General features: G+C 37.6%; 4 protein-coding genes and 1 long non-coding RNA gene across 11 annotated transcripts; all 5 read left to right on the top strand.

Annotated features, from left to right (window-relative positions):
* Positions 1 to 8,424: 8,424 nt before the first annotated feature.
* On the top strand, positions 8,425 to 14,337 carry LOC130683796 (uncharacterized). Its single transcript, XR_008997755.1, has 3 exons — positions 8,425 to 8,658; positions 10,842 to 10,919; positions 13,859 to 14,337. It is a non-coding gene; the product is annotated as an uncharacterized LOC130683796 (long non-coding RNA).
* An 8,883-nt stretch (positions 14,338 to 23,220) lies between these two features.
* On the top strand, positions 23,221 to 25,290 carry LOC118933336 (growth-regulated protein homolog). Its single transcript, XM_036927512.2, has 4 exons — positions 23,221 to 23,443; positions 23,535 to 23,658; positions 23,775 to 23,858; positions 24,633 to 25,290. Exons 1-4 carry the CDS (start codon positions 23,344 to 23,346, stop codon positions 24,646 to 24,648), a joined length of 324 nt encoding a protein of 107 aa, XP_036783407.2. The 5' UTR covers positions 23,221 to 23,343; the 3' UTR covers positions 24,649 to 25,290.
* Positions 25,291 to 32,078: 6,788 nt separating this feature from the next.
* LOC118933334 (growth-regulated protein homolog beta-like) lies at positions 32,079 to 34,188 on the top strand. The gene is made up of 4 exons (XM_036927507.2): positions 32,079 to 32,308; positions 32,400 to 32,523; positions 32,621 to 32,704; positions 33,467 to 34,188. Exons 1-4 carry the CDS (start codon positions 32,209 to 32,211, stop codon positions 33,480 to 33,482), a joined length of 324 nt encoding a protein of 107 aa, XP_036783402.2. The 5' UTR covers positions 32,079 to 32,208; the 3' UTR covers positions 33,483 to 34,188.
* Positions 34,189 to 66,160: 31,972 nt separating this feature from the next.
* MTHFD2L (methylenetetrahydrofolate dehydrogenase (NADP+ dependent) 2 like) lies at positions 66,161 to 227,325 on the top strand. Of its 6 annotated transcripts, XM_057502309.1 has the most exons (9): positions 68,277 to 68,395; positions 77,855 to 78,039; positions 78,646 to 78,768; positions 100,121 to 100,273; positions 101,462 to 101,573; positions 133,387 to 133,472; positions 137,156 to 137,248; positions 203,750 to 203,875; positions 225,318 to 227,324. In XM_057502309.1, exons 2-9 carry the CDS (start codon positions 77,886 to 77,888, stop codon positions 225,428 to 225,430), a joined length of 960 nt encoding a protein of 319 aa, XP_057358292.1. In that variant the 5' UTR covers positions 68,277 to 68,395; positions 77,855 to 77,885; the 3' UTR covers positions 225,431 to 227,324. The 6 variants fall into 6 exon arrangements, with proteins under 6 accessions (XP_036783397.2, XP_036783396.1, XP_057358292.1 ...); XM_036927502.2 differs by lacking the exons at positions 68,277 to 68,395; positions 133,387 to 133,472 and adding an exon at positions 66,161 to 66,488 and having other exon boundaries at positions 101,462 to 101,569; positions 225,318 to 227,315; XM_036927498.2 differs by lacking the exon at positions 133,387 to 133,472 and having other exon boundaries at positions 101,462 to 101,569; positions 225,318 to 227,323.
* A 3,399-nt stretch (positions 227,326 to 230,724) lies between these two features.
* On the top strand, positions 230,725 to 238,300 carry EPGN (epithelial mitogen). 2 transcript variants are annotated; one of them, XM_057502311.1, is made up of 6 exons: positions 230,725 to 231,280; positions 231,784 to 231,873; positions 234,060 to 234,221; positions 234,441 to 234,561; positions 235,789 to 235,941; positions 237,370 to 238,300. In XM_057502311.1, exons 1-6 carry the CDS (start codon positions 231,238 to 231,240, stop codon positions 237,422 to 237,424), a joined length of 624 nt encoding a protein of 207 aa, XP_057358294.1. In that variant the 5' UTR covers positions 230,725 to 231,237; the 3' UTR covers positions 237,425 to 238,300. The 2 variants fall into 2 exon arrangements, with proteins under 2 accessions (XP_057358294.1, XP_036783398.2); XM_036927503.2 differs by lacking the exon at positions 234,060 to 234,221 and having other exon boundaries at positions 231,053 to 231,280.
* Positions 238,301 to 254,966: the final 16,666 nt, after the last annotated feature.

A 254,966-nucleotide genomic window follows, 5' to 3' on the forward strand; every position in this document is an offset into this window, starting at 1 on the left:
CAGAATTTCCTAAGAACAAGAAAATTCTTTTAAATAACCAGAATTACAACTGTCAAAAATAGGAAATTAATGGTGATAAAATACAATTATTTAATCCTTATTCTACTTATGATAATTGTCCCAATGATATTCTTTACACAGATGGATAACTTGAGAGGTAAGTGGATGGATGGATGGATGGATGGATGGAGAGACATAAAACTATTTCAGGATCCAAATCTAAGATCATGTATTGCATTTAGTTGTCATGTCTCTTTAGTCACCTTTATTCTGGAAAAGAATTTCTTCAGTGTGGACTACATCATATAAGGATGTATCCCTATTTGCATATGCACAAATAAAAGTCAAAAGGATTTTGCACCCCAGCACATAGGACATTAAAGTATCAGTTTACACCCCAGAAAAAAAGACTTGCTGAATGAAATCCCCTTGCTCTGTTCTCACTGTTCTTCAGCTTGTTTTGTAAGAACAATGTCAGTTTCTGGGTACAATGAGCACTGTCCAAGAGCCCTTGAAGCAGTTACTAGTAGTTACAATTAATATATACTTTATTTCGATCTAGCACTTTTGCTTTTTTCCAGAGTGCAATGCAGCAATAAGCAGCTGCTTACAGAAAATGTGCATGGGGTGGTGGGAGACAGTGGGGGGATGTCTATATTAAATTACTCACTGGAGAAGCAAGGCAAATGTTCTAAGTATTTGGCTCTTCATGTTTTTAACTTTTATGTTTTTTTCCTGAACTTAATCATGTTTATTAATTTAATAAAGTCATTTAGTGAATCAGTGCTATTAATTATTTGGTAAATATTTTTTTCAGCATGTATGTGCCAGGCATTGTGGTAGGTGCTAGGAATACAACAGTAAGATCGTTTCTTCCTCTGTAGACCTTGTAAACTAGAAAAGGAACGGAGAGGCAGGCAAAATGCAGTTAGTCCAGTGTTACAACACAAGTACATTCAGAGGCCGTGGAAGCACGTGGACCATCTTGGGGGAATTGATTATTAGCTGAGACCTAGGTTTGAGTGTAGAGTTCTTAAGTTATAGGTGGCATAGAGAGAAGAAGCATGCTCGGGAGGAAAGAGCCCTTACCCCCATGCTCTGGCCTCTAGAAACACAGGCCTGCTCACAGTGACAGCTCCAAGAAGGAGAGTTACTACATGGCATTTGAGGCCACCTGCTGACTCCTCTTGGGGAAAAAATGACCCAAGTTTGAAAGTGTGAATACTCATTGAAGCTGTTGATATTACTCATAGGTCCATGGGCAAATATATTGTCCACTTTTTTATCATCATTGTCTTTATTAATATAATTATATATATTATAGTTCATTTTCCAAGGGCTCAGCTTTCCTGGTACCTGCCAAGGCAGTTAATGACTGGGTATTCACCACAATGTTCTGTTCCAACACATTCAAATTATCAACATATACAAACAACCAGGTCATCAAATACTCTGAGTCCAGAAAGCAGAGCCCAGGGGGCTGGACAGGGACTGGGTGGGGCTAGGTAGCCAGGAATAGATCCTTCCAACTTCAGCAGGCTGTCTCTATCTGAGAAATCAGACTCAGGCCTGGCCATTTTCTAGTATGCTCCTTTCACCCTCTGCCCCACCATGTGGGTTAAGATCCCATGGTGGTCTGCCTCCCTTGCCTGTGAGCCTTTCTGCACCCATTGTACAGTTTCCTAAGTGACTTCTTGGGCTTTTTTCCCTTAACAACACAAGCTGATTTTGAATCCCAAGCACTCCACAGGGTGAACGCTCAAGAAAGAGGAAATCTTTCATATTTATTCTAGCTTAGCAGCCAAGAGTTCTGTGTCCGAGGCCAGCTTGTTTCTCTTGGCTCCATTCTCACATTGGCATGCCTGATGTATGAGTCACTGCACTGATTCCTGGACAATGTCATTCCTATGAAGCCCTATCCACTTGTGGAATTTCCCAAGGAACTCAGAATCTCCCTTTAAAATCCCTTTCCCCCAGAATTTCTACCACAGATGTCTCCAGAGAAAAACAACAATAGACATTGTTACCCTGATGATAAATAAGCTATCGGGAAGAAAAAAAATCTCCCACATTAACTTTGCTTTTAGGAGTTACAAAAGAAAAAACCAAATGAGAGTTGGTTTACAGATTTAATGAATTAAAATTTAACATGCAAATTATAATGTAGCAGATGTAGCAGTGGCTTGGATGGAAATCCAGAAAGACAGAAATCTGAATGACTAGTAAAAAATACCACTGTCATGCTGAGGAAAGAAAAGTCTCTGAACCTAACCTAATGAAAGTTTTTCATAAAATCCAGTGACCTAAGTCTGATTCACCAGTTTATAGAATCCTCTTATATTCATCACTTTTCCAGTTACTAGGGTCACAGTTATTAACTTAAACATAAGGAAGAACATTTGTACATGTTTTAATCAACAATGCCCCCCAGATAGATGAGGAGATCATCACAGCCACAGGTGGATGGATCATGAAGCTGATTAGCTTAATCTCTAGGATTCCTCCCTAGTCCAGCCTTTTTCAAGGCCTTGCTGGGAGCCCCAGCAAAGGTCATATATTTTTATAAAATTTGCTGAAGTCAAATATTTCAACCCACTTGGTTAGCACTGCTTATTCTTCTCACCCCCACTTCCCTTCTTTACACTTCTCTTGTATTGAATGACACTGAGTTAGCATAGATTTAATGACATAGTAATATTTTACTGGTTCACAGTCACATTATGAGTGGTTTGGGTTTTACATCGTGGTGTGAGAAGAGCTTCTAGGAATATCCCTGTGGGTACTGTGCCCAGCTTCCTGAGACAGGCATCAGGATGGGTTTTAAGGTACACTATTCCAAAATGATGCAGGTATGGGAAAAATGAGGTTGAAATACACAGAGCCATAGCTGGTCTGGGGAAAACTTTTCCAATCACCAAAATGAAAAGGTACAGCCAGAGGATTCAGTTCACATTAACCCTAGGCAAAACAAACCCTCCCATTGCAGGAATATATGGAATAATTCAGGGTATGCAATTATAAATTTTGCAGACATGTTTCTCTACTTGACTGGAATCATGTTACACAGAATCTATCAGAATTTCTGTGTTTGTAGAACAAGCAGCTGAGGAAGCATGAAAAATAGTAAGTGCATCTGTAAGTGAAGTGGCATGCTCTATATACAGCTGTCTATGGCAGAACCAAATGTTGATCATCCATCCTAACAAAATGAATAAACTATCTATTCTTTGCAAAGATTATCTTAAAAAATCATTGTTATAAGACAAGGAGATCAAAAGTATGTAACCAAAAATATATAGTAAATTATTTCAGAGGTGTTTTAGGTAGCTGGAGTTTTTTTCTAGATTTTCTGTATGTGATATTTTTCAGCTTTATGAATTTATAATTTGTAGTGATTTATTTTTTCTTAGTTAAAATAAATGCTTGTTTTTACATTCTAACTTGTATTTAGAGCATCTCTGTAATTGTGTGAGCTAGTATTAGCTAGATGGGAGGAATCCTTTCACAATGTATGTTAAATCATCATGATGTACACTTTAAATATCTTACAATTTTGCCAAGTATACCTCAATGAAGCTGAAAACAGACACAAAGTCATTATTCATAATCCAATAAATTATTTTTAATTTAACAAAGAAAAGAAATGGTCCTCATGTATATTTAAATCTGCCCAAAATATCTCCCTTGACCAAAAAAAAATGTCATTTTTCGTTTCCAGGAAATGGTATTTTAATCAAATACTGTGACAGTACCATTTGCTGTATGATGAAACGCTCCTGGGCCAGTTGAAAGAGCACAAAGATCAAGTCATATTGCTCTGACTTGGAATCCCAGCTCCCCTGCTTGGGGAATGAGGACAACGTCTCTGAATCCCAGTTACCTATTCTGTAAAGGGCTAGTGATCCTTCCTCCTGAGGTTGGTGTGAGAACCAAATGAATTAATCCATAGAAAAAGCCAGCATGCTGCACGGCCCGGAGCAGATTCTCATTATCTATTTTAATTCCCACTCCCTTGGCAGCCTTGCCTAGCAATTGCTCTTCACTGAGACCTCTACTGTAGTTTCAAGACCCATAAAGCTAGACGTCAGTCCATATGTTAATAATCTGGCACATTTGTGAGACACTTTGAAACTTTCATAATCATCTGTCATTGGTAACAGAGCTGCTAACCAGCTTACCTGTGATCACATGGCTAGTTAATAGCTGAGACAACCCCGGGGATCCCATTCTCCAGACTCTGGTCCAACTGACTACTCGGGTCCCTCCTCTACCCTTTCCCACAGAGCCTTTCCCACAGCTTTCTGGGTGGTACACCTGACAAGCAGCCTTTTGTAGAAAGGGAAAGTGTACTAGATTCATTAATTATTACCTCAAACCGGAAAATTTCAATAGACACGCTCAAGGAAAGATTTCAAGTTGCAAGAGGAAATTATATCTGCTCCCCTGCACTGTTCCTTATTTTCTCAGAATGGGCCATCGTCCCAGTTCCAGTGACTCATGGCCCTTGCCGCAACCATCTTAGTTATCTTGTGTGCAGGGCAGTCGTGCACGGGGGCACAAACCCAGGGCCAAGCAGAAAAACCAAGCCCCTGTTAGAATGTGAGCACCATGAGGGCAGGGATTTCTGTTTTGTTCACATATGTGTCCCAAGTTCCTATAATATCACCTGGAATATAGTAGGTGCTCAGTATCTATTTGTTGAGTGAGTGAATTCTACTTAGCAAGAATGAACTTCTGACTTCTGACCTCACAAGGAAATCTCAGGCAGTTGAGAGCTGGCCCTTAGTCTGACTTCTTACAGCCCTTGGACCAGTTTCCCTGGAATTGCTGTAACCAGTTTCCCTGGAATTGCTGTAAGGTGTCCCATGAGGTGTCAGGTATTCCCCCACCTCCACTGTAAACTCTTCTGGGCCAAGGGCTGGACATTGTCTCCCAGGGCAAGAGTAGACAGCTAAATCCCAGCAGGTACATAAGTATATCTATATAATTCCTCTTTGAGAAACTGGTATTTATACAAATTACAAGGTCAGTTTTAGAGGTATATTTCTACCTGATGAATTCAGGTACAAATGGCTAGCTTAAACCACAGTGATAGGAGTAATGTTTCTTTTTAAAAATCCAGAATGCCAGTGTCTTCATCTAACCTGTATGTTGGTATCCTCTAACCAGGAGGGTGTTTCTTCTGCTAAGTAGCTGCATGATCAGAGGACTGGATGGAATTAAAGGCAAAGGAGTTATAGGGTTTGAGGGTTGTTCCATCCAGGCCATGATGGGTCCTGGCAACCATTTCAGCATCCCCCATTCCACTCTCCCCATCCCACTCTCACTATTTTGATACCACCCCTCATGCTGTAGATACTATTTTTAACAAGGGGCATTTTACACAAAAAAAATATTTAGAGAAAACAGTGACTTAAACTATAATCAAAGGAAATAACAACAATAATTTTTTAAATCACATAAAATCAAAAACTTCCTCATCTAGTTTTGGAATAATGTTCTTCCTTGGCTTCCTGGAATTTCTCCTCCAATGACTGTCTTTCTTTGACATGCCTTCTGTGTCACTCACTCCTGCCTTCTATGAATTTTGATACCACACTTGAAGAATCAGAGAGCAGGATGTCTAACACTAAGTATCTACAGGAGAGTAGAAATGTTTAGAATTGGAATATCACAGAAAACAGAGAATGTGTAATTACCAAGTTTTTAAAACAACATGCAGTCAAACATTTCCAGGGCAAATACCTCACTCATTATGGGGTATGGCAAATGAAGGCCTTAACCATACCCAAATAGGTTATGATAAATATAATCTTCCTCATTCTTACACACTATTCTGCAGTAGAATATGTCCACTGTTAGCTCTTCAGAAATGCCAAGAACAAAAATCTTTTAAGAAAAGCTAAGTTTATTAGATTTATTCAGCATGAGAAAGAGCATTTTGAGAGTCATAGAGTCTCAGAAGGAGGATGGTAGGGAGACTGGCCTCAAAGAATTTAAAACAGGTCATTCAAAGCATGGATCTGACTGGAACTGGGTAAAGTTGCTGACATAATGGTTACAGATTGGTCCACAAGGGAGGTGAGGGTCTTGACAGGAATCTTGATAAGCAACCTATTGTCTGATACATGAGCTGTTAGCCCAGATGAGCAGATTGTTGGCCGAATAAACGGATTTACTAGAATTTCCTGAACCAAACAATTAAATTTTCCACTGGATCACAATTTTGTTTCTAAGTAAGAATTTCCTGGAACACAGAGTCAAGTCGTGCTAAAACTAATAATCTTAATTCTCAAAAGAAAGCTCTAGGAGAGCAGGGAATTTGTCTGTAGTCCTCTTAGCATAGTGCCTAGCATGAATAAGTGCACATAGAAATATATCTGGTGTATTTGTTGAGTTGAATGAACATTATCTTAGCCCTAGTTGTAACATTTATTTTTTTAGTAGGTGTTTTTGCAGATTTGAAAATTCCCAGAAGTCGGAGTCAGAAATCTGAGTTCTGATCCCAGATCTACCACTATGCCTGTGACCTCTGTTTACTCACCAGATTAATGAGCAAGCTAGACACAATTATTTCGAAGGTCCCTTCAGTTCTAAAACACACTGTCTCTTTCCACATTGACTTAAAATATTTAAGCCACCCACAAATAACAGTTTATTTCTATGGTATATAGACTTAGTTGTTTAGAAAAAACAGTATGTTCTGGGATTGGGGCTGATCAGGAGAATAGTCATAGAGAGTTTCCACTTAGTGTCTCAACAGTAATCTGGGGACAACAGAAGTCTTCACCAGACCCAGGACGTGTAGACAGAGGGCTAGATTTGTTATCTCAAAGGGAGAAATACTTCATCTGACATTTCGTTCCTAGAGCCTTTGCTTATACAAAAAAAGTAGTTTTCTCGATCAGTCCAATGAGAACAAACTCCTAAGAATCTTCTGTGCATGCAAGTTGTCTGAATGGTGAAGCCCAGGAAAAATTAAAAATAAAAGATAAAACCAGCAAAAGGGGAAAAAATGTCCAAGGACCCTGAGCAGAGGCCAGAGGGGCAGAAGATGGAGGCTATAGGGAAGGGGAGCATGTTTGCATAGAGCTGAGAGCACTCATGTGTAATAGCACATTGGTAAAGCCCAGATCTGTAGCATTTGCTGATTTCATGGTGTAACCACACTCCAACTATGGTCACATTCATGCTACCAAGAATTAATAACTGGCTAATAGAATTCCTGACAGCTTAACAGACCTTTTATAGCATGAGCTGATCTGAGCACAGCAATGACTGTAAGTGAAGCTGGGAAATACACCAAAGATGAGCTCCTATAGGACCCTTGGGATCATAACTCTCCAATTATAGAAGGCTTACATCTGTGCTTTCCTTTTAAAGAAACTATGTTTTACTCTAAAGCATCAGGGTGCATATCCTGTTTGTCAAGAGGAGTTTTCTGAGTGAGGGTTTGAATAAAGTGAAGTAGTTTTACCCCTCAAGTGCCAGACACCTCTGTTCCCCAGCTTAGGTGGCAATTACTGCCTGTTCCTTTAGTGAATGGTAGCCATCCTGAGATGGGAGGAGTGGGAGAAAGAAATGGAATGTCAGGGAAATTGCACTGTGTTCGCACCCTGCCTGCTGGCCTCCCTCACTCCTAGCCCTACATGTGAGACCTTGGCCTTTCTGTGAAATAAACACTCATTGGCCCTAGCTTGGAGGGAAATTGGAAGAGCTAGATGCTAAAATAAGCTAAAAATCATCCACAGTCCAGGCCAAAGAAAACCAGGAAACATTTTTTCAGAAAGATGCTGCCTTTGAGAAATTATTTTCTGTGTTACATTTGCACAGAATTGTCATGGGCCTACCATTTCAGTAGGAGGGGAAAACAGCATGCCTTGAGTCTGCCGCCATGCTGTTGCCCTTTACGGCCCAGGTTGAACTGTGTTTCTTCTTGCTTCCTTTCTGCTCCTCTTAGTGAACTCAAGCCCAGTGGAACTGAGGCTACAGGCTGAGGCCCACTGGTATTTTTTCCCCAAGAGTGTGTTCTAAGTAATGTATTTTGTACAACAAAATTTTGTTTTACTGATAGTCTGGTTTGTTAAGCCATGAGCCCAACAAATTGTTCAAGCCACAAAACAACAATTTCTGTGGCAGCACCAGTCAGAGAGAAGCTGTGACCACAGGTGAGATACCAAAGCTGCACTTGGCAAGACCCTGTGACTCCACATTCTCAGTCTAAGATTTGGAATCTTCTCTACTTAATACAGTGACGTTCCTGCTATGAATTTAACAAGAGGCGCAGCCGTCTGAGAACATATCCCAAGACACTTGGCAAGCAGTTGGGACTTCTGTTCTGTGAAAGGCCTCCACTGGGAAATGACAATTGCTGTCCTGCTGCTAATTCATGAGCAGTTTGATGCCTCTTGAGTAATAAGTGTCTGTTGAGAAATGAACCTCCTGCTGTTGAAATTCCTACACCCTGAAGTACTGCAATAAATAGAAGTAGCTAACTAGAGTTTTTTACTTTAATAATGAAAGAGATTTGTTTAAAACCATACCAAATTAACTGTTTTATAACAAGCGAGTAGAGTTGGTTAGATTCTTAAACCATTGAAAAATAGGCCTTTCTCCCACTGTACAAGTTTTCAAGGATACTTTGAGGAACCACTGCAGGTAAGATGATAATTCTTTGTGTTTCCTAATAATGCCATATTGCTTTATGTTATCAAGAATTGGTTAGAGCTAAAATAACATTTTATTAACTGACCAAGAAATTATACTTGAAAGAAAAACATGCATTTCATCCCATGGTGTGACTTTCCCAACTCAGGTCTTAACTAAGAAAATTCATTCTCTGTGCTCCATTTCTCTTCCCTCCCAAGAAACTCCTATTTCAAGCCATTAAGCTCTTAAGTTCCAAGCACTATAAAATGAGTGCTGCGTGTAAATGAAAGCATAAACAGTGAAAAAATAATTATTTTCCAAAAGGTAATAAATCCTCTGGGGAAGTATCAAAATAAGCATACATTTAAATACATTATAATGAAATTCAACCTTTTTTCAAAATTCATCTCCTCAGTCTTCTGCTCTAGGATGCCTTTCCAGAAATCCTTCCCCAAATGCACTCCCCCAATATCTATGCACTCAGACACATATCTAACAATTGTGAGGTCTTAGGGAGAGTTTAAATAGAGGCCCACATTCCCATGTCTAAATATTTAAGACTTTCAAAATAAGTTAAAAATGTTAAATAAAATAGTTTATCCTCGTACCTTGAAAAATGTATGTCAATAACATTTTGGAAATATATAAAGCTATGGATTTTATATGATGAGATCAGCAAAAATAAAAAATTCAATTATTTTATTTACTCCACATATCTGAGTGTTCTGTCGTACAGACCATGTCTGGATCCATACCAAAAAAATACACAATAATTTATGATTTATGGTATATATATGTGTGATATAAAATTTTTTTTCCTTGGGTAACATTTCAGCAAAATGAATTGTCAAGTTTTTGTAATTGAAATTTTCACATAATTTGTATACTGTAGACAGTCATGTCAAAAAATCATTAATCCTTAGGTAGATTTATCATTAATTTTTGTCATTGATCCTTAGGTAGATTTATTGTTAATTTAAATTTGGTGGTTTCACTCTGTTAATGTAGTGACTGAATTGAATTGTCAATAAGATTCTTAAAGTATCACTTAGATTCCAAAATGGACCATTAATTTCATATCATGTTCACACATTTTAATATAGGTTAACTATGATAAATTATCTAGCCACTCAGCTTCCAAAATAAGTGAGAAAACATATGGTGGACAGATTCCTTAGGGTTGTGTTTATTAATTGATTCTTATATGAGAGGAGAGGGAAATTCTTGGTCATAAGGGTACATGGCCCTCCTGACTTGTCCTAATCTTCTTAGGTCAAGTCCCCTGTGAAAATTATGTTTGTTTGTTTGTTTTTTAACATACGTCCAGCTCCATACGTGTTTCAGGGCAAAAGAGAATAGAAGAAATCCCAATCATCACCTTCATTATTCATTAGCCTCCCCAGTGTATTACCCTGGGACATTCAGCCGTAGAACTGAATTGTGTTAGTCAAGAGAGCAGATACTTAAGGTTAAGGATTTTGTAGGATGTTAAAGTTCATTAGATGCCCACACTGGGCTCTGGTTCCTCATGTGGCAGAGATGCCCATATGTTCTCTGGTACATTTATTTTTTTGTATGTTTGGTATAGGGAAACCTTTTGAAATTTTGCCTAAGGAAAGGAACCTTTCTTTCCCAAGTCTAGGGGCAGTACAGGACCCCTATGGAATTGGCCATAACATGATATTTTTTTTTATGCTTAGTCCATTCTGTCTTTTAGAATATAAGTTCTATAAGAGCAGAGATAGCACTTTACTCTGCTTTTTTATCTCTAGTTCTTTAGGTACATAATATTCAACATAAATACTCTGTTATTCTTGCCTGTTGACATCTCTGTCTGCTCAACCAGATTGTGGCTCTTATGAAAGAAGGAATAAATGCTTTGATTTCTCAGTGCCTCACCCCATCATAGAGACATGGCCACTGCTTAATAAATGAGTCCATTGGTAACGTATGTGTAGCCTTAGAACTGTACCCCCCACTGTAGGGAAGAGGAGACAGTATAATCTGTGTCTCACATGGTCTTAATGTTAGTTTGGCAAACATCCAGATTAGGCAAGAAGGAAATATAGAACAAGAAGGGCATTAGAACACAGAAGTGGTTCCCAGTCTCCACCACAACATTTCAACTACCCCTAATTTTGTTTTCTGTTTCAAAGTTACCACTCCTGAATCTTTTATTCTCTTTTTCTCAGTACTCTCAGAGGCTCCACTTCTTTTCGAACTCATGGTCAACCCTTCATCTCTGCTTTGTTCCCTGCTGGATACCGCAGGTAATGGAAGAGTGGGAATGAAAAGGGGTTGTCACAGTGTCTCACACACTGCGAACATTAACAGCTTCCTTCCTTCTCTCAGCTCTCTCTAGGGAGGTAACAGGACTGTGGAACAATGGCTGTACTCTATACTTAGGACTCTAGTAAGCATTGGTATTACCAGCTTTAACAACAATTTCTGTGCTACTGAATGGACAAAGCTGCATAGTGCTGCACTTCAAATGACCATGCCAATATTTGTGCTGTTATGGAAAATAATTTTAAGCCAAAGTCCAGAGGGGATCTTCCTGGATGTTGGGCTCTTTTTACTACCAAAAGTTGTAACCAGGGAGCCACAATAATGACTCAGATTGAATAATTTTCTCCATGGTGGAATGAAGACATAGGCTCAAATTTTAATCTGCCTTAAAATAAATTTAAGTTTCCTGCATACTCAAGTTTATGGAATAAAATTCAGACACATCTACTCAATGTTTGAAGGATCAAGAAAGTGATTTGGAGGACAGCAGAGACTGTATTCTTACAAGGGCAGTTTGGGAGCTCAGAATTTAAGGTATAACCACCAACTTTGCCTTTGTTTTAGTGTAATTATCATAGACATACAACAGAGCTAACCGCTCTTGTCTCATAAAGTTTTGCCTATTTTCCATCTACTTTCATGATAGATATTTACACAATATAGGAGAAAAGTGCCTATAAAGATGTAAGAGAAAAAGATTACACCCTAGATAAACATATTATTGCAGAAATTTCTCTGTAATCCAAAGATTTTCAATTTTTTTCCAATGACTAGTTTTATATAATTATATTGAATTTAAGAAAATTCCATAACAAACACAAAATAATCTTTTTGTTATCTTATGGGATTAAAATTTATCCTGAAGGATTCAAAGCACACTTCAGGCTCAAAGATAGAGTTTTCAGAAGGGTATTTATTGACTCAGTGGTGGGGTCAAATTAATTCTTCCCTAAAGGATATTCTGAATTTACACCAAGACAGTTTAAAATCAAGCCTCAAAAATATCAAACTGCATCCCAGAGCAGTGCAAAACTATTTAAAATTATTTAAAAATTATCATCAAAATGGCCAACATGCACATGAAAGATGTTCCACATCACTAATTATCAGGGAAATGCAAATTAAAACCACAATGAAATATCACCTCACATAGTTAGGATGGCCAACATAGAAAAGACTAGGAACAACAAATGCTGGTGAGGATGTGGAGAATAGGGAACCCTCCTACACTGCTGGTGGGAATGTAAAATAGTTCAACCTTTGTGGAAAGCAGTATGGAGGTTCCTCAAAAAATTAAAAATAGAAATACCATTTGACCCAGGAATTCCACTCCTAGGAATTTACCCTAAGAATGCAGGAGCCCAGTTTCAAAAAGATATATGCACCCCTATGTTTATCTCAGCACTATTTATAATAGCCAAGAAATGGAAGCAACCTTAGTGTCCATCAGTAGATGAATGGATAAAGAAAAGGTGGTCCATATACACAATGGAATATTATTCATTCATAAGAAGAAAACAAATCCTACCATTTGCAACAACATGGATGAGTTAGAGGGTATTATGCTCAGTGAAATAAGCCAGGTGGAGAAAGACAAGTACCAAATTATTTCACTCATCTGTGGAGTATAAGAACAAAGCAAAAACTGAAGGAACAAAACAGCAGTAGACTCACAGAACCCAAGAATGAACTAACAGTTGCCAAAGGGAAAGGGACTGGGGAGGATGGGTGGGAAGGGAGGGAGAAGGGGAATAATTGGCATTATAATTAGCATATTTAACATACAGGGCGGGGGGGGCACGGGGAAGGCTGTACAACACAAAGAAGACAAGTAGGGATTCTATAGCATCTTACTACACTGATGGACAGTGACTGTAATGGGTTATGTGGTGGGGACTTGATAATAGGGAGAGTCTAGAAACCACAATGTTGCTCATGTAACTGTATATTAATGATACAAAAAAAAAAAGCCAGACTGGTCCCTAATGTAACCAAAACTAGCTGTCATCTTGTAGAAAAATATATATATACATATCACCAAAAATTCATACCGAATATAGAATACACAATAAAAAAATTAAGAAATATACAAGAAGCAGAAAATATCACCATGACTAGGATGAGAGAAACATGCAGATATGGCACAGAAAATAGTTAAGTAGGAAAGAATCTTAAAATAGTTTTGATCAAGATAATCCATATATCCAAGAATAAAGAGGAAATGGTGGGCATGACAAGGAGAGAAATGGGAGGAAAAAAAAAACCCGTGGCAAACATTTAGAGATTAATAATACAAGGGATGAAATGGCAAGCATACGGGATGAATTACCAGCAGATTTGACATTGCAAAAGAAAATGTTAGGGAACTTGAAGACACAGCAATAGAAACTATCCAAAATGAATCACCAAAAAAGGAAAGACTTTAAAAAATGAAGAGACCATCAGTGAGCTGTGGGACAATATCCAACAGCTTAACATACATAGAATTAGAGTCTCATAAAGTGGTGGGTATTAGGAAAGCCAGGAAAATATTTGAAGAAATGATAGCCAAAAATTTTCCAAATCCGATGAAAATTATATCAGAAAGCTCAATAATCCCAAGCAGAAAAAATATGGAGAAAATCAAACCAAGGCATATTATCAAATTACACATACACACACACATACACACACACACACACACACACAATGACAAAGAATAAATTTGTAACAGCCAGAGACAAAGAGCCAACTATGAAAACAACAAAAGTAATAAGACAGTAGACTTCTCATCAGAAATCATGCACCCAGGAGATAATGAAATAACATCATTAAAAATCTGAAAGGTACTCATTAACTAATCTGAAAGGTACTCATTAACTTCGAATTCTAAAGTCAAAAAAAATTTTTTTTAATGGTGAGATAAAGATTTTTTTTTCAGGCATACAGAAGACGAAGAAAATTCATCACCAGCAGACCAGCAATGTTAAAAGAATTCCCCCAGTAAAATGGTAGCATATAGAAGCTTGGATCTGAACAAAGAACGTAGAATACCTGGCAAAGGAAATATACACATGAATATAATTTTTGTTATTTAAAAATTTGTCCAATAGAAAATTGACTTTTAAAGCAAAAATAAAAACAATGTACTGTGGAGTTTATAACATATGAAGAAGTACAGTATATGATAAAAATTGCACAAAGGCAGGGAGAAGGGAATGGAAGTATACTGTTGTAAGAATATTATGAAATGTGAAGATGTCTTATATTAAGGTAGACACTGATAAATCCTAGAACAACAAAATAAAAGAGGTATAGCTCATAAGGCATTATAGGAGATATAATGAAATAATAAAATAACAATCTAAAAGATGGCATCAGGAAAAAAAGTAAAAAGAAAAGACAACAGATGAGACAAATAAGAAAAAAATATCACAATGGTAAATATAAACCCAGTCATATTGAGACTCACATTAAATGGAAATGAATAAATACTTAAATTAAGGCCTAGATGATCATACTGCATAGAAAAGCAAAATCCAAATATATGCTGTTTACAACAACTCACTTTACATATAAAGACCCAAATAGTTTAGAAGCAAAAGGATTGACAATTGTCATCTTATATGGCTATATATAGGTAGATTTCATAACAAGAAATATTGCTAGAGTAAGGGAGTCATTTCATAATGATGAAGATAAAGGATTAATTATTCAAGAGGATATCACAAGTTTAAATGTGTGTCATGGTTTTTAAAAACTCTACTTTTGACAAAAGTCATAAAATTTACACTTAAATTGGTCAATGTCATTATATGCAAACACAATTCCAATAAAGCTGATGAAAAAATCCACAACTCATCAGTCATAGTGCCTTTCACATGCAATGTTGTATCTGTCCTGTGTTTTTCTAAAAGCTAAATAGACTGAACAGTAGCTGAAGCCTATTGTGTCTCATCAGTTTGATTTTCATTGCTGATTAGGTAATGAGTGTTGCAGTCATCAACTCCTATAGTTTTCCCACACAGCTTTCAGATATTTATCCATTCTCTCTCTCATTATCCCCAGGATAAGCCCACATCATTCATTTCAACAAATAGTCTATGGAGGACATCTTGCTCTGTGCCAGACATTGTTTTATACACTGGGATTCAAAAATGAATCTTTGCCCTTGCTCAAAGACTAATAGACTTCCATTCTAATGTGGCAGATGTTTGTATGGATTAGGAATAAAATGCTATAAGATGGAGAAGAGACTGATTCACTCTGGTGACTTTGGAAAAACATAATCACAAAGGGTACCATTTCCTAAGTACTTACTAGATGCTAAGGATCATTTTGAATTCTCCCAATAACTCTTCAAGGTAGGTAATACTAATCCCATTTTACAATTGAGGAAGCAATCTAAAAAACCCTAAGGAATTTGTTGAAGGTCATACATATAAGAGGCAGAGAAAATCTGACTGATTTCCAACCCTCTGATCTTTCTACCATATCATTTGTATAGGCAAATGACATGTGAGTAATTGCTTTAGAGAGATACCAACAGCTGAACTTGATCTTGAAAGAAGAGTTAGGATTTACTGATGGTCAAGGTAAGAACAGAACTGCAGAAAGAGGAAAAAATGAGAACAAACATACTAAAGCCTGAATGATCACTCCATGTTTGGAGTAGAGTTCATCATTTTGTATAGGCGGAATATATGTGAGGGATGGGACAGAGATACATTGGAGAGAGTCTAGTAGATTATCATTCAGAGTTCTGCCCACATTTTGAATAGCCTTCTTAACATTTCACCTACAATGCCACAATAATTATTTTGCTAAAATAAAAATACATGATGCGACTCATCTATGTACAAATATTCAAAGTTTCTTTTTAGCTCCCAATGTAAGGTCCGAATTTCTTAGCATAGCACATGTTCCTTGTTTCCCTAATCCATGAAATGAATTTATCTTAAATATATCCATTTAAGGAGATTTTTATACACACACACACAGCCCTGTTTTATATATAAAAACATACAAAATGGTTTTTACTAAATGCTAGTAGTTATTAATAATTATAATTGTTAGGCTATTATTATTGCTATTCTTTGTATAATCATAGACAGTCTGATGGGTTGAGTCAGCTATTTAGCCGAGATGTTTTGATGAAAATAAGCAAAGGGTATTGAAACTGAAATACAAGTACATCAGCTGCTTTTCTGAAAAATTAACACACAAGGAAATGGGGTGCAGGTGGTCAGGCATTATGGTTTCACAGTTTTATTTCCCTTTTGATGTCTGCCACAAACAGCCTTAGTTGGATATAATAATTAATAAGTACAGGCCAAAGAACCAAAATAGATTTTGCTCCATGTTAATCTTCATTGGAGATTAACTCTGCAGAGAACATTGTGAAGCCACCACCCTTATCACAAGAGCATCAGGAGCCGGCAATCGTGGCAGGAAAAGCACAGGTGGTGCAGCAATTTCCTGGAGTTCCCTGTTATGCAAACTCTCGGGGAGTGGTGAAATTCAAGTGGCACGGCTTCAGTTGTTTTCCTGACTGGAAATTCTCAATAGATAGTGTCTACAAACTAGGAATTTAAATAGTAGTCACAACAACGATCAGTGAAACAAAATCACTGAAGGGATATTTCTGTCTAAGTTCTCTATCTACATCTTGTGCATAAAGGGTTTCATTTTATATAGTTTCTCGTGTATAAGAAACCAAAGCTTCACAAAGTAATACTTAAGCTAATTACATGTGATGTGGTATAGTATATTGTCTTTTATAATTCTATCCTATTGTATTTAATTCCATTATATTTTTAAATACTAGTTACAACCCACAAAATTGATTTTATGGTATACTAGTACTTGTTAATAAACAGGACCTGCTTGTAGTTTAAAAGCATTGCTCTAGTCTCTTGAGGACAGAGCCAAGCTTTAACAGTGCATGGAGGAGTCATACTCCTTAGTACTGTTCAAGATACGTAGGGAGTGGTAGAGGTAGGATGCTTAGGCTAGCCAGGCCCTTTGCATACCCTGGCCTGCCTTTCATTTACCTTCATCTGATTACTGGATCCTGAGCTAGTGTTGGAAGTCTCTGGGCACTCCATGGGGTGAAGCATGTGGAGTTGAGATGGCACAATGAGTGGGGGGATTCTGGGCTGTCGACACTCTGGGATCTAGAGGTTGTCATCACTGCAGCGTTTCTGTTTGGTTCCAGTACAAACTAGATTGAAGAGTTTTTAAATGCATTGTTTTCTAGAAGGGCTTAAAAAATGAAATGCATTCAGTAGACTTCCCACTCGCATTTTTCCTTGTCCAGAGAAAGACTGCCTTTCAGCGAATGGGCTTCTGAGTCAGACAACCTTGGGTTTGTTTTAGCTCCACCTTTAAGATCTTCTGCCCCAGTTTCCTATCTATAAAGTAAGAATAATGAGTTGAGCTTCATAGCATTCTTGAAATTATTAACATGACATTATGAAAAGGTCAGCAACTGCTTCTGACCCGGAATTGGGAGCTAAGAAACATTACTCTCCTTCCCTTTCCTTGCTGCTTTACTCCATAGCACATATATCATTTCCAAACAGCTGTGGCCACAATCCCTGAGCTAACAAACAACCCACTGAGGATACCACAGATTAAGCAAGAGTTTTTCTTTGGCAGAATCACAACCCAAAGCTGAAGTGCTACAGTCAGTAAAGAAAAACTTAGCACAATAAATATAAACTGCATGTCCCCAAAAATCAAATAAAAAAGCCTGCAGTTCTTATCAACCACTGTGTTTATAGACTATTAAGTATACAGAGTATCTGGTAACTGAGAGTCTATCTTAACTTTCTCATTAGTGGAAAAAACAAGAAGAAATAAACACAGTATGTAACCATGTCAAGTATTTATTTCTTCACCAAGTCAGACACAACAAGGAGATTGCACCAGGTGCCATATTGCACAGACGGTAGAAAACTTGAAAACAAAGAGTCACCGAGCATAAAGAGACTCATAATTATCACGTGGTGGTTAATTGTCTTCTACTTTGTGATGCCAACTCATGATATCCCAAATTCCATGAGATCTAACTCTAAAATCTGTTGTAATTATTTGTTTGTCCTTTCAATCTATCTTTTAGAGGAGCGAATTTTATTCCATCCTGACATATCTACATTCTAGGGAAATGCAGATCACGATACACAGATGCTAAAAAATGTTTTTCAAATCTTAACCACAGAGAAAAGAACAATGTGGTTAATGTGAAAGTTTTTGGTAAGAACTTTTTTTATTGCTGGAATAAGCAGATCAAGTAACCAAAATTTCACAAAATATGCTCACTAAATAATACTTAATTGTATATATACATATTTAATGTAGAATGTATCACATGTGACACATAACCAAGACATCCTGCCTCCCTTCTCCTCCGTATTTCCCACCCACCTGTCATAACTGGATCTCATGATTTTTTAATCTTTTCTACTAGAGAACCTTCAAATGATACACTAGCTCAGTCCCTACAAGCAGAAGCTCACCTCAACTGTGGAAGTGCAAATTCATCCATGACCTATTCCTTTCACTTTTAAAAGACATTTGTATTTTTAGTTATGTCATTACTTTATTATTTTTTCTTTATTTAACAATATTTTATACAGAATTTACTTTCAAGCATATTTTACAAATGTGAACTGATTTTATTTTCAAAATGATCCTATGAAGACTGCTTTCAAGATCTTAAAAGGAGTAAAATGTTTAGGTTGGGTGAAAGCTGCTGGAATGCAGAATAGACTAAAAAAATGAAGCAGATACAATGAGAAAAACTACCATGAAATATAGCATGGTCCAGGAAAAACAGAGTGAATAAGCTCTATTCCTGACTTTCTATTTCTCAGTTCCAGCCCCATGTAATGATTGCTATTTCCTGCTGAGACCATCTTGGCCTTCTGTATGCACCAAATAAATACTAAATACCACCACCACACCTGGACACAGAGCTTATATTTTTTGGGTTAATAATGTTTTGATTACTTGTAATCAAGCAATCACATATATGTATATATACACTCTGTCTCTATAGCAAAATGCATGCAAAATGGATAGAGTCAAGAAGAGTAATAATAAAAAATAAAGATATTTCTGGTGAACAAATATATGGAAATGCAGTGAAAAAATGGAAAATATACTATAGAGAACATTTAAAATCAGTCTTTTGATTCTTTACTCATAATTCTTCAAGCTAAAATCCATATTGTGACACCTTGTGTGACACTTTTATTAGTGATTTACACACTCATCTACTGACTTCCTAAATTTTGTTTCCATAATACCAAAGTCATCATGATGTTTTTGTTCCCCAAAAACATCTTGTTATAACACAAACTATTACCATGGAGAAGTTTCCCTCTTCCTGTGTTTACTTCCCTTTTGTAAATTTGTCATACCACACCATTTCTTCATGTTACGTTATATGATTATGTTTGTATTGATTTAATCAGGACTACTTCCATAAATATTTAAGGAACAATTTTAAGAAAATTAAGATGAAAACCTAATCTAGAGCAATTTTTTAAAATCTTTAAAGATTGTCCAAAGCCAGTATATTTGAATGGTGTTTAGTGTAACTGAAAATGACTTTAAATAACTGCAAATCATTCAAATCATCAGAATCTGTTGTACAGACACAACAAGAAGTTCCCTAACACACATAAGGGGGCATATTGGATGGATATTAACAAATGTCAAGTTAAGAGTTTGGAATTTATTCAGTTTTACCTATCTTGTAAAGCCTGTCATAACACCTTAGAAAAGTTGAATTCTTATAAAGTTCTATTGAAACGAATATCCACAATTCCTTAACTTCTGCCATATCCTGAGCTTTTATCTATTCTGACCCTCCTGGTGGGTTTGTGCACTCCTTGAGACAGACTTAAGAGCATTCCAGTGGAGGTGACATCTGGTTTCTAAATGAGAGGCAGGGTCCACACTCAAGCTAGATTCAGATGCTCAGACGAACAATGTCCCCAGTAATCTTGTCTGGGTAGGCGAAGTCTATCCTTCCCTCTGTAACAGCTCCATTCTCAGGCAGGCTCTCCCCAACCAATGGCAAGACTCCAGTTTCCATCTTACCAATTTAGCAATCCCAGCAAGAAGCAAGGGCCTCACAATTCCCCCTGTTCCAGCACAACTGCCATTGTCTCTGATTACATCAGTCTTAAATCACTGGCTCCACTCCAAGCCCATACTGGCCTAGGGAAGGGTGCAGAAGGAAAGGAAGGGAGGGAGCAACACTGCATTAGAGTCCCAAATTCTGGTTCTTGAACCTGATCAGAAGCGAAGTCATCTCACCTCAATCAAAACACTGATGAGGATGGAGGTGAGGATTTCTGAAGGAAAACCAGGGTTCTATTTCAAGAAAAATGTGGGAGGGTGGGTGTCAGACAGGTAGAAACAGCAGATGTAGTGCAGATTGAAAGGGGAGGTTAACACTGATGATCAACACTGATGACAGAGGGACGAGAGATTTTGGAGTAGTGACATGATCAGGAATCTTCATGTCCCTTCAGAGCAGAACCATTATACAACAAACTGTAGCTTTTAGGAAGTGGGAAGGAGAGGGTGGCAGTTACGTAGCAAAGCTCTCAAGGCAAAGCCAGGATAAAGCAGAGCCACCACTCTCACTCTTGCTGGCCAATTAGCAAGATCAGTGATGCTCAGCATAGAACAGTGACCCTCCATTTTGTAGACATCTTACGTTGTATTAGTCAAATGTGAAAGATACAAAAAAAATTGCTGAGTAGAATGAAATTTAATAAACTGAGCATCTAGTTAGAGCTTCATTGGGTTAGTAATTACATAGATTTACAGCTTGTGCATGTAAAAGCAACATTCAGCACAAACTGAAACAAACGACAATCATGGTGGGCTTCGTAACATTGGCGCTCTTAATGTGAGATTTAGTACCAAGCTGTCATGAATTAACTGATGGAAAGTGATACTATATAAAAGAAAAAATACCCTTTCTACTTATGATTTTGATTAAATAAATTCTGAGTCATATATCTGAGTTGTAGATAATTCTCCAAACAGTGGGTTGATTCTTGACATGTCTCGTCCTTTTGGCTGCCTCAGTAAGTTGAAATTCTCCTCTTCCTAGGTATCTGTTAACTTTAGGTTGGGTCTGGGAATCATCGCAGCTAATACTTCCTATTGTTTGGGCAGCAAGCTGTATTAACAAAGGGACAGTTAGTTCTTATGTATTTTCCCATAATGGACAGGGGAGAATTTTAGTCTTATCCCCATTTTATATGCAAAGAGATTGAACCCGAAGTTTCAAACAAACATTGTATTTTTAAAATCTGTTCTAAGGTCTCTGATGAATACAGATGCACTCTCCTTTCAAAATTTCTGGTGTGGAAAAATTGTAAAGATAATTAAAAGATTTCTTTGAAAATAACTTTTTTCTGTTCGCATAAAGATTCACCACAGACTGTTTCTGTTCAGGTAAGTGTCTTAATCTATTCAGGCTATAATGAAATACCATATCCTAGGTGACTTAAATAACAAACATCTATTTCTCAGTTCTGGAGGCTGAGAAGTACAGGATCAAGGTCTCTGCAAATTTGGTATCTGGTGAGAACCTTCTTGGTTTGCAGATAGTTGCCTTCTTGCTATGTCCTCACAGGGCAAAGACAAAGAACAAGTTTCCTGGGTTTCTCTTCTTATGAAAGCACAAATCCCATCATAAGGACCCCACTCTCATAAACTCATCTATATCTAATACCTTGCAAAGGCTCCGTCTGCTAATATCACTGTGGGATAGAGGGCTTCAACAGATGGGTTTCTGGAGGACACAAACTTTTAGTCCATAACATTAAGGTTGTAAAACGCCACTACTTTATTTTGTTTATTTACAAGTATTTACATAACACTTAGTATGCTGATGTTTACAAATTTACAAACACTTTAATACTCCTAACAAACCTGTAAGGCAGGCACTATTATTAGCTCTCTTTTACAGAGAAAAAAACAAAAGCCAAGAGAGATTAAGTAAATTGCCTGTGGTCAGATGGTCAGGTGGCAAGAAAGTGGAGTAGCTGAGACTTCTACAGTGGCAGACAGCCTTGTCAAACTCCCTGTTCCTCAGTCTCCGTGGGCCTGAGGCCAGCCTGCTTCTTCTCACAGCACTGGCTGTGAGGGTATCTCACACATTTCCCCAGGTCTGCATCTGCCCTGGAGAATCAATTCACTCATCTACAGTAGTTTAATCCAGGAAGTGATAAAAGACTGGTGAAAAGAGAACTACCCAGTGGGAAGGCCTCTACTAACACAGAGTTTGAAATGCTCTATCGACACTCTTGAAAAACCAAAGTACTTTGATAGTTGTTTCTCAAGAGAGAATCAGTCCTGGAAGGCAGGCAAATTCAGACCGACCTGAATTGGAATACACCAGCAATCTAGGATTTACATATTTTGAACAACACATCTGTGTATTATTTAGATGAATAAAGGCAGGAGTCGCTGGGTACTAGCTTTCTGGTGACCATGATCTTTTCTGTCCATGGACAGGACTAAAAAAGATGGAACCTCCTAATCCCAACACGGATCCTTGGAGCTCCCGCAAGACCGTCATGAACAAAAACACAGCGCCATATAGAGCAAAAAGGTGTGCTCGTGGAATTAATTACCAGAGCTTGGAAAGTCTCAGAATTTCAAAGTGAGGAAGGATGAGAGATTACAACACTATCCTAAAATGTATACTGCATTAACCTCTGGCAATGGTCTATCCCCTCGCCCTGCCCCACACCAAGCAGCCTAAAAATGTGGCACTAAACATGATTTATTTGAGGTCATAAGACACGAAAAATAAGACAACCATTATTACATGTTATCTGAGATCACAGATGTGTTTTTTAAAGAGTGCTTTTTCCAGATATGAATAAAATCTGCAAAACCCAAGTTGACAGAAAGAGGGTAAGTAGATAAGAGCGGCTGCCATTCCGCCTCAGCCGTTACAATCCCGACAACTGAAATGTCTCTGAGAATCGATTATTTCCCCTAAGGTCGGCTCAGTCCCTAAATGGGTCTGAAAGGCCTGAGCCTCCCCGCCCCGCGCCAGCAGTCCCCGGGCTCCCACGCTCCCCGTCGCAGGTCGTGGCCCCGCGTGGCGGCCACTCACTCCCGCCTCGGGGCTCAGGGAAAGGGCGCCCCAGGCTCGGGGACTCGGGCGGGCGGCCCCCCTGCGCGCGGGGCGGGGCGCGCCTGCTTCCGGACCCAGGCCGACCTGGAGATCCGGGAATTTCCCTGGCCCGGGACTGCGCCCCGCTCCGCGCCGACCCGGGATAAAAGGGCTTCTCCGGCCCCGGGAGCCACACGGCCCTCTCCGCCAGCGCCCCCGCCAGCTCCGCGCTCCAGGCACCGCCGCCCGACTCTCGAGCTGAGCCCATGGCCCGCGCCGCCCCCGCCGCCGCCCCCCACGCTCTCCGGCTCCTCGCCGCCGCGCTGCTGCTCGTGCTCCTGGCGGCCGCCTGCCAGCGCGCAGAAGGTGACACTGGGCGCCCTGGGTCCCGAGGATGGGCGAGGGCGGGGGGCGCACCCCGGGACGGCCCCGCTGACCGAGTCTTCCCTCCCGGCAGGGGCGCCCGTGGTCACCGAACTGCGCTGCCAGTGCTTGCAGACCTCGCAGGGAATTCACCCCAAGAACATCCAGAGCGTGAAGTTGACGCCCGCGGGCCCCCACTGTGCCCAGATCGAAGTCATGTAAGTGAGGCCTGGTGGGACTGCTGTCACCCTCGTCACCCCCACCGCCCCATGCCCCCCACCCTAACCCCCAGCCCGACGCCCCGCCTCACGTGGATGCCCCCTTCTCTGTGCAGAGTCACCCTCAAGAGTGGACAGGAAACTTGTCTCAATCCCGAAGCCCCCATATTTAAGAAAATCATCCACAAGATACTGAACAAGTGAGTTACGGTTTTGATTCATCTGTGCGGCTAGTCATCCGTCACCAATACTGGCATCTGCTCCTGAAAATTCTACCCAGGAAACCCAGGGTTTAGCTGAAAGTCTGAAAATCATTATTATTTCACAGTTCAATTTGCTATTAAGATCATTAATCTGATCTGGTGCCACAAGGATGTTTCCAGTGCTCTCTATCCCTATTTGCCTCTTCATTCCCATTCAAATGAGTATGGGTACACTAATGTTCCTAACGATTTAGCACATTTAGCCAGTGAGGGCAAAAATGCTACGGAACAAACATTGTTTACTTTAGCCTTCACAGACCTCAGACCTGAAAAGTTGAACCTCTGGTTTTAGGCAAAATAGGCCTCTGAAGCTTAGTGAAGAGAGATGGAACTTTTCAGGGAGACCTCCCTGAGTTCAGTCTAGGATCCCTATGAAAGTTTTTTCATTCCTTTGAGCCTCAGCAAAACGGGATGGGTAACAGTAGCTATTCACATGGCTTATGTGAGGTAATGCCTATAAATTTTTAACCTAGTGTGATAGTCAGTGAACAGTACTCTTTAAAGCCAGTGATAGAATTGAGTCCACAATTCCGCTTTTCCTCAGTAAAAGAGCAAGCTCTCTGCTGTACAGCGCAGTAGGTACAGTGGAACCTTCTCTAGGCACAGGGCTGGGCCAGGGTCTGCAGGCAGAAATCCCTCCAGCTTCAGGCCTGTGTGAGGTGAGAGCAGCTTTCCTTCACACCTGTAACAGTAACCCTTTTCTCCCCATAGGGGAAGCACCAACTGACAAAGAAGGAAGCAGATCTTCGGTGGTGGTTCCTGAAAGGCAGTCCCCTACTCTTACAGGAACGGACAGTGAAGAAGAGAAAAGCTGGCTTTGGGGACATTTAGAAATGGCTTAATGTGTTTGACTATTTTTTTTTGTCCTATTTATGTATGTATGTATGTATTTATTTTTCAAAGCTCATATTGTGAGATTTTACATGTTTGTATTTAAAGATGTGAATGTGTTTAATCAAACATAAGTCAGTCCTGGTTGTTATTTAATTTAAAGATGATGGGTTTTAATGTCTCATTAAATTAATATTTATTGGGAGACCAAGTCCCCCAGCACTGTGATGGAGTGAGATAGGTTTATAAAAGGGGAATTAAAGCAGTCAGACAGTAAAATGACTATTAGGGTCAGGGAAAGTGTGTCCTCATCTGTACTTGTTTAAACGAGTGTCAGTTGTTATTTATTGAAATGATATCACATTATGTAGTCAACATTTTTATGTTGAAGCTTCCCTTGGACATTTTATGTCTTGCTTGTAGGGCATAATGCCTTGTTTAATGTTCATTATGCAATGTTTATCTTGGAACAGAGAAGTTAAAACTACTGTTACATTTTTACAAAGGATGTAAAAATAAAGGTTTTGCAAAAAAATAACATGCTTGGTTTTGTTTTATTCATCTTGATCTTCGGTTTCTACTGCGTGTCCTCCTAGGTGCTGTACAGTTAGTCTGAGTCATGCCAAACTTTATGTCTGCCTCCGGCTGTTCCTTCCCTTGTATTTCTCTTACTCAAGAAAGAATGTTAGACACACTCCCCCCCTACCCCAACCACCTCAAAAATCCTAGTTTTATGTAAAATATTATTGTTTTTCACACTGATCAATTCATTATTCAAAATAAATTCCTTATAAACTTTTAAACTTGTATAAATATTTTAACACTGGCTCCTATTAAATGCTTTTGGTAAGTGGTTTTTCAAAAATCACATAATCCAGTGAGGCTTGGAGCAAAACGTGGGTAAGTGGATTCTTTCTAAGAACTCAAACAATCAGTGCTATTTAAACTAATGATAATGAGGATGATCTATGGAGATAGATACATAAAAAAGTAACACAAAGGACAGGGAGGGAGATAAATGGATTTAAAACATAGTACATTTCTTCAATTGTTAGAAAAGTATTAAAATTATGTGGCAATTTTCTTACATGTATTGTATATACATTATATATAATTATTATACATATTGTAATTTTTAGGGCAACCACTAAAAAGTAAATGTGAAATTTTGGACTCAAAAATCTGAAAAGGAGATATGATAGAATAAAATAAAATACCTGAATACTACAAAGAAGAGAGAAATTAAGGAATAAAGAAACAAAACAATAAATGGGACAGGGGAAGAAGGGACAAATTTCCCTTACAGAAGAATGCCTAATAACATATAAGTATACCTTCTCTCTTCCTGAAGGTGGGGTTTAATTCCCTTCCCCAGGTGAGTGTGGGCTGGGCTTTGTGATTTACCTCCAAAGAGCTTAGGAAAAGAGTAAAACAACACTGTTGTGGAGAATCTGGTAGATAACCACCTTAATTAACCAAGAGGCCATGGTAATGATCACCAGTTGTCATGTGAATGTCATGTACTCTCACTACATGCTATGATGAGAAAGGGCACTTTAGCTCCCTGATGTTCTTTCCCTAAACCCATTACTCTGGGATGATCATGAGAAAATCACTGAATTGAGAAAGAAATTTTCTACAAAATAACCTAACCAGTATTTGTCAAAACTGTCAGATCAGGAAAGACAAAACAATACTGAGACTCTGTCACAGGTCAGAGGAGACAAAGGCGACATGGTGACTATATCCATTGTGGTGTACTGGATTGGATCCTGGAATAGAAAAAGAACTTGAGTGGAAATTTGATGAAATCTGAATAAAAGAATGAAGTATAATTAACAACAATGTACCAATGTTAATATTTTAGTTTTAATAAATATTTTAATTATGTAAAAAGTCAACATTAAGAAAAAACTGAGCAAAATGCCTACCATCTTCACAAATTTTCCAGAAGTCTAAAATTATTCTAAATTGAACATTTATTTTTAAAAAGATAGGACAAATAGAATAGCAAGATACTAGGCTTAAATCCAACTTTATTAAAATTTACAGTAAACTTAAAAGAATAAACTCTCTATTTAAAAGTCAAAGATTTTGACTTTTTCTAATACAAGGACTGTGTAAGACAAAAAAATCTACACCCCTAAAAAAGAGACACACATTAAATTTAGGAAGCAGATAACCTGAAATTAAAAGAATTGAGAGTGTCATGCTAAAAATAAACCTGGCATGGATATATTAATATATTACTCATCAGTAATTATTAAACTATTTTTAATAAAAAGTATTAATCTATTGGTTAATAATTGATATGTTAAAGCCTAATATATTATAACTTACAGACAGAAGTAGTCTTAGAGATAATGAAGGTTGATTGAAAATAAAAAAGGGGGCAATTTTACATGAGACAAACAATTCTAAAATTGTATGAACTTAATAACATAAAAAATATATAAAGAAAAATGAAGAGAAATGAAAAGGAACAATAGATGAAATCATAATCACAGTTAAAGATACTAACAAATCGCTTTCAATACTTCATAGGCAAAAAGTAAAGAATCAGTAATAGTATAGAAGAGTTGAGCAACATAGTCAACCAACTTGGCCTGAGCAACGCATATAGTCACTTCACCCAACAATTGCATAAATCACATTTGTTTTTCCAACGCACGGGGAACATTTTACAAAAGAGACCACATATGGGCCACAAGGAATTTATCAACAAATTTCAAAATGTTGAAATGTTACAGCCAATGTTCTTTAATCAAGTTTTTTATGATGATTTCTAATTTTTCTAGCTGAAACATGTATCCGTACACTGTGCATGATACATTTGTTGTAGTTCATAACTCATCTCTCAACTTCCTAAACTTTGCTTCCCTAAAACAGGAAGCATAAAAATAGGGTTGTCATGATTTTTCATGCCTGTTGTAACCAAGTATGATAGGACATAACTCATTCCCTATATTAATTTTGTGACCTATTCCTTTGTAGTTTTGTCATTCTTATGTTTCTTTGGTTTATATGATATGTAATGTGTTTATACATTCATCTCCCCCATTGATTAACAGGTAGAGGGTAAGAGAGTCTGTCTTCCTCTTTATATCCCTGACACCAAACTTCATATTTACCTTACAAATGCTTAGTCAGTGATCAGTGAAAATGCTGAAACATGGAAAAAGAAAGGAATTAAATTGTAGTTGAAATGTACCTTCTGGTTAGAAAGATAACTGGCAGTAAGTGGAGTTAGTCACAAAAACCCAATCAATTAATGGAAAGGGGAATCATTTGACCTTTGAAACTGGAAGGCTGATGAGTAGATGAGATGAAGCTGCAGTTAAAAAATTCTTTTCAGGATTAGTTTCTCTCCAGATCAGGCTGCCTTTCTCTCTGCTGCCTTCATATTAGGCAAGCTCTCCTCAAACAATGTCAAAGTTTCGAACCTCTGTTCTTGTTCAGCAGGAAGCAAGGGCTTGTTTTTCTATCCATTTCCTGACAAAAAGGACTCTAGGGAATTTTTCTGACTTGGCCAGGCTTGGTTCATTTGCCCACCTCTGCCCCTACCAAAGTGGCTGGAGACTGGATCCAGTCTGGAAGGGCTGACAGATGATTCTCTAGGTCATCAGCCCACCCCAGGAGATTTGCTGCAGGGTCACCAGACTGGGAGAAACTACCCAGACTGAAAAGAAGAAAAAAGATGGTTCCCAAAAGAAAACCAAGTTCTGTAACGGGAAGGAGGGAGGAGCTCTAGCCAGGCAGAAAAGACAAAAATGTATTAGAGACCAGGCTAGACGGATGACATTGACAAATGAATGAAATGTTCTGGACTGAAGAAGTGGATGGATCCAGAGATTTAATGCCACATTCGGACATCTTCTTTCTTCTCCCCTCAGAGTCGGTCATTGTACCAGAAGCAATTGCAACAAAACAGGGTTGGCCACTGTGACAAGACCAGCACAGGGAAAACAGCCCTGTACTGCCCATTCCTGTCCCTCCATGTTCTCAGGGTGCAGCCATAACTCCATATTTTAAAGACACATTAGATAGTGTCAATCTAAGCTGCAAGATGCAGTGAATATGGCAGTACACAATGAACTTTAGCAAACAATGCTTTTAGTTTTAGAGAGGCCCTGTTCTTTAAACATTGGTGATTGCATTAGTTTAGTTAATTTGGGCATATAAATATGTCTTCAGCTCATAAAATGAGTAATTAAAATTGGGGAAGATCAAAGAACTGGATTATATTAACAGGCTTCAGGACACCAGTGCTTTTTAGGTTTTCTGAAAAATAAATATGGAGTTGCTAGGGATTGAATTATGAAAATTGCTAATTAAGGTAGAGAAAAAAACCTTTCATTTATAACTTCATTTTGTGAGCAATTGACATTTCTCAAAGCAAGACTTAGGCATAAAGTTGTAGATAAACCTACAAATATGACACTGCTTCTTGAAACAGTTCTTTCTTTTGGCTACTGCTGTAAATTTTTTAGTGCTCTACTCATTCACCCTGAGTCATTGCTTATGCCAAACTTTGGGTTGAATCTGGAAAGCGTTAGAACAACATTTCTATTTTCTTAAGTTATAAAGGGAGTAGAGGTCTGGGTAGCCAACTATTTCAGTTATTAAAACATGACAAAGTACCCAAACTGGGTCAGCAGAAAACTGTGATCCTTATCCTGCACATAAGAGCTGACTAAAATGTCCAGTGCCCTAATGGGAAATTCTCAGGTAGCGTGCTCAGCTCACTGACCTGATTTGGGAGGTGATTCGGAAAAGCAGATAGATGAATAGAAGCAGATTTTATTAAATTTAAATATATCTTATTCATGCCACAAAAGAAAACTGTTGCTGTCAGTAAAATAAACCATTTGACACTTTTGAGCATTTGCTATTTTGAAGCTTTAGGAAAGGTGAAGTTGAACTAGTCAACCACTAGAATGACATATTTAAACAAAGTACAATAAAATGGCTTTCCTGAAGTTATCTATCACTTGTCTCAAAAAAAATTTTTTATGGTGTAGGTTAAAGTAGCATTGCCTAGAGCCCAAATTCTGAATTTTACTAACTGTGAGACCTTGGGAAATTACTTAAATTTTCTGCCCTTAGTTTCCTTGTGGTGAAAAACCTGGTCACTATTTCTTGGGGCAGCTGAAAAGACTAAATGGGTTTTACGTATATGTAAAGGATTTAGATCAGTGCCTATTACATCAAAATATTACTTATAACACTACTTTGTTTACTCAGCATTTTTATAAGCCCATAAAATATGTGAGCTACTAGGGATGTTGAAAAAAAGAAAGATCTGCTAAAGTTTGTTCCTTGGACAGAAGTTAAAAAGTCTTATAACAATTCCTTCATGCTTTCTGTTCTCTATAATTTTTCTGTAGTAAACAGGTATACATCAATAATAGGAAAAACAAAACCATATTTTAATACTTAAAGAATAGCTATTATAAGCCTGAGCTACTGATTATCTCAAGAAAACACACTATTTCCAATTAAGAAGCCCAGAAAAATAAGGATAACAACATTAGTATCTACATGAATTCTCACTTATTGCTGAGTTACTCATATTTTATAAACTTCAGGTCATTTTTCATCTCCTACTCCTTTTTAAAAAAAATTAAATTCCGTGTTCTTTTTCACAGCACTGTACTGACTGAAAAAAAATTTGAAGCCAAATCTTTATTGATAATCTAGTCATTCATAAGCTTTTCTAATAATCAAGACACAACATCTTTATTTTTATTCACATTTTCTTGTTGAAATTTTTTTAACTAAAATTATAAAATTAGCCAACAATTAAACAAGACAATAAAAAATTCATTCTAAGTTATCTCTTTAGAAAAAAATGTACAAAAAAATTTATATTGGTTGGAGAGATTTGTGTGTTTGTTTTGTGCAAAAACTCTTTTCTATTTGAACAAGGATTTTCTCTCCAGGTGAGTTTCAGCTTAGTAATATGGAAAAAGCAATTTCTATTTTATTTCTTTAAGCAATTTTTAGCACATTGCATGTACTGGTGTTATACAAAAGTCAACACTGTTATTCACCCTAACAACTTGTTGAGGTAATACTACCAGTAATCTCCATTTTACAGATGAGACCCAAGGCACATACAGGTTAAATACCCTGTATCCCTAATTGGGACAGCCAAAATTCCTACCCTGGCAGTGTGGTGCAGAGTTCTACTCTGTGCGTCTATCCAGCAATACAGATCATATAGATAGAGCAGTTCATCCCCTTCCTTGTCTTCCTTCCCCTCCACATATGTCCCACTGCATATACCCACTCCACTCACAGAATTGCTCCCAGAATCCCTGAAACCTACATATAATCCAGCAAAGGACACTGAAACTGAGGATGAAAAACGAGCCACTGAATGACAAAGACTAGAGTTGACAGCTTTAAATGTCTTATGAGAAATCAGTAAAAATAAAATATGACTGCCATTATTTCTCTCGAGAGGAAAGTAAATACCTGAAGGCAAGCCCATATATGTTGGAAATGAAATGAGATTTTTGAACATAAAGCAAGAAAAGGTTATTAGAGATTAGTGATCTAGCACTTAGATATTTTACAGAAACAGGACTTTTTAGCTGCTGAGATGAGCAAAGGATGCGACTCACACTAGGCATCAGCTTCTCAGTCCTATGACATTTTGTGTTTGGACAAAACTAGAAACTGTAGACTCCATGAGCCCAGGGGAACTTTCCCTCCCATCAACAGCTCCCAAAAGTACGATCAGCCCCTTATTCCATGGATTACTCCCTGCCATATGCACCAAAAACTCGTTATTCATGGATTTACTCGAGCTCGGGAAGTTCCAGAATTTCAAGGAGGAAGGAAGCTAAGTAGGATTACGACACTTTGTCCTAAATTAAACACTTAATTATTTTTGACATTGGTCATCCCCTCATCACTGCAGGGTGACATGACACAAAGGGTGATTTATTTGTGCTTGTAAAATACCAGGAACAGGGTAAATGTTCTTATGTCTAATCTGAGATGACAGATGTATATTAACAGAGTGTATTTACGCAGATGTAAAGGAAATCAAGCCACAAATATTTCTGTGTACGTAACAAATGGAAGAGCAGGACACCCCCCAGCCCCGCCTTAATTTCCCCAAGTAACATTCGTCAAGGTGCCTGTCTCCGATAAGTGCCATTTCCTCTTGCTAGGAGAATCCCGCCTCGGGACTCAGGGAAAGGGCGCCCCAGGCTCAGGGACTCGGGCGGGCGGCCCCCCTGCGCGCGGGGCGGGGCGCGCCTGCTTCCGGACCCAGGCCGACCTGGAGGTCCGGGAATTTCCCTGGCCCGGGGACTGCGCCCCGCTCCGCGCCGACCCGGGATAAAAGGGCTTCTCCGGCCCCGGGAGCCACACGGCCCTCTCCGCCAGCGCCCCCGCCAGCTCCGCGCTCCAGGCACCGCCGCCCGACTCTCGAGCTGAGCCCATGGCCCGCGCCGCCCCCGCCGCCGCCCTCCGTGCTCCCCGGCTCCTCGCCGCCGCGCTGCTGCTCGTGCTCCTGGCGGCCGCCTGCCAGCGCGCAGAAGGTGACACTGGGCGCCCTGGGTCCCGAGGATGGGCGAGGGCGGGGGGCGCACCCCGGGACGGCCCCGCTGACCGAGTCTTCCCTCCCGGCAGGGGCGCCCGTGGTCACCGAACTGCGCTGCCAGTGCTTGCAGACCTCGCAGGGAATTCACCCCAAGAACATCCAGAGCGTGAAGGTGACGCCCGCGGGCCCCCACTGTGCCCAGATCGAAGTCATGTAAGTGAGGCCTGGTGGGGCTGCTGTCGCCCTCTTCACCCCCACCCTGACCCCCAGCCCGACGCCCCGCCTCACGTGGATGCCCCCTTCTCTGCAGAGTTACCCTCAAGAGTGGACAGGAAGCTTGTCTCAACCCCGAAGCCCCCATGGTTAAGAAAATCATCGATAAGATACTAAACAAGTGAGTTACGGTTTTTATTCACATGTGTGGCTAGAGTCATTGGTCACCAATACTGGCACCTGCTCCTGAAAATTTTATCCAGGAAACCCAGGGTTTAGCTGAAAGTCTGAAAATCATTATTATTTCACAGTTCAATTTGCTATTAAGATCATTAATCTGATCTGGTGCTACAAGGATGTTTCCAGTGCCCCCATGCCCACCTCAAACCCTAACCGCATTCAAATGGTGTGAGTAAATGTGTGTTCCTGAAAATCATATGGATTTGGCCAAAGATCTAAAATGGTTTCAGCCTATTAAGGAACCAACAGTAGTTACCTCAGTCCCTTACTGGATTCAGACTGAGAAGTGGAATCCCCTGTTCTGGACAACATGTGCCTCCTTGTGGTGAGGAGCCGGGACTTTGCAGTGTTCCCAGCTCCAGCTATAAGCCCAGGCTCCACTCTATTCCTGTGACCCCAGGGAAAGTGCTTCATCTCTTCGTGTCTCGTTATATGGGGAAGATAGTCGCTACTTAATGGCATTTGCTATGAAGTTTAAGTGATGTCATACATATCACAATGGGCTGAAAAAGTACATTATGTCCTGACTTTTTGAAGCTAATGAAACAGTTGTGACCACAGGCCCCTTTTGCCTAATTAAACAACACCCAGGAGCCTGGCATTTTCATTTCTGCCACCCAAAGCAGCTATGGTATAACTGCTGGGGCAGGTTACAAAGGCAGGTTTTTTAATCCTACTAATAGCAACCATTTTCTCATCACAGGGACAGCGCCAACTGAGCTAGAGAGAAGAAGGAAGCTTGTCTGGTTCTTGCTACAGCTTCAGTGAAAGAAAAACAAACAGCTCCTAGGGCCATCTGGATTGTGTTTAATGTGTTTGACCATTTCCTATGAGAATTCTTTGGTTTGGTTTGTTTTTTTAAAGTATTTATTTATTTATTTATTTTTCAAAGCTTGTTTATTAATGTTCTATCAATATTTAAAGATATGAGTATGTTTGGTAATTTGCTATACTCTTAAAAAGTCATTTTATTTTAAATTAAAGTTTTTCAGTCCTGATATTATTTAATTTGAAGATGAGGTGTTTTAAATGTTCTTCATACATTATGTTTTGCGTGTGGGGAGATCACACCAAACCATCCATTCATAAAGCCTAGAGTTTAATAGTGGAGGATCCAAGCAATCAGATCATGGTAAAAGTAGAGGAATGTATGCACATCTTATGTTTTGTTCTGTGGAGAATGTCAGTTGTTATTTATTGAAACAGTTTCACAGTATGTGGTGAACATTTCTGAAGTTCTGAAGTTTATTTAGAAACTCCAGTATTTTAAATATACCTTGGACATTTTGTGTCTTCCTTGTAAGGCATAATGCCTGTTTAGTGTTAAAATTAGTCATTGTTTCTCTATGTCTGGGAATAGAGAAATTTAAATATGTATTGATGTATTTTTTACAACTAACATGAAAATAAAGCTTTTTGCAAAAATTTCATGCCTAAATTTTTTACTTTTTGGCCTATTGCTCCTTCTGAATACCCAAGTGATGTAAAAGTATAACAGACTGTAGATCATACCCATTTAACAGCTGCAACTAGCAGGCTCTCCTCTACTTCTCTCCTGTGAAGGCATGCCTGACACTTTTTCAAAGTCCTTGTAGGCCCCTACCTTGAGAATCTGTTTCACATAAAATATTCATTTTGTTTCGGTATAACCAAACTGTTATTCATTTCCAGCTATTTAAAAGTTTTCAAATGTTTATACATATTTTTAAAAGGGATCCTCATTAAAATTCTTTGTTAAATGGATTTTCAGTCAATTATACATTTGTAGTTAAGTGGTGGATTCTCCCTCAAAACTCAAATTTTGCAATGGAGAAAAAAGCGAATGGCTGAGTGCTTCTCTGTGTAAAGGTAGAATTGAGAAGGGCTGCATTGTCCAACCCTCAAGAAGAGAGAACAATCACCCAGTGTAATGTTGTTCCAGGCTTCAGAGGTATAGTGATTGTTTAAATGTTTCTGAAACTGTACATCTGAATTCAAATTGCCTCAGGATAACAGGAGTACACTTTCTTCCACAACAGAAACAGGTTGTCATCTCATGATTAGGAAAGATCTGACTCACCTGGAAAAGAACGAACTCTTAACACTGAAAAGGAGAAATGTCTGTGCGCAGGAGGGAGGGCCAGCTATAATGTGTGCTTATTTTTTATTCAGGACCTGTTTCTGGGCTTATTAGCATTAGCAGGAGGAGGGTGGACACATGCTCAGGCTTGTCCTGAGCAGCTGGGTAACTTCAGGTGAGAAACAATCACTCTAAGTTTCCATGTCCTCCCCTGAAAATTAAGTACAACAGTCTCTTCTTAATTCCAACAGTATTTTCTCATAATGAATAAGACAAAGAAGCAATTTTTAATTGTACAGAGATGAACAACTGCAAACCATTCTGGAAGCTCCAACAGTGCCAGCATTGGCTTATTCCTTATTCCCAAGTCAGGGATAGGCATTTTAGGCTGTGGAAAATAAAAATGTCCTTGGATTTCTTAGGGTTCTTGTGAAAAGTCCTAGCCTCTTCACATACCATGAGTATTAAATCTGTAGCCATTTGTCTAGTTAATTGCTCTGATCCTAACAAATCTTCTCCAAGACGACCTAATAGTTATAAGATCAGGACTAAGTCTCATGTTAAGTCCCAGGGGGCTGGGGAGACTGAAATTCTATCTCCCTGGGTATTACATGTTAAAAGAGATGGAGCCACAAAACTAGATTTACCCATAGATCATAAAAGTGGAGTATAGGGCATCTAGCTCTTGAAGAGATTCATTTGTATATCCAAAGAGTTAGGATTTCGGCCTGTTGTGTTTCCAAGAAGACCCTTTCTGGAGGGGAATGGGACAAAACCCTTCCCCTTTAAGAGCAGAGAAAAAAATTGCTTCTTTTTTCCCTGTCCCTGGCTTAAGCAGTATCTAGCTAGTGGAGCGGGACACTGACCTGGCTTTCATTATGTAAGACCATGGGTAACGCCTGAGGCAGGCAGGAAGTGACACTTTCACTAGAAGGATATTCATAAGACATCTGTCTTTGATCCAGAACACCTCTGGGTATGTTCAAGTTTTTAGATATGAATAATAAAAGCTCAATGTAGGCCTTATTGAGTCGGTGTATGTATGGAAAGAAGGATGAAGAAGACGCAGTTCATTCATATGGTGATTAACAGGTTATGAAAAAGTAGACTGATCTGGAGTAGATTCCAGTTCTAACATCTTCTAACTAGGTAGTCTGAGAGTAAGTTTCTTGATTAAATTTTATTTCTCCTTTCATAAAAGGGGTTGTCAATCTGAAAATGAAGAGCCACAATGAGAGGCAAATGAGCATTACTTGGGATTAAAGAATTGCAATTTAGGGAGCACAGATTCAGGTAGAAACCCAAATAGTGCTCCTGTTTGTGGAGTGAAAGCAAAGGCTTTTTGCGAGGAAAAGGAAGCAGCAATTATGTGAGTTGAAGAAAAGAAAAAGGTGTTTCTATGGTTGTTAACAAACTAAACTGCTCTGGGTAATGCATAGATTAACTGTTTATTATATCCTAGTCCATAACCACTAACCACCAGACTTGTGAACAGGATATCTATTCTCCTGTTGACTTCTCAAACAATTGCTTGAAATAACTCCATTTTGCCTAGCCTAAAGGTTTTGGCCCAATTCAAACAAACACCAGTAAGGCAGTTTCTCTCCAATGGCCACTCCAACTCCATTTTAAAATGGCTCCAGTCATGTCAGTTTTTCTCATGGTACAATAATAGAATCTCCATTTTATAGTTTTTACTAGAATTGTGTGCTGTAATTTGAGTAAAGAGCTAAGCAGTACCTGAGAGAGAATGGTGGCTCAGGAATTTCTGTGAAAAAAGAGGGAGTAATCTGATTGAAAGTGGAGGAAGTACACTCGTTTTCTGTTGCTTCTGTAACAAATTATCACAATTCTAGTAGCTTAAAACAAGATAAGCACAGCTCTGGAGGTCAGAACACTGAAATAAGTTACACTGGGCTAAAGGCAAGGTGTCTGTAGGGCTATTTCCTTCTGGAGACCGTACGAAAGAATCCATTGCCTAGATCTTTCTAGCATCCACATTCCATAGCTCATGGCCATCTTCCTGCATCTTCAAAACCACCAGCAAAGCCTCTTCGGCACAGTCTTTCTTTCTCTGGACCTTCTGCTCTTTCACAAAGCCTTCTGTTTGATTCCAACTCCTGCATCCCTTTTATAAGAATCCTTGTGAGTATATCAAGATATCTATCTCTCTATATATACATATAGATATGTAATCACTCTTTATATATAGGTATCTTTCTATATAGATATAGATACAGATCTCAAGAAATAATCCTGGGTAATCTTGCCTTCGCAAGAGCCTTAATTTAATAACATCTGCAAAATTCCTTTAACAATATAAGGTAACATATTCATAGGTTCCAGGGATTAGGACAAGGACATCTTTGGGGAGCCATTATTCAGGCTTCCACAGAGAGATGAATTTCAGGGTTCAAAGCACTTTTCCTTAGGCTAGTGAAATGTACATATTATAGATGGGAAGTTGGAGATTATGGGAGGAACCAAAATGGCAAATGTCCTATACCTGCACTGGTTAATGTCCCATAAGCGCAACTACTATTAATATTCCTAAATTAAAAAGGAGCAGATTTAGGCATTTTCTTCAGAATGCCAACGGAAAACTTCAAAGCAAACCAAAACATATTTATTATATTTATAAAACATAAATTTATAAACATAATGACTGGAGGACCAAGAAGAAGATCTGCGTCTGCATCTACCATTAGTCCTCTGCCTTGCTCTTATAGCTATCACTGCATTTCTGGAGCAAGCAGAAATGGCAAGAGCGGGTGCTACATTATATTGTCTATGAGGCTTTGAAGTATAAGGCAGCCAGCCTTCCAATGGAACCTCCAAGTAGGAAATGTAGGACAGGTATTTGAGAGGATGGTCATTGGTTGATGGGAGAAGGAAAAGGATGTTCTCTGCATTAGCAGATCAGTATTAGTAGAGCTCATGTGACTATGAGAAGCCATCAGAAAACGGTAACTGCAGCAGTACCTGAAGTTTTGGGGCAAAGAAGCCAGAGAAGAAGAGGAAGAATGATGGATTACCCCATTCTGTGACTGTGACTAGTTATTTGAGAGTTCTTTTGAGATGTCCTCTAGAGACTTCCCCAAACTGACAGGATATGAGAGAGAGGAGAGATGGAAGTTCTGCAATAACAAGATGGGGTGATGTTGGAACAGAAAAATTATAAGGTAAGAGTTATGTTTTATCCCACGTGTCCCATAAAGCAGAGTCTGAGGCAAAGGCCTTTGTGCTAGCACTTCAGTATGTCCACCAGCCACATCTGGGACCTTAGCTTTGCTTGTGTGTACAACACCCTTGTGGAAACATTTTATCCTCTGCCTTCAGAGTGATAGCAAAATGTGACTGGGATTGTACCTTTTATTTTAGTAGTTATATGAAAGAAAGTGAGATGGTTTGGGCAGTCATGAGTAGATCAAATAGGCCCAAACCCACAGCAGCAAGTTAGAGCTCAGAGTCCTCTTAGTGGGCCACAAACAACAAGGGTGCAGAGCCACCTAACTCAATGTCCTCACAGAGCTATTTGAATACAAAGCAAGCAAGAGAACCAAGGTTTTTGAACATTAGTGTCATTCACATGACCATCAAAGAAGCTTGTGGGTTAACTCCAAGTCTTGCATTATCTTTGAGCACATTGTGGAACCACCATTTCCCTATGACACTCAGGAATCTCCTCAGACCCCTCACCATGAGCAACTGCAGTGTACACTGTGGGTAAAATTGCAGTATTTCCAGAACTTTCACCTGGCCTTAGTGCATCACCACATCAATAGGTGTTTCCAAGGGGTGGAGATAAGTAGTCCATCTCCAAATCAACAGAATTACAAGAGCAAGAAGGGCTTATCTGGATCAGAGAGGTTGGGTAGGGCCTCTTCTTCTGCAGTCCGATTGCAAGAGACATGGGAGAGAAGAAGTGGATGACTGCTTGTCAGCAATAAATGGGTTTCTCCCACTTTATTTCTCCCTTTGAGTGATTTCAGTTTCAAATGTATTTTGCCCTGGGAGTTTTCCCCTGGAGTTACAACACCAAAGGCAAGTCATGGGTAATGTGGCCAAATACACTTGAAAGAAAAAATATCTCTTTCTCTTTTGTGACCTTCCCAAATTATTACCTTCTCTGAGTTTCAATTTCATCATCTGTAAATAAAATAATCCTTGTAGGTTGTTGTAAGGTTTCAAGGTAAACTTAAACCTTGAAACCTTAAGCACGTAGAGTAGTACTGGTATAAAGAATACTCAACAAATGATTGTAACTATTAATGCAGTATATGGCATCCCTGTCAGAATAAATAATCATTTTTGAGGCAGGAAATATAAGACACAGTTCAAAATAGAGCACTTAATGTGACTTACAAACTTATAAAGACCTTCAGAGCAGCTGGAAGATCATAGTAATGTAACAGGTTGTTTTTTAAAACCTGAGCATTTGACTATCTTAGAATTTCAAGAGCCTAGAATTCACTACAAATTAAATATACTATTAATCTGGTATTGGGTCAAAGGTCTGTTACCTGAAATCAACACGACTGTTATGGTCAAGAAAGATACAGTTTATTCATAGTCTTACTGAAGATTATAACCTTGGAGAGTTTGGGTAAACAGTTCTAAAAACCCCTTTGTTTGGAGACAACTTAAACTATAGCAGGAAATACATGCACAAAAGACTTAAATTTATCAATATGTCAAGCAGTGTAGTGTGGATACATCTAGTTAATGTCTGAAAAGATCACACTACACATATTCCAATATTCTCTCTTTGTGTGAGAGGAGGCAATGATCAGGATTGTTGTAAACAGAAAAAAAAATCATTTGGGTGAGGTCACTCTCTTTTGGGGACAAAGTACCTCATTTTCCTTTGGGGATGGAAAGGGAGACAGATTATATGCTGACCAGAATATTCCTGACTGACAGCATTTCTGGGGGAGATTGAAACTGCAGTCAGGTTAGGTATTGGGCCCTGGTATAATGATTTGGCCAAGCAGAAATGATTCCACGTAGGGCCTGTGTCTTTTTTATTTTTTTAACAGGTCTTATATGAAAGACCCATATTTGAAAGTGAAGATCCCTGAAAACCAAACCACAATTGCTTTGACAAATTCCATAACTAGTTTTAATTACATTAAATCCTAAACTGTAATTCTAAATTAGAAACTGCTCTTTTGTTTTGATTCTTCAAACATTTCTATGTTATGTTTGTACATATATTGCCTTATTATTATCATGTAGCTGTGGGTAAAATTGCAGTATTTCCAGAATCTCTCCCCTGGCCTTAGTGTATCTATATAAATAGGTGTTTCCTAGGGGTAGAGAGAAGTAGCCATTTCCATATCAATATGTAATTACAAAGGGGAGCAAGGACTTATCTGGACCAGAGAGGTTGGGTGGGATCCCTTCTGCAGCTGGGTCACTAGAGACACTGGGGACAGAAGTGGATGACTGCTTGTAAGCAATAAATGGGTTTCTCCCACTGTATTTCTCTCTTTGACTGATTTCAGTTTCAAAGGTAATTTGCCTCAGGCTGGGAACATATCCCCTCCCTCCCCCACCCACCCGAGTTACAGTAGCTAAGACACTGATAACACAATTCTATCACCTCTGCTTGTTACATAGAGAAGTGAGGCTCAAGGATATTTAAGATTGTGTTCGAATAGTGTTTCTGATTCACTGTAGAGGTTTTTGCTTGGCATAAAGGTCAAGAAACCAGCAATCAATTTAATGTTACAAAGTTACTCAATTTTAATACTTTCCCTAATATATGTTGGGGCCAAGGGGAGGCTGCCTCAAGATGTGCCACTCTGGCATGTAGATTATGTCACAGCAAAAATCTCAGAAAGAAACTTTGACCCACCCCCCACTCCCCACCTCCCCAAGTGCACACAAAAAATTTAGAGAACCTGTTCCAGGAAGAGAGCTATCACCATAGACCACTACAACATAATAGAGCCTAGGTGTGGTAGACAGGGAAGAACATGGCAAAGTCTATTAAAATTCCTTGCTCTGTCCCATTGTTCCTGTGTGGCCCATCAAGCATTTGTTTACCAAACATTTACTCTTTCAGATTCTTGTAAATGGCTTCCTTTTCCCCTTGAAGTCCTAGAACCTACCTCCTCCTTGGTTCAGGATGATGCATATGCCTTATTTTCCCTGATTGTCTTTGGAATCCATGTCTCTGGCTTCTCCATACATATGTAATTAAACCTATTAATCTGTATCATGTCAGTCTGATTCTTAAACCAGCTAGAAGAACCTTGAAGGGTAGAGGAATTTTCTTCCTCTCCAGTACATCCCATTCCCTGTCACAAAGCTGTGCCTCATGGAGCATGATTGTGTCTGCAATGTTTATCAGCTTTTCTTAGCATGCTGAGCTTTCATTCACCCTTACAGACACAATTCAATGGCATCTTCTCTTGCGAAGATACGCGAGATATTCTGATTAATGAGGTTATGTATAAGGTGGCACTGTATCAATAACTATTAATTATTCAGCTTGATTTATTGATGCAGAAAAATGTCTTGAATATGAAATAACTAAGGCCATTTAACAAAACAATTAATTTGAGCACATAATTAATTGTTAGCAATTCAGTTTTGAAAGCTTTGAAGTTTAACATACTACTCTCTATAGTACAAGAATTATTAATTTATCAACAAGTGGCTGACTTTAAAAACGATTGTGCGAGTGGACATAAAACTCAGATACGTTAAAGTATATACATTTCCTGCTTGTCCAAATGTTTTTATGTTTTAAATGCACAGACTTTCTTGTGACAGTATTCTTTAAATCATTATTAACTGAAAACAGCATTGTGACTTTCAAAATTGTGTAGTACATAGAAAGAATAAGGCAAAAAGGCTCATATCTCTGTTAACAAATTTATTACATTCTGTATTCCCTGTCCCTCCCAAATAAAACAAACTGGAAAAACAAATTCTACTTCCTTATTGGCTTGTAACTGTCAAACACCTCTTTGATAAGTTTCTCCTTTCATTCTTTAACAAGGAAAGAGAAAACAATAAAAATTAATCTCGAGATGGAGGTGCATAAAGAACATTATAGTGTTGAATACAATAAAGTCTGAAATCAGAGGTGCCTATTAAGATCTCACAAACATTTTTATCCTTTCCTTTTATCTGTTGGAAAGTTCCATGAAAGAGAAACTAGGCCTAAAGAGTTTTTTTTTTGGCTTTAAGCAAAACCAAGACTGAAATATCTAAAGTTAAACTAGGACATATATACAGATACCAAGTGGCAAAGAAGTCCATGTAAATTCAGAACACCATCTAATTTTACCTTGAAATATTGACTGCATGGTTTGTACTTCTCTTATTAGGGATGACAGTTGCAATATTACTGCAAATCAATCTGGGATGTTTATTTTAATGTTGATTAGCAGATGTAATTATATTCAATTGAGACCTCATGTCTAATTATCACAGTAATACATTTTCACTGAGTAAAGCAGTTCATTTTATGCTTTTATAGGTTATCTTGATGACAATAAAGACCTTAAGGAATGGACTTTCTGTCTAGTATGCCTAACATGGTTCCACAGTAGCAGCTCAATAATGGATATTTATTATATTATTGCCAAATAACTTGTATTTTGTGATTTCTCCTTAATTATTTCTATCAATGTTGAATTGTTAAGCCAATATTGTGGGCTGTTACATTGATTTAAAATATTAAACTAAGAGTTCAGACGTATGGCTATCTTTGTCTTTACTCAGAGTTCTGCTGTAGTCATCTCATGTAGCTGATGTCTGTGAGAGTCGAGTGCGGCCATGTCAGTAAATTCAGACATTCATATTTTTTTCTTTTAATTTCTCCTAAGCTCCAAAAATATCCACTTGATACTTGAAGCCCCTTACTATAGCTGAAAAGAAATCCTGTAAGTGGGAATCATGAGGGGGAAAATAAGAGACCTTGATAGTGGGATTTCAGAGCTGAAATGCTTACAAAACATACTAGATTGAGAACACAGGATACCAAGGCTTTGGCCATTATGCATATATGATACAGGGAAAACTGTTCTGTCCTCAAGGTCCCATTCTAGATATTGCCCTGTACTCTCTCCATAAAAACTCCAAATATCTGATATGGGAAGATGAGTAAGGTGTGAACTGGATTGTGCAGATCTAATTTTGAAGTCAAAGAATATCCACAATAAGCAAAGATACATGGGCAGCAGCAAGGATGCATGGCTAATTCTAGATGATCTGGAAGTCCCTTATACACTTGAATAGAGGACATCCAAAAGATGCAATATGACTTAAGGTTTAAAAGGTTTTTTTAATTGCATAGTATATCATAGCTATCAAAGATTATAAATATACATATTTTATAAAACATCTACATCTTTTATGTACAATATAAAAGAGAATATAAAACATATATATGTATACTATAAGTGTGTGTGTGTATGCATACATGCATGTACAGTTTTAGAAATAGTAACAAAATGAACAACCTTTCTCATTTGTCAGTCCAAGACATGGAACATTCCTGGGATACCTGAAGGGCTGGCTCTGTGTACCCCTCTCAAGTCTCATCCCTCTCCCTCCCTGTCACCACCCTCCTCACCCCTATATGCTTTAACCTTCATCTTGAACTCAGTAGCAATCATTTGTCATTTATCTTTATAAGTTTACCACCTATGACTGAAATCCAGAACAATTAATTCTTTAGTTTTGTTGGTTTTTAAACTCTGAGTAAATTAGAAGATACATGTTTATGTCAGTTCTCTCACTCAACAATATGTTTGTAAGTTTAATCTAGGCTGATTCATTTTTACAGATGACTGCTATTCCATTTTATGACAGCACCAACATTTATTTATCTGGTCCACCATTTAGAGGAACTTTGGATTGCTTACTGTTTTGCTATTAAGAACAATGCAGCTCTCAATATTTTTGTACTAGTCTATAGTTACACATGTGTAAGGGATGCTCTAGGATATATATGTATAAGGGGAATTACTGGTTCACAGGGTATACACATACATAACTTTACCAAAAAGTACTATTTTCCAAATGATTGTACTGATTTATTTCACGCAAAAGTGATTCCCGCAAGTTCCTCTTCCTCCACCTACTGGCCAAAACTTGGAATTGTCAGACTTTTTAAATAATCAACAAATTACTATGTAATGGTTATTTTATTGTTGTTTTAATTTGCATTTCCCCTATTAGAAATGATATTGAGTATCTTTTTGCATGCTTATGAGCCATTTGTATTTAATTGTTCGTGAAATTTTATTTTTTCGCCATTTGTTCTATTATGCTATTTTCTATTTCAGAAAAGCTTTTTAAGAAAGGTACGTTTTGTATGCTAATCATTTGTCACTTATTTATGGGTCAAAAACTAATATATTGTGTTTTTTAAATAATTTTTTATAACATAACCTTTTTCTTATGGTACACTCTTCTTAAAATCATAAAAAAATTCTTCTATATTGTCTTTTAAAAATTAGACAGTTTTGTCTTTTATATTTAGGAATCAAAACTGATTTTTCTCTACCATGTGAGGTAGAAATTCAATTTATTTTTCATATAGGGGTAACCTATTGTCCCAGCACAATTTATAGAAAAGACCATCATTTCCAGTTTCTGCCATAAATCAAGATAAAATTTATGAATGGGTTTATTTTTGGATTCTGGCTTTTTACTCACTAATGCATATGATTGTACCTCCACTGGTGCCATACCATCTTAATTAAGACAACATTTTACAAATTCTTGATAAGTGGAAAGGCACATGCCCCAACACTGTTCTTCTTCAGGAGTGTCTTTTCTCTTCTTAGTTCTTTCATATATACCTTAGAATCAGCTTGTAAATAATGGGAGTTCTGAGTGAAAGCACATTGAATTTATAGATCAGTTTGGGTAGGAGTAGTTGATGCATCTTGAAAATAGTAAATCTGCAATTTTGTGAACTTGATATAGTCCATACATTGAAGTCAATAAATAATATTGAGTTTTTTTTCATGTACATTATATGTTAAACTTATTTCTAGACACTTATTTCTGGATGCTATTTATTGGAAATTGTGTCTTTAAAACTGCATTTTCTGATTTTTGTGTACTATATATTCAACCTTCCAATTATATACCTATAATTTATTTACATTTTCAATATAGACAATTACGTCATCTGCTACTAATGGCAGTTTTGGTTTTCCATTCACTATAAATTTTTATGTCTTTTTCTAGCCTTACGTACTTGTTAACATTTTCAGTACTAGCTTGAATAGATGTGATAATAGCAGGCAATCCTGTTTTTTTTCATTAATCCTCTTAAGCATTTCACCACTAAGCATAACATTTATTATAGATGTTTTATAGCTTTCTGAGGTTAAGGAAGTCCCCTGCAATTAATAATTTCTAAAGAGTTTCTTTTTAAATCACAAGTAACTGTTGAATTACCCCCCTGAAAAAAAAATCCTGGAATTTCCACTCTGAGTTCAAACAATGGTGATAGTGTCACACTGAACCTAATGAACTTCTGAGGAAACCTGGAGATGCAGGTGGAGCCCTGTGGTCTGTGAACAGCAGCTGAAAACTTGAGAACTTATTAAAATGGGAACTTAAGGCAGAAAAAGATGGAGGCAAACATCCATAATATATAAAGAACTTACACACCTCAACACCCAAAAAGCAAATAACCCGATTAACAAATGGGCAGAGGATATGAAGAGACAGTTCTCCAAAGAAGAAATTCAGATGGCCAACAGACATATGAAAAGATCCTCCACATCACTAATCATCAGGGAAATGCAAATTAAAACCACAATGAGATATCACCTTACACCAGTTAGGATGGCCAGTATCCAAAAGACTAAGAACAACAAATGCTGGAGAGGATGCGGAGAAAGGAGAACCCTCCTACACTGCTGGTGGGAATGTAAGCTAGTTCAACCATTGTGGAAAGCAATATGGAGGTTCCTCAAAAAACTAAAACTAGAAATACCATTTGACCCAGGAATCCCACTCCTTGGAATTTACCCTAAGAATGCAACTTCTCAGATTCAAAAAGACATATGTACCCCATGTTTATCGCAGCATTTTTTACAATAGCCAAGATATGGAAGCAACCTAAGTGTCCTTCAGTGGATGAATGGATAAAGAAGAAGTGGTACATATACACAATGGAATACTATTCAGCCATAAGAAAGAAACAAATCCTACCATTTGCAACAACATGGATGGAGCTGGAGGACATTATGCTCAGTGAAATAAGCCAGGTGGAGAAAGACAAGTACCAAATGATTTCCCTCATTTGTGGAGTATAACAATGAAGCAAAACTGAAGGAACAAAATAGCAGCAGACTCAGAGACTCCAAGAGGAACTAGTGGTTACCAAAGAAGAGGGGTGTGGGTGGGGAGGGAGAGAGAAGGGGATTGAGGGGTATTATGTTCAGTACACATGGTGTGGGGGATCATAGGGAAAACAGTGTAATACAGAGAAGGCACATAGTGAATATATGACATCTTACTACACTGATGGACAGTGACTGCATTCAGGTATGGGTGGGGACTTGATAATATGGGTAAAATGTAGTTATCACATTGTTTTTTCATGTGAAACCTTCATAAGACTGTATATTAATAACACCTTATTAAAAAATTTAAAAACAAAAAAAAAATAATAAACCTCCTCCCAAAACCACATATAACATGAAAATACAGCAAATACAACAAAGTCTGAAAGAATGACCAGAAAGAAGGCTGTGACAGATTGCCTACATCTGGGGAAAAGAAAAGACCTCACAGAAGAGGGTAAAGTAGCAAAGCTGTGGGACCCAAGCCCTTCCCCAACCCCAGCTCACCAGTGGGAGGAAGAGAAATGGAGTGCGGAGGGAGTAGAAGCCCAGAACTGCTGAACACCCACCCCTGGAGATCTGCTCCAGTAGTGCAAACCCACATTACATGGTGCTCTGGAGTTTAGTGGTGTGGGAAAGCAAAGACAGGCAGAATACTTGGAGAGACTGAGATTCCAGCCACTTGTAGAGAGCCTACAACTGGCTGCTCCAGGACAAAAGAAAAGTGGGCACTTTGAAAGACTTCCCAACAGTGAGAGGGCTGCTAAAGGTGCAAGGATTACACAGAGATTGCTGCTTAGGAGAAAGGACAGGTGGACAAAATCATTGGGGCACACTCAGCCTAGCATGTTGGGAATTTTTAGGAGCTTCAGGTGGTATGTCATCCTAGCTGGCAATACAGCGCCAAGGCCCCGCACTGTGATATGCAGCCTGCCGTTCCTTCCTCTCTGCTGGCACCTGCTCACAAACCTGCTGCCCCCACCATTGTGCCAGACCCAGAGGGTGGCCCTGTCTAAGGCAGCTTACAAGGGTGTAACACAGAGGCTCCTCCCTGTGCACTCAGCCCACTGGCCCTGGTACTGGAGGCAGGCACTGAAACCGAGAAGCAGGAAGGGGTTTTTTCTTCCCAGTAGACACAGCCTGCTCACTTGCTGCCCCTGCCATACACCAGGCCAGCTGGAGGGTGGCCCTGCCTACTGCAGCTACAAGGGCAAAACTCAGAGGGTACTCCCTGCATACTTGGCCCACTGGCGCTGGCAGTAGAGGTAGGCATGGTAGCCAGGAAGTCAGAAAGAGCTCTCTCCTCCTGGCAGGTACTGGCACTGCTTGCCTGCAACCCCTGGGCATTGCTCCAGGTGCTGAGCAGCTGCAGTGAGTAAAGCTTCTGCTGCCTACACAAAGTTATTATTCCAGAGTAATCATTAAAAATATGAAATGGCAAAAGAATCTTGTACAAACCAAAATCCCTCAAACACCAGAAAGAAGGTTAAGTGAAACTGAAATCACCAATCTCCTTGATAAAGATTTCAAAATAAAAATCATAAACATGCTCACAGAGCTACAGAAAAATATTCAAGATCTCAGGGACTTCAAGAAAGAGATAGAAACTTTGAAAAATACAGTATATGAAATGAAACATAAAATGGAGGGATTTAAAAGCAGATCAGATGAGGTAGAGGAGGTCATAAATGAGATAGAAATTATAAAACAGGAATACAAAGAAACTGAGGCACAGAGAGAAAAAAGGATCTCTAGTAATGAAAGAATAGTAAGAGAACTGTGCAGCCAATTCAAACAGAACAATATTTGCATTATAGGGGTACCAGAATAAGGAAAGAGAAAAAAGGATAGAAAGTCTCTTTAAGGAAATAATTGCTGAAAACTTCCCCAATCTGGGGAAGGAAATAGTCTCTCAGGACATGGAAGTGTGCACATCTCCCAACACAAGGGACCCAAAGAAGACAACAGCAAGATATATAGTAATTAAAATGGTAAAGATCAAGCACAAGGACAGAGCACTGAAAGCAGCCAGAGAGAGAAAAAAGATCACCTACAAAGGAAAACCCATCAGGCTGTCATCAGGCTAATCAACAGAAACCTTACAGGCCAGAAGGGAGTGGCATGACATATTTAATGCAATGGAACAGATGGGCTTTCAACCAAGAGTGCTCTACCCAGCTAGATTATCATTTAAATTTGAAGTAGGGATTAAACAATTTCCAGATAAGCAAAAGTTAAAGGAATTTATCTCCTACAAACCATCTCTACAATGTATTTTGGAGGGACTGCTCTATATGGAAATGCTCCTAAGGCTAAATAACTGTCACCAGAGGAAATAAAACCACAGTAAAGGAAGTAGACCAATTAATTACTAAGCAAATGCAAAATTAAATCAGCTTCCTACAAAGTCAGTCAAGGGATACACAAAGAGTACAAAATATGACAATTAATATATAAAGAGTGGAGGAGGAAAAAAAAGAACCTCTAGATTGTGTTCAAAATAGTGTAAAAAGTGAGTTAAATAAGACTGTTAGATAGTAAAAAACTGTCCTTGAACCTTTGGTAACTACGAATCTAAAGCCTACAATGGCAATAAGTACAAATCAATCGATAAAAATCATCCTAAATGTAAATGGACTGAATGTACCAATCAAAAGACATAGAGTTACAGAATAGATAAAAACAAAATCCATCTATATGCTGCCTACAAGAGACTCACTTCAAACCCAAAGACTACACAGACAAAAAGTGAAGGGATGGAAAGAGATATTTCATGCAAATAATAGGGAGAAAAATGCAGGAGTTGCAGTACTTGTATAAGACAAAATAGACTTCATGAACAAAGTTGGGCAGATTACACTCCCCAACTTCAAGCTCTACTACAAAGCCACAGTAATCAAGACAATTTGGTACTGGCATAAGACCAGACCCATAAATCAATGGAAGAGAATCCAGAGCCCATCACACATTGTCAATTAATATCCTATAAAGGAGGCATGGATATACAATGGGAAAATGACAGCCTCTTCAACAACTGGTGTGACAAAACTGGACAGCTCCATGTCAGAGAATGAAACAGGATTATTGTCTAACTCCATACACAAAAATAAACAAAATGGATCAAAGACCTGAATGTAAGTCATGAAACCATAAAACTCTTAGAAGAAAACATAGGCACAAATTTCTTGAATATAAATATGAGCAACTTAAAATTTCTTGAATATAAACATGAGCAACTTTTACCTGAATGCATCTCCTTGGGCAAGGGAAACAAAAGCAAGAATGAACAAATGGGACTACATCAAGCTTAAAAAACTTCTGTACAGCAAAGGACAGCATCAGTAGATCAAAAATACATCCTACATATGGGAGGATATATTTGTAAATGATATATCTGACAAGGGGTTAACAACCAAAATATATAAAGAACTCATATGCCTCCACATCCAAAAAGCAAATAACCTAATTAAAAAATGGAGAAGGATCTGAACAGACACTTCTCCAAAGAAGAAATTCAGATGGCCAACAGGCCCATGAAAAGATGCTCCACATTCCTAATTACCAGGGAAATGCAAATTAAAACCCTAATGAGATACCACCTCACACCAGTTAGGATGGCCAACATCCAAAATACAATGAACAACAAATGCTAGCAAAGATACAGAGAAAGGGGAACTCTCCTATGCTGTTGGTGGGAATGTAAATTAGTTCAACCATTGTGGAAAGCAATATGGAGTTTCCTCAAAAACAAACTAAAAATAGAATACCATTTGACCCAGAAATTCCACTCCTAGGAATTTACCCAAAGAAAACAAGATCCCAGATTCAAAAAGACATATGCACCCCTTTGTTTATTGCAGCACTATTTACAATAGCCAAGATATGGAAGCAACCTAAGTGTCTGTCAGTAGATGAATGGATAAAGAAGATGTAGTACATATACACAATGGAATATTTTTCAGCCTTAAGAAGAAAACAAATCCTACCATTTGCAACAATATGGATGGAGCTGGAAGGTATTATGCTCAGTGAAATAATCCAGGCAGAGAAAAGACAAGTGCCAAATGATTTCACTCATTTGTGAAGTATAACAACAAAGCAAAACTGAAGGAACAAAACAGCAGCAGACTCACAGACTCCAAGAAGGAACTAAGTTGCCAAAGGGAAGGGATTGAGGAGGCTGGATGGAGAGGGAGGAAGAAGGGGAAAAAGGGGCGTTATGATTAGCACACATAATGTAGGGGAAAGACAGTATAGCACAGAGAAGACAGGAAGAAACTCTATAGCATCTTAGTACACTAATAAACAGTGACTGCAATGTGATGTGTGTGGGGGGACTTGATAATAGGGGTTAATATAGTAACCACAATATTGCTTATGTGAAACCTTCTTAAGATTGTTTATCAATGATACCTTAATAAAAAAATTTTTTAAATGCATTAAAAAATGGGAACTTAAAGAGGAATGCAGAACACTTCCCTTGTGATTTTGTGATTTGGACAATGCATGCTCTCCCTACCCAATAATACAAGATATCTTAATGACATTATAAAAACATAACAAACAACAACAAAAAATAAACCAGAAAGACTGCCAAAGATACAAAGCTAAACAATGTATGGTGAATATTCTATGGTGCCAGCTTGGGAGATACATGTGTAGATTATCAAACCTAACACAGAATCTTGTACATGGAATTGCATGTGTTATGTTCATATTACACACAGAGTAGTAAGTGTTTTCTGATTGGCTTATTGCTGAAAAGGCCCTATCTTATGTTTTAACTGACATTATTCTTGGTCAATGGTAGAAAATTGTAGTAGTACATAAAGAACATTGTATCCTAAATATATGGTTATTGTAATATGTGAGACAAGATTTGTTTTGAAATACATATATTCTGTAGTTGTTTTTAAAACCCAGTAAATAACATTAAATCACTTTAGAATTGTAAATGAGCCAGTTTTTAAAAGGTAGGATTCCCATTTTTTAAAATCTAAATAGCCTCCTTTCAAACTCACATTGAAAAAATGGAAAATTGTTTTTGCCTGGCTTCTGAGGATGTATTATCAAAAGAGTAGAGATGGATATAGTTCATGCCAAAGTGTCTTGAGGCAAATTTTTTTTCTTCTTAAGCAGACTGATATTTAAACAAAAGCTTTGCTGTAAATTTGAATAAATTGTCATATGCCTTTTATGTAATGTGGCACGACCTGTTATAATTATCCCTACTAACATGGAAGTGATTAATATGGATGCAGGCATACTCACTTTACTCTGCTTAATTCGATTGTTCTTTGCAGATACTGCATTTTTTACAAATTGAAGATTTGTAGCAACCCTGTGTTGAGCAAGTCTATGGGCTCCATTTTTCCAGCAGCCTCTGTCCACTCTTGTGTTTTTATGTCATGTTTTGGTAATTCTTACAATATTTCAAACTTTGTCATTATTTATTGCATTTGTCATAGAGTCAATCAACCAATTCAGCAAACTTCATTGTTGACTTATTTTAAGAAATTACCACCCCAATCTTCTGCAACCACTAACCTGATCGGTCAATAGCTATCAACATTGAGGAAAGATGCTCCAACAGCAAAAAGATGGTGACTTGCTCAAAGCTTGGATAATGGTCAGCATTCTGACCAAAAACATGTACGTTTTTGTTCAGACATAATGCTATTCATAGTTAATAGACCACAGTAGAGTGTGTTAAAAAGCAAAACTCAACAGAGTAAATCTGAAGATCTAATTGGGTTTATTAAGTGATTCAGAAATCAGGCAGTAGTCCCTCTATCAAGTAGAGATGCTCCAAGGAATTGTACAAAATGGAAGGTTGTTATAGACTGTAGGGTGAGGCAAGGAAATGATTAGCAAAAGTAAAGAAAGGATTGCTAGGCAAGGTTACCCTCCCTTAGAGGGGAGGGGAGGGGAGGGGGTGTTATTGGGCAGACTGCTTCATCTTCTTTGCGGGTGGGCAGGAAAGGACCCAGGTGACAGATTACCTCATTGGTGCTGACCAGAAAACTTGACTGAGTAAGACTACACTTCTCGGGGAGATTAAAATTGCAGTTAGGCAGGATTAAGTCCAGCTTTGGTGACAGGCTTTCCTTTTTAACAATTGTCACATTGACTTTTCTATTTAACTCAAGTGAATAAATAGTCACTCCAGAACCTCCTAGACACAGTTAGGAAGATGATTCCCATATTCTCCTTGGTAGTGGTCTTCTCCTCTTTGTATGATATTGTAGGGAGATTGTATATGATTAATAGCTTAAATGCAAGTCCTGAGTGCAGATACCCTCAATTCACAGATCAGACCCTTATGAGCTATGTGACCTTGAGCAAATTACTTAACTGCTTACAACTTAGGTTTTCTCCCTTCATCCCTATGAAACTCTATGCTCTAGTTATATCAAATCATTTTTTGGCTCTCTGAAACTACCATTTTCTGTTTTGGTTCAGGGTCTTCTAGATGCTCTTCCCTCTAACTGAACATCTTTCATCTCCTCTCCACCTCCTAGCCCTTTCATCTGGTTAATCTTTACATATTCTTCAGCTCTTTGTTTATAAATCACCTTCTCTAGGAGGCTTTTCTTGAGCCCTCTTAGTATTAATTAGCTAATGACAAGTCCTCATAACAATCATTTCATTTTCACCCTGATTTGCTAGTGAAAGGAAATGAGACAAAGAGACATCAACTGATTTGCCCGAAGTTGAAATGCTGGTTAAGCACAGAGCCAAGGCGTGATGCCAATATTGTTATCTCCATTTTCTTCCATTGCTTCCATTTAAGAGAGCAAGACTAGCTCCACCCTGGTTGCACTCAGCCCCTGTGGAATGCTGAGATATACAAATTCCAGGAAGATGCCCTCTTTGTGTTTCTGGGTGAGATGCATTTCTTCCTCATAACACTGTAATTCATCAGGCTAAGATATCCTGACCGCTCCTCCTTTCCAGCTCTGCCAACTGCCCTCCACTGGATTGCCAAGTGTTATGATCTTAATCTGGACTGATGTCTGTCTCCTGCATGTTCTCCTTGCTGCCAATCTTAACATGGGAGCACTGTAATTTAGTTACTTCTCCCCAGAGTTCATACAGGGAACCTACTGCTCCTCTGTTTTTCCATTTTGCCTTATAAGCAATTCATTCAGCTGCCTAAGCCAGCAGCCTGTTTGAGCACAGCCTGACCCTCTCCCTCTGCTTTGTATCCAGGTGGACTTCAGGTCCTGCCATGTCTATTCCCTTAACAATTCTCATATATAACTTCTCCTCATTCTCTGTGAAATTGCCTTAATTATGTCTGTTGTCAGCTTTTAATGGACCATTGGCTACCTTCTTAACTTGTCTTCCAGACTCCAGGTTGTCCCTCCAGTCAATTTTATTTAGAGTAATTGTTCTACCAAAGAGCAGATAACCTGAGGTCATTCTTCTGCTTGGCCTCTATCGATGGCTGCCTATCACACAGGGCCAATATCACTGCACTTAGGTGGTGTATTAGTTGGCTTGGGCTGCCATAACACAGTACCATGGACTGAGTGGCTTAAACAATAGAAATTAATTTTCTCATAGTTCTGGAGGCTGGAAGTTAAAGATCAAAGCACCCCAGGGTTGGTTTCTTCTTCGGCTCTGTCTTCGGCCTGCAAATAGTCATCTTCTCCATGTAGGCTCAACTGGTCCTCCCTCTGTGTATGGTTGTGTCTTAATCTCCTTTTCTTATAAGAACACCAGCCATAGTGGATTAAGGCCCACCACGGTAACCTGAGTTTAACAATTACTTTTTAAAATAGCCTATCCTCAGGCAAGGTCATACTCTGAGATACTGAGGGTTAGGACTTCAACACAGGAATTTTAGGAGGGAAAAAAATTCAGCCCATAAGTGGCTTACTTGTCTGATTCTTTATAAAACTTATTATTTATCTTCATGATATGTCTCAAAACACAAAATACTTTTTGTTATCTCAAGAATTGGCTCAGTCTCCCTTGAGCCTTTTAAAACTTAATACTCCTTTGACAGAAAGATCCAAATTCTCAACTATCTTTATAATCATTCCAAAACACTTGACTCAACATGCTGCTAATCATTCAAAAGCCAAAACTTTTACCACCAAGTAGGTGAACTGGCTATACTTTTTATTAAAGAAAAAATATATGCACATCATAAAAAATCATAGAGTAAAAAAGGGATATATATATACAGTTAAAAAAAAGCCCAAACCTCCCTTTCTCATGCCAAATCTTTGTTTCTCCTTCCCAGAATCTATTAGGCTTACTAATTTTCTGTGTGTGGGTATTTTGGAAATATTCTACATGTTTGTATACTGTTTTGTATGTGTGTATGTGTTTTGTATACATACATGTTTGTATGTGTGTGTATGTGTCTAAAGCATGCACACACACACTTCTATTTTTGTGGTAAGCATTGGGAAATTCCTTGTATACTGTTCTGCATCTTGCTTGCTTTGTGTAAAAAATATGTTTTGGTGAATATTCAATTTCAGGCAATATTTTCATGTATTTCCCTGAAGTAGAGAGATGTGAGACATAGTATTTATTATTGGAGCATATTATTATTTATTTAAGAAGTTTCATATACATAAAGTTAGGACACTTGTAGTATTTTGCTTCTCTTGCTCTAATTACTGTATCTCATTTCTTACCCTTGTCTAACTGCAATATCTAGTACCTCCCAAAGTCTGTTACATGATAGTGGTGCTTCTAAATTTTAGCACTGTAGGCTTTTTCTTCTTATTGTCCCACCACTAGGCATGATGTTGACTCCTGTTATACATGTAGACTATTACTGTTGTTAAGCAATTTTCCACCATGTGTCTTTTTAAATTGAACTATCTCAATTTGCATAAAATTTTTACTTGCGCCTTTTATGATGCTGTCCAGAGGAGAAATCACTTATCTTATTTAGAAAGAATGAGTCAAGCATGCTTAGCTCAGTACCTCCCTTTTCCCCTTGGAGGCAGACCCTCCATGTGGATGAGGCCCCTCTGGTTCTACATTTACAGTGATTTAGTAGCTGTCTATGTATTCATGGTATTCTGGCAGCCTATTTGACTCACATACTAAGCTACATCTTTCAGTTTATGTTATCAATATTAAATACAGGTTTTTGATTCCATATGCCACTCATTTGACCTTTTTTGGTGCTGAAGTGGTTTCTCAAGCTCTTTGAGACAACCCAACTATAAGCATACAATCTTATTTTATTAAAAGTTTTAAAAATCTAGAATGATATTTAATTCATTTTTAATGATGACTACAGATAATATAATCACTTGCCAATTAATCGATATAAGCACATAGTATGTGCTGAATAGTTATTAAATTTTAAAAGAACTAGGCAAAATAAGTGAAGGGGATTAAGAGGTACAAAATTCCAGAAAAAAACCAATCACTGTATTTGTGTACTTGTAAGGAAATGAACACTGTCTTTGCTGTTATGTGCTTTCAGTATGAGTCTCAAATTTACTTATTTTATACCACATCAATTAAAAACCTTCAATAAAGAACATCCACAGTGCTTTATTCTCTACTGCTTTTAGAGGCTAAGAAGGGTTTCATTCCCACTCAAACATAGTACCAGAAAGTACCTTATAAAATCAATTAATATACTACAGTTATCTGTGTGTACAAATAATGCTATAGCTACCAAAATACAGTAGCCTCTAGACACTGAAGGAGATAATAACAATCTATGTACAAGAAAAAACCACTCCCTATACTGCTATTTGCTAAGGCAGCTAAGTTAAACCAAGAACCTCATCTTTGGTTTAGGTTAGGAATGAACTTCCTCTTTGGAATTATTTTCAGGACTGAAGTGAATATAATTTCTTTTAAATAAATTCTCTACGCTGAGGTTTCTTTGAATACAACATGATGATACATCTTAAGTGGAAAAAGAAGATTCAGTAATTGATTAAATCTTCTGCTTTAAAAGGCTTATATATGTGATGTTCCTAGAAATAAGAGAAGACTAAAGGTATGGCTGTTATAACAAGACAGACTTAGGTACAAACCCCAACTTTGGCACACAGTATCTGTGTGACTTGGAAAAAGTTACTTAACCTCTCAGAGACTCAGATTCTATATCTGGAAAATGAGAAGGAAATAGTGACCTCCCTTAAGCCCTTATAAAGCTGTTGTAAGCATTAAATAAAGAAAAGGCAATACATGTAACAGAATACCTACAGTATCCAGAATATATTAAGTTTACAATAAATTTTTGGTATTTATTGCTTATTTTTAATATAATAATTAACATTCATATTAACTCTCTTCCCTTAATCCCTTCCATCATTTAAAATCTACATATAACTCATGTGTGTCAAATGGATTTTAATAAGAGTATAGGTAATTCCACAAACAAGGCTCAAAACTTCCTGTTTATCTTCCATCTCATTGTCCCCTCTATTTAAACATGAACACATTATTTTTGTATGGCAAGGTAAAGCTGGATTTGACTGTTTGTACTGTTTCTTTTCCTTTCAAATGCACCAATATGTAAATAATTCAAATTCTTTGGTTTGAAACCTTCCTATTCATGGATTACATTTTTCTTTTTCCTTTAACAACTTAAGTGAAGATTATTATTATTTTTTAAGGTATTATTGATATACACTCTTATGAGGGTTTCACATGAAAAACAATATGGTTACTACATTCACCCATATTATCGAGTCTCCCCACCCAATACCCCATTGCAGTCACTGTCCATCAGTGTAGTAAGAGGAAGTGGAGATTATTTAGGATAAAGAAAAAGGATTCTGCCTTCCTTTCCATTTGTAATGACTCAATTAGATTTTTCTGCATAAGAGAGAGTCACCAAAGAAACACAACTTAATTTGGCTACTAAATATGAATCTTTTATTGCAACTTTTTTTGTTGTTTACTATTAATAACCACTTCAAAGAAACATAGTTAATGTGATTACAAACATTCTACACTGTGAACAAATAATTATGATTCATTTTCATGGTTAGATATCAAACTGGTTAAATTCTAACATTGTGTTATATGTGATTATAATAAAGTAAAAATAATGTGTAACTAGAAGCTCTGAGGCAACACACACAAATATTTGCAGCGTTCTTATTTGCGAACTGTGATTATGGGGACAATAGTGTCTTTTACTGATTCTTCTCTTCTTTCCTTTTTCTCTTCTTTCAGCTTTTCTGTAACTTTCACATTTTTATAATGAACATGTATAACTTCTGTAGCTAAAAATACAATCTTTATTTAAAAAGAAATTTCAAGGTTGCAGTTAAATGAACCACAACATCTAGATGAAATTTATTTAAATACACTGATGAAAGGAGCTTCATCTCTTCCACAAGTGACATTTTTATTTTCTGTAATATATTACGGCCAAAAAAAGCTTTGCCAAATTTTAATACTAAATTCTTACAAATCTGTTGATGACAATTTTTCATATGTATTATTTTTTTTCTGTGCATTTATATCCATAGAGGATAAGCTTTTCAAATCATAGCCGAGCTTTTGGATTCGTGAAATATGGGCTCCCTCTAGTGGCCAACAGAAAATCAAAGTGATAAATACACATATTCCTAGAAAAGCTTCTTAATGAGTGAGGGATGTGGATTATATCTAGGAGAAACCACAAAATATTTAAGCCCTGATTTTTATCAGATTTAACTGAGGTATAATTTAATATAAGAAAATGTTCCAATTTTATGAGACAAATGTATAGCCATGTACCATACTATAATCAAAATATAGAACATTTCCATCACCCCTGAAAGTTATTTTGTACCTTTTGCAATCAGTAACCAGACAGTACAATATGGAATAGAAATGGTGAAAATGACATCCTTGTCTTGTTCTTAATCTTAGGGGTCTTCCACTATAAAGTATGATGTTAGCTATGGGTTATTATTCATCTATGTCATTTATCAGCTTGATGAATGTTCCTCTATTTCTGGTTTTCTGAGAGTTTTTATTTTTATCATGAATGAATGTAAATTCTATCAAATGCTTTTCTACATCTACTGAGATCATCACTTTTTTCTTCTTCTTTAATCTTTGCTATGGCGAATTACTCTGAGTTTTGAATGTTTATTCAGACTTATATTCCCAGGATAAACCCCACTTGATCGTGATATATTACCCTTTTATATATTGCCATTTACAAGAGCATCAAAAAGCTTTATTAAATTTTCTATTGTTTTGAAGATTTTTGTTACTATGTTTTTGAGGAATATTGTTCTGTAGTTGTCTTTTCTTTCAATGTTTTGATATCAGAGCAATGGTGACCTTATAAAGTGAGTTGGGAAGTGTTCCTTCCTCTTTTACTTTCTGAAAAATTTGTGTTTATTGCTTCCTTAAATGTTTAAATCATCAGTGAAGCCCACTAGACCTGAGAGTCTTTGCCAGAAGGTTTTAATTACTAATTTGTTTTAGAAATTCATATAAAGTTATTAAATTTTAAAATTTCTTTTATGGTCAATTTTTGATGATGTATGTTTTGAAAAATAAATTTGTCTATTTTATGTAGATTGTCTTGAATTAAAGCTTTTTACATTATTTTATTAATACTTTAATGCCTTTAATGCCTGTAGTGATAGTCCCTCTTTCATTCCTTATATTGAAAATTTGTGTCCCTACAAGGGAGTTAATTTTGTCTTACCTACAATCTAGTAAGTTAGCATCCTACCATTTCATAAAGACTTAAGAAGATATGAGACTCCTGGGCAAAGACAAATAAATTTGTTAAAGCTATTAGTTGCTAAAAATGACCAATCCAGAAAGGAAATAAAAATAATTCATTTACAAGAGAATCAAAAAGCATAAAACACTTAGAAATAAACCTAACCAAGGAGGTCCTGTACACTGAAAACTGCAAAACATTGCTGAATTAAATTAAAGAAAACACAAATAAATGGAAAGACATCCTGTGTTTATGGACTGGAAGTCTTAATGTTGCTAAGATGTTAATGCAACCCCAAACAACAGATTTGATGAAATTCTTATCAAAGAAAGCCTCAATGGTATTTTTGCAGAAATAGAAAAATCCATTCTAAATTTGTATAGAATCTCAAGGGACTCTGACTAGCCAAAACAAACTTAAAAAGAACAAAGTTGGAGGTCTCCCACTTTCTGATTTCAAAACTATTACAAAGCCACAGGTAACAAAAGGCTGTGGTGCTGCCATATGGCAGTTATATAAAACAATGGAATAGAACAGTGTGTTCAAAACCAAACCCTCCCTTACATGGTCAAATGTTATTTGACAAAAAAGTAGGTGCCGGAATATTCTCATCATTGTTCCAGTTTCCTGAACCCCATATGCCACAGGGTGATGTGGAGGATCAGATGAAGCCTGCATGTGCAGTGGATTATGGTACAAAACTCTGAGCTGAAGGAAACCATCACTTTTATGGCAAGAAGTAAACAAGCTTTCTCTTCATACAGAGGGGAACATTACTTCATCTCTCAGAATTACCAGTTGCATGAATACTACTACTGAGAAATGGCCCCAGTAAAAAGTGATCAGGGTCTGGAGCTTTGACACACTCAGCACATGTAAAAATGCAAATGGCCCATAATGCACTGTCTTCCAAGTCTGTTTTTTCTCAATTAGTCTTACTAAAAGTTTGTCATTTATATTGATCTTTCTTCAAAACTTGCTATTAATTTTATTGGTTTCCTCTACTGTTTTTCTGTTTTCTATTTGAGTTAGCTGTTATCTTCAGCTTAACTGCTCTTATTTTTCTAATTTGTTAAGGTAGAAGTTTAGGCCATTGATTTTATACCTTTATTCTTTTCTAAAATAACTACTTAAGGCTGCCAATTTCTCTAAGAGCACTGCTTTAGCCGCATTCCTCAAAATTTGATCTGTTCTCTTTTCATTTTCCTTCAGTTCAAAATAGTTTCTAATTTTTCTTTTCATGTCTTCTATGTCCCATGGATTATTAGAAGTTTGTTGTTGTTTTTTTAGCTACAGAATCAAGCTTTCTCTCTTTTAGTCTTGGATGTATGGTTTACTAGACTCGTAACTTTGAGTAAGTTCCTTAATTTCTCTGAAGTCCAGATTTACCATATATAAAATGGAAATTAAAAAATGCTTATTATCCCAGAGCTACTGTGAATATCAAATGAAGCAATCTGTATAAAGCACATGGAAGAGTTCATGGCACAAAATAAGCCTATAGAGACTGGAAGCTATTGTTACTGATATTTTTGTTACTTTTAATTTTACCTACTGAATGTAAATTAATTCACACTAAAAATTTTGTATTTTTAACATGCTAGCTAAATTTTCTCAGTGATACATTTTTCACTTTGCACATACTTTTTCTATATTTTGTATTACTCCTCTGCCTAAACTACAAGAAAAATTTAAAAAGGAATATTTAATTCAAGGGCATGAAGATACTTGTGTTTCCTTCGTACTGTCAAATTATTTAACCAAATATGCTAATACTCATATTCTCAGGTTTTTATGCTATCAATGATTTATGAATGTACTTGGTGTACATCACCTTTCTGTCCTCATTGTAACTTCAAAGATGTAAATGGAACTTCATTTTATAATAAATTTTCCCATTTTCTTGGGGTTGGTGACTGGTACCCTATGTAAAATATCTGAAATATAATATCACAGTCAGACCGACGTTGCTTAGTAGTAATTCTTATAAATGGCTTAGGCAAAGTTGATTACAATATGCAGACATGGTTGGAGCTAAATATTCCTCCACAGGATAACATGACATAACATGTAGAGTGGTGGTCGAAGCAAGGTTCATATTAGAACACGGAGGGACAAAAGTTGGATAAAGTTAGGCCTAGAGCAAATTCTGAGCTTTCACAGTGACACTGTCTCTAGATTCTGCTGATCCTATCTCCTAAATGGTTCTTTAATCCATCTCTTCTTCTTCATCTACAATGACACAGCCTTAGTTCTGTCCCTTAGTTATTATTTCTCATTGGATAAGTAAAATAATCCTCAAGGTCTCACATTCCTCCAGTCCATTCATTCACTCATTGATGGACAGTGTAGATGGTGGTTAGATGTTCAGACTGGAGACAAACTGCCTGGATCTACTACTCATTTGAGCTCAGGTAAATTACTTAACCTTTCTGTGTTTCAATTTCCCCATCTATAAAATGGGAATAATAATTTCTGAAATGATATTTTTCTTGTACTTAAAACAGAGAAGTTGTAGGACCAGTTCAAGATTTCATGGGGAGGAAGGGAAGAAGGTCACCCACAAAGTCACATGACTTTGTGGGCAGGGACAGTGGAAAAAAGAACTTATTTAGGTTTTACCCCATCTAGCATAGTATAAGCAGGATATTAGTTACACAATTAAACAAATATATGAAGTATCTATAATGTGTATTGGTTTTCATTGTGAAAAAAAGTCAACTTGAACGCTAAATGTAAATATATAAACAGGAGAGTCTCAGTTTGAGCCCAATCTTGGCTCACTTTTGGATTTAGGTATGTCTAAAAATTATGGCACCTCTTTGCATAAAGGATTCAAGATTTTACCAGGAAATAACTTATTGCAAATATTCCAAAGGGCAGTACTGGGTGAGGAAGTGAGGGTATCAGCCAAAAATGTTTGAGGGGCATAACTTCACGAACTGCAAAATTTCTTTGAGGTTGTATATTTTCTTTTAAGATATCACCAATTTTGTATTTTGTTTAATATGTTTTTTTAATATTTAAAAATATTTATTATGGAATAACTGATGTTTATTATGGAAAACTAATGTTCTAAGATGATGGTAAAGTTCATTCCATGGCTACAAGCTGGTGCATTTCTGCAACACCTATATGGACTGCAGCTTTAGAAACATGGTCCCACAAAAAGACAGCCAAGAGGTTTGTTCAAAGTACTTATTCAAGGATGATGGGCTATTAAGTTGATTCCTAGTAGGACACAATGTCTGTCACTCAAGTAACTAACCTTCCAGTGCCCACTCATTGCAAAGGTCTCGCAATTAAAATTATGTGTATAAAAAAAGAGCAGTATGTAAAAGAGGTCATGTTCTGAAATCACCAAGGTTTCTTGAAAGTAAAGGCATCAGGAGAACTGGATCTAGAGCTTTTGGATGGCACCAGGGGTTGAGGTAGTGACAGGAGATAATGTCTTTGGTACAGGTATCCACACTACCTGTATATTAGCCACATTAAAAACCTCTCCAAATACAAAAACATTCATCAACAGGAGGTATATAGAAAGTCAGAGAAGGACACAGGGAACATGATAAACACTTTATGGTGACCAGTAGTGTTTATTTAGAGAGCATATGTGCAGTGATCGCTCAGTGTCCAGAATATTTGGTTGGAATTTGAGGGTAAAATGGAGATTTGATGTGGCCAGTGAACATACAGTCAAAGAAATGTAGTCTTTGTGACAATTACTGTGGCCTTATTCTTTTTGCTCTAGCTGTTGTAGCATGGGAATACTGGGGTGAGCTAAAAATCTCTATGAGCATTAGCCCAGAAGTTTCCATCCTGAACTCAGAAGGACTCTAGAAGATTTGTGGAAGTGTGTCAGGGGCCAAAGACAGAAGGCAAAAAAGACTAAATAGGCAGGGTTACCTGGAACCCATGTCAACTGAATCAGCTCCATTTCCTATTTTTCTCAAACACTTTAAAAATATTCCACATCAGTCTTCATCTGAAGAGTGAACTTTGCTGCTTAAAACAAGAAAATGGTTTCAAAGTTATAATGCTAGAATATTGGTGAGGAAATGGATAGAGAAGAAATGTATTAGGCTATGGAAAATAAGATAAAGTATACCTAGCAAGAGGGGAGCCAAAAATTTTGAGTCTCTGGAAGAGTATCTTAATCTTTTTAGGTGCTCAATAATATATAATTTATGACAGGAGAGGGGAGAAGTATCATGTCCAGACAGGATGAAGAGAAAAATTTTATATGAATATTGTAAAAACTTTTAGTACATAACTTTAGCACCAAACTAGAAGTTTCACTTAGACTACCATTTCTGAGGAAGGACCTAAATTGTAAGGTAGAAATTAGGAATGATTAAATCACAGATATATTCCTGGGGGATATGGCAGAGAAAGTTAGCAATATTGCATATATATATGGATTTGTGAATATTCTATATCTAATACAGGATATAGGATATTCCTATATGGGAATATAGGAAAACAGACACTGTACTTAACTATTGAGAAACTTGTTGTTCTTATCTACATTCCTCTGCACTTAAAGTGTTTTTCTCTTCCTGGCTGCTTTTTAATAATTTTTCACTTTGTCACTACTTTTGAGCAATTTCATTATGATATACTTTGTAATGGTTCTCTTCATGTTTCTTTTGCTTTGGGTTCACTGAACTTCTTAGAACTGTAGATTTATATTTTCACCAAATTTGGAAAACATTTTACCATGATTTCTTCAAAAAGATTTTTGGTCTCAACCTCCTCTCTTTTGGGAATTCCAGTTATGTTATATTTTGATGTCTTGAAGTTGTCCCATTGACACATTGTTACATTTTTTAGCCTTTTTTCACTATATATTTCACTTTTGATCATTTCCATTGTCTTCAAGTGAGCTAATCTTTATTTCTGTAATGTCATTCTGTCATTATCTCATCTAGAAGGTGCAGACCTATGCCTATATAACAGACCAATGCCTATATAGAAAGTTCATATAAGAAAGAAGTGTAGTTGCAGTTAAGGAGGAATGAATGGATTAGTGCTAAGTGCTTCTGGTACAATTGGTTGTACTTTTTTTTAAAGAAATTTGATCCCTACCTCACACTGTACATTGTAATAATTAATTCAAGATTTAACTGTAAGTCAAAACTTTAAAAGCTCTAGAATACATTAATAGGATTATATCTCTATAATCTTGAAATAGGGAAAGATTGCTTAAACATTACAGTAATTCCAATCATAAGGGACTAAAAATTTGACTATTTTACAACTGAGAAATTGTTTATAAGAGACTTCAAAAGGTAAGTAAAAAGAAAGCCAGTGAGAGAAAATACTTGCCAAACTTGAAGTGACAATGTACTGATATTGAAAATATAGCCACAAATCAATAAAAAAAGAAACCTATTGAAAAAGAGAAAATTAAAATGGTTAATAGAAAAACAAATGCTTCACTTATTAGTAGTGAAGAAAATATAAATTAAGATCTCAGTGAATACTATCTGTTTACTCACTAAACTGACTAAAATTAAAAAGACTGATAATACAAAACTTTGCTAAGGTAACTCAACAACTCTTATTTACTCCCACTGGGATAAAAATTCTTAAGTTAATAAAAAAAATGTGTTACTTTTAAGTTAAAAAAATTTAAATTGTGGTAAAACGCACAAAACATAAAATTTACCAATCTGACCGGTTTTAAGTGTATAGTTCCACAATGTTAGGTACAGACACATTGTTATATAACAAATCTCTATAAATCTTATAACTTTTCATAACTCTAGGGACAAACCTATAGCAAGACAAAGTTAGGATACAGGAAGTTAGGATAATTGGGAGACCACATACCAGAGGAATGCAGAAATGTCTCATCAAATTAAAGATATAAAGTTATTATAGGATTTGGGGCAGGGTAGAGTTAAGGTGAAATCCAAATGAAGTACTTAGTAGGCTCAAAGCAAAACAGAGCTGTGTGTAGAAGCCAACATAAGGTTAGACTGAGCAGTGGACCCAGGGCTATGTTTGCCCAGAATTGATAAAGCTAGGATAGGTGTACTTGTGTCCAGAGGTCCCTCATCTTAAGCTCGGTATCCCTAGTTTGGAAATAAAGGCTGCTTCTTTGTGTCGAACTAACTTAGAACATCCAGGTAAGAGTAGGAGGTTTCGTTGGTATGGATATGATTTTAAACAGCAAATTTTATGTTAGTTTATGATTTTTCGAGACTAAGGATTCTAAGAAAACAATGGTCAAAACAGATGTGATGACGCTTCACAGCTGCAGCCTGACCTTGGGGGAAATATTGTCTCCTTTAACTTCTCAGCTGGTTTTATCTGTGTCTTATTAGTGTCTCTTATCTGTCAAAAAACAGGACAGCAGGCCCCAAATGGAGCTGCTTATGCTAGGCCTTAGGATCCCAAATCAGATTAGCTTCAGCTCTCCCAGAAATGGAATTTTTTGCCAGGCAATCAGGAATCACCTGATCTGCACTATTTAGGAATCTGCCTCACAAATCCCTGCATACCCTAAAGGAAAATAACTTTTCAATAACCAACTTGCTTTTTTTTGCAACTATAACTTCCTTGTTCCCACTCCCTTCTCCCTATAAAGTTGTTCATTTTACACAATCTCTTGGAGCTTCTATTTAGATTGGATGCTGCCCAATTCAAATCAATTTTTGCTCAAATAAACTCGTTTTTCTAATATGCCTCAGTTTATCTTCCAATAAATCCCAGCATAACGAATAGCCAGTCGTTTTTTTAAGGGGCCGTTATTTTGCTTTCTCACTGCAAATTCACCGCATAACACGTTTTTAGGCCACGTTAACCTGATCATAAGACTCTGGAAAACGATAGAAATTGGTCAACTTTTTCTTCCAAAAGTGAGCCAAGAAGGAAGAGCTATAGAAATCCTAAGGTCCAGCCCTGTTCAGCCAGGTACAACCCCTCCCTCCACACACTCACACCTTTTCTTTCTCCAGCTTCCAATGTATCCCAAAGTCGCACTAAGGACGTGGGAAGCAAAGAACTAGTAACAACTTTCCTGCTTTAAATCAAATTTAACATAGCCTGGGAAGCTGTCGGGCAGAGCGCTGGGCTGGGAGAAAGGGGACGTGCTTTTTGAATTGATCTGTTTAGGCGCTTTCCCTGTGTATACCTCACTAAGGACGACGTTAAGCAGCACGTCCAGCGGGTGAGACGCCGAATGGCCACGCCACATCGCAGGCCGCCTGTCTCGGCTCCGGCTCTTCCCTTCCTGGGGCTTGCCCCGGCCCCGGCCCCGCCCCCTGGCGGTCCCGGGGCGCCTCTGGCCCCTACTCCCGTCTGGTTTGGAGGTCTGCTCCTGGCCACGCCTCCCGGCGTTCTCTCAGCCCCGCTCCCAGCCTGAGCGTGGCTCCTGGCCCCGCCCTTGAGTGGCGCCCCGGAGACCGGCTGCTGGTGGGACTCCCTCCTGCGCGGGCCGAAGTAGGGGCGGAGCCCGGCCTGCAGCTGTGAGGACACAGGCGGCGTCCGGAAGCCGGGGACTCGCGGCCATGACGGTGCCGGCCCGCTGCTTCTCGCTGCTCCGCGGCCGCCTGGCCCGAGTCCCGGCGCTGGGCCGAAGCGCGGTACCGCCCTTGGGAGTGCTGAGAACTCCCGGACGTGCGTTCCGGGGCTTCCGCAGCAGCGGCGTGAGGTACAGGCGCCCCAGGGCGCTCATCTCCTCGGGTGTGGGGGCACCCCCGGTCACAGCCGCAGGCCGTGGGAAGGGCGGCGGGGCGCGGGCCCTCGGCGCTTGCGGCTTCCGCACGTGAGGCCAGCAGCCCGGGGACAGCTGCCCAGCTGGTCGGGGTTAGGGGCGGGCGGGCCTCCGTTCTGGACTTGGCCTAGTGGGCCTTGCAGGTGGGTCGCGTCGGCCTCAAGTCGGGGCATTTGGACGGGCTTGGCTTTGGGCTTCGGCACCAGAACGTACCTTCTTTGGGGTTGGTGCCTTTGAGTGATATAGGAAGACATTTGACGCCCGCAGGGAAGGTGCCATCGAAACACGAGGTCTTGTTTCATATATATGCTTTTGTTTTTTGTTTAGTAAACAAAGCAGTGGGCGTTGTCCAGATAGTTTACCAGTGTTTGAGTGCTCAGTTCCTTTGTTGATGGTAAAAGGGAGGTCTTTTTCAGTTCGGAAATTCTTACATTATTTTACAAATACAAAATCAGACCTTGATCTTGATTTCTCAGTCTTTTTCTGTATGGCGCTTTCCAAACTTCATCTTAGAGTGGTGTATCTTTGGACGTTGTTGCAGGCTAACATATTGCAAATACTATACTGGTTTTAATTCTTGTGCACATTGGTGACCAGGAACACTTTACCCTTCTGTCATCTACTCGTGGTTACAAACTCAAACCTGAGAAACTAAAAATACATTCCCTTCACCCAGAGCCAGTAGGTCCAGAAGAAACTGTTTTCAAACTTTGAGGGCTTCCAGTAATGCTCTTTCATTTCAGTTTACGTGGCCAGAGATCATATCTTTTCTTTTTTTGTATCCCCAGTGTCTGGGCACAATACCTGGAAGAAGTAATATGTTCAGTAATATGGGAAAAGCTTCTGCGTATTTAATTTAAATTAACTCCCCCTTTTATGCATATTTTTGGACCTTAGTCTGAGAGACTGAAATACAAAAAAATTCCCAAAGGGTTTACGTTGGATGTAGTTTCTAGTGACTAGGTTTTCCACAAAGATGTGAGAAGATAAACAGTGATTCAGAGTTCTGGTTGTGGAAGTTCTCATGGTGTTTGAAAAAGTTTGCCAGTTGGTTTGGAATGACCAACTCCACTGTCTAGGAAAAGCATATTTTGTGGGATTCTTTTTGTATTACAGAGTTGAAGGAATTCATACTATAGTCACTCTATTTACCTAGGTATTATTTTTTAAATTTCAGTTGTTTTAGGCTTCTTTCCAGAGCAAGGACAGCTTTTTCCAAATTGTGTATAAGTTGATGAATTTCCCTGTGTCATCTTGACATAAACAACCCCATCGTCTTGTACCCTGAATTAGAGTCACACTTAGAATCCAAACATTTCTTCGTAGCCACTTGCTTTGCACACATACACATGCACACACATGAATAATTCAGATTTTTAAAGTTATATTTAAAGGCCTCTTTGTAATTTAAAGTAGTTGAGTGCAATAATTTTGACAAGTTATTCTTACGGTAAAGAAATATGACTTTAAACGCAGCTGCTTTCAGCCCCATATGGTGCAGACTGTAACTATAAAAATAAATATTTTTGATAGTTTTATTTCTTAAGGCAGCATTAATTAAATTAGGACAGGGTGGTGTTTTTTGACATCCTCTTGTCATTGAATACCAAATGTGAAGTTGAAGTTGGCTGTAAGGTTGAGAAACCCCTGTGGACTGGTGGGCCTCGGGTGGGGAGGAATTCGGACAGTGTGTTGATACTTATTGGTGTCTCTTTTCTCTTCTAGGACCAGCAGAGAGAAGAGATTCCATCTTCCAGAGGTTGCCACTGTCTGCCTCCCCACTTGTCCCCAACCTCAGTCATCTTTTCTTAACATGTAGTGACACATTAATTGTTTACTTCATAGTGAGTGTTGTTTAAATTCGACACCATTCCTATTGACTTGAAATTTGAACCTTAGTGTTACTCTTAACTGAAAAACTGTTTTAGAGTTTGGTCAGCTCTTTCCCCTATGACATTGTTTTAAATTAACAGATTAATTACCAGTTTCTGACCTATATAAACCCTTAAATTAAAATGAAAAAACATTTATTATTATTTTTTTTATTTTTGACTAATTAGATACCTATAATAATGGAACATGTAAATACTTTTTTCATGGAGAATTTTTTTTAGTAAACTGAATTTCAAGAAATAATGTTTGATGGAATTGAAAGTTACAAAATTTTGAAGTATCATTTAACATTTTTCTGTCGATGGTTTTCACTTTAAACTTTGCAATGAAATTTTTCCCCTATTTACTCATGAGAAGTTACATCTTACTAATTGGGAGAAAAGATACTTAATGTCAAAGAATAAGCTCCTCTATTTGTTGCACTTTATTGTTTCTTGAAATGAGTTACCTGAACAGGCAAAAAGTTAAAAATAAAAAAATTCTTGGTGACTAAATTTTCCCATATTGCCTTGCTCTTTGAGGAGTTTACAAGTCAAAATGTCCTTGGGTTATGAAATCACATGAATGTTTTGACACAGTGATTTTCAGTGTATGGAGCCAGGCTGCAGCCTTTCCCGCTTGGAGGGGAGGTCACAAACCTTGTACATTAATGCCTTACTCAGAGTACCTTTGCAGGAATGTTACTACAGGGATTGTCTCAAACCCTGCAGTAGGTAATCCTATCTGAACTCATTGTTAGTCACTTAGATGGATATCTGCAAGCATTTGTACCATGTCTATCTGTAGCTTAGTGATTCCTAAAGTCATCAATTTGGTAGATTCTCTATTCCCTCCCCACCTGCTGTGATCTTTTAGCATTTGTAAGATTTTGTGGACTGGCGTATAGCTCTTAATGGAAAGCCTCACCTTTATGTCTCATTTTATATGGCTTTATAATTTTTGCAGCTAGGCCAGCATTTTAAAAAACCCTACATTTTTGGAGCTACTAGAAGACAGCAATTTATATTGCTTAAATATTGATGTCTTGTAGTAATTTAATGATTTTTGAAAACAAATTTTATCAGTGAGGTTGTTCATTTTTCTTTAGACTCCCTTCAAGTACTTAATATTTTTATCTGAAGTACAATTATTTAATACCTTTCATCCTCATGTAAAGCTTGAAGACCTTGGGCTCCATTTAGGCCCATTATTAAGGCTGATTTTTCTGTAGACTGATTTCAACCAATATAGTTAGTCCCATGACTAACAAAGGCAGTTTTTCAAAATCATAGTTAATTTTGTTGGCAAATACAGTAGTATGGTTTTTCCATCTTAATGCCTTACTTTTTCTAAGGAAAGTAAGATGTGGTAACACTCTGGCTACAGTTTTGAGTTCTAAGCAAGTTCTTAGGTCATTTAAGTTTAGAACCTTAATGTTTCACCATTTAGTGTCTTACATTTTAATAGCTACATCCCAGGAATTTCTGAAATAATGTTCTAATGTACTGACTCCAAAATTAAGTTTTCTGATTAAAATGGATCAATAGATGAAAAAAGGAGACTAATATTAATCTCAGATCTTGCTAGTCATGGTTTTAGTAATAATTTAGCTATTTCTTTGATGAGCTGAATCTTTGTCAGATGCTTTGAAGTTGTTATCCTTTTACATTAATACTCTAATGTGATGATAAAAACAACAGGAAAAGAAAACACCAGATAATCTTCCATGGTCACATACTCTCATGAAATTTCATAAAGCTCAGTGAAGATTTTTTAAAATAGTTTGGCTAAGAGATAATTAAGTTCTGGAGGGAGGATTAAAGGGACAGTTGCTTGGGTGAAATTTGAATTTTCAGTGGGATAAATGAATGAGTAGTAATAAGTGATATTTGCTATTAAAATGTGCAGTTTGGACCAGAAAAAAAATATACCTAAAAGATAGGAAACTTTGTGACCAGAGTGAAAGAATCCAAACTTTAATGTCAAAGAACTAAAAGTTGGATATAATCCAGGAAGGTTTATCCAGCTGCTCCACTTAACCTTGCATCATAAGGATATTCTGCATTGCTATTGCTTTTACTAAGATTTTATTGGCTGCATCATATTACATTAAGTAAATTGGCCATAATTTACCTAACTATCTTGCTATTATTCAATGTCTAGTCCTTGGAACATATGAAATACTTTACTTTCAGATTCAGGTCATGTTTTTGTCAGCATACCAACCAGGTTTATTCACTTAATGATCAGAACTCTGTACATTTCTGTAATTACTCCTATTTAAACAGTGTCCCTAAACCAAAAGACTAAAGATTCATAAATTCTACAGTGAGGGCATATATAGTTTAAAATACAGGTGTTTCCTCTGGCCCTCTCCCTCTTTTGGCTATTTATGATTAGCTCTGCAATGAACATCATCTTGCCTTTATTCCAGTTGTGTTGGAAAATAAATTCTTATGAGTATTTAATGAGCCCTTACTCTGTTAAGGACTTTGCTTAGTTTTTTCACGTACAGTATATCCTTTAATCTTCACAACAATGGAAGGAAGTAGACTATTACTGTTCCCAGTTAATAGGTTGGGAAATTGAGGCTTAGAGAAATTAAATAACTCATCTATAGTAAGTGAATGGTGAAGATAGGATCTGAACCTGCATGATCACACTTTTCTCTGTAAGCAGTTTATAATTGTTGACATGTCTCACTATTGCTTTTCCTCTTTTTGAAAACTTTAAATCTCGAACTTTTTGAATCAAGCTAATTTTGCACAAAATCTTAAAAATTATTTTGTCATATTCCCTTAAGAAGGGTATTTCTTAATCTGAGACTTCATGGGTAGAATTAAAGGGATATATAAACTTAGATGGGAGATCAATAACCTCTAATTTGGCATTTTCTTCAATTGTGAATGTTGGCAACAAACCACAGTAATATTAGTGGTACTTGTGTTGTTGCCATTAAAACCCACAGGTAATTTAATATCTCATTGTTGATTCAGAGACTTCAAAGTGCAGATTATATTTTCATCACTACTTCGTTGTTATGGTAGTTATTAGACCTGCCTCTAGGTCCTGTTACTTAATGCTTAAAAAAAATATTTCAATAAAACTGGTTTCCTGTAAGCGTATGTATTTTATTTTAAATGTGTAAGGAGATTGTTCATATGATTCAACACAATGGCCAAAGGTTCTCATGGTATGAAGCTTATTAGCATCTAAGTTTCTGGAAAAAACTTGAATGTTGTTTAGGTAGCTGCTGATGCTCTGTTTTACAGGTGGGTCCTAAAAGAGTTAAATTATAAAACTGAGTAATGTAAAGGATACATAATAACTTGCTTTATTTTTTACTGATTCACAAAAGTATAATTTCTGATAAAATTAGTTCAAGATATAAGTATAGAATTTAAGATGTAAGATGAAATATTTTCAAAAGCTCATAAACTTAAAGTTCCTAAGAATTCATTTACTTTAAAAACATTTACTTCAAAAGACTCCCTACTACTAAGGATTGATTTTATTCTATGTGTAATTTTGCCCTGGTTCCCTTGGGTTTCATTTCTATTGTTAATTCAAACTCAGTCTCCCATGTTTGCCCTAACATACAAAGTAATTAAGCCTTGTTAGCACCAGCAAAGTTTGAATTGCTAATAATTATATTAGGCTTTTTCATCTTTATAGATAATAAGACAGTTCATTGCGGCTCTGATTAAAATTGTGGTTAAAAATAGATTGAAACCTAGATGCAGAACCAAGATGCCAAGTATACAATACAATGTCTTTCTTGGGTAGATTTTATTTATTGTTACCTTACTATTGTGTGAAGGAGTATTTATTTTTTATTTTTTGAAGTATAGTTGATATACAATATTACATTGGTTTCAAGTACACAACAGTGATTCATCAGTTAGGTACATCCTCAACCCAACTAGTTATCATCTGTTAACATAGAAAGATGTTACAGAACTACTGACTATATTTTCTATGCTGTATTTTAATCCCCATGACTAATTTATGATAGACATTTTGTGCCCCCTTTATCCCCCTCACCCACACCACCCACCCATGCACCCCTCCCCAGTGGTTACCACTAGTCACTTCTTAATGTCTATGCATCTACTGCTGTTTTGTTCATTTTTTGTTTTAGATTTGTGAAGGAGTTATTTTGATGTACAAGAGAAGTAGTGATTTTTTTCCTACTGTTTACTAGTTTGTTTTAAACATTTCATTTAGATCTAGTAAACAAACTTAATAGTTACAGTTTATTTTCTAGAAAGAATCGGTAAGTAAAGCTCATAGAGACAGCATTAAATGCTGATGTCTTCTTTGTTATCAGAGTATGTCTCCATCTGTTACTTAAACAGCCATTTTTACAGATCAGCCAATCAACTGTTGGTCAGATCCTTCTATGTAAGATCAATAGATGAAGAAATTGCATGACTTTGAGAGCCTAGAATTCCTTTTTCTAGATAGCCACAGGAGGTATTCCCTCATTTCCCTCATTTAGGCTTGGATGTCACTTGATTAATCAGAAAGGTGACACCTTAACCCACCATTGTAAAATGGCAACTCTGTCCTCCAGATACGCTCTTTACTTCAGTTTTTCACATGTATGTTAATTGTTTGACTTAAATACGTTATTTTGCTTATGTCTCTAGAATATAGTTTCCATGAAAACAGGCAATTTGTTTTGTGCATTGTTACATCCCTGGTGCCTAGAATAGTGCCTGGTAGGTACATAGAGGGTTCTCAAAATGTATTGTATTAATAATGAGCATGCAGTGAGGAGTTTTAATCAGTGAACTGATAGGACTAAACTTGGAAAATCACTCTGGCTGCGGTGCAGAAAGGATTGGCAGAGAACAAGAATTGAGCTAGGGAGGACTCCTAGGAGCTGTATGCTTCTGTGGCTGAACATTTGAATTGTTGATGATATTTAACATTTTTCACAATATGCATGTTGAAAATCTCATATGTTTATGCATGAAGGATTATGTGGAAAAGATTATGTATTTATCAGGTCTCAGAGCATATGGACTGATACAGGCATCCTCCCATTGGGCCTCCACTAATTCCAGGTTGCTTCATTTATCCTTACATTGTGTATCCCACAGAGCTAAGCTTGCTAAAAGGCCCTTTAGTGACCAACGATATCAATGGGATGGACCAGCTGCTACTGAAAATACTGAAAGTCCCTACTCAAAATTGGGTGGTAGTCGTATGGGCGCTTACCCATGAACACCAGTTAGGCCAGGCTGTATGTCAGCTATAATTAGCAAGCTGACTCAGCACATCAGTGCTATAATGTAAAGTAAGCCCTGGCACTATCTCAGACTCCAACATACAGGGTGCAGTCAAATTTAATCTGTATATAGATTGCCACTTTGGAAGCCAGCAATCGGTTGATGTAATTGCCATCTCTGACATTCTCAGGGTCACAGCTTTGTAGTGTCTAGGCCATAATTATTCTGGATTATGGTCAGTGATTTCCAGTTTCACAGTAGCCTATGAACAAACTATTCTCTTTTAACAAAGAATCAACTAATAAAACAAGTCAGCAGAAGCATTGCTATTCATATGCTTTAAAATGCAGCACAGAGTTCAAATGGTTTTGTTTATTGAAATACAAATGTATGTTCTTTACTATAAGAGTGAATTCTGATATGTTAGCAGATCAACCTGCTTTTATAGTATTTTATCCTAACTGAATATTGCTGACACAACTTAGTTTATTGAAAGCATTTAATTTTTACTACCTCCTAGTCATGCTTGAATTAAATCCCTTATCTGCAACCCTTAGTATTTGCTAATATAGGAGAGGAGATCCTTATTCTCTTAGTTAAAAGGCCAGTTAAATGAATTAATAAAATGGGTACCAGAAATTCATAGTAAATAGTGAAAATTTGATTTAGTCTTGAAAAATAAAATTTTAACTCAAAAATATATTTTATCTTAATTTGTCTGTAATTGTGTACTAATTATTAGAATGTACACAAAGACCCAACAACAAAAGCTTACTCAAGAAATATTAGATAACTTGAATAGCTTTTTGTATTAAAGAATTTAAATTTGTAGCTTTAAACCTTCCCACAAAGAAAGGTCCAGGTTTAGATGGCTTCAAGGCTGAATTCTACCAAACATTTAAGGAAGAAATAATAGTAATTCCACACAAACTCTTCTGGAAATTTGAAGAAGATAGGACACTTCATAACTCATTCTATGAGTACAGCATCATCCGTACAAAGACGTTACAAGAAAAAACTACAAATAACTCTCATGCAAATAGATGCAAAAATTTTATAAAATTTTAGATGACATTTGCAATATCTGGAAAGGTGAGGTAATCATGACCAAATGAGGTTTATCCCAGGAATGCAAGGTTGGTTTAAAATTTGAAAGCCAATCAGTGTAATACATGATATTAACAGACTAAAACAAACAAAAAAATGATCCTATGATTATCTCAGTAGACACCAAAGAAGTATTTGATGATATTCTGATGTAAAGTTGTATCAAAGTAGGAATATAACTAAATCAGAACCAAATGTACAGACTGAACCCACACAACTTGTGGAAGGAACATTGGGGAAAACCTTTGTGACCTTGAGCTAGGCAAAGATTTCTTATACACAATACCAAAAGCATGATCTATGAGAGAAAATTGATTGAAATACATCAAAATTGAGGGATGATCTTCCAAAGACACAGTTAAGAGAATGACAAGGCAAAGAACAGGAAAAAATATTTCAAATCACATATCTGATAAATGACTTGATTCTAGGATATGTGAAGACCTCTCAAAACTCATTAATAAGGAAACAACCTATGAAATGTTAGGCAAATTATTAAATTACACACTTCATCAAAGATAGGCAGATGGTAAATAAGCACATGAAAAGATTCTCAACATTATTATTTATTAAGGGAATGCAAATAAAAATCAATGAGATACAACCATACAGCATTTAGAATGTCTAAAAATTAAAAGACTGACCATACCAAGTGATAGCAAGTATGTGAAGCAACTAGAACTCTCATATATCTGCTTGTAAAAATGTAAAATGGTACCACCACTTTGGAAAACAGATTGACTATTTCTTAGAAATTTAAACATATACCTACTATATGACCCAACCATTTCACTCAAAAGTTTCTTTGCTCAAGAGAAATGAAAGCATATGTGCATACAATGACTTGTACATTAATATTTGTAGCAGCTTTATTTGTTATGACTAAAACCTGAAATAACAAAAAGTAAAAACCAACTATCTGTCTATAATTGCATGGATAAGCAAATTCTGATACATCCATGCAATGGAAAATGCCTCGGTAATAAAAAGAAATGAACTCTTTGAAAAAGAGAAATGGACTATTGATGTATACAAAACATGAATCAATTTAATCATGCTGAGTGAAAATAGTTGGATAAAAAGGAGTATGTAGGGCATAATTCCACTTGTATAAAATGTATGGTAATACAAACTAATATGTAGTGACAGAAGGCAGATCAGTAGTTGCCTAGGGATAAACGGGGGAATAGCAAGGATGGAATGGTGAGATTCCAAAGGGGTACAGGGAAACTTATGGGTGATGGGTTTGTTCATTTTCTTGATTATGGTGATGGTTTCCCAGGTATATTCATATGTTAATATATCAAATTGTATATTTTAAATATGTGCAGGTTATTGTATATCAATCATACTTCAAGAAAGTTATTAGAAAATTAGAAAATAGAACAAGATTGATATGCTGAATTTACCATGACCTACCATGTCTTGAAAGCTATTAAATTTTTAGTGAGAAGTAGACAAAATTAGAATCCAAAGTAATTTGTAATGACAGTGGCTAGTTGTACTGTATTGTCTAACCAGTTTATTTGCTCAGTTAATTGTTTACCCATGGTTATAATTATTATTAAAATATACTTTTGTGTCGAACTGAAGAACACAAGCATGGTCATGCGCAAGAACACCCGTGAGAACTTGTTAGATATGCAGATTCCCAGGCTACCCCCATTTGCCCCCCGACCAGGGATTATGAATTGTGGGTGTGATTGTGGGGTCTGGGAATCTGCAAGGTCAGCAAGTTTTCCAGGCAATTTTGATGTATATGACCGTAGATCACATTTTGGAATCACTTTTTAGCTGAACGTTGTTTACATCAAACTTGTATAAACCTGGATGAATACTATGGACCACTGGTACCAGACTGAAATGGAGTATTCCTGGTCTGGTTTTGTGTATATGCACACCAATTTATAGAAGGTAGTTGGCTTATTTGGAAGGGGCAGCAAGTTTGCATTTTGTGTGTGTTGGCTAATAGTCATGGTGCCTGCCATTAGAAATATTGTACAGGTACTAGAAATTATTGAGGTGCTGTTATGTTTTCTTCCCCTCTTTTCCTCATTTGCTTCTCCCTTCTCCTTTTCATCATCACAAAATTCACTGACCTGCATTTGGTATTTTGCATAATTATCATGTGCTACAGATTATGCTTTCTCTAGGCCTTTCAGTAGTGAAAGGACAGGTAGCAGGACGAAGGAACTATTTTATACTTTATCAGGTACCTTTAAAAAATACACACACAGTAAGAGCAACATTAATTCACCACTTTTAAGTTCGAGATCATGTAGAGAAGGAAAGCCTTCCAATAATGCATTTCTTTGTGCCTTTCCAGAGATAGGTTGACTTCATCTATCAGGGTATAGCATTTCTTACCTTCTTAAGTACTAATAAACTGCCAGGAAGTAATGTTCTGTGCAGTTTTTTCATTAGAGATGATGCCATGGTGTGGCATGAGCAACTGAGTCATCTGCTTACCAGCCTTCATCTGCTTACCAACCTTGTCCCCGCAGTAATCAATGACAGGGCAAGATTGGAAGCTGTTGTCGCTAAGTTGTCCTGGAGCTTTGGATTAGAATTTTTACTTGAGTATCTTAAGAGTGTTGTATAAGTACAGAGCTCTTGCTCAGAGTCTTGTACACAGTATGCTAACTAACTTAGCCTCTGTGTTGTAAGACTGTGGAGTCACATACATAAAACATGGGACAGGGCTTTTAGGATGGGTGCCAGTTTTAACAGACAATGCTGATCTGTGTTCAGAAAAAGTAGCAGAGCCTTTAATAGAGCCAATATTACAGTCCAGAGCTTGAGTGTGTGGTTTGTTTGTTAATATATATATTAACATATATATGAATATTATGAAGAAATGTATACTATAGATATAGTACAGAACCAAAAAGCAGAGTTGGAATCCTTCACAAAATTATATTTATGAATCTGAAGAATGGGTATCAAATATACTTGAAAACAAATCAAATTTTGGTTGCTTACTCAGAGAACCATAGATGTTTTGTGCATTCTTGTACCTTAAATTTATATGATTGAATGTACCTTGTTGTCTTCTTAGTACTAAATTTATTCTTCTGTTTTCCATAGACATGATGCCATTATTATCTCAGGAACTGAAATGGCCAGACAAATCCAGAAAGAAATACAGCGAGGTGTGGAATCATGGATTTCCCTTGGGAACAGAAGACCTCACCTCAGTATCATTTTAGTGGGCGATAATCCAGCAAGTCATACATATGTCAGGAAGAAAATTCAAGCTGCCTCTGCTGTAGGTGGGGATGCATTTAAGTTGTACTTGTTACTAAGTAATGTTTTCTGGTTTTTAAAGTATGATAATTATGAATGATAATGTTCAAATATGTGCTATTTGAAAAGCATTATTGTTGTTATTGTTGGGGATTATTTAGTTACCAAAGTTTATAGTCACCTCTTAATCTTTTTCTTCAGATTTTTTACTGAATCAATTCAGTGTGATTTCAGATCCTATAGTATGATGTGAGAGGAACACTTTACATGTAAAGGGCCCCTTCTTATTATATTTGTTTTAATCAGATAATAAACCTGGCTAGTTCACTCTGTCAAACTTGGCTTAATAGTCGTGGTGGTGGTATTGGTATTTTTACTGTATTCAAATCTACTAATAGTAGTTTATTTGCCACATGGGATATTGGGCCAAAGATTGCATGTGACTCATGAAAAAACATCTGTACTACTTGAGAAATCCCTCCTGATGGTGCTTTGAACATTTTTTTGTAGAAGGACCTTTCTGTCCCTTGGGGAAGGAGCAGAAAAAAACAATCACACACTTTGTGAGATACCACTAATGAAACACCACGTCTTTCTTAGTCAAGTGACTTCTTTACTTGTTTTTCTTCCAGGTATCTGTAGTGAGATCATTCTAAAACCTAAGGATGTTTCTCAGGAAGAACTCTTGTATATAACCGATCAATTGAACATGGACCCAAGAGTCACTGGCATATTGGTTCAGCTGCCACTGCCAGGTACATATGCTCTTCTACTGTATATCTGGTTTGTTTAGGAGAAAGGGCATCTTTCAACATTATGTGATGACATTGCAAGTAATTTATAAAATATGTCCGGAAGGGGACTAGCTATTATACTAGCATGTAATAGGTAACAATTTCTAAATGACTTATAATTACAATGACTGAAAATTGTGAAAGAAAATTTAGGCATTGGCAATATATGCAGTCTTTGCTTTGCACAATAGCATGAGACCATAAAAATGACTGTGTAAGCTGAAACTGGGCAAAAGGATCTTAATAATCAATGGGAAAAATAACAATGTTCTGTGACCTTTAAAATATTTTCTCAAAACATTAAAAACTCTCTTACTGTGTTTATAAATATATAGGGAAATGAAAAATAGAAAACATTCTTATTTAGTACACTGTAATTTAAAAACACTAGAAATGTTGAGAATTAAAGTGTTTTGTTTTTTGTAAAAGTTCAAGAGGGGTTGGAACAGTACTTGCCTTCTCATCTCATCATATAGCAACACAGAGCAAGTGCCTTTTCTATGCCTTGGTAAATTGAATTGTCATATTTCTTTCTAAATTTGGATCAGTTTCCATTTTGTCCTTTGTACTTTCAAAGCCATGAAATATCTCAGAGCTTCTTTAATGGGAAGTTTTATTCTGGTGACACCTCTAAGGTGTTGTCATCCTTTTTGTCACAATAGCATTCCTCATTTTGCCAATCATTTGCCTTTGCTGAGTTCCTATGGCTCCATAGTTACATCACTCCAAGGGGTACAGTGTCATCATTCCAGGGTTGCCTATTTTGTGTACCACCCGCTTACATTCCATTAGACTCCTGTTGAAGTGACTCTACCCTGTCTTTCACATCCATAGTTCTTTCCTTTGTGCTGGCCTAGGTCTCTCCTATCTTTGCTTTGCTGTCACCATTTTCAGATCTTCTGTTCACATCCGAAGTCACTTACAGCATCATAACATTTTTTTTGCTGCACTTTCATTTTTATAGGCTAAATTCCTCTGCTGATTGTCCATTTTTGTGAAGTGTCATGTGAGTTTATCATTGGGAACAGGGAGGCAACATGATTTGCTGTCTACATTTGAACTGAGTAAGAAATACACAGTGACCAACCATTGATGGACTGTGAAAGAAGTAACATGTTCGTCATTGATCATGGTATCATCAGTTATTTATGTAGTGACTTGTAGATAAAAGAGCCAGCAGCTCTTTTAATTACTCACAGTTAATACACAAGGATAACTGAAATTTGAACTGTGTTGCTAGAGGACTGGTGTTATTTAACTTAAATGTGGCTCTGAAATTCATACATATTTCCACTGAGCAAACAAGGACTGACAGTATAATATAGATTATAGTCATTTTTTGCATTTTGAGTTCTTCCGTAAATTTTGACTTGTAGAAAGTAAAGCTACATATTATATATGGGTCTTTATATGGTATTAATATTTTATTATATCCAACAATATAAGTTAATGTCTTAATATGTGTAACAACTTTTGTGCTGTTAAAATTAAACCATAAATTCACATTTCTAATTCTATCCTTCAATATGATTTAAAAAATCATAAATTTGGAAGGGATTATAAGAATTATCAAGGTTTTCCCCTGGGAAAAATGCTCCAACAGGCAATACTATAGGTTCATTATGTTGAAATGAGTATAACAATTTATCACTTACTTTTAGAACTAGAAAAGGAATTAAACACATACAACGCCATAATTTCTTATCATAGGAAATCAAGGTCTAGAAAAGATCAAATGTTTATTACATCACAAACCTGTCCAAAAAATTTTGGCAGTGAGTTTAAACCCAATTGTTTGACTTAGGCAAAAAAGAATCCCTTTTTTGTACTGCATTTACCAAGCAATCTTCTTGTGGTTTACAGTTTTTTTAATTTCCCCTCCTTATATTTGTATTACATTAAAATAGTTATAAAAAAACGTGTCACAGATGTCCAAATGACAGCATTCGATTTAGTTTTTCTTAAAAGAAAAATAGTTATCTGTAGAAATTTTACCTTTTACAAGCAACATTCCTCATTTGGTGAATTTATTAGCATTTTGCCACTAGATGGCACTGGTGATCCGTCTGTACTAAAATAAGTTGTGAGTCCTGTGTTCATTTTAGAGAACGAGAAGCACAGAGCCCAAAGGATCACGGTGAAAACAAATATTTGAATGCTCCAAGAAAGGGCAGTTTTCTGTCTTGCTGAAAAGCCAATAATATACAAAATAATAGTGGCTAAACTTTATTATATTAAGCATTTAGTATGTCTCAAGCACTTTACATTATTAATTCATTGAATCTGCACAGTAATCCTGTGGATTTGGAGTTGTTATAATGTACATTTTTCTGATGTGGGATTTGAGGCACTGAGGATAAGTAACTTCCCCTAAAGTCACAGAGCTGGTAAGGGATGTGAATCTGGGCAGACTGGTCTCTCATGCCATTTCTTTTAACCATTATGTTATGACCCTCAACAGGATATCAGGGTTAACTTATGAGTAATGTGTACTTACTATATTATATAGCAGGTATTTCTTTATATGGATGATTTTAATTCTCAAAACAACCTGTTTTACAGATGAGGAGACTCATCTATATTACTTAACCTACTTAACTTACATTATACTAGGACATTTGATTTCTTGGTTAATAGGAAAAGTTGGTAAAAGTAGGAAATCATTAAACAATGCATATTTACCTTAAACACTGTATTATAACATAAAGCATTTAAACACTCATTTGTTCATCAATCTTTTGATGTATCCAAGGCTCTGGGAACCTAATGATTAGATTTTGTATCATTTACTGGCATTAATAATGTCTATGATCCACTACTTATAACTTTCAATTTGAGGTGTAACTATCTAAAGAAAATTCATCTCAAGTTTTAAAATATCTCCCACTCTTTGTACTTGTCTTACCCTTAAGTCATTATTCTTTTTATTTCTCAAGAGTCCAGAAAATTCAACTTAGTTTTCATAGAAATAAAAACTGTTTTCCTTTCATACTCCACCACTGTCATTTGTTTATACCATTTTAAGTTAAATTATGTAACTTACTGTGAAAAAACTAGCAAAAACAGATTTGGGAAATGGACCAATTATCTCTTGATTATCACAAAACTCATCTGATAGGGTCAGGAGTAGTTTAACTACTTTGTGATATGTTCGGCAAGCCCTGAGTTATCAACCTGCATGTTTTACAGAAGAAATGGAACTCATTATTCATTTTGGTAGGTAGACTTTGTGGAAGTGGGTTCAGATAGACTTTTCTGTATGTGTCTTATATGATTGTTATAAGGAACCAATGAAATAATGACCAATGAAATGATTATAGTAAGTTTTACTCCAATTTTCTATCATTTGGTTAATAATCTGGATTCCAAAATATTTCATGATTAGAAAATGGGAGAAAATTTTTCTCAATTAGGTCAATATCTTGAGTAAAAGAAATTCTAAATTAGAATTATAATTTTGATTTGGAAGACAAGCATAGGATTAAACAGAATATACAAGTACTTTCCTTGCATCTCATTTGGGCAAAAAGCACAGAAATGAGATGCAGTTCTGCCCTGTTTGGTGGTACTGAGTCTGTCACAGGCTAAACCTCTGTTGTGTTCAGAAGCTTTGCAGCTTTGATCGGGGTTGGACATTCTCAGGATATAATTGTGTTTCCACAGTCACACAAGCTGTTTGTCCTGTAGCTGGTCTTAAAATTAGAGAGAAATAAAACCACCATATGTGATACTTTCCTGCTGTTGTTCTGACGGTGCATAAATTCTATTAGTATCAATAACTGATCATTTTTTCAAGGCCAGGAAGATGTCAGTATTCATGTCCATATATTTTTGTCTCCTAGTTAGATACTATTTGCTTTTACTTTTATTGAATTTTTTCTATTAAACTGGTATTACATTAAAAGTTATATAATTTGTAGATTATTTATCAGTATGTAGAGTTAAATAAAAGTGGAATAATTTTTTTTGAAAATTGGGAATCAGTGACCTTTTTTTCAAACTAAAATAATGAAGGGGAAATTATAATATCCACAAACTTGAAGCACACTGGAAATTTGTTAGAAATATTTGTTGCAGTATAGGACTTGCTATAGGGTGAATTTGGCTTAAAAGGGTTTACATTATATGAACTATGTGAAAGCATTCAGATGTAAGCTTAGAAAACAGAATCACTCAATGAAATTTTAATGTATTTTACAACTACTGATCAATAACAACTATAACTAGTATCAGTAATGGCAAATGTGTACTGTTTACTATTGCCAGGCACTGTTCTAAAGTGATTTATATGCAATGAAATTTGTGTAAGGTCACAGAAGTAGTGAGTAGCAGAGTAGTGCCAGGAAAACAGTTTTAGTGTCTTTCCAACCATAATCATAGTCCTACAACTGAGACTACAAGGCAAGCACCAAGAGAGATGCTTGCTCACACTCTTGTATTTTCTTGCTTCCTAAGAACTCTACTTCTAATTTAATTCTGATGAAAAATATTCAGTTATTCTAAAGGAAGGTAGAAAAAGGGGGAAAAGACAACAATGAAAAAACATAACATGATAGATTTAATGGCATAAAATTAAGAGTATCAGGAATTAAAGAGGAAAAATCACTACAGATTCTACAGGTATTAAGAAGATAAAAGGGAATATTTTGAACAGCTTTATGCCAATTTTTTGGCAAGTTGGATGAAATAGACAACTTTCTTGAAATAAATACCCTTCCAAGGCCCACTCAAGAAGAAACAGATAACCTGAATAACTCTATTAAAACACTGACTTTGTAGTTAAAATCCATTCCACAAAGAAAGCCGTATGTTAAAATGGCTACACTGGTAAATTCTACCAAATATTTAAGGAAAAAAATAATAGTAAAGAGGAAGGAATGCTTTCTAACACATTATATGAGGCCACCAGTACCTTGATATAAAAAAACAGACATTACAAGAAAGGAAAGCCACAGACTAGTATCCTTCATGAATATAAATGGAAAAGGTATTAACAAATCTATCAAAATCCAACAATATGTAAAGAGGATCATTCATCATGAGCAAGTGGGTTTTATTCCAGGAATACAGCATTGGTTTAACATCAGAAACTCAAACAATGTATTTTACTACATTAACAAACTGAAATGAAAAACCCTATGGTCATCTTAATAGATACAGATAAAATAATTGATAAAATTCATCACTGATTTCTGATAAGAAGCTGTCATATAACTAATAATGAAAGGAAACTTCCTCAAGCTGGTAAAGGGCATACTTGAAAAATCTACAGCTAAATTCATAGTTGATAATGAAAGACTGAATGTTTTCCTCCAGTGATCAAGAAAAGTCAGGGATGTCCACTCTTACCATATCTATTCAACACTGTATTGGAAATTGTTACCAGCCAGCACAAATAAGCAAGGAAAAGAAAATAAAAAACAGGTAACAACACTATGTAGATCCAATGGAATCTAGGGGGAAAAAATGGGCTACTAATATTAATAAGTGACTTTAACAAGGTTAGAGGATACAAGAGTAATATGCAAAAATCAACTGTCATTCTTCATATTAGTATTAAACATCTGGTATTGAAATGAAAAATATTAAAGTAGCATAAAATATGAAATATTTAGGCATAAATTTGACAAAAGATGTGAAGAACATATAAATTGAAAACTGCAAAACATTCTTAAGAGAAATTAAAGAAAACCTAAATAATTGGATCGGTATACTATGCTCATGAATTGGTAGACTAAATATTGTCAAAATATCAGTTATCTTCAAACTGATTTACAGATTCAAGGCAATCCTAATCAAAATTCCAGCATTTGGCAAATTGTCAAATTAATATAGAAATGCACAGTACTTAGAATAGTCAGAACAGCTTTGAAAACGAATACTGTAGTTGAAAGATTAACACTGCCTGATTTGAAGCTAATCAAAAATCTTAATGTCAAAAGGCACAAACTTAAAGCTCCTAGCCAGAATAACATAAATCTTGTTCTTACAATAAGAATAATCTGAACAAACTGAAAATCAATACTTCTATTGACTCATCAGAGAGTTGAAGTTGCAGGACAAACCACCATCCCGAAATCTGGAGAGGCAAGCAGATCCAGAGACACAACCAAGATCTGCTGGCATGGAACAGAAGCTACTGGAGCCATAAACTGATAGGAACACTTAAATGGTAATTTTGATAAATTTCTGGAGGCTTAGTGTATACTAGCATAAGAGTGAGAAACTCCTGGGGGCCATAGTCTTGGGTGTGGCTTTCAACAAAAAAATCACAGGACATGCCTGGCCGATGAAAACAGTCTGAAGAGACAAAACAAACATCAGAACCAGGTTCACATATGACATAGATTTTGGAATTATTAGCCACGGAATTTAAAATAACTGATTAGTGTGTTAAGAGTTCTAATGGAAAAAGCAGGCAACATTCAAGAACAGATGGGTAATCAAAACAGAAACTCTAAGAAAGAATCAAAAAGAAATGATAGAAATCAGAAACACTCCAGTACAAATGAAGAATGCTTTGCTGGGCTCAATTGTAGACTAGATATGACCAAGGAAAGAATCAATAATCTTGAGAATATGCCAGTAGAAACTTCAAAAATTGAAATGCAAAGAGAAAAAAAGAAGGAAAAAAGAAAAAAAAACCCCAGAACAGAACATTTAAGAACTGCAAGACATTTTCAAAGGTATAACATACACACAATTGGTATACAAGTACCAAAAAAGGCAGAACATTTTCAAAGATGTATCATACACACAATACAACCATATGGAAGAGAAGACAGAGGAATGATAAGCACCGGATGCTGGATTAAGTGAATGTCAGGTTGGAGCAGGAAAGAGAATGGGTAAGTAGGTGTTTCATATGGTTAAATGCAGACTGTTGTCAAGATAGTAACTTTAGCTTTGGTGGTGGATTTGCATATGCCTAGCTTATTATGAAACATAATTAATTATTTAAAACTGGACTGTGATTGGACCGGTATTGAGATTGTGTCATAAGCCATGAATTATGATTCAACCAACTTATGTATTTGAGTTTTATTCAAAGATAAAAGGCCTGATTTCAAGCAGAATATTTTGTTCAACTCCTTTCTGACATGATTTGAGTGTTTACATAGAAACAAAGTCATCCACACAATATCATTTGTCCACTTAAAAATTTCTTATAAGTAACAGTTTTATCAAAGAATTTATATGCAAGGTGAACAAAAAAAATGATTATCCTGCAGATGGATTATGTTAACCAAATGATGGCAGCATTGAGCAAGCAGTGATTCTAGTAAATCACTTTGATATGATTTATATAGCAGTGGGGTTGGTTGAGCCACATGTCTCTTCCTATTCAGTCCCAGTGGAAACCATTACCAAGAGTGTTTTTAGTCACTCAGATCAATATAATTACTTTCTGATCAATTACTATTATAGACAGGTTATGTTAATGTAAGTTGTAGCATACTTCTTAAAGTATCTTCAAAATTGGAATTTCTTGGAACAGTATCTGCTTCTTTTTTTCCTTTACCATTATAACTTCACCTATTTTTTAGTACATTCAGCTTTGATAAAGAATTTACCAAAATCAGAAAGCCCTTGAGACATCTGGATACTTTTTGGTGAAATTTCTTTGAAGATCTATTATATGATTGCTCTCTGACCCTCTCCATTCATTTATGAATTCAAAAAATATTTCCTTAGTATCCAATCTGTATATAACTCTGTGCTAGGCACTTGGGGAAAGGGTAGTTAGAAAACAGTTTGACACTGTCTGTCCTTAAGAAGTTTGCAAACAAGGTCCCCAAAACACAGCATCTCTTCTTTTCCCTTACATGTGAAAGAAGTTCATTAGAATAGATGTGCTCACTTACCTGACTGTTAAACTCTATAGAGTATATGCTGTTTCAGGTGTGGTACTATATATTTGATAGAAGTCACTATGTATAGTGCTTAGGAAACCAAAGGCTTAATAAAGCAGGATGTCTTCAACACTACTTCTGAAGAATATGGCAACTTTTGGATCTCCATGTATTCTTTAGATCATTCAAAAGTGATGTATAAGTTGCCTGATGTATAAGTTCCTAGTCCATTATTATTATTTTTTTAATGGCCTGTGAAATAAGTCTGCCTGGGAATGTCCTTTGCTGTTTCTGTGGCTATAGGAGAAAGAGGCTACAGAAGGATTGAGCATCAGATCCACCCCTTTCTGGCTTAGAGAACACCTCCCATCCACTTCCAAACTCTACTGTAGTCTCACATTTGGTGGTGGAGTAGCACAGTGAGATTAGAGTCCCTTCCCATTCCTCTTTTGTCCTCTCACTCCTCAATGATGAAACAACTCTTAAATAATATTGGGCAAATGATAAGCATCTGATAAGTATTTTCTGTCTTGAACACCTTGATGTAGAGCCCAGAGGGTGTAACTTAAATATTATTTATTGATTTGAGAACAGTGAACACAGCTCTCTAAAGTATGTTTCTCATTTGTTCCTAGAAAATAATTAGCTCATTAAGAGGCTATAGATAAATAATTTGATTAGGCAGACATTTATTTTATGAGAATAATGGACTCTAACCTATCAGCATAAACCTTTCCCTGAAATGATTTTTTGACTTTTCAAATCCTGAAAGGAAGAAATAAATGAAACAAACATACATGAGTCTTTTACATTACATTTATATTGGAGGGTATAAAGTGCCAGATATCGAATAATGTTGATATACAAAGATATTGACAAATAAAGATTTTAATGAATACCATCTTTGTTTTTTCATTATATATTTAAAAGATGGACATCAGAAGTTATAGAAGGACATCTTTTCTCTATCGTGGCCTGTTCTAATTGTTCTGAGATGTCCACTGATTTTATCTAGATTTTCATCTATAAAGGGGTGAACTAGTCATTTATTCAGTAAATACTTACTGAGTGCCTCCTGTGTTCCAGGCTCTGTTCTTTGTACAAGGAATACATGAATGAAAAAAAAGACAAAAGATTTCTGCCCTTGTGGAGCAGCAGGAGAGACAGACAGTAAAAAATAAAACATATATATATATAAGCAATTATATTTATTAGAAGTTGATATGATATGGGAAAAAGAAAATGTAGAGCATGATAAAGAGGACTGGGGTGTTGGGATAGATTGTATTTTTATTTTCCCCTCAACAGTTTATTATGAAAATTTAAAGAACGCAGAAAAATTAAAAGAAGGTAACAGTGAACATCCATATGTCCCCAATCTAGATTCTATAATTATTAATATGTTGCTGTATTTGTTTTGCTTTGTCACATATCTATCCATTTATTCATTCATCAGTCTACTTATTTATGAAGCATTTAAAGGTAAAAACAGTTTACCCCTGAAACTTCAGCGAGCATATCATTAGCTATAGAGCAATGTTTTCTGAAAAATTTACATGCATTGAAATAGACACATCTCAAGTGTTCTTTAAGTTTTGAAAAATGTAATATCTCACATAACATCAACCCTTACCAAAATACAGAATAATTTTTATCAAATGAGAGTTTCTTCATATTCCTTCCTAGTCAATCCCTGTTCCTGCCTTTCATCCTTACCCTCTAGTAACCACTATTCTGATTCTTTTCACATGCATATTGCCAAGATGAATATCTTCCTTTGTAAAGTGCCTGTTTAAGTATTTAGCTTGTTTTTAAAAATTGAGTTATTTATCTTTTAATGATTGAGCTTTGAGAGTTCTTCATATATTCAGGTACAGTATTCTTTATATATGCCAGATATGTGTTTGGCAAGTATTTTTTTCTCCCAGTCTTGGTATCCATTTTATTGTGTTGTTTGATGAACATAAGATTTTAATTTTTCTGAAGTCTTATTGATCAGTTTTTTCCTTTAATGCTTTATGCTTTTCGTATTATTTCTAAGAAAACTTTGCCTGTATCCAGTATACAAACTAAAGTTCTCACCCAGAAACCATTCAGGTTTCGCTTTTATGTTTAGATTTATAATGTATTTCCACTTAACTTTTCTGTATGGTATGAAGTAAACATTGCAGTTCAGTTTTTTTTCCATGACTGTCAAATTGTTCAAGTACTTTTTTAAAAAAAGAATTCTTTTTCTGTTGAATTGCTTCTGACATCATTGTAAAAAAATGGATGAGGGGCGGAGCCAAGATGGTGGCATGAGTAGAGCAGTGGAAATCTCCTCCCAAAACATATATATTTTTGAAAATACAACAAATACAACTATCCCTAAAAGAGAGACCAGAAGACACAGGACAACAGCCAGACTACATCCACACCTGTGAGAACCCAGTGCCTCGCGAAGGGGGTAAGATACAAGCCGCAGACTGGCGGGACCCAAGTGCCCCTCACCCCAGCTCCCAGCGGGAGGAGAGGAGTCGGAGCAGGGAGGGAGAGGGAGCCCAGGACTGCTAAACACCCAGCCCTAGCCATCCGCACCAGAGCGCAGACACACAGTGCATGGTGGGCTGGATGCTAGAGAAACGGGACAGTAAAACCTCCGAGTGGGTCACCCCAACCAGCGCCCCTGGAACAAAGAAAAGTGAGTGCCCTTTGAAAGTCTTAAAGGGACAGGAACCCCACAGCTGGACTGAGGTGTCGCTGGCACAATCAGCTCAGCAGCTGGGAACCCAGGGAACTCTTGGCACCATGACCTCCTGGGCAGCAGAGCAGCTCCAAGGCCCCTCACGGTGATAAATAGCCTCCCGCTGGTTCCCTCTAGGCATGGCTCCGCCATAGAGGCAGAGGCCACGCCCACAGCAACCACTCGCAGAGCTTCCTTCACAGTGGCCAGGCAAGAATCAGACCTCATCTGTGTGCAGCTGCCCAGCACAAACCGCTAGAGGTCGCCGTTCTCCCAGGAGAGGAAGGCCACAAACTAGAAAGAAGGGACGTTCTCCCAGCTGACAGGTGCCAGCTACCCACGACTATCTCTATCACCATTAAAAGGCAGAAGAATTTGATACAGACCAGATAAACCCAGACAGTCTCCCCTGAAAAGGAATCTGGGGAGATAGACCTAACCAATCTTCCTGAAAAATAATTTAAAAGTAAGGTCATAACCATGCTGATGGACTTGCAGAGAAATATGCAAACACTAAGGAAGGATAATACAGAAATAAAACAATCTCTGAAAGGATTTAAAAGCAGAATGGATGAGATGCAAGAGGCCATTGATGGACTAGAAACCAGAGAACAGGAATGCATAGAAGCTGATGCAGACAGAGATAAAAGGATCTCCAGGATTGAAACAAAATTAAGAGAACTGTGTGACCAATCCAAAAGGAGCAATATCCACATTATATGGGTACCAGAAGAAGAAGAAGAGAGAAAAAGGGATAGAAAGGGTATTTGAAGAAATAATTGCTGAAAATTTCCTCAAACTTGGGGAGGAAATAGTCGCTCAGACCACAGAAACACACAGAACCCCCAACAGAAGGGACCCAAAAAGGACAACACCAAGACACATAATAATTAAAATAGCAAAGTTCAAGGACAAGGACAGAATTTTAAAGGCAGCTAGAGAGAAGAAAAGGTCACCTACAAAGGAAAACCCGTCAGGCTATAATCAGACTTCTCAACAGAAACCTTATTACAGGCCAGAAGAGAATGGCATGATACATTTAATGCAATGAAACAGAAGGGCCTTGCACCAAGAATACTATATCCAGCACGATTATTATTTAAATATAAAAGAGGGATTAAACAATTTCCAGACAAGCAAAAGTTGAGGGAATTTGCCTCCCACAAACCACCTCTACAGGGTATGTTAGAGGGACTGCTCTAGATGGGAGCACTCCTAAGGCTAAGTAGATGTCACCAGAGAAAATGAAATCACAACAAAGAAAGCAGACCAACCAAATACTAACTAAAGGCAAAAATTAAAATCAACTACCCACAAACGCAGTCAAAGAAAACACAAGAGCACAGAATAAAACACCCAACATATAAAGAATGGAGGAGGAGGAGGAGTAAGAAGGGAGAGAAATAAACACCAGACAGTGTTTATAACAGCTCAATAAGCAACTTAAGTTAGACAGTAAGATACTAAAGAAGCTAACCTTGAACCTTTGGTAACCACGAATCTAAAGCCTGAAATGGCAATAAGTGCATATATTTCAATAATCACCCTAAATGTAAATGGACTGAATGCACCAATCAAAAGACACAGAGTAATAGAACGGATAAAAAAGCAAGATCCACCCATATGCTGCCTACAAGAAACACACCTCAAACCCAAAGACATGCACAGACTAAAAGTCAAGGGATGGAAAAACATATTTCATGCAAACAACAAGGAGAAAAAAGCAGGTGTTGCAGTACTAGTATCAGACAAAATAGACTTCAAAACAAAGAAAGTCACAAGAGGTAATGAAGGACATTACATAATGATAAGGGGGTCAGGCCAACAAGGAGATATAACCATTATAAATATATATGCACCCAACACAGAAGCACCAGCATATGTGAAACAAATACTAACAGAATTAAAGGAGGAAATAGAATGCAATGCATTCATTTTAGGAGACTTTAACACACCACTCACTCCAAAGGATAGATCCACCAGACAAAATAAGTAAGGACACAGAGGAACTGAACAACACACTAGAACAGATGGAACTAATAGACATCTATAGAACTCTACACCCAAAAGCAACAGGATACACATTCTTCTCAAGTGCACATGGAACATTCTCCAGAATAGACCACATACTAGGCCACAAAAAGAGCCTCAGTAAATTAAAAAAGATTGAAATTCTACCAACCAACTTTTCAGACCACAAAGGTATAAAACTAGAAATAAATTGTACAATGAAAGCAAAAAGGCTCACAAACACATGGAGGCTTAACAACATGCTTCTAAATAATCAATGGATCAATGACCAAATTAAAATAGAGATCAAGCAATATATGGAAACAAATGACAACAATAACACAAAGCCCCAATTACTGTGGGATGCAGCGAAAGCAGCCTTATGAGGAAAGTATATAGCAATCCAGGCATATATAAAGAAGGAAGAACAATCCCAAATGAATAGTCTAATGTAACAGTTATTGAAATTGGAAAAAGAAGAACAAATGAGAAGTCAGCAGAAGGAGGGACATAATAAAGATCAGAGAAGAAATGAATAAAATTGAGAAGAATAAAACAATAGAAAAAATCAATGAAACCAAGAGCTGGTTCTTTGAGAAAATAAACAAAATAGTTAAGCCTCTAGTAAGATTTATTAAGAGAAAAAGAGAATCAACACACATCAACATAATCAGAAATGAGAAAGGAAAAATCACGACAGACCCAACAGAAATACAAAGAATTATTAGAGAATACTATGAAAACCTGTATGCCAACAATCTGGAAAACCTTAAAGAAATGGACAACTTCCTAGAAAAATTCAACCTTCTAAGACTGACCAAGGAAGAAACACAAAATCTGAACAATCCAATTACCAGCAAAGAAATTGAATTGGTAATCAAAAAACAACCCAAGAACAAAACCCCTGGGCGAAATGGATTAACCTCGGAATTTTTTCAGACATACAGAGAAGATATAATACCCATTCTTCTTAAAGTTTTCCAAAAAAAAGAACAGGAGGGAATACTCCCAAACTCATTCTATGAAGCCAACATCACCCTGATACCAAAACCAGGTAAAGACCCCACCAAAAAAGAAAATTACAGACTAATATCCCTGATGAATGTAGATGCAAAAATACTCAACAAAATATTAGCAAACCGAATTGAAAAATACATCAAGAGGGTCATACACCATGACCAAGTGGGATTCATCCCAGGGATGCAAGGATGGTACAACATCCGAAAATCCATCAACATCATCTAGCACATCAACAAAAAGGACAAAAACCACATGATCATCTCCATAGATGCTGAAAAAGCATTCGACAAAATTCAACATCCATTCATGATAAAAACTCTCAACAAAATGGGCATAGAGGGTAAGTACCTCAACATAATAAAGGCCATATATGATAAACCCACAACTAACATCATACTGAATAGCGAGAAGCTGAAAGCTTTTCCTCTGAGATTGGGTACAAGACAGGGATGCCCACTCTCCCCACTGTTATTCAACATAGTACTGGAGGTCCTAGCCATGGCAATTAGATGAAACAAAGAATAGGAAGGAATCCAGATTGGTAAAGAAGAAGTTAAACTGTCACTATTTGCAGATGACATGATATTGTACATAAAAAACCCTAAAGACTCCACTGCAAAACCACTAGAACTAATATCGGAATTTAGCAAAGTTGCAGGATACAAAATTAACACACAGAAATCTGTGACTTTCCTATACACTAACAGTGAACTAATAGAAAGAGAAATCAGGAAAACAATTCCATTCACAATTGCATCAAAAAGAATAAAATACCTAGGAATAAAACTAACCAAGGAAGTGAAAGACCTATGCCCTGAAAACTATAAAAGACACTCTTAAGAGAAATTAAAGAGGACACTAACAAATGGAAACTCATCCCATGCTCCTGGCTAGGAAGAATTAATATAGTCGAAATGGCCATCCTGCCCAAAGCAATATACAGATATGATGCAATCCCTATCAAATTACCAACAGCATTCTTCAACGAACTGGAACAAATAGTTCAAAAATTCATATGGAACCACCAAAGACCCCAAATAGCCAAAGCAATCCTGAGAAGGAAGAATAAAGTGGTAGGGGGGGGAATCTTGCTCCCCAACTTCAAGCTCTATTACAAAGCCACAGTAATCAAGACAATTTGGTACTGGCACAAGAACAGAGCCACAGACCAGTGGAACAGAATAGAGACTCCAAACATTAACCCAAACATATATGGTCAATTAATATTCAATAAAGGAGCCATGGACATACAACGGGGAAATGACAGTCTCTTCAACAGATGGTGCTGGCAAAACTGGACAGCTGCATGTAAGAGAATGAAACTGGATCACTGTCTAACCCCATACACAAAAGTAAATTCAAAATGGATCAAAGACCTGAATGTAAGTCATGAAACCATAAAACTCTTAGAAAAAAACATAGGCAAAAATCTCTTGGACATAAACATGAGCGACTTCTTCACGAACAGATCTTCCCAGGAAAGGGAAACAAAAGCAAAAATGAACAAGTGGAACTACATCAAGCTGAAAAGCTTCTGTACAGCAAAGGACACCATCAATAGAACAAAAAGGTATCCTACAGTATGGGAGAATATATTTATAAATGACAGATCCGATGAAGGGCTGACATCCAAAATATATAAAGGGCTCACATACCTCAACAAACAAAAAGCAAATAAGCCAATTAAAAAATGGGCAGAGGAGCTGAACAGACACTTCTCCAAAGAAGAAATTCAGAATGGCCAACAGACATGAAAAGATGCTCCACATCAATAATCATCAGAGAAATGCAAATTAAAACCACAATGAGATATCACCTCACACCATTAGGATGGCCAACATCCAAAAGACAAACAATAACAAATGTTGGCGAGGTTGTGGAGAAAGGGAAATCCTCCTACACTGCTGGTGGGAATGCAAATTAGTTCAACCATTGTGGAAAGCAGTCTGAGATTCCTCAAAATGCTCAAAATAGAAATACCATTTGACCCAGGAATTCCACTTCTAGGAATTTACCCTAAGAATGCAGCAGCCCAGTTTGAAAAAGACAGATGCACCCCTATGTTTATCCAGCACTATTTACAATAGCCAAGAAATGGTAGAAACTTAAGTGTCCATCAATAGATGAATGGATAAAGAAGATGTGGTACATATACACAATGGGATACTATTCAGTCATAAGAAGAAAACAAATCCTACCATTTGCAACAACGTGGATGGAGCTAGAGGGTATTACGCTCAGTGAAATAAGCCAGGTGGAGAAAGACAAGTACCAAATAATTTCACTCATATGTGGAGTATAAGAACAAAGAAAAACTGAAGGAACAAATCAGCAGCAGAATCACAGAACCCAAGAATGGACTAACAGTTACCAAAGGGAAAGGGACTGGGCAGGAGAGGTGGGAAGAGAGGGATAAGGGCAGGGAAAAAGAAAGGGGGCCTTATGATTAGCATGTATAATGTGGGGGAGACATTGGGAGGGATGTGCAACACAGAGAAGACAGGTAGTGAGTCTACAGCATCTTACTACACTGATGGACAGTGACTGTAATGGGGTTTTTTGGGGGGACTTGGTGAAGGGGGAGCCTAGTAAACCGAATGTTCTTCGTGTAATTGTAGATTAATTATACAAAAAAAACGTATTGACTATGTAAATGTGAATCTAAAGCTGAGCTTTCTGTTCTGTTCCGCTGATCTGTTTTGTCTATCTCTACACCAGTAGTATACTGTTTTGATTACAGTAGCTTTGTAAAAGTCTTGAAGCAAGTATTATCAGGCCTATAATTTTGTTCATTTTCAAGATTTCTTTGTCTAAGTGAAGTCCTTTGCATATCCCTATAAATTTTAAAATAAACTTGTCGGCTTCTACCAAAATACCTCATAGGATTATGATTGAGATTACACTGAATCTTTAGATCAATTAGAAAGAATCAACATTTTAACACTATTGAGTCTTCCAGTTCATTAACACGATGTACCTTCCATTTATTTGGGTCATCTGTCAGCAATGTTTTATGGTTCTCATTATAGAAGTCATCCTCAAATTTTAGAAATTTATTTCTAAGTTCTTTGTGATTTGTAAGCTATTGTAAACAGTATTTTTAAAATTTCATTTTCTAGTAGTTCCTTCTTATATACAGAAATACAGTTGATTTTTTTGGTATATTGACTTTGTACTCTGTGATCTTACTGAATTCACTTGTTTAGTTCTTTTGTTTTGTTGTAAGTTCTTTAGGATATTCTGCATAAACAGCCATGCCATTTGTGACACGAGTTTTAATTCTTCCTTTCTGATTTTTAAGCCTCTTTTTTCTTTTCCTTATCTTATTACACCAGCTAGGATCTCCAATAAAAAACTTAATAGAAGTGGTGAGCTAGACACCCTTGCCTTCTTATTTCTTAGGGGAAAAGCTTCAGTATTTCATTACCAAGTGTAGTATTAGCTGTAAGTGCTTTTATAAATGCCTTTTATATTGAGGACTTCAAGCTTTGCTTCAACTTTGGTGAGCCACAGCTGCAATCTCTTTCAATTCTCTGAACCTTAGATGGGCTCCTCAGAGTGTGCCATTCAAGGGTCAGTCAGAGATTTGGGCAGAATTTATAGATAAAAATTTGAGTCTTCTCTCTGTGCCTTTCTCATTTCCTGGATGGATCTGTTCAATTTTCAACTGCTGTAGTAGCCCCAAACTTCGTCCTGACATTCCTTAAGCAATTAAGACTGCAGATTTCTATACAAATTCTAGCTGTCCTGTGTTTCAAAAAGCTTCCAAAATGGGAAACTCTTTCAGTGACATGCCTTTCTTTCAGATGTCTGCTCTCCTCCAAATCTGTCTACTTAAGTAACTCTCCGGTGTTTTCAGATAGCTGTTCTCTTTTATAGTAGTTATTTAATTTTTTATTGGGATTTAATTTACAAATAACTTTAGTTTCAGGTGTACAACAAAATGCCTCAATATTTGTAGATATATTGCAAAATGATCACGATAAGTCCAATTAACATCCATCACCATATATAATTACAGAATTTTTTTTCTTGTGATGTGATGAGAACTTTTAAGATTTAGTTTCTTAGCAACTTTCAAATATGCAGTACAGTGTTATTAATTATAGTCCCCCTGTGCATTACATGATGTTATAAGATGACAGTAGTGTGATTTTTAGAATATAAAAGATCTAAGACACATGGCATAGCTCCTTGAAAACAATTTAAACTTCGGCTTGGTAATGTTTTTAAAAATTATGTCTAAATGGTATCTATTGTATAATGGACAAAGAAACTTTTATGTAGCAAATACACCTTTATTCAATATATTAGGCACATGGGTTAATTGTTGGGTTTAGGGTAACCTAAGCTACTAAGTATTGAGTAGTAAGAGGCTATTTTATATTTCTATACTTAATACCTTTCAAAGTGAGATGATTGGCATCGTATATATAATTTGAATAGTTTGTTATTCAAGTTATATTCTTCCCTTGCAAATAGGAAACCATAGTAATATTTTGGATTTCAGTGTACTAGTTCTTCAGGGAAAGGATGTGTGTGTGTGTGTATGTGTGTGTGTGTGTGTGTGCACAGTTCGCTGGTTTGTTATGTCATTTGGGAAGATGTTAGGCATTAATGTTATGACTATTTTTTTTATTAAAGTGTCATTAATGTACAATCTTATCTTGGTTTCAAATGTACATCCCAGTGGTTCAGCAGTCTCTGCGATCAACTTATATTGTGACTAAGAATTATTGTGTCCCTTTATCCCCTTCCCCCAACCCACCCCAGCCCCTCCCCCTTGGTAACCACTAGTTACTTCTCAGTGTCTGTGAGTCTACTGCTGTTTTGCTCCTTCTGTTTTGCTTCATTTTTATATTCCACAAATAAGTGAAATCATATGGTATTTGTCTTTCTCCACTTATTTCACTGAGTATAATACTCTCTAGATCCATCAATGTTGTCACAAATTACAGAATTTCTTTTCTTTTGATGGCTGAATATTCCATTGTGTATATGTACAACATCTTTTTTATCCATTCATCTACTGATGGACACTTAGGTTGCTTCGATATCTTGACTATTGCAAATAGTGTGGTGATAAACATAGGGGTGCATATGTCTTTCAAATCAGGGGTTTTGTTTTCTTTGGGTAAAATTCCTAGGAGTGGAGTTACTGGGTCAAATGGTATTTCTACTGAGGAACTTCCATACTGCTTTCCAGAGCAGTTGCACCAATTTACATTCCTACCAACAGTGTAGGAAGATTCCCATATCTGTACATCCTTGCCAGCAGTTGTTTCTTATCTTTTGGATAGTGGCCATTCTAACCGGTGTGAGGTGATATCTCATTGTGGTTTTAATTTTCATTTCCATGATGATTAATAATGTGGAGCATCTTTTCATGTGCCTGTTGGCCATTTGTATTTCTTCATTGGAGAAGTGTCTGTTCAGGTCCTCCGCCCATTTCTTAATCGGGTTATTTGTTTTTTGGATGTTGAGACATATGAGATCTTTATATATTTTAGATTTTAACTTGTTATCAAATGAGTCATTTATGAATATATTTTCCCATACTATAGGATGCCTTTTTGTTCTGCTGATGGTGTCTTTTGCTGTCCAGAAGCTTTTTAGTTTGATATAGTCCCATTTGTTCATTTTTTTATTTTGTTTCCCTTGACCAAGAAGATGTGTCCAGGAAAAAAGTTGCTCATGTTTATATTCAAGTGGTTTTTGCCTATGTTTTCTTCTAAGAGTTTTATGGTTTCATGACTTACATTCAGGTCTTTGATCCATTTCAAGCGTACTTTTGTGTATGGAGTTAGACAATAATCCAGTTTCATTCTCTTACATGTAGCTGTCTAGTTTTCCCAACACCAGTTGTTAAAGAGGCTGTCTTTTCCCCATTGTATATTCATTGCTCCCTTTTTGTATATTAATTGACCATATATGCATGGGTTTATATCTGGGCTCTCTATTCTTTTCCATTGATCTATGTTCAAGAGGCTGTCTTTTCCCCATTATATGTTCATTGTTCCTTTATTGTATATTAATTGACCATATATGCATGGGTTTTTATCTGGGCTCTCTATGCTTTTCCATTGATCTGTGTTCTTGTGCCAGCTTCAAATTGTTTTGATTACTGTGTCTTTGCAGTATAGTTTGGAGTTGGGGAGTGTAATCCCCCCAGCTTTGTTCTTCTCTCTCAGGATTGCTTTGTCTGTTCTGGGTCTTTTGTGGTTCCATATGAATTTTAGAACTATTTGCTATGGTTTATTGAAGAATACTATTGGTATTTTGATAAGGATTCCATTGAATCTGTAAGTTGCTTTGGGCAGGATGGCCAATTTGAGAATATTGATTCTTTCTATTCATGAGCACAGGATAGATTTCCATTCATTGGTGTCTTCTTTAATTTCTCTCATGAGTATCTTATAGTTTTCAGGGTATAGGTCTTACTCCTTGGTTAGGTTTATTCCTAGGTATTGTATTCTTTTTGATACAATCATAAATGGAGTTGTTACCCTGATTTCTCTTTCTGCTAGTTAATTGTTAGTATATAGGAATGCTGTTGATTTCTGTGTATTAATCCTCTGTCCTGCAACTTTGCTGAATTCAGTTATTAGTTCTAGTAGTTTTTTGGTGAATTCTTTAGAGTTTTCTATCTATAATATCATGTCATCTGCAAAGAGTGACAGTTTGACTTCTTCCTTGTCAATTTGGATGCCTTTTGTTTTATTTTATTTTATTTTATTTCATTTCATTTCATTTCATTATTTTATTTTATTTTTTTGAGGCAGAGTAAAAGTTTTATTTAAGGTTACTTAAAGAGAGAAGTGCAGCAGGCAGCCTCAGCAAGGAGAGGCGCCCTGAAAGGTTTGGAGAGAGAAAGTTTAAGATTAAAAGGTTACACCCTTAGAAAGTGTGGGTGACCTCAGAGAGGAGCACGCACCGAAAGGTTGAGAAGAGAGAGTTTAAAGTTAAAAGGTTACGCACTTAGAAAGTGCAGGAGACCTCAGAGAGAGTAGCGCCTGGATGCCTTTTATTTCTTTGTGTTGTCTGATTGCCATGGCTAGGACCTCCACTACTATGTTTAATAAAAGTGGTGAGAGTGGGTATCCTTGTCTTTTTCCTGATCTTAGAGGAAAAGCTTTCAGCTTTTTGCTATTAAGTATGATGTTGGCTGTGGATTTGTCATATATGGCCTTTATTATGTTGAGGTATGTACCCTCCTTACCAGTTTTGTAAGAGTTTTTATCATGAATGGATGTTGACTTTTGTCAAAGTTATGACTATATTTAACACTGAAAACCTCTTTTAATCTGTAATGCTAGAAATATTTAATAGAAGCCTATTCATGGAAATGTCATGTATAGGAAAAGCATAGATTTAAACTCTCTGAATATATGAACTTTTTGAGGCAAAGACATCACCTGGCTGTTCCCAGATCTCATTGGTATTATGTTATCTCCTGACTTTTTCTCTTTCATCTGTTCAGCCACTTTTGGCCCTGCAATTGAATATACTCTTACAGTAGCTAATAACTGTCATTAGTCAAGAGCACTCTGACTTACTATTTTGGTGGCAATAAAAGGAAGAGAGTAATGATTTTACACCTTTTGAAGCTCAATCATAAGTGATCTTGCTGTAGGTCTTCAGATTTCATATTCCAGATCTTCAAATAAATAACATTTGTAAAATTAGACCAACTATATTTACTTTTCAGGCCATGTAGATGAGCGAACAGTATGCAATGGAATTTCCCCTGAAAAAGATGTAGATGGATTTCATATTATCAATATTGGAAGATTGTGCCTTGATCAGCATTCTCTCATACCTGCCACTGCCAGTGCTGTTTGGGAAATAATCAAAAGAACAGGTTGGTAACTTGTGGTCTGTAGGGTGTGGGTGCCCAGTGTCAACTTGAGCATGTGTTTTTTGCCTTGATGGAGCCACCTCAGTTGAATTGAGTGAAAGGAAGTGATAAGCCATAAAACTTTAATCTGTAGAGAGTAATAGAAGTTATAAAGTTATAGAAACCAAAGAATATCCAAAATAAAATAAAATGAGGAACATGTGCCAGATTACAGGTAACTGCTCTTATACTTTGTAGGGAATTACTTTTTCAAATATGTTTATTTCTCTACTTTTGGATTATAAATTTAATGTATGTTGATGTACATTTCCCAAAATGTATTATATTTTTTTCTGTGTTTAAAAACAAAATGTGCTGAACATATTTGAACCATTTCTAATGACCTACATTTTTATTATTAACATTTACCCTTGAATTGTGCTCTCCTAGACCCTGGAGGTGTATAGAAATGTTTGCTTCTACATTAATGGACCCACTTACCTTTTATATTGATGATTCTCCTGCCATCCATCATTGTGACTTTCTTTGCAACACCATCTTCTCTTTTCTAATCTGCTGTTTTCTAACTGGAGGAGAAAATTTCTAAGTGAGAGAACATTCTAGAATTATCCCCTAAGTATGTTTGTACTTGGGAAACTTTAATTCTAACTTCTTCATTTTACTTATGAATAATCTATGTCCAAAAGAGATAAGGTATGTTAAACCTGGAAGTTTTATCTTTCATAGCTTTCTAAGTTTCTAAAGTTTCGTGCTTCTCCCTCTGGAGGGAAGTGTGTAAGCTTTGTGAAAAATAGTTTTTTTCTCACTCCATTTGTCTCAGATTTGTTCAAAGTTCGATTGCCAATTAAGCCTGACATTGTTGTACTTTCTTACTTAATAATTAGTAGCTAATATATTTTAAGCTTTTGGACTTTTAACTATTCATGTGAATCTCAGTGCTTAAAAGAATTTAATGGCAACTTGAAAATGTTTTTGGTTTTCCAATGAGGGCATAATCAGAGAGGAAGTGACAAATCCAAGAAGCATGAAGAGAAATAATTATAAATAATGCATGTGGGTACATTATAGACAAGCCACACAATCATCCAAATTTAATGAGAATTTTTTGAAGAATGTTTCAGTTGGCTATCCAGGTGTTTAATTTGCTTCTTGTTGTTGACTCTTCATTTAAATGAAACTCTTTGTTTTAAGGAATCAAAACATTTGGGAAGAATGTGGTTGTAGCTGGAAGATCGAAGAATGTAGGAATGCCCATAGCCATGCTCTTACACACTGATGGAGAACATGAACGGCCAGGAGGTAGGTGGGACCTTGGAGATCCTATATACTCTTACAGTTTTCTTACTTCATGATATAATCAAGTAAAGATGTTTGAAAAGGTGACTTAACATATTTGTGGATTTATGAGGACTAAGGGAGTAAAAGTTTCCCTTATTCCTCATTTAATGATATGAATGTGTTGAATGTGATTAAGGAATTATTGGAAACATGTGGTCCCTTTGTTCCATTTTTTTCTTTTGGCTATATATATATAAATCATTAACAATATTGACATTAAGAAAGGTGGAAAGCCACTAGATAAAAATTACATATTGATATATATTTGCATGCACACACACATACACACATGTAGAAAACACCAATTATGGCTATATAGATTTCTTATTATTAACCTTGGTGAATTCCAGTTCCCTGATCTCAAATTTTTGATACTTCTTTTAAAGATCTTGGTTAACATAATGCCTATGAAATGATTTTTTGAGTCACAAAGCCTTATAGAAAAATAAACTCAATGATAACACATCACTTATCTGAAATGATGAATGATGAAACTTTTGAATATTATTTTTCCTTCCTGGGCTTACAGATTTAAATATTTCCACAAATCAAAATGTGTGTGTGAATCATAGCAAATTATGGTTTGATGGTGATTCCAGGTAACCTTAAAAAGCCTTAGTTTTGAAGAACTCTTTGAGAGGCCAAGTCTAGTTATATGAACACAGATGGTAACCATCTAAAAGATGCATTTTTAGTTTTACTGTTCACTTCTTAACTTAATCTATTAGTGCTTATCTAACTAATTCTTAGGGTATAATAAAGATATTGACTCCTATTTGCCTTTATGTAATAGAGTCTATGTTAAACAAGGTAAAGCAACCAGGAGTGTTTACCCAGGTATACCATTTTTGTTGGAAAATTTTGACCAGGAGCCAATAAGCATTTTTTTCTTTATTTTCAGCATTTTATTTTCTAACCTCATCAGTATCATAACAAGTAGTGTTATGTAGCTCCATGACAGTGCACAGTACTTTCTCATAAACAGTTTTATTTAGTTTTCAAAAATTCTGGCATATATTAATATTATTTGCATTTTGTAGCTAAAGGGAATGAGCTTTAGAGACTTTTGATGACTTACCAAGGCCACATGAAGAGGTCATGGATCTAGAGCTGAGAGCTGAGTGCTTTGTGGGTAGTAGGATAGACTTGGAGTCAGACCCCTCTCCTGCCAAGCCCTGCATCCCTGAACAAGTCATTAATCTGCTTAAACCTCCAACTCCCTCATCTACAAGGTGCAGATAATATTAGCTTCTTCTTCACTGGGTAATTATGAAAGTTAAGTGAGATATGAATGTAAAGCACTAATTATAGTGCCTAACACACTAAGTTAATAAGCCCTTGGTACATGTCTCAGATTTGTCTCAGATTTGTTCTGAGATAATAAAAACTCTGTTTTTATTATTTATATTATTATGCCTAAGTTAATAATCTGTAACCATATTAACCATAAAGTTTCGAGTAACAGGATCCAAGGTTATAATACAATTTTTACCTTTACCTTTATTTGAAAAAAAAATTTTTTCTGGTAGGTTTTATGTTTGCTTTTTTGAAGATCAAATCTACAAAATTGCAAAAACAGAATTTTTAAAGCCTATGAAATAATTTGATTAGAACCATGATATCATAATACTCCAAATCACACTTTACATCGCACTTTTTCTTGTAGATACCAATATATTATATGCTAATTTTTTGATAAACTTCAATTTTGAATTATTCAGTTGCCTATGAGATATCTAAGAAAATTAACTTTTCTCTATGCAATTTTAAATTAGGCATTCCTATATCATAAAATACTAACTTTATAAATATTTTATACTTTGTGTTATAAAATATCTTCACTTAAATGCTTGTTAAAAGTTGAGGAAACATGGCATTAGTTACATGCTGTTTACGTATAAACCAGGCAGTTAAATTTGCATTTATTATAGCAGCACTAGGGGCCCTTATAATTACAGTGTCTAGAAGGTAATAAATTATATTAAAAATGAAGATGGACAGTTTGCAACATGGGTGGTATTTAACCTCGTACATATTTAATAGGAGTGTGGTGACATATATGATTAATATAGTGAATTGTTGAGAGCTGCTTACTGAAGATTTGGTGTCTGTGGGAAAGCTAATATTTCAAACATCCACGTCTGTTAGAGAAGTAATTATGTGCAGTGACTACATGTGCATTGTTGGCTAATGGAGATAATGAAGGAGGATTAACTCAACAAATTCATATCTATAGAATTGTTTTAATGATTCTCACAATGTTGAACATTCAACTCACACTGTATTTCTTTGCCAGAAGAGATTCAGAACCCTAATGATTCATTTAGCCATATTGTAATTTAGCTTGATTAATATGTGTCTACTCATGGCTGGCTTTTAGTCTTGATTATATAGGACATGGGTCCCAGCTGTGTTGTGAAAAGAGCTTCTTTTAATTCCTCAAGGGCTTTAAATATTCAGAAGACTGTGGATGTGCTCAAATCTTTAGGTAAAGGAGTAGTACTGATGCTCAACACAGCAGGACGCTGCAGGGAATTACCTTCTACTGAGGACATGTCATCCCAGAAGACTTCGTACGGGACATAACCTTTGAGCCACTATGTGGTTTATATAGAGTAGGAGAGAGATGGTTTCTAAGACCTTATAGTCTTGGTGGTGGTGGTGGTAGTGGGAATATAGAGGGAGCATCATAAACAAGTATGAGTGATTTAAAATGTAAATATTTAGTGGAACAAATATTTGTATTTTGTAGCAATTTTGTGTGTATAAGAAATACTCCATTTGCTCAGGGAAGCCTGTGGGTAATTAAAGGAACATAAAGAGATTGATGGTGGACAGTCTCTTCTTATTAGCCTCGTTACTTATTAGGAAGTTTGGGTACCACTGTGACCACCTGTAGACCATTGTGTATTCTTTTAACGTTTTGTATTTGTAACCTATACAAATGAAAACTGAATACCATTAGCTTGAGCACAATGTCTTTATTTTTAGCTTTACTGTGAGGAAGTAAGAGAGATATTCTTCAATTTCTTTTTTTTATTCATTTTATTATCATTAATCTACAATTACATGAAGAACATTATGGTTACTAGACTCCCCCCTTCACCAAGTCCCCCCCAACAAACTCCATTACAGTACTGTCCATCAGTGTAGTAAGATGCTGTAGACTCACTACTTGTCTTCTCTGTGTTGCACATCCCTCCCAATGTCCCCCCCACATTATACATGCTAATCATAAGGCCCCCTTTCTTTTTCCCTGCCCTTATCCCTCTCTTCCCACCTCTCCTGCCCAGTCCCTTTCCCTTTGGTAACTGTTAGTCCATTCTTGGGTTCTGTGATTCTGCTGCTGTTTTGTTCATTCAGTTTTTCTTTGTTCTTATACTCCACATATGAGTGAAATCATTTGGTACTTGTCTTTCTCCACCTGGCTTATTTCACTGAGCGTAATACCCTCTAGCTCCATCCACGTTGTTGCAAATGGTAGGATTTGTTTTCTTCTTATGACTGAATAGTATCCCATTGTGTATATGTACCACATCTTCTTTATCCATTCATCTATTGATGGACACTTAAGTTTCTACCATTTCTTGGCTATTGTAAATAGTGCTGGATAAACATAGGGGTGCATCTGTCTTTTTCAAACTGGGCTGCTGCATTCTTAGGGTAAATTCCTAGAAGTGGAATTCCTGGGTCAAATGGTATTTCTATTTTGAGCATTTTGAGGAATCTCAGACTGCTTTCCACAATGGTTGAACTAATTTGCATTCCCACCAGCAGTGTAGGAGGGTTCCCCTTTCTCCACAACCTCGCCAACATTTGTTGTTGTTTGTCTTTTGGAGGGTGGCGATCCTTACTGGTGTGAGGTGATATCTCATTGTGGTTTTAATTTGCATTTCTCTGATGATTAGTGATGTGGAGCATCTTTTCATGTGTCTGTTTGCCATCTGAATTTCTTCTTTAGAGAACTGTCTATTCAGCTCCTCTGCCCATTTTCTAATTGGATTATTTGCTTTTTGTTTGTTGAGGTGCGTGAGCTCTTTATATTTTGGATGTCAGCCCTTCATCGGATCTGTCATTTATAAATATATTCTCCCATACTGTAGGATACCTTTTTGTTTTATTGATGGTGTCCTTTGCTGTACAGAAGCTTTTCAGCTTGATGTAGTTCCACTTGTTCATTTTTGCTTTTGTTTCCCTTGCCCGGGGAGATATGTTCATGAAGAAGTCGCTCATGTTTATGTCCAAGAGATTTTTGCCTATGTTTTTTTCTAAGAGTTTTATGGTTTCATGACTTACATTCAGGTCTTTGATCCATTTTGAATTTACTTTTGTGTATGGGGTTAGACAGTGATCCAGTTTCATTCTCTTACATGTAGCTGTCCAGTTTTGCCAGCACCATCTGTTGAAGAGACTGTCATTTCCCCGTTGTATGTCCATGGCTCCTTTATCATATATTAATTGACCATATATGTTTGTGTTAATATCTGGGGTCTCTATTCTGTTCCACTGGTCTGTGGCTCTGTTCTTGTGCCAGTACCAAACTGTCTTGATTACTGTGGCTTTGTAGTAGAGCTTGAAGTTGGGGAGTGAGATCCTCCCCACTTTATTCTTCCTTCTCAGGATTGCTTTGGCTATTGGGCTCTTTGGTGTTTCCATATGAATTTTTGAACTATTTGTTCTAGTTTGTTGAAGAATGTTGTTGGTAATTCGATAGGGATTGCATCAAATCTGTATATTTCTTTGGGCAGGATGGCCATTTTGACGATATTAATTCTTCCTAGCCAGGAGCATGGGATCAGTTTCCATTTGTTAGTGTCCTCTTTAATTTCTCTTAAGAGTGTCTTATAGTTTTCAGGGTATAGGTCTTTCACTTCCTTGGTAAGGTTTATTCTAAGTATTTTATTCTTTTTGATGCAATTGTGAATGGAATTGTTTTCCTGATTTCTCTTTCTATTAGTTCACTGTTACTGTATAGGAAAGCCACAGATTTCTGTGTGCTAATTTTGTATCCTGCAACTTTGCTGTATTCTGATCAGTTCTAGTAGTTTTGGGGTGGAGTCTTTAGGGTTTTTATGTACAATATCATGTTATCTGCAAATACTGACAGTTTAATTTCTTACCAGTCTGGATTCCTTGTATTTCTTTGTTTTGTCTAATTGTCATGGCTAGGACCTCCAGTACTATGTTGAATAACAGTGGGGAGAGTAGGCATCCCTGTCTTGTACCCAATCTCAGAGGAAAAGCTTTCAGCTTTTTGCTGTTCAGTATGATGTTGGCTGTGGGTTTATCATATATGGCCTTTATTATGTTGAGGTACCTGCCCTCTATACCCATTTTGTTGAGAGTTTTTATCATGAATGGATGTTGAATTTTGTCGAATGCTTTTTCAGCATCTGTGGAGATGATCATGTGGTTTTTGTCCTTCTTTTTTTGATGTGGTGGATGATGTTGATGGATTTTCGGATGTTGTACCATCCTCGCATCCCTGGGATGAATCCCACTTGTTCATGGTGTATGATCATTTTGATGTATTTTTGAATTCAGTTTGCTAATATTTTGTTGAGTATTTTGCATCTACATTCATCTGGGATATTGGTCTGTAATTTTCTTTTTTGGTGGGGTCTTTGTCTGGATTTAGTATTAGGGTGATGTTGGCTTCATAGAATGAGTTTGGGAGTATTCCCTCCTCTTCTATTTTTTGGAAAACTTTAAGGAGAATGGGTACTATACCTTCTCTGTATGTCTGATAAAATTCCAAGGTAAATCCATCTGGCCCAGGGGGTGGGGTTTGGGTAGTTTTTTTATTACTGCTTCAATTTCTTTGCTGGTAATTGGTTTGTTTAGATTTTGTGTTTCTTCCTTGGTCAGTCTTGGAAGGTTTTATTTTTCTAGGAAGTTGTCCATTTGTTCTAGGTTTTCCAGTTTCTTAGCATATAGGTTTTCATAGTAGTCTCTAATAATTCTTTGTATTTCTGTTGGATCCATTGTGATGTTTCCTTTCTCATTTCTGATTCTGTTGATGTGTGGTGATTCTCTTTTTCTCTTAATAAGTCTTGATAGAGGCTTATCTATTTTGTTTATTTTCTCAAAGAACCAGCTCTTGGTTTCATTGATTTTTTTCTATTGTTTTATTTTTCTCAATTTAGTTTATTTCTTCTCTGATCTTTATTATGTCCCTCCTTCTGCTGACTTAAGGCCTCATTTGTTCTTCTTTTTCCAATTTTGGTAACTGTGATGTTAGACTATTCATTTGGATTTGTTCTTCCTTCTTTAAATATGCCTGGATTGCTATATACTTTCCTCTTAAGACTGCTTTCGCTGTGTACCACAGAAGTTGGGACTTTGTGTTGTTGTTGTCATTTATTTCCATATATTGCTGGATCTCCATTTTAATTTAGTCGTTGATCCATTGACTATTTACAAGCATGTTGTTAAGCCTCCATGTGTTTGTGAGCCTTTTTGCTTTCTTGGTACAATTTATTTCTAGTTTTATACCTTTGTGGTCTGAAAAGTTGGTTATTAGGATTTCAATCTTTTTGAATTTACTGAGGCTCTTTTTGTGGCCTAGTATGTGGTCTATTCTGGAGAATGTTCCATGTGCACTTGAGAAGAACCTGTATCCTGTTGCTTTTGGGTGTAGAGTTCTATAGATGTCTATTAGGTTCATATGTTCTAGTGTGTTGTTCAGTGCCTCTGTGTCCTTACTTATTTTCTGTCTGGTGGATCTGTCCTTTGGAGTGAATGGTGTGCTGAAGTCTCCTAGAATGAATGCATTGCAGTCTATTTCCCCCTTTAGTTCTGTTAGTATTTGTTTCACATATGCTGGTGCTCCTGTGTTGGGTACATATATATTTATAATGGTTATATCCTCTTGTTGGACTGAGCCCTTTATCATTAAGTAATGTCCTTCTTTATCTCTTGTTACTTTCTTTGTTTTGAAGTCTGTTTTGTCTGATACTAGTAGTGCAACACCTGCTTTTTTCTCCCTATTGTTTGCATGAAATATGTTTTTCCATCCCTTGACTTTTAGTCTGTGCATGTCTTTGGGTTTGAGGTGAATCTCTTGTAAGCAGCATATAGATGGGTCTTGTTTTTTTATCCATTCAGTTACTCTATGTCTTTTGATTGGTGTATTCAGTCCATTTACATTTAGGGTTATTATTGATAGGTATGTACTTCCTGCCATTTCAGGCTTTATATTCGTGGTTACCAAAGGTTCCAGGTTACTTTCCTTACTATGTAAGAGTCTAACTTAACTCACTTATTATGCTGTTACAAACACAATCTAAAGGTTCTTTTCTATTTCTCCTCCTTTTTCTTCCTCTTTCATTCTTTATATATTAGGTATCAAATTCGGTACTTTTTGTCTATCCCTTGATTGACTTTGGGGATAGTTAATTTTGCATTTGCTTCATAATTAGCTGTTCTACTTTTTTTTTTTTTTTTTTAAATAATTATTTTTTATTGAAGGGTAGTTGACGCACAGTATTACATTACATTAGTTTCAAGTGCACAACACAGTGGTAGAACATTTATATACATAATTCTAGGTTCCAGCTATCACCCTACCAAGCTGTTACAATATCTTGAATATATTCCTTATGCTATATATTACATCCCGGTTACTTATTTATTTTACCATTGGAAGTCTGTCCTTTTTTTTTTTTTTTTTTTTTTTTTGTGAGGGCATCTCTCATATTTATTGATCAAATGGTTGTTAACGACAATAAAATTCTGTATAGGGGAGTCAATGCTCAATGCACAATCATTAATCCACCCCAAGCCTAATTTTCGTCAGTCTCCAATCTTCTGAGGCATAACAAACAAGTTCTTACATGTAGAACAAATTCTTACATAGTGAATAAGTTACATGGTGAACAGTACAAGGGCAATCATCACAGAAACTTTCGGTTTTGCTCATGCATTATGAACTCTAAACAGTCAGTTCAAATATGAATACTCATTTGGTTTTTATACTTGATTTATATGTGGATACCACATTTCTCTCTTTATTATTATTATTTTTAATAAAATGCTGAAGTGGTAGGTAGATACAAGATAAAGGTAGAAAACATAGTTTAGTGTTGTAAGAGAGCACATGTAGATGATCAGGTGTGTGCCTGTAGACTATGTGTTAATCCAAGCTAGACCAGTGCAATAAAACATCCACGTATGCAGAACATTTCTCTCAGAACGGGGGGGTGAGGTTCTAAGCCTCACCTCTGTTGATCCCCAATTTCTCACCTGATGGCCCCCCTGCGACTGTGCCTGTCTTAGGTTGTTCCTCCCTTGAGGAATCTTACCCATCTCTGGCTAACCAGTCATCTTCCGGGGCCATACATGAAAATGTGAAGTTGGTAAGTGAGAGGGAAGCCTTATTGTTTGAAAAGGTTAGCTTTTTACTTCTTTGCATATTTATGCCCTGTAGCTTCTATGCCCAGCATTTGTCTTGAGGTATCTTTACCACTTGGAAGAATTATGATACTCGGTAAATTTGATATGAGGCACGAATTCTATTTAAGGGTTGTAATTAGGAAGGAAGAAGAAAAGCTATAGAAGTAGCAGGCGGAAGAAAACATGGGAAGATTGATTATTTCTTTGACATATCTTCTTGTAGAGTAACTTCAGCATATATAGGTTTTAAGCTACTACTTAAATTGTGCACACACATTAACATAATAGGAGTATAGTTACATAACCAAAGCATATCTGTAATTACCAGCCATCTCCAGTGAAACCAAGAAAACCAGTTAGGCACCTTAGGCATTTGTGAAAACTTATCTATGATATGGTGGATATTGTCCAACTGAACTTGAACAGTCTGAGAGAAATCAGACAAATTAAAACAACCCATTCCTGGTTACTGTTCACATGCCATATGTTCTTTTAACAGTAAATAGTCTGTAGTTGTAAGACTTTGGAGCGCTACAATTTGCACTTCTCCAAATTCTTGGTTGAGTTCCAACAGTATAGATCCAGTCAAATTTGTTGTTTTACTGTATGCACAGGCCAGCTTAGATATCTCCTTCCTCATTCCCATGGCAAGTCCAGGAACTGGTGGGATGAGTGCATCTACAGCTGTAGCAGTGCGTGGATCTTTGTTGGGGTTTTTTGATGATCATCTTCTGGCATGAGTCTTCCAGAGAGTGCAGATGTTGGAAGTTCTTTTTCATATCGTATCTTAGTTCATTTTCGGGGTAGCCCAATTAGGCTTTGATCCTCTGTATAAACACAAACAGACCCTTTACCTACACTTTTATATGCCCTTTATACCCTTGTGTAGAACTCGTTGGAGGTTACCACAGAGGAACTGCCCTTTTTTTTTTTTTTTGCTTTGTTTTTGGTATCACTAATCTACACTTACATGACGAATATTATGTTTACTAGGCTCTCCCCTATACCAGGTCTCCCCTATAAACCCCTTTACAGTCACTGTCCATCAGCATAGCAAAATTTTGTAGAATCACTACTTGCCTTCTCTGTGTTGTACAGTCCTCCCTTTTCTCCTACCCCCCCATGCATATTAATCTTAATACCCCCCTACTTCTCCCCGCCTTATCCCTCCTTACCCACCCATCCTCCCCAGTCCCTTTCCCTTTGGTACCTGTTAGTCCATTCTTGAGTTCTGTGATTCTGCTGCTGTTTTGTTCCTTCAGTTTTTCCTTTGTTCTTATACTCCAGAGATGAGTGAGATCATTTGGTATTTCTCTTTCTCCGCTTGGCTTGTTTCACTGAGCATAATACCCTCCAGCTCCATCCATGTTGCTGCAAATGGTTGGATTTGCCCTTTTCTTATGGCTGAGTAGTATTCCATTGTGTATATGTACCACCTCTTCTTTATCCATTCATCTATGGATGGACATTTAGGTTGCTTCCAATTCTTGGCTATTGTAAATAGTGCTGCGATAAACATAGGGGTGCACTGATCTTTCTCATACTTGATTGCTGCATTCTTAGGGTAAATTCATAGGAGTGCAATTCCTGGGTCAAATGGTATGTCTGTTTTGAGCATTTTGATGTACCTCCATACTGCTTTCCACAGTGGTTGAACTAATTTACATTCCCACCAGCAGTGTAGGAGGGTTCCCCTTTCTCCACAGCCTCGCCAACATTTGTTGTTGTTTGTCTTTTGGATGGCAGCCATCCTTACTGGTGTGAGGTGATACCTCATTGTAGTTTTAATTTGCATTTCTCTGATAATTAGCGATGTGGAGCATCTTTTCATGTGTCTGTTGGCCATCTGTATTTCTTTTTTGGAGAACTGTCTGTTCAGTTCCTCTGCCCATTTTTTTTTTTTCTTTTTTTAAATAATTATTTTTTATTGAAGGGTAGTTGACGCACAGTATTACATTACATTAGTTTCAAGTGTACAACACAGTGGTAGAACATTTATATACATAATTCTAGGTTCCAGCTATCACCCTACCAAGCTGTTACAATATTTTGACTATATTCCTTATGCTATACATTACATCCCGGTTACTTATTTATTTTACCATTGGAAGTCTTTCCTTTTTTTTTTTTTTTTTTTTTTTTTTTTTGTGAGGGCATCTCTCATATTTATTGATCAAATGGTTGTTAACGACAATAAAATTCTGTATAGGGGAGTCAATGCTCAATGCACAATCATTAATCCACCCCAAGCCTAATTTTCGTCAGTCTCCAATCTTCTGAGGCATAACAAACAAGTTCTTACATGTAGAACAAATTCTTACATAATGAATAAGTTACATAGTGAACAGTACAAGGGGAGTCATCACAGAAACTTTCGGTTTTGCTCATGCGTTATGAACTCTAAACAGTCAGTTAAGTACTCTGCCCATTTTTTAATTGGGTTATTTGTTTTTTGTTTGTTGAGGCGTGTGAGCTCCTTATATATTCTGGACGTCAAGCCTTTATCGGATGTGTCATTTTCAAATATATTCTCCCATACTGTAGGGATCCTTCTTGTTCTATTGATGGTGTCTTTTGCTGTACAGAAGCTTTTCAGCTTAATATAGTCCCACTTACTCATTTTTGCTGTTGTTTTCCTTGCCCGGGGAGATATGTTCAAGAAGAGGTCACTCATGTTTATGTCTAAGAGGTTTTTGCCTATGTTTTCTTCCAAGAGTTTAATGGTTTCATGGCTTACATTCAGGTCTTTGATCCATTTTGAGTTTACTTTTGTATATGGGGTTAGACAATGGTCCAGTTTCATTCTCCTACATGTAGCTGTCCAGTTTTGCCAGCACCACCTGTTGAAGAGACTGTCATTTCACCATTGTATGTCCATGGCTCCTTTATCAAATATTAATTGACCATATATGTCTGGGTTAATGTCTGGATTCTCTAGTCTGTTCCATTGGTCTGTGGCTCTGCTCTTGTGCCAGTACCAAATTGTCTTGATTACTATGGCTTTATAGTAGAGCTTGAAGTTGGGGAGTGAGATCCCCCCTACTTTATTCTTCTTTCTCAGGATTGCTTTGGCTATTCGGGGTCTTTTGTGTTTCCATATGAATTTTTGAATTATTTGTTCCAGTTCATTGAAGAATGTTGCTGGTAGTTTCATAGGGATTGCATCAAATCTGTATATTGCTTTGGGCAGGATGGCCATTTTGACGATATTAATTCTTCCTAGCCACGAGCATGGGATGAGTTTCCATCTGTTAGTGTCCCCTTTAATTTCTTTTAAGAGTGACTTGTAGTTTTCAGAGTATAAGTCTTCCACTTCCTTGGTTTGGTTTATTCCTAGGTATTTTATTTTTTTTGATGCAATGGTGAATGGAGTTGTTTTCCTGATTTCTCTTTCTGTTGGTTCATTGTTAGTGTATAGGAAAGCCACAGATTTCTGTGTGTTGATTTTGTATCCTGCAATTTTGCTGTATTCCGATATCAGTTCTAGTAGTTTTGGGGTGGAGTCTTTAGGGTTTTTTATGTACAGTATCCTGTCATCTGCAAATAGTGACATTTTAACTTCTTCTTTACCAATCTGGATTCCTTGTATTTCTTTATTTTGTCTGATTGCCGTGGCTAGGACCTCCAGTACTATGTTAAATAACAGTGGAGAGAGTGGGCATCCCTGTCTAGTTCCCGATCTCAGAGGAAATGCTTTCAGCTTCTCGCTGTTCAATATAATGTTGGCTGTGGTTTTATCATAGATGGCCTTTATTATGTTGAGGTACTTTAGCTCTATTCCCATTTTGCTGAGAGTTTTTAACATGAATGGATGTTGAACTTTGTCAAATGCTTTTTCAGCATCTATGGAGATGATCATGTGGTTTTTGTCTTTCTTTTTGTTGATGTGGTGGATGATGTTGATGGACTTTCGAATGTTGTACCATCCTTGCATCCCTGGGATGAATCCCACTTGGTCATGGTGTATGATCCTTTTGATGTATTTTTGAATTCGGTTTGCTAATATTTTGTTGAGTATTTTTGCATCTACGTTCATCAGGGATATTGGTCTGTAGTTTTCTTTTTTGGTGGGGTCTTTGCCTGGTTTTGGTATTAGGGTGATGTTAGCTTCATAGAATGAGTTTGGGAGTATCCCCTCCTCCTCTATTTTTTGGAAAACTTTAAGGAGAATGGGTATTATGTCTTCCCTGTATGTCTGATAAAATTCCGAGGTAAATCCATCTGGCCCGGGGGTTTTGTTCTTTGGTAGTTTTTTGATTACTGCTTCAATTTCATTGCTGGTAATTGGTCTGTTTAGATTTTCTGTTTCTTCCTGGGTCAATCTTGGAAGGTTATATTTTTCTAGGAAGTTGTCCATTTCTCCTAGGTTTCCCAGCTTGTTAGCATTTAGGTTTTCATAGTATTCTCCAATAATTCTTTGCATTTCCGTGGGGTCCGTCGTGATTTTTCCTTTCTCGTTTCTGATACTGTTGATTTGTGTTGACTCTCTTTTCTTCTTAATAAGTCTGGCTAGAGGCTTATCTATTTTGTTTATTTTCTTGAAGAACCAGCTCTTGGTTTCATTGATTTTTGCTATTGTTTTATTCTTCTCAATTTTATTTATTTCTTCTCTGATCTTTATTATGTCCCTCCTTCTGCTGACCTTAGGCCTCATCTGTTCTTCTTTTTTCAATTTCGATAATTGTGACATTAGACCATTCATTTGGGATTGCTCTTCCTTTTTTAAATATGCTTGGATTGCTATATACTTTCCTCTTAAGACTGCTTTTGCTCTGTCCCACAGAAGTTGGGGCTTAGTGTTGTTGTTGTCATTTGTTTCCATATATTGCTGGATCTCCATTTTGATTTGGTCATCGATCCATTGATTATTTAGGAGCGTGTTGTTAAGCCTCCATGTGTTTGTGAGCCTCTTTGCTTTCTTTATACAGTTTATTTCTAGTTTTATGCCTTTGTGGTCTGAAAAGTTGGTTGGTAGGATTTCAATCTTTTGGAATTTTCTGAGGCTCTTTTTGTGGCCTAGTATGTGGTCTATTCTGGAGAATGTTCCATGTGCACTTGAGAAGAATGTATATCCCGCTGCTTTTGGATGTAGAGTTCTATAGATTTATATTAGGTCCATCTGCTCTACTGTGTTGTTCAGTGCTTCCGTGTCCTTACTTATTTTCTGCCCGGTGGATCTATCCTTCAGGGTGAGTGGTGTGTTGAAGTCTCCTAGAATGAATGCATTGCAGTCTATATCCCCCTTTAGTTCTGTTAGTATTTGTTTCACATATGCTGGTGCTCCTCTGTTGGGTGCATATATATTTAGAATGGTTATATCCTCTTGTTTGACTGAGACCTTTATCATTATGTAGTGTCCTTCTTTATCTCTTGTTACTTTCTTTGTTTTGAAGTCTATTTTGTCTGATATTAGTACTGCAACCCCTGCTTTCTTCTCACTGTTGTTTGCTTGATATATGTTTTTCCATCCCTTGACTTTTAGTCTGTACATGTCTTTGGGTTTGAGGTGAGTTTCTTGTAAGCAGCATATAGATGGGTCTTGCTTTTTTATCGATTCTGTTACTCTTGTGTCTTTTGATTGGTGCATTCAACCCATTAACATTTAGGGTGACTATTGAAAGTTATGTACTTATTGCCATTGCAGGCTTTAAATTCGTGGTTACCAAAGGTTCAAGGTTAGCCTCTTTAGTATCTTACTGCCTAACTTAGCTCGCTTATTGAGCTGTTATATGCACTGTCTGGAGATTCTTTTCTTCTCTCCCTTCTTGTTCCTCCTCCTCGATTCTTCATATGTTGGGTGTTTTGTGCTGTGTTCTTTCTAGGAGTGCTCCCATCTAGAGCAGTCCCTGTAAGATGTTCTGTAGAGGTGGTTTGTGGAAAGCAAATTCCCTCAGCTTTTGTTTGTCTGGGAATTGTTTAATCCCACCGTCATATTTGAATGATAGTCGTGCTGGATACAGTATCCTTGGTTCAAGGCCCTTCTGTTTCATTGTATTAAATATATCATGCCATTCTCTTCTGGCCTGTAGGGTTTCTGTTGAGAAATCTGATGTTAGCCTGATAGGTTTCCCTTTATAGGTGACCTTTTTCTCTCTAGCTGCCTTTAACACTCTTTCCTTGTCCTTGATCTTTGCCATTTTAATTATTATGTGTCTTGGTGTTGCCCTTCTTGGATCCTTTCTGTTGGGGGTTCTGTGTATTTCCGTGGTCTGTTCGATTACTTCCTCCCCCAGTGTGGGGAAGTTTTCAGCAATTATTTCTTCTTAGATACTTTCCATCTCTTTTCCTCTCTCTTCTTCTTCTGGGACCCCTATAATATGGATATTGTTCCTTTTGGATTGGTCACACAGTTCTCTTAATATTGTTTCATTCCTGGAGATCCTTTTGTCTCTCTCTATGTCAGCTTCTATGCGTTCCTGTTCTCTGGTTTCAATTCCATCAATGGCCTCTTGCATCCTATCCATTCTGCTTATAAACCCTTCCAGAGTTTGTTTCATTTCTGCGATCTCCTTTCTGGCATCTGTGATCTCCTTCTGGACTTCATCTCATTTCTCTTGCGTATTTCTCTGCATCTCTGTCAGCATGTTTATGATTCTTATTTTGAATTCTTTTTCAGGGAGACTGGTTAGGTCTGTCTCCTTCTCTGGTGTTGTCTCTGTGATCTTTGTCTGCCTGTAGCTTTGCCTTTTCATGGTGATAGGAATAGTCTGCAGAACTGGGACGAGTGACGGCTGGAAGGACTTCCTTTCTTGTTGGTTTGTGGCCCTCCTCTCCTGGGAGAACAGCGACCTCTAGTGGCTTGTGCTGTGCAGCTGCGCGCAGACAGTGTTTCTGCTTCCTGCCCGGCTGCTATGGAGTTAATCTCCGCTGTTGCTGTGGGCGTGGCCTAGCTCCGGCAGCTACTCCAAAATGGTGGAGTCGCGTTGGAGCAGGAGCGGCTGGGAGGCTATTTATCTCCGTAAGGGGCCTCCCTGCTCCCTGCAGCCCAGGGGTTAGGGTGCCCAGAGATCCCGGATTCCCTACCTCTGGATTAAGTGACCCGCCCTGACCCTTTAAGACTTCCAAAAAGCACCCACCAAAACAAAACAGCGCCCACCAAAAAAAAAAAAAAAAAAGAAAAAATTTTTAAATTAAAAAAAAAAAGTTTTTAATTAAAAAAAAAAAAGGTGGTCGTTCGTTTTTCTTTATTCTCCGGTGCCAGCCTCAGGCCTCTGCTCACCAGTCTTTCTGCCCTGTTTCCCTAGTATTGGGGTCCCTATCCCTTTAAGACTTCCAAAAAGCGCTCGCCAAAACAAAACAGCAAAAAAGCAAAAAAAAATGGTCGCGCGGTTTTCTTATGTCCTCTGTCGCCCAGCCTCCAGTGCCTGCTCACTGTTCTTGCTACCCTGTTTTCCTAGTATTGAGCGCCCTGCACTCTGGCCCGGATGGCTGGGGCTGGGTGTTCGGCAGTCCTGGGCTCCGTCTTCCTCCCGCTCTGCCTGCTCTTCTCCCGCAGGGAGCTGGGGGGAGGGGCGCTCAGCTCCTGTGGGGCCGGGGCTTGTATCTTACCCCCTTCGCGAGGCGCTGGGTTCTCTCAGGTGCGGATGTGGTCTGGATATTGTCCTGTGTCCTCTGGTCTTTATTCTAGGACGTGTTGTCTTTGTTATATTTTCATAGATATATGTTGTTTTGGGAGGAGATTTCCGCTGCTCTACTCACGCCGCCATCTTCCGCCCCTCTCAGCTGTTCTACTTTCTTTACTGTGGTTTTATTACCTCTGGTGACAGCTATTCAACCTTAGGAACACTTCCATCTATAGCAGTCCCTCCAAGATAGACTGTAGAGATGGTTTTGGGGAGGTAAATTCTCTCAGCTTTTGCTTATCTGGAAATTGTTTAATCCCTCCTTCAAATTTAAATGATAATTTTACCGGATAATGTAATCTTGGTTCCAGACCCTTCTACTTCATGGCATTAAATACATCATGCCACTCCCTTCTGGCCTGTAAGGTTTCTGCTGAGAAGTGTGATGTTAGCCTGATGGCCTTTCCTTTGTATGTAATCTTATTTCTCTCTCTGGCTGCTTTTAACAGTCTGTCCTTATCCTTGATCTTTCCCATTTTAATTACTATGTGTCTTGGTGTTGTCTTCCTTGGGTCCCTTGTGTTGGGAGATCTATGGTTCTCCATGTCCTGAGAGACTATCCCCTTCCCCAGATTGGGGAAGTTTTCAGCAACTACCTCCTCAAAGACACTTTCTATCCCTTTTTCTCTCCTTCTTCTGGTATCCCTGTAATGCAAATATTGTTCCGCTTGGATTGGTCACACAGTTCTCTCAATATTCTTTCATTCTTAGAGATCCTTTTTTCTCTCTGTGCCTCAGCTTCTTTGTATTCCTCTTTTCTAGTTTCTATTTAATTTGTTGTCTCCTCCACCGTATCCAACCTGCTTTTAATACCCTCCATCATGCTCTTCAATGATTGGATCTCTGACCTGAATTCATTCCTGAGTTCTTAGATGTCTTTCCGTACCTCCATTAGAATGTTGATGATTTTTATTTTGAACTCCCTTTCAGAAAGAGTCACGAGGTCCATATCATTTAAATCTTTCTCTGGAGTTGTATTAGTAATTTTACTCTGGACAAGGTTCCTTTGGCGTTTCATGTTTGTACATGGTGCCCTCTAGTGTCCAGAAGCTCTATTATGGAGCTGCTGAGCCCCTGAAGCAATGTCGGGGTCGCAGGGGAGCGGTACTAGTGCGTGGGAGGAGGAAAGAGCTTTTTCCCATCTCCTGGCTCCTGTGCCTGTTTCCACTGCCTCAGCCAGTGGGCTGGTCATACAGGTATAAGTTTTGTCCCAGAGCAGCCAGATATGGATCCCTGCTTTCCACAAGTGGCCGGAATTCCAGTCTCCCCAGGAACTCTGCCTGTATTAACTTTCCAACCCGGTAGTCATGCGAGTCTCATGAAACCACCATGAAATGTAGGCTCGTGCTCCCAGAGATCTCCGGAGCTAGGTATTCAGCAGTCCCATGCCTTTCACTCCCTCCCTGCTCCGTTTTTCTTCCTCCCGCCGGTGAGCTGGGGTGGGGGCAGGGCTCGGGTCCCGCGGAGCCACAGCTCTGGTATGTTACCCCATTCGGTGAGGTCTGCTCTTTTCTCCAGGTGTGTGCAGTCTGACGCCATCCTCTTTCCTGTTGCTCTCTCAGGATTAGTTGCACCAAGTATATTTTCTAATTGTATCCAGTTTTAGGAGGAAGCCTCTGTCTCTCCCCTCATGCCGCCATCTTTAATCTTCCGATATTCTTCAGTTTCTCTAAAACAACCTTTTCCCCCTTTATGATAATCAAGTGTGATAATGACCAGGTGTTATGATTATAAGTTGTCACCAAAGGACTACATAATCTGATTTTGTTTCAGTTTCTCTTAGATTAAGTTCCTGTCTCATCTAAACAGATCATTCTAAGTGGCCACAACATGGGGTTACATGTTCCTTCTTTAACTAAAAAGGCTGTGGTATCATTGCATTGATGCTGGGAGTTTTTTAAAGAACTTTGGAAAGGGACGGCAACCAGTTGATTTTGCTTAGAGTCCTATGGAGCCGGGGTGTTCTTGATTTCATTCAGGCAATATGCATTTAGTACTTGTTCTCTATTAAATACTGTGGGGTACAGTGGTGAAAAACTTAGCCCTGTATTTCCAGAAGATGAAAGTCTGCATCTTTATATAGTATAATCATCTTTAGGGTTCATATTTGGATACTGTATTTTCCCAAAGCACTGCTTCTGCATTGCTGTTCAGCTTTTGCACTCAAGCTGCCCTTCTGCTGGAACTCTCTGTACATCATGTATTTTTTTATTCAAGAGGCATCCTATCTAAATGGAAAACCACAGATATTTTTGCCAGTGAAATGCCTTTCCTTTGTGAAAATTGGCTCCCCATGTGAAAATGAACATTTTGGCCAGCGTGAGAGCACTGTGTCCCACCCACCAGAGGTGCCTCCGTGTGTATGTTCTAGGCAACATAGTGCGATATGAGTGGTATGATTAAGATCAGCCTGCCAGGTTGGGCCAGTCACTCTCGAATTTCAAAGAGAGGACCCAAATAGGAATGCCTAGGGATGCAGGAGTGACACAAAGGATCACACCACTGGGACCAAGACCTTAGTTTTGTTGGCAATGGAGTGGAGCAGGATGTTTGCTACCTCCATGGAATGAACCATTGTTGACCTGGAGCAGAGAGGACGGCAGGCATTTAATCACTGCTCGTCCCCTCCCACCACCCAAAGTTAGAAGTCTTCCTGATGAGATATTGGGGATATTATATTTTGTGATGCCTCCATGCTGATTAGAATTTACTGAACTACAGCTTGCATTTGCATAGTGGAAAGCAATAGAAAAGAACAAATGCCTATTCTCATTTTCTGAGCTGAGTAACAAGAGTGCTGCTTCATTTTCAATGTCTCCTAAACTCAGCCAGCTAGTATCTGGAAAGCACTATACTTGGAAAATATAATATAATCATCTCACATCAGATGACTGGGACAATTATACTGTTGACACTAACATTAAACATTATTTAAAACATAAAGTGAAGGCCAAATCTTTCTCTTTTTCTTTACTTTTTCTCTTTCCCCATGACCTCAGAGTACTAAGCATTGTATTCTTACCAGCACAAAGTATCCCTTTTCTAATGTCTATAAGCCTGATTGTTCAAGGCATCAGTAAGGATGTTGTGGTCTGCTCAGCCTGCCTTTGCAGCCTTCTGCCTGCTGCTTTCTCCCAGTGCCCTATGCTGCTTGCAGCTCCACAGAACTGCACACTCTTCCCCAAGCACACCATCTCTTCACATGCCTCCTTGCCATTATATACTCTTGTTCCCTCTGCATACAGTGCCATTTCCCATCAATCACTCATCTGTTTTCCTTTCACCTCCCAGTATCTTTCAAGATGCAGCCCAAATCGAACTTCTGCATGTCATATATATATATATATATATATATATATATATATATATATATATATATTGCTGTCACAGAACTAATATTATTGCATATTGATTGCTGACTTCTCCCCTTTCCTACACACACATAATAAATGTGAATTTCTCAATGACAAATATTTTGTCTTAGTTTTTCTGTATCTTTGAAATTTAGCACAAGGCTTGGCATATAATAGTGCAGCAAGTATGTTAATCAGTAAAAGTTTACTTAGTGTCTCTGATGTGCCAAGTACTGTGCCAGTAGTGTAGAAAATAAACTATAGGCTACAGATTTAAGACAAAACATCATCATTTATTGGAAAAATTCCTGTATAGCGGAAAGGCAGGGGAGGAGGAAGAGAAGTAGTTAGGTGCTTACCACACACTAATTCCTTCATATTTTAATTATAGGCATGTATATAAAACTATAACTTAAGACTCCTGTTTTCCCAAGAATCAGATCACATGGGAGGAGGGTGCCTCATGACCATTGGGAAGGGAAGAAAAAAACCTTAGGACTCTGGTAAGAGAGAGGAGATAGTGCTGACAGCATTAACTGAAAGAGGCCATAGTGTTTTCCCAGTAAAAAGTTAGGTTCTACCATTTTGTTTAAACTAATTTTCTTGTCCTCCAACTGCTGACATGTAATGCTGTCTTCTTACAGAGGGACTGATTTCTTTGTCACTAAGCACAGAGAATATGATGATGAAGAGATCAGATACTATCTTGTCCTCTTAAGTTTACAGTCTAGTAGGAAAGACAGTTATTAAATAATTTGGTATGCATGATTAATCATTGTAACTGTGCAAAGTGCTTCAAAAGAGAAGTGGAACTTTCTATAATAAAAAGCTTGGTTGTAGGAAGGAATTAATGATTTCTAATTATAGTTATATATGAACCTTATACCCCACCCCCTTCTTTTTTTGGTCTATTATTACTATTGTAGTGGGATATTTTTGTCTACAATCTTCTGTTACTATTCTTCAAACTAAAAAAAAAATACCACCCTGCAGAAAAAATAAAATATCTTCTACTTAAAGTTGTTAAAAATTTCTGAAATCTGGAAGAAAAAGGTTCATTCTCTACAAAATAAAAAAATTTTACCATAAATATAAATGATGATTTGATGATTTTAAAAAAGCAAGTCAATGCCAAGCAGTGATTCTGTATAAAGGTACCAAATGTTTAAAAGTACCTGTTCTGTTTGATCAGTAAATATTCCTGGTTTCTTCTATTTTTTTTTTGTTGTTGTTGTTCTCATACTTGTTGTTTTTCTCCTTCTGAGATCTTTTACTATTTCCATTTGTGAATATAGCTGCAGGCTTTCAGGACTTGCCAGCATTGCTTCTATTTGCCCTCTCTCTAATCTTTGCTGTGATTTAACCTCTTACCTAGTGTTGCTTCCTACTCATCCATGAAATCTCAGCTTAGTTGTAACTCTCTCAAACAGACTTCTCTGATACAATCTCTCCCACCCTTCTCACACACCACCATGGACACATTGGAGAGCTTATCTTTCACAATATTGATCAGTTTGTGATTATCATTATTTGGTTAATATTCATCACACTCACTGGACTATAACTCCACAAGAGCAAAGACCAGATCTGTTTATCTTCCCATTTTATCTCTAGCATCTAGCACAATAGCTGTCCAGAAAGTCTTTGTTCAATAAGTGAGTGAATAAATTTACTTTATTTGTAGACCAACAGTATCATAAATGTTTTAATATCACTATTCATAAGTTGTATTCTTAGGAACACCAGTGTACTACAAGATCTTACATAGGTTTATTTATTTATTTTAAGGAAAGGAGTTGGTCATATAAGTTTGGGCAATCTGGGTTAAGCAAAATCAAACATAACTTGATGGTGACATTTCTCAGAGGTTTTGATACGGTAATATAGTCTTTAATATGGCAAGCACTGTGAATCTCTGAGAAAGTAATAATATTTAGTATGCAATCCTGAAAGTTGTTTTTTTCTACCATTATATATATATTTGTGTTTGCTCTATGTGTATCTGTATACTTGCTGAATTTGTACTTCTATATCCCAGAGGCCTAGGCTTTTTCTGTGGAGAGGATGAATAGGAGGGCAGTAAGCAGCACACTGTTTTCAAGATGTCAAGATTTTTCACTCTCAAATGCAGAAACTTCAGGAACACTTATTTAGCATTAGTTTATTATCTTTTTAAGCATTGTTTGCAGAATCAGACATTGTCGTAAGATTCCTGAGTTTATTTTCATCTTGGAAAACAGAAAGTAAATGCAAGAATTATATAAAACTTTAAAGAACAGACCTCTTCTAGCCAAAGCAACCACAAAGGAAAGAAAAATGTTTTGGTTCATTCTAACACTTACCCCTTGTCCCATGGCTGAGCTGCCTAGCTCATTTTGGCTAGGATTTGGGAGGGTCTAATTGCTTTAAAATGTAGTGAGTTTTCTATAGCTTAAAGTCTGTTTCACAATCAGGAATACTACCATCAACTCTGACCTGGCAGTGTGGTACCTTGGATAATTTGGTCACTTGGAGAATTGATTCATGTGTATAATTCAATGCATTTTATCCCTATTAATATGAAAATAATCCTGGAAATATAAAGCTTCAAAGCCAGTATCTTCATCCTTAACTGCAAAGTTGTTCACACCATAGTTGCAGTCTTGACTGGTGAAGACTGATTCTGGAGGAGGAAGAGGCTGTCCTGTTAATGAGCAGAGACACTCTGGTCACATTGCCTGGGACACATTAATTACTGTGTTTCCCTATGAAATAAGGATGTGTGAGGTATTGGGGGAATTATGGCCTACTTCCTATAAAGAATTTAGTGTTCGCACATGGGAAGTACTCAATAAATATTAGCTCTTACAGCATACTTATTATAAAAAGTATTTAAGATGGACCGCTGCAATATATAAAACAGTGCAAATGAGAAATAGTTAAGAAAAAAGGGAGGTAAGACCTGGAATTAAAATGAGCCATGAATAAGGCTACTATTAAATATAGGCATATCATTAAGTCTTCATAGATATATTCTCACTGCCAAGCACACTGCTTTTTATATTCTGGCACTGAGTATATGTTTGGTGATTTTATTTAATTGAGTCTGAACTATACTTCCTGTGATGCGGTCATTAATTTCATCCTGAGAGCATTTTAGCAGGAAAAAAAAATTACTAGTTACCCAATTAAGTGTCATTAAGGATTAAAAATAAACACATGCTCAGGATAAATAAAACATTTTCTAACATTAAGACTGAAAAGTAATTTCTCCTGAGGAGTCTTATAAGTGGGAACTATGTAATAGACTGAGTAATATTCATAACATGCTTTTTATCTTGATTAAATGGTCAAATTTTATAGGGGCATTTCTTTTATTGTTTAAACACAGTTTAATCTGCATTTCTTATATCTCACTAGACATTTCTTCTTATTCTTGGTTTCTGGGTCATTCTCTTCCCAACTTCAACACAAGTGGTTCTCAGCCTTAACTGCTCATTAGAGTCATCTGGGGACTTTTGAAAATATAGATGTCATGTCTTAGCCCAACACAGAACAATTAAATCAGAATCTTTATGAGTTGGACCTAAGTATCAGTGTTTTTTAGAAAGCTCCATAGAAGATTTGAATATGGTCAGGGTTGAGGACAACTGCTCAAAACATTGGAATGAATGTTTTCATCATAGGGCTTCCTGTTTTATTCCAGAGCCATTTCCTGGGTTATCTCTTCCAGCCTCATAGCTTTAAGTGCCATCTGTATCCCCCTCATACTGTAGACCCACATAACTGCTGTCCCCTTGGCAAGTCCAGTTGGATGGCCAGTAGGTGTTTTAAGCTTACCATATACAAACCTTCACTCTTAATTTTACTCCTCATCTGTCTTCTCCATCTTAAAAAGTGGTGACATCACTTCACCAGGTGCTCAGTCCATCCTTGCTTTCTGTCTTTCACACCACATGTCTAATCCACTAGCAATCTGTGAAGAATATTCTCATGATCTCACCACCTCCACTAATAAGATTCTGGTCCAGACAGCCATTATTTCTCACTTGAGTGAGATAATTCTCACTGCTATACGATTTACAAGCCAGTTTTCCTGCACCCTCTTGTCCCATCTCCTGCATGCAGTCTAATTTCCACACAGTGGGTCTCAATCATCCATATCACTCAGGACTACATATCACCAGACTAAAAGCCAATAAAATATGCAAGACCTTACATGACGTGAGCTGGGCTGTGTCTCCTTACTCATTTCCTGCTTTTCGCACCCTCTCTCACTGCCCTCCAGCCACAGCTGCCTTTTTACTTTCCTAAAACACATCATACGTGCTCATGTGTCAGGTTCTTTGCACTTGGTTTTCCTTGTGTGTGGAATGCTCTTTTTGAAGTTACTTGCATAATTCATCCCCTCACCTCTTTGGGGTTTCTGCTCACATGTTAGCTCCTTAGGCTGTCCCCAACCACCTAATCCAAACAGCTGCCAACAACTGTGACTCTCTACTCACTCACCCTAAAGTTTTCTTCAAAGCATTTACTATTGTGTAAAATTTTCTTATATATATACCTGCTCATTTGTATATTGTTTTTGTTAAATAAATGGATCCATGATTTCAATTCAGTAATTTCTGGCCAAATCCCGGGGCAGATTTTTAAAATACATGAACTAGTGAGCAGGATTCAGTCAGTCCTTCCCAGTAATCTCTCTCAAAGGAACTTCATGATAGATGTTTAAAAGAAGTGAGCTTCTGATCATACTTGACTGATTAAAAGTGAAACCATATTCCTTAGTTGTCATCCACCTAGTGGTGCCCAATGTGTTTGGAAGGAAACTGAAGGACTGATAAACAGTAAATCAAACCTGCCAGGTTTTGACCAGATACAAAGACATTGAAGCCTGGACTATTTTAAGCATGAAAAGAAGGCTAAGATCTGAGTGTTCTGTAACTACATCTAAAATAATGTAAACAATTTAATCCAGACAAAGCAGCTGAAGTTCAAATAGAAAACTTACAGTAAATGGAATTCAAGAGTCAGGAGAATACAGAATTATTTTAATTTTAGGATCTGGGAAATGGGCCTTTGATCATTTTACAAGTGGTAAAAATTAAAGCTAAACCCATCCATTTGATTAGAGGCACTTGTGTTCTCTGTCAGATGCTCCCTTATCAGTACTACCAGTGTGTTCCAGGTAGGATCTGAAGGCAGAATTTATCCATAAGGAAAAAGTGTTATCCAAGATACCACACTGGCTTCCTAAAAGAGCTAGGATGGTAAATCCCAGAAGTGCTTTTCTGTTGATAGTAGGGTAAACATGCTGTCTGCTAGCTCTCATTTTACCACTGAGAACTCCAACAACTCTTTTTCTTTCTGCCCAGTGTGGAGGCTTAATAGTGAAATTTTTAGTATCTTGGGCACCAGAGCTAGACTGATTTAGTTTGAATTCCTGCTCTTATATAGTTTGTGTGACCTTGGACAAATTACTGGACTTCCTGTGTTTCCTCAGTTTCCTCATTTGTAAATTGAAAATAATATTAGTTTCTGCCTCATTAAAAATATTCTCACAGTAAGAAATAACAAGTGTTGGGAAGGATGTGGAGAAAAAGGAACCTTCCTACAATGCTAGTGGGACTGCAAATTGATGCAGCCACTATGGAAAGCAGTATGGAGGTTTCTCAAAAAACTAAAAATAGAAAAACCATATGACCTAGCAATTCTACTTCTGGGAATTTACTCAAAGAAAACAAAATCACTAATCCAAAAAGATATATGCATGATTGCCATAGTAGGGGTGTGGGAGAATGGGTGAAACAGATGAAGGGGGAAAAATTAGGAAAAACAAGCAAACAAACAAGAAACCTCTCAGTGTTTTGTGAAGGTTGTATGAGTTAAAATGTATAAAGTACTAGAACTGCTAGACATGTAGTAAGTCCTTGTATAAGGGTTATTTTAATCACTATGTTTTGGTTCTGCCCATTTAGTTTCTACAGAGAATTTCTGTTTTGTTTGTTTTATGCTTAAAGATGTCAATGGCAGCTAACAGAGATAGAAATATACATTAAAATCCAGTATCTTTAGGCCTCTGAAGGCATTTGTTCAAAAACAGAACTCAGGCATCTTCTTCCATTAGAGGGTGTTCTGTTGATGAGTACCGAGTTTTCCTTCCTTTGATTTCCTCATTAGGTTTTCCTTTAAACCAGACCATGGTTGAGTTCATGTGTTAGGAATGACTCAATTTTCCCTTATATGGAGAAAATAACAAAGCAAAACCATACTTAAGAGATTCTAGCTCTTATTGGACTTGCCATTTTGCTTTACCTGCTAATGCAGATAGAAGCAGGTATTTGAAGAGTTGTCTCATTGAAAAGGAAGTTGAAACTTGTTCTGTGTTACTGTCAAAGATGTAGAATCATTGTAAAAGTTGCAAAAAGGTAGGCTGCAGTTCTTAAAAGTTTCTAACAGTTGGGCTAACTAATATGCTCTCCTTATATTTTTATGGAAAATAATTTATTAATGGGAAAGAATGGAAAAAGCATAGAGGGATTGAAGCAGAAGCCAAATAGATTCCTACTCACATCAAGAATCTGTCTTCTTTAAGACCTTTTGCTGCTCCCACCCTGTTCTCAGCTAGAGTAGATAAAAATGTTTAGTGCCAGCACCGTGACTTACACCTCCTCTTAACATGGAACTTATCATAGTACATTAAAATTCTGACTTACATACCTGCTTTCCATATAAGAGTAGTAAATTGTGTATCTCTATTGCTTAGCATGGTTCTTGTATTATTTCATGATTATTGAATAAATAAGGCAGAGAATGGCCTGGAAATACTCAACATAAGTAAACTCTTCATTTTAGGTAATTTTAACAATAAAAATGGTACTTGAAATTTTGCATAAGTTGCAGAGGTAATGATAGCCTAGAAAACTCTTCAAGTGGCTCCAGTAGATAATTCTTGAATGACTGTGGACTTTTATACAGGAAGAAACATATTGATGTAAAGTACAGGGTACATTGAAGTGGCTTAAGACTCTGCTTATATAAAATGTTTATCCTGGTCTGTGTGGTAGAAAAATTAGGCGCTCACCCAGGCTGTTATCTTGTGCACAATAAGAGGATAAAACTGAGTGTGGAAAAGTCGTCTGAGGGTCAGAGATATGCATCTTTCTACAGAGTAGCTGCTGCAACTTGTCAGTACTGGTTAGCCTAGGGGAAAAGTTGAGGAGGTAGAAAGGGTTAGGTATAGGAAGCCAGAGGATTCATTGAAGGAAAGCAATTGGGAACCAGAAATGAAAATAGGAATGGCAAGAATTTTCACAGGTTAAATAAGAATATATTTTGAAGGATAACCAGCTTTTAGGAATGGGAACAGGCATCATCACACTCATCAGGGAGGGGCAAACGCAGAAGAGTCTGAGGCCTTACATGTACACACTTGCTTTTAGCTCCCTGGGTCCACCTCTCTTTTGCTGTCATCATCTGTCCTTGTGAACAGCAGGCCGAAAGCCTTTCCAGGCTTTGATACCACCATGGTCAGAAACTGATCAGTTAAGTTGAAAATGATGAACTAAATGTGACTTTAGTATTTCCCATGTATCACAAGCCAAACTCGCTGCAGAGTAATAACATTAACCACATATTAAAGGGGGAGTTGGAATTGCCTAAAAGATCTTTGCACACTGATTGACATTCATCTCAACATTTTTTTCTTTCACTTGAATCTTAACAGATTGTTTATTATATATATATACACAATTCACTAGAATATTATGTATCTCTCAATTCCTTGCTGAAATCATCAGTATCGATGAAGTGGGAGGTTTTGTTTTTGATTTTGAATTTTGTGTGGAATTCGAGAGGCTTTCATTTGGAACCAGAGAACACTTGAGCAGGTTGCTAGTATATAATGGGACCCTTATGAGTATGGGAGAATTGTAGTAAGATAGTGATGGGAGTATGCTTCATAGCTTTGATCCCTTAGGATGGTTCTAAACATACTCCACATTTGTTGATGGCTTATAGCAAGTGAAAGAGACAAACAAGACTCATAGACTTCTACTCTGAGTAACTGATCAGAAGGTGGCACCATTAACTGAAATGAGAAACTAGTATCAGTACACCTGTACTAATTCCCTCTCATTGTTCTTTCTTTCCAAAGCTTTCCCAACTATTGTCTTTTATTTTCCCATATTAAGTTTAGAATCAAATTATATTATCTGAAAAAAGCAAAACTACTATTTTTTTAAATTTTGTTGTCATTAATCTACAATTACATGAAGAAAATTATGTTTACTAGGGTCCACCCTTCACCAAGACCCCCCCACAAACCCCATTACAGTACTGTCCATCAGCATAGTAAGATGCTGTAGAATCACTACTTGTCTTCTCTGTGTTGCACAGCCCTCCCCGTGCCCCCCCCAACATTATACATGCTAATTGTAATACCCCCTTTCTTTTTCCCCACCCTTATCCCTCCCTTCCCTCCCATCCACCCCAGTCCCTTTCCCTTTGGTAACTGTTAGTCCATTCTTAGGTTCTGTGATTCTGCTGCTGTTTTGTTCCTTCAGTCTTTCTTTGTTCCTATACTCCACATATGAGTGAAATCATTTGGTGTTTGCTTTCTCTGCCTGGCTTATTTATACCCTCTAGCTCCATCCATGTTGTTGCAAATGGTGGGATTTGTTTTCTTCTTATGGCTGAAAAATATTCCATTGTGTATATGTCCCACATCTTCTTTATCCATTCATCTACTGATGGATACTTAGGTTGCTTCCATTTCTTGGCTTTGTAATTAGTGGCTTTTGGATGTAGAGTTCTATAGATGTCTATTAGGTCCATCTGTTCTAGTGTATTATTCAGTGCCTCTGTGTCCTTACTTATTTTCTGTCCGGTGGATCTTTTCTTTGGAGTGAGTGGTATGTTGAAGTCTCCTAAAATGAATGCATTGCATTCTCTTTCCTCCTTTAGTTCTGTTAGTATTTGTTTCACATATGTTGGTGCTCCTGTGTTGGGTACATATATATTTATAATGGTTATATCCTCTTGTTGGACTGAGCCCTTTATCATTATGTAATGTCCTTCTTTATCTCTTGTTACTTTCTTTGTTTTGAGATTTATTTTGTCTGATACTACTGCAACAGCTGCTTTTTTCTCCCTGTTGTTTGCATGAAATATCTTTTTCCATCCCTTGGCTTTTAGTCTGTGCATGTCTTTGGGTTTGAGGTGAGTCTCTTGTAAGCAGCATATAGATGGGTCTTGCTTTTTTATCCATTCTATTACTCTGTGTCTTTTGATTGGTGCATTCAGTCCATTTACATTTAGGGTGATTATTGAAAGATACGTACTTATTGCCATTGCAGGCTTTAGATTCGTGGTTAGCAAAGGTTCAAGGTTATCTTCTTTAGTATCTTACTGTCTAACTTAACTCACTTATTGAACTATTTTAAACACTGTCTGCCTCCTCTTCCATTCTTTTTATGTTGGTTGTTTTATTCTGTGCTCTTTTTTGTTTCCTTTAACTGCTTTTGTGGGTAGTTGATTTTATTTTTGCCTTTAGTTAGTATTTGGTTGGTCTGCTTTCTTTGCTGTGATTTTATTTTCTCTGGTGACATCTATTTAGTCTTAGGAGTGCTCCCATCTAGAGCAGTCCCTCTAAAATACCCTGTAGAGGTGGTTTGTGGGAGGCAAATTCCCTCAACTTTTGCTTGTCTGGGAATTGTTTAATCCCTCCTTCATATTAAAATGATAATCGTGCTGGATACAGTATTCTTGGTTCAAGGCCCTTCTCTTTCATTGCATTAAATATATCATGCCATTCTCTTCTGGCCTGTAAGGTTTCTGTTGAGAAGTCTGATGATAGCCTGATGGGTTTTCCTTTGTAGGTGACCTTTTTCCTCTCTCTAGCTGCCTTTAAAACTCCGTCCTTGTTCTTGATCTTTGTCATTGTAATTATTATGTGTCTTGGTGTTGTCCTCCTTGGGTCCCTTCTGTTGGGGGTTCTATGCACTTCCGTGGTCTCATCGATTATTTCCTCCCCCAGTTTGGGGAAGTTTTCAGCAATTATTCCTTCAAATACTCTTTCTATCCCATTTTCTCTCTCTTCTTGTTTGGTACCCCTATACTGCGGATATTGTTCCTTTTGAATTGGTCACACAGTTCTCTTAACATTGTTTCATTCCTGGAGATCCTTTTATCTCTCTCTGTGTCAGCTTCTATGCGTTCCTGTTCTCTGGTTTCTATTCCATCAATGGCCTCTTGCATCTTATCTATACTGCTTATAAATCCTTCCAGAGATTGTTTCATTTCTGTAATCGCCTTCTGGACATCATCCCTTAGCTCTTGCATATTTCTCTGCAGCTTCATCAGCATGGTTATGAGCTTTCTTTTTCAGGGAGATTGGTTAGGTCTATCTCCTTCTCAGGGTTTGCCTCTGTGATCTCAGTCTGTATCAAATTCTTCTGCCTTTTCATGGCGATAGAGGTATTTGTGGAGAGCTGGCGCATGTGTTGGCCAAGAGAAAGTCCCTTCTTGCTGGTTTGTGGCCTTCCTCTCCTGGGAGAACAGCGACCCCTAGCAGCTTGTGCTGGGTAGCTGCGTGCAGGCGGGGTTTCTAATTCTTGCCCGGCCGCTGTGGAGCTCTGTGGTTGCTGTAGGTGTGGCCAGCCTCAGGCTGCTTCTCCAATATGGCAGAGCTGTGTCGGAGGGGTAATGGGCGGTAGGCTGTTTATTGCCGTGATGGGGCTCCGAGCTGTGCTGCTGCCCAGGGGGTTAGGGTGCCCAGAGTTCTCTGGTATTCCCAGCTGCTGGGCTTAGTGTCCCTGGACGCATCCGTCCAGCTGTGGGGTCTCTGTCCCTTTAAGACTTTCAAAAAGCACTCGCTTTTCTTTGTCCCTGGTGTGCCAGCTACGGGGACCCACTCCCAGGTCTTACTGTCCTGTTTCCCTAGTTTCCAGCACCCCATGCACTGTGTGTCTGCGCTCTGGTGCGGATGGCTAGGGCAAGCTATTTAGCAGTCCTGGGCTCCCTCTCCCTCCCCGCTCCAACTCCTCTCCTCCCGCTGGGAGCTGGGGTGAGAGGCACTTGGGTCCCGCTGGGCCACGGCTTGTATCTTACCCCCTTCACGATGCGCTGGGTTCTCACAGGTGTAGATGTAGTCTGGCTGTTGTCCTGTCTTCTGTTCTCTCTTTTAGGAATAGTTGTATTTGTTATATTTTCAAAAATATATATATTGTTTTGGGAGGAGATTTCCACTGCTCTACTCACACTGCCATCTTGGTTTTCCCCCAAAACTACTATTTTTTAGTGGAATTGTATTAAATTTGTAATGAACATAGGGAGAATTGTTATCTTTATTATATTTTGTCATTCAATCTAAGAACATGGTGTATCTTTCTAATTCCTCAATCTTATGTCTTTTGGTCTTGTTCTGGAGATTTTCTTGTACCATATAGATTTTTTACATTTCTTGTTAAGTTGATTTCTAAGTGTTTTATCTTTTGTATTGCTATTATAAAGGGATCTTTTCTTTCATTATATCTTTTAACATGTTTTTATATATGAAAACTATTTAAAACTGTATATTAATATTTGCTTGGTTAATTTATTAACTTCTCTCATTGCTTATAATATTCCAGTTTTTAGATTTAATTACTGTTTAGATTTTAATTTAGATTTAATTTTAGATTTAATATTAACAGTTTAACACTTATATTTATAACTTTTTCTAATTTATTTTATTTTATTGTTCTTTATCATTTTAGATTAAATGATTGATTCTCTTATTCTTTTTTATTGATATAATAATTTAGGCCAATGACTTTTCCTCTGCCCTTTGCTTTATCTTTATTATATAAGATCTAATATGTAGCACTTTCACTATGTTTCTAGAAATTCCACAACATTGTTTTGTGTTTTCTTCTGACCCATAGATTGTTTAAAGTAGGATTCCAGGGGGAAGGTCTTTTAATTTTGTCAATAATTTAGCTTTAGTGGCTTGTAATAAAAGAAAATATCTATAGTTTATTGGTCTATTTTTGGTATTAATTAAAATATTATTTTTATTTTATTATTATTTAAAAAAAATTTTTGGTATCGTTAATATACACTTAATGAACAACATTCTGGTTACTAGATTCCCCCATTATCAAGTCCCCACCACATTCCTCATTACAGTCACTATATAGTCACTGTCCATCAGCCTAGTAAGATGCTATAGAATCACTGCTTGTCTTCTCTGTTATACTGCCTTCCCTGTGCCCCACCTACGTTATGTGTGCTAGTCATAATGCCCATTTTTCCCCTTATCCCTTCCTTCCCACCCATCCTTCCCAGTCCCTTTCCATTTGGTAACTGTTAGTCCATTCTTGGGTTCTGTGAGTCTGCTGCTGTTTTTTTCCTTCAGTTTTTTTTTTTGTTCTTATACTCCACAGATGAGTGAAATCATTTGGTACTTGTCATTCTCTGCCTGGCTTATTTCACTGAGCATAATACCCTCTAGCTCCATCCATGTTGTTGCAAATGGTAGGATTTGTTTTCTTCTTATGGCTGAATAATATTCCATTGTGTATATGTACCACATCTTCTTTATCCATTCATCTACTGATGGATATTTAGGTCGCTTCCATTTCTTGGCTATTGTAAATAGTGCTGCGATAAACATAGGGGTACATATGTCTTTTTCAAACTGGGCTCCTGCATTCTTAGGGTAAATTTCTAGGAGGGGAATTCCTGGGTCAAATGGTATTTCTATTTTGAGTTTTTTGAGGAACCTACATTCTGCTTTCCACAAAGGTTAAACTAATTTACATTCCCACCCGTAGTGTAGGAGGGTTCCCCTTTCTCCACATCCTCGCCAACATTTATTGTTGTTTGTCTTTTGGATGGTGGCCATCCTAACTGGTGTGAGGTGATATCTCATTGTGGTTTTAATTTGCATTTCTCTGATGATTAGTGATGTGGAGCATCTTTTCATGTGTCTGTTGGCCATCTGAATTTCTTCTTTGGAGAAGTGTCTGTTCAGCTCCTCTGCCCATTTTTTAATTGGGTTATTTGCTTTTTGTTTGTTGAGGTGCATGAGCTCTTTGTATATTTTGGATGTCAACCCCTTATCAGATATGTCATTTATGAATATATTCTCCCATACTGTAGGATGCCTTTTTGTTCTACTGATGGTCAAAATATTCTTTGTAACCAAAATCATACCATTAAAAAAAATATTCCTTTGGTGCATGAAAAGAAAATATATGATTTATTTTCAGAATGATTTATTGTAATCAGGTACATAGCATTAAATATGTTATTTATATTTTCTATATCTTTGATCTGTCATGGATTGAGAAAAGTAAACTACATTCAGCAAATATGATGTTTTTCTTTTTCTATCACCTGTCATTTCTATCTTCCTGTAATTCTGTATGAATTATTTCTTTTGTTACTTACATATTACTTACATGTTTTCATTTGAATTATCCTTTTGCATTGTAATGTGCAACTCTTTGTCTTATTTAATGCTGAATTTCTCCTTGTTTGACAATAATAACATCATTTTTCTTGTCATCTTCCTGCTACATATTTGCCTATCTTTTATTTTCAGCATTTCCTAACAGCTTCATTATAGGTGTGTCTTCATATAAAATACAGAATCAGATTTTGTTTTGGGAGCCAATTAAAAAATATAATTCTTTTAAGTAAGTAACAGGATAATTTATATTTATTTTTAGGATAAATATATATGATCTGAACTGTCATTATTTTCTGTTCTGTTATTTTAATGTTTTTAATTTATTTTTTACATTTTCTTTTTTGTGTTGATTCTGATACTTAGAACAGTTTGTAGTTACTTTAATAATTATAACTTTGTTAGTACTCTTATTTCTCTGCTTCTTTATAGGGTATCTATCTATTGATACTCTTATAAAAAAAATGATAAAATATTTCCTTTTTCTTCCGATTCCACTTTTTTGTCTCCTACCTGGTATTTGCCAATAAAAGTGATTTTTGTAATATGTTTACCTTATAATTTTAAATATTCTTATACATCTATTATTTGATTGGTCAGCTTTCAGTAATATCTGTTTATTCCAGTTATTAATATTAGGCAGTCAGGTTACTTGCTCATCTAGGCTCTTCCCATTCTAATTTTATTTGTTGCACCAATTCTACAAAATCAAATCAAAAGCATTTACATTTTGTCTGTCACCCCAATCCTCATTTATTAAGTCTCAGTTTTATAATTAAATATATTCAAAACTTTCCAGTTGTCCTTTTGCCAGTGTCTTCAGATATATTTTGATTCATTCAAGTTAATCTTTTAATCAAGTTTATCAGGAAAAATTTTTGGGCAATATTCCCTGAGTTGTTACGATTTCAGAATTGTTTGCAGCCTTTAATCTTAGAGGATGATTTGACAAGATATAAAATCTTGACTCCCCTTCATCAACCTCCTATAGGCATTACTATGCTGTTTTCTGGAGTTGAGGGTAAAAATCTGAATTTTTGCCTGATTGCTCATAGGATTCTTTTTTTAAGCTTCAAAATCCAGGAGTTCTACTGAAATGTGTCTCAGTATTGACCATTTTAGGTCAATTGTATAGATTCAAGTTTTTTTTTTTTCTATTCTTGTGACTTTAAGTTCTTATTTTTAAAAATTTTGGCCTAATGTTGAACTTCTCCCTAAGAACATTTTTTTCTGTTGAGTTTGTTGGTATGTTGGTAAATTTATTTTTTAATTGGGTTTTGTTCTTTTCTTGGGTTGGCACTTTTAAAATGTGTCCTTTTATTTTAAAAATTTGCATATAGTAAAATTCACTTTTTATTATACAGTTTCATGAATTTAGACAAATGCATGTAGTCATATATCTACATTAGAATCAGAACAGTTCCATCACCACCCCAGATGCCCCTGGCTGATCCTTATTTAGTGTCTTTTTATTAATGCTGTGTCAAATCCTTTCTTTATTACTTATCACTAATTGAGTTGGATTTCTTGGATCTGCTATTTGCAGGATACTTCTGCAAGGGTTCAGGAGAAAGCACTGGACAGCCTTCAGATTCCTCCTTTACTACTGTCACAGAATCAGACTGCTTCCTGTTGAAGTGGTGCCTCTGTGTGACTCTTTGTCTTGCACTGGATCCAAGAGGGCGTCTCCTGCCTTTATGCATATTTTCTGTGCTACAAATAGAGCAATATATTTTGCATTTTGATGTGAACACTTCACCTCAGAAAGTACATTTCTGTAGTCATTTTGAGAGATTTGTTGCTCCTGGCCATCTTGTCTAACATTTCTTTGCTTCCTTTTCCCTGTGTGGTATCTACTGACTCTGCTGCTCCTGGGTGACTCTTACATATTTTGGGGGGTCTGTAGAAAATATGTCTTCTAGTTTTGCTAAGAATGGAGATTGTGCAGGTTAACTGTGGCATTTGTATGTGATCCAGAAGAAGAGAACAGACCTGTCTCACACAGCCACGTTCATATTCTAAGTGCTTCCTCTGACTGCGCTCATCACTGCCTTTGTCTGACTCCTCTTTCTTGGTTCGCACATTAAACACCGAAATCCCTCGGGCTGCTAACCTCTTATTCATACGTCACTTGTTCAAGCATGTGTGATACTTCCTGTGATATTCCAGACCTCTTCATTATTTCTTAAACACATCATTTCAGAGTTGGTCCATCTTTCCCTGCTATCCTTATCTTGGAAGGTCCTTTTCTTCCTTCTCTGATTACTATACTCCTGTTTATTCTTTAAGATCTAAGAAAGTGCACTGTCTCCTTCAGGAACTCTTCCTTGACACCTGAAGATGAGGCACTTCCACAGATAAGGCAGAATTAATCTCTTATTTGTGTTTCCACAATATATTGCCCCATTTTGGGTGTACTTACCTGGCTGTTTTCAGTATTTATATACATTATTACCAAGCCATGTCAATACAGAACTTTCAGATGCTGGGTTGCTAGGACCCTATTTATAGCTCTTCTGTGGTAGTCAGCACATACTTTCATTTGCCTTGTTTGATTTTCAATGGTCAGTTGAAGGGTACAATATTTGGGGTCATCTAGATTTTCTTATTTTTATTCTCAAAGTGAATTAATCATTTCAAAGCAATTTTTCCTCTTACAATGTAACTGAAATTCCTGTATAATTGGAACATTTATAAATTTTGAGAAAGATCAGTGATCGTTAATAGGAGCTCTTCTGCATTCCAGGTGATGCAACTGTGACAATAGCTCACAGGTATACTCCCAGAGAACAACTGAAGATCCATACTCAGCTGGCTGATATTATCATAGTAGCTGCAGGTAAGTCTGCTGTTATTTGGTGGCCATCATTGGCAGAGTAAGCCCTGCCCTAATTGCTCACATGCCTGTAAGAACAGCTTCTTGGGAGAGTTGGGTGTGTGTATGAATAACTTTCATTGACCGGATTCTGTCTCTTGGCAGTCTTCATATTGGTCTATTGTGCCTATGTTAGCATTTGTCATCTCATTATGGACAACCCAAACAGCCTTTGGAATGACAGATTAAACGTAAAAACAAATGTGTACTTTGTGAAATCTTTTGACGCAATGTGATTGATTCTAAAAGTGAGTGAGTGATAGGGTGACTGGTAGTAAATGCTGTTGAAAAGAGAGCCAGGACTGGCTCATATAGGACCTTATAGGTAAAGACTTTGATGTAAGCCAAAGATGGCTGAGAGCAGGAGATGGACATGACCTAGCTTATATTTTTAGAAGATTGCTCACACTGTGTCAAGGAAAATTAACTCTAAAGGAGCAAGAGTAGAAACAGAGAGAACAGTTACTGCATTTTCATTTAATGGCTCTAGATTTTTCCTAATTTGTTTTATATTCAAACATACCAAATTATTCTACTCTTTATTTCTACCTTTGTTCTTGCCATGTAGTATTTCTACATTGCAGACATTGTGACTCTAATTGCTTTACCCAAGACTTACTGAGGGCCTTTTTCATTTTGTTTACCAATTAGATATTATTGGTAATTTCTAGACTTTACATTTGAATTGCTGAGTATCTACAAACTATGAATGGAGAGTAAAAGTTCCAAAAGAAATGGACTTCGAAGAAGAAAATAATGATTTTTACTTTTAACCAAATTTAATTCCCTTTCTTATTGTAATATAGGCCTTTCTCTGGAACTCAGAATATATATGGGATAACTCCAGGTGATATAATTTGCCTCCTTTGGATAAAAAATAGAAATATTCCCTTTCCAGAGGCCACCAGTAAACTGATATAGCTAACCACACTTCCTGTTTTTCTGAGAAATTATATTCAGGTGATACCAAATGCAAATTTTTGAACTGGATTGACAGAAGTAAGACAAATGTTTAGAGAGGGAGACTACAGATCAACATTAAGTGAAATACTGCTATAACACTGATGTATTCATGGAAGACAAATATTGCATGGACTTCTTTTTAGAAACACTTGGATTCGCACACAAGACTCAAAATTTGGTGCGTAGAGAGGAATTTGAATGGTCATCTTTGTCCATCTCTAATTTTAGAATGAAATTTACCTTATCTTTAAAAGGTGCTACTTAACTTCTAAGGATAACAACTTGTAAAGAATATTTCATAATGGATATTAGTTCCCGTTTTCCATTACAATATTGAATGATTTTTTTTTTTTCATCTAGTGGGGCAAAATCCCTCAGTGTGCATTCATGCTCTTTATTTTGTCATGAGAAATGATGAATGGGTGATCACAATCCTCTTTTAAGAACCACTGACATTCTTTCTTGAGTAAATCAAACTTTATGTCACAAGTCACTGTGCCAACACTGTTGTCATCTTTGAGTTTCTCCTATGGACTCACTGTATACTCCTTGGTAAAGGCCTAAATCTACACTGAGTACAAGGTGTTTAAAAATTAGGGGAAAAAAAGGAAAATGAAGAAAAGGAAGGGGAAGGAAGGACTAAGCCTGTATGCAGTTCACAGCATGGGAGCTAGCAGGTACTCCCGCACCTAGGTGTGGAGCCAGGGCTGAGGCCCTGGACAGCAGCCCCGTCCTACTCAGGGTGCACTCACCACCAGAGGGCAACCAACAGTCAGGTGCACTGCCAGTGTAGCCAGTTTACCACACGCCAGCACATCCAGCTGCAAGACATTTTGAGTGAAGGGAGCGGAGTGGGTTTTGTTCCCTGCCTTGTATTCTAGCTCTAATGCCTCAAGCTAGATACAAATGAACACTGATGCCTGGAAGGCAGTCCTCTGTACATCCCTACAGTCAGCCTGCAGAAATAAATATTTGGATAATGGGAATTCAGGGGAAACAATTGAGAATTTGTAAGAAATTACTAAACTTTCACTTCCTTAATAATCACCCAAATAATTTAAAGATAAAATATGTAGATATTGGTAAATTACAGTGAAATTGTAAAGAAAGCACAAATTAACGTGAAAAAGAAATTCCATATAACCAGATAATAGGAGTGAAATATTATTAAAATGACCACATCATACATAGTGTGTAGGAAATAAACAATACAAATAGCAGTGAGTTTTAAAGAAGGAGATAGTGATCTAATGGCAGAGGTAGTGGAACAGGGAGGGCTGGATCGTCGTCGTAACTGGAATGTCAGCCTGCGTGGCAGCAGTCCCATCTGGAAGCCAGGAAGCGGAGGAGGAGGAGTACATGATGTATCAGAAGGACTGATCGTGTCTGAGAGACGACAGTAAAGAATGTAGGGATGAAATCTCATAATGGGCTTGCAGAAGAAACAAGTAAAAGAGGAAATAATTGTGTGAAGATCCTGAGGCATGAATAAAATTAGCTTATGTTAATATTAATCTCACCCCTCCAGTTTCTCAAACTCCCGTAGTCCTCTCCTTGTAAGTTTAATTATAAACCTACAAATCTCCTCACAAATTTGAGATTTAGACTAAATCTCAAATCTAAAAATCTAAAGAATTGTTTGACAGAACCTGTCAAACTATGCATTTAAGAACAAGATGCTAGAAGTCCCTACTCAAAGTTACCTTTCTGGGTTCATAGAATTAATCTGTTTCTAGTGCACTTTACCGTGCCATGGTTATAGCACTTAACGCCTGTTTACCCTTGTCTGTCACCTTCACTAGACTATAGCAAAGACAGGATTCTCTTTATTAGCTTTGGTATCCAAGTGCTTAGAACAATATCTGACACATGGTGGGTACTAAATAAATGTACTATATCCATTTGAGGATTACAGCTGGAGCAAGAACTTCAAATTGACATAAGCTTAGCTGATAAATTTTTAGGAACATAATTTTATAAAAACAGAATCATTATTTTAGTTATTGGTTGATTTACCTAGTGGTAGCATTATTTTTGTGAGTACTAAATATTCCAGATTGCCTCTGTAAAGTGAATTGATAAAGTCGTAAAATGGAAAGATTTGTCATAAAAGAGTACTTCATATATTAAGTGATAAAGAGACTGATTTGATTTGAAATGTTAAGATTAAGAAATTATGAGCAAGGTGAAGACAGTTAAACTAGTATAGACATTTAAAATATATTAACAGTATTAAACAGTTGAATGGAAAAAGGTAGTTTAGGGGAAGGCTAAACTCTTTTTTGTAAGGCTAATGATAAAAAAGGGAAAAGTAACCAGAATAGGGTACCAATTCTAAAAGCATGTTAGAAGGTCCTTTCGCTTTCTTATATCTCATGCTTCCAAAAAATGGGGGAAATATGAAGTTTGTGAAAGTTCTAGGAATCTTCATTATCCAGGCAGGATAGCAACTTTTTTCCATACATTGTCCAGAGGACCCTCCACCCATCTGAGTAAACTGTGAAACTAGCATCATTCAGAAGATGAGCTGCTGAGTCAATGCCAGTTGCTTATTAACCTCTGGATACAGAATGTCACAGTTGGTGAAAGCTGTCATTTTGTCCACTAAGCCATCCCCTCCAGCATGATGGATGAACCTTCACAGTCATAACTCTAGCGTCTCTATTGCAACACTTTTAATGATAGACACTGTAATATGAAACAGGATAAATGGGCAATTCAGTAGAGTAATTTGGAATATTCATACTTACTCCTCATAAAATACCAGGTGACCAACTTCTTTTTATTACTTCTCCCATCATATTATCAAGTTTATACACTCCCATCAAACATCATCCTGTGTTCTCAATAGAGTTTTATCTTTGGTGGATTTCCTCCTCCTAGGAGCAAGGTTAGTAATTTTAGGATGCCAGGACACTGAGAATTTCCAAAGGGTGGGGCATAGAAATGGTCTATTCTGCCATCCACTGCTCATTCAGCTTAGGAGTAGAACTTGCTCACTTACAGCCCTGGGTGCCTCCTGAGTGGATGCCAGCACATTTCATGGTTTAACTAATCCCATTGTTCCTATCATGTTTGTAATTCTTCACCTTGCCCTTAAGTTTCTGCTTTTCCACTTAGAATTCCTTCTCGCTTTCCTAAATTTGTCATTTGTCTCAATTTTGTTAGTGAATTTCAATAGTATAGAGTAGTGTAAGTCCTCAGGGCTTGCTAGATTAAGAATTCCAGAATTAGAATACAGACTCTGCTGCCTCCTGCTAATTGTGTACCTTGGTCAAGTCATCTCAGCTCTCTGAGCTTCAGTCTCCTCGGTGTGAAGAATAGTGTGCCTCTAATAGAGTGTTGTTAAGTCTGCCAATCCCTGTAAAGAACATAACACAGTGCCAAGCATATTGCAAATACCCAATAAATATTATAGGCTAATATGTTATATGTCAGTCTTTCTTAGTCTATTGCATAGGAATTTTTAAACAATGATTTAGAAATAATCAGTTGATTATTAAGCTACAACTTTGATATAACTAAATGAATACACTTTTTGTTACTTATGATACTAACATAGTACAGGCATACCTCGTTTTTATTGTGCTTCACCTTTATCATGCTTCACAGGTATGACTTTTTTTACAAATTGAGTGTTTGTGGTGACCCTGTGACAAGCAAGTCTGTCGGCACCATTTTTCCAACAGCATTTATTCACTTTGTGCCTCTGTGTCACATTTTGGTAATTCTCACAATATTCGAACCTTTTTCATTATTATATTTGTTACAGTGATCTGTGATGTTACTTTTGTAATTGTTTTAGGGCTTCATGAACTGTACCTACAAAAGACTGAATTTAACTGATAAATGTGTGTATTCTGACTGCTCCACCTACTGGCTGTTCCCCTGTCTCTCTCCCTCTCTTTGGGCCTTTCTATATGTCCTGAAACATAACAATATTGATTAGGATTGATTAGGCCAGTTAATAATGCTTCAGTGGCTTCTAAGTTTTCAAGTGAAAAGAAGAGAAACGTGTCTCTCACTTAAAATCAAAAGCTAGAAATAATTAAGTTTAGTGAGAAGGCGTGTTGAAATCAGAGATAGGCAGAGATCTAGGGCTCTTGCACAAAACGTTTAGCCAAATTGTGAATGTAAAGGAAGAGTTCAGAGAAATTAAAAGTCTATTCCAATGAACACATGAATGATAAGAAAGTGATACTTCCATATTTGCTAAAATGACATTTGAGTGCTCTGGATAGGAGATCAAACTAGCCACACAACGTTCTCTTAAACCAAAGCCTAATCTGGAGCAAGGCCCTAACTCTCTTTAATTCTCTGAAGGATGAGAGGGGTGAGGAAGCTGCAGGAGAAAAGTTGGAAGCTAGTAGTCTCCATAACATAAAAATGCAAGATAAAGCAGCAGGTGCTGATGTAGAAGCTGCAGCAGATTTTCTAGAAATCTAGGTAAGATAATTAATAAAGGTGCTACACTAAACGTCAGATTTTCAATATAGATGAAACAGGCTTTTATTGGAAGAAGATGTTATATAGAACTTAATAGCTGAAGAGAAGTCAATGCCTGTCTTCAAAGTTTCAAAGGACAGGCTGACTTTTTTGTTAGGGACTAATGCAGGTGGTGACACTGAGTTGAAGCCAATGCTCATTGGCCACTCTAAAAATGCGAGGGCCCTTCAAAGTTATGCTAAATCTACTCTACCTATGCTCTATAAATGGAACAACAAAACCTGGATGACAGCACATCTGTTTAAAATGTGGTTTACTGAATATTTTAAGCCCACTTTTGAGACCTCCTGCTCAGAAAAACAGATTCATTTCAAAATATGACTGCTCACTGACAATGCACTTGGTCACCCAAGAACTCTTATGGCGATGGACAATAAGATTAATGTTGTTTTTATGCCTTCTAATACAACACCCATTCTGTAGCCCATGGAATAAGAAGTCATTTAAACTTTCAAGTCTTATTGAAGAAAAACATTTTTGTAAGTCTTTAACTGCCACGGATAGTAATTTCTTTGCTGGATCTAGGCAAAATAAATAGAAAACTTTCTGGAAAAGATTCACCATTCTAGATGCATTAAGAACATTCGTGATTCGTGGAAAGAGGTCAAAATATCAACATTCATGGAGTTTGGAAGAAGTTGATTTCAGCCCTCCTGGATGACTTTGAGGGGTTCAAGACTTTATTGGAGAAAGTCACTGCAGATGTGACAGAAAGAGCAAGACAACTAGAATTAGAAGCAGAGCCTGAAAATGTGTCTGAATTGCAACAATCTATATTCGTTCAATAAAACTTGAACGAATGAGAAGTTGCTTCTTATGAATAAGCAAAGAAAGTGGTTTGTTTAGAAGGAATCTACTCCTGGTGAGGTTGCTTTGTAAATTGTAGAAATGACAACAAAGGATTTAGATTATTACATTAACTTAATTGACAAAGAAGTGGCAGGGTCTGAGAGGACTGACTCCAATTTTGAAAGAAATTCTACTGTGGGTAAAATGCTATCAAACAGCACTGCATGTTACAGAGACATCATTCATGAAAGGAAGAGTCAATCAATGTGGCAAACTTCACTGTTGTCTTATTTTAAGAAATTGTCACAGCCACCCCAGCCTTCAGTGACCACCACCCTGATCAGTCAGCAGCCATCAGCACTGAGGCAGGACCCTCCACTGGCAAAAAAAATTACAGTTTGCTAAAAGCTCTGATGATGATTAACCTTCTTTAGCAATAAAGTATTTTTAAATTAAGGTGTATACATTGTCTTTTAGACATAATGCTATTGCACACTTAATAGACTCCAGTATAGTGTAACTATAACTTTTATATGCACTGGGAAACCAAAAAACTTATTTGACTTGCTTTATTGTAATAATAGTTTTTCATGGTCGTCTGAGAACAAGAATCTCCAAAGTATGCTTATATAATATTAAGGCATATTTCATGCCTTACAAGTGTGTTATTGAGCTTTAACATATACAAAGGTAATATATATGTGCCATTTGTAACCCATTCTGTAGACGTGTTATCATTGCAAATCGGTCCACTACAAGACTTTGAATACATACATAAAGATATCAGAATATAATGTAAGGGTGAAAGGATCTAGAATATAAGGCAGAGCATGTAGAAGAAGAATCATGGAAAAAAAGAAGGAAGATATAGGTTCAATTTCAGTTTTAACCTTAAAAATCCCTTTTAACTCTCTTCTTTTCAATTATTGCAAAATAGAAGTCAAATACTAGTGGTACAGTCTGCTGTAAGAATTAAGTGCCAAACCTTACAGTGGTACTAAATGAATGTAGTTGCCCTTCCTTTCAGTCTGATACTGTGTTATGACTCTATGACTAAAATTACAGTAAGCTTTAAATGAAAATTTATCATCTAGAAACAATTTAAGTTGCTAATACTTTTATATATAGACTGTAAAAGGTATTATATAAACTTTTACATTTTTCCTTGACCCATGTTATCTTCAGATAAGTGAAAATATTCCCCCCAACTGAGTATTTAAGAAGCATCCCAAAGCTGTTTTTCTTTTTCTTCATTTGCCAAGGACCCTGATACATTTTTCTCAATTTTGTATAATTGCATGAACTTGAGAAAAGGGGTAATAATCTCTTCGTGTCCAAGTGTTTTCACTTGATATGTCAGCAGAGATTGATTTTTTTCTTTGGAGGGTCTTCTCTCTATACATATGTATTTTTTCTAATTTTTATGAGTAAAACAAACAACAATAGCAATATTCAGGAGAACTGCAGTAAAGAGCAGTTAGATAGGATATCTTTATTATGGAGAAATGCAGATTCCCTTTGAAGTTTATTTTAAACTGTTAAATGATATATTGTTATAGCTAATTCTACTTGGTTACAAATGTGTATATTACATATAAATGTAAATTAAAGAGGGAAAGGGCCCTTTCAAGATATGTCTCTAGCCATTGGTATTATCTCTTTGTTAGGTTTTTATGACCAGGTCTTTAAAATTTTATATTATGAAATATTCAAAATATGCATAAAAGTAAGCAAATGAATAGTATTAACACCTACACCACTAACCACCAGATTTGTCATATCTGAATATTGTTATGTGTGTTTTCAATTTCCACATGCTGTATCTTTCTGCAACTTGTTTTGTTCTGATTAACATTATGTTTTAGAGATTTGCCCATGTAAACACATTTAGCATTAGTTGTGTAATACTCAAATAACTGAATATTCATCTTCTGCTGATGGATATATATTTTATTTTCAATTTATTGCTGTTATAAACAGTGCTGTAGAGTATGTACATATTTCCTTGGGATCATTCATTCAACAGTTATTAATTTTGCCACTTTTAATATTAGGTTCTACATGTGATGGAAAACAAAGATACGTAAAACATAGTTCAAGCTCTTAAGAAGTTCAGAGTCTAGCAGAGAAGAAAAGTTTACAAACAAATGAGTATAATAGTTTGCTAACGCAATATTAGAAGTATGTGTGTATAGGTATACATACATGGTTATTATCTAGAAAAAGAGACAAAGAGACAGATAAAAGGAACAGAGACAGAGGCCAAGAGAGACAGAGACAGAGAAAGAGCATCACTGAAGAGAGAATGACAGCTGTATTTCACTGACTCTGAAGATGAAATGACTGATTTGGGTTCCATCCCACAGAATGAATAAAGATTCACTTTGCCAAATCAAAGGGACTAGCACTTCTCGCAGCTTAGAGCTGTTAAGACAGTATGCATATATCAAAGAAATGTTAACTATTTCAAAATGGTAGATGCCTGTCTGTGAGTGGTGAAAGATGAAGCTGAGCGTTTAGGAATGACCAGACATCAAAATAAATGAAGACATTTGGATTTTATCCTGTAGGTCACGGGCAACATCTAAATAGTTGTAAGTATTAGAATAAAATGATCATATTTAAATTTTAGAAGGGTTACTCTGGTTGCATCCAGGCAGGGATGAGGCTGGAAGTATTACCGATGAGGTACTAACCTAATGTAGGAGAAATTTAAAGTCAGACTCAGAAACATAAAATTGACCAAACAGATGTGGCTTTGGATCCTGGGTATATAGTGTTACCTTTACCAATGAAGAGTGCATAAGAAGGAAGCAGGGTTTGTGAAGGGTAGGACATGAGTGGATGGAGGAGATGATGAATTCCATTTGAACCTGTTAAGTTTGAGATCCATGGTATATTCAGGGGGAAAAAGTTCAGTAGAGGATTGAGATAGTGTATGGATTTGGGGTTTGGGAGAGAGCTCTAATCTAGTGGATTTGTCATGACTGTTCAGTGCCTTTACTGTCCAATGCATTTGATTTCCATTATATGGTCAGGTTAGCCAACTGACCTGCTTTTTCCACTCTTAATTCTCACAGCTGACTGTATCTTCCTACTGTTTTTTTTTCTACCACACAGAGCCTGGTTTTAGTAACCATGTATTTCCCTACCTGTTATTTAATTATTTTAATGTTTTATAAAACAAGAAAAAATTGTTTCCCCAATCCTTTATGGTTTAATTAACTGATTTCTGAGCCTGGGTTGCCAAATTTATGCTTGAAACATCTATTGACTTAAAAACATTCTTATTCTTTAAAAACTAGAATCTAACAACAAAAATTCTACATGGACGCACTCTGAAGTTTTTTCTGACCAACCAGTCTATTTTTCTGGTCATTTGGTCTACTTTTTTTTCTTATTTATTCTTCCACCCCTGTCCATTGGAGTGGCTCTTCAGCTCCCCTAGGCTCTCTGATCAAGGGTCTGCATGTGGTTAGGGATTAAAAGCCCTCTGTCCCTCTGTTAGAAAATGATTACCTCTGCATTTAAAACAGGATAAGTTCTGGATATCTAATCCATCTAATAAAGAGTAGTACCAGAAGCCATGATACTTTTCCTGGTGTATCAGTGGATGATTTAAATCTACTCTAAGGCTTCTATGCCCTTTTCGCAAATATCCCTTGAACATCATCACTTCAACAAGTAACTCCAATAAATGCCATCTGGATTACACTGAAGAGCTGGTCTAAGGCATTTTTTTTCTACTGTACCTTCAGTGAACTTAAAATATGCCTTAATGTTATGTAAAATTTAAATATATCATGGTAACATGGGATGACATTGAGTGACTTTATTCAAAGTAAAAAAGTCCTTTCTCAAGCATTGTGAATTTTAAAGTGTAACAATGTAATAAAAGAGGAGAAGAAGAATAGGAGCACTGAGGACCTAGATGAGATGTGTGACAAGCACAAAATGGAGAAATCACAGTGGAACAGCCCTGAAGGTGCTGGCACTGAGGGGACAGACCTGAAGCGACTCTCACTGTATTGTCAACTGCAGTAGCCAGAACCATGTCTTATTTGTCTTAGTGTATCTTACACCTAGTGAAGAACCTTAAATTGGGGACTAGAGCACTCACTGTTGAATGAATGAACTCCCCTCTTTACTATTGCTTTAATTTCAAGTATGGGGAAGAATATGAGCCCTTCTTTGGTGAAGTCATCATTCAGAGTGTGTGGTATTGCTAATGTCTCTTCTAAGTATATGTTGACTGGTGGAAAGTGAAATAATTTCATTAGATCAGTAGTCATTAGTTGTGGGTTTGCAATAACATCCACATATTAATTAAAATCCAAGAAGGTTGACCATTTAAAAAAATTAAAAAATTTAAGGATCAAAATGTCATATGCTAACACTCGTGTAATAATCCACACAGTGACAGTGTTTGAAATGGGATGTTGAAGATCTGACTGTGCACCTGGCTACCCGCTATAGGTATGGCCTTGGCTCTGAAGGCGAGCAATGAGAAGGAAGGGACCACTGTGTTGGCATCTGTCTCCTCAGGCAGCTTTATACGAAAGTCTTTTCTTTTTATCCATATATAGAGGAAGAGATTTCTACTCTCTTCATCTTTCACCTAAATGCATTGCCTCCAGATTTATTTCTGATTTTGTTAATTAATAATTGCTTATTTTAGAATGATTTACCTTTGTTAGGAAACCCGAGGATTAATTAGTACTTTCCATGAGTGTGAGCTTTATGATTGCAGTTGGAACACATTCAAACAAGTCATCGTTCTTATCTGAGTTGTGCAAGCAGTTTACTCTTAGTTTCTTACTTATGTGACCTTGAAATCAAGATACTAATCAATATCAGAGACCAGATACTACACTGCAAATAAAAGGCAGGTGTAGTTCAATAATGTTTCTGTTGAGTTTCTATTGAGTGTTTCCTGATTCATATTTACACTTATTTTAAAAATAACCAGGAAGATTCCTTGTCTCTAAAATATACACACAGAACAAAAGACACATCCTTCCCAGGGTAGCTGGTTAGGATATTCCTAAAAATAATGTGGTACAGCATGTCAGAATGGATAAGAATCTCTCCCTGTATACTAAGAGTAACATAAGTTCTTTTAGGTTACTTAGATACCACCCCAAATTTACTTTTTTTTAGTAAAAAACTTTTTGAAGACGTTTTCCCCTCTCTCCTTTATGATTCATTTTCTGACTTAGTGGAATCTCTGCAAAGGAGTACTGAATGGCTTGGAAATAACATAAAATGGCATTGGTTTTCTGTGGGCACTAGATTAGATAGTCAAATTGAGGAAATTTATTCAAATACAAATAAGTTTTAAAGGTTATTTTTTACATAAGCTTGTGAATAAACATTATCTTAGTTCCCTACTACATCTAGGAATTTATCCTAAAGATAATTGTGAGAGGGCTTACAGAGATAATATTTCAAGTATGCCAATTGCAGATTCTTGATGGCAAAAAGTTGGAAACGGCTGAAACTTTCAATAAAATGGGGACATTTAATGAATGATGTATAGCTATAAAAAGGAATTCTTACCTCCAATTGTATTTTGAAAAATAATCACATTAGATTACATTCATGATAGAAGTCCAGCTATGACCACATACATACTCTGACGACCAAAAAAACAAATGCAAGGAAAAAGTATAACTTGAGAAAAATGGTTACCTCTGGCTAATGAGCAATAAATGATAGATAAATATTGATTCATTCTTTATATTTCTCTGAATTACCCAAATATATTCTCCAAGATACATTGATTTCATAATTAGAAAATTAAAGAACATTAAGATGATTCATTACTAGTCCATGGCAAGATTCTACCAGCTGTCTGAGTTGTCCTCTGGGACTGCTCATCTTTTAATACACAGAAGCCTGAGGGTGGTGTCCTACACTGTATTGGCTCATCTCCTGCAAAGTACCAAACTTGGTAATTAAATGGCTTTCTTTGGGGGAAAAGAAGAAATGAAAAGAGATATGAATTAAGTGGATGAATTGTATATCATGTACATTAATAAAGCTTATGAAAAATACAGGAATCTGAAGGACCTAGGAATGTGAAAAGTGAGAGTAATTTTGGCTTTTAAATTCATCAAGTTTTCAAGTAGTGCCAAGAGGAAAGAAGAGGGCAAGAATATGAGGGAAAGAAGCAGGCAGAGAAAACCTCTACCTGCTCTCATTTATGTTCCTGACTTCTAACTTTACAATTCTATCTTGAACATTCCTTGCTGCTGAAGCTCTTGGCTCTTGCCTCAAGCCCCTAGAGCTCTCTACATGTCATTAATACCTTATTCTACTACAGACAGCTGAGGACAAATCCAAATTTTAACTGAAACAAGCTTTGTAATAAACAGGGGCACATCCATATTTTACCCCTTTATAACTATATATATATATTTTTTTTTTTGGTTTTTTTTCTATTTTTTTATTTTGGTATCATTAATCTGCAATTGCATGAAGAACATTATGTTTACTAGGCTCCCACCTTCACCAAGTCCCTCCCCAAAACCCCATTACAGTCACTGTCCATCAGCGTAGTAAGATGCTGCAGAATCCCTATGCATCTTCTCTGTGTTGTACAGCCCTCCCCGTGGCCCCCCTCCACTACACATGCTAATCGTAATGTCCCCTTTCTTTTTCCCCACCCTTCTCCCTCACTTCCCACCCATCCTCCTCAGTCCCTTTCCCTTTGGTAACTGTTAGTCCATTCTTGGGTTCTGTGATTGTGCTGCTGTTTTGTTCCTTCAGTTTTTCTTTTTTCTTATACTCCACTTCTGAGTGAAATCATTTGGTACTTGTCTCTCTCCGCCTGGCTTATTTCACTGAGCATAATACCCTCTAGCTCCATCCATGTTGTTGCAAATGGTAGTATTTGTTTTCTTTTTATGGCTGAATAATATTCCAATGTGTATATGTACCACATCTTCTTAATCCATTCGTCTTCTGGTGGACATTTAGGTTGCTTCCATTTCTTGGCTATTGTAAATAGTGGTGCAATAAACATAGGGGTGCATCTGTCTTTTTCAAACTGGGCTGCTGCATTCTTAGGATAAATTCCTAGAAGTGAAATTCCTGGATCAAATGGTATTTCTATTTTGAGCATTTTGAGGAATCTCCATACTGCTTTCCACAATGGTTGAACTAATTTACATTCCCACCAGCAGTATAGGAGGGTTTCCCTTCTCCACAACCTCGCCAACATTTGTTGTTGTTTGTCTTTTGGATGGTAGCCAACCTTACTGGTGTGAGGTAATATCTCATTGTGGTTTTAATTTGCATTTCTCTGATGATTAGCGATGTGCAGCATCTTTTCATGTGTCTGTTGGCCATCTGAATTTCTTCTTTAGTGAACTGTCTATTCAGCTCCTCTGCCCATTTTTTAATTGGATTATTTGCTTTTTGTTTGTTCAGGTGTGTGAGCCCTTTATATATTTTGGATGTCAGCCCTTTATCGGATCTGTCATTTATAAATATATTCTCCCATACTGTAGGATACCTTTTTGTTCTATTGATGGTGTCCTTTGCTGTACAGAAGCTTTTCAGCTTGATGTAGTTCCACTTGTTCATTTTTGCTTTTGTTTCCCTTGCCCAGGGACATATGTTCATTAAGAAGTCGCTCATGTTTATGTCCAAGAGATTTTGCCTATGTTTTTTTCTAAGAGTTTTATGGTTTCATGACTTTTTTTTTTTTTGGTAGATAATTATTTTTTTTATTGAAGGGTAGTTGACACATGGTATTACATTACCTTAGTTTCAGGTGTACAACATAGTGATTCAACATTTATATACATGACAATTCTAGGTACCAGCTATCACCACACCAAGCTGTTACAATATCTTGACTATATTCATTACATCCCGGTTACTTATTATTTTACCATTGGAAGTGTATACTTTTTTGTGTGTGTGTGAGGGCATCTCTCATATTTATTGATCAAATGGTTGTTAACAACAATAAAATTCTGTATAGGGGAGTCAATGCTCAATGCACAATCATTAATCCACCCCAAGCCTAATTTTCGTCAGTCTCCAATCTTCTGAGGCATAACTAACAAGTTCTTACATGGAGAACAAATTCTTACATAGTGAATAAGTTCTTACATGGTGAACAGTACAAGGGCAGCCATCACAGAAACCTTCGGTTTTGCTCAAGCATTATGAACTATAAACAGTCAGTTCAAATATGAATACTCATTTGATTTTTATACTTGATTTATATGTGGATACTACATTTCTCTCTTTATTATTATTATTTTTAATAAAATGCTGAAGTGGTAGGTAGATACAAGATAAAGGTAGAAAACATAGTTTAGTGTTGTAAGACAGCAAATGTAGATGATCAAGTGTGTGCCTGTAGACTATGTGTTAATCCAAGCTAGACAAAGGCAATAAAACATCCACGTATGCAGAAGACTTCTCTCAGAACGGGGGGGTGAGGTTCTAAGCCTCACCTCTGTTGATCCCCAATTTCTCACCTGATGACCCCCGTGCAACTGTGCCTGTCTTAGGTTGTTCCTCCCTTGAGGAATCTTACCCGTCTCTGGCTAACCAGTCATTTTCCGGGGCCATACAGGGAAATGTAAAGTTGGTAAGTGAGAGAGAAGCCTTATTGTTTGAAATGGTTAGCTTTTTATTTCTTTGCATATTTATGCCCTGTAGCTTCTATGCCCAGCATTTGTTTTGAGGTATCTTTACCACTTGGAAGAATTATGATACTCGGTAAATTTGATATGAGGCACGAATTCTATTTAAGGGTTGTAATTAGGAAGGAAGAAGAAAAGCTATAGAAGTAGCAGGCGGAAGAAAACATGGGAAGATTGATTATTTCTTTGACATATCTTCTTGGAGAGTAACTTCAGCATGTATAGGTTTTAAGCTACTACTTAAATTGCGCACACACATTAACATAATAGGAGTATAGTTACATAACCAAAGCATACCTGTAATTTACCAGCCATCTCCAGTGAAACCAAGAAAACCAGTTAGGCACCTTAGGCATTTGTGAAAACTTATCTATGATATGGTGGATATTGTCCAACTGAACTTGAACAGTCTGAGAGAAATCAGACAAATTAAAACAACCCATTCCTGGGGAATGTTCACATCCCTTATGTTCTGTTAACAGTAAATAGTCTGTAGTTGTAAGATTTTGGAGCACTACAATTTGCACTTCTCCTAATTCTTGATTGAGTTCCAACAGTATAGATCCAGTCAAATTTGTTGTTTTACTGTATGCACAGGCCAGCTTAGATATCTCCTTTCTCATTCCCATGGCAAGTCCAGGAACTGGTGGGATGAGTGCATCTACAGCTGTAGCAGTGCGTGGATCTTTGTTGGGGTTTTTTGATGATCATCTTCTGGCATGGATCTTCCAGAGAGTGCTGATGTTGGAAGTTGTTTTTCATATCGTATCTTAGTTCATTTTCAGGGTAGCCCAATTAGGCTTTGATCCTCTGTATAAACACAAACAGACCCTTTGCCTACACTTTTATATGCCCTTTATACTCTTGTGTAGAACTCATTGCAGGTTACCACAGAGGAACTGCCCTCCTTTTTTTTTTTTGTATCACTAATCTACACTTACATGATGAATATTATGTTTACTAGGCTCTCCCCTATACCAGGTCCCCCCTATAAACCCTTTTACAGTCACTGTCCATCAGCATAGCAAAATGTTGTAGAATCCCTATTTGCCTTCTCTGTTGTACAGCCCTCCCTTTTCTCCTACCTCCCCCATGCATGCTAATCTTAATTCCCCCTTACTTCTCCCCCCCTTATCCCTCCCTACCCACCCATCCTCCCCAGTCCCTTTCCCTTTGGTACCTGTTAGTCCATTCTTGAGGTCTGTGATTCTGCTGCTGTTTTGTTCCTTCAGTTTTTCCTTTTTTTCTTATATTCCACAGATGAGTGAAATCATTTGGTATTTCTCTTTCTCCGCTTGGCTTGTTTCACTGAGCATAATACCCTCCAGCTCCATCCATGTTGCTGCAAATGGTTGGATTTGCCCTTTTCTTATGGCTGAGTAGTATTCCATTGTGTATATGTACCACATCTTCTTTATCCATTCATCTATCGATGGACATTTAGGTTGCTTCCAATTCTTGGCTATTGTAAATAGTGCTGCGATAAACATAGGGGTGCATTGGTCTTTCTCATACTTGATTGCTGCATTCTTAGGGTAAATTCATAGGAGTGCAATTCCTGGGTCAAATGGTATGTCTGTTTTGAGCATTTTGATGTACCTCCATACTGCTTTCCACAGTGGTTGAACTAATTTACATTCCCACCAGCAGTGTAGGAGGGTTCCCCTTTCTCCACAGCCTCGCCAACATTTGTTGTTGTTTGTCTTTTGGATGGCAACCATCCTTACTGGTGTGAGGTGATACCTCATTGTAGTTTTAATTTGCATTTCTCTGATAATTAGCGATGTGGAGCATCTTTTCATGTGTCTGTTGGCCATCTGTATTTCTTTTTTGGAGAACTGTCTGTTCAGTTCCTCTGCCCATTTTTTAATTGGGTTATGTGTTTTTTGTTTGTTGAGGTGTGTGAGCTCTTTATATATTCTGGACGTCAAGACTTTATCGGATGTGTCATTTTCAAATATATTCTCCCATACTGTAGGGTTCCTTTTTGTTCTATTGATGGTGTCTTTTGCTGTACAGAAGCTTTACAGCTTAATATAGTCCCACTTACTCATTTTTGCTGTTGTTTTCCTTGCCCGGGGAGATATGTTCAAGAAGAGGTCACTCATGTTTATGTCTAAGAGGTTTTTGCCTATGTTTTCTTCCAAGAGTTTAATGGTTTCATGACTTACATTCAGGTCTTTGATCCATTTTGAGTTTACTTTTGTATATGGGGTTAGACAATGGTCCAGTTTCATTCTCCTACATGTAGCTGTCCAGTTTTGCCAGCACCATCTGTTGAAGAGACTGTCATTTCGCCATTGCATGTCCATGGCTCCTTTATCAAATATTAATTGACCATATATGTCTGGGTTAATGTCTGGATTCTCTAGTCTGTTCCATTGGTCTGTGGGTCTGCTCTTGTGCCAGTACCAAATTGTCTTGATTACTATGGCTTTATAGTAGAGCTTGAAGTTGGGGAGTGAGAGCCCCCCTACTTTATTCTTCTTTCTCAGGATTGCTTTGGCTATTCGGGGTCTTTGTGTTTCCATATGAATTTTTGAATTATTTGTTCCAGTTCATTGAAGAATGTTGCTGGTAGTTTCATAGGGATTGCATCAAATCTGTATATTGCTTTGGGCAGGATGGCCATTTTAACGATATTAATTCTTCCTAGCCACGAGCATGGGATGAGTTTCCATCTGTTAGTGTCCCCTTTAATTTCTCTTAAGAGTGACTTGTAGTTTTCAGAGTATAAGTCTTCCACTTCCTTGGTTTGGTTTATTCCTAGGTATTTTATTTTTTTTGATGCAATGGTGAATGGAGTTGTTTTCCTGATTTCTCTTTCTGTTGGTTCATTGTTAGTGTATAGGAAAGCCACAGATTTCTGTGTGTTGATTTTGTATCCTGCAACTTTGCTGTATTCTGATATCAGTTCTAGTAGTTTTGGGGTGGAGTCTCTAGGGTTTTTTATGTACAGTATCATGTCATCTGCAAATAGTGACAGTTTAACTTCTTCTTTACCAATCTGGATTCCTTGTATTTCTTTGTTTTGTCTGATTGCCGTGGCTAGGACCTCCAGTACTATGTTAAATAACAGTGGAGAGAGTGGGCATCCCTGTCTAGTTTCCAATCTCAGAGGAAATGCTTTCAGCTTCTCGCTGTTCAATATAATGTTGGCTGTGAGTTTATCATAGATGGCCTTTATTATGTTGAGGTACTTGCCCTCTATTCCCATTTTGCTGAGAGTTTTTAACATGAATGGATGTTGAACTTTGTCAAATGCTTTTTCAGCATCTATGGAGATGATCATGTGGTTTTTGTCTTTCTTTTTGTTGATGTGGTGGATGATGTTGATGGACTTTCGAATGTTGTACCATCCTTGCATCCCTGGGATGAATCCCACTTGGTCATGGTGTATGATCCTTTTGATGTATTTTTGAATTCGGTTTGCTAATATTTTATTGAGTATTTTTCCATCTACGTTCATCAGGGATATTGGTCTGTGGTTTTCTTTTTTGGTGGGGTCTTTGCCTGGTTTTGGTATTAGGGTGATGTTAACTTCATAGAATGAATTTGGGAGTATCCCCTCCTCCTCTATTTTTTGGAAAACTCTAAGGAGAATGGGTATTATGTCTTCCCTGTATGTCTGATAAAATTCCCAGGTAAATCCTTCTGGCCCAGGGGTTTTGTTCTTTGGTAGCTTTTTGATTACCGCTTCAATTTCATTGCTGGTATTTGGTCTGTTTGGATTTTTTGTTTCTTTCTGGGTCAGTCGTGGAAGGTTGTATTTTTCTAGGAAGTTGTCCATTTCTCCTAGGTTTCCCAGCTTGTTAGCATATAGGTTTTCATAGTATTCTCTAATAATTCTTTGTATTTCTGTGGGGTCCGTCGTGATTTTTCCTTTCTCGTTTCTGATACTGTTGATTTGTGTTGAGTCTCTTTTCTTCTTAATAAGTCTGGCTAGAGGCTTATCTATTTTGTTTATTTTCTCGAAGAACCAGCTCTTGGTTTCATTGATTTTTGCTATTGTTTTATTCTTCTCAATTTTATTTATTTCTTCTCTGATCTTTATTATGTCCCTCCTTCTGCTGACCTTAGGCCTCATCTGTTCTTCTTTTTCCAATTTCGATAATTGTGACATTAGATCATTCATTTGGGATTGTTCTTCCTTTTTTAAATATGCTTGGATTGCTATATACTTTCCTCTTAAGACTGCTTTTGCTGCGTCCCACAGAAGTTGGGGCTTAGTGTTGTTGTTGTCATTTGTTTCCATATATTGCTGGATCTCCATTTTGATTTGGTCATTGATCCATTGATTATTTAGGAGCGTGTTGTTAAGCCTCCATGAGTTTGTGAGCCTCTTTGCTTTATTTGTACAGTTTATTTCTAGTTTTATGCCTTTGTGGTCTGAAAAGTTGGTTGGTAGGATTTCAATCTTTTGGAATTTACTGAGGCTCTTTTTGTGGCCTAGTATGTGGTCTATTCTGGAGAATGTTCCATGGGCACTTGAGAAGAATGTATATCCTGTTGCTTTTGGATGTAGAGTTCTATAGATGTCTATTAGGTCCATCTGCTCTACTGTGTTGTTCAGTGCTTCCATGTCCTTACTTATTTTCTGCCCAGTGGATCTGTCCTTTGGGGTGAGTGGTGTGTTGAAGTCTCCTAGAATGAATGCATTGCAGTCTATTTCCCCCTTTAGTTCTGTTAGTATTTGTTTCACATATGCTGGTGCTCCTGTGTTGGGTGCATATATATTTAGAATGGTTATATCCTCTTGTTTGACTGAGCCCTTTATCATTATGTAGTGTCCTTCTTTATCTCTTGTTACTTTCTTTGTTTTGAAGTCTATTTTGTCTGATATTAGTACTGCAACCCCTGCTTTCTTCTCGCTGTTGATTGCTTGAAATATGTTTTTCCATCCCTTGACTTTTAGTCTGTACATGTCTTTGGGTTTGAGGTGAGTTTCTTGTAAGCAGCATATAGATGGATCTTGCTTTTTTATCCATTCTATTACTCTATGTCTTTTGATTGGTGCATTCAGCCCATTAACATTTAGGGTGACTATTGAAAGATATGTACTTATTGGCATTGCAGGCTTTAAATTCGTGGTTACCAAAGGTTCAAGGTTAGCCTCTTTAGTATCTTACTGCCTAACTTAGCTCGCTTATTGAGCTGTTATATACACTGTCTGGAGATTCTTTTCTTCTCTCCCTTCTTATTCCTCCTCCTCAATTCTTCATATGTTGGGTGTTTTGTGCTGTGCTCTTTCTAGAAGTGCTCCCATCTAGAGCAGTCACTGTAAGATGTTCTGTAGGGGTGGTTTGTGGGATGCAAATTCCCTCAGCTTTTGTTTGTCTGGGAATTGTTTAATCCCACCGTCATATTTGAATGATAGTCGTGCTGGATACAGTATCCTTGGTTCAAGGCCCTTCTGTTTCATTGTGTTAAATATATCATGCCGTGCCATTCTTTTCTGGCCTGTAGGGTCTGATGACCCTCTCAAGAAGTCTGATGTTAGCCTGATGGGTTTTCCTTTATAGGTGACCTTTTTCTCTCCAGCTGCCTTTAAAACTCTTTCTTTGTCCTTGATCTTTGCCATTTTAATTATTATGTGTCTTGGTGTTGTCCTCCTTGGATCCTTTCTGTTGGGGGTTCTGTGTATTTCCATGGTCTGTTCGATTATTTCCTCCCCCAGTTTGGGGAAGTTTTCAGCAATTATTTCTTCTAAGATACTTTCCATCTCTTTTCCTCTCTCTTCTTCTTCTAGAACCCCTATAATATGGATATTGTTCCTTTTGGATTGGTCACACAGTTCTCTTAACACTGTTTCATTCCTGGAGATCCTTTTATCTCTCTCTATGTCGGCTTCTATGCGTTCCTGTTCTCTGATTTCAATTCCATCAATGGCCTCTTGCATCCTATTCATTCTGCTTATAAACCCTTCCAGAGTTTGTTTCATTTCTGCGATCTCCTTTCTGGCATCTGTGATCTCCCTCCAGACTTCATCCCATTTCTCTTGCGTATTTCTCTGCATCTCTGTCAGCATGTTTATGATTCTTATTTTGAATTCTTTGTCAGGAAGCCTGGTTACGTCTGTCTCCTTCTCTGGTGTTGTCTCTGTGATCTTTGTCTGCCTGTAGCTTTGTCTTTTCATGGTGATAGGAATAGTTTGCAGAGCTGGGACGAGTGACGGCTGGAAGAACTTCCCTTCTTGTTGGTTTGTGGCCCTCCTCTCCTGGGAGAACAGCAACCTCTAGTGGCTTGTGCTGGGCAGCTGCGCGCAGACAGGGTTTCTGCTTCCTGCCGGGCTGCTATGGAGTTTATCTCCGCTGTTGCTGTGGGTGTGGCCTGGTTTGGGCCTCTGCTCCAAAGTGGTGGAGTTGCGTTGGAGGGGGAGTGGCCTGGAGGCTATTTATCTCCGTAAGGGGCCTCCCTGCTCCCTGCAGCCCAGGGGTTAGGGTGCCCAGAGATCCCTTGATTCCCTACCTCTGGATTAAGTGTCCCACCCTGCCCCTTTAAGTCTTCCAAAAAGCACCCGCCAAAACAAAACAATGACCAAAAAAAAAAAAAAAAAAATTTAAATTAAAAAAAAAAAAAAATTGGCCGCTCGTTTTTCTTTATTCTCCGGTGCCAGCCTCAGGCATCTGCTCACCGGTCTTGCTGCCCTGTTTCCCTAGTATTGGGGGCCCTATCCCTTTAAGACTTCCAAAAAGCGCTCGCCAAAACAAAACAGCAAGAAAAAATGATCGCGCGCTTTTCTTATGTCCTCTGGCACCTGGCCTCTGGTGCCCGCTCACTGTTCTTGCTGCCCTGTTTCCCTAGCATCCAGGGCCCCCTGGGCGCGTACTGTGTCTGCACTCTGGCCCGGATGGCTGGGGCTGGGTGTTCGGCAGTCCTGTGCTCCGTCTCCCTCCCGCTCTGCCTATTCTTCTCCCGCCGGGAGCTGGGGGGAGGGGCGCTCGGCTCCCGCCGGGCCGGGGCTTTTATCTTACCCCCTTCGCGAGGCGCTGGGTTCTCACAGGTGTGGATGTGGTCTGGATATTGTCCTGTGTCCTCTGGTCTTTATTCTAGGAAGGGTTGTCTTTGTTATATTTCCATAGATATATGTGGTTTTGGGAGGAGATTTCTGCTGCTCTACTCACGCCACCATCTTCCGCCCGTCTCTCATGACTTTTTTTTTACATTCCGGTCTTTGTTCCATTTCAAATTTACTTTTGTGTATGGGGTTAGACAGTGATCCAGTTTCATTCTCTTACATGTAGCTGTCCAGTTTTGCCAGCACCATGTGTTGAAGAGACTTTCATTTCCCCATTGTATGTTCATGGCTCCTTTATTGAATATTAATTGACCATATATGTTTGGATTAATGTTTGGAGTCTCTATTCTGTTCCACTGGTCTGTGGCTCCGTTCTTGTGCCAGTACCAAATTGTCTTGATTACTGTGGCTTTGTACTAGAGTTTGAAGTTGGTGAGTGAGATCCGCCCCACTTTATTCTTCCTTCTCAGGATTGCTTTGGCTATTCGGGGTCTTTGGTGTTTCCAAATGAATTTTAGAACTATTTGTTCCAGTTCATTGAAGAATGCTATTGGTTCCAGGTTAGCTTTTTTAGTATCTTACTGTCTAACTTAAGTCGCTTGTTGAGCTGTTATAAACACTGTCTGGTGATTCTTTATTTCTCTCCCTTCTTATTCCTCCTCCTCCATTCTTTATATGTTGGGTGTTTTATTCTGTGCTCTTTTGTGTTTCCTTTACTTTCTTTAGTGGGTAGTGATTTTATTTTTTGCCTTTAGTTACTATTTGGTTGGTCTGCTTTCTTTGCTGTGATTTTATTTTCTCTGGTGACATCTATTTAGTCTTAGAAGTGCTCCCATCTAGAGCAGTCCCTCTAACATACCCTGTAGAGGTGGTTTGTGGGAGGCAAATTCCCTCAACTTTTGCTTGTCTGGAAATTGTTTAATCCCTCCTTCATATTAAAATGATAATCGTGCTGGATACAGTATTCTTGGTTCAAGGCCCTTCTGTTTCATTGCATTAAATATATCATGCCATTCTCTTCTGGCCTGTAAGGTTTCTGTGAGAAGTCTGATGATAGCCTGATGGGTTTTCCTTTGTTGGTGACCTTTTTCTTCTCTCTAGCTGCCTTTAAAATTCTGTCCTTGTCCTTGATCTTTGTCATTTTAATTATGTGTCTTGGTTTTGTCCTCTTTGGGTCCCTTCTGTTCGGGGTTCTGTGTATTTCTGTGGTCTGAGCAACTATTTCCTGCCCCAGTTTGGGGAAGTTTTCAGCAATTATTTCTTCAAATACACTGTCTGTCCCTTTTTCTCTCTGTTCTACTTCTGGTACCCCTATAATGCGGATATTGCTCCTTCTGGATTGGTCACACAGTTCTCTTAATGTTATTTCAATCCTGGAGATCCTTTTGTCTTTCTCTGCATCAGTTTCTATGCGTTCCTGTTCTCTGGTTTCTAATCCATCAATGACCTCTTGCATCTCATCCATTCTGCTTTTAAATCCTTCCAGAGATTGTTTTATTTCTGTATTCTCCCTCCTTAGCTCTTGCATAATTCTCTCCAAGTCCATCAGTATGGTTATGACCTTACTTGTAAATTATTTTTCAGGAAGATTGGTTAGGTCTGTCTCCCCAGATTCCTTTTCAGGGGAGCCTGTCTAGGTTAGTCTCGTCTGTATCAAATTCTTCTGCCTTTTCATGGCAATAGAGATAGTCATGGGTAGTTGGCACATGTCAGCTGGGAGAATGTCCCTACTTGCTAGTTTGTGGCCTTCCTCTACTGGGAGAATGGCGACCTCTAGCGGCTTGTGCTGGGCAGCTTTGCGCAGATGGGGTCTCTGATTCTTGCCCGACTGTTGTGAAGGAAGCTCCGTGCACCATTGCTGTGGTCTCTTCTATGGCGAGGTCGCGTGGAGTGGGAATGGGCTGGAGGCTGTTTATCTCCGTGAGGGGCCTTGGAGCTGTGCTTATGCCCAGGGAGTTAGGGCGCCCAGAGTTCCCCGGGTTCCCAGCTGCTGAACTGATTGTGCCGGGATGCCTCCATCCAGCTGTGGGGTCCCTGTCCCTTTAAGACTTTCAAAAAGCACTCACTTTCTTTGTCCCAGGGGCGCCGGCTGCGGGGACCCGCTCGCAGATTTTACTGCCCTGTTCCTCTAGTATCCAGCACCCCACGCACTGTGTGTCTGTGCTCCAGTGCGGATGTGTAGGGCTGGGTGTTCAGCAGTCCTGGGCTCCCTCTCCCTCCCCGCTCCGACTCCTCTGCTCCTGCCGGGAGCTGGGGTGAGGGGCGCTCGGGTCCCGCAGGACTGCAGCTTGTATCTTACCCCCTTCGTAAGGGGCTGGGTTCTCTCATGTGTGGATGTATCCTGGCTATTGTCCTGTATCTTCTGGTCTCTCTTTTCGGGATAGTTGTATTTTCAAACATATATACGTTTTTGGGAGGAGACTTCCGCTGCTCTACTCACGCCGCCATCTTGGCTCCACCCCTATATAAATATTTTAAACCTTAGAAAAACCTCTTTAGTTTCAGATTTATCTGACTCATTTCCAGCCCTAGCTAGTCCTTGATACTTCTAAGAAGGCATGTATCAGGTCATTAAAAATATTTTCTACAAGATTAAATAATTCACACATTCTCATATTCTGAGTATCATGGGACATTATTTTTTTAAATGCTGTCGTTTTTATCAAATAGATTTTAAAATAATCTTTGAATAGAAGGTTTAAGTATGGGCTTTTCCTCATTTTATTTATTTAAGTATCAGTGTTCATAATGTTTATTTATTGTAATAATGACTAATATTTATTGAGCATTTCTGAAACATAGTCTTATTTAAGCTTCATGACACCCTTATGAGGACAGCAAGACTACTATCCTCCTGTTATAGATGCAAAAAGTTGAAGCTTAAAGAGAATTGATTCACCCATGGTCATATAATGAAGTGGCTGGAACAGGGCTGGGAACCACATCTTATACTAAAGCCTCTGATCTTGATTTCTGTATTCTGAATTTGGCTGTTGCTGCCATGATTTTGGCAAATGAGATGTGCTTTTATTTTCCTAGTTTATTTGCTTTATCTTAAGTGCAAGTGTTAAAATAATTGAAAGAGGATACGTTTGACATGCATTACTTTCTCAAGAATTTGTAGTTGTCTTATTCACACTTTTCATATTTTATTAATAATACTTTTTAATAGAACCAAAGGGACATATTTAAGGAAGACAAAAAACAAGCATGTGTTTAAATTTGCAAAGCTTGCAGATGTGACAACAATTCTATAATTCTCTGCCAGTAAGTAACATTTTGCATTCATATGTTCATATAGCAAAAAAAAAGTTGGCATTTTCCATATTTTAGTAGAGTACTAATACATCTTTATTCCACTTTTGCTCTTAGAAAATACAACCTACCATATATGTTCCTTTCAAAATGTGTGGCTGTGATGAATACATTCTCACAGAGTGATGCTGACATCCTTTAGGAAATAACAATCTATTGAAAGGAGCAAAAATTATGCCTTCATCTCCATTCCTTTTTGTCATAGACCCATATTTGTTTCCAGCAAAATATGTACTCCAGCTGGAAGAACTTAAGTTCCTAGTACATTTTTTAATATGATTTTGATGGCCAAGAAATTAGCATATAAGTCAAATCAAAATCTTGTTTTTATTGTTGTTTATTCTTGCATATTCATTAAATGTTTTTTTCAGCATGAAATGTGCTCATTAGGGATTCTGGCCTGTGGGCTCTAAGTGGAAATTCTTGGTACACCACTAATCCTAGAATAATTATGTAAATGAAATAACAGCCCCATCACCAAAGAGACAAAAATAATGACTCACTAATCATGTCATTGGTCTCCTCAAATCAGCTAGACATCATAGTCACACAACAGTGGCTAAAAGAGGTAAAATCAGGGCAGTTTTAGTTGATCTATATGTGGTCCTTTAAACCATATTTGTGTTTTAGCTTAAGGAAATAACTGGGGATATTCACAAAATAAATTGAATATTCATATTGTGTTTGAGATTTCAATTAGAAAACTATGAAGCCAAAGGCAATTGTCACTCTTTGAATGTTACTGTGTGCCAAGCACTATACTATACTCTGTGCTTTCATCTACTTAATTTTATTTTTACAGCAAACCTAGGCCAAGGAATGGGAAGTGTTATTATGTTTATTTTTATAAATGTGGAATATAATCCTACCATTAATGTAAGATCACACAATTTATAATTGTCAAGGCGGAGATCTGTTTGCCTCCAAAGCCCAAGTCCTTTCCGGTGACTCGGGTTGCATGTTTGTGCAGACCCAGTGGCATACTTGATTACCCTCCTGGGTAACTACTAGTTCCTACTGTAGAGCCATCCATATCATTCCAATTTCCCACATGAAGAATTTCTCAGACCGCACTTTGCCCTGTGATGTCACATGGGGCAGAATTACTGGTTTACATCCACATTTCCCTCTGGAATTTGTGATTAGGAACTCCTGGTATTTCTGCTCACTTCTCTTCCCCGCCTGCCAGTCCTTACCACTGCTGCCAGGTAAGACACTCCCAAGACCTGCAGAGACACGTGGAGCTGTTTCACCTTTTTCCTTCTCTACAGCCCTGCAGCGACAGCCGAGCCAATTAAATTACACTGCACAAATGACAGCAACTACTCAAATAATGTTCTGTCTCCTCTTGGAGGCTCTTTCCTCCTTACTACCAAGAATCTCAAGATGTCTTGCTGAATTGTATCCCATTGCTTTCTTTAAATTAACTCCTTTTCACCATAAAATATACAGGACAAGAGCCTTGGTTGACTTTCCTGTTTTCCTCTGGGCCTTTTTTCCTTTTGTCTTTCTCCTAATCACATGAATGTGCCACTTTCCCAGTACTGGCGTATCAAGCTAGTCTAAAGCTACAGTCTCCCTCCATTCATTTACTCAACACATTTATTAAGCACCTAGTAATGCCCAGCACAATGTTAAGTGCTGAGCGTACAACCAAACTTAATATTTTCTGCCCATGTTGAGTTTATACTATACTCAAATAGGACATTAAATAATAACACAAATGTAGTGACAAAATTTGAAAATTGTGCAAGAGTGCAAGGGCTATCAATGTGTATATAGAAGGGACTTGGTCTAGTATCAGGGTCAATGTGACTACAGAAGGCCTCCCAGAGTAAGTGGCTATTTGGCTGGCTTATGCTTTTCAAGGATTTATTAATAATAGCAAGAAAAACCTTCACAGTTTTCTTTCCTTTTACCAGTTTTAACGGCATGTTGTGTAGATCTGGCATATTTTGTTGTAGAGCTTTTCAGTTTTATCAGTCATCTTCCAAACAGTGCATTCAAGTTCCCTGGGGACCAGGGCTCTGTGGGTTATGCTGGTACTTCCAGTGTCAGCCTAATGTCCCATTACCTACCTGTTGAGCTACCTGGGAAGGGGTTGTTATGGTTTCACAAGAACTCTACATGAAATCTTGAAGCTTTCTCAAATCCACTTTTGTGGATTTTTTAAAGCAGACATTAGCCTTTCTTGGTATTTAGTTTTATCACTTTGTCTTGTTTGTTTTTAATAAACTTTTTATTTTTAATCTCAAAAAGTTATTCCCTTGATTTCCTTGCTTTCGTCTCAGGCCTCTTCAGAGTTCCATGCTCTGCATATTTTTAGTGTTCCTAGATGAACATGAATGTATTGCCCTTTTCATTTTGTTTGGTCTTTGCATTTCAAAGTGTGTTATAAGCAACCAGTAATTCTCCCAAAACAAAACATAAGGCAAGGTAACAGAGCCACCCATTAAATCTGTGAGAGAACAGAGCTTTTCTCTTTCTCTCAAAGTGCTCATTTTTTTTCTGACTTGGGTTCACACACTGAGCTCATCTATGGCAGTGGACTCTGTGACATTTGGCCTCAAACATTTTTTTAATAAAATATTGTCTCTATGCTTTGTGGATGACCACAATTAGAAATAATACTATTCAGTTTGTTGATAGATGTAACAGAGCAATCCTCTTTTTACTATTTGTTCCAACTGCTGTTCCGTGATTATTATATGTTTAAGGCCACTCCCTCCCTGTTTTAAGGGGTGGGGTCTCAAGTGAAGAGTGAGATCATTTATTACATTCATCAGCACACTTTCTCATGGGAAGTGGTATGATCTTCAGACCAGAAAGATGGATGGTGAGGAGAGGTCTTTGCTTGATAGTAGAGAGAGCTCTGCCTATTGGCTTTGAAGAAATGTCAGAGTGCCCTACGGTCTGGTTTTGTCAGTGGAAAGGAAGATACCAAAGCAAAGGCAGGAAGTGGTACAAAGGCATCCAGGCAAGTCATGGTAGATGTGTATAAGAACTCTCAGTTAGGCTATAGTTTGATTTCAAGCACACTTAGAATTTCACACAAACACTGTCTGCACTGTGGGCTTGTCAGCTTCCCAATACTTAATGTCTTTTTTTCATTATATTGATAGTGATATTAACCAATAACAAGTTTTTAAATATTGTATAATGCATAGTAAGCCATCAGTAAGTGCCTGTTAAATGGATGATTGGCTAGATGGATAAATGTATGTTAACACAAGTTCATTAGTGAATATTTTGTGAGATATTTATATTTGAAATTCTCTTAGGAGTTAGATATCCACAACTTTTATTTTAAATATGGTATCCAGACAGTTGCATGATTTATCTTGGGTCACACTCCTAGCTGTTGTATACACAGTACTAGAACTAAGAATTCCTGACTTTTAGTCCAATGCACTTGCTGTTTAGAGTTTACTATGGGTTTTTTTGTTGTTGATTTGTGTTGCTTGGCTTTGATTTGCACCGGTTAGTGATTTGGTTGCTGCTACATGAGAAAGCATTTTCTTGAGTGAGTATAAGTCAGACATTTGGGAAGAGTGCTTAAGTTCTTAAGCTGCTTAATTACCACAATTCATGCTATCTGCCTGATGGTTGAAACCATGGCCCATTTCCATCCCATAGTAAATGCTGAAATAGTTCCTTTGAAAAAGCATCAGAAATCATTAAAATATCAAAACACGTGGCAAGGTGAGTTGCATGGTATTGCACTTAACCTAGATAAATTTTTAAAGCAACAGGAGAAGTGAAAACTAGGAGTGAAAAATAATATTTTAAATAATATAGGCTGTGTTACTTGACCTTCTACTTAATTACATTATGCCCAAGAGAAAACATGAGATAGAAATGTTCAGTCTTCAGATAGTCATAGTTCCTACATCTCCTAGAAGTCAAGTACTGTGCAGCATTGCATGAGTCTGGAGATGACACATGCTATTTATTTTTTATTCAGCCTAGCCTCTAAACCTAAGCTAGATGCCACCTATGGTGTCAACCAGAGAAATTGATCTGATCAAGTACTAAAGGGAAAACTAGCCATGTTGGATTTACAGAGAATCAGTAGGTTGTTCTCCAACATGGTACTTTCATGATCAATTTTCATAGACTTTAAAAACCTACCTCAGTATGATTTTTCTCTATGCATGGGGAAATGATATTTCTGCATATCTTATGATATATAATATATGCTGTATGCATTATTTGTTGATAACATAGAATATTCTATGTTCAGAAATTATTTGTAAGATCTTTTGGTCAATAATATTGAATTTAGCACATACTGAAATATGCTTCATTCTATCTGCTCCAAACTCAGATATTAACGCAAAATGTTTTTAAAATTAATAAACATAGAAGTTCTAGAAAACAAGAATTCCTCTAAAAGAAAAAAGCAATAAGGAACAAATAAGGTTCAGGACATTCTGAAGCTGTGAAGTCAGTCCCAGGCAGGAGAAGGTTGGGACATAGGTGAATGCTTGAAAAAAGGTGCTGGCATCTTTATGCCCACACAAGTTGTGTACATAGCTCAGGGCTACATCTGCACAGATTGTGTGAAACTGGGTGCTAGGAAAAGTGCCTCTTGTGTTCTACTGTCTCAGATGAGCTTAGAAGAGCAGTCCCTCCTGCCATATAGCTTGGGGCTCCTGCAGTACAGCTTGTGCAGTTATGGGAATCTGGAGTGGAGCCTTTGCAGGAGTAAGCTTCAAAAAGGATCTGTGAAGAGTGCATCCCCGAGTGCCAGGGCTGTTCTGGTGCCAGACTGCCAGCGGAGCCTATGCTGAGGTCATCCAGTGTATTGTAGGAGGCCTGGATGTGCTAGGAGATATCCTGTGGAAAATGACTATACAGGCACTTAACAAAGACAAGGAAGGACAAACAACAAACTTGATAAACAAAAACTGACAGTGAGGAGGAAAACAGGCATTTGAGTACAACCAAAATGGACTTTTAAGTATTTTTGATGCCATTAGCAAGATAAAGAAGAGATTATAGCCATGAGAGAAGAATGAAAGCTTGAAAACAACAATATGGGTTCTTCAATAAGAACAGATAATTATGCAAAATAATTAATTAGAAACATTGGAAGTGAAAAATATAGTTGTTGAAATGAAACTACAAATAATAAAAATATTTTATTTTTTTATAAAATAAACAAAACTTTACAAGTAGACTGGATAGCAATGAATATAGCAAAAATTAAACCCACTAGAATAATAAAATGAATGCATCCTAGAGTTCAACACATAGAGATAAACAACTAGAAAATAAGGCTTGGGATATAGATGATAAATTAAGAAACTCCTTCAGGAGGGGATATTAGAGATAAATGTAGAGAAAACATTTAAGGCAAGATCACTGATAATTTTGTGAAACTGAAGAGAGATAATGAGTCCTGAGTTTGAAAAAATTTACCAAGTGCCGAGAAATATTAAAATAAAATAATTATACATAGATACATAATATTGATGTTGGGAAGAAATTTGATTTAGACACACAGGGAAGTCAGAATGAATGTTAAGGAAGGGATTCATTAAAGCGAGATTAGCAGGGAATGGCAGCTGCCTTGCAGGCAGCAGAAAACAATGAAGAACAGTAAAGGGAAGCTTATTGAATTGCTTGGCATAGGATAGATCCCTTGCCAACTCCTAAAGCTAAGGTCACCTGGTGTCCATTGTCTGCTTGAATCTGCATGGCATGGGAACTAAGTCCCTACTAACCCCAGGACTTGGGGGAGCCACAGAGCACTGGATGGAGTGAGATTATGTTCTGGGAACTTCCCAAAGCAAGGAAAGATTTTCAGGCAGGCTTCTAAAGAGCACAGTCGTTAGCTGCAGTCCTGTCTGGGTCGCCCAGGCGACAGGAACTTGCAAGCCCAGATCAAAGATTTCAGTAGCCCCTTCCTACTTGTCTGAAGTAGGACAGAGAGAGAGTGAAGACTCGTGCTTAAGTATGGAGAATAGAATGAAATAGCAAAGTGAAAAAAAAGCTTACCACTGGAAGAGTACATAGATACAATGTAATAAATTAAGTACTAAGAAGCCTTTATTTAAGGCAAAGAGTGCACACTCAAAGAGAGGGGAGTGCAGGCAACCTCAGAGAGGAGGCAACTTAAGGGTTTAGGCTTTGGGGTTTTATAGGACCTTTTGAGTAGGGTTCAGCATAAGGCATGATATATATCAGTGATTAATAATTCCTTTGAAGTTTTGTTTTAAGAATAGGGTTATTTAAAGATAAATCAGTAAAACAATTCCATTCACAGTTGCATCAAAAAGAATAAAATACCTAGGAATAAACCTACCTAAGGAAGTGAAAGACATACTCTGAAAACTACAAGACACTTATGAGAGAAATTAGAGAAAATACCAATGAATGGAAACACATCCCATGCTCATGGATAGGAAGAATTAATATTGTCAAAATGGCCATCCTGCCTAAAGCTATCTACAGATTCAATGCAATTCCCATCAAAATACCAAGAGCATTCTTCAATGAACTAGAGCAAATTGTTCTAAAATTCATATGAAACCACAAAAGATCCCGAATAGCCAAAGCAATCCTGAGAAGGAAGAATAAAGCTGGGGGGATTATGTTCCCCAACTTCAAGCTCTACTACCAAGCCACAGTAATCAAGACAATTTGGTACGGGCACAAGAACAGAACCATAGACCAATGGAACAGACTAGAGAGCCCTGATATAAACCCAACCATATATGGTCAATTAATATATGATAAAGGAGCCATGGACATACAATGGGGAAACGACAGCCTCTTCAACAACTGGTGTTGGCAAAACTGGACAGATACATGCAAGAGAATGAAGCTGAACTATTGTTTAACCCCATACACAAAAGTAACTCGAAATGGATCAAAGACCTGAATGTAAGTCATGAAACCATAAAACCCTTAGAAGACAGCATAGGCCAAAATCTCCTGAATATAAGCATGAGCAACTTCTTCCTGAACCCGTCTCCTCAAGCAAGGGAAACAAAGCAAAAATGAACACATAGGACTACATCAAACTAAAAAGTTTCTGTACGGCAAAGGACACCATCAACAGAACAAAAAGGTATCCTACAGTATGGGAGAATATATTTGTAAATGACATATCCGACAAGGGGTCAATATCCAAAATATATAAAGAACTCACACGCCTCAACACCCAAAAGCAAATAACCCAATTAAAAAATGGGCAGAGGATATGAAGAGACAATTCTCCAAAGAATAAATTCAGATGGCCAACACATGAAAAGGTGCTCCACATCACTAATCATCAGGGAAATGCAAATTAAAACCACAGTGAGATATCACCTCACACCAGTAAGGATGGCCAGCATCAAAAAGCCTAAGAACAACAAATGCTGGTGAGGATGAGGAGAAATGGGAACCCTCCTACACAGCTGGTGGGAATGTAAGCTAGTTCAACCATTGTGGAAAGCAATATGGAGGTTCCTCAAAAAACTAAAACTAGAAATACCATTTGACCCAGGAATCCCACTCCTTGGAATTTACCCAAAGAATACAACCTTTCAGATTCAAAAAGACATATGCACCCCTATGTTTATCACAGCACTATTTACAATAGCCAAGATATTGGAGCAACCTAAGTGTCTATCAGTAGATGAGTGGATAAAGAAGAGGTGGTACATATACACAATGGAATACTATTCAGCCATAAGAAAGAAACAAATCCTACCATTTGAAACAACTTGGATGAAGCTGGAGGATATTATGCTCAGTGAAATAAGCCAAGTGGAGAAAGACAAGTGCCAAATGATTTCCCTCATTTGTGGAGTATAACAATGAAGCAAAACTGAAGGAACAAAATAGCAGCAGACTCACAGACTCCAGGAAGGGACTAATGGTTACCAAAGGGGAGGGGTGTGGGAGGGTGGGTGGGGAGGCAGGGAGAAGGGGATTAAGGGATATTATGTTTAGTACACATGGTGTGGGCGGTCACGGGGAAAACAGTGTAGCACAGAGAAGGCAAACAGTGAATCTGTGGCATTTTACTGCGCTGATGCACAGTGACTGCATTGGGGTATGGGGGGGACTTGATAATATGGGTAAATGTAGTAACTACATTGTTTTTTTATGTGAAACCTTTGTTAGAGTGTTTGTCAATAATACCTTAATAAAAAATAAAAGAATAGGGTTATTTGAGTGACTTTGTTCATCTGGTTCTTAGCATTCTTTATCCACATCCACAAAAGTTTATTTACACTTCAGAGGACTCCTGTCCTGGTTGCAAAATGACTGCATTGATTAAAGGGTAGGGAGACGAGGAAGAACAGCATATAGATTAAGTTAAAGAATAATAAGCTGGGCCCTTTTTGCAGGCTAAGTAGATTTTACAATGGCATGACCCTTGTCCCATTTCTGTGCTCTACCTCATGGGGTAGGGCAGAGAAGTCCTTGACTGACAATCTTTGGCTTAGGAGGCCTGATGTAATTGGTACAATGAAGACATGGGCTTCTCTCTGATACTTTTCTTTATCTGGGGAATTGTTTTTCATCTGGGGAATATCCAGGCATTTCAAGTCACTCCTGGCCTTTGAAACTTAAACCGATTAACAAATTAACTCTGTGAGTCCTTTCTGGCTCTCTGGTTTTATCTGGTTAACTCTTTGAGTCCCCTTTAGTGGGCTTTATGGGCTTTATTCTCTCTCCATCACGCTCATGTCTGTCTTTCTGCCTAATGTTAAAGCTAAAGAACATTAACAATCCTAAAGTTTACGAGAGAAAAACAGAGCTCCACAAATAATAATCTGAGTGAAGACTGATTACTTATCAATGGTTTTGGATTACAAAAGACAATGGAGTAATATCTTCAAAAAACTGAGAAAAAAATTTTAATGCAGAAATTTATACTTGGCTATCACTCAGAAGTGATGGTAAAACAGAGAAATTTCCAGATATATAACTACTCAGAAGTTTGTCTCCTTTAGAATAATTCCTGAAAACAGTAATAAAAGGCAGGATGTAAAGATAAACTCCCCACAAAAATATATGTCTGTCTGAGTGCTGACTGTATAAAATAACTTTACTAATTCAATTTAACATGCTTGATAAGTTGGACATAAAATGTTTAATCAACAATTCTATAGGATTTGTGTAGAGGAAGATTGTGGAAGGTAAGTAAAATTGTGAAACAAAGAAAACTTCATTAGTTGAAATTTTCAAAATTTTCGAAGTTTGAAAGTTTCTGGCTCTACTTTGAAACTCATTAAAGAGAATCCAGAAAGACAGAGAAAGATACCAAGTGAATGTCACTTTTTATCAAATCAACATATAGATAATATGCCCATATGTTCCAATTTTTCCAGAATAGTTTTAGCTTACTCCTGTGGTTCTGGTATTCCTTCTAGGTAGTGTTGGACTTGTATTATATATTTTTTAAACAGTGCATATTATTATTGTTAGTAGCAGCAGTAGTAATATTTGTTGTTGTATTAAAAATCAGAACAGATGTGGTAACTTCCACTTTGTAATTCCAGCCTCTGCCATCATCTCATCTAGAAAAGTGTGGCAAAAGAATTGTCATTTTAATTTGTGTTTAAATTTGAAGGATGGAGGTAACCCATATTTCTTTTCCTCTCCTTTCCTGACACACAGACACCTCCCTTTGGACAGATATTTCAGAGAAACTCAGTTAACTATAATAACAGCTTGAGTTTTTCATATAATTTATGGAATCAATGTAAGGTTTTTAGAATTTCATTCCATAAAATATGAAACATCTGACATTATTATGAATATTATAGTAAATTTGGCTTAAGATGTCATCATTGAAGATGAAATAATTAGTTTTTGTAGTGATAATATGAGCATAAATATCAGTGCAGAATAATATCCTAAAATCTTGTGGTCAGGGAGACACTTCTGGAATGGTGGCATGAGAAGCTCCATAGACCTTCTCCCCAGTTAAGTTAACTATAAAGGTTGAAAATGTTTTTAAAATCTTAAATTTTAAATCTCTGAAAATTCTTAAGAAGCATACAACAAATGGAGAAACGTTCAAGAAAATGAATAAATCTCTCTAAGAAAAGTGCAAGTCTGTCACATTTGAGCCATGACCCATTGCTTCTCACCTCTCCTCCAGCTTAGCATAACAAAATTTCTATTCTGTCAGGTGTATACAAGAACACAGGGCTCCCTTTCCACTTAGATCCCAGTCTAGTATCTTCCCAGGAAGGGCAGGCTGCCAGCATTTCTCATTTCCCTCAGCTCACTGTTGTAGAAGTTGTGTTTCAAACAAGAGTAGCTGAGAAGTCTGGAGCTCCCTTCCTCCACTCAGCTACCATTCATAGAGTAGAAGCTCTACTCCAAGTCAAAATATTGGGACTAATTTACCCTCATCCCATATCACTTGTAGGGTAGAGGCCTCCTGACAGAAAAGACAAAGTGTGAAGACCAGGATCTACTACCACTCTTGCCTTTAAATACCAGATTATAAAGCAGGAGTGTCATTCTGACAGCAAGAGCTATACCCACCTTCACATCCAGAGAAGTGGTTCAGAGTTTTTGCCTAGGAGACAAGCAGACTGCAAGACTAGAGAGTGGCATAGCTATTCCTCAGGGAAATTAGTCTATTTGAATAGTCTAGGGAAGTTCAAGCCTAAAGGCACTGTCAAATCCAATGGAGATTTTGGTGATAGAATATTATGAGGAGGCAGGTATTCCTTGAGAGTGACAGCCTAAATCGCAGATCAACTATGTATTTAACAGTGAAAAACAAGGAAAGATAAAGCTAAGAAAATACCTTTTGGGTTGGAATAAAAGATTGGCCTCAAAGAGTACCCCTATAAAGAAGCTTGAATCTAATTGAATCAGACTTTGTCCCTAAAAACAGATCCCCAACATGCAGTAAGCAAAAACAGATGGAATTGTAGTGAGAAACAGACAATTAAGTAGACATTTTCCCAAAGACATGCAGATGGTCAGCAGACATATGAAAAGATGCTCAATATCACTAATCATCAGGGAAATGCAAATCAACCACAATGAAGTATCACCTTACACCAGTTAGAATGGACACTCTCCAAAAGACAAGAAATAACAAGTGTTGGCAAGGAAGGATGTGGAGAAAAGGGAACCCTCCTACACTGTTGGTGGGAATGTAAATTGGTCCAGCCACTGTGGAAAACAATATGGAGATTACTCAAAAAACTAAAAATGGAACACCATATGGCCCAGCAATTCAACTTTTGGGAATTTGCCTGAAGAAAAAAAACTCACTAATTTGAAAATATATGTGCGCACTTATGTTCACTGAAGCATTATTTGCGATAGCAAAGATACGGAAGCAACCCAAATGCCCGTCAATAGATGAATGGATAAAGGTGTGGCACATACATACAATGGAATATTATTCAGCCATAAAAAAGGAAATCTTACTATTTGTAACAACATGGATGGACCTAGAGGATATCATGTTAAGTGAAATGTCAGGAGAAAAAGACAAATACCATATGATTTCACTTATATGTGGAATATAAAAATCAAAACAAACAAGCAAACAAAAAAGAAATAGACCCATAAATATTGACAACAGACTGCTGGTTCCCATAGGGAGGGTGGTGGAGGATGAGTGAAATAGGTGAAACGGATACAGAGGTACCAACTGAAAATTGTAAAATAAGTTAGTCATAGGAATGGAAGTACAACATATAGAATATAACCAATAATATCATAATATGTTGGTATGGTAATGGGGTAACTACACTTAACTGTGGCAAGCCTCTAGTAATACATATAATTATTGAGTCATTATGTTGTATATTTCCAAACAATATAACATTGTATGTCAAGTTTATCCAAAGAAAAACAAAAGAAAAAAACACATACACACAAAAAGAAATAGACAATTCAAGAATAATGCTAGAGATTTTAATACCCCACATTCAGTAATGGATAGAAGAAATAGGCAGTAGGTGAAAAAGAAAATAGGAAGCTTGAGTAGCACTTTCTAACTAGACTTACTAGATATCTCTAGAATACTCCACACAACAACAGAATATACATTCTTCTCAAGCACTCATGGAAAATTCTCCAGGATAAACTGTATGTTAGGCCATAGAACAAGCCTCAATAAATTTTAAAGGATTGAGGTCATACAAAGTATATTCTCCAACCACAATCAGAGTGCAATTAGAAAGGAATAACAAAGAAATTTGGGAAATTCACAAATGTGTAACAATTGAGCAACACGCTCCTATGAATGGGTCAAAAATAAATCGCAAGGGAAATTAACAAATAACTTAAGCTGAAAAAAAATGAAAACATAAAACACTCATGAAATGCAGCTTAGGTAAGCCTTAGAAATTTATAGCTGTTTATATCTGTATTTAAAAAAAGGAAGAAAGGTATGAAATTAGCAATCTAATCTTCCAACTTGGAACACTAGAAACAGAAGAGCTATATGCAAAGGAAGCAGAAGTGAGGAAGTAACAAAGGTTACATCGTAAGTGAAAAATAGAGAATAGAAAAACAATAAAAACTGTAAACACACCAAAAATTGGTTTTTTGAAAAGAAACAAAATTGACAAAACTTTACCTAGGTAGACCAAGAAAAAAGAAGGATGCATCACATTACTAAATCAGAAATGAGAGGCTCTAGCTACTGATCTTAAAGAAATAAAAAGAATTATAAGGGAATACTGTGAAAAACTGTAGTAGACAATTCCCTAGAAACACACAATCTACCAAAACGTACACAACAAGAAATAGAACATCTGAGTAGAATTTTAACAAGTAAAAAGATTGAATAAGTAATTTAAGTCCAAGCACAAATAATGTTACTAATCAATTGTACCAAATATTTAAAGACAAATTAATGCCACTTACTCAGAAAGTTTCCTAAAAATAGGATAGATGGGGATATTCCCTACTCATTCTAAAGGCCAATATTACTCTGATACCAAAACAGAGACATCACAAGGAAAAAAAAAACTACAGACCAATATCTCTTACAAACGCAGATCCAAAAATTCTCAATGAAACACTCTAGCTGAATCCAAGTAAAAAGGATAATATACCATGACCAAGTGGGATTTATACCAGAAATATAGGGTTGCTTTAACATACAAAATCAATTAATACAATATGGCACATCAATAGAATACAGGACAAAAGCTACATGATATCATTGAACATAAAAGAAGCATTCAGCAAAATGCAACGTTCTCCAAGATAAAAACACTCAGTAAACCAGGTGTAGAGGGAACTTTCTCAATTTGATCATAAGCACCTTTGAAAAGCCTATGGCTAAAATCATACTTATTGATGAAAGACTGGATGTTTTTCCCCAGATCAAGAACAAGACTAGGATGTCCATCCATTCTTACCATTTTTATGCAGTATTATACTGGAGGTTCTAGTCATGGCAAGAAAAAAGTAATAAAAGGCATTCCAATTTGAAAAGAAGAGGTAAAAAACTCTCTATTTGCAGATGACATGATCTTGTATATATAAAATCTTAAAGAATCCATTAAAACTAATCAATGAGTTTAACAGTGTTTCAGGATATAAGATCTATAGATAAAAATCAGTTGTGTTTCTATAATTAACAATGGACAATCCAAAAATGAATTTAAGGAAACAATTCCAAAGAGAAAAAAATAGGAATAAATTTAACACAAAGACAAAAAAATTCAAAAACAACATTTTTGAGGGAAATTAAAGACCTAAATAAAAGGAAAGATGTTCCATATTCATTGGTCCTATGTCATATACTTCCATATGATTTTAAGGATAAGGTTGCCAATTACTGCAAAAAAGTATTCTTGGATTTTGCGAGGAATTTCACTGTATCTATAGACCATTTGAAGAGTAGTGCCATCTTAATAACATTGTCTTTTTCAACTAATAGGCCTAGAACAACCAAATATCCACATTTACAAAACAATGAAATTGGATTACTTCCTTGTACCATACACAAAATTTAACTGAAGATCGATCATAAACCACATATAAGAGCTGAAGTTATAAACTTCTTTGAAGAAAACATAGTAGTAAATCTTTGTGAGTTTGGGTTAGGCAAAAAGCCTTCTTAACTATGACACCAAAAAACAAAAGAAAGAAATAGATAAATTGAACTTTATAAAATTTTTTTACAACTCTATATTTCAAAAGATACCATTAAGAAAGTTAAAAGACAACCCAAAGAATGTGAGGAAATGTTTGCGTATCAAATATCTGATAAGGTATTTGCATCCAGAATATACAAAAGAACTCTTGCAACTCAACCATGAAAAGAAAAGTAACCTAATTAAAACATGGGCAAATGAAAGAGATTCTTTCAAGAAGTTATATAGTCAATGAAAACACATTAAAAGATTCTCACCATTATTAGCCATTAGGGAAACACAAACCAAAACCAAATGAGATACCACTTCACACCCACTAGAATGGCTGTAATCAAATGGCAGATATGATCAAGTGTTTCAAAGATATGGGAAAATTGGAACCTTCACACATTGCTGGTGGAAATATAAAGTGGTGCAGCTTCTTCAGAAAATTATTTGGCAGTTCTTCAAAATGTTAAAATGGAGTAACCATCTGACTCAGAAATTCCACATCTAGGTACATACCCAAGAGAGAACATATACTCCCACAAAAATGAGTACACACGTTTACAGCACATTATTCATGATAAATTAAAAGTAGAAATAACCCAAATATCCATTAACTAATGAATGGATAATCAAAAATGTGGTATAACCATTAAAGGAATGTTTGATTAGAAAAAAATTAAAAAGTACTGAACTACATTAATGCTGCAACATGAATGAATCTTGAAAACAGTATGTTAACTAAAAGTAGCCACAAAAGACTACATATAATATGATTCCATTTATATGAAATGTCCAGAATAGGCAAATCTGTAGAGGTAGAAAGTAGATTAGTGGTTGACTGGAACTAGGGGAAGATAGCAAATGGGTAAGAGGTTTCATATGAAGGGGATGAAACTGGTCAAAAATTGATTGTGGTGATGAATGAACAACTCTGTGAATATACTAAAAATCATTGAATTATACATTTTGAATAGGTAAATTATATATTAATAAAGCTACGTAGAAAGAAAATCCTAGGATAGAAATGACTTGGGATTCATTGTAGTACACACATACTTCAGAATTTCTTCCAAATGATATATCATACCAGTTGGAGCAGATGCAGAAGTTGTAAAAATTTACAATTTTATGTATGTACACACATATGTTTACAAATATATATATATATATTTGCTATTCATCACTGATACTAAAAATTTTGAACCTTGAAATATTTCTTTTTTCAAAGTAAGTGTACTAGAGTGGGGTTGAAATTTTATGGTAATCTAAGTTTTGCTTGCATTTTATTTAAAATCAATTAGAAATGTCAAGTCTAAGTATTCACTGAATAGAATACCAATACTGTAGGTTTGGTTGCATTTATTTGCATTTATTATAAACCTTAATTTGTGGAAATATAACTTTAAGATCAAAGAATAAATAGGAAAAATTAAATGTGATATATCAAAAACTATATACATATGTAATTTTGAAATTATGTAGTTGAACTTTGCAATATTTCAATGAATGGGATAAATGTTTTGATGGAGTTTGTTTTTAATACAGTAAATTTATTATCTGTATTGGAATACACAAAAATTTTCATGGGCATATGTAAAGTAGTTTTTAGGAAGGAAATTGGGGGAAAAAAGGAAAAAGACAGATAGCACAAAAAGTAACATCAGAAAAAATTTAATTCCATCTAACTTTGAAAGTGGAACAATTTTAAAAAATTATAAACAAATTTATATCATTAACTTTTAAAACCTAGATTGAATCTTATTTAATACATAGGTAACATTTTAAAACCTAAGGTAGAAAATAACCATAACTGGCCCAAGAAGTAGAAAATCTGATTATCTATAAAATACAAAATAAATTGAAGTGGTGAACAGAGTTCTTCATTTTAAAAGATATAAGTACTAGGTATTTTAAATTAATTATTTAAAAAATAAATAATTGTATCATATATAAATTGATTTATGAGAGGAGCAGAAAAGAAGAGGAAGAGGGGGGAAAAAAGGGAATGGAAAGGGGAAAGAAACATTACCCAATTCAATTTATGAATTTAGGATAATCATGATATCAAAATGGGACAGAGGTGACAGGTAAATAAAAAACCTTTAGCTTAGTCTTACCTATGAATATTAGTAAATTAAAAACAACTGTGTTAAAAGAATACAAAAATTCAAAATTTTAAAAATATATTACTAATTCTTACAACATCAATAGATGCAGAAAAAGTGATTAGTACTAGTCAACTATTATTTGTGATTTAATAAAACAACAAACAAAGAAACAAGTTAACAAAAAATACCTCATTCCAAGCTAGGAACAGGTGGAAATTTCCTTAATCTAATAAAAATAACTGAATATAAAAATAACTGCAAATAAATAGAAAAAAATACACTCAATTGTGAAATGCTAGAATTACCCCAGTTCATTTAAGGATGAAACAAGATTTTTTCCATGTTTTTTTCCTATTTCTTCTATTTTTCAGCATTGATTGGTGCTCCTGGCTAATTCAGTACACTGAGAGAAATGAATCAGAAGATAAAGACTTGAAAGAAGAGACAGAATGCTATTTGCAGATAGGATTGTTTCCTATAAGACTCAGTATAATCAACTCATAAAATGTTATAACTATTGAGGAAGTTCAGCAAAGATGCTGGATACAATAATAACATATAAAGTAGTATCCACAGACATCGATAATATGCTGTAATTATATTACATCAATTATATATATACAAATGACTTCAGTTATATAATGTAATAGGAATACCACTTACAACTGCGCCAGAAAGAATAAAATACCTAGGAATAAATTTACTAAGACCAAGGAGGTGAAAGACCTGTACACTGAAAACTGTACACTGAAAGACCTGTACACTGAAAGACATTGATGAAAGAAACTGAAGAAGACACAACTACTTGGAAAGTTATCCGTGTTCATGGATTGAAGAATTAATGTTGCTAAAAGGTGCATACTACCCAAAGCAATTTACAGATTCGATGCAAACCCTATCAAATTTCCAATGGCATTTTTCACATAGAACAAGCAATTCTAAAATTTGTATGGAAATTGAATAGCCAAAGCAGTCTTCAGAAATAAGACCAAAGCTGGAGGCCATACACTCCCTGATTTCAAATCATATTATACAGTCAAAACAGTATGGTATTGACATAAAAACAGACACAAAGATCATGGAACAGAATAGAGAACCCAGAAAGAATAAAATACCTAGGAATAAATTTACTAATAAAATAAAAAATAAAACTACCGTATGATCCAGCAATTCTACTTCTGGTTATTTATCTGAAGCCCACACTTGTATGGCGAATTAATTTATGATATATTAACCCAGAACATATAATTGGGAAAGACCAGTGTCTTTAATAAATGGGAATACTCAACAGCAACATGTAAAAGAATGAAACTGTACCACTATCCTACACTATACAGAAAAATTAACTTGAATATAAGACCTGATACCATAAAAATGCTAGAAATTGTTTTTTTTTAAGGTTCCACATGTAAGTTCCTTGACATCTATCTTGGCAATAATTTTTTGAATTTGACATCAAAAACAAAGGCAATAAAAACAAAAATAAATAGGCAAAAATAGACAAAAAATATAAATAAGGGGATACATCAAACTAAAAAGCTTCTACACAACAAAGGAAGCCATTAACAGAATGAAAAGACAACCCACTGAATGAAAATCATGTATCTGATAAGGGGTTAATTCCAAAATATATAAATTCATATAACTTAATAGCAAAGAAACAAAAACTTCTATTTTAAAATGTGCAGAGTATCTGAACATTTTTTCCAAAGAAGACATGCAGACATGCAGATGGGCAACAGGCACATGAAAAGATACTCAGTATCACTAGCCATCAGGGAAAGGCAAATCAAAATCACAAAAAGATCTCACTTCACACCTGTTAGAATGGCTGTTATCAAGAAGACAAGAAATAACAAGTAGTGGTGAAGATGTGGAGAAAAGGGAACCCTCATGCCCTGTTGGTAGGAATATAAATTGGTTCAGCCATTATTGCAAATAGTATGGAAAAAAATTAAAAATAGAACTACCATATGATCCAGCAATTCTACTTCTGGTTATTATCTGAAGAAAGCAAAAATACTACATTGAAAAGATATATGTACCCCCATGCTCATTATAGCATTTACAATAGCCAAGATATGGAAGCAACCTAAGTGTCTTAACAACAGATGAATGGATAAAGGAAATGTAGTATGTGTGTATATGTATACACATATACATATATATATACATATCCACAATGGAATACTGTTCAGCCATAAAGAAGAATGAAATCTTGTCATTTGGGACAACATGGATGGACCTTACATGCTTTCTGCTATGTTAAATAAGTCAGACAGTGGATGACAAATATTGCATGATCTCACTTACATGTGGACTCAAAAAACAAACAAGCAAGCTCACAGCATAGAAAACAGATCGGTAGTTGCCACAGGCAAGGGTAGGGGTGGAGTGACGGTGGGGGTTAAAATAGGCAAAGGTTGTCAAAAGTTACACACTTCCAGTTATGAAATAAATAAGTGATGGGGATGTAATATGCAGCATGGCAACCATAGAAATGTTTTGTTCAAGATGATATGTGAATAACTTTGGCATATGTTAGGCATGTATTTGGTATTCCTATGTGCCAGGTAATATGCTAAGACTTTTATATACATCATTTCATTTACTTTTGTAGCCATTCTTACGAAGTAAGTACTGTTATTATTCTAAATATATAGGTAAGGAAACTGAGTGTTAGATAGGTACTTCTCAAAGATTACCTAGTTACTCAACTCTAAAGCCTGAGATTTGAACCTGAATCTTAAATAGTGGTCAGGGAACAGAAGAATCTAGACAAGCACTTAAAATTTGCCATTGCTAGTATTGTTACCATGGATGATCCTAAATATATAAGTAAAATGGTAATTTGATATATCATAAAATCTGCTAAGTTTAATATTCTATCAACATTTGTCTAGCAAGATTTTTAGAGAAATATACCATGTGTGGTGGATAAAGAAGAAATGAAGTTTGCCTATTTTACACTAAGGAGATTAATTATATTTTCTCTTTTAACAAACAAAGCACTGTTAAATTGTTCTTCCAGAGTACTTTAAACATGTTAGGTTAAAATCAGTTATTTATACTTGAGATTCTGATTGTAAGATAAAATTTAGCCGAAATAAGCAGGCAAAGAGAGGCAACAAAGGCCCAGGTAGTTTATTTGAATGCCACTCCTGGGTGATGTTCCGTGGTCTGGGTACTACAGGCCAGGGAAGTCACACCCAGTCAGGGAGGTGGGGGCTTATAAGGGATTAGGAGGGGGAGGAGTGGGCAAGCTATCCTAGGGGGCATGGAGAGGTATGATTGGATAAAGGTGACATAATAGACAACTAGAAACTTCTTTCCTTCCAAGAGGGAGGAGGCTGACATCCGGGTCTTAGTTGGCACATCAGAAGGATGGAATTCAGGAAGAGCTGTCCCCTTTCCACATAAGGCACGGACCTTGGGGTCTGGTCTGTTCTCCCCCTATGGCATCTCTGTTCTGTTTGCATGTCCTTGTTTTTCCTTCCTCCAACCTAAAACTGATATTTATAAATCTGATTTCGTTTCTGTTATTTGATGATCAATTATCCAGACTATTGTATCCTTCAGTATCTGTTAAAACCCACTTCCTCCCCTGCTTATTGACTTTTTGACTAATATGTTTGAGAAGTTAATTTGAAGTAGTAGAAACTCAAGCTTCATCTATTTGGACTCTCCTTCCATTTCCCTGAGGTTGAATGTAGGTACCAAGGCATGGTAGGAGCATTTAGTTCTCACTATTATGTTTCTAAACTGGTATCCAGTGAGATATCCTTCATCTTATGTGGTCCTTGGCCAGCTCTCTACAAATTCACTGGCTTTTTGGTTCCAGTGGCTTTATCTCTGCTACAGGAAACTCTAAGAAAATATCTAAGGCATCTGCCTAGCCCTTCTTGCATACATGTAATTATTTGGATCCATAACACCTTTCTTAACCTCTACACAGGCTTGAAGAAAAGATCCCTTTGTTTTTGAATATCGCAAACCCCCAGGACACGGTCTAAAGCCCACTGACTCACAGCCTCTCTCTGGGAACCTCTTAAATCTCAGCTCACATCAGTTCTTCCAAATCTCCTAACTTTTCATACTTTGCCCTTCCATTCTCTAGTTTGAATCCCTCCATCCTTCTAAAGTGTTAGGTGTTTGAAATCCAGGAGCCAGGGAATAAGTTATTTCTTCTCTCTGTTTCTAATTCTTGTCCAAATGACTTTTGTGAGTCAGTAAGCACAGATTGTCTTAGCTGCTGCTTGAATGCTTAAAGGAGATGTGTAGGGTCAGCCCTGATAGTTGGCTTTTCTTTTTGTAATTCAAGTGCCTAACTTCATTCACCTTTGATTGCCAAGGAATCCATTTCAAAGAGGCACCCACTTCAATGATGGCTGTCTTGAGAAAAACACATTGCCAACTACCAGATAAAGAGCCGGGCCCAAGAGGCCAGTCCCCACCAGACTCCCTTGTTTTAAAGACATTGGTTGATTTCAACAAGTAACCATTTGAGCTGCTTGTGCATTTTAAATTCCCACTCTTAAGTTTTAAATTCACCAGTGAAGAGGGAGCCTATGAAACCCTAGGCTCCCACCCTTGACCTCAGTAAAAGCAGAACCCTAAGCCCTTGCTCTCTCTCTCTCTCTCTCTACCCATCACCTCATGGAGTGGCTCCAGATGTGCTGTATAATTTTCATCTTATAAGTAATAAACCTTTCACCCAACTTCCCAAATTTCTTGATTGTTATTGCTGAGGGCTTCCTGAAATCATAAGAACCACAGGAGCCAGTCCAGACACAAAATTGGTTATGATAGGCTGAGACCAGCACACAACAAAGTGGGAGAAGGGAAGGTCTAAGACTACGTACAAAGGAAATAACAAGGGTTATGAAAAGACAGTTTGTGCTTCCTACATGTCCAGCCTCAGTTGTATGTATAATCTACAGACTATCTGGCCTACATCTTATAGAAAAGGAATTAGACTCACTGGTTTTCAGACTGGACTCCGGGAGCCTAAGGGGCTGTTGTCTTTTCAACTTGTACATCTCTCCTTGCTTTGATCATTTTATGTAGTGAACTTGGTAAACATACTACCTTTCAAAAATGTTTGAAACCTATTCCATTTGACTTTAATACTCTGTATATAACATAGTGATTATTAGTATAGACCTTTAGCTACTGCCCCCTGTAAGTCAGGGGAAAGGAAATGCTGGGGCAAAATACCTTTAAAAACCAAAATCAGTCAAAGGTAGAAATAAAGTTTAAAACCCGTTTATTGCTTACAAACTGCAGTCTGGGCCCTTCTTTCCTGTTCCAGCAGAAGCAAAACCGGCCCTCCTCCTCACCTCTCAGGTACAGATAAGCCCTCTGTTGCCCAGGTAAACCCATTGATATGGAGATGAACTTCTCTCTACCCCTGAGGCTATGCAAATGCTCTAAAGCCATACTTTTTTCCACCTCTGAAGATCTATTGATATGCAGATGTACTAAAGCCAGGTGAAATATTCTGGAAATATTACAATTTTACCCCCACCCCCATGGCCTCCAACTATAACCAAGCCCCAAATGCACCACTGTGTATTAGAACTGAACAAGGTTTGGTTGATGGGAGGAAGAAAAGAGAAGTGTGCATCTGGCCCCCATAGGTCCACTGTACTTTGCAGAGAAAATGTTTAAGGCAGAAACTGATGGAACTATTCAAGAATGATCCTATGAATGTCTGAGAACAAAGGGATTCCAAACTAGATGATCAGGTATGGACAGAGTAGGTCCCTGGTGGTCCTCAGCTCTGAAAGGAACCTAGCACTACTCTGGGATGCCAAGGCTTAGAAGTTTGGGAAGCTTCCAGAGATTGTCCTTGGTATGGACATTATTCCCAGCACAGACTTTGTAGCCAAACAGGTTTCAGATAGGAACCAAAGAAGCCAGGGAAAAAGAAGAAAAAGAAAGATATGCTCTGTGGTCATTCTAGTGACTCATTGATTCATAAACACTTCTTGAGGATCCCTGAAGTAACAGGAGGACCTTTTGGGAAGACACCGAGGTACCCTTACTACTAACATAGGGTCTATTTAGCTAGGATGCATTTAGCCATCATACAACTGTCTCCAAACCAAATAATGCTGCAGAAAATTTTTCTAATCTAGAAAGAAACATACATACATACAAATTCCATTGCAGTTACTCTTGTTATTTATGTAGTAGGACAACTTCCAGCTGCAGGAGTGATCCACCTGAATATAAGCATTAATGCGGTGTTACTTTTAAATCCGAACAAGAGTTCTGGTTTTGTTCCCAGCCTCCTTTCTGACTCATCATTGTGAAACTAAGAAATCATTTAGCCTCTCAGCACCTCAAAATCTCTCTTCTATGAATGAGGATAATGGGTAAATCTTCTCTTGCTTCACTGAAGTTTAATTAGATAATGTTTGCACAGCCCTTTGAACTCTATTAATTAAATTGATGTGTAAATATACTGCTTCCTTTTATCAGGATACTTTGAGCCATTTCATGGACTTAAAGATGACTATTGTAAAGAAGTGCAAAGAGCAGCAAAAGTCAGGAAAAAGAACTAATAAAACCTAGCTAAACCCTAGAGCAAGAGCCACCCAGTTTTCGTAGAAACTGCCCGAAGCTAACACGCCTGCCCTAAGTTAGATAACCAGAGGTGGGCAGTAGCCTCGGGACATAACCCATGATAAGTCACGTAGACATGCTTGTGTGAGCTAGAGATTACGGGAAGCGGTTAGGTAACCGGGGCGTTCTTGTTTCAACTCCATTGGTTAAAATATAGAATATATATAGAATATGTTTTAAAATTATTGGTTGTAGAAATGCGCGGGCTTCTGTGCAATGGCTGTGAAAACCCTATATAATCCCTACCTAAAGTTGCCTAGGGGTCGGCAGCTCGGACTCGGCCTGTGTGTCAGGGGAGGTGCTGTTGGCCCCAGCTAGCTGGCTGAATAAAGACTTTGCTTGGATTTACATCTCCGTGTCCGTGTGGTTTGCTCTCTGGGGAAACCCTGGAGTCCTGGACCCTAACATTTTGGGGGCTCATCCGGGATCTGAGCGGCTTCCTTGAGAACAAAGGACGGCTGGAGGCAAGGTCTAATTGTCCGGATGGGGCAGTGTAATTCGAGGGTCGCCCCCTCATGTCTGCATAAACCCATTATAAAGCGGGAGTTGCCATTCCGTGTATGGTCTCGGGTTAGTGACCCCGAGTGAGGAAGTCCAGGTTGGTAGTCCTGGCCCCCAGGTTAGTGACCCTGGGTGAAGTCCAGGTAACCAATCCTGGCCCTGGGGTCCGAGTGACTCGGCCTTGGGAAGGCAAGTCCGATCGGCAGGAACCTGGCACCCGAGGAGGAAAAGATCGAGCTCGTCACCCTGCGGCAGTCCGAGTGGACGCCTTTCGGGAGAATCACGAGAGTTTTTGAGGATCCTGAAAATGGTGAGTGTGGTGCACGCCAGAGTGAGAGAAGGACCGGTCCGAGCGAGTGCGATCAGATGTGGTGTGTGTTTAGTGTTATTGTTGCTTGTTTTATTGTGTTTTGGTTTATATTTCTGCGCTTTTCATTTTAAGTTTCCCCTATTCTGAGGTTCTCCTGTTCTTTCCATTCCTCCTTTCTGCCACTAAATCATTCCCTGCGGGCACGGGTCGGGCAATTAAGAGCCATTAGGGCGCCCGCCGCTAGAAGACTCCCGTGACAAGATAAGGGGGTCACAGCCGCGAATCCCAGATAAATTCGCGTCCCCCGCAGAAGAAAAAACTGTGCAACGACAGGCACCCGTTCACAAGCACATACACCAGTCATCTTGTTTTAAGTGACATCTCTATCCTTCGCCTTTGTCTTCCTCACTATGGGCCAAACTCAGGCTACTCCTAAAGGTCTGATCCTTTCCCATTTTCCAAAGGTCAAGGAACAGGCCTTAAATATGGGTCTTAGCATCAAGAAAGGTAAGCTCGACACCCTTTGCTCGGCCGAGTGGCCTTCCTTTGGAGTAGGCTGGCCGATGCAGGAGTCTCTTTCCTTGGACCTTATCGGCAAAGTCAAAGCCATTATCTCCCGGCCAGACCCTGAGGGCCACCCCAACCAACTTCCCTATATTCTTGTCTGGGAAAATTTGGCTGAGAATCCCCCTTCCTGGCTGAGGCCCTTTTTGGTGGGGAAACCTCACACCGACCCACTAAAGACCTCCATCCTAGTTGCCCGGGAAGATTTAAAGTCCTCTGATCGCAGGGCCAGAACACCGAGTGTGCCACCCGTTCTCCTGGACAGTTCTCCCCTCTACCCCCCTCTGCCAATTGAGCGGCCACCCCCGTATGCGGCTCCAAGGGAGGAATGGGGTGAAGCCGCCGGGGGGGTAGAAAACGAGGTTGGGGAGCCCAGCAGGGACCAGGCAGCCACAGCTTCTCCAGATTCTTCAGCAAGAGAAGACAGGAGGCCAGGGAGAGCGGGAGGAATGGCTACAGCTTTTCCAGGCTCTCCAGCAAGAGAGGGCAGGAGGCCAGGGATAGCGGGAGGAATGCAGTTAAGGCCTCGGGGGGCCAGGGAACAAGAAGGGGAGGCTCCCTCCTCCACCTCAGAAGGAGCAGTGCCGGTCCTGCCTGTGCGTGCCATCGGTGCAGGCAGTCCGGAGGGAGCTCAACAATATCAGTACTGGCCTTTCTCATCTAGTGACCTCTATAATTGGAGGACTCAGAACCCTCCCTTCTCGGAGGACCCCAAGTGTCTTATAGGTCTGGTGGAGTCCATTATGTTTACCCATTGTCCCACATGGGACGACTGCCAGCAATTGCTCCGCACCCTCTTCACAACGGAAGAGCGAGAGCGTGTCCTCAGTGAGGCCAGGAAAAATGTCCTTGGAGAACATGGAAGACCCACTACCCTCCAGCCCATCATCGACGAGGCGTTCCCACTTGCACGCCCAAATTGGGACTTCGGGACTGCAGAAGGTAGGGAGCGTCTCCAGGTCTACCGCCAGACTCTGATGACTGGTCTCCAGGCGGCCCACTAACCTGGCTAAGGTAAAAACTATTGTTTAGGGGGAAATGGAAAGCCCGGCCGCGTATCTGGAAAGGCTGTTTGATGCTTACAGGCAATATACCCCCATAAACCCAGAAGCAGAGGAACATAGATCAGCTGTAGTCCTTTCATTCATCAACCAGGCAGCCCCCGATATCCGGAGAAAACTCCACAAGCGGGATGACCTGGGGGAAATATCTATTAGAGAAATGCTGCAGCAAGCGGAGAAGGTCTTCAATGCTAGGGAAACTCCAGAAGACAGGAAAGGCTGAGGAAAGAGAAATGGGTAATGCAGGAGAAAAATAGGAAAGAAGACAGAGAATTTCAGAGGAGGGAGAATAAGAAGCAGAGGGAGGAGATGGCCAGGATATTCCTGGCCGGGGTGAAGGAGAGCCCTAGATCACCTCGAAGAATGGGGCCCCGCCAATCCCGACTAGGACGAGATCAATGCGCCCTGTGTAAGAGATATGGGCATTGGAAGAGGGAGTGCCCCAAAAGGAGGGAACAAGGCGGAGGGAACCCCGTTAAGACCCTACACCTAGGAGAGGAGAACTGATGGGGACAGGGCTCGGCACCCCTCCCCGAGTCCTGGGTAACCCTGTGCGTGGAGGGAACTCCCATTGGGTTCATGGTAGATACCGGGGCACAGTATTCAGTTCTCAACCAAGCCCACGGTCCCCTAAACCCAGGACACACAAGTATAGTCCAAGGAGCGACAGGGTCCAAGAGATGTGCCTGGACTACTAACAGAAAAGTGGACCTAGGAAGGCATCAGGTCGCTCACTCATTTCTGGTTGTACCTGAGAGCCCCGCACCGTTGCTGGGCAGAGACTTACTAACCAAGGTCAGGGCACACATCCATTTTGAACCTGAGGGGATAAAGATCATGGACAAAGAAGGGCAACCCTTACAACCGGTACATGTGTTGACTCTATCCCTGGCCGATGAACATCGCCTGTTTCAGGCGGATCAAGAAGAGGGGGGCCAGGGGGAACAGGGAGAAATTGACTTTTGGTTGCAGAGGTTCCCTTCCACATGGGCCAAAACCGGAGGAATCGGTCTCGCCAAACATCTGCCCCCGTTGTTGTTCAACTCAAAGCCGCAGCCCTACCCATCCGGGTCCGGCAGTATCCAATACCGGAAGAGGCTAGGAAAGGGATAGCACCCCATATCCACAGACTGTTGGAGACAGGAATCCTTAAACCCTGCCGATCCGCATGGAATATGCCCCTGCTTCCAGTAAGGAAGCCTAGCAGTGGGGATTACAGACCGGTGCAGGACTTGCGAAAGGTCAATGAGAGAATAGAAGACATCCACCCTACAGTGCCCAACCCTTATACCCTACTCAGCCACCTGCCACCCTCACATGTGTGGTATACTACTCTGGACCTGAAAGATGCCTTCTTCAGTATCCCACTCTCTGAAGTTAGTCAGCCTTTGTTTGCCTTTGAGTGGCAGGAGCCAGGGGGAGGAAGAAATGGGCAACTTACCTGGACTAGACTGCCACAGGGCTTCAAGAACTCTCCCACCTTATTCAATGAAGCCCTAAGCCAGGACCTGGAGCCCTTTCGCAGGAGCCACCCCCACGTGACACTGCTGCAGTATGTGGATGACCTGTTGCTGGCCACAGAAACCCGTGAGGAGTGTGAAGAAGCCATGGGGAACTTGCTGGCTGAACTAGGCGCACTGGGATATCGAGCCAGCACCAAGAAAGCCCACATCTGTCAGAGGTCAGTGGTCTACCTGGGGTATAAAATATCTAATGGAGCCAGGTGGCTAACGCAGGCCATGAAACAAACTATCCTGACTATCCCCATCCCTTCCTCACCCCAGGGAGTGAGGGAATTTCTTGGCTCAGCCGGGTTCTGCAGGCTTTGGATCCAGGATACGCAGAAATAGCCCGACCACTATATGAGGCGACCAAAGAGGGGCCGGGCTGGCAATGGAATCAGGAACAACAAGAGGCTTTTGACAGACTGAAAGAAGCTCTCCTCCGGGCCCCCGCCCTATCTCTGCCAGACCCAGAAAAACCCTTCATCCTGTTTGTAGATGAAAAGAAGGGAGTGGCTAAAGGAGTCCTGGCTCAGCAGCTGGGCCCGTGGAAGAGACCTGTGGCCTATTTGTCCAAGTGGCTGGACCCAGTGGCCTCTGGGTGGCCACCTTGTCTGCGTATCCTAGCAGCCATCGCTGTACTAGTAAAAGAGGCAGACAAGCTGACTTTTGGCCAGAACCTGAGGGTAACAACCCCACATACTGTAGAGGGGATCCTCAGGCATCCTCCAGGAAAATGGATGATGAATACAAGACTCACCCACTACCAAGGGCTCCTACTAGATTCTCCACAAATTGTCTTCTCTGACTTGGTGACCCTAAATCCTGCCACCCTTCTGCCAGACCCAGATCTGTCGACCCCCATCCATGACTGTAGAGACATCCTTTCTGAAATTATACAGGTGCGAGCAGACCTGAAAGACACACCGTTACCGAACTGTGAGCTAAATTGGTACACAGATGGGAGCAGCTTTGTGCAGGAAGGGGTCAGGAAAGCAAGGGCAGCAGTAGTGACCCACGAAGGGGAAGTTGTCTGGAGCGCAGCTCTGCCCCCTGGCACCTCAGCACAGAAGGCGGAACTTATTGCTCTCGCTGAGGCTCTGGAAAGAGCCGAAGGCAAGCGGGCCAACATCTACACAGATAGCAGGTATGCTTTTGGCACTGTCCACGTCCACGGTGCCATCTACTGAGAAAGAGGATTCCGTTCCACGAAAGGAAAGGAATTGAGGAATCTACAAGAAGTCCAAAGACTACTAGCCACTATCGAAAAACCGAAGGCGGTAGCAGTTATACATGTACTGGGCCACCAACCAAAGAAGACACATGAGGCCATCGGCAACAACCATGCTGATGCGGAAGCTAGGAGGGCGGCCCTCTCGTACTCCCTTGTACTTGCAGCCCTCGAGATACCCATACCTGAACTGCTGGCCCTGCCACCCAAACCTGAGTATTCCCCTCAGTACCTCGAGTGGATTAGGAAACAAGTCTCGGGGAAAGTGTTTGGGGAAGGAAATTGGGGTAGGGACCAAGAAGGTAGATTGATTCTGCCAGAAGCATTAGGATAGTATATGCTTGCTAATCTGCATAAGTCCACCCATCTAGGCTGGAAAAAGCTGCTCAGCCTTTTCCAGTCTGCACAGTTGGTGTTTCCCCACCAGAATGAGGCAGCTCGTCAGATCACGAAAGAATGTAGTAGCTGTGCAATGCTAAGACCAGCCCCAAGAGAGCTTCACCCGGCAGGTACTCGGGAAAGGGGGAGGGCTCCAGGGAGGAATTGGGAAATAGACTTCACCGAAGTAAAACCAGGGAAGTATGGATATAAGTATTTGCTGGTTATGGTGGATACCTTCTCGGGGTGGGTGGAGGCTTTCCCAACCAAGCATGAGACCAGCCGGGTGGTAGCAAAAAAAATAATTGAAGAGATCGTCCCCAGATATGGGGTCCCTGAAGCCATAGGTTCTGATAAAGGCCCGGCTTTCATTAGCAAAGTCCTGCAGGGACTAGCCCTGGCTTTGAGGGTGGATTGGAAGTTACATTGTGCTTACAACCCACAAAGCTCTGGGCAAGTAGAGAGAATGAATCGGACCTTGAAGGAGACCCTTTCTAAATTGGTATTGGAGACTGGTAGGGACTGGGTGACTCTCCTTCCCTTAGCCATCTTCCGTGCTCGGAACTCCCCCTATGTACATGGTTTAACTCCATTTGAGATAATGTATGGGGCCCCTCCACCCATAACTCAGCAAGTGCAGCTTTCTGGTGCAGAGGACCCGGCCCCTGACTATCTGAATGTGTTGCAAGCTCTTGCTAAAGTGCAGCAGGAAATCTGGCCCCTGATCAGAGAATATTACAAGGGCGGGAAAATTCCAAGCCCGGAACATAGCATAGTCCCAGGGGATATGGTATGGGTCAAGAGACACCAAGTGAGGACTCTCGAGCCCAGGTGGAAGGGACCTTATGTTGTATTGTTTACCACCCCCACTGCTCTCAAGGTTGATGGTATCGCTCCCTGGGTGCATCACACCCACGTTCGTAAGGTCCTGCCTCATAAAGATCCAGGGGCCAGCAAGGAAGAGTGGAAGGTGCAGCAGCATCCTGCGAATCCCCTAAAACTACACCTAAGCCAAAGATGAAGGGGATCCTGCTGATAAGCACCTTAATATGGACCTTCAAGGGAACCACGCTTGAAGGCACCAACCCCCCTCAGCCATGGGACCTGACCTGGATGCTGGTTAACGGTGCAACTGGGGAGGTCATCAGTACCCAGAACACACTGTGCCACTTGGAACCTGGTGGCCTGACCTGTTTTTCTGCCTTCGACGGATCAACCAAGGTTACTGAACCCTTTGGGGGCAGCCCAACATCCCTCAAAACTTGGCTCGCTCCCATGGATTTTATGCTTGCCCAGAAGCAGGTAAAGGAGAGTCATGTGGGTGGGGGTCCTTCTGGTGTGCCAACATAGGGGACTGTGTGACCTCGAACGATGGGGATTGGAGATGGCCGGTTACGAAAAAGGATGCTGTCAAATTTTCTTATGTCAACCAGGGCATCCCTCGTCACGTGCCTATGGACAAGGCTTGTGACCGAAGGGACCAGGATTGGGTACGAATTCAATTCACTGAGACGGGCAAAAAGACTGATGTATCGCGTTGGATAAAAGGACTAAAATGGGGGATAAAGTACTATAAATATGGGGGACATGGGGAACATGAAGGCTCAATCCTCACCATCAAATTAGCCGTGTCAACTCCCAGCACTGCCGTAGGTCCCAACCCGGTTATGCATCCCCAGACACCTTCGATCCAGGACAAGGGCCTGGGCCAAAGGGACGAGAAAATGTCGACCGGACGTATGCCTGCGCCTCACGCCCAGCTCAGCTCCCCGAGGGGCGCCCTGGTGGGCACCAATGGCCACATCCGCCAGCCAACCACCGGAACACATGCCCCAGACCCACCTGTAGTAGTAGCCGGGGCCGTAGCCATAATAGCCATGGGGCGAGTCGTCGGAGCCGCCATAGCCTGGCCCATAGCCCTGCTGGTAGCCGTAGCCCTGGTTCCAGTAGGTAGTGTAGCCCTGATTCCAGAGCCCACAAGAGGACCGGGTCTGGGTCCCTCCGGGTCAGATAACCCCATGTGGGAAATGGTGCAGGCAGTAGCAGAGACTCTTAACCACACCACTCCCTCCCTCACCGATCCCTGTTGGCTGTGCTACCCAGGTTCACCCCCCTTCTATGAGGCAATTGGGATAAATGGCTCCTACACTATCAGCAACTCCCATCCCACTTACTGGGACAGGAAACCGTGGGGACTTACGATCGCTCAGGTTTCAGTCGCTGGTATGTGTGTAGGCACAGTCTCGACGGCCCAGGGCCAGGTATGCTCTTCCTACGCTTACACCACGTGGGAGCAGTAAAAGTGGATTATACCCTCCTCGGGCTGGTGGCTCTGCTCAAAGACAGGCCTCACTCCGGCCCTATCCACCTCTGTGTTCAATGCTAACAGTGAGTTTTGTGTGCTGGTGGCCATTCTACCTCACCTAATGTATCATTCTCATGAATCTCTCCTTTCTGATTGGGAAGAAAGGCCGAGCCCCCACCAGAGCAAGAGGGAGGTTGTTACCGCCCTGACCATTGGTACCCTCTTCTCCCTAGGGATAGCAGGGGCAGGCACTGGGGTCGCAGCCCTTGTAACTCAGGAAAAAGGGCTCACAGCCCTGAGGCTGGCAGTCGACAGGGACCTAGAACAACTCCGACAGTCAATATCAGACCTGGAGCAATCCCTCACCCCCTTGTCAGAAGTGGTCCTACAAAAACCGAAGGGGCCTGGACCTCTTGTTTTTAAAGGAAGGTGGACTGTGTGCAGCCCTAAAGGAAGAGTGCTGTTTCTATGTAGATAAGACAGGTGCAGTCAGAGATTCCTTAGCCAAACTAAAAACGGATCTAGAGAAGAGGCGTAAAGAATATGAAAGTAACCAAAGCTGTTTGAGTCTTGGTTCAAATACAAGCCTTGGTTCGCTACCCTCCTCTCAGCCGTTGCGGGGCCATTAGTCATCCTGTTGTTGTTGCTTACAATCGGTCCGTGCATAATAAACAGGCTGCTTAGGTTTGTACAGGAGAGGGTTAACACCATCCAACTTCTGGTCCTTCGTCAAAAGTATCAGGCCCTAGGTGCCGCTGTGGAAGATTCCTCAGTCTGATCAAGAAAAGGGGGGAATATAAAGAAGTGCAAAGAGCAGCAAAAGTCAGGAAAAAGAACTAATAAAACCTAGCTAAACCCTAGAGCAAGAGCCACCCAGTTTTCGTAGAAACTGCCCGAAGCTAACACGCCTGCCCTAAGTTAGATAACCAGAGGTGGGCAGTAGCCTCGGGACATAACCCATGATAAGTCACGTAGACACGCTTGTGTGAGCTAGAGATTCCGGGAAGCGGTTAGGTAACCGGGGCGTTCTCGTTTCAACTCCATTGGTTAAAATATAGAATATACAGAATATGTTTTAAAATTATTGGTTGTAGAAATGCGCGGGCTTCGGTGCAACGGCTGTGAAAACCCTATATAATCCATACCTAAAGTTGCCTGGGGGTCAGCAGCTCAGACTCGGCCTGCGTGTCAGGGGAGGTGCTGTCGGCCCCAGCTAGCTGGCTGAATAAAGACTTTGCTTGGATTTACATCTCCGTGTCCACGTGGTTTGCTCTCTGGGGAAACTCCAGAGTCCTGGACCCTAACACTATGATAGGACAATTTGTATGGTGAGGATTAACTTTTAAAAAAAATTTATGTGCACTCAGTTCTGAAGTTGTCAATAGGCATATGAAAATACCCAGGTTAACTGATAATGAGTATATATAGCCTCACACTTGCTGAAGGGGTATGGTTTTACCTTCATAGCAGATAAACTTAGCTCCTAGGGTGTAAAGTCACACCCTGTGTGGGCTTTACGAGTTAGTATTGTTTTTAAAATGTTAGTTTATTCAGTTTATTTTGCTAAGACAATATTGGTGATTTATTTCATAGTTTTCATATAAGAAATCAAATAACAGATTTTCAATCACTTAATAAGAGAGTCAAAACCTTTGAAGTAGTGTGATTGAATGTAGATCATCCATTGGTTAGTCTGCTTATCAAAGAAATTTTCACCCACAATTAGATGAATCAGAAATCTTTTTATTGAACTTTCTTAAATGAGTAATTCACCCTAAAAGAATTATCCCAGTTATTTTTGAAAATCTGAATTAATAATAGGCCTTATTCTTTTGCCAGAAATAAGTTCATAGGTAGGTTAATTAGCTTGGGGGGAAAAAAACCAAACCTACTTCCACAAACCTGTCTTGGACTTCAGTGTATAATTATATTTGTAAGCTAGTATTTTTTTAAATGATGATATTATTAGTATGTAACAATTAGTTAAATTTCATGTTACTGAAAATCCCAGAATATAGGATTGATATGTTTTATTTATGATATCATTTAGACAACTAATGTGAGTTTTGAAAGGTACAAAATATCAAGGTTTCTGTAAAGCCTAATAGTTTATTGTACTTGCAAAGTCTCTTATTATCTGCGTACTTTAGGAATATATCTGCTGATGGACCAGCATATCGTAAAAGTATTTTGAACTGTTAGGATCTCAAATTCAGCTTCTGAAATATATGTTCTGCCCCAATCCTCATCTGAATGATAAAGAGAATTACAAAAAATTTCAGATTCCTTAGGTCCTGGTTGGGGGACTTGTGGAAAGGAAAAGGGCATCTAAATAAATATAGTAAACTTAGATATATTGTGAATATTTCCAGAAGACAAATAAGTATTGATTATGATCTAAAGAGAGACTAAAGGTAACAAAGTGTAGATCTAAAATCAAAATACATAGCCTTAGGAAGCACAAAGATAAAACAGAATTTGAGTTTGCTGTAACAGGGAACCAGGGAATAAATACTCTATTTATGGCTCTAAAATTCTGAATAAGTCTATATCCTCACTTTTTGGGGTTTTTAACTAGAAGGGTGAATGTTTTAAGAATCAGTCCATACTCTATTAGTTTTAGTCTTTCTTTAGCTTGTGCTTTAGAGAGTATTATGTTAAGTTTAGACAGTGTGGGTAAAATTGTAGTATTTCCAGAATTTCTCACCTGGCTTTGGTACATCTGCATATCAACAGGCGTTCAGAGGTGTAAACAGGTAGGCTTTAGTGTATTTGCATCTTTCCTCAGGGGTGAAGAAGTTCATCTCCATATCAATGGGTAATTACCTGGGCAACAGAGGGCTTATCTGTACCTGAGAGGTGAGGGGGAGGGCCAGTGTTGTAGCTGCTTGAGCAGGAGAGAGAGATGGGCCAGACTGCAGTTTTGTAAGCAATAAACGGGTTTTAAACGTTATTTCTCCCTTTGACTGATTTTGGTTTTTAGAAGCATTTTGCCCCAGGATTTCCTTTCCCCCGACTTAACAGACGGAAGTCTAAGTTTAGTTGCAAACTAACAGTCTGAACCGTGATAGGTTCAGCCTCATTAATCCTGCCCATATCATGGAAGTGGTACCCACAAAAACTCTAGCACCTCTTTGACATCTTCAGTTTGGACTTGATTTGGACACACAAGTACCAGTAAGCCTAAATCAATATTCAAATTAGCTACCTCATTATGAATAGGGAGTCCTCAGGGATTTTAGAAAAGAGACCGTGAAGACACCATTTAATCTGCTGGCAATTGCATTTCCAGAGTACATCTCTACCTGTCAAGTTAGTAGTTGTGGTGTCACAGAGGAGAAAAGACTGTGCCTTCACTCTGGGCCAGGACATGTGGGATGTCTGAAGATTCTGAGACACCCACCACCTGAGCAAGTCTGTTTACTCCAAGGAAGAAGCTGAATAAGAATAGCACTATTTAAGGCTAATCAAGTACTGTCCAGCTCAAGCAAAATGTTGTCCTTTAACATTGTGAGAAATTTCTTCTGGTAACTTAAGGGTAGAATGGGAGATGGGGCATTTGATTTCTCATCTTCCTCCTCCTCCACCTCTTTCCTCAGAGAACAGAGTGCTTTGTTCACTTCCTTAGTTTTGTTTTTTGCGAATCTTCTTTTTGTTTATAGTATTTACAAGTATCTTTACCAAGTGACTCCCTTTTTTTGTTTAATGATTGGGATTATCTAATTGTTTTATAAAATAAGACCATACATTTATTCTGAGTCTTACTCTGTTTTTGTTCTTATGGTCTTTCAAAAAGTTCACCAAAATGCTGTACTGTCAATGGAGCTCTTTCCCCTTCTAGTTTTTCCTTGGTATTAAATCTATTTCAGGCTTCAGGTTATTAACAAAAGTTGGCAGAGAGCTCACTACATCTGCCTCAGGAGTTACTTCTGAACCCTTTCCAAAGGTATTCAAGAGCCTCTCTTTGAATTCCACAATGGATGGATCCTTTCTTTGCTTTGCTTTCTGATTCTTATATAAAAATCGAAGTCCAATGTATACTCATAGAAATGAGTTTGAGGAGAGTTTTCAAAAGACCTTGTCCAATATATACAGCTTTTGTAAACCCCTCTGATTTCTTATGCAATTTATTGGGTTCTTTGAATTCTACCTTTACATCCAATTCTTTTGCATCTGAATATATGTACTATTTGATATATATCTGGTAGTGCTGGGTTATACATTCCCAAAACTGTTCCTAATTCCTCTGCAAATTTTATCGTTATAGGTTTTGGAAAATTTTTAACACTGGCTTTCAGCTCAGAATGAGACTAGATCTTAAAACCAAATTGGTTTCCCCTGTATTGAGGAGGGTTTAACTTTATGAGGTAATTGCATTTTGAGGGTTTCTGGCCAGCCAGCCGGGAAAAGGAACAACACTGAAGGAAATGGGAAATCACAGGCTGAGGGAAGAAACCATTAGGGAATTAGATTTGTGCTGAGATTTGAAGGAAACTGAGAGAGAAAACATTTTTAGTTTTTCACCTTTAGTTTGCTTTAGCCAAGACATGTTTTATGGAAACAATTTTGGAATCTGAATACCTTTGGTTACTTCCTCAAAAACATTAAAAAATGTAGACCATTGGATGTTTGGAATTTTACTCTTTTAAATTCTAAGGCAATCCTCAAATGAATACTTTTGTTCATATTGAAAGTTGCTCAGAATATCTATTATAATTCTAAATTATTTTTGGTGAAATAATGCCCTTTAGAGAGGAGAGTATAAGAATTTGGGATCTGGTATAAATACATGAAGAAGCAGGAGTCCACATCAGAGAGGAAATGCTTTTAGGTTTAGACGGAGGCAAATCCGGGAAAGTCTAAGACCGACTAGTTGAATGTGCTTCTGGCCAGGATCCAGCTGCAAACCTAATTTGCAGTTTCCCACAGATAGAAAGGTTTGGAGAGATTTCGCAGCCAAAACAAGACAACATTGAGAAAAGTTCTCATAGAATTTTGCTTAGTGACCTGAAGCAAAGTTTTCCCACAGGATTTTCCAAAGTTCAAATGATACGTTCTAAATTTATCAGGCCTCCAGGTCAGTATAAAGAATGGCTTACCCCTTCCTGTGAACTTTTCCCTTATAGATACATAACAAAAGACTGATTTCCACCAAGGATAAAAATTTTTTAACTGATTGGACAATTAAAGAATTCCTAAAAAAGGTTTCTAATTCATAGAAGACAAAATAAATTCAGCATTTGGGGAACTTTAATTAAATCAGATTTCAGACTCAGACTGACAGCTCCCTGCCCCACCGAGAGGCTCAAAGGGCCACAAAGGGCCTGTGGTTTCCTAGCTGAAGTCTTGCATCATGGCCAAGAGAAGTGCCTAGTTAGATCTTCTCTAGTGGATCCCCAAAACTGTCAAATAATTTCTTCTCCCAGAAATCACCCAACCAGTCCATTATTAAGAGAAATCTGAGTTAATGGTTACAGAACCATGGGAAAATACTACCTTGATGGTCCCTTAGGAGCAGTGGTGTGCTAGATCTGGCCTGCAAAAATTGATTCTGAGCATCTCTTCCCAATTCTGTGTTCAGTGAGGTCACCTTCGTAGCTTGAAGTCAAACATGTTAGGATGATTTATGCCTTGATAAGAGTATTTATATCACAGAAATCATCAAATTCCACAAATCAGGGATTTCTTTTTCCCCAAAGAGCAAGTTTACCTAGTGGCATCTTGGAGTGTAGAAGCAAACTTGGGATATTTAGGACATGAAGTTTACTTTAAAGCAAGTCTTTAAATTTGAAGATTTGATTAAGATTGGGTAAGGATCATAATATAAAAGTTTGGAATTGGTGGACACAACATGGAAAGGGTTTTGGCACAAGGGTTTCTTAAAGTCTTGGAGAAGGAACAATCATTTGATACTCTCTACTGAAAAGTCAAACAATTTTATGTTAATTAAATGAGTTTTTCAGTAAATTCCTGAGAAAATAAAATTACTTGCAACTTCTGTCTTTCTGAGTAAGAGTTTCCTGGAATAATAAAGGCATGTTAACAAAGACAGTAGAATAGTAAAGCATATTAATGTATACAGCAAGTTATGTGGGTGTGGATGGTTTCGGTTCTCACATATAATGCTTGAGCTTTCAAATTATATAAGAATTAAGGATAGTTTCCATGGAATTATCAAAGCAAAAAAAAAAGCGCTCATAGGAAATACTCACTTGAGATAACTATTCATTTTCAACTTTAACAAAAAGCAATTTTCTCTGACTCCACATCCTAATGGTATGTACGTATCTTTTCTTTACCAGGTATTTAAATAGCTTTTAATACTATTTCATCATTATCAAGTGATAAAAATTTAAATATATTATATTTGTATACTTGGGGAGCTAAATACATCTTTTCTGAGAAGTTTCTTCTCAGTGTCTTTAAAAATACAATTAATGAACAACTTTATACTTGCAATCATTTGCCTCTACAAGAAAACAAAGCAAGTGGACCACATAGAGTATTTAAAATACCTAAAAATAGAGATTTTTGTATGTTCCCTTATTATAATTTCAACTATTAAGGACAATTTGTACTGTTTTTTTCTTCAGTAGAATGATAGCTTCAGAAGTCTCAAAGGGTTCAGAAATGAATTAGTTGAGATAAGAAAGAAAAAATTTTAATTTGACTTGACAAAAGGAAATGTTTAAACATAGAATTGGAAAGAATCACTAACTTTCCCAGTTCAATCTCTCCTTTATCCTATTGTGAATATTTCTAATAAGGCATAATGACAGTGTAGTTTCTCTTCTTGGAATTTTTATTATTCTTAAAATATTCTCTATATTGAGGTAAAATCTACTCCCTTCCTTTGTTACCTCCTTCCTTTATTCTTTTTTCTGAAACAGAGTAAATCTACTCCCTATTCAGTTTAACTTATTGAAGACTGCCACAATTATTGGGTTTTGCTTTTGTTTTTAGTTGCATTTTTGTTTGTTTGTTTTCCTGAGATAAGCACCCTGAGTTTATTGAACCATTTCTCTGTTTCAGAAGTATTCAATGTGTGGACTGGTACTGGTCTGTGACTGTTTGTTACCCTCTGGGAACTGTATGTTTACGTAACTACAGATCCACAAGAAGATAAAGAAATTCCCCCGAAAATAAATTGCTATGAAAAAGTAAAGCTAGCTGAATTAAACAGTGTGTTTAGTGATATGGTTGCTTTACATTGTGGCACAAGCTTTTGTCCCTTGTTGAAGACTATTGGAAAACAGTTGAACCAATTAGTTTGATAGTGCTTGATCCATTTTGACATGATTTCTAGATCTGTTCTAATCATTCTTGTCTAGACCAGTCTCTGAAATACAATCAACGTTTCCAGAGATTGTCTGCTTAAAATACAGTCGGAAACATTCCATTCTTGTATCTGGACACTAGTTGTCTTAGCATAGTCTAATAGTTTTTATGAATTTTTAATCAAGTACAGCACCTGGTTGGAATTAAACATTTGTTCCCTTTCAAATTCTTATTGCTACTTATAGTCCATTATTCCAAAGTTGCTACCTATTAGGTATTCTATCTGATTTTGTGTCATTTATAAATATAGACAATAAAGTTATTGCTGTATATGGTTAAAAAAAAACCCAGTCACTTTAAACAACCACCATTTTTTTTGTAGTTTCTCATGAGTCTGTAGTTCAACTAGTTTTGGTTATGGTGGCCGTGGCTCATTTTTCTGATCTTGATTGGGCTTGCTCAAGCATCTGCCTTCAGCTGGTGGGATGGAGGCTGACTGAGCTGGAGGCCTCAGCTGAAATGGTTTAGCTTTCCTCCATAGGATTTATATCTTCCCGTAGACTAGCTTGAGCTTGTTCTCATGGCTATGACAGGGTTCCAAGAGAGATAGGAAACACACAAAACCCCTGAGAGGATCAGCCTCGCCCCTGGCAAAGAATAGAGCAGAAAAGGTGGAAAATGTGCCCGGAGGAGGTCAGTGTGTTCTTCCAAGTTTTTTTTTAATTTTACAAATGTCACTGACTTTTCATGGAAGACCTCAATAGATCTTCTCACAGATGCACTGATCAGTAGTTTTGGGATATGGTATTTAACCAGCCACGGCTCTACCAATAGGAACTTTCATCCAACCAACATTTTTTCCATCATGTTAATAAGGGCTCAGTGAAAAACTTTGTCAAATTTGATTTGACAATTAAATCATCTGTAATTTTCTGAACATAAATGATGATCACTATATTATTTATGATAGTAACATATTAGAGTTGCAGGAATGAATAACTTATTGTGGTAATCCATATAATAAATTATTTCATGTGGGTTTTAAATTCCAAATAATTGATGAAATGGGAAAATGCTCACAATTAATTTTAATGACAAAGTGGTAAGGTACATAGTGAGGCACAATATAAACAAAATTACAGACATCATACTTTATATCTAATACATAAATATTATGAAATCCTAGAAAGAAATGCAATAATAATATACTTATGTTTAGATGATGAGATTATCATGATTTAATTTTCATCTTTAAACTTTTTAACTTCTGGATTTAAACTTCTGGATATTTTCCAGATTTTCTGCAATGGACACATGTAACATCATCAGAAAAAAATGAAAATGCATTTAAGTATTTTTCCATGTTGTAATTTTCCTGTAAATTAAAATCAAGCTCACATTTCCTACAATTTTGAAAATTGTGCATTTGTCAATTGCCAGTCTGATATTCTCAGAGAAACTGTAATGGACAGTTATAATTGGAAAGAAAATTTGACTCTTTCTCAAAGCATAGCAGCTGCATTTTAACAACTATTTCATCAACATTTTCATCTTAAACCTACTTCCTGCAGCCTTACCAATGTATATTTTTTTCCTATTGAATGCCAAAAAGAAACAGAATTTTATGACCATCTTTAGAGCAGCACTCAGTATCTATGCCAGCACTAATAAAAAGGAAGAAGTTCCATGGGACAGAATAGGAAAGAAAGAGAAAAAAATAAATGTCAAATATTGATGCTTCATTTGTTATATCATCATGTGGCTGAGGAACCTATCAGATAGCTACATCTATTTGGCACTGACAGTTTCTTCCTTTAAATTTGTACTAGGTCTAAAAATCGTATGTCACAAAGTGACATTTAAGCCATCTGGAATGTTTAAATGGGTAGTTCAGATGCTAGAAGAAAGACTTCGACAACACAACAGGTAGCCCTTTTCCTGCAAGGCATGTAGAATGTGAAAATGACTAAATCACCTACCAGACACAATGTCCACCAGAGGCACTGTGGTAGAGCAAAAATGACCACAAATTCTTTGATTTTTTTTTCCCACTGAAAAGTGGCATCTGTATCCTTCCTCTTAAATCTAAGTTAGTTCTGACCATTGGAATATGATAGAAGTGATATTGTGCCAGTTTCCAGGTTCCAGCCTTAAGGAACTGGCAACTTCTACTCCCTGGCTCTTGGAACACTCTTCTCTTGGAAGCCAGCTGCAAGGCTATGAGAAGCTCAAGAGAGACCATGGAGAACACATGCCTGTGGGCTCCAGTTGGCAGCCCCGTCTGAGCTTAGCCAGCCTTGAGCAGCAATGGCAGCCATGTGAGTGAGCCATCTTGGACAGTCAGCCTGGTCACATCCTTGACTGACTCTAGCCTTACCCATGATCTGATTCCAATTATATGAAAGACCCCAAGGAAGATTCATCCATCTGAGATCAGTGAACCCATAGAACCATGAAACATAAAAATAAATTGTTTTAAGACACTAAATTTGGGAATGGTTTGTTAATTATCAACAAAAAAATGGAACATTAACTATTGATAGCTGGTACTGTGGTACTTGAAATAAACTTTGAAAATAGTAATAGAAAAACGATGGTGACATAAGATCTCTGTAGAGCTCTCTTTGAAACTGGAATGGAGAAATAGTGAGTAGAGCTTACTATATCTTACACTTTTCCAAGTAATATACAAATGTAAAAGAAACCAAGAAAAAATTAAAAGAAAGCTCAAAATAACACTTCATGTTTGAGTTGATGAGGTACCAGTATGTGTATGGCATTTTACAGTTTACCTCAGCCCTGAGGTATTTGAACTATTTCTCACATTTTGCTTTTTATCCCTCTTCCCTCCTTCCCTCTCTTCCTTCTCTCTGTCTCCAATTTCCAAGTTGTTTTCACTCCACTCCACGCAATGTCAGTAGGGGTCTGTTTCATCTCCATAATCTCCCCATTCTGTTTATAGGAGGAAATACAAAAGGATGCTGCTCAAGCAGGTACCCATTTGGAGAAGTCCAGTAAGCAATCTCTAATGTGAAAGGGTAATTCCTGGAAGGATTTTATCCACAGAAGTCCCCATGTGCTACCTTTGTTCTTGTGCTTGATCAGAAGCAGTTGGCCTCTTCCTTAGGAACAGTCTATTGTGTATATATTTTTAAAGCCATGGCAACAAAAACATTAGATTATAAAACATTGAAATACTCAAGGACAAAGTTTAAGTATTTTCCAGAGTATTTTATAACTCTTTTTTTGCTTTCAGGTATTCCAAAATTGATTACATCTGATATGGTTAAGGAAGGTGCTGCCGTAATTGATGTAGGTATCAACTACGTCCATGACCCAGTGACAGGAAAGACAAAATTAGTTGGAGATGTGGACTTTGAAGGTAATAAACTATATCTCTTTTGATAAGTGAAGAAAAAGATTCTACTTTTCCTACTTTAATAATAAACATTCTATTTGATTGGGGCATTAGTTATTAATCATTATATATCTTTCCTCTGAGGGAAAAGAGTTTAATCACACACACTTTCTTCCCTCCTTCTGTCTGCCTGCCTGCCTTTTTCCCTTCCTTCCTTTCCTCCTTCTTTTCCTTCGTAGGAGGAAAACATAATTGCACTATTAATTTTTTGTTTAATTCTTTGTAGTACATTTCTTTTTTAGTGAAAGAAGTCAGCTAGCCTGTTAAAGCAGGCATTATTTTGATTTTTTGGAGCATATCTCTAACTTTGCCATTCACTCTTAGAGCCAGAAGGCGTCTTAGGGTGTGTTTGCTAACCCTCACTTTATTTCAGATTTGACAGTTACCACACAATTTAGGTCAGCGTTCTTCACTTGTATTTTAAAAACAATGAGGAAGATGAATTAGGCTAATATTTCTATGGCCAATGAAGGAGATAAGGTAGCCAATGTGTAGGGGAAAAAAAGCAAATCTAACCCAATGCCTTATCTCTGCAGATGAGGAAGCTGAGCCCCCAGATGTGTTTTTAGATGCCTGACTGCAATCCAAATTTATATCCAATGTCTGTCAAATTCTTTGTCAAATTCAGGATCTCAGTAGAGTTCAGATATCTACTAAGATGTGAATATCATAAAGTAAGTGGAGATGTTTTCATGTTAGCAGTATTTTATATATTTGATTGATCAGGCCAAAAAAATCAGGGCCGTACCAAGAACTTCATTAGTTACAGGTGTGATTTTTCTGACAAACTGAAAGATAGATATGCACTTCAGGCTGGGTACCACTCCACTTGGTAGAATCTACTAAGTTAAATACAGTCATGTGTGTCTAAGTATATAATGAAATAAAAGAGAAACGACAAAGAGAAACAAAGATGTAAGACTAACAGAAAAGAGTGTTGGGCTGCGAGACACAGGAGGTGCTCACAGACCGAGCACTGTGACCTCATAAACTTCGTGACCCCTCTGCCCATCAGTGCTGTTATCAGATAAACAATAGCAATGACAGCAGCAGCTTCTTCCAGCTCTAATGCTTGGTGCATCTTGGACATTCAGCTGAGGGCTACCAAATGATTGTGTAAAAACACAGAAGCTTTTGGAAAATCAGGTTTTTCTGATCCTGTCAGTAGTACGCCCATATGATTGATAATATTGCTCTGGCTCCCCTGCTGGTTCATAGAGCCAGAGCCCTGAGGAAGCCCTGGACTTGGTAAGGAAGGCCTTGCCGATGAGGCCGTGACTCAGCACCCAGAGGAGCAGGTAAGTGATAGGTTTTGACATGTTGCTCTTCAGGTTGCTCATCAGAACTTAACCTGCGGTGAGGGATGATACCTCGGCTAAGAGGGAGGAACTTTAACTTGGGTTATGCCACACAACTTATAGGTAGCATTTGGCTGCAAATTGCCACAGGGAAATCTGTGGCTGCTTTATGAGTATCGATGAAAGTTTCACTATGACTATAGCCGAGGTAAACAAACCGGATATAAGTAAAATCAAATGTGGAAGTAAAGTGTTCTTGCGGAAATCTTTGGCTCACTAATGAAGCAAACAAGATGACCTGTTTTAAATAGATTACTTTGTAGGGAATGATTTTTAAAGGATAATTTCATCAGTGACCCCACTTGGGGAATATTGGAAATATGAAGATAATTGCAAATTCAATGATTTATAAAAGCAAGAGCCATTTTATCTATTTTATTTCTCAGAAAATGCAGATGCCCATCTGTAATCTTCATTATCATACATGTTGGCCTCACTTGTGAATCAAGCTCCTCTCTAAGAAGAGTAATATTTTATATCAGACACAGCATGAGGGTTGTATCACTACTTAATGTAGTTCTTGATGAAAGGAGACATAAAAACACTCTAAATATTTCTTTTTGACTTGGATGTCAAATTTTTGTTTAGGTCTAGATATAACTTCCCCCAGACCACATTTTCTTTCATCTACTAGGACTTCCTGCTCTCTCTCTCTTTTTTTTAACTGCTCCATTCTCTTCCTTCTTGCTCCTCCTCCTGAGTCCAGAATAGAATAGCATAGCTCTTCCTGAGCTGATGACATTTTGTGGGACTAGAGGCAGCACAGAGAGAAACAATTGTTGTCTCTGCCAGAAATTCCCTGCCACATCAGTCCAAAACTGCCAACATTCTGAGAGAGATGTCAGACAAATCCAGTAGAAAATCACTTCGAGAGTAAGGCAGGTATGAGAGGCTTTTTTACAAGGGAGCACCCTCTTCTCAGGTCGTTTTGGGACTGCTCTTCATTTAGTAGTAATAGCACCCAGTGTTGTCAGTGTCCCCAGAGTAAGTGACACTAGCATAAAACTTCATGTTAAAGTAACTTTCAGAGATATCTCATGACATTGAAAGGGCATAAACAAAATGTTGGAAGCCTATCCAAACTTAGGAATCATATGATTCAAAAAGATGCTCACTCCGTATTAAAAGATATATGACCAGAACAACACAAGCACTGTTCAAACTACTCTTGATAAGTTTTTACAAATAAATAAAATTTTTTAATTCTCAGTGTTTCTACTGCTTTGAATTATGATATACTAAATACTAGTTTTACTATTGTTTCCAGCTCCCTATTCATTTATAAGCCACAATAAGAGAGTTTTTAATGTTTTAACATCTTTAAAGATCATTGAACAAAGTAATTTCACCCATTGATTATTAAGTGCTTTGCACTTTTTCAGCTTACAGTCATTTTTATGGTCTTACCCACTACTTTGAAAAGTGAGCACTGCCTCTATTTATTTCTATGTCCAATACAATTCATGAAATTAGTGGCCGTATAGTTCAAATTCATATCCAATGCCATAATCACCTCTACTACACAATTCTTCAGTTGTGTTTGATTGCTGTTACTACTACCTTTGTAGCCTGTCCAGTGTTGCAGTAATTCTATCCACTGTCTTAAAGTTATAGAGTAGTAAATAGAAATTACAGAGATAAGTATAAAGGTACATTATATTATTGATGAAACTAATAAAAATTGTAATTTAAACATAAAGGTTGTGTGCTTAGCATGTTTCCTATGGAATCCAAACCGGTGCTTTTCCTCAGTACATATCCAAGGTAGGCATTCCCTGTAGCACTGTGCCTCTCTGGGTGCTTTGAGGAATTAACAGGACCTTAAAGTTGTTGATACTAAATTAAAGTGCTGTTTTGTTTTGTTTTGACTCTCAATTACAGATCTCAAGATAGTTCATCATTGCTCCCAGCCTCTGACCAATACTTAACCATTCCCCTTCAATTGCCTAAATATGCCACTCCTCCCATTGAAGACATTAAAGGAAGAAACAGTATTTGAAAGCATCCATGATAAATTATTTTGTATGTCTAAGAGTTATTTTTCATTACCAATATTCATATAATAATTAATCTATCTAAAAAGTTTAAGTTTGCTCTATTGATTTTTGTTTTAAGCAGTGGCATATATCTTTCACCTGGTCATTTTTCTATTGGTAGCTTTGAAAGAAACTTCCTACATTTCTAACAAAGAAGGCTATATTCTCATAAGATAGAAACGAGATTATGTGGTATGAGTTGTAAATTGCTTGTTCTGAATAACAAACTGGAAATCAGTCTGCAGTTCTAGACTCAGAAGCTCATAATTGCACTGCCTTTATATTAGCTATTGACTGAATGGACTTGGTCAACTGAACAATCTAATTAATAATGTCCTATGCTGTTAGTTAAGCTAACCTTGTTCACATTGGTCAGCTCTCAGGCCTCATTTATACGTCATAGTTAATACACAAATATGTCTATAATCTTTTGAAGCTTTAATAGCTTTGCTTCTGTTTTATGATGAATTCTGCAAGGATTGAAGCGAAATGAAAGGAACTGGAATGTCTACTCCTATTTCCTACCATCTCTCCTCCCTATTTTCCATCTCTGACCACACCTCTCCAGTTATTGTTTCATATCAAAACAGAATAAGATAATGCTGGGAAGACTGGTGAAAAGGAAGTAAAGAGGTAGGAACAACATGTAGGCACTTTTTTCAAATCAAAGTAGATGGGGTTACTATAAGAATAATTCTATCCACTGTCTTAAAGTTATAGAGTAGTAAATAGAAATTACAGAGATAAGTATAAAGGTACATTATATTATTGATGAAACTAATTAAAATTGTAATTGTAAAGAAGCCACATTTTATGGAAAAGAATGTCTACTCTGACAGAACCAATTTTTTTTTACTATAGTTGCTTCAGGATATTTTTTGTATGAGTATTTTACATAGTTTGAGGAGTATATGATGTGCAGTTACATTTTTATCAGCCATTTTCCATGCTGTGGCCCTAGTTCATGGTTATGTTTAATGAATATATCATGGTTTGCTTCACTTTTTCACTCTTGTTAAATGCTTTAAGTTGTTTCCATTTTCTTCCACTCTAGGTATTCACAGAGAATAGGTTAAGCTGCTATAACAAAGTTCAAATATATAAATTCAAACAAGATAGTTTAGCTCTCTCCCATAGAGTCTGGAGGTAGGCATGCTGTCATGGGAGTTGGGCAGCTCTGTTTCTTTTCAGAAATACTGGCTCATCCTTACTGTTTATATTAGCTTGGTAGAACTACCATAATTAAGTACCAAAGACTGCATAGCTTAAACAGCAGAAATGTATTTCTCACAGTTGTGGAGGCTACAAGTCAGAGATCAAGGTGTCATCTGGGTTATTTCTTCTGAGGCCTCTCTTCTTGACTTGTAAATGGCTATCTATTCCCTACCTTTACATCATCTTCCCTCTGTACATGTCTGCATCCAGATTTCCTCTTCTAAGGACACGAGTTGTATTGAATTAGGGTCCTCCCTCATGGCCTCATTTTAACTTCATTGCCTCTGTAAAGACCTGTCTCCAAATATAGCCACATTCTGAGTACCAGATATTAGGACTTCAAAATAAGAGATTTGGGGAGATAAAGTTTAAGTCCATAACACTGTTCCACTTGAACATTTTTCTTACCCACACAGTTGAAGCTGAATTGCCTCCTCATTTACGTTTTCTTCCGTAAAGGGAAAGAGAGTTGAAAGCAAGTGTTTTCACCTTTAAGAAAGATACATGCGTCACTTCTGCAGGCACCCTATTGACCTAAACATAGTCACATGACCACTCCATGTGGAGATGAAAAAGATATGGGATCCAAAGTCCCTAGATGGGAAGCCATGCTTGGGTGAATAATGATCCATTCTGTATGTAAGGACTTGAAGACTAATCTCTTACTTGAAGAAAAGAGAGAGAGAGAATCCTTCATCCAGTAGCAACATACCATTCAGTCTATCCTGAAATTAGTTGTGAAAACCACAGGGACAGTCTCATTGACTGTTTGCTTTTCATCAGTTTTAAAGCAAGATCCACTTATTAACTCTTTCCTGTGGAGTTGGTGGGTATCTAGTGTCAGTCACTGAAGTCATATTTGGCTCATATCTTACAGTGTTATCCTGAATAAACTATGTAGGGGAAAAGGTATATAGGTAGGTAAACATAAAGGTATGTAGATTTATAATGTGTAGATAGTACAGCCTCACCAATGTTTTCAGTTCTAACTAAACTTATTTTTGTTATTCAATCATTAATAGAGACTACACACTTTTTGACTACTTCATGCAATGCTAAAAATTATATCAAGTCCCTCTGTGGCTTCCATATTTCATATCTCCATCTTTAGTGACCTTATGTTTGATCTCTTGATCATTACTGATGTTTTTAATCTAGCCCCTCAAGTTCACTGGGCCATACTTTTTTGAAATGTGTGTCATATAATATGCTCAGGATTTGGAAAATAACAAAGGGAGCAGGTCTAGACCATCCTCGCCCCAGCCATTATCTGCAACAGGTTCTGATTGGAAAAACACATGAGTTACCATCTATTTTGACTATGCAAGATAAAGAAACCCACAGCGTAAGATGTGGCAGGAAGGTATGAGGTCTGCTCAGGCAGTCTGCTGGAATAGGAGAGCTTCTCTCTGCCCTTGCTGGTCTCACCACAGCACATGAACTGGTTCCAGGTGACCTGCCTCCTAAGCAAGTGTTCCCAAAGTGTCTCAGGACCAGTGTGGTGGGTGGGAGTAAGGCTGGGATACCAGATTGGATAGCAATGGATGGCAGTCCAGTCATGGTTGGACAGGCTAGCGGCTCCAGGGTGGGAGTCTGCAGTGGACCTGGGGCCCCCAGCTCAGGATGTGAGGTTCTGCTGGAGACCAAGTGCCAGGACCAGGTACAGCCCACAGAGCCCCTAGTAGTGGAGGTCCTTTAAGGCAGCTGTGGGCAAGGAGGCCTGGGTCATACATGCAGGATCCAGGGATAAGCCTATGAGAAAGCCCTGTCTGATGTTTCTGAATTCAGGGCCCCCAAGACCGTGTGTGTCTCTTGGTTCAAGTATAAAGGTTTTTGTGTGTATGTCTGCATGGGTTGGATGAGTTGTCTGCTGTTAGAACATAGTACATGAATAAATACCCAGAAGTAGATTGCTTTATCTCATGGTAGTTATTTTTTTTAATATTTGAGCAACCTCCATACTGTTTTCCATAGGAGCTAAATCAATGTACATTCCCACCAGCAGTGCTGAAAGGTTCCCTTTTTTCCACATTTTTGCCAATATTTGCTATCTCTTATCTTCTTAAGAATAGCCATTCTAATAGGTGTGATGTGCTCTTAGTGTGGTTTTGATGATTAGTGATGTTGAGCATCTTTTCATGTGCCTATTGGCCATTTTTATGTCTTCTTTGGAAAAATGTCTATTTAGTTTCTCTGGCCATTTTTTAATTGGATTGTTTGTTTTGCTATTGAATTGTATAAGTTCTTTATATGGTTTAGATATTAATCCCTTATCTGATACATGATATGCAAATATTTTCTCCCACTCAGTAAGTTGCCTTTTCATTTGTTGGTGGTTTGCTTTGCTGTACAAGAAGCTTTTTGGTTTGATAGAGTCCCACTTATTGATTTTTTCTTTTCTTGCTTGTACTTTTGGCTCATATTAAAAAAAAAATCATTGACAAGACCAATGTTAAGGAGCTTTTCCTCTACATTTCCCCTAGAAGCTTTATGGTTTTAGGACTTTAATCCATTTTGAGTTAGTTTTTGTGAGTAGTGCAAGATAAGTTCCCAGTTTCATTTTTCTACATGTGGTTATCCAGTTTTCCCAACACCATTTATTGAAGGAACTATCTTTCTCCCATTTAGTGTTCTTGGTTTCCTTGTTAAATTTTAGTTGACCATACAGGCAGGGGCTTATTTCTGGGTTCTCTGTTTTACTCCTTAGTCTATGTATCTCTTTATATGACAGTACCATACTGTTTGAATGACTATAGCTTTTAAATGTAGTTTGAAGTCTGGACGTGTGATGCCTCCAACTTTGTTATTTCTTAGAATTGCTGTGATTATTCAGGTTTTTTTGTGGTTCCACACACTTTAGGGTTGTTCTTCTCTAATTCTGTGAAAAGTGCCATTAGAATTTTTATAGGTATTTCATTGAATCTATAGGTGGCTTTGAGTAGTATGGATATTCTTCCAGTCCATGAACACAGGATGTCTTTCCATTTGTTTCTTCTTCAGTTTCTTTCATCAAAGCCTTATAGTTTCCATTGTAGATTTTTCATTTCTTTGGTTAAATTTATTACTCAGTATTTTATTGTTTTTGCTGCAATTGTGAGTGGGATAGTTTTATTTCTTTTTTAGACAATTCATTGTTAGTGTATAGAAACAGAATTATGTTGATTTCATGATCCAGCAATTCCACCTCTGGGTATATATTTAAAGGAAATGAAACAGGATATCAAAAAGATACCTGTACAACCATATTTTTGGCAACATTACTCACAATAACCAAGATATGGAAACAACCTAAGTGTCAGTCAATGGATGAAGGGGTAAAAAAAGATGTGGTGTATATATATTCAGTGGAATATCATTCAGCCATGAGAAAGAAGGAAATCCTGACATTTATGACATTTATGACAACAGGCGTCCATTTTTTTATGACAACATGGGTGGAACTTAAGGGCTTTATGCTCAGTGAAATAAGACAGACAGACAGAGGCTACTAGAAATGGAACTAAAACCCCAGTAATGCATTTAAAAGCAGCTTTTCACCTATTTTTTTCCTCTTCTTTTATTGTAGTTGCTTCCAGATGTCTTCCAGTACTCTACAGTTGAAACCTGAAGTTAGCTTTCACTCGTGCTTTTTTTATATTATGTCCAAGCTTTCATAAAAGATTATGATTTGGATTTGAATCCCAGCTCTGTTGCTTGAAACAATTATGATCTTAGGCAAATCACTTCACATCTCTGAAACTCTATCTTATCATCTGAAAAGATGAGATAATAATACCTATCTTATAAAGTTGTTATGAAGATTAAATAAAATCATCACTTCACGTAAGATAATGTATGTGGCTTGCTGAGCATAATGCCTGGCAGAAAACACTGCATGTGTGGGTTTGTGTGTGTGCACATTATTCACCATTTTCTCTCTGTTGCCACTATAGTACTAATCTGGAAATACATAACTTCACATTCAATTACCACCCTGCTTCTGACTGTTTTTGGTCTCAATCCTCTGGCCAGGTTCATTCTTCACCCAACAGTCAGATGAATCAACTTTAAAGCATTCATATTTATCCCCATCTTCTCCAAACTCCTACATCAGGTCTCATCTACCTTACTCTTTTTGTTCCTAATCCTCTACTACCTTGTACTTTTACTAGGTTGTTCTCTACTAAATCATATGCCTCTGTAAATAAGCTTCTTATCCTACATTTCTTCTGTATCTTCATCCCACCCCAGGTCTCAGCCTTCTTAGTCATACCATTGGTCACTTGTATTTGTAAATCTCTAGTGTTACTCTTACATTACAGAAGTAATTCCTCAAATTTGCCTTAATGCAAACAAAAGCTCCTGCTCAAGGTAGCACCAAACATATTATTAATCTACAACAACCCAGATCCGGTAATGATACATCCATTGAGTCATTCATCGATTTACTCAGCACATATTTCTTACTCAGCACACCTTCAAGGTACTGGCATATAGCCATATACAAGAAAAAGGCCCTGCTCACACGGAACTGAAATTCTTCAGATTATATGTCAAAGTAAGCTTCTTTTTGGAAGTGGCTTTGGCACTACTTTCCACCAAGTGTGTGTTCTACAAGATGAGAAAGTAAGATCATATTACCAGTTTCTAAGGAAATAGTACTATTTTTGAACTGTTACCTTTATAGAATTATTATTAATTAGTTATAAGTTGTTAATTTGTGATATTAAAAAAATTAAAAGTAACTCACCAACTCAGTTTTCATCATCTAACTTGATATGTGTCTTAGCCAGTTTGGGCCATTGTAACAAATTACCCTAAACTGGGTGGCTTAAGCAATAACTGTTCTTATAGTTCTGGATGTTGGAAGTCCAAGATCAGGGTGTCACCATAGTTGGGTTCTGGTGAGGACCCACTTCTGGGCTGCAGACAGCTAATTTCTTCTTCTCACATGGCACAAAGAGCGAGAACTCTCTGGGGTCTCTTTATAATAAAAGCACTAATCCCATTCATGAGGGCTCCACTTTCATGACCTAATCACCTCCCAAAGGTCCCACTTCCTAAAACCATCACTTTGAGGGTAGGATTTCAACCTGTGGATTTTGGGGGGGACCCAAATATTCAATCCATAACAATACAGTTGATCAGTCTACTCAGAATATCAACTTCTTGTGGTAGATGATTACAAGACAGCCCAAAAGCCCAGCTTTAGTATAAGAGAAGACCTAACACTGAACCCAGAGGTGATCTCATGAAAAAATTGATGGAAATATGCAAGAGCCTCTGTTAGCAGGACTGTTACCAGCACTGTTGTCATAATGCCCATGCAGGTAATGTCATGGAGCAGGTGGAGCCGCTGGTGGTCACAGCGAGAACCTGTCAGTGAGTCAGCTGCCTCCACTGTTGCTCACAACATGGGCAAGATGCTCAGGGTGAAGTCTAGGTCTTTCAAATCAGGCCAACTGTAGAGGCATTCTTTGTATTAGAATGTATTTGACATTGAATGATCTTTATAGAGAAGAGTTCAAGTTGAAATGCAAAAAGGACATCTGCAGGAACATGTGAAGTATCTGATGTCTCTGCAAGTCCTTCTTTTTCTATTACACTTGATGATAAGGTTTTTTTTTTCAAAGTTATGAGATTTTTTTGTAGTTGTTTCTGAGGGCTCTATTTAAAATACAAATATCTATGGGAGGAAAATTTTATCTCCTAACATATTGGGTTGATTATGGCAGACTACTGAGATCAAGGCCCTCCCGAGAGATTTGGAAGAGACTCCACACAGCCTGTCTAGTTTACAGATTTGCTGCTCCATGATAGGAATGCTCAGTGGCTTGAGGAAAAAGGATTGGGTGGAAAGAAAAAGGACTGGGAAGACTGACAGGAGTAAATGATGATTTTGTTTTTATAGTCACAGAAGGGAGATATTTAATCTTTTTGACAGAGTATAACAAATATCTTAGCAGTAATTCCTGCTCTTATTTACTGAAATGGAAACTGGCAATGATAAGTGACACCATACAGGGTCCAAAAGGAGGTTCCACTGATGGATCATAGACTGAGTTAACAGAAAATGACTTCAAACTTTCATCAGGTCATTGATTTGCTTCTTGGCTCCACTGAAGAACTTTTGAGTGATATGAGCAGTATTTTTAGGTATCCACATCCATGAGGCAGATAGCTCAAGACAGATAGATTTGATTTAATATATGGAGAAAAGTAAAGCAAAAAAAAAAAGGCTTAGCTATCCTACACACACAGATAGCATAGTAAATAGGTGAGGGAAGCCTTTTTAAGTACAGCTCACCAGCTTAATGACGCCGATACAACCTGTGTAGAAATGTGGATCATACTCCTAGACCCCATTAGGGCACCAATCCTGTCTGTCCCATTACAGGGTGTAGTGGTAATGGATGTCCTAATATATGCAGAAAACTTATGAAAACCCTGGGAACCAGGCGACCAGACACAGGCAAGAGAAAGCGTGGGAAATTGCCTCTGGGGCACCTGATTCCTTGTTACTTTGCAAGAGTTCGGTGGTGAGCCATTCACGTGTCAAGGAGCCCTTTCCTCTCTCTGGCTCATCATGCTCTTAAGTGTCATTTTTATATGAACCACATGAGAAAGTGGACTGTTTTCCACATTACCTCCTGTGTCATACTATTTCTCCAGTCCTATGCCAGTCAGGTTTTTCTGGTTGTTATTCATGTACTTCATCTTCTTGAAGCTTGTCTCCCCTTCATTACAGTGGATATGTTTGAGAGGTCATGGCTAAATGACCTGCATTTAGAAGCATGGGAAAATTCTTCAAGCATTTCATTTAGACGATTACACATGTACCAGGAGGCTGAAATTCACCTAAGAGAAACAAGGAAGTTTTCTTCTGCTGCCTTGCTGTAGACAAGGAATCATTCCTTTTCCTCTTGGGGAATAAAGTTGGTTTTAAAAACTAGTTGTAGCATTGTTGGAAATCTGACAGAAGCCATAGAGTAGCCCCTTAGAAGTGAAAGAGAAGCAAACAAAATGCAAAGAAAAATGAAACAATACTCAAAGAACTTGAGACATTGGTTCCTCTCCCTCCACCCCAAAGTAGATTTATAAAGCACAAATATTCTCTTTGACTTTGCCAGAATATACAATTTCCAGACCATACTAGCAAAATTCATTCTGTTCAAGTGCATCTGGGAATTCCATTATTTGAGACCTTGGAGTAGTATGTAATGTACTGAAGCAGACATTCACTGTCTGCCATAGAATTAGTATGTCTTCCTAACAAAGTATCTTAGATGAGAGTTTGGGTTATTAAACCCAGGCCCTGGGAATCTGGGAAGGTAAAGTTTCCAGAGGAGATAATGACACAGAATATACAAACCAGAGACACCCCTGTCCTGAAGCATGGGTTGCTGGTGCCAAAAGGTTAACAAACACGTATTTTTTCCTTTATTCTTTCTGAAGTTAAAGAGCATTTTAATGTCCTTTATGGTGCTATTAGTATCCTTCCTGAATCATCTTTCCACACTTTGTGACCTCATGTAAACCCCTGGATTTTTTGAGGCACACACATAGACCAGACACCTAGTTTCTTCCCTGTTATCACCTCAGACTTTAAACATGAAATAACCTCTACTTTGTACCTGTTGTTCTTATCCTGACACTGAAAAATGGTTGTCTTCAAGTAAGAATAATGGAAATGATGTTAAACCAAGCCTAGCTTAGTTCTTTACTTCAGAAATCTGAAGCCAGTAATGAAAAAAGTAGTCATCCACATAGTGAAGAAAAGGGCCACAGCAGATGAGATACATATTCCAGGCTGAAAAAGGATTTCTTGGATAACAATTTAATAACATGCAAGAACCTGAAACTTTATTCATTCCTCAATTTTTTTTCTGAAAGTTATTTAGTAGTACACATTTTTCTTTCTAGTTTCTCATCTTGCAAAACAGGCTATCCCTCAACATATAAATAATCAAGTTCATTCATGAAAGACTTTCTTAAAACCTTATTCACCTGAACAGAGTAACTATGGCTGCCATCATCCAGCCTAAGTTTCTTGACCCCTCACCTCAGGGTCATGCAACCTGTGACCACCTCCCCTGCCTCATCTGTCTATTTTGTTTTCATCATGCACTGTGGCTATAATCACCTTCTTTCAGCTCCTGCATTGCCTCAGATTTGTTGTCAGGTTCTAATTTCCTTTGTTTTTACCATTCCTGACTTCTGCATTGCATTCTCTCCTTTTTCTTACCTTCTCCAGCATCCATCAGATCTTGAAGCTTTTCTGTCACTTTACAAATCTTTCTCTGGTCTCCATACCTGATTTCTGTTTCCTCATTGAGGTGTTCACACAAGAACCAAAACTTGTCCCCATCTTAGCACATCTTCTTTTATGCTGTTACTTTTGTGTTTATCTGCCCCAGATGATAAACTCATTTCATTAGAGAAATGAGCCAACACAGACCAGACACTTTCTCCCATCTTATCCTGCCTCAGAATATTGTTTTTTCAAAATTTTAAAAATACTATAACCAACCATTGCTCTTAGGTTAATATCCAAAATTGTTAGCATTATCTGCAAGGCTCTATATGAGTTGGACATTTCCATATTGTCTCCTGCAGCCCTTCCTCTATGCTCTGACACATCAGCCACACAGGCCTTGCAGTGTTTCCAAAAGCTCATGCTGCTTTGCACCTAGGGAAGCTTCTTCCTTTCATCACAAACATTGTTCCCTTTACCAAGAGCACTGCCTACTCCCCATATATCCATTTCATGTGGAAAAGCTTGATTTATCATTTAGGTTTCTGGATTTCGCATAGATAAATGCCTTATTTGTGCACAGTGCTTAGGCTCAGGTCCTCCTAACATTCAGAGCACAGTAAACATTCATTTGTAGCACATTTCATAGCCATAGTTCAATAATTATTTAATTTTATTTTTAATATCTATTTTCCAGCTAGACTATATATTCCAAGGGACAGTGACTATGGCTGTCTTTCTCAATAAATGTTGTGAATCTGTATGGGCCATTTTGCAGCATGTGTAGGAACTGAGTTAGGAAATACGCAAAGGTTAGGAAATAATGCAAGACAAGAATATAGGCAGATCATAAAAGATCTTAGTTGCCATGATAAAGAATTTATATTTTATCCTGGAAATAGTGAAGATTCATCAAATGTTTAAAAGCTGAAATATATAAGCTGTGTTTTAAAGATTAAGTCTGACAGCTGTTATATGGCTGATATGGTAGAGATTGGAAACCAAGAGAATACTATAGAATATTACAAAAAGTGGCAACACATATCTCCTGTCCCCATATGCACGTCCCCTTGGCAGTATGACTTTGCCATTCTTCCTATCCCAAGCCTTTAAATTTGAGCTTGATCGTGTGACTTGATTTGAAGCATTTGCACATTGAGGTTTGCGTGGGACCTGACTGGGAAAGCTGAGGCTACCATGTGAAATAGCTTCAATGAAGTAGTGAATTTCAGCTGTGTCTTAAACTTCCTCCTGGCTGTTGACATGTATGACATTTCCTTACCATCATTAGAAACATCTCTTACTTCAGCAATGAATCTCAGTGGTGTGTAATAGAATCCCGAGGGGGGGAGGAATCATATGTAGCTTGTATACATTTGTCAGAGGAGATTCCAGCACATTTTATAATTGCACATTGAAAATCACTCTACTGCGTTTCATGAATTAATGAATGAACAGTTATCTCAGCCTGGGGAGTTAACAGGTTCCACAAAGGAAGTGACATGTAGCCAGATCTGAAAAACAAGAATAAATATTCATCAGATGGAGAAGTGTGGGAGGGGTATGTCAAACAAAGAGAATAGTATGTATCCAAAATAACTGATTTGAAATGACAATATCTTTTCTTTCTGTATAATTGCACATAGACTCTGTAACATTCTAAAATATGCTGGTAGAACTGTATCGCTTTCAAGGAAATCTATAGAATTTAGTTTGTAGTGTCTAAAGTTTACAGAGAGGTCATTAAAATAAATTGTCATGATAATTGTTGCTTCTCCTCAAACTGTTCTTATTTGCAGGAACCTGCTTTAAACATGACTGAGTTATTTCCATCTAAATCTCATTCCCCAGAACAATAATAGTTGATGATAATCTGCCTCCATTTTCAAACAGTTTCAGTAACTCCAAAATCATGTTGACTTTATGAAATTGAATCTAACCCTGGTTTTGCAACAGCTGTTCGTGAGCCTTTCATGAAAGTCATGATATCAGTCAAGATCTAATACAGGCATGCCCCATTTTCTGAAGAGGATTTTCACTTCTTTGAAAAAAGACAGAAAACGAAAAAGCACCCAGCCTTTTTTTGCAGTTGGGGGGGCCATAATAGAGGCATTACACACCCCAAGCCACGAGAGGGCCCCCACTAAACTCCTTCCCCAGAGGCTGCACTCAGCACCTCAGCCTCAGTCTGGAACACCTTTGAACTGTGTTTGTGCCCAGCTGTGCTTTATTTCTATTTATTTTATCATCTGTTAACAAGATGGTATCAAAAAATCCTGAGAGAGGTTATTTTTTGGGTCTGGGAATATTCAAAATGTTTTCCATATAAATTAATGATAATTGCTTCTACTTTATGCCATTTCAGCCTATGAAAGGCCTTTTTGTAATGCTTGCCTACTTTTGGATGGTGGGGGAAACCTGTACCTGATTCTCACACATACAGAATTTTTGGTATTTTTCTTAAAACACACTATGGATAAAATGAAAGGTCCTGTGGCCAGGATTCTCACCTGGCCCTGGTTGGCTAGCTCACTGAACATGTGTGGGCCATGCATTGTTATTGACTCCTTATAAAGTGCTCTGTCCAGTGCTCTGGGTGACATGGTGGTACGGCTGCAAAGCTGCAGGAGAGCAGAGCAGAGACTGGAGTGGTGGAGTGGTGGTAGCACCGAGGACAGAGACACATCCGTGCAGACAGGGAGGCCCAGAGGCAGAGACCGGCTTGCTGCATGCAGACTCACTCTGAGTGAACGCGGTTCTAGTGACTGACCTGCCACCTGGAAATAAAGTTGGGTATAACCCTTTCACCCCAAGAATGTTTTACCGTCACTTCTTTGGTCACATTGAATCTATAGTGAACTTGCTGGGGGATGAAACTCATTGGCAAGACAATTGGTAACAGTCAGCAAGGTTCATTGGTGACCGAGTGTCTTGCCAGTGGGTTTTAGCCCCCTGCAAGTTCACTATGGATTCAGTGTGACCAAAGAAATGACAGTATAAGTTTTTGGGGTGAAAGGTTTACACCCAACTACTCCCATGGTGGCAGGTCAATCACTAGAACCCCATTCACTCAGAGTGAGTCTGCATGTGGCAAGCCGGTCTCTGCCTCTGGGCCTCTCTGCCTGCACAGTTGTCCTGCACAGCCATCCTCTGGGCCTCTGTCCTTGGCGCTGCCACCATTCCAGCCTCTGCTCTGCTCTCCTGCAGCCTTGCAACCATGCCACCATGTCACCCAGAGTACTGGGTGGAGCTCTTTATATAGAGTCAATAGCAACGTATTGCCCACAGGTGCATAGTGAGCGAGACAGCCAGGGCTAGGTGAAAATCCTGACCACAGGACCTTCCATTTTATCCACACCAAGGAAAAGAACAGGCTGCCCTAATGGGAGGAGTGTTTCAGCAGGCTGCACCTATAGACAGGGAGACATTTGAGTGTCCCCTGTGGATATGTGGTACTGTGACAGGGTGGAGGACGGGGGTTCACCCGAAGAGAAAGCTGACTGAAGTGGCATCACTACAAAGTGCTGTGGCTCAAGAGAAAGCAGCATGAGAAGGAACAGTGACCCAAGAATGAGCAGCACAAGAAGAAGCAGCCTGAGAGCGCAGGCTGCCAGGTGCCATGGGGCAGGTGAAGGATGTAGTGGAGCCATCAGCCCCAGAAATGGAGGAGCAGAACCTTGACGAACAGGTTGGGGTGGAGACCCTGCCAGTGCCGGAGGCATCGGCCCCTCGGTTGAGACCCCACCTGGTTGACAGCTAGTGGAGAGCCAGAAGGTCTCTGCAACCGCGGGTCCTTTCAGGAGAGGTGCAGCCGCCTCCTCAAGTTGTGGAGCACTCCGTGCTCTGCTTCTATCCTCAGGCTCAAGCACAAAAGGAAATATGGTCTGCTTCTCAAACAAAGAATTTAAAGGGCCCGTGAGGGTCGTGAGGACCCAGATGTGGGTTGGTTTGAAAGGCAGGAGCAGACAGAAAGAAATTGGTCTGGAGCTGTGGCAGTTGAGACTGGAGCAGCGGTTCCAGCTGCTGAAGACAAAGCAGAAGGCAGAAATAAAGCAACAAGATCCGTCTGTGTGTCTCTAAGACTTTTTGCTGGAGAGGCTGGAGAACAATGTTTGAGCTTCCTTGCACAGGGACCATTGCAGAGAACTGAGGGCACATAGATTGAGAGGAGAGAATCCTGGAGGGGTGGAGTGTGGATAAAATGAAAGGTCCTGTGGCCAGAATTCTCACCTGGCCCTGGCTACCTAGCTCACTACACACGTGTGGGCAATATGTTGCTATTGACTCTATATACAGAGCTCCACCCAGTGCTCTGGGCAACACGGTGGCATGGCTGCAAGGCTACAGGAGAGCAGAGCAGAGGCTGGAGTGGTGGCAGTGCCAAGGACGGACACTGGTAGAGCTGTGCAGGGACAGAGGCCCAGAGGCAGAGACCGGCTTGCTGCATGCAGACTCACTCTGAGTGAATGGGATTCTAGTGATTGACCAGCCACCGTGGAAATAAAGTTGGATATAACCCTTTCATCCCAAGAATGTTCTACTGTCATTTCTTTGTCACACTGAATCCATAGTGAACTTGCTGGGCCGCTGAAACCCATTGGCAAGACACACACACATTCTCGCTTACACCTAAACACACAATAAATCAGTTTCCAGAGGAAGTTACTGTTTTTTCAATGGAGCACATAGAACACTTTTCCCCACACATTATAGAAATAATCTTTAAAAGCATCATCATCATCTACAAACAGGTGTAAACTCTTACCTGCCCTTAGGGAAAGACTAGCCCATAAGAGGTTCTTCTGGTGAAGTCATGTGTGTTGGCTTACTCTCTTGCAGGGATGGTTGGGAAGATGCTTTTCCGAGCCTCAAAGAGCATCAAACATGTATTGACTTTAACTCTTTCTCACAATAGCTAATTTTAGCTCATAAGCCACCTCTAGTATTTCATAAATGTCATCTAGGACAGCCCTGAAATAATTAAGCAAAATCATGAGACTAGAGAAATTTTTTATAAGTATTGTTATCTTTAGCCAGTAATATTTGCTAATGATAATTCCCCATCTTTCTTGAGAAATCATTTACCTCCATATCCTGGTGCTTATGTAAATACACAGAGGACACATTAACACTAGCAGCAGTGGAAAAAATTGTATTTCTCATATGTAGGTTTTTATGAAAAATCACAGGGAATAGAGACCTTACATATACTTTTTTCATCAAATTCGTCACTGTTGGCCTCATGACTATGTACAAACTTAATTTCACATCTGTCTACTTTATTTCAAAGATAAAAACAATATTTGAAACAAGTATTTGAAAAACCAGGTATGTTCACAGTGACACCTTCTGCTTAGTACTTAGGGCTCCATTAGGGCCCTGTTGATGCACCCAACCACTTCTGAATGTCCAGAGAAGCCCTAGTCCGGGTCAGGTGAAGACCTGTTACCCATCACATCATGTCATGAAGTGATAGGAAAGATAGCATAAATGTGGGTTAGTTTCCCCAGAAAAGTGCAGAAAAGCAGGCACCAAGCTACACATTTCAGGCAGGTATTATTTCATGCAAGGCCTCATTCCCATTCCCTCTTCTCCACTCCAAACCTCACTTTTTAAGCAAAAGAATGCAATAATAAGCCTGTTAGGAAAGCATAATCTGGAAGAGGAGGTTTCATCGTTCCTGAGCAGACCAGTAGTTTATCTGATCTGACACCCAGGAAGAAAGTAACTCAGACTGCTAAGCCAGCTGTGTAATTTGCAGTGCTGGAAATAATTCAGTGATGAGCTGTGAGTACTCGTAGCTAAAATGTAGGAAAATTACTGTATTACAACTTTGCTCTTTCTTTTTTCAGAATATCATCCTAACCTTTGGAGAAAACTGAGTTAATTTTTTGGCACAGAAGTGTTTCTTGAGCCTTTGTACTTATTCAGGTCATAGTAATACAGTTTCATTGGGATAGGGTGGAATTAGAATCGCAGACAGTTTCAAAGCTGCTATGTGTAATGTCTCTACCATAGAGGAGTGGTAAGTTACTTTAACTTCAGTGAACCACACTTTACTCACCTATTAAAATGAAATAATAATTAAATATGAATTATTAAAATAATGTATATAAAGTTCCTGGCAAGTTGTAGGTACTCATTTGAAAGTAGCTGTGGTTATTGCTGTTTTTCCATATATACATATACACATAATTTCAAGGCACTTCACCTTTCAAAATTGAAAAATAAATTATATAAAAATTACTATATACCCACAATACTTTCCCTGGTGTAACCAATTTTATCTACCTTTTGATTGTGAAATAAACCCATTTTGTTTTCCATTTAAGATTTGATTTGTACCTGATTCTTAACACTTTTCAATAGTCTTTTATTTTTATCTATTAATATTTCAAAGTTAGTGGTTTATAAATATATATACAGTCAGTGAAAATAATAGTAAAGTAAATTCCTTCTAGAGATCTGCTGAAATTTTTAAAGGAATTGCTTCCCCAATCCTATAGAAAAGGTTGTAGAAGGCATTGCTCATGCTATGGAGTCAAGCTTATTGAGAAGCAAAAAATGCAGTCTATCACTCTCAAGCAGTGATTAGCTGGAGTTTTTCAGTAAATTAGCTTAAACTAAATTACGTCATTATTGTTTGTATCCAGTAAAAAGCACTGACATGTTCCTGAAAATTGATTTTCGATTTTAAATTTCAAGGGCTATTTGGTTCTTTGTGAAAAATTACTGAATGCCAAACCTGTGCATGGGGAAGTTCTAAGATCAAAAATGAGAGCAACACCAACCCCTCTCAAGACTTGGCTTTTGCCTTCTTGGTGCCAGTATCTCGTGAAGGGACAGACAGCACAGTGTGCTGAGTTCCATGTAGTCAGGTATGAAGTTACTGGAAATGGAGATGCTGGAGGGGTGAGTTTATGAGAAGAATAATAGGTGACATGCCATTGGCTTTTAATAACGACTAAAGAATAATGAGTTTATTTGGATAAGGTACAAGAGTGTTCAGTGGAAGGCATAGCTAGAGCAAAGGAAGAAAGTATTAATACATCACAGCTATTTGTGAAATGGCTTTGATTTGGTATAACATAGGATACGCTGGATGGAAGTGTGACAAGGGAAAGGGCATGCCTTGTGTATAGAGAGGATTTTTAGAAAACTATTACCTTCCACATCACAGTATTCTTATCTTTTCTTTGCAAGCATACCATGAGAAGATTCATGATACTAAGTGGAATTTTTTTTCTGTGATGTCTTTAAGCCTATTTGGACTTTTCTTTAAGTAAAAGAATATTATTCCTTTGTTTTTCTTAACGACTTAAAAAAAAATTATTCCTATGTACTACTACATTTCAAATTAGGTAAATGTAAATTTTACAAGCCATATTTCAAGAAGGCAATATAAATTGTGAAAAAATAATACTTAAGATCTAGAAAACATCTGTTGATTTTGATTCATGTAGAAGCATATACAAGCAAATTTGTAAAAGGCAATATATCTAAATAACGTAATTAATATTGTCAGAGTATGTGTTAAGAAAGTATTGTCCATGCTAACTTCCTAAAAGAGTAATCTGGGAAAACTTAGAAGCACTAAGTCAGCAGGTCAAAGCATGGAGCCATTTACCTGTAATATTTTAGGTATAAAAACATTCTTAAATAAAACTTGCTCAGAATTCTCTGTCATTTTTTTTTAGGATATTCACTGAATAAGAAGTGTTTATACCTTAGAACAGGACTATATATATATATATATGCTCAGTGATTCAAATATGTTTAATTATTTTTATGAGACTAGCACTGAAGTGTATTATCTGTGCATACATGATGCTATTATAACAGGAATTTCCAATTTGATGAATGGTGTGTGCCGAACTGTCTCTATTCTGTCTCTCCTTTGTGACCAGTATCATGTATTTTAGAAATAGTTTACTAGAAGGATAGGTAATCGAGTCAGTCATACATTATAAGCTTTCATAATGTGAAACTGACTGAGCTGCACAGAGATTCAGCCTACAGTCTGGATCTTCTTTCTGTCCACATTAGATATCATACACGTTTGTATGTGTATGTTGTTTGTGCGTGTATGTGTGTTACAATCTACTTCATTATAAAAGTGATTTGTGGTTAAGAGTTATATATGTAAGGCAGAAAAATCCACTATATTCTGTTAAACTAATCAGACAAGTAGGCCATTAGATCCATGTGGCTCTCCTGCTGTGACAGCCTATGTAAGCAGACTAAAATCTAAGCCTGTAAATGCCTCAAGCTTACAAAATTGAAATCTAAGGACAAGCAATCACAGCCAGGGAGGCTTTAGGCTGTAGCCAATCAATACTTTCCTCGCTTTGCTTCCGCCTCTTCTCCTAAAAGTCTCTCCCTCCTTCCTGTCAGTGGAGTGCTCCTGACCACTTCCGGTTTGTCGCTGCTCAAAGCAATCGATAATTCTCAAAAAAAAAACTCTTAAAAATTTTCATACGCCTCAAGTTATCTCAGCATATTTAAAAATATGTAACTCTCAGAAAAATGAAAAAGTAAATACTCCTTTCCGTTTTCTCCATCAGCTGTTAGGAAGGCGGCCAGCTTTATCACCCCAGTTCCAGGCGGTGTGGGGCCCGTGACTGTGGCGATGCTTCTGAAGAACACCCTTCTGGCGGCCAGGAAAGTCATTGACTAGGTCACGTGGAAGAAGAAGGCGAACCGAGGGCATGCTACCTATTTATTTGACAAAGGGCAAAAACCTTTATATTTTACTACAAAGCTATTTATTTCTACATTGTATTTATTTTTTCATGGATGGAATCATTGTGGATCAGACGATTCACACCACATGCATTTCCTGCTAACAGATTTTGAGTTTTAGAAAAACAAAACAATTCCAACAAAAACTTTGGTAACAATTGTTTATTTTGTGAAAAATATTTGTTCATAATGTTAAAACAGTCTTGAAGGGCTCATAATAAATGAATATATTTTTGACACAAGTATCATACACAGTGTGTTTTTGACATGTTTTGTTAGCTAGATGAGCATCCTTGTAAAATGTAATTTAGGTTTTTCCATAAGCATGCTCAATTTTTATGTATCTTCTGTTCTACGCTATATACTGAAAAACAGCTTGCTTGCTAAAAGAAAGATAAAATATTAAAAGTAAAATATCCATCTCATGTATCTCCCAAAAGCATCCTATGAGGTATCCTAATGAATAATGATACTCTATCAAGTAAAGAAAAATATACAAAGAAGGCAAAAATGCTACTGATGATTTCAAGCCAGTGATTATTTCAAATTATGGGTGACTACTTGCCACAGTAAAAAGTGTAATAATATGTTGGGTTTACATGTAATTTCTTTGTTCTTATAGGAAAATATTTGGACAGTAGCTTCTTTGAGGAATAATGGAAAATCCAAAAACAAATGAATATACAAAATAAAACTAAAGCTGTATTTTCCCATAGATATCAGAAAAATATGACATAGTATGAGTGAAGACTTCATTAAAGAACAAATGTTTGTTCAGAAATTTAATAGAAAAACATTTTTTATTAACCCAAAATTAACCTTAGGATATGACTAAAAATCTACTGCCTTATTGATCACAGTTCTTCCCTCTTCTGTTATGGCATTTGTTTCTCAAAATAGATGCCATATTTGTAATGGAATTTGTTAAGAAATACACATGAGTGTCAGTTGAAGGCTATTTGACACTACCCTAGGCACACAATTATGTTGTTTTCATGCCCAAATCCCAGTACATTTATGTACCAATAACAACTCTTACCCAGTTATTAGTGTGTACTATTGATCATTGGTGTGAAAATAGACTAGATGCTTATAATTAATACTTCAACTGTATAATAAAAGCAATTTAAAGAATATTTGTCATCTTTTTTCTTTAAGATACATGTATTTCTTTTCCATATGTTATCTTATTTTTTACAGAATTCTAGAGAAATGTACAAGTTTCTCAGACATGGAAGAAAAAGTTCTATAGCCCATTACACTATCAGTCCAGACCAGTCTTTGTCTGATAACTCTGGCAGATGTTTAAAATCAGTGCTCCCAAGCAAACATTTCAGAAAGGGCCTCTTTAACTTTTAAGGACCCCAAATTCCCCAAACAAACAAAATGACCCAAAATGCTGTAATGGAAAAGGTGAAGTCTGTAATTTTTAACTGATCTCCACCTTCCCAAAGTGAAGCAGGAGTTATTTTTAGAAGGTTTTTGCCCCATTTGCTAGGCTAAACTCACGGAGGAGCCATTCCAGAGACTAAAACACTAAAAAAAATTATTCTTGAATTTGTTAAAAATGGTAAGGAAGAGTTTTTGAAGACTTATCATGGGGTCAAGACTATTGCAATACAGGAGATTGAACTCAATTCTAAATATGGCAGACAGCTGTGGATTTATAGCCAATGAGCAGAATAAGGGGATTTGTGGATAGAGAATTACTTAGAGAAGCTTGATTATATATCAAGCATAGGGGGATTCTTGCTAAACTAGAATTCTTAATAAAGTCAGGCCAGATATCAAGGGTGGAAGATAGGGAACCTAATCAGATATCAAGGGGGTCGGGAGATTCTTTGCTAAAACTGGTCTCAGCAGGCCAAGTTGAGGCCTAGTCAAGAAGAGGACTCAGAGGAGCCTGACTAAAGTTTGGTCAAGGAGGACTTTATCAACAGACAAAGGAGATAAAGTTGATTTGTTGGTATGACCTTGACCTTATTTATGGTATTTGGGGTCCATAAAAGATAGACATGATAGCCCTGTGGAAAAGCTTTAGAAAAGTAAGTTTCCTTCTCCTACAAGTGTCTGTAAAAAGAACCTAGAAGTAATGGAGATTGAACAGTAATATGAAATTATGAGGTGAGAATGAGCTTAGCATATATACATGAAAGCAAGAGTTACAGTCGGACTGAAATGAAGTGTGTTAGAGAGTGTTAGAAATACAACTGCTTAAGTAGGCACACATAAGTTAGAAAAAGTCTGGATAAGTCAGAATCAAGCCATATTTATTAAGTTAAGGGAATTGCAGTCAGAGCCTGGAAGATGTTGTCATTGATAACATGAAGTTGAAAAGGGAGCTGATTTTGGAGAGAAGATAACGAGTTTAAGACATGTTGAGTTTGGTGATGACATAATACATAAAAGTCCTGACATACTATCCTTCTAGGAAGAGAATAAGAATTCACAGCAATGAAAATTTAGGATTCATAAGCATGTATTACCTACTAAATTCCTGACCTTTCTGACCATTATACACACCCTGTGTCTTTCTACACTTACTCAATAGTAACAGCTATTCTTAATTCACCTGTCATGTGCTAAATGCTTTACTACTTTGTTGTTATTGACAATCCCCATTTGATTGCGGAAGAAACCTACCCTTGGGGTTTTAAAAAGCCTCAGCCAAAGCCAAATGTGTAGCAAAGATGGAATTGGAATTCAAAGCAAGTTCTGCTGGGATGATGTGAGCCAGAACCCACTCTCTTTACACTGCCCTGCCTCTCCTCAGTGCGCCCCCGACCTAGAATCTTTCTCTTAATCACTGTATGTCTAAATTCTACTTGTTTTTTAAGATTCAACTCAAATGAAACCTATCCATGAAAACTGCCATGAGAGTTTGACTAAGTCCCACCCATGAACTCTCATAATTATGCACACATTCATAATACCCAGTACTGTAATTATGTATTTGCCTTAGCTCCTTGAAGTCAGAGTGCTTGAATGGTTTGTATATTTGTCTTGCACACATCATCACACCCAGCCCAATGTCATGGATGTTGTAGGCATTTAATATTTTATGAATGAACAAATGAATGAATGGCAACAGAATCCATGAGACATATAGAATAAGTTTAGAAAGAGATAAGCAATGGACTGATGACTGTTTCCTGACAATGTCCGCCAACAAATTTTGGTTGCATTAATAATAGAATAAGACAGAAAGGGGAAAAAAAAGCAGGAAAGGTGAGGAGAAGAAAAAGAAAGAGAAAGAAAAGGAAGAGGAAGTTGAAGGAGAAGGGCAGAGAAAGGAAGACATTTCCAGAGATGCTTATGACCAGAGGAGAGAGACGAATAAGTTAAAAAGACAGAGCAAGTCGTAGGAGGAAAAATTGTAATAGAGTGCTGTGGCTCTTAGCCTTCTCTTCTTTCTCCCTCCAGCCTGCTGTAGCATGTATCAAGAATAAAGAAAGATATCAGTGAAGTCACCTTATAACACCCATCTGCCCCATTCTTCAGGATTGGGGGAAGGACTTTTTGGTGAGAGGATTAAGGAAATAGAGGCAGGAGATCTGCTTCAGAGAGTGTAAGCAGGATCCACTGCTGAGTCCCAGAGAAGAAGAAGCCTGTGGGGCGATTCAGAGCTATTTTCTGGAATAAGCCTTTAGCTAAAGTGGTAGGTGAATTTCTATATCATGTGGCCTAATTCACCAGAATGGGGTATGTCCTAGAATGGGGAAACTCCTAGAGAAATAGTGGTCTATTTACCTCTGTCCAAATGGGTATGAAAGCCACAGTTAATTGAATATTTAGATTCTTATGACAAAGGTAATTTATTTAAGTCTTGATTTTAGGAGATAATTAAGAGAATTCTTCTGAGATCAGTATACCAACTCCTACTTGAGGACACAGCTGGGGATATAGGGAAGGCATATGATCTGGAACCCAATCACAGATTCAAATCCTGACTACAGTGTGTCCTTAGGCAACTCACTTAATTCTTGTAAGTCTCCATTCCTCATTTGTCATATGGGAATAAAAAGAGGGCCTATTGTTTATTTCTTTATTCACTCAAGACAAATTCATTGAGAGTATACTTCATGTGAGCCACTGAATTTGTTGGGACCAGGATTACTGAAGGAAGAACTGAAACGTGCATGAAAACTTTATGCAAAGTGAAAAGCACTGTGCAAGCACCAGTTCACAGTTTTTACAAAGATGGATGTTGTTCTCTACCCTGGCCTTGGAAATACAGATACTTAAAATTAGTCCTAGTATCTCCCTCCAGAAAGTGCAGCTGATAGTGATGGCTTATTTAATTCTTTGAAAATGATTTATTCTTAAATTATCACCCATGTTACAGGTGATTGTTTGATTTGTAATTCAAATATTATTTGCTTAGGAAAAATATCCAGAAATTATCTTAATAATAAAGTTTTTAAAAAACCCACAAAAGTAGAAAGATAAAATGTAGGCACACTTTAAAGTGAGCCAAGTACTATATATTCTTTTACCTTTAAGATGATGACTCCTGTGGTAAGTGATTGCCCAAGTTATAATGAGTTCAACAAGCTCATTCTTGTGTGATTTCTAAAGCCAAATTCATATTTGAATAGTGAAAGAGATCCTTTCTGGTAAATCAAATTAGCTGTGTGGACATGATGCAAATGATAACTTATCTTGACTTAAACAGGTTTTCAAGGTACAGAAAAAAGAGGCAATTGAAATTCACAGTACAAAGGCACAACACTTTAGCAAAACATTTTTGTAAGTTATTTACAAAAATTTGGGGCAAGTGAAATTTTATGGGAAGCTCCTAGTCACAAAATGTAATAGCAATAATTACATGTTTTGACCTTTAAAATGGCATTTTAATAATCAGAACTAGATTAACAGTGAGAAAAAATTTGAATATTGTGTTAAATTTAAAACTGCCATTCATTAAATGTACCAAATGTAAACATTTTAATTTTTATCTTTTTGGAGATTTTTATTATTGCTGTCATTATTATTATGCTTTACTGGTCCTGTCTAGCCTAACCTTTGGGGCATAAATGTGAGCACTGGAACTTGGTGGACCACTCCAATTACTCAGAAAAATACTGAATGGTGGGATGGCATAAAGGTAAATATTTGCTTATTAAAAATAACCATTTTTACAGAACTTGTAAAATTAAGTGGCAAAAACTAAAATGGAATATTAAATCTCTGTTTTACACAAACTTAATTGTTCTCTTCTGCCACTAAATCACAAAACATGGTGATTTTCAATGGAACCTAGTCTGTACTAAAAGTTAGTGTAGCCGACTAGGTTTCAGGGATATTTCTATAATGAAGAGGTTATGATGTTTCTTGTTTACAAATGTCAAAACTCCCCTTTGTAGGAATCCTATATAGGCGCCAGCAACTTTGAAGCTGAAACAGTTCTGTTCATACAAATGGGGCCTCTCCTGAGTTCAGAGTCTTTTTTGTTGTTTTAAGTACTTTTACATACACAATTATGCCCACAGGTAACAGGAAACCAGCGTTTCAAAAGAAAGCTTGATCATATTGCTAGATAACACAGGTATCCTAAGCAAGTGCGTGAGCACCCGGAGGCTTTATGCTGCTTCCACAAGTACATATTTTTTTGATTGGTAAGAACTGCCAGGTGACGCTTCATGAAATATAAATGCCAGAAAGGCACAGAGAGCTCAAGGCAAGCCTTCCGCCTGTCCGTCTAGGAGGATAAGAACAGGAACCTGTTCCCAGCTGCAGGAGATGGCGTTCACAGTTCCAGTATCAGTCTATCTCCTATTCCACGGTAGGTGATTTCAGCTGGTTCTGTTGATGTTGTATCCATGTAAAATGTGAATGGGATTTTTCTACTCTGAATTACTGAGAACTTGGCTTTGAACAGTTGTTCATAACACAGATCAGAGCAAGGAACCTGAGTTACTTTAGTTTCTTATGTAATACTGTTCTCTCCTAATATATTTCAACATCTCTTTTTTTGATACCTTTAAATGTTTGCTTTATACAACTGATGAGAAGTTGAACATTTTAACTACTATACCATAGCATCCTTGTTATTGAGTTAGTGATATAAATGCATTCACTTTCTTTTCAAAATGAATGTTTCTATTTTCTATAATCATAATGTATCCAATGGAACTGGTATGGATGAGAAACTGTCAGATTATAGATTTCAAATGTAGATGAATAAAATAGAACAGAAGTGGGAATAAATAGAGTAACTTTCAGTCTGTTGCTTGTACGTAGAAGGAGGCTCACCTGCTAAAGATGCCTTTTCTCCTCTCCCTCCAGCAATGACAGCCCTGACTGAAGAGGCAGCCGGGACCATAACACCCACCATCACAACCCAGCAAAGTAACTGGACAGTTAATAAAACAGAAGGTATTTTCTTTGCACTTTTGTATGTCAAGTAACTTTTTTTAACTTTTGAGAGAAATTTAGATTGTGATAAAAGCGACTTGGAAAATTAAAAATATTTTATTATTAGATTATCAACTCTTTAGGCAGAATGCAGGCAAATGTGTCAGCAAAAATTGCCTTTTTAAAAGGAAGAAGGTTGAAATAAATGAAACAAAAGTTGTCTTCTGTTACTGTCCTGAATGTGACACATGCCACATTTCTGCTTGGTTCTTGCTTGATTCCCAGTAACCCATGTATGTCCAGAGACAGACTGTCCCCATTTTGGCATTCTTGATGAATGACATCATATTTTGATGTGTGACTGTGAGCTTTGCAACCAAGAAATTATGGCTACAAGATGAAACCTTAACCCACTTTCCCACATTTTTGGAAAGATCTTTTTTCTTGTTTGTTTTTGGGGGCTTTTGTTGTTTTTTTTAACATATGCTCTGTTTCCTAACCACTTGTGCCCAACTGTTCTTGTTGATGATGATGACAGGTTTTCTTTCTTATTTTGCTACTGCTGTTGAGCATCAGCATTTTTTCCAACCTCTTTGAACTCTTAGAGATGAACTTAGCTTGTTACCTGCTGAGACTGTGTGCTGAGTGGTTCAGATTTTCAGGCAAATCGCATAGGGCCCCCTGATGTAAAGATTGGTGATGTGGCGCATAGGACGGTGGAAGCACCATCTCTTGCATTCAGAGCCAGACAAGCAAAAGCAGATCAAGTCAAATATTTTGTTTCTGAATATGAAAGGTAGTAATGTTTAAGTAGTTTTCATTTCACCCATAATTCTAAATTGAGAAAATTTTACTTAGAATATTTTGCCCATTTGAGTTTTTAAATACCTATCAACTTGCAAAACAATCAATATAGGTTTTAGAATAACTTTCATCCAATTTCTTCATGGTCTTCTAAGCCTTTGAACAAAGAGGAACCATCTTCATTAGAAGATAATACTATTGAAGATTAAAATACAGTTTCATCTCAGTGACTGACTTCATAAAAGTATGTCCTGTACCACCTTTTTTATTCCTTAATAGTAAACTACAGGTAAAATTCTCTAAGTTATAGATAATAGTAGTAATGGGGAGAAAATAGAAAATATCTCTGTAGTTTCCTTTGCTTTCTTCATAGAGAACTTCAGTTTTTCCTGTTTTTTTTTTTTAATGTAACTTAAAAGTCTGAGTCCAGTATCTTAGGAAAGTTTTCATAATATTATAACTAATATTCTTCTCTCAGGGGAAAAGTGTGTCTCTGTAATATAGTCTTCCTTTGGAAATGTCCTCTTTCATTTCCACATTTTCTAGCAAATCCTGGTTCAGGCTTGGTCAACTGAACTTATTTAGTCTTAAAGTAGGAAGACCTTACACACTTTATAATGGGAAATTCTCAGTGCCCTAGAATTAATTATTAAAACGATAAATTAGATTTACTACACTATGCTCAACAAAATGAATGTGAATTTTATGGTAATATTGTGTGTACTCAACCAAAATGAAATTATACAACATAGTATCTTGGTGATGCCTTATTACTTAAAGATTTAGTGTTTTCAATATAAAAATATATGCCTTTTTAGATATGTGGGGTATTTTTCCTGAAAACAAATAAGTAGAATTCTCTTAATTTACTTAGTAAGGTAAATGTGATATAACATGATAACCAAGGATGAGAAGGTATGTTTATTCATAACAATGACAAAATAAAATGCCACTACATCTGCTCAAGAAAAATTAAAAAAAATCAGCGATTAAAGTATATCAAAAGCACCCAATTATGCAGTTTTACCCAAGCGTCATGCTTACTGCATAAATCCCAGGGATGATACAGTTATATGCCTTCAGTACATCAAGGACTGACGAGTAAGCATCCTGAAATATATACATTTTGCCACAACACAGGTTCTCAAAGGGAAGCTTTCCATAAAGAGGCTTCTGGACACTTGACCACAAAAGTTTTGCTAAGTGTGGTCATTTCGTAGTATTAGACCTAGAAATCAAAACCCAGGTTTTCTAATTCCAACTCCATGAGTAAAATTTCTAGCTAACATTGGAAAGTATTGTCTTAACTGTTAAGCCTGAATAAATTGTTTCCGGCTTTTTGTATAGGTCATAACAATACTCTTTTGAAATCTCTTCGTGAAAATGCTCTTTTTTTCAATTAGCTGTTCTAGGTAGTTCACGTAAGAGGAAGGGGTATTCTTGCTTCCTCTTCTGGCAAATGAAGAGACATCAGGGAAAGCCTTGTCAAGATAGCTCCCTAAGACCAGAGTCAATGCTGCCACCTCTTGGCAAACTTGAATCTATACTTGATGTCATTTCTAAAGGTAATAACATCAATCCACCTCCACCCCCTATTTAATTAATGATATATCTGGGTGATATTAACCCAGCCTCTGTGAATAAAACCTGCCAAGGGAATTCATCAGTAGTTCACAGGACAGACATCCAAAGACTACTCTTAAAATTTAAGATCTCTTTACATATTCGTCACAAATTTAATAGTGTGACCCACTTCATCTGTTAATGTTATCTCCTTTGCCTAGCTGCCTACACAGAAGGACACATAGCCTTGAGGTTCTCACACCCTTGCCTGGAAGACCACAATAGTTACTGCATCAACGGTGTTTGTGCATTCCACCATGAGCTGGAGAAAGCCATCTGCAGGTAATTGCAAAGAACTTGCCAAGTCCTAGAGACAGGAAGACGTGAATTTATGCCTCTGGTGTTTCCCATAGCACGTTCCCACATGCCTCTATGTATCTAGTAAAAAGGGTCATGATCTGAACATGACTCACCAATCCTCTTTGTATTTGAATACCTAAGGAGTTTTTTTCTTAAACTACCTAATCCTTGTCACTCAAAAATATGGTACCTAGACTTGTCTAGCTTGGATTAATACTCAGTCTATATGCACACACCTGATCATCTACATTTGCCCTCTTACAGCACTAAACTATGTTTTCTACCTTTATCTTGCATCTACCTACCACTTCAGCATTTTATTAAAAAAAAAATAATAATAATAATAGTAAGGGAGAAATGTGGGATTCACATATAAATCAAGTATAAAAATCAAACAAATAATCATAATTGACCTGATTGTTTATAGTTCATGATGCGTGATCAAACCGAAAGTTTCTGTGGTGATGGCCCTTGCACTGTTCACCATGTAAGAACTTATTCACTATGTAAGAACTTGTTCACCATGTAAAACTTGTTTGTTATGCTTCAGAAGATTGGAGACTGTTGAGAATTAGGCTTGGGGTTGATTAATGACTGTGCATTGAGTCCCCTATACAGAATTTTATTGTTAACAACCATATGATCAATAAATATGAGAGATGCCCTCTCAAAAAAAAATATGGTACCTAGATTAGCAGCATCTGTGTAACTTGGGAACTTATTAGAAATGCAGAAACATATGCTCTATCTCAAAACTACAGAATCCAAATCTGTGTTTTAACAACATGCAAAGATAATTCTGAGTGTTTACAGGTTGATTTTAGTATGAAATCGGTAAGAGACTATGGCAAAAACACTTGAGGAATATAAAGTTCTAGAACAACTAAGATACTACTTTTGGTCATCAATTTGCTTGGCATTCTCCTGTGAAAGAGTAGGTTAAAATCTCCTAGACCTCCTCATGCTAGCACACTGCCTTTCTTTCTACCAGCAAAGGAACCTGTATTAATATGGGGCCTTAGTGAAATGATTATTATAAAGTATGTAACTTCTCAATACCTTTAACAGAATGACTTTCATTTGGTGTTTGATACTTTAATTTAAATTGCTTACTTTCTATTGAATTTTTCCATTTCTTGAAATTAGTCATTTCTTTGTATTTCTATCATCATAAGTTTTAAAATTAGATGCTCTTTTCTTTTTTTAAAGGTGTTTTACTGGTTATACTGGAGAGAGGTGTGAGCATTTGACCTTAACTTCATATGCTATGGATTCTTATGAAAAATACATCGCAATTGGGATTGGTGTTGGATTATTATTAAGTGGATTTCTTGCTATTTTTTATTGCTACATAAGAAAAAGGTATGAAAAAAAACAAAATATGAGGTCATAGAGCACTCATTCTTTGACAACTGTGAGCCCTTACAATGTGTTAGGCATTGACAAGTATAATTTCTTAGTGAAAATGTGGCTGTAAATCTGGCATGTTCCTATATACTTGTTTTGATGCCTTTTCTCATAAATGCAGGCAAACAGTAAAAACTTACCTGCAGTTGCAATAGGATAGCTCCAGTTTACAATTGCCCTTCATCCTTTCCTCTGTCTGTGTCCATCAAAGTTACAAATGAGGACAGTGGGCACCACAAGAGATTAAAAGTGTCTTGTTCACAATTATATATTCAGTGCTGAATACTGTGCCTGACACACAACAGACACTCAGTAAATATTTGTTGAATGAACAAATCAAGAAACAAGTATTAAATGAATGAACATGTATGACAAACATGACCAATTTTCTTCCTAGACACCCATGGAGAATATATTCAGTATTCTCTGCTGCTAAAAGCCTAAGAAAATAGACTTGATCCACTAAGTATATAAATTACTTATGTGTTAATTCTTATTTCTGTTTTACCACACTGGTAATTTTCCCTTAAGTACATGTAAGTAGGGAAAAGTCAAGAAATAAAAATAATAATATGAGATACATTAAAGTAAAAAGTATAAATGCATTTCCTTGCTTTATTAACGGAGTTGCATTTTTTAAATGACCAAGACTGACTGTAGAAAATGAGAGAAGTCTTGTTTGCTTAATAATTGCACCTTAGAAAAAATTCTTATATATTTAATTGTGGATCAGTTGATTCAAAATCCATTATATCAATTGAAATTGATATACCATTTGCATAAGAGACCAAGATCAAGATATGGGGGGAAAAAAGGAAGGAAAGGAGACCTTTTGGTGTTAACAGCTGTCTGAGGTCAGGTTCCTTAGAAGCAGAACCTAAGGTGGGGATTCTTGTGCAAGTGATTTCTGGAGGGAATGCTCTAAAATGAAATCTGTACTGAGGTGAGGAAAGCTAGAGCAGGGGAAGAAAGAAGGTAAGCAAAGATGCGGCTTTAGCTGAAGTCTAGACTCAACCTGATTCCACAGGCAGATCTAGAACATGAATGGCTCCGCAGACCTATCCCAAGAAAGTGAAGGATCTTGCTCTCAGTACCTTGTGTCATCAGACATAGGTGGCAGGATGCTCCTGACCGGGTAGGGAGAAGGGGCTCGAAATCTCCCAGGAAGCATCAGGCAACGTGCTCTGGTGCCTGAGCAATCCCCCAGAGAAGGGGGCTGCTGTGAGCCTGTGAATGCCCACAGCGGCGGGGGATGGATCCATCAGCGGGCAGAGGGTATCTGGGCAGGGCACCATGAGCAACCTCTATACCAGAGCATTTTTCTAATCCTCAACAACTATACAAACAGCAGTCAACCTCATGGAAGCCAATGCTCTGTTTTAGGTGTCTAAATCTGAAATCGCCTTACAACGTCTGTTCCGGAGGAAGACCACTATGAAGTCTTGTAAGGAATTTTCATGAAGCATTTGTAAAAATCAGTGGGCCCAAAATTGAAATCTTCGAATGAAATAGCAAAACTTCCCAGGCTGACTAGACTTGAAAATAATGGAAGTTGGGATCCTGATGGAAAGAGAGAATAAACGGGGCAACGTTGGTGTTTCGAGTTTGCCATCGTTAGGGTGCCATGGGAGCCATGTGAACGAACTGCACTGACAGATGTCAAGCTCACAGTCCTACTCTGGGTTCGTTGCTGGTGTTATGTGGTTATAGATCTCACTGCAGAGAGACTGAGTTTCATGATTCTAACCACGTCAGATGTGAATTTTCATGGGATAATTATCAACCTTGCACAAGCCAGGGCACTGTGAAGCCTGGGTTCCTCACGTGCTTGCTATCAGTATTTTGGACCCCTGCTCTATGGACCTAATCTCAAGCATGCTGCTGTCATGGTGTCTAAACAAATGTGATGTCAACTATTTGGATGAGATCAGTGTAATGGCACCTTCAATGAACCAAACGTGCCTGAAGTCTAAGCCAGAGAAAAAGAAGGTGGAATGTTCAAGGCACATTTAAATCAGACCCAGCTTGTGACAACACTGTGTAGCCTTTATCTGTGAAATATGGAATAAGCTAAAGAGTTTCTGATGACTGAAAGCTATCTGGATATTGAGCCCTGAACAGAAAAAACATTTCTGTTTCTGCGTGGATTATAAAATTTTGTCTTGGACTCATTGGTCCCCTAATGCTTATGTTCATCACTTCCTTTTATTGTTAACGGAACTACCTGGTGACTTATCCATTTGCACCAAAATTCTAGAATTCTACCAATAAATAAAATTCCATAATGGACCCTGAAATAGAAATTGAAGAATTGGACATACAATTGTGGAAACTTTCTTTACCATTTCTGAATACTTCATAGCAGATTTGCACAAAGAGAAAGAAAACAGAACAATAATAAAAATAACTATCTGGGAATTAGGGTCCTTCCTCTTTAATCATGTCTTCCAAACAATTTGAACAGTCTTGGGCAAGTCCCTTAATTTCTTGGGGCTTTTGTTTCATTTTCTACAAGGTTCTTCTAGCTCTAAAATTTGACACTGGGGAAAGAAAGACATTTTCCCCTATCTATGCTGCCAGTGGGATTTTTCTCAGCCCCACATTCATCCCCAAAACACACCACTGTATATCATCTTAGGTGTACATTTTAGTGTTTGGCTTATAAAACAATAATTTAAGAATTTGTTCTTAAAAGAAGTAAGACATAAAATTAAAGAATAATAAGGCATCTACATTTTTTCTTTCAGATTCAATCTAAAACTATGGACTTTTTATTCATCGTGTTGTAGATAGGCAAAACAATTTTGATCATGAGATTAGTTAAAAGAGGATCCTTACAATGTGAATAGCCTTATTGTAGCCTAGTAACAAGCCTTTCACTTCTATTAAGTTATGACTTTTTCTTCACTCCTGAACTTTGAGTAGAAGGTATTTTGCTTGCTTTGTTTTTCCTTCAGAAGAAACTGAATGCAGATGAACTGCACGTCAGCACTTTCTGCATGTCCTCACAAAGTATGCAAACTTTACATCATCCCAAAAGAGTGGGGAGGTGAAGGTTCCTCCCAGTGACTCCAGCGACCGCACCTAGAAAGCTATGCTCTTCCCCAGCATTTCAAAAGGTGTTAAAAAGCTGGGGAGAGTCCAGGAGGCAACAATTCAGCTGAATGAAAGGAAAGAGTAGTTAGTGCTGGAGTCTGGATAAGTGGTAACCTAAAAAGTTATGAATATTTGGTATCTGTAAATATTTCTAAATTATAAATACAATGTAATTAAAAGTAAACAACATCAGAAAGAGAATGAAAATTCCCAGGTTGGCAAACCAAAAAGTGAACAAAAACAAAACCCAATAGATACAGACTTTTTCACCTGTGGGACAGTGTGCATTACCAGTATCCTCCCAGTGAGGCTGTACAGAGATTCAGTGTGGCTCAGGAGAATTCATCTGTTTATGGTGTGCATACAAGATCATCTGTGATCCCCTAACTCCAGGAGTTAATTTCACAGGAAGGAACCTCTGGCATTCAGTGGCAATATTTACAGAGGTAAACAGGACTTCAGGGGGAAAACAAATAAATGCAAATTGTTCTGCAACTTTTTTTCATCTTCTGTTTTTTCCTACATCCAATAAGACCCTGAAAAAAGCCTTCCAGTAAAGCCCTTTTGCATCAGAACTACATTTTCAGCACTCAATCTGTGAATGAGTAGGTGGGGTAGATCATTTAGGAAAGAAATGAGAACATGTTTCTGGCATCTTTGACTCATTCAAACTGGCCAAGAGGTTCATCAATTTTCTTCAGTTCCCATTTTGTCTTTTTCCTCTATCTATCCTTCAACCCTTTGAGAAAGCTCTTAGGTCATCAATATTCATGAGTGCTTCTAGAGTTAGCATTTTAGAGAATGATAGGGGTGGGAATAAACCATATAATTTCAGTCCTTATGAGCCAGGAATTTTCAAAAAGGGAATTATAATTGCTTGTTATTATATCTTCTTTCCCCAAATTAGTTCTCTTTATAGTTATGTTTTCATAACCTTTGAAGGTGAAATATAACACCATTCAGTTTTTAGTGTTTCCTGGCACAATACACACTTAATCTTTTAATTTTGATATGTCCGTTTTGGTGATGTCGAGATTGCCATTCATTATATGTAACTGAAAAGTCTTAAGAAAATAACAAGGCAAACATCAGTAATTTAAACATTTATGTTGAATATAAGGACAGTTTTTCTTTGCAGAAGACCATGAGTAAGCCATTTAACTTCTCTGCATTACAAAACCTAGTACACTGTCTTTGGTGTGATATAAATATTGATACCCTGCAACCCACACTCATGGGAAGGGTTACCAGAATTTCTTTATTGCAAAATATCACTCTTTCTGGCTTACATCATGGCTGCATGACATCAGGATGCTAGCATCAGCCAAGTTGAATGGGGAGTGTTGAAATTTAATTGGTTAGAGTCTGGCACTGCTAATCTGGGTGAGGCCACATGTCTGTCCAAACCTTTGGCGCAGCCCCATTCAGGAACACATTCAGGAGCATATCCTCAAATTCAGCTCCAAACTTCTGTTAACTATTCAATCAATGAAGGCACAGCTCAGAGTACGAGAGCCTAGCAGTTAATATCCTAAACATTCAAAGCTAGGCCTGCTGAGAATATCCATGTGAATAAATGAATCCTCTCATTGTATTTCATTCCTCTGCCCAACTTAAATATGATGGATATTCCAGTTTGTGGGCAACACCCACAGCTTCCAAAGAAACATCTCATAAAGATTAGGAATGTGATGATGTGATAAGGAAAATTGAATTGTTTAGTCAGGTCTTATCAATGAAATACTTCATGGCTTTCTTTGTAATTTTTACCTCTCACATGTTATTGGGGCATAAATCACTTAGGTTGAAATTTGGTTAAGTCCACAGTCAAGCAGGTATCAAACTAGTATCACTTTTGATCTTCAAAAGATATTAACTAGACTTCATGTCTTTCTAGAAAGAATGGCCTCCTTAGATCTTTAAAATAGCACAAAAATACTGATTCAATATTAAGTCCCTTCACAAATCAAGTAGGAGTAACAGTATAATATAGCTATTATTTATGAGCATTTACTGTGTTTGAAGAACATTATTAGCATTATTTTAATTAATCCACACCTACATGTAGGAGACTTACAGAAGGCAATTCACTTTTTCAAGGACACATAGCCTTTAAGTGGCAGAGCCTCCACCTGAACCAGGTAGATCTGGTGCCAAAGTCCCTCATCTAAACTCTATATGGTAATGCTTCCCAATATTTTAGGTAAAATTTCTATGTTGGGGATTGTTTTATTGATGAGCTTAGAGATATACCCAAGTGATTTCTATGCAAATGAAAAAAAGTTCATTTCTTTAAAATATATGAAATAATAACCTTTGTCATGGATCAACCACAAAAACTCCTGGCTGTGATCTGCATATTATGCAGATATGCATACCGTTCTAAGGGTGGGGCCAAGACAAGCGTCAAGTGCCTGCTGACAGTGGAATGTGGAGTCTGGGGAGAGACTATAGACTGTGAATGAACCCTGCTTTATCTTTAGGGCTCAGGGGATGAGGAAGTCACTTGGGAACACTGGACCCCCAGCTGTGAACCAAGGTTCTCCAGCTCTGTCCCAACTGTGGCAGGCCTGGCTCAGTCTGGTGATGGGATGAAGAATGAGTGTTTTCATATCTACAGGAAAATCTCATCAACTTTCTTTCCACCACAGCACTCTCAATCCCACCCTCAGTCCCACAGTACCTTAGAGAAAAACAGTGATGATGGACTGGTTTGTGGCAAAAATTGGAAGCAACATTTGAAAATCTTTGCATTGGATGGACACTTAAATAATCTAGTGATCTAGTCCATCTGCGTGGTTTTCTAACCTTGCTGGGGGCCCTTTGGATGTGATATTCTTGTCTTTGAAGTGGAGAAGTTAGACTCTAAAAGATGACCTCCACATTCCCTTCCTGGTTAGAAGTGGTGTGTTGAAAACACGCAGCCTATAAGGCAGGTCCAGCCCACAAATATATTTCCTTTAGCTTTCCTGGTGTTTGTTCTAAATCAAGCCCACACTTAAGAAATCAAGATGTTTAACTATAAAGAAATCTAGCTTTTCTAAACTTCTTTTGAAAACTGGAAGACAGAGAACACCAGCCCTCTAGTCTTATATAGCTTTGGTTAGAAGGAATGTGACCTAAACACTGGCCAGCTTCTGTCACTGTGCTGGGCATTCAGGGTTCCCATAGGCCCTTAAAGTCCACAGCCTCATTCTTTGACTGGATTCATTTTAAGACTGTGCCCCATCTAAATCCCTCGGAGTCTAATCCCCAGGACGCCTGCAGAGGGCCTTGTTGCATTGTGAAAGGCACAAGCCATAAAAGAGTGTCAGCTGGATGGGTTGCCCAGGACTGTGTCTTCAGGAGAACCTGCACTCACCCGGAAGCTGGCAGGCTTGGCAGCCAATGACTCAGACACCCTGCCCTGCCCATAGCCTCAGTCACTCTCTGCTTCAACCCTTACCAGCTTTGTTTTCTCAGTGCTCAGCCCTGCTTACATTACCTCCCTGCTCCAAACCCCAACCTGACTCTCCATCCTGCACCTCATTTAGCAGACTCCTCTCCCCATGGCCTGACATGCTCCTCCTGCCCGTTCCCCCCCACCCCACACACCTCAGGAGGCACAGGGGTCTTTCTTTCTCATCTGCTCTGCCAGGGCTCCTTACACCGACCATCAGCTGCAGCCAACGGCTGCCTCTGCTCCTGGAACAGACCCACATTCCTATCTGTGTGTTAAGGTCTTGCTCTCCCCTCCACATATATTACTTTCCGTTACCTCTGTCTGTCAGGATCCTACACAATTTTTTAAAAATACTTTCTCCCCCTTGAAGAATTGTATTATTCAGAGATATCATCTTTCCTTCCTTTGAACTCTCTGGATATCCTTTTTTTTTTTCAATCTCTCAAATAGTGCTTACATTCTGCCTTGTTTTATAATGATCTTTGTTCTTGGCTAAGTTCCAGTGGTAATAATAATAATGGGCTTCATTTATTAAGTTCATACCACAGACTGGGCACAGTGCTAAGTAATCTATGTATAGCATCTCTGTCAATCTTCAGAGACGATCAGGAGGAAGGCTGTGGCGAACAGTGGTTAAGAAGGTAAGTCTTTGTAGTTTAACAGATGGAGGCTGAAATCCCAGCTCCACCCCTTACTAGCTGTCCTACCTTGACCAAGTCTCTTAACTTTTCTAAGTCTGGTTTTTGCTATTTGTAGAAAGGGGATAACATTTATTCTTGGAATGTTTTGAGGGTAATAGTAAGTGCTCAAGAATATTACCTATTTTATTATGATTGTCTTTCATTTTTCAGGTTAGGAAACCAAAATCTAGAAAGTTTAAGTAACTGGTTAAATAATATGCAGCTAGGAAGTGGTGGCACCTGGATTCGATGCCAAGGCTGTCCAGCTACAAGGCTGCTTCTCCCTGCATAGTCCTTTGACTATGGCTGGTGCTTGGGCAAGGTCATTTTAAGCAGAATCTGCAATCTCAGAGAGCTGAGTTTTGAATCCAATCTGTTTATTAGCTCTGTGATGGAAAATAAGTGATTTAACTCCATTATAAAATGAGGATAATAATTACAACTAACCATAGGGTTATTTTAGGATTAAGTAAAATTATATAGCTAATGTATATAAAATATCTAGAACACAGTACTCATTCAATAGATATTACTTATAATTATTAAATATTTAAAACTCCTATTGAAACTCTGATTGGCATTCAGTACAGTTGGTTTTATTATAATGTGACACGTGCCTTCCTAAAAAATCATCAGATTGCAAAATTGAGCAATAAAAACCACAGGGCTTATGGGAAAACTGGGATTAGGGGAATAATGCTCAAAAACTTTGCTGGTGACACATTTAAGAAAAAAGGAACCAATACAAACAGTGGCATAGTTTTATACATTTTAAATAGTTAAGAAAGACAGTAAATAGTTCAGTATATAGGGCATATTACCTTGAAAAATACCTGCAGTTTGCTTGTGGAAGAGGGTGTCAGAAGGGTTGTACCTCATGAGATATTGTCAAGTGATGGAGGAAGGGTTTTAGGAATTGGACTGAAAGTTGTGACAGCAGATGTGGGTGAATATAGCTCGTAGCACAGATGTGAACCAAAGTAGCTGGAATATGGCTGAGATGTGGGCATGAGTCCACACAGCCCGGGTCAGCAGCTTTGTGCATTCATCTAGCAGTTCTATCAGGTAAAATCAGGCATAAGCAAATGCAAAATTCTCATTACGCTCAAATTGTTCCTTTATGTTCGAATAAATTCACGTTTTCAAAACAAGTATTTAAATAGAACAGACTGTTCCTTGAAATTATCACAACTCTTCTCTCTCAATCTAAATCTTAATTATAATTATTAGGCACTTGAAATATTGTGATTATATTAGTCACTCAAGACCTTGAGGACTCAGGGGGTTATGATAACCCTCATTTCTCCACCTAATTTCAACAGGAGTGTCAAGGACATAATTCCAAAGCTCCATGTTATTGTGGATTCAATTTATCTCAGACAAATGTGTTATCATAGTCTTCATTCTTTCCTTTGTCAGGCTATAAGTGGCTAGAAACCCTCACAACTATATTTTCCTTCCTCAGATGGTTTTCTTCCAAATATTATCAGTTTACAGTACTAATGTGAAGAGGACCAGTTCTTCCTCCTGTCGTCATGACTTATTCCCCTTTGCATTTGTTTTTGTTTTTGTTATTACCCTCCAAGGACACTGTTACTTTTATTCAGAAGTCTTTAAATGATGCAGAAGAAAAAAAAAGTTTGTCTCCCTTCAGCTGGCTATATTAGGTAATAAATTATGCCAAACTGCTGACCTTCCACCAGCAAGAACTGGCTTAAGAAATAACAAAACATTGAATAGAAGAAGACACCATTGAGCAAAAGGAAACTTATAAGAAAGAAGAGTCAAACTTGATATATACTAGGGTCCCCAGCTTGAGCCAAACCCAAGTTACTGTCAGGGTTCAGGCCTGCATTGATGGGCTGGGCCAACAGGTGCGTCTGCGAACTGGTGATCTGGCGCACTGCCATCAACCATGCGCTTGAGGGACTAGAGAGCCTCCTAGGAGTGAACACACCTTCAGATGCTTCTCAAGCCTGATCAAGACTGATTTCTTCTCCTATGGCTTGTGTTTGCCTGGTTGGGAAGTATATGGCATGTAGTAAAATGAAGTACAGATTCGTTTGCCTTGCCAGCATCCATGCCCCTCCTGAAAACAGCACACTCTGGAAAACACCTGGAAAAACAGTTTGCTTTGCAGTGCCATCCTCCCTCACCTTCACTGTGGGCAATGTGATGACAGACATCTATGAACTGCTTTAGGGTAAAACAGCTGAAGACATTTTAAAGAGCTTTTTGGTATCCTTGGTATTGATTGGAGAAATTTACATATATGGGTAAAATATGGGTAAAATTTATGACATAAAATTTCTGATGGGATGGCCCCATCAAAGCCACTGTGCACTGTAATTGAACTCTCCTTGCCTCAAAGAGTTTGCTTCATGCTTTTCATAGTGTGTCTGAGGGTTTGGTATAAATGTTAACATTTCTTAAAACAAAATGAAATAAAACTTATAGTAGTTCGATTTTTTTTGTTTTGGACAACTGTGCAAAAAAATAATAAGTCATATAGTAAGAAGACTTTAGAAACTTATTCTACTTATATGCTGAGGAGAACATATCAATCAGAAAATTGTAGGTAATTCTCATCAGATATTCTTATCAGATTATCAAGATCTTTATAGGTCAAAAACTCTTCTTTATATTCATTCACATCTTAATCACTTCTCTGGTGCTGTTTCTCCTGAAAAATGTCCTTGATCTCTTCCTAATTTAATCCTGCAGATCTGGAGTATGAATTTCGAACTGTAGGGTATATTTTGAATTATACTTGCCTTAGCTACATGTAGCTTGGATGAAAGTGTTTACTGAGCTGCTAGTAACAGTTGTTCTTCTACAAATTAACCTGACTTTGCAGTAATCAAAGGAATGACCAACTTCCACAGAAATCTGGGTACTCTGAATGCCTGTTTTGGTGTACTGACTACTATGCTGTTTAATGCAGCCTCTCAAAATTTAGTGTGCATAGGAATCATGTGGAAGTGGTATTTATTAAAATGCAAATTTCTGGACTCCAGCACAGATCAAGAGAGCCAGAATTCTAGGAGGCAGTGCCTAGGAATTGTTATTTTTAATGGTACTGTCCCTCCACCCCAACCCTTCTTAGTCATAGAAACACACTGTGGAAGATCTTTGATAGCGGAGATGAGTGCAAGCAATACAATCATGTTTTCTTACGAGGAGAATATTGTGCCAAACATTGTCATTTTTTTTCTTTATGCTTTTAAAAGATGGGGAAAACATCTGAAATATTCAGCACCAGAGATTTTCACACAGATTGCTTTCAAAACCTCTTGTTCAAAGTACATGGATAGAGATATTGATGTAAATTTTAGCTGCAAGATTTTCTTTGTCTCCAAAATTATATGAGTACATTTGTTCTAGCTTGTTGAGCAGCAGCATGAAAAAAACAGGAAACATAAATGTTATTGCAGTTGAAATTATGTATCACAGCTTTTGTGTGTCATCCATGTACAGATTTTCATATGCTCATTCTTGCTAATGGGAGACTGTCAGACAAAAATAAAAATGTGGTTAGAGTCACTTTCACCAGAATAAATGAGGGAAAAATGTTCCCTTTCAATATAGGTCTGAAAATGGTCTGACATGTCATTTGATGCCATACCTATTGTGCTGGCAATGGGAATGTTCTACATTTTTTTGTGTGTGTCGAATGATTACGTTTCCAGCACATTCATTTTGGCAATTTGCCTTTAATTGCCTGTCATGTTATTCAAGCAGTATCTTTTTCAAGAGTACGGATGGCTATTCAATTATCAGTTCTATTTTGAAGTACTTGGAAAACTTTGAAGTACAAAGTGAAACAGGTTGAATTTCAATAACATCAGTTCAGTGAGAATGTTCATTTACCACTAACACAACTCTGTCACAACAAAACTATGCATTAGAGACTTGCTGTATTTCTCACTTAGCAGAACCTGATGTCATCATCAGTGATTAAGTAGTAGTTGAAAGGTGAATACTGCAAAATGTAGGTCATTCATCTAGGAATGTTCATGGTTCCCTGTCCCTTAAACGTTGTGGTCTTAAATTGGATGAAAGTATCAGGCAATCCATTTAGCTCAAAGGAAGTTATGCCATAATGCACATTAAATTCATAAAAGTCAACCCATCTCTTTACTCCCTAGCACCCTTACCTTGTATCATTTTCTTCTGTCTTCATAGTGCTTAACCCCCAAACACACTGTACTATGTAATAATTTTTTGTATCTATCATGCATTTTTCCCTGTTAGACTGTAAATTCAGAGGTTGAGTTTGTCTGTTTTCTCACTGACACATCCCCAAAACTAGAATACTACCTAGTACAAATATTAGGACCTCAATAAATACTGCTGAATGAATGAATAAGGGCTTCAAAGTGAATATATCAGTTTGTTTCCCTTTTACAAGAATAGCACGAGTAAAGAATAAATTAAAATCAACCACAGATTGATTCTGGACAGAGGTAAAGATCACAACTAATAAAGGAAAACACACAGGAGGAACAGAATCCTACAAAATGGGTGTAGTGGTTTTGCAACCAAGAATCTCATTAACTCTGCTGAGGTGGTAAGAAGTTATAAAATACATTATAGTTAGAGGTTGTGTAAAAGGTTAAATCTGAGGTGCACAAAGCTATATATGTGATGTGCTGGGTTACTAGAATTAAAAGCTAAGGAGATCAACAATCCCAAACTAGGACTAGAACTAGGGCAGTAGATCTTGATCCACCCAGAAATATCCTCTTCATATTGTGTGATCATGAACATGCTCCAGTTTCCTCTACTGGCCCATCCTGACTTGCTGATACATGATGTTCACTCACAGCCTACTCCAGGGTAGCCCTGGAGACCATCCTATCAATAGCTGGGGGGGTTCTGAGGGAGTGATTCACATCAAGGCACACACTGGGCATGGCAATTAGCTCATTTACCATGAAAAATATTGGTCATAAAATTAAAACATTTATGAGATTTGTTTCTTCATATCTTTGTGGCAAGGTTACATACTAGACAAAAAGAAGCAAAATTAATATTTCAGGTTGGAACAAAATTCTTCTTTCATTACAAGTGAGATTGAGTATTTTATATGGTTACTGATCATTTGTAATTCTAGTTTTCTGCAATTCCTCTTGTCCCTTTTTTATAGCCCGTTTTTCTATTAGGCTGTTTCACAGTTTCTTATTAACATAGGGAGAATTTTAAATACTCCAAATACTAACCCATTTTCATTTATGTTGCAAACATTTATTCCGAGGTTTTCATTTTTATTTTGTCTATATTTCTTTTGAAATGCAGAACTTAAAAAGCTGTATTTTCACATGTAAAGAGCTTTTCCACACTAAGGTTGTTTTCACTTCAGAAGGTTTCTCATCCACAAAACATATTTAACATTTTTATTTTTAAAGCTTCCGTGTATGGCAAGCTGAAAAATCTCATTTGTTCTCTTCTAATTTGTTATGACTCATTTGTCATGTATCAATTATTGTATATAATATGAGAAAGTTATTATATACGTGTATTTGATTGCTATGTATATTTCCAGGCTATAGTTCTATTTCACTGTTCTCTCCTCCTCTTCTTGCACCAGTATAACACACATATCTAATAATTGTATCTATATAATATGATTGAAGGTCAGAGTTCAAACCTCATTATTAAGCTTATTTTTCAAAATTTTATTGGCTATTCTTGCTCATTTCTTCAGATTAAGTTTTGAGGAAACAGCGTTTAGTATGTTGTAAATGAACATGATTTAAAGGATTAAAAGAAGGTTATTCAGAGTATTCTTCCATTCTCCTTCCCAACCATCACTTTCACTTTTAATGATTATTTTGTACCACTTCAGAGTCTACGCATGAATTGGTGTAATCATTTATAAGCTTGTTTGCCCCCAAATATTACCATACTATGTACACTAGTTTTTGTTTGCTTTTTACCTGATGTTTTATTCTTGAAGATTCTTTCATGCAAATGAAACCAAGCCTGCCTCGTTTATTCCAGACTTTCACCATATTAATTAACTGGACTTTACTTAATGGATATTTACATGGCTTCTAGTCTCTTCATCCAACAAATAGGGCTGCAGGGAATATCCTTGCATGTGCATCTGGTTACAGATACAGAAGCATATCTTTCTAATGCATATCTGTATAAAGCGTATCTGTAAAATCCGACAAGATCCTGGAAACGAGGTTGCTGGTTCTTAAAAGTAGTGTTGCTTGTTCAAAGACACATCTCTTTTTGCATTTAAAATACATTAAAATTTCCATTTCTTTATCAATCCAAGGGACCACACCATTAGTCAGATACAATGTGCCATTTATAAGGGCTAATGAAGAAAATTAGCCCTTTGCTTTAGAGATGCCTTGCAAATATTTGATATTTGTCTTTTGAATTATGGTGCTTTTTGATATCTATAATTGAATTTATTTTATGGCTTCTATTTCCATTTCTACACTTAATGAAACCTTCATTTGGAGGTTACCAAAGAAAAGTTTCTCTGGTGTTCTCTAGTACTTTTATAGCTTCACTTTTAAATTTGAATACTTGATCCATCTAGAACTTTAGTACAAGGAGTGAGTAAAATGGCTTATTATCTAAATTCCTATTCTAATTTCTCAACAACATTTACTGAGTAATCTATTTCCATGCATTGATCTACAATGTTACCTTAATATTTTACACCATTACCAGATTGACCTTGGTCTTTGGATTCTGTTTTGTGTCATTGATTTACCTGGCATACTTCAAAAATTTACATGTTGTTATTTTGTTATTATTGGATTAAAGGCATAACCTTACTTTAGAGACAATTTATATTATTATAATATTGGATGTTTCTATCCAAGATTAGGGTATGTCTTCCAATTGATTAAACTATTTTCTTTCTCATAATAGCATTTTATTATCTTGTTCATAGAGTTTTAGTGTATTTTTTATTGAATCAATTCATAAATAACAAAAAATTATTCTGGTATTACTGTAAGTTGGACCTTCTTACATTTTATATTTTAACTGGTTGTTGATTCTACATAAGAAGGCCATCTGTTTTTGTATGTGAAATTCGTTTTCATTCATCTTACTGAAATATGTCTTTGATTGTAATAGTTTATAAGGTAAATTCTCTTGTTTTTTAAATATATAAAATCATTTCTGCTATTAATAATGGTAATTTACCTCCCACTATTCAAATATTTTTGTCTCATTTCTTTTCTCATGTAATGTTTGTAATAATGTGTCTCTTTCCAAGTGTAGTTTAAATATATCTAATGATTTTCATAAACATGATGTAGACTCCTAAGTTCATCTATGTACAATAAAAATAATCTTTTTATTTGCATCTTAGTAAAAATATTTGAAAAATCAAGATTGAGTATTGAATAATAAGGACTAACAATTTATGGAGAGCATTATGATTTCACCCTTGTTCTCTTAATATGTTGAATTAAATTAATAATTTTCCTCAAGGTAAATTTTCTTTGAGCTGTTAATATGAATCACACCTGCTCTTGTTATATTATTCTTTTAACGTGCTGCTTCATTTTATTTTCTGGGATTTTTTTTCAATATTCCTGTATCAAAATTCATATGTGAATTTGGTATGAAGTTTTTATTTGTGCTGTTTTTGTGGGATTTGGATGTCAGTATTAGGCTTACTACTGTAGTTTGATAATAAAAAGCATGAATTCTGGAGCCAGACTAGCCAGATTCAAATCCCAGCTATGCTCTGGGAACTGTATACCTCTGGGCAGATTATTTCACTTCTCTGTGTATTGGTCTCCTTGATTGTAAAATGTGGAGCCTGGTGTATTTCTGGTTCCTTCTTACTATTAGGAAGTAACCCTTCAATTCCCAAATGAAAGGCTGGGCACTGGCAACAAGGATCCTCCTTTTTGGGAGGATTTAAACCAGTTTTGTCCCCATCCTTGTAAATTTGTCAATAGCTCTGCTTGGCTTTTCAGTCCCTCATCCTCGGATTTCTCTATGGGGAATGATCCCGAGGGGGAAGCAGTCCAACATGAGGGGCTCACCACCCTCCCTCAGATGTGGATTCCTCAATTCCTTACTGCCTGCCTGGCTGGCTGGCTGGTGCCTTCAGGTCAACGATTTCTTTTGTTTTGCTCAGCTTTTCTAGATGTTCTCAGTGGAAAGGTTAAGCAAGATATCACAGTTTCCCCACTTTCATCATTAGTGTCAAGTTTAAACAGTTTTTACTACAGTAATTTTTAAAATATCTATTAGTTTTATTTGCTTTTCTCAGTTCTGTCCTCTATGTCCCCTACTGTGCTTTAAGCAATATCTATTGTCCTTTTCACAATTTCAAAAAGGTGTTCGTCTTCACAAAATTTTACTTTTCTTCTGTATTTTGCTTTAGCTGTGATGTGGACCTTCAGTTATTCTGTTTTCTCATTACAAGGCCCTGAGGTCTTCTGTTATCTAAGGGAACTTTGATTATTACTCTACGTCATACAAGTTTATGGTGATGCATTGCCATAGTTTTTATCTGCTCAGTGGAAATATTTTTCTTGTGAGTGTTCTAAACCTGCCATTTTTTCTCTTTCTTTTCTTTTTTCCTGTCATAATTTATAAGATTGTTTTCACTAACAAAATCAATTAGATGGAAAAGAAATATATATCATGATCATGTAAATATGGTTTTAATGGCAATTGCATATAATATGCAGAGAGAGGAACAAAAAAGCTTGGAGATCAAAGGCAAAGTTCTGCCTCTTTATGCCTGGGATCAAACTCTGTCTTTTCCTGCTTAATTTATTTTTTTCTTTTCTATAAAATTATAATAAATTTTTAAAAAGAATAATAGACATACTTTCATTGTAGGGGTTTGTAAGAATCAAATCTGTACTAGTTTGCTAAGGCAGCCATAATAAAATACCACAGATTGTGTAGTTGAAACAACAGGGACTTACATTCTCAAAGCTCTGGAGGCTGGGATTTTCAAGATCAAGGTACAGATATGTTTGGTTTCCTCTGAGGTCGGTCTCCTTGACTTGCCTTCCTGCTCTGACCTCATATGTCCTTTGTTCACATGCATACATCTGCTCTCTCTTCCTGTGTCCAAATTTCTTCTTCTTCTAAGGACTCCAGTTAGATTGGATTAATGGCCACCTGGCCTCATTTTAACTGAATCACCTCTTTAAAGACCCTTCCTCCAAATAGAGTCACTTTCTGAAGTAATGGGGGTTAGGACTTCAACATATGAATTTTGGAAGAACAGAATTCAGCCTATGGTACCAGTCACTGTCCATTCTGTTTCAAATGATACTGTTTTTATCTTGATGTGCAAAATTATTCTCACTCAAACTAGTGAAATCAACACAATTAGCTTAACCAGTAGGGATGGTTAAATAATGAAAAATTACGACTCTGTAAATACAAATAATTGTAAATTGTTTTATACCCAATGCCAGTAGTAAAGTCATATGGTTTATGACTCAGATTTAAATTAGTAAATACACTGATTATTTGCATCAAATAGCAGTTACTGTGCACTTTTATAGATAACTACAGAATCTAGAGATTACTGAATCTTTCAGATTGCCTACAGTGTTACTGCTGTTCATGATAATTGTTTATAACATTCTAACAATAAATGTGTGCTTTCAAGAGTCCTCTACTCCAAATTTTAATCTTGTTGAATAAATTAGTTGTATCCTTGAAGAAAATAACACTTCAAATATGCAGCTATGTCAAAACTGTTGTAATTTTCATGCTCTCTGAAAATGATTCTAAGGAAAAATTAAGCTCAGATTTATAGTTTATAGCATTTGTAACATAAAATCGACATCAGTTCTGGAACCAAAATGAAATAATGTTACACTTAATGAATAACAAAACTACAGGAAAGAATCACATTAAACTGATTCTTCCTTTTTATCCTTCATGCTTAGATATGTAGTATAATATAAAGTTGAAAGTAGCATTAGTTTCCATGCTGTACCTGATGGTAAATATATTCCTATTTCCTTCATTACTTATTCCCCCAAAGTTTAGACATCCAAAAAATGTGTTTACTACTCAACTCTTTTGTAAAAGACAAAGATCCTACCCTCTCTAAATTTGGAAGAGTCATTGTTTATAATTAAGTATCTTATTGACATCCAGCAACTGGGCATATATGAAAATATTGCTTAAGCCATCACAATGTCATAACACTTCCCACAATGAGGAAGTTTATATCTTTAAACTTTTGTTTATTTTATAATAAAGCTAAAGGGCCCTTTCTTAAATTTTTCTTATACTGATTATCTGTAATCTTCATCATGGAGGATTTTTTCTTACTGTGTGTGCCTGTGTGTGCTCACATGCACGCACATGTGTTAGGGGGAGTTGACAGCATTTTTTGAATACTTTCTATGGGACAGGGATTCTTCTGAATATGTGAATTTCCACTTCAAAAGTATCCCATGATGCCTGTACTGTTAATTCTATTCTACAGATAAAACTCTGATTTAAGCTTGTTAAGCAACTTAATGCTAGTAAGTATGGGAGCTAGGGTTCAAGAATGACGTTTAAAAATAGTGAAAATCATCATTAGCAGAATGAATTACCTAAGAAATTGTCTAATCCATTCTGCTATCTTTTGACAAAACTGCACTTAGAACATAGATCACAGGCTGCCCCCTCTTTCCATTCTTCAAATATTCAGACATGACTACACCAGTGCTCTGTGGTCCAATCTAGTCTCCATTCTTAACTGCCAGAGGACATCTCGGAAGCTTCTTATCCTTGAAGAACATCGTAATTTATCCTGTCTTGGCTGAAAGAGAAAAAAAATCCATTCACCACTCAAAACTGAAAGATTTTCTTTCTATTCCACACACCCCATTCCTGTGGCTGTTCCTGGTTGTCTCAGCCCAGAGCTTTCAGCCCAGACACTGACTTCAGTCTGTTCTCAGGTTTCACCATGGGTTTCCATACCTCCATGACTGAGTATACAACAAGATGAACAGGAATAATGGGATAAGTGTAATTACCTCAAAATTTCCCCAAATAGATAAATGAAAGAAATCCAGTGAGTTTTACCTATATTTTATGGTATATTTCTGTGACTTTATCTATGACATAATTATTGTTCATTCTTAAGTGATAGTAATAATTGTTACTATATACTTTCTTTGCACATCCAATGTTGTCTTTGTTTCCATTTATAAACAGTAAATTCACAGGCATTCTTAATGGGATGTTGTCTTTTTTCAGGTGTCTGATGATGCCATACAATTCTATCATGCAATTAAATTCATAGGTTCTGCTTTGGGTATGGGAGAAGCTCCAAGAGGAAAATAAGCTCACTGGTGGAGGTTGAATCAATAGTCTTCTGATATTCAAAGGCAAAATAGTGTCTTTTAATGATTTTTTTAGTGGATATTTCACAAATTGGAAAATATATGAATTGAGTTTATTGGGAGGAATGCTGTTAAGAATGAGATTACTCAAGTTCAATTAAGAATTTAATTTACGACTAACATCTTCCCCCCACTAAGAAATGATTTGATGTTTATCCAGTTCCAGCTCTGACACGTAAAGTCTTTAGAAGTTATCACTCCCATTCTGACAATAAGAAAAAGCTGAACAAACTGGTATTTTCTTGGGCCTCTCAGAGAACTGTGAATGGGATGAACTGCAACTTCAAAATGTAGAGAGACAGATGAAATAGTTGATTGCTGAAATCTGCTTATACCTGAAACAGGAGCCCCTGGAGCCATAACCTGGTAGGAACACTTGAGTGGTAATTTTGATGA

This window comes from Manis pentadactyla, chromosome 5, assembly GCF_030020395.1.
Source record: "Manis pentadactyla isolate mManPen7 chromosome 5, mManPen7.hap1, whole genome shotgun sequence".
In the NCBI taxonomy this organism is placed as follows: Eukaryota; Metazoa; Chordata; class Mammalia; order Pholidota; family Manidae; genus Manis; species Manis pentadactyla.

Coding starts and splice junctions, on each gene's coding strand:
- LOC118933336 (XM_036927512.2), top strand. CDS start 23,344: ATGGCCCGCGCCGCCCCCGCCGCCGCCCCCCACGCTCTCCGGCTCCTC. Junction 23,444..23,534: donor CGCCTGCCAGCGCGCAGAAG/GTGACACTGGGC, acceptor CCCTCCCGGCAG/GGGCGCCCGTGGTCACCGAA. Junction 23,659..23,774: donor TGTGCCCAGATCGAAGTCAT/GTAAGTGAGGCC, acceptor TTCTCTGTGCAG/AGTCACCCTCAAGAGTGGAC.
- LOC118933334 (XM_036927507.2), top strand. CDS start 32,209: ATGGCCCGCGCCGCCCCCGCCGCCGCCCTCCGTGCTCCCCGGCTCCTC. Junction 32,309..32,399: donor CGCCTGCCAGCGCGCAGAAG/GTGACACTGGGC, acceptor CCCTCCCGGCAG/GGGCGCCCGTGGTCACCGAA. Junction 32,524..32,620: donor TGTGCCCAGATCGAAGTCAT/GTAAGTGAGGCC, acceptor CCTTCTCTGCAG/AGTTACCCTCAAGAGTGGAC.
- MTHFD2L (XM_036927502.2), top strand. CDS start 66,346: ATGACGGTGCCGGCCCGCTGCTTCTCGCTGCTCCGCGGCCGCCTGGCC. Junction 78,769..100,120: donor GGTTCAGCTGCCACTGCCAG/GTACATATGCTC, acceptor TTTACTTTTCAG/GCCATGTAGATGAGCGAACA. Junction 100,274..101,461: donor GGAAATAATCAAAAGAACAG/GTTGGTAACTTG, acceptor CTTTGTTTTAAG/GAATCAAAACATTTGGGAAG.
- EPGN (XM_057502311.1), top strand. CDS start 231,238: ATGGCGTTCACAGTTCCAGTATCAGTCTATCTCCTATTCCACG. Junction 234,222..234,440: donor ACTTGATGTCATTTCTAAAG/GTAATAACATCA, acceptor TCCTTTGCCTAG/CTGCCTACACAGAAGGACAC. Junction 235,942..237,369: donor TATTGCTACATAAGAAAAAG/GTATGAAAAAAA, acceptor GCTCTGTTTTAG/GTGTCTAAATCTGAAATCGC.